The sequence below is a fragment of the Rhineura floridana genome, chromosome 1 (assembly GCF_030035675.1).
Source record: "Rhineura floridana isolate rRhiFlo1 chromosome 1, rRhiFlo1.hap2, whole genome shotgun sequence".
Taxonomy (NCBI): domain Eukaryota; kingdom Metazoa; phylum Chordata; class Lepidosauria; order Squamata; family Rhineuridae; genus Rhineura; species Rhineura floridana.
In genome coordinates, this window is record NC_084480.1 from 35,727,665 (window position 1) to 35,986,733 (window position 259,069).

The window sequence follows — 259,069 nt, forward strand, 5'->3', positions numbered from 1 at the left end:
AGCACCACAGCATGTCAGCGACAAAACAATTAACTGTCATCATTGCCCATGCCATTGTTTACAAACCTCCTCCTTTTCAGCCTTCATTAAATCACTCCAATACGTATCTTCAATATATTAAGACTATACATTTGTAGCTACGGTATAAAAGGAATTTTAGTGCAACTCTCTAAAAAAGCAATGTAGCAACTATCTAGAAAGGCAAGCTTTATTTATTTATTTATATTTATTTATTTATTACATTTATATATCACCCCATAGTCGAAGCTCTCTGGGCGGTTTAGTGTTCATAATTGTAAACCCTAATTGTGAAGAAATATTGAAACTGAGTGCTGTGGTTACAAATGCTTACCAATCAAATATATAAACTATGTTTCTTGTAAAATCTCATGACCGATATTATTTCAAGGACTATCTCAATTTTATAAATTCAGTGTTTATCACAAATAGCGCAATCAGATGAAACAATTGGAAGGTTGGTGAAAGAGAAACATGTCACATTTTACAGCATGTCTAAAACAGTGTTCCAAAGGTCTTTTTCTTACAGTATGTACATTTGCAACAAAAAAAATTAAATTTCATAAATGAAACTGGTATCTCAATTTGCCAAATATATCCAAAATAATTATAGTTGCTCTCTAGCATTAACAGTGAAAACAGTACAAGGAGCTCATGCAGCTGTTAATTATATATGAACATAAATTGCAATGTACAGAGTGTTTTATCTGGATCAGAGAGATCTTGGCTCACATTCTGGCATATCCATAATATTAAAATGACTTGACCTTAGGGCAAGGAATTCGTATAAACTAATCTACATCACAGGATTGTTGTGAGGATATAGCTACATAATCATATCTTGATACATTTTAACAGGAATTTTCCTGTGTTTCAATATTGGTCAGAGAACTAGTATGTATTCACATTTTGTTTTCCAATTATACTGTCTGAACCAGAATGATTAAAAAAATTCAGCTGAATTTGAGCAAATCTTTTATTTGGCTGGATTATGGTTTTCGCCATTAGTATCTAAAGATCCAATAGTTCTTGCAGCTTCCGTAGTACCTTTAAAAAAGGAGGTGAGTCACATTGTGTTTACTAGAAGATGACAAATATATGCTTTGAAAGAGGAAGATATATGAGAAATTCCTCTTAGATTTAGGCGTATAAAAAGGTAAAGGTTTTCCCATTTTTCCTTATTGCATCTTTTCATCTAAAGAACATAATTTTTTCTTGATGGGCACTACTAAATATTTATTTTTAAAAGACCTTTAACATTTTTCTTTCAAAGTTTGGTACATACCCAATTCAGGCACAAAATGTCAATGCAAAAGAGGATGGGGTTCCAAAGGATTAATGGAACTCCAGAGCAATTAGCTCCTAAAAATGCTGATCTGTAGTATGCTTTCAAACTCAGTGTATGGGCAATAACTGACGAACAGCAATTTCTTAAAATGTGTTGCATAAAATTACTATGATGTATCCAGTGAATAACTATGTAACACACATGCTTAGCAAAATGAAAAAGTCTCCTGCTCCCCAATTGTGTTTTCCTAAACTAAAACATTCCATAAATTCAAATACTGCTCTTGAAAATATAATCAAATTATGCATCAAGCAGAAAGTATGAACTCATCATTTTTATACTGAAACCATTTGACTTGCTGCCATAATTTAAGAACATTCCAACAAGGGGCACACAAATTATTATTTTTATAATGCATTCCTATTCTTCACAGAATGACTTAGAAAATATATGCAAAGTTCAAGCAGTTCCATGATAGTATTGTCTGACACTCTTTTACAAGTAGCATGTTCTTTATTTTAGGCATAATTTTCTACTTCCGATTATTGTGATTCTGTAATTGTAGCCAAATTCTTGTGTCAGGTAGAGTTTTCTGTTTTTATCAGTTCTTTGATGATGTTCAAAATCTTATCATCTGTGGAATAAAATTACAATTATAAGTGCCAAAGAATGGAAAATTCAGTGTTATTTTTCAATCCCTCAAGAATTTAACATCATATCTATTTTAGATTGTCACATTGCACGCCACCTGCTAAAAAGTAGCACAACACATCACAAGGCTTGAACTGATCAGAAGGTTAAGTTCACTCTCCCCAGGGTTGGGATATCCAAGCCACATATTTTTTCACAGTACTCCAATTAAAGACATGGACCATAAGTAGAGTTCTCATGTTACGGTCTAAAAACCTATGTATGCTCCTGAGAGTTTCTCGCGTTTTAAAAAAAATAGGATGAAATATACTGCTTTTTCTCTCTGAAAGGGAACTCCATACATTTAACTGTTCTAGCATCAATCATGAAATACTGCATCTTAAATCCTGCCACACATTCACAACTTGATTCCTATGTTGAGGTATGATTAAGACATGGGTTGCCACCGTTTTTGGACTGGGGGGCACATTTTGAATTTTGAGAGAGTGCTGAGCATGCCAGGCACAACTTGGCTGCGATGGGGATGTGGCATAACACAACATGGCCAGAGATCAGCTCCTGCAAAGCAGGAGACATTTTTGCAAACTGTTCACATTTTGCCATTGCCATTTGGGGAAAAAAATCTTTAACATCCATTACTGTGTAGTAATATTTGCAGAAAACAATTTCTAGGGAGTACCTAATCTCAGATTAGGTCCACCACAGGAAAGACACATCCTGGTTGCTAGGTAAAAACTAAGGGCAAACTATGGACATTCCAAGGACAGCTAGAAAACAAGACAGAAGCAAAGAATGTGCACTTAATGGGAGGGAATAACAGAATCTCTTTAGGACTCCAAGGATTCCTATAGCCTGGTGTCCAAATACCAATTATCAATCACAGCTCTGACTTCACCAATTGGCTAAAAACACTGGTAGCAGCAGCCAGGCTGGTTTATTTCACAGAAATTGCTTAGAAAGATACCTGCACATTTTGCTCCATAACTTTATTTCTGGAAGAGCTAGAATTTGGACACATTGGCCCCACTTAATACAAATGACAATTATCTGATAAGAAATCTTGTTTTCTAAAGCTATGCAATGTATACAGAGTAGAGGCTTGGCAGGAATCATCCTTGTCTTCTTTTAGATGTCTTCTGACAACTGTATTGTTTAGACAGGCCTTTGTAATATTATTTTTTCTTTTTAACCAATAAGTATTTACTGATGTCGTTACTGGTTTTATTATACTCTGTATGTTGTATACTGACTTGATATACATTTATAACAATGCATATTATAAATACTTCAATAATTTCCATTCTACCTAATGAAGAATTCTGTTTCTTGAAAGGTTTCATACTTACCTTGCTTCAATAAGAGGTCACCTTATCTATTTTGCATTTTATTTTGGTAGCTTACCCATGGAAGACTACTCATATTTAATGAAATACACAATATCCAATTCAAAAATATGTTCTCATTCATGTATACATGCATCTCTGTGGCATACTGGTTTCAATAGAAGAACCCAGACTGAGCATACATTCCTTTGTGTGTGTAAGTTAGGTCCCTTTATTGAAATAAATGTACTATTATTATTACTATTTCATTTATGAATCGCTTTCTATGAAACATCTCAAAATGATTTCACTATATATGTAAACCGCCCAGAGAGCTTCGGCTATGGGGCAGTATATAAATGTAATAAATAAAAAAATACTTCAACTGAATATATAAACACAATTTCAAATCTAATATAGATACTGACTGCGATAAAAATCTCCACTTAGAAGGCTTGTTGCAATGCGGAAACCCTAATGGGTGGAAGAAATCTGTGCATGTATCAGATTCCCATGTCTAAATATATTGAAAGATTTCGGAAAACATGTAATGCACTAGACTCCATTAAGAAAGAGATATCAAGATGTTAACTTTGTTTAGATGCCAACAAAGTGAATCATCAGTTACATGAGCTGCAATTTTAAATGTGTTCCCACAGTTTATTTGCTTTCAAAGTGCTCTGCATTGAAGAAAGTTGACCAAAATAATGACCTTTTATTTTTTCAGGACAACAGTATTATTCTCATCCAGGATATGCTGAAGGTTTCACAAGGACACAAGTGTTTTGCTATTGCACATATTTTGCTTTCGCTGTTTTCAAAATATTCATCGCTATGCTAGAAAAAAATAAAATTACCTTCAAGCAACATTTTAGGATTTTCAAGCTTTTGCTTTAAAACAGATTCGATGAGTGCTCTCAGTTGTTTGAAAATCACTGCAATTTTGACAGGTGCCTGTAAAAACAGAAAAATTTAGTCTTATACTTTCCCCCCTCAAAGCAGTTTTAATATGTTAAGAACATACAGCCAACTCAGGATGGTTTGATCTGATTTGCAAACCAGGATTATAGAAGGTGATTAAACCGGTTTCCTGGTTCGAATATCATGGGGAACTGTGATTTAAATGGAATGTTTTCTCCCAAGCTGGGTGGAAGAAAGAGGAGTGAGCACTTGAACTTGTTTATTCCCACTTCTACAAATCAGTTTGTTGGAGTGGCAGCATTACTTCTGATCTGGGTCACTGGGCCTTTTTTTTTTAAAAAAAAGTTCAGTACCTGAACAGAAGTGTAATTAAACTACTACCCCATTTATTTTAATTAGTATTACACATAACCACAGCAAACAGATGTTTTTCATATTCTGCTTTCTATTCGGGCATGACTGACTAGGAACTTTGACACGGAGTAAAATGCATGCCACAGTAACAATGATTTATTACACAATGCTTCACAACTCATGCATTTTGGAGCCCATAAGGAGCCACCAGAACTTAAACATACCTGAAAATGGATCCAGCCATCAACAGACAAAAGCCGTTCACGATGCAATACTTCTATGTCTCCACCAAAAAGTAAAATTGGAAAGGGGGAAATCAAAGTAGTTTCTTTCAAATATACCTTGGCATATCTTATCTGTATTGAAAACACACACAAGTGATTATATTAATTAACTCAATTGCTATTTCTTATATAGCGATGTGTTATTTTCCTGCCCTGGGAACTATCACATACACCCTTTGAAAACATGGTGGAGAATTATACAAAATGCCATGTGTTATGATAAAAATTTGATAGCCCTTGGGCAACATCCTGAAGGCTGCAAGTAGAAGAAACCACTGTTTATTGTTTTGAAACGAAAGCAGTTCTGCATGTGGATATTAAATAGCTTCCAGATACAAAGCAGCTTCATGTACAAGTACAACAGCACACAGAGGAGGATTGCTGGATTGTGGCAATAGCTTTAGAGCAATAGCTGTGACCCTCCAAATGTTGTTGGACTGCAACTTCCGTCTTCCCTGACCACTGGCCATCCTGGCCGGGGCCCAAGAACACCTGCAGAGCCACAGGTTCCTCATCCCTGGACTAGAGAACTTTTCATACACAGGAAACAGGTAAGTTAATCGAAGACCAATCATCCTATGGGAAAGAAAGGAGTAGGCAAAGCTTTTCTGAGGGAAAAAGTCTTAGCAAGTCATATGCTGCCTACTCCAAACTAGATTATACTGGGTTTTATTCTAGCCATAGCCTTAAATTACTTAACAATTTCTGCTAATCCTACACAAGTATTAAAATAGTATTTTGTTTAAAACAGAAATAATAAAATATGCCATATAAGCTCTCAAAAAACTTTTATATCCAGTATACACAGAAGGTAGTATTTAAGCTTTTTAGTAACAGAAACACTTTAATGAAAGTGAAGACAAGAATTATATTACAAGTATGCCATAGATCCAAGATGTCATACAGCATACCCACTTCAACCAAAGTCATAAATCCTTGTATTAAGTATTTTATTTCATAGAACTACAAGAAATCCAATTTTAGATTTGACTCATTAACTTCCGCACAGTAGGAGGTTGCAGATCTTACCTTTTCCTGATATAGCAACCACCCATAGGTTTGCAGATCCCTGTTCACAGAAGAAGGGTGTACTTGTGCTTTACCCTGAGCGGTCTCTGCCATGCATGCCAACTTCTCTGTGATATCCACAGACTTGGTGTACATTATCTTTCCCACATTGTCATACAGCCCAGCAGTCAGGACAGATTTCAGGAGGACCATTTCTTGCAGCGAAAGGGAGTGTGTTCCTTCATGGTGACAGGAGGGTGCTGCAAACCCTGCTGCCCGCACCACCCTGATAAGCTCTTTTTTTACATCCTGAAATAGATTTAGACGGTTATATTTCAACAATTCATTCCCTAATTCAAGGGTTGAGTTTCCGAACCAGAACCAGCTGCAACATTTTTAGTTTATCCAGTAAACTATGCTCGGTAACAAGAAAATAAACCCTTTTACACATTTATATTAAGGTGAGAAATTGAACACATTTCATTTTAGTTTCCAAATTAATAACAACAACAACAACAACAATGTACAATTTCTGTATGCTGTTTATAATATTGTTTTATTAGCTTATAAAGTACAAGGCACAAATATCATACATTACAAAAAATCAGACAGTAATCCAGAGCCTCATATGTGCAAGCAGCAAGCAGTAGGAGACAATGGAATTTAGCCCTGTCTGTTGTGCATCAATTTGTGCATCAACTGCATGAAAAGAAGCCCTATTTTTTCAATGACATTTATTTCCAAATGGTTTAAATTCAAAGTATGAACTATTGAGCATGATACAAATTCAATAAACATACACACACACTAAGGCCCCATTTTAGGCATTCACAAGTGGCTTAATGAACATGTATAGCGAAGAGAGTAAGCGGGAATGAGTGCACTAGCTCTGCCTCCCCCCCAAGTATTTTAGAGCCCTGGAAAATCAGAATCATAAAATGTGGGGAACTTGAGTACATGAGACTTCCCAACTGCAAATTATCACCCTCAAGCTTGTGGAAGTGAAGGGGCTCGGGTGGGGGACAGCGGTGGAACTAGCATGCACCCACTTTCCCTGTCTTGTGTGTTAAACCACTTATGAACAGTGTTTCAAATGGTAAAATGGTTGCTGATACCTCTAGAGTTAATAGTGATGTTCTATTGAGGAAATTTCTCCTGCAGTAAGTCATTTCAGCACGGTATCCTCCTTCATGACGGGCTTTCTTCCATCTAAGACAAAAAACCCACCAGGTCTCCTATTTATTACAATATAAAAACTCATGATGTAAGAAGACGTAATAATAATAACAGTGAAGAAATATGAGAAATGGCATTCAGGATGGAAGGTATTTTAGCTTTCCTCCAATAACCTCTTGCCATAGCACAAATTAATTGAAATCAGCACTGTTCTGCTGATTAAATTAAGCTACACTTTCAAAAATAAAAATATAAATGTTATTGCACTGTTTAAAGGTTGACCTGTCATCAAAAGTCCCAATGCTAAGCACACAAACTTGGAAGTAAGTTCCATTAAATAATTTGCTTCGAAAAAGGTTGTGGATTTGGTTGTTCAAATTAAATATGAAGAGCAGCAAAAACACCTGTCATGACTGGTGAGTTTTATATAGAGGTAGGACTTATACCACCACAACCTCTGAGAGATCAGATATGAATTGTATTGTGACACAGTACTCTCTGCATCTAACCTGTAACACTGGGATAAAAGTAATGGACAACATTGCAGGTTTGTTATAAATTATCTCAGCTTCAGCCCACTCCTTGATCTGCAATAAGCATCAAATATCTTTGAACAACACTGCAGTGTTGTCGTAAACCATGCAGAGCCTGACCTGCAAGATTCAGTGTGAAGTGCACTGCAGGGCTATCATAACATGCCCATCCAACATGCAATATGAGGACACGAACTGCCTTTGCTATGGAATTTGCATTAGCAGGGTTATTCCTTTTTATGTTTCACACTAAATAAGAATCAAGTTAAAAAGAGAAAACTCTTCTGTTTGATGCTACTTTGGATGGGGTGGGGGGGAAGTTACCCTAGATATGCCTTGTAAATTGTCAAGTGATCTGAGTTTGCCAATGCCAGAGAAGATTTTGCAAGATCTGCTTCATCTTTTCTTCCAATTGGTGTAGTAAATGGAGATTTTTCTGTCATCACAGCAGCAAGAGTAGCCTGCAGACCATGGCAAAATATGATACATTAACTCCAATAGCAGTTACATCTTCATCCCCCACCAATATATATTTTTTATTAAAATGCTTGCCTCAGAACAGCGACCAAAGTGATAATACCACCCCCAAATTCTAGTACACAATTCATGGCTGGAAAAGTTAAAGCAAGCAGATAATATATGATAAGAGATATCTGAAAGATTTGGAAACAGAGATGGGGAATGGTACACAAGAACCATCATCCTGGAACAGACCCAGCTTCATCTTGTTCAGCATTCTGTTTCCAAAACTGTTGAGCAGGATTATTCTGAAATCTCACAAGTAAGGCCTGATGAAGATAGTTACTTTCTTTATCCCACCAGACGCTTAACTGAGCAATGTTTTCAAATTCACTGAAGAGTTTATACATCCTGTTTGGTTATACTGTAGTGACAAAATTTTCAGAAGCGTTGATGCTACCACAGTGCACACCAGTTTGCAGAAAAAAAGCTGAAGTGGCACAATTATTTAAAAAGTATAACCTGCTCTTTGGACCACATCAGAACAATTATTTTGCACGATACTACCTAAAGTTTAGACAACAATAATCAATGTAATGGTGGTCAACTTACCACTGGTTCCAAGCAGCCAAAAATAGCACCGAATATAAGCATTTTGCCAATCTTTACGTTGACTGGCAATGCTGCAAGATGTTGGCCTAAAGGAGTCAGCTTGGGCTCAATTAATTCACAAGCCCCAATCTTCCGTAGAAGGTTCATGGCATTACCAACTACTTGAGGCTGGGGAGGGTCTAAGGCCTTGGAGAGGAAGTCTTCAGGAGATCCAAGATTACATTTCTGTAGATGAGCCAAGCAAGGAAGAGATAAATGCATGTAACAGGAATAATGCAGAAGAGCAGAAGTTCCCAAACTGTGGTCCACGGACCAGAGCTTGGAAAAGTTACTTTTTTGAACTACAACTCCCATCAGCCCCAGCCAGCATGGCCACTGGATTGGGCTGATGGGCACTGTAGTTCAAAAAAGTAACTTTTCCAAGCTCTGCGCATGGACCACCAGTGGCCCATGAGCTTCATACAGGTGGTCCACAGCCTGCCTGTGGATTTGTGGCAGAAGATGGGAGATGGTACACCCATCGCATTAAATATTCATATTGATTTTTAATTGTATTTTAATTGCTTCTTTTATTTAATGTATTTTATTGTACTCCAGTTTGATTTTATGGAACACAATGAAGTACAATATATAAGAAATAAAAGAAACAACTGAAATACAATTAAAAATCATGCAGCATCTAGCATAACACATTACAATTGCTACAATGGGCAAATAAATAAATAAATCATTAACTGGTCCACCAGACTCTCAGCAATTTTCAAGTGGTCCATGGGGGGGAAAAGTTTGGGAACTGCTGCAGTAGAATTTTGTGGAGATGTTTCCTCCACCAAAATAACTCTCAACCACAGATTCTAAGTAACAGTCTGACAGCCAACCTGGCGCTTCTACAGAAAGTATGCTAGATGGGAGTCTAATGAAAGATCCATACTTTCCTTTGTATTCCAATAAAACAGAGATGGGAAACCAGGTGGTCTTCAGATACTGTTGGACTACACCTTCAGTCATCCCTCACCATTGGGTCTACTGGCTGGGGTTGATGAGGAACTGGAGTCCAACAGCACCTGCAGGGTCGCAGGTTCCTCACCCCTGCTACAAGATAAAATGGTTCAAGTAGTGACCATGTTGCCTTAGCTACGACAACCCCCTTCTTTCCAAACACTTCTTGTCCCAGCCTATGTAATGAGCTCAGCTCCTAGAACCAAATGCACCAATTTTTCCTTTGAGAATATGTCTTTACTCACATATTTTTCTTTCTGAAGGCAGCATGAATACCTTGGACATTACGCTAGTACCAAGCTCCAGGATTTCATGCCAGAACAACTTCTATATGCTCCATTTGCTGTCTTGACCAAAGTGAACAATACATTTTGACTAATGAAAAGACACATTTACTCAAAAATATTTTTCTTTAGTTGGGTCCATGTGCATGGCAAATATAGTTTCGTTATTTGCTCCTGCCCTGTCCGTCCACAGATCAAATGGATGCTTAAGACATAAATAAATCCTTTTTTGCATTTCTTGAAGAGGCTACAACTTCCTGCAGGCCCTCAGAAATCAAAACCAGCCTCTCATGCTTTTCTGGTAAATCAGAAGTATGAATAATTAAAACAATATGCTCATACCATGATGTGAAGGCACAGTTCTTCCAAGGGCACCCGCAATATTTCTGGGACAGAGTATTCTAGAAAACTTTCAAATCTGCAAAAAGCACAAGACAGAGAGAATACGAGCTGGTTCATGCTGCTAAAATCTGCCATGTGATTATGTACATCGGAAAAAACAGTGTTAACTATGGTACTGGCCATTTCCTTTATTGTGGATACTGGAATAAACAGGAGGGGCAAGATATTTATAACTAAAGTTTAACTAGTTTGGCTCTGCTAGTTCTCTCAAATGCCTTTCAGTGTTTATTGTGAAATTCAGAGTGGGTGAAAGGGTCTTGCTCTTAAGTATTGTACAAATAAATATTTTCGTAGCTGAATAAGTGGAATATGTGCAGTCATTTAGCAGCTAAGTGACATATCAGAATAGATTTGCTATCATATTATGTTTTTAATTTGCTTATGGAAAAATGGGCTGCCTTCAAGTCAATCCCTACTTATGGGTGACCCAGTGAGCTTCATCGCCGTGTGGGGATTTGAACCCTGGTCTCCCAGGTCGTATTCCAACACTATAGAGATATATATATATTTTCCTTCTTATTATTGTATTTTATTCTTGTAAATGGTTTCAGGACTTCTGTTGTGGGAAGAGATGCATAAATTGCATAAATCTAAACCAAAACTGATCTTAGTGCTGTAGTGTTAAGAGACAGTTTTGAAGTTAACACAGTAAAATTTGCTGAACTTCTAATTCTTGATGGTCAAGATAGCCTTACCGATCTCTAGTGTACATTCGAAAACAGAATCCATCCCTGACACGTCCAGCTCTCCCTTGCCGTTGTAGTGCACTAGCTTTACTAACAAAAGTCTCCTCCAATGAGCTCATCTGACTGCTTTCATGGTATCTGGAAAAATGTATTTAAACAGAAATTTGGGTTAATAAAGCTCAGCACATTCTGTGTTAAATTCATGCTAAACTTAAGAATTCTCTCTACAAGCAGTTGCAGTGGCCCACTTCTCAAGGTTCTGCAAACTGCTTTAATTAGAATCACATCCAAGAGGAAGAGGAAATGCATTAGTATTTTTTTGGAAAAAAATGGGTTCAATGTAGCAAGATGGAATTAAAAAGTGGGTCCTTGATCTGAAATATTAAAGTTTATTGTCTTAGTCCACCCCACCACAACAAATCTGTATAGCTTCAACTAGGTCCTAAAACATCACTTTAATAGAGTAGACTTTAATAGAGTAACATGGCAACTTGCTCAGAATCCTGTAACCCTTGTTTCTATGTACTGCACACAAGTTTCCAGCCCTCATTATTATAGAAAAAAACCTGAAAACAATGAGGGCAGCTGCTGCTATAAATTATTAGAGGATCTAGGTAACGTTCTACAGCGATTCCCAAACTTTCCCCCCTGCATTTCTTATATACAAATTACCCATGCTACAGAATTACACCCCCCATCAGTGATTTCTAGAGAGACTGCATACTATATAGTGTTGCATGACACTGGTATAACATGAAAATTATCATGCTTTTTTAAACTAGAGCCAATCCCTTTTATCAACACCAAGGCTTTCTTGGGTGAACTGGCAACTTACATTACATGCATCTTCAGACTCATCTGAATATGTCCATATTACAAAAGCACTTTAGTACCAATCCCCAAGAATATATCTGAACACACTGCAAAACTGAGTATTACCTATTTTCTTTTGTCCTCCCAGTGTCGATTACAAAAACAACATCAGGTATAGTAATACCCGTCTCAGCAATATTTGTAGCCAAAACAATCTGTACAAGAAACAAAAACACTCTTAAATGCAATTAATCTTGTATTTAAATTATAGACAGGAAGCTATAGCTTGGAATGAACACTATATTTGCCCCAAATACAAGGGCTTTGATCCTAAGCTGCTCTTCTGTTGACATGAGGTAGCAATTTTCACTTAATTCCCCCTCCAAATACTCTAAACGGATTATCTAGATCCATACCAATCGGGTTTCAGGACTGGACATGGAACTGACAGCCTTGGTCGCTCTGGTAGATGATATGAGGAGGGCACTGGATAGGGGAGAATTCACCTTCCTTGTCCTCCTGGATCTCTCAGCGGCTTTTGATACCATCGACCACAGTATCCTTTTAGATCGCCTGGAGAGTTTGGGATTGGGAGGCATGGTTTTACGGTGGTTCCAGTCCTTTCTCTCTGATAGGCGCCAACAGGTAGCATTGGGTGACGAGGTTTCAGACACTTGGCCTCTCAATTGTGGTGTGCCACAGGGTTCTATCCTCTCTCCCATGCTATTTAACATCTATGTAAAGCCGCTGGGAGAGATCATCAGGAGATTTGGGCTGCAGTGTCACCAATATGCAGATGACACTCAGCTCTATCTCTCATTTAAATCTTCACCAGAGAGCGCTGTGGAGACCATGTCCAAGTGCCTGGAATCCGTGAGTGGATGGATGGGCAGGAACAGGTTGAAGTTGAACCCTGATAAGACCGAGGTACTACTTGTGGGAGACAAGGGAGGGTTAGGAGATGTTGACCTGGTGTTTGGTGGGGTGAAGTTACCCCTACAGGACCAGTCCGCAGCCTCGGGGTTGTTCTTGATTCCAAGCTGTCCATGGAGGCTCAGATTTCGGCTGTGAGCCGGGCAGCTTGGTATCAATTACACCTTATACGTAGGCTGCAACCCTACCTCCCTGTTCAACAGCTCCCGCTCGTAGTGCATGCCCTGGTCACCTCTCGATTGGACTACTGTAATGCGCTCTACGTGGGGTTACCCTTGAAAACGACCCGGAAATTACAGCTTATACAGAATGCGGCGGCGTGCTTACTTACTAACAGCCACCGACGGGATCACATCACGCCAGTGTTGTTTGACCTACACTGGCTGCCGGTTGTTTTCCGGGCCCGATTCAAGGTGTTGGTTTTAACCTTTAAAACCCTGTACGGTTTCGGCCCAGCTTACCTGAAAGAGCGCCTCCACCGCCACCAATTATGCCGCCCAACTAGATCAGCCACACAAGGCCTTCTCTCAATCCCTCCAGCCAAAACAGTTAGGTTGGTGGGTACTAGGGAGAAGGCCTTTTCTGTGGTGGCCCCCACTCTCTGGAACTCCCTCCCATATGATCTTCGACATGCCCCTTCCCTAGATGTATTCCGCAAGGCCCTGAAGACGTGGCTATTCCAGCAAGCCTTTGAGGTCATTGGGTAAATCACCATGATTCTGTCATTTATCATATGTTGTTATTATAATTGCTTTTATATGTATTGATGACTGTCCAGTATTTTATCTATTGTTATTAATGTGATTACATCTGTTATTATTGTATTTTATCTCTTTTAATGTACGTCGCCTAGAGTGGCTAATTGCCAGATAGGCGACAAACAAATTAAATATTATTATTATTATTATTGTTATTATTATTACTGCCAAGAGTCCTCCAAGCCCCAGCAGCAGATTTTCAAGGGGTGGAAGGGCAACAGAAGAAAGGGAAAGAATGTTCTGTTCACAGAAGGAAAGTTAGGATCTAGTCCAATTAGCTCTAATTATCCCAATAGTATATTTATCAATCTGTTCTTTAATTTTTTTAAAAATAATAATTTATAGCTGGATTTCTGGATAGAAAAAGCAGTTTTTGCAAAAATAAAAATAACCTCCTTTAAACTGTTAAAAATAAGTTTCTAAAGATATTCTGGTTAAAATACAATCTCCCCCCCAAAATTGAGCGTATAACTTTAAATTTATGACAGGCTGCTTTTCCTTGAAAGAAAAAATTGGGAGGAAATGGAAATTCTGTACTTAAGAATTTCTGTTCTTTGAGGGAAGGAGAGGACAACTAGAATGGGCCGAGAAGAGAGTATCCTGATGTCCACTGCCTCTCTTGCTCATTGGCTGAGAGAGTATATTGCTCTGGCCTACATCTCAAGTTATCTGTCGGTTGCTGAGGTTACTGTGGCACACTCAGCTGGGATTGGGGAAGGGGATGTCACTACAGCAACTTTCCAGGAAAGAACTCATTTCTGTAAAAGAGCTCCTTTGGAGGTGATAAGCAGGGGGAGCAATTGGTGCTCAATGGATATCTTCACCAAACATTGTAAACACTTCTGTCCCATCACAGGGTGTCTTTGGGAGACATGTTCTCCAGAAGGTTCTGCATCTCCGCAGTCAAACAGTTTGGGGACTTGTTTGCCTTGGGGTTCCTTGTCTGGTGTGCACTGGTTTTGATATCTTTAAGCTAGCTGTTCTCCTCCAGGAGAAAAATGGAAATTCTGAACACAGCAGCAAATTGTTCTTCCCCAGGTAAGGAGGGCAGCTAGATGCAGCCTGTATTCAGCTGATGCTTTCTTGAAGCATTATTTATCATCTCTCTCATCAGGAGGTATTGTCCACCTTAAGAATGAGGAGTAATAGACTCTCTTCATTCTATTCTCTCATTTGTACCACCAACAATCATCTAATGGGCTTCTCTGAACTCAGAAAACAGAGTTGAGGCTACCATGGTTGCATTATACCATACATTTAAAGCATATCCGTGTGTTCCCCACCAAGAATCCTGGGAACTGTAGCTTACCCCTCACAGAGCTAGAATTCCCAGCACCTTTAAACTACAATTCCCAGGATACTTGGAGTGTAATGTGCTTTAAATGTTTGGTGTGTACACAGCCCTCATTTTCCACAAGGTGTTTTTTTATATTGGTTAATTCCTGCTGGAGGCCCATACTTCGATGAGTCCATACTTCCATGAGTTTTGTTCAGTTGCTTATTAAAAAATTTTTTATACTACATTGGATTGAAGTGTCTGTGACTTGAATTGAGAGATCCTTCCACCAGTGGAGTTATCTCCACCAATGGAGTTATCAGGAGGTTGCCTTGCTGGCCCTGGAGAGAGGCCTAATCCCCATACTAACTATCCTGCTCTACTTGAGAAAGAGAATGAGTACATCCCTGTCATTATACAGCACAATAGCTGATGTACTCATTATAGTTTTAAAACAGGATCCAGGAACTAGCAAATTGTGACAGACACTAGAATCCCGGTGATGCCATCCTGTACCTTACCAGGGTCATCCACTGGGTCCATATATATGATCTTGTACTCCTTATCTTATGGCCAACATTCTGAGCAATACAGAGTATTCATTTCTGAAGACTCTGGTGCCAAACGTCATGAACATCAATTCCCATCTCCTGGAGAAATGCTATTTTGCCCAGTAACTATCACCCCTTGCTTCTACAAAGTTATGTACACAAATTACAATCCAACAGTATGCATATTTATTCAGAACTAAGTTCCAGTTTGCTCAGAGGGACTAAGGGTACAAAGGATCGCCACCTTTGCCTTTTAAGTGATCTTGCTTATTATCCTTGCATGTGCACATGCATTGCCCATAAGCAGACATAATTCTACAGCACAAAAGAGATGTGGGCAGCATGGCTAAACTCTTTGAATCATCTATTTTGGTTACATAAAGGCTCTATTCACTTACAGCAATCACTTGGAATTGTGCTTGCTGAACAATCACTTGAGCATGCTTGCTCAGGAAATATAAGAATTTCAAAATGGGAAAACTGATGTATATCACTCTATCCTGTACCCTCAGAGACTGGAGCAGCCTAAGGTGGAGGGGGGGAGGCAAATGTGAGTCAATCTAGTTTCTAAGTGGCAGGCAGAATGCAGTTCACAATGTTTGTGGTGACAGCACAAATGCAGTTCACAAATGTATAAATGATGACTGACAGTGCGTCTAGCTTTTACTATTTATATTTTTATTGATTTATTTTCTTATCTATTTTAGTTTTACTGTATTTTCTTTTGTAGTAATCTGATCACTGATTTGAGGCTTTTAGACCAAAACGTGGTATATAACTAAACCAATGAATACCTTTCTATTATGTTAAATATTCAAGGTGGTTAATGATTTATAATAAAATAATCTTAAAAAGGCAAAATCAGTTAAAAAAAATAGTAACCCAACCCAAAGTAAATGCAGCAACTAAAAACAGTCTCAACAACTATCTATAATCAGACAACCACATCCCTAGAAGTATACCCCAAAGAGCATAGGTTCTGTCATTGGTTTCATAAAGACATAAAATCCAGTTCTTCCACTTTACTATTAATTTGGTGTTCAGAAGGATTAGGGGCCCCCAAGCCCTTTGGACTAGGAGAACATTTAGAAATCAAAGAAATTATTGTGGACACCCCATAATACCAACTTCACATGGGGGGGAAAACTGAAAATGCTCAGAACCCTCCCAAAATAAGCAAACACTTATACCCCCAACAAATAAAACAAGACAAAAAAGTACACCCCCCAGCGATACCCTAAAACAACATAAACCCCAAAGTCTCATTTTTAAAAAAAATATCTTGGAGCGTCAGGGAGCCTTGTCAGGCACCAAATGGTGCATCTGAGGGTAGCATGGTGCCTATGGGTGCCATGTTGGGGACCCCCACACTATATAGTATCAGATGCACTTGCTGACATTTCAGAAGGATTCAAATGGATTTAGGGGCAATTGGTGAGAATGAGATGCTTTCCAAGGTAGCAACATGGAATCAATATTATTATTTCTTTTTTAGAAAAGGATCAGTTGGGGACACTTCAAAAGCATGTACAATTCAGCAGAGTCAATCATGTTCTAGCAGATATGAAAAACATTTTTTCTCATTTTTGAAGCAGCATGTATGGCAATAAAGACTGGATGAAACATCCAAATTGGGATGCAGAGTGAGATAGACATCACTTACGTGTAAAGACATATAAAATATACCTTTCTAATACCAAGAGGGGACAATGTAAATGCAGCTGCTTGGTCTTGACTGGACAAAACAGAATGCAGTGCTATTAACTGGTGTCTGAAAGAAAGTACAGTATTTTTTAAAAAATCAATGAAGCGGAATATAAATGTTTTAAATAAATAAAATATTGTTGTATTTATTTCGAGATGACATGCATATACATAAAAAGTAAACAATCCTATTATGTTAATTTATTTGGACTTCCAGCCCCTCTTAACACTAAGTCTTGAGGCAAGTTACATTAATAATAATGTGTATTGCATTCTAATATACATTATGTATTAGAAGATACAGCTTGAATTCTGCAAAACGCTGATAGATTTGTTGCCTCACCACTCCCCTTTTAAAGATTGGGAAGGGAAAATCCCATGCATGTATGGCTTGCCGTATTTCCAGGCTTCGATCTCTTTCTGTACCGGCTACCTGTCCCTTCCCCCAGCGAATGAAGCTGACATACCAAGTCACACCATTGGCTCATCTCATCCAGTACTGTCTACTCACAAAGCATCCCTCCGTTATCTTTCCAAGTCCTGGTACCAGAGGTCTGTTGTTTAACTGGAAGTGCCAAAGGACCTTCTGCATGCAAAGCATGTGCTCTGTTACTAAATTACAGCCTTTGCTTTTGCTTTTTCTATGCTAGAGGACAGGCTCTTGTCATGAGGTACACTTCATGTTCCAAGTGAGCATGCCCCAGACTTTTCTAGTAATTAGGAAATCTTGAATGCATCAAATCCCAGAGGGGTAGTTTGCTGCAGCAAAAACAAGAGTTGCCTTATGGCACCTTAAAAGGCTAACAGATGTATTGTGGCATAAGGTTTAATGCAGAAGAGCCCACTTTGAACGTTTATGACATAATAAATCTGTTAGTCTACAAAGTGCCACATGATTCTCTGCTGTTAGATTGCAGTTGTACCACAATCAGCTCAGGGTGTGTGTGGAAAAAGAAACACATTTTATACATTATTTCTTTATTTACATATCTTGCACCTTCAATGTAGATTTAGGTTCCCAGGATTGCTAACGGAGTAGTAAGAAACAAAAAGTACAATAATAAATAATAGGATAAAGCATACAAACTAAAGCAGCAACAGATGGTAAAATCAAAACGTTTCAAGTTAAAGAATGGTTACATTAGCAGTTCTTAAAAGCCAGAGAAAAATAGCAATTTTTTGCCCAGCACGTAAACGATAGTAATGGGATCTTTAGATTGCCTTCTTTGGAGAGGGCATTCTGGGTCCTGAGCTGTATAGAGCTCAAAAATTTCTCCACTAAACAAAGGTCAGATTTTCAGCGAGCAAGGATTTTTCAGCCTTTCATGATTTTATTAAAATTACAAACATAGTACATATTTCCCATACAAACTGATAATTAGTTTTTCAAGAATTATTAGTTTACCTCTCCCTTAGATTAAACCTTCTGTCTGTTGAAATGAGATCATGCAACTGCTGGATATGAGCAAGGCCTGGTAGAAAAATCAAGACAGCTCCTTCTACATTTTTGAACTGGGGAGTTCTGTCTGTCAAGGGACAAAAAAGGAAGCAGATCACAGAACAGAGTAAAAAGTGTCTTTAAAAAAAATGAAAAACCCCATGGTTAGAGACCCACACATAAAAAGACAATATTCCCACTGTTCAGCCATGAAAGAAAGCAAACAAGCAACTCAACAACATATGCAGCACAATCATCGGTATATTTTCTCAGAAATAAATCATGCTGAGTTTAATGAGACTTATGGCCAGATAAGTGCGTAGCAGGGGTAAAGGACCTTTTCCAGTCTGGGGGCCACATGTTAGCGGTGAGTGGGACCAGAGGCAAACATTTTTATTTATTTTTATTTAATAGAGTTTGTATTACTTAATTGTAAGAACCCCTAAGCTGGGGGTGAGGAACCTCTTGCCTCTGTGCCTATCATGGCTCTTCAGGGAGGGCCCATTTAGCCCCTGAGGCCATTTTCCCCAAACCATGCCCACCAGCTAAGGATCTGGCCCATGGAGCCAAAAAGTTTCCTCACCCCTGCACTAAGTGCTTAACAAGAGCCTCTAAGTTGGTGGAGTAATGGTTGCGGTTCTTACTTTTGCACAGTAAGCTATATTCCTGCATTGCAAACCCACCCACCCATCTCTCCATCCAGGCAAGAAAAGGCATTACGACAGTTCAAGAATACATTTCAGCCAGGCAAGCATCCTCAAGGAGGGCATGTTGCTTGGCCAGTGAGGGGGTGTGACCTGCAGAGAGTCCTGAGGGCCAGACAGAAGTCTAGTAGACCGCATTTGGTCCAAAGGTTCCCCCAACCCTGGTGAATTGGATTGTAGCATTAGTATATTGTATTTAGAAATACTTTGGTCTGTGAGTTTCCAACTGTTTTATAAAAAATGAAAAACAAAAAGACATACCCAGAAATGCAAGCAATTCCAAGATCAGATCAAAGTTTATCTTGTAGGGATTCATATAGAAAATGGCTTGGCGAGTTCGACTGCTAAATTTTTGGTAGTAAGGGCCTAAATCAATACTTGCTGAAGCCTGAACGGGGACATGTTCCTAAAAATGGGAAGAACACTGGAGATATAAGCTGTGAAGTGTTGTAACAAAATAGGTATCAGTTCACATCATCTCCATTAAAATAAGTATTTATATTTAAGTATTTACTTTTGAAATATTGTAACAGATGACAAAAAACCCCTAGAAAAACATAGACACTATAATTAATGTTAAAATGAAATATTTAATAATCTACTATGCATTTTGGAAAGATGTTTATTCTCTATGTCCCTGGACACCTCTTACGATATCGTAACCAAATGATGGTTCTGGAGATCAAGGAGTTGTTTTTTTATGCGTTTTTCATAAAGATGGCAGACAGCACTATTCAAAACTGCACTGATTTTCTGGTTTCTCAGAATTCCCGAGCAATGCCAGGTACAAGGGTGTTAGTTAAAAATATTTGTGGTATGTCAAATTGCATCTTCTCCCATTTTGTGTGTGTGTGTATGTTTAACTCTTATTATTATTATTATTTATTAAATTTATACCCCGCCTTATGGCCAAAAGGGCCTCAAGGCGGCTTACAAAAACACGAATATAGCAATACATACATCAATAAAATAATGCAATTCTCAAAATTAAATATTATAAAAAGAAAAAAACATTTAAATGTGTCACGATGAGATAACCACATTCAACCATGTTTTTTATACTAAATATGCTCTGCTTGGGAGGTAGGACAGTCTCAATTTGAAAAAACACAAATTGGCTCTTCTTCAGCTTTTTCAGAACCTGATCTTCGTGACTCCCAAAAAACACTGTCCTCCATTTTATAACTCAAGAGACAAGAGACCTTTCGTGTGATCTGCCTTGGCTTCCACAATGCACAAAGGACCAACATGTCAGTCCACAGGCACGATGGGACTGTGTAAGTCCCAACAGATCCTTCTTTAGAAGGGCCTATTGGGAGAGCCAGTATTGAATAGTGCATAGAATTTTGGAGTTGGACTTCAAAAAACCAGATTCAAATCCCTGCTGAACCATGAAGCTCACTCTGTGACCTTGGGCCAATCACTTATGCTAACCTTTCTCACACGCTCTTCATAAGGATAAGAACCTCATGTGTGATGCCCTTTAAAAGGAGTATTGGATACAAATGAAGTGATATGATCTTCATATACACTCAGCTTCTACATAACAAGGATCCAATAAACCTGTAAAAACACAGGCTTCAAATCTACTTTCAAACTGTTCCTCATAAGGTTTTCAGTGCGATACCACAAAACTGAACTACTGTTCCTGAAAGGAAACCAGATGATCTCTCTAAAGGATAGGTGCTGTAGTTTCATTAGCTGGACCACCTGGAGATAAAACATCTCACCTGGTATTTTGTAATCCCACCTCCCTTGTTAGTAACATTTATTGTTATTTCCTCCTCTTCTTCCAAAAATTTCTGACAATATTCAGAATCCTTCTCCAGAACAAAACCAGTTTCCTCTATCACGTCTTCAACATGGAAAACCTAGAGTTGTGTAAAATGAACCAAATTTTGAATATTATTTTAAACAAATCTGAGCATGTTTCCGAGTATCATGAAAGAAAGTGACTAACTTTTTTGCTTTGATAAGTACCTATAAAGCTCATCTGGAAAAAAAGTTATTTTTACTTTCGCACAAGGCTCCTTTGTCATGTTGTGCTGGCAGCCACAGAACACCTGAGGAAGATTTGAAGGGCCAGGTTGTTCAGCTACCATTCTCACGTTATCAGGTCAAACAGAAGCAAGCTTGCCTAGTATAAGGATATCAGGGCTGTTCTGTCGTCATTTTGTTTCTGGGTCCAGTTTACTGAACTGGCAAGGACTTTTACAACCTTACATGACTCAAGGCCAGATTATTTTAAGTCAAGTCAAATGTATTTATATATTGCTTCTATGCACTCAACATTGATTCACAGCAGATACAACTCAACATTTAAGAAAAGGTTTTTAAGGAGAGCCTTCTTCTGTACGTTCTCCCTTTCTGTTTTAAGATCTGTCAGAGACTGTTGTGTGTTCCCTTGTCTTGAGAGGCCTGAATGGCTAGGCATTTCCTCACTGTGGCATTCTGATTTTGGAATTCCCCCCAGTTCCTGGGCAAAAGGAAGCCCATCTGGCTGACTCCCTGCATGAGCTTTTTAAAATCTTATGCAAACCTTCTTATACAGGAGGGCTTTAAAGTTCTCTGCTGCAGTATTAAACACCACTGGTTTTTACATAAGGCCATCAGCTTTTTACAGCAAGTTTGTAGCCAGTTCTATTTTATAGTGTAGCACTGATGTTCTGTTACGTAGTGTGTACCTAGTTTTAGGCTAATCAAGCAGGGCAGAAAATGTTAAAATAAAATATCTATTAGAACAATCATGCAGAAATTGCCAGAAGCAGTCCTTGCATGACTACTACAACGCTGAGGGTGACTTAATCGGAATGCTCCCATCTCATCGGAAGCCATATTCAGGAACATTTGGTAATGGCACAGAAACTCTATCCAATGGAATGAGATACACACAATGAGCTGCTCAATATCTTCCAGGGCTGCACAGAGCACTTGTCATGTGGAAAAAAAACCCAAACAACCTTCACATGATGGCCCTGTGTGAAACCATGCAATATATAAAAAAACATTGTGGTAGCTCATGTTGAGTACTTTCTCCTCTCGAAACATGGGCTCAAACAGCAAAAAAACAAATTAATTTCTTAGTTTAGCTATAACTTGAAAGCATTCTATGAAATGTCTTTGCAGGAATAAATAGAGATATGTGATTCTGTAAGAATCAATGGCCACAGGATCCTTATACGTTTTTTTAAAGAGTCCTTTCAAATAAGGGCTCAAGATGATAGTCTCTTCCTGCAAGAGTAGACAGAACTGGATTTTAACATCAACCCAAATATATGAATGCAAGTACAAAATTACCTCTACATGATAACTTCTTCCTGAAATTCTTAGTATGGGACAGTGAGTGAAATAGCTGGAGAATTTCTCACTATCTACGGTGGCACTCATCAAAATAAGATGCAGGTCTGCACGCTTGTGCAAGATCTCTCTTAGGATAATTAGCAAGAAATCTGATTGAACACTCCTTTCATGAACCTTGAGAAAATAGTAGGGAAAATGAGTTAATGAATGAGGCAGAAACAAGGATTTTCTATAAAGTACGTTGCTTTGCACAGGCCCAGCCTCCCACAAGTAACCATGAATGTGCTATTAACCTCATCTACTATAACGTGAGACACGTTAGAAAGAAGAACATCTTCTTGCAGCTTCCGAAGAAGGACTCCTGTCGTACAGTAAAGCAATCTGGTGGCCTCGCCTGTTCGGGATTCCATACGGATTTGATAGCCACATAAGGAATTCTTAAAAGGTGGAAAAAGAGAGATTAGCATACAAAGGGTTTTAGAATGGAAGGTCACAGCCCTAGATCTAGTTTAAAAATGATTAATATATTCTACCTATTTGACAAAAAAGCAGCACTTGCTGATTTGCGCAGTCTGTTTAAACACTAAATAGCCAATGCAAGATGGTTTTACGGTAGGATGCAATTCTTGGTCCACTCTGCCAACCAGAGATTCCTAACTAGTTACTTCTGGTGCTGCTTTCTTAAGGAATATGCAAAAATTTATCTATGCAGGACTAATAACTAATAAAGAACATTAGAGTATGAACAGCACAGAGATAGACCAGTCATTATGAGACTTGATTCAACTTGAGTTAGTTGTCTTACTTGAAATCTCTATGAGCACCAAGCGTGAACAGGTTCCATTATAAGCTAATTATTTGGAAAGGCCTTAATCAGTACCCATGACCCCCAAAACATCTTACTCTTCCTCCAGGTCCACTTTGACAGCCTAGCTCTTCGCAGACTCTCGTCGCCAAACTCACTGCTGAGATCCTTCGGGGTTGGGTGCAAACAATATTGCATTTATTCAAATTTCGTTCACTTTGCAGCAAGTCCTCTAACAAAAAATGTGGAACTTGCGTACTTTTGCCACTGCCTGTTTCACCAGCAACAACCACAACTCGGTGCTTTTTAAGAGTTTCTACAATGGAATGTCGATATTTGAACACTGGTAACTGCTCTCTCTCCTTTAAAAGCCTCTGGTACCTAGGTGTACTCTGTAGCTTTTTAAAAAGGGTTCTTGCAGGTTCCAAATCATCTGCAACTGGGCTCTCAAGAGAGAGCCCACTAAAGTCCTCTTCAGAAACTAAGTTTTCCCAAGAGTCTTCTGCATCTTCTAATATTTTGGGTTTGCTTTCCAACTGTTCTTGGGGCTGTTGCTGTTTCAGTTTGTTTAACAGTTTAGCAATGAATTGGTCGCGGGGCTTGTTGCTTTCCATCTTGTTTTCTTCTTCCTTTTTCTTTTCAGTGTCACTCCATTCTAACCAAACTTCCCTGTATGTAGGAGGAAGTAACTGATGGACTGACTGCGGAAGAGACAAAAGCAAAACTTTAACCAGGGAGAGCATATTTAGAGGGCAATCCTGTGTATGTTTTCTCAGCAGTTAAGTCCCACTATGTTCAATGGAACCTACTTGCAGGTTTCCGTCTGAAACTCTGAAGAGCCACTGCCAGTCAGTGTAGACAATACTGAGCTAGATGGACCAATGGTCTGTTTCAGTATAAGGCAGCTTCCTATACTGTAGGTATGTATAGGAATGCAGCTCCAATATCGTATTGATTTAAATGCTGTAGAGGCTATTTTTCAATAGCGATGCCACTTTCAAGCCCAGAAGGATTGTGCATCCCTTTCAAGTAATGAGTGCTCCCCTCCCTGCCCGACAGCAGCCTCAAAATCATAAGCTTGAACATGTGCTTGAACATAAGCTTGAACTCTTCCCTTTTTGTCAGTAAGAACGACAGCCTCAACTGCTGTCTTTCCAAATAATAATTAGAAATAGAAGTCCAAAGCCCATTTGAACAGAGAGAACTGCACATTTATTTGGTTCTGGCAAAGCTCTAATCCTCACTCTGTTGCTGTAGCACTGACTAGAGCGGAGCTTCTCCAGAGACACAGCATTAGTAACTAGCACCAGTTATCAAAGTATTTTAAACTCTCCTATATGAAATGGGAAGGGATATCACTACTTAAGTTGATCATGTATGGCAGACTTGAGACTGGTCTAAATTTTTAAGCATCTGCAGGATCTGACATGGGTTTGTTTGTTTTTAAGTCTCAGTATGACTTCATTTGCTTTAAGGAGGCATTAAATATAGTCTGGAGTCAGTCAGTTTCTTCTGACAAACTAAAACTAGCTAGCTAGGTAAGACAATGAACTATACTGTTCATGGGCTTTATCCACTTCATCGGCTGCAGCAACTGGAATAATCTGAACCACCACAGCTTAGAAACCTTTCAGATCTATCTGCTTCTAAGGGCTGACGGTTATAGGTTCATATATATAAAACCTCACCTGTCCTTTGGTTAATTGGTAAAGTGCTAACGTAGCAGCCAGATGTTGAGCCTGCATGCTATCCTCTGTAAGGATTGTTGGACACGCTGCCATTGTATCATCAGCTGACTTGGTAACTCTCACCCTTAAAAAGTTGAATCAAAATTTATAGTCACTTTAGTCATTAAGCAGTCATACCTATTTTAAATAAAAAGATGGCTTTCAGCTTCAAGATCTGATTTTAAGCCTTCTACAAATTTGGGGTCATTACTGATATCACAGAGCTATTACAAATCTAAAAAGACACCAACCCCTCCAAAAAACACTTTATACTCCAAATATCCCTGTACTTGCTCAAACAGCTTTCTTAGCTAACAGTTGCACAGAACTGTACTTGCTTTGTTGTGTTTTAACACACACCTCAATTAAAAAATACCTGAGCACTGGCAAACTCAAAATAACCCCGAAGTATGTAAAATACAAAAAAAATCTGAAGGAAAAAAAACTAAGGGGAGGGGAAACCTCCAAACAATCCCATAATAACTCAGTGGCATGAAAATTTGAGAGTGAGAGAGGGGGGAAACCCTGACAATTAGGTGGGAGGGGGAATAGAATGGAGCAGCTGGAACTGAAACTTTATATTGGCCAAAAGTACAATCTCATCTGGATACGTAAGCTCCACAGCGTGAATCAAGAAGTATTTTTCAGTGTCCCCAGGAACAGAAGAGATAGCTGCCCATAGATATCAAAGGAGAACATTAAATAATTTAATGTACCCAGGATAGGGCACATGTGTGTCGACCCCACTGAACCCTAAAGGAGAAAAAAAAACCCCAAACTACTCATGTGAGTGTAGAGCATGAGACAGAGTATCATACAGAATGCTGACTGATTGCGGGTGGGTAGGAATAAAAATGAAAACTGAGAGGAGGGTGAAGAGAATAGAGCACCTGGAGCCCTAACAGGAGCACTCTCCACTGTAACATTATTTTGTAACTATCATAGGACATACAGAGAGAGCCAGGGTGGTGTAGTGGTTAAGGTGTTGGACTACGACCTGGGAGACCAGGGTTCGAATCTCCACATAGCCATGAAGCTCACTGGGTGACCTTGGGCCAGTCACTGCCTCTCGGCCTCATGAAAACCCTTTCCATAGGGTTGCCATAAGTTGGAATCGACTTGAAGGCAGTACATTTACTGGGGAATGTGAGAAACCGTTCAGGTTCACCTTTAACAAAGAGGCATATGCAAAGATGTAGTACCACTATGGGTTCACTATGGAAAAAATGGACTGCCTTCAAGTCAATTCCAACTTATGGCAACCCTATGAATATGGTTTTCATGGTAAGTGTTATTCAGAGGTGGTTTACCATTGCCTTCCTCTATGGGTTCACTATAGCCTCAAGCAAATCTGTCTCTGCCTCAATTCCTCCAACTGGAAAAACCACAGCAGTCTTATTCAGACTGATTGCGTGGATGAATGAGACCAGAATTGCAAAGTATCCAGTCCATCCCTTATGGTGGATATTTTATGTGCATTTCAAATATATATTGCAAGTCAGTTAGTTTAAAATCAGAGCATCCAAGCATAATTATATTAAAATAAATGTGAAAGGATAGCAGCAAGGGAGAGGGCCTTCTCAGTGGTGGCCCCCAAATTATGGAATGATCTTGTTGACGAGGTGCGCCTGGCACCAACACTGTTATCTTTTCGGCGCCAGGTCAAGACTTTCCTCTTCTCCCCGGCATTTTCGCATGTGTTTTATACTATTTAAATTTTTAAATTGTGTTTTAAATTGTTTTTATAAGATCTGTTTTAAATTGTATTTGTTTTAATGTTTTTAGTTACTGTAAATCGCCCAGAGAGCTTCGGCTATGGGGTGGTATACAAGTATAATAAAATAAATAAAGGAATGAAAACTATTAAGCAAAATCAACAGAAAAGTTATCATCAGTAGCAGTACATACCTACATTTCCAATATCTTCCTGCTGGAACTTTTTCAAAAGAAGGATTTGGACATTTGGGATAATGTTTTCTGCACCAGTCAATCAAAAACTGTTTGGGAGATTTCCCAGTCCAGCTTCGAGCAGTATAATCAAAATTCCTTATGTCTTGAGGTTCTCTCTTTTTCACTAACAGCAGCAGCATAAAGAACAAATATAACATTATTTTGCACAACTACACATAAGCCATTACTAGAATTAAAACAGAACTGATTTAATAACAGAACTATGTGAGGCAGCAGCATTGATTCATGTATACGCACAGCGAATTCCAAGACTCTATTTGATTATTGTGCTGTCTGTTGAATAGTGATTACTTCAGACACAACACAGGTCTTACTGCAGTACAATTTATATGCTGTCCTCTGGTAAGCCTCTAAACATATGCCTACAACAGGGTTTCACCAAGTCCAAGGGGAAGGGTATGGGGAAGTCAGGTACCTGGCTTGTACTTGTGGGACAGAGCACAGTTAATTCACTGTGCCTGAACATAAAAACACAGTTATAGTTTCCAGCGCCACTTCTTAATAATCCCATTAATGAAGGGATGCCACGTTCTGCAAGACGTGCATAATCCAGATGAATACGAATTGTAGAATTCTGTCATATTCATCACATTTATGAAAACCCAGGTCTATTACTTATATTAAAAGCTGCTGACGGAGTATTCAGGGTCTAAAATTCTAAGCAAAGCAAGACGCCAATCTTGCTGGAATGAAGTCAGGTCCTATCTGATCATGTGCTGCTATTACCCAGCCGTGGGAATTAAGAGCTAATGATGTGCTGGCTTTTTCATAACTTGAATGTGGGATTCACATGGACTATTACAACATGAAAGCATACACAAAATGCCCTCCCAAGAAAGAGTCAACTGTCTGAATCCCGTGTTTTTTGTCTTTCAGGAGCATGTGACATGGAAAGCAACATTGTGTTCTGAGGCTGAGTCATAAGGGAAAGTGCTTCAGAACCCTCCTCAATATTCAAGATAGTAAACCTATAGCAGGCTAAATAACATCAGGCACCACAGATGTTAATGGAAGCAAGTTAGAAAGCTTGTTAACTATGAAATCCATATAATACCATTTTAGGTAGTCTTCTCCTTGTACTCCTGTGCAAGGAATCTAATCTAAAGAATTCTCCATAAAGGTTTTATGCCATTTTAAACAAACTGCTCCATACTTTTTTGTTGCTCGGGAGGAGCCTGAGATTTTTCAAGCACATTCAAATTCAAAGCACCATCTGTTTCAGGAGGGACAGGAACCTTTTTCTTTTCACTTGGTTGGTTTGCAACTTTTATTGCAGGATTGAATACGGGATGTTCTTCCAGCACTGCCATTTCTGCCAAGAAGGGAACATAAAGTTAGGTAAGATTTTAGCTGCTATAGTGGAGGGGAAAAGAGAAGAGAGAGGATTCCATAACTTAAAAAGATTTTTCAGAAACGGGTTGAAGGCATACTTTTTAAAGTTAGTCAAGTTAAACATTGTACCTCAAGTCTTTTGCCACCTACTAAGCTTGATGTCACCTTGAGTGCTAGGCTTAAAACAGCAGCTGAAAATATGGGATTATGCTGCAGCATGCTGCTAATGTGGCATCAAAACCAAGGAGTGGGAGGGATATTTTTTCAGAAGAATTGTACAGGGAATGCATGTACAAAATCCAGTACCTGTTCAGGCCACAAACTGACAAGAGCACTGGAAATAGTGGTTTGCCTGATCAAACCTAGAATGTTAACTATCTGAATGCGCCTATCAGGCAACATAAAAAGCCAGCAACCAATATGAGTAAGAACTGATGCCCAGACACTCAAATGGTTCATATACTTTAAACAGGCAACACAGAGAGAGAGCAGGCACTTATGGGAAATGACCTTTGAGAAGTTGGTTTCTTGGGAGCAGCCTTCCACAGTAAGAGAGATGGGAGTTTAGGAGGAAGATATCTTCTGCTATGGGGCTGTAACTCAGTATCATCTAGTTGCCCCTAGCCTCTCTCTATCTGAGGTAGTAGGAAGTTAGTTGGCTTCTGCAGGCTACTCTTTGAAGGCCACTTCTGGCCAACTTCTCAACTGCATGATTAAAGTATCAGTAGGTCAGAAAATTATCACTTCTGTGTGTGTTACTAATATTTGAGAAATGCCATGAGACATTAGTCTTGTCAGTCACATTTTGGTCATTTCCTTACATGCATTTGTGCAACACAGGCAGCAGTTCCAACTCAGGATTCTGAACTTGCAAGTTTTCCTCTCTACCAAGTGGAATGTGAGCAATTGTAGTTTTGCACATGACTCAATCAGTCCCATACCGAAAATTAAGATGTCAACCATGCTTATATAGCAAAATGAACCATTGGTCTCACCTGAAGGGTGATTTTCATAGGAGGAATGCCATCATGCGGGTTATAGCTCGACCTATCGTCCGAAGGCAAGAATGTTTCTGAAGTCAAGACTAGGGGCGTCAGGCCCCTCCCACTCTCCAGTTCATTCGCAGCGAGTCCAGAGAGACATCTAAAAGTGCAGGAAAAAGGGCCAACTGGCTTACCAGCAAAGACATAATACAATAACAGTATTCAGAATAACATGACTCTAACATAGTGATATAACATTAATAGCAGTCTCGACTTCACTAGTGAATGTAATAAAATAGCGTAACAGGAATATATAAAAACTCTAGAAAAGAAATCTAGGTATCCTCCAACTAGGCATCCAAATTTCCTCCAACTGGGAGGGTCGTGATGGCATTGCTCCTATGAAAATCACCCTTCAGGTGAGACCAATGGTCCATTTTCCATAGGAGAAATGCCATCATGCGGGATGTACCAAAGCAACCCATAACAGGGAGGGACCACCCACATCCTAATCATCATTAAGAACCTGTTGCAACACTCGCCTGCCAAAAGAGGCATCAGCAGAGGCATAACGGTCTATTTTATAATGCCTTATAAACGAGTGTGGGTAGACCAAACAGCAGCTCTGCAAATATCAGCAACAGGAGCGTTGGTAGCAAAAGCAGCCGTAGTGGCCGCTGACCTACTGGAATGAGCTATTATACTAGCTGGAACCGGAAGCTTAAGAGACTCATAAGCTAAAGTAATACATGCACGCAACCAGCGGGATAAGGAGGAATTAGCTACTTTATGCCCCGTAGACCTTGGATGAAAGGATACAAACAAAGACTCGGTTCGTCAAATCTCCTGGGTCCTGGACAGGTAGGTCTTGAGAGCCCTCCGGACATCCAACGAATGCCAAGCCTTCTCGAGAGGATGGGTAGGATTCGGACAAAATGAAGGAATAACAATGTCCTGGTTGCAGTGGAAAACTGAATTGACCTTGGGACGGAAGGATCAGTTTTCGGCACAACAGAGTCCTTGTGAAAGACACAAAGATGGCGAGCAGAAGACAATGCGCCCAGTTCCGAAACTCGTCTCGCAGAAGTGATCGCGATCAGGAACAGGACCTTGAATAACAACAAATGTAAAGGCACAGTCCTGAGGGGCTCAAACGGAGGGCGTTGTAAAGCCTGCAGCACCTTTGACAAACTCCATGAGGGAAAACGGTGGACTACAGCCGGTGAATGTAGGGTAGTGCCTCTGAGGAAGCGTTTGATGAACGGATGTGAGGCAATAGGGGCACCAGTGAAGGGCACTGAGAGAATGGACGAAAGAGTGGACGCATGTTGACGCCATGTGTTGGATCTGAGTCCCATCATGAAGCCCCTATGAAGATATTGCAGCACCTGTGTATTGTAGCCTGTGAAGGATCGAGGTGCTGAGTCTGACACCACCTGGAAAATGCCACCCAAGTATGTTGATAAATACGAGCAGTGGATGGTCTTCTCGAGGCCAAAATAATGTCAATTACAACATCAGACAGGCCAGCCGATCTCAAATGTCCCCGTTCAAAAGCCACGCTGCTAGCTTGAGCCAATTGGGATCCTGATGCAATATTGGACCCTGGGATAGGAGGTCTGGCCTGACTGGGAGTGTCCATGGATCCATTACTGACATGGCAAGGAGATCCGAGAACCACGGTCGACGGGGCCAATATGGAGCTATCAGAACCAGTTTGGCCCTCTCGCGCCGCACCTTCCTCAAGGTTCTGGCTAACAATGGTATTGGAGGGAAGGCGTACAATAGGCCATCCGGCCACGGTAGCGATAGGGCATCCACTGCTTCCGCTGTCGTGTCCAGATATCGCGCGAAGTACCTGGGTAGCTGGCAATTGCGACTGGAGGCAAAGAGGTCGACTGAGAAGGCGCCAAAACGACGCTGGAGAAGATGGAAAACGGTCGGATGAAGCTTCCATTCTCCCGGAAAGATCTGTTGTCTGCTAAGCCAGTCTGCTGTCACATTCCAAATTCCTCTTAGATGTTCTGCTTGCAAGGATTGTAGATGTTGTTCTGCCCCGTCGAATATGAGGGAAGACAGGTTCTGCAGGTCGGGACCTGGTACCTCCCTGTCTGTTTAAATGAGATTTGGCACACGTGTTGTCCGTTCGAATGAGGACATGGTCCAAGTGGGAGAGAGACTGAAAATGAAGTAGAGCTAAGTGGACAGCCTTTAGTTCCAGCCAATTGATGCTTCGAGTTTGCTCTGCTGTGTTTCAAACTCCCTGAACTAACTGGGAGTTGCAGTGGGCTCCCCAGCCAAGGAGACTGGCATCTGTGGTAATGACAGTCCTGTGGGGTTCTCTGAATGGAGTGCCCTGGGTGAGATGTTGTACCCTTGTCCACCAGCAGAATGACAAGCGCCGTGTGGGACTCAAGGGGATTGCTCGATGATTTGAGCTGGCAATGTCGTGTTGGAATGGTAGTAAGGCCCACTGTAGCTGGCGAGTATGAGCTCGTGAGCATGGCACAATATGGATGGTGGACACCAACATTCCGAGAGCCCTGGCGAGAAGCATGACGTCTGCAGATGTTTTGTGCATCAGAGATCTTGTGATGTCTGTAATAGCCGTTATGCGATCTGGTGACAGGAGCACAGTCGCTTGCAGGGTGTCCAACATTGCACCTAGATGCTGTAGACATTGGGTTGGTTGTAGATGGCTTTTGTCGAAGTTAACTAGCCAACCGTGGGCCTCTACCCTGGAAATGTCTATTCCAGCCTCCTCTGGAGGAGCAGAAATCATATGTTGGGAACTCGCGGCCTCGTCCCCTGGGCCGCGTTCCTCGAAGGGGCTGAGACGTGCGGTACAAAGCGAAACATCTAAAAGGTCTGCGCTCCATGTTTCTGACGGTGGCCAAGACAGGCTTTCGAGTGTCCTTAGGGTCAACAAGCACTGCCTTTAGTGCCTCCTCGCTGAAAAGTAATGACCCGGCATAAGGTGCCCGTGATAGATTAACTCTGGCGGTAGAGTCGGCCTGCCAGTGACGAAGCCAGGGGGTCCATCGGGCAACAACTTGAGCCGCCATGGCGCGTGCTCCTAGCTGATTCGCGTCCAAGGTGGCGTCGGCCACGAAAGCAGCTGTTTTGCACAATTTTATAAGCGATCTGCACAGAAAAACAGGATCTGGATTGGGATCCTCGATGAGGTCATCCAACCACATCATCGCTGCCCTGGCGAAAATAGAGGCTGATGTAGATGCACGCATAGGAAAGGCGTTGGCCTATGAGTCTTGCGTAAGGCAAAGTCCAGTCTCCGCTCAGTGGCATCCTTTAAATGAGATTCTCCTTCCCTTGGAAAGAGGGATCTGGAAACTAAGCTGGAAATTGGCTCAATATGCCACGGACGGCCCGTTTGGTAGTAAAGTCCGGGGCCAAAGGATAAAGTTGTTGGATCGATATGCTGGTCCTGCTGGTCTTCCAGTGCTCAGACAAAACATGCACAGGATAAAGCCACTGATAGTTGCAAGCTAGGTCCCGTTTTCAAGTAATCAGCCAGACACTCAAATAAGTATTAAGAGTCACTTTACTGACAAGAAGTTTTAGGATACACGTTACAAGCTCTTTCTCTCCACTACAAAGTTCTCGACCCCCACTGCTTTTCCCCACACTAGACTGGCTGCTCTGCCCAGTCTTATAGATAAGGCCAGCTGCGAGAGCCACGGTTGCCTGGTAACATGTCCTTGGGATTGGCACGTCTTCTGAGCTTCTTGGCCTTGCTACCTTGCTGTGGAAAAATACATTCAGGCACTCTTTCTTTGCCAACAAAAGTCTGTCCGCAATGTTATTAAATCGGCGTGCTTGTAGAGGGTGAGACCATTCGTCCTTGGCCAGTTTAGCGATGGGATCTGGCATGGGAATGTAGTTTTCTGCTGGAGTGGGGGATTTCAAGACCCTGGACCCCTTTAAAGTGGGAATGGCAGCTGCAGTTGGAGTGGATCAAAGGCCGAGGGTGTTCAGCACTCTGCGTGCAAGAGGTTGGTAATCTGAGGCATCGAAGAGGCGATAGGATCTATCCTGCTCATGTTCCGAATGGTCACTCCAGTCGTCTCCTTCGTCTTGCAGCGCAAATGCAGACTCCTCCGCACAAGAGACGTCATCAACAAACCTGCCCCTGGCAATGTCAAACAGATTTGGAAAACATGAAGGATTTGTCTCACTGTGTACAAATTGGTCCCCACTGTGTTGAGGGATAGCGGGAACTTGTGATGGTGACTGTCTCTGAGCGAGAAACGATAGCATGCCCTAGAAGGTGTGAAATGAACTCATGGGACAGCTGCAGTCCCGGAGATGTGGACAGTTGCTCTTGGATAGGCGGAAGTGCGGATGGCCCTACAGGTAGTGAAGAAGAGTAAGCCCCGGGTTGGGTGACTGTTGGCTGTTCAGGAAAACCCGGAAAGTCCTCCTCATCAAAGGAAGCGGCAGGAGAATGAAAGAGGGTAGTTAGCTGTGCACGGGTTGACCCCTCTGGAACTGGAACAGAGACATAGCGAGGCTGCTTGGTTGTGCTGTGGCTGGAAAGATGTTTAGTTTTGGCAACCGCTTTAGCATGCTTATGTTTGACCGCCTTAGGTGGTTTAGGCTTGGTCGTCTGGTTTGTCTCTGGCTGTTGTTTCAGCATGGTTGCCTGGGTTGTCTCTGGCTGTTCTGCCATCATATATATATTAAGGGTAGCAGTACACTGCCACGATGGGGCAGAATGCACTGTTCCGCCATCTTATATTTTCTATGGGTATCAGTACACTGCCACGATGGGGCAGAATGTACAGACCCGAACAGGCTCAGTACACGGCACACGACTGGGGCAGAATGCACTGGCTGATGGCTAAGTACACTGCCACGATGGGGCAGAATGTACACTATGAACAGTCTTAGTACACGACCAGAATGCACGTCCAGATATCTTGGCACAGTATCCGCAGGTGTGGTACAGTATGGAGCAGAATGTAATATTTGCACAGCTTTGCACAGTATCAACAGCTCTGGTACACGGCCACGGAAGGGGCAGAACGTACAGTTCAAACAGCTTTGCGTGGTATCAATAGCCTTGGTACACGGCCACGGGTGGGGCAGAATGTACAGTTCAAACAACCTGGTATAGTATCAAGAGCCTTGGTACATGGCCACGGATGGGGCAGAATGTACAGTTCAAACAGCTTTGCATAATATCAACAGCCTTGGTACACGGCCACGGATGGGGCAGAATGTACAGTTCAAACAGCCTGGTATAGTATCAACCGCCTTGGTACACGGCCACGGATGGGGCAGAATGTACAGTTCAAACAGCCTTGTAAAGTATCAACAGCCTTGGTACACGGCCACGGATGGGGCAGAATGTACAGATCAAACAGCTTTGTATGGTATCAACAGCCTTTGTACACGGTCACGAATGGGGCAGAATGTACAGTTCAAACAACCTGGTGCACAGCAAGTGCAGTAGCAATAGTCTTGATGAAACGGTCACAGTGAGATTGTACTGGTTCAGATAGTTGCAGTAATCAAACAGTTGCCAGAGCCAGCAGCAGATTTAATAAAGGAATCTTGTATAGTAGCAACAGCCTCTGCACACTAAGATCGATCAGCCTGGTGCACAGTCAGTGTAGTATTAATAGTCTTAATGAAACAGTCACAGGTGCAGTCAGTGGAGAGAAGAGATTATACTGGTTCAGATAGTAGCAGTAATCGAATAGTTGCCAGGGCCAGCAGCAGTAGCAGATTTAATGGAGGAACCTGTGAAGACTATAGGATCCTATCTGGAACACACACACAAAGGGCAGGTCACACAGTGGGAGCTGACAGAAGGCCTGGGCTCTGCTATCCATAGCCCGTGGAATAGAGAACCCCCTTTGCAATACTAATGGGCTAGCAGAAGGAGCGGGAAAAATTGACTAATCAGAGAAGGCTTGTGGAGATGAAGAAGCAATGGCGGTCCCCTGGGAGCACCAGCGAACGAAAAAACGGCCTCCAATTTAAAAAGGAGATGCTCTGGAGCCGTGGGGCTGAAAGGCTCGATCGCAGCTGTAAAAGCCAGGGAAAAGAGTCTGCCAGAGAGGCAAGATGGCCAGCAGAATCCCCTAGTGATTGTAGGCTTAGGGAGACTGAGTAAGCCGCAGCCTGCGGGCGACTGGCGCGGCGAGATTTAAAGCTGCTGCAGAGCGAGCCGGGGGAGGCGGGGCAGTGATAGTATGAGGAGCCGCAGCTGCATGCTCTAGGCATAAACCGCCGCGACGAAAAAAGCCGTGGTCGTACCGGGAAGGCGGCGACCCAGACGGCCAGGAACAAAAGATAAAAGGAAGCCTCAAGGGCAGGCTTCTGTGGGGGACATGACTTCTAACGGGCACGAAAACAAGCGGTGTGGAGAGGCCGGGAGCTGCATCTGCAAGCTCCCACCTGAGAGAAGAGAAAACCACGTCCGCGGTCTCTCTGAGAGCCATTAGGCTAGAACCTGGGAAAAAGGCAGAAAAACGGCCCGGGGAAGGGAGAACCCTGTGATGTTCCTATATTAATGTATATATGGTAAGTGTTGGTTGTTTAGAAGATACATGGTAAGTGAAGTGAAAGAGGAGGGGGAGTGAATGGGCAGTAGAATGCTAGATGATTGGCTGAGTGTTTAAAATGGCTGAACGTATAAAAGGAAGAGTGAGAGTGGAATCTGGGGGGAGAAGAGAAAGAGTGGGTTGTTTGGTGGGTTTGAGAGAGTGGTTTGCCAGGAGAGAGTGGAGAAGGAGGGGGGTGGAGTTCGGATTAGTATTGAGTACAACCATATGCTTATGTGCCTTAAGAAGAAATCTTGTTAATCTTGTTAGCTTTGTTATCTTTAATAAATACTTAATTTGGTTTACCAAAGGTCTGATCCTTGGCTGGGGTTTCACAGACCAGAAGGGAGGGTAAGGTAATGACCAAGGCTGAAGGGAAACTGTAACAAATGGTGGCAGCAGTGAAGAGAATAACAATACCAGTATTCAGAGTCTCTGGGAATACTAGTATTGGGATGTTACTGGTGGTTGCCTAGCAGGGGGATCTGTTGAGATCTGTGCTAGAGCGGGGAGAGAAACAATAAAAAAGGACAGTTCGGACTGGTGGAGTCCCTGGTGGTGCCTAGTGACAGGCAGTAGCCACGCACAGGTAGGAACCTGACAGGGAGAGCCAGGGAAGGGCGTCACAAACCCCCCCCAAGGATTCCCCAGGAAAATGAAACAAACAATGTGAAAAACAAGATAGAGGGAAGGGAAGTGTGAAACACACAGACAACAAAACTTCCACACCCTGTCAGACAAATACACAAATGACTTAGCTAGAAGCTACGCTATCAATATCAAACTTGTTCGGTATGAAGGCAAGAATGAACTGGAGAGTGGGAGGGGCCTGACGCCCCTAGTCTTGACTTCAGAAACATTCTTGCCTTCGGACGATAGGTCGAGCTATAACCCGCATGATGGCATTCCTCCTATGGAAAATACAAACAACAAAGACCCACACTTATATAGTGCCAGCTGTGTACATGCTACTTGGCATTAAATACCAGAAGTGTCCCCCCCCCGAGTGTTACAGGTAACTGCATTTTGAGTGCTCCTACCTTGCTGAATGCGTCTTATTTTTTCTTGCGCCACCTTCTGTCCTTGCTTGTTTTTGTCTTGCTTGGAAGAACTTGCTTGTTCTTTTGCTTCCCCTAGTTTCCCAGCCAAGTGTAAATATCTTTCATTCTGTTCCAGATGAAGTAATTAGTTATTTTGCAAGTGTAGGTTATATTAGATACAGTCTAGAAAAATAAGAAGCTAATTTTTTTAAGAACTGCACGTGTGCAGATTCTTGTGCCACTTGGACTTGAAGGGATTTCGTGTTGCTAAAAGAAATGATAAAAAGGTACCAATTTTATTGTAAAGTTTCTTACAAATAATGCAGAAAGCTAGTGTATTCTTCTCCATAAGCAGAGTAAAAGGAACTGCAGGTAAATCTTAATAGAGGGGGTTTATGGCTTTCAAAACACCATTGTGCATTTCAAATGCTCAATTATGACAGCTTTATGCAACTCATTCTTTTAGGAGACACAGAAAAGAGGCAGATTTCCTCAATAAAATGCGAAGAGGAGATAATCTCATTGACCTTTTTCAGTCTGAGGGGTAATATTCCTGACCAGCAGCTTCCAAGGAATGTTGATGTTTTTGTTCCTACACTAAGGCTGCAATCCAATACACACTTACCTGGGAGTAAGTCCCATTGAACCCAATGGAGATTGCTTTTGAGTAGACATGTATTGAATTGCAGTCAAAAACCATGTTCTCACACTACCCTCATAATGTAGAACCAAATCCTTTGAATGCTCCTCACTGGCACCATCCATATGCACATGATGGCAAAGAAGTGGCTACTTCTATTTACCTACCACCATTGTAACCAAATACATTCACCAAATATATTTGCTGAATAAAGCAAAGGAATGGCTTTCCTGATGGAGGTCTTTTAACTTACAAAGAGTGAAAGACGATGGCAAACATATTGTTGCATATATTCCAAAAAAAGTTGCTCTTTAGCACCCATAGGACTATGAAAACAATTTTCAATTTTCTTAAGCCTGGGATTATGTAACAATACCACCTTGCAATGTTTTATATGAAATTGTGATCTATAAATATTAAAACAAACAAGCTGCTTGAAATAAAGGACAACGGACTTGCTTTTTAATGGACACTCAGACAGAGGTCAAGTGTACTAAAGTCTGACTGAAAATCAACAGGCCAAGCATTTAACTTAAAATGACGCCTGTTAAATGATAAGCTACCAACGTTTTTTAGTGAACAAAGATCTATGTAAAATAGCTCATGAACTTACTGGATCAAATTTTTCTTCATCTGAACTTTTCACCGATTCACTGTTGTCCTCATCACTCTGTTGCTCTGCATACTGCAAGATCCATTGCTTCATGCTTGTATCCTTCTGTTTTCCTGTGTTTACCTTTGGATATTGTAAGAATAATTTAGTGATTGAAAATGTTCTGAATGTGTATTTTTAAAATGGGAACAGTGAATCAGGCTGCAGTTTTTTTAAAAACAAGTACAATTTCCTATGAACTTGAGTAGGGGTAATTATATGTACATGTGTGAATACACACACAAACATACTATGTACAAATATATATTTTATGTTCGTAGTGAGGATATTGATGAATGCTACTTTCTAGAATTAGCCCTTCTCAATGGGAGACAGAAGCTCTCTATAGAGAGGTAGCCCCCAATATGTTTATTATAGGAACAAATTATTTATGAACACAGCTTTTTTTTTTTTAAGCAGAGCCAATACTCCTGTACCTGCTTCTTCACTCAGGGCAAGCAGATGATAAGTTAGAGCTAAACAGGGCAATTCTACATGTGTTTAATGAAGTAAGAAATGGGAATTACTTCTTAGTAGGTGAATTTAGGAATGCTAGCCTAAGGGCTTATTAAATTGAACTTCTCACAGGAGCAGGGCCTAAGAAAAAGTTGCCATGTCAATAAGTAGTTTTTTTTAAAAAAATAACTACAATATTTAATTAGTTGTAGGGAAACCTCTTAATTTAATTCCTGCAAGAAAATTATTCCCATATTCCTATTTTTATTTAAATATTTTCAAACTTCATGGCAAAAAAAGGTCCTCTCAAAGCACTTCACAAATAAAAATAAAAAGAATTAGAATTTTAAACAAATTAAAAAATAGTAATGCAAAAGCATTTCACTCCAAACTAGCAATCCACCAAAGACAATTCAAGCAATACAAGATAATATAATAAAAACATTAAAAATAATAGTGACAGTTAAAGCTATAGCTAAAAAATAGACTGGCATAGCTATTCAGTTAAGTAGGTATGCTGGTAGAACATCCCAAACATGCCGGCAGAGCTATTCCACCAGTGAAGATTTCTCAGCAGAATGGCTGAAACGGGATGGAGTTGTGGGTAGCACAGGAAAAGAACATACTTTAAAAATATCCGTTACCCCCAACTTAGTCAAACCCTTATCAACAAAAGCATTGGTATTATCACCTCATGGCCTCTTTTGCTAAATTCTTCGCTTTGACGGGTCCAGTGATTCTGTAGCCGACGTGAAGCAGGAGGCTTGTGGGATCTACTTTGTTGTTTTCATGAAATCTCTGACTGCAGCAAAGTGTCTGCACAGTAGCTCAGTGCAGCAGGCACACATTTAGAATTATGTTGTGGTGTTTTTAATTCATGTTGATTCTCTATGTATGTACCCCAGGATATCATATGGTGAAGGGTGGGTTAAAAGTATTTGTAATAAATAATTTTACAATGGCCAAGTGGGATCATCTTGTGATATGTACACTGCTTTGATGGCTTCAGAAGAAGCCGTTTGTAAGTTTGTAAAAAATCAATCAATAAAAGGTAAAAATAAATAGTTGTGTCAAATCTATACTCTGCTTCAGGGCAAAGAAACACATGCCCTTCAGATTAACAAGTAGTTTCCTTACTCAGAAAATAAGTTATTTTTAATAAAAGCTCCAAAAATCCCTTCACACAGTTTCTCCATATCCAATGAAGTACCTTTTTTTCACAGTCATCTTCCTTCTTTTTATTGTTTGGCACCTGAGGAGTTTCACATCGAGGTAAAGGAGGATAAAATTTTGCTCTTATTTTCTGTTGTTCTTCACCGAATTGCTGACTGAAACCGTCAGGTAATGCATCTTGAAAAACAAAGTTGAAATTCACCTAACGTTTACAGAAAACATGGCCTTTACATGCACATACTGTCCAGATCACTGTCACTTTTTCATGATTTGGCCATGCTCCAGCACTGAAAAAGGAGCTTAAATCCTCCCATTCAATCATCAGTTCTACTCCTGTCATAATTTTGGCACTAATCATTTGTTTGCATAGTAAGTGCACATAGTTCCAATATGCCTTTACTATTCCCTTCCTGTTAATCTCATTCTGAGAACACTTCTGTACCTACTCTCAACTGGAGAGTATGCTATGTTATGGTACAGTTTATTTCTATGCCACCTTTTGGCCAAAAAGACCCTCAAGGCAGCTAACAAAAAATAAACACAAATAAAAAATACACATCAGAAAAGAACAATAGTTTACAAAAATTTAAATAAAAATATTATTATTGTTAAAAAAGCAATAGCAACATCTTTCAATAACAATACAATAACAAATGTCATATTGTCTCAGACGCAATGCTTTTTAATGGAGTTAGTTGATATGCTCAGCTCCAAGTCATCCAGAGATGTACATGTATGTGTGAAACAGCCCCATGTGCCTTTGCTGGATCTCTTTGCAGGCATGTAGCTCCTCTCCTTGAGTGGCAGTGCTTGCCCAAAGCAGCAATAACAGAGAAAGCAAGAGAAGCGGCAGGCATCTCCGCCCGAGCTCAGCAGCACAGAGACACCACCAGCACCCAGCTGTATCCGGAGGAGGAGGTAAAGAAAAAAACTATATGCACTACTGTAATTAAATGGAGTCAGACATATTTTGTCTGAATCCTGGAACTATCTGCTTTAATATGCAGAACATCTACTTGATATTTTATCAAGTTTATCAATTAGTTTAACACTGTGTAACAGAGCTAAAGTACCTCCCTGTGGTAACTGGTGTACATCCAGCGGTAGTTCCAAACAGTAAGCCGCAGGTAAGTTACTAGCATGAATGCAGACTTCTATACCTTTCTTAACTAATTGTATGCTAATCAACTGATGGCTGGTGAGAGTGCGCCTTGCTCCAGTAAAGGAGCAACTGGAATAGCCCACTTGAAGCTCCAGATTGTTCCTTAGAAGCACCCCCACATACACACACACCCTACATGCCCCACACTTGACCATACATAAAGACAGGAAAAAGTCAATTTCAGTTGTAAATAATACTGCTAAACTTCAAAGGCATAGTTTTCCTTTATATTTACCATCGGAAAGGTTTAAGCACAGCCAGTCAAGTGCAGAATGTAGATCACCACCATACAAAATAGTATTTTTCATAGCTTCCTCAATATCTTCAGTCTTAAAAGAAAATCCTTGCAAAGCCATGTATACATCCTATAAAGAACAGTATGTTAAGGAATAAAGTACAGAGCAAATGTGCCAGTTTTTTACTCTTGAAAAAACAACCCCTATTATTGCTATTACATAATAGTCCTCTGTTTTATGCAACTGAAGTGCAGAACAGTTCTCACTGTATAGTGTGCATCAGGAAATCCATACTCACTGGAAGCTACATGTGTGATCAGAGTGCCTTTGGATCAGTCGCAAAGTTTGTAGAGTATGTTTCTACAGCCACATTTCAAAGAGGTAGACAACCATTATTAAGATCTTAAAGAGGGACCCATCCTTTAATCATGGTAAAGGGACTGGGGTGAACTATGGAATCACACACTCCTCCCTCAGCTCTTCTATTTTCAAGCACAAAATACCAACACTAAACTTAATAATGGCTAACCAGCATTGATAAACTCTTGTTAACGCTGTGTTCCCTCTTAAGCAAGGTCTTGATAAAGCAGGGTACACATGTCCCACCCCTGATTCCTTAACTACGGGTAAGAGTGCACTACCATGTTTGCTTCAAGATTATGAAACTGAATTTAATCATAAATATATAATTGCATATTTTTTCAAAATGAAGTCATATTTTAATTTATTGATGAACAGCGAGACAGTCAACTTAGCTGCGATCAATGAAAAAACCCTCCCTACCAATTTCAATGAAGATAACTTAATTCTTTTAGGCACATGGATGTGTAAAAATCAAACCAACTTGGCTTACGATTTCACTTTTTCAGTGACTTCTCCGTTCACCAGCATATTTTATACTACTGGAGTACGTTTCACACGTTTCGTACATGGGGTTCTTATACTTTACCTGTAATTTTTTAGCTGTAAGTCTTCTAGAAATCATTCCCTTTTCACCATTTTGTTTCTTATGCTCATTGATTACACTAATGATTCTTTTTTCCAAGTTACTGTTAATCACTACCTGTGAAGGCAAAATAGGTTATATCTTGAGCAAGTGATTGCAAAATGTTAGCTAAAGTACATTAAAAGTTGAACATAAATGCAAATCCATGGAAATAGAATACACATGGGGGCATGAATCATTCAGATTTCTACATGAAAGAACTGATGCACTAAATATTCATCTGTGTAAGGAAGTCTCTGAATGTTTTTTGATGCCCAGGGGAAGGGCAGACCAATCCAATTCAGGGGAATCCAGCGTAAGTTGTGCTGGAGCAAGAGAAGCTGGTGTAAAGTTCTGCATTTCCAATTGCCATTCAGGAGCTTCTGGGCTGGCTGAACACCAGCTCATTTGGGAGCTGCACACAGGGACCAGAAAGTAAAAGCCTGCTCTCCCAAATGCCCCTAGTAGGGAGTAAGCCCTGTCCATTGACTTCTATTGCAATTATTTTCTTCAACCGACCTTTTTCCAGCATAACTTTTGCCTGGATTGGGACCTGCAGAAGCACTCCAAACACAAGTTGGATGTGACCTATGTCCCTGTGATGTTCATGTATTAGTGTATATATGGTAAGTGCTGTTTGTATAGGAGATACATGGTAAGTGGAATGAAAGAGGAGGAGGGAGTGAATGGGCAGTAGAATGCTGGATGATTGGCTGAGTGTTTAGAATGGCTGAGGGTATAAATGGAAGGATGACAGTTAAATCTGGGTGGACGGTGAACGTGAGTGGGTTGTTTTGGTGGGTTTTTGAGAGGAGATTGGGTGGAGAGTTGGTGGATGTGAGGAGAGTGTGGAGTTCGGATTAATACTAAGACCAGTATCTCAGGAATAGATGAAACCATATGCTTAAGTGCCTTTATAAAGTAATCTTGTTATCTCTGTTATTTAATAAATATATTTGGTTTACCAAAGGCCTGATCCTTGGCTGGGGTTCCACATACCAGAAGGGAGGGTAAGGTAAATACCAAGGCTGAAGGGTAACAAATGGTGGCAGCGGTGAAGAGAATAACACCACAAGTATTCAGAGCAAACCAGGATTATCTGCATTGATACAAAGGGATTGGGACAGCTTAAGCACGCAGTCACAGAGGTAACCTGATAGAGAGACTCAGGCAGAGTCTCTGGGAATACGGGTTATAGGACGTGACTGGTGGTGCTGCCTAGCAGGGGGATCTGGTGAGGTCTATGCTAGAGCGGGGAGAGAAACCATAAAAAAGGACAGTCCGGACTGGTGGAGTCCCTGGTGGTGCCTAGTGACAGGCAGTAACCACGAGCAGGTAGGAACCTGACAGGGAGAGCCAGGGAAGGGCGTCACAGTCCCCTCCCCTGCAACACCCCTTTTTGGGGCCTTACACCAGTGGCTTCACTTGTGTCGGCCTTGGTTGAGCTGGCTGGGTCCCAACTGAGTCAGGCTGAGGGACCTACACCGGTGTCGCCTGGCTAAGTTGGGACTCAGCTGGTGATCCACCACATCCAACTTCCCTCAGCCCGGTGTAAATGCAAGTATATAGAATACTTTCATTTCAGATTAGTCTAACATAGCAGGCTTCTTTTCCTCCTAACAGATGCCCTTACCTTAAGAATAGATTTATCTGCATTTGCGGAAGTGCTCGTGTCAGATGCAGAGCCAAAGCTGTAGGTTTTTGGACCTGTGTGATTAAACAACAATTATTTGCATAATACTGCACAAGGGCAAAACTGACAGTCAAAACACTGGAGCTGCTTCTCTCATATAAGTAAAAGCCTTGCTATACAATTATAAATGCATGTTTACTAAATTTAATATAGTAGGATTTAATTCTTACTATGTACAGTGGGGCTTACTCCCAAGTACGTGTGTTTAGGTTGCAGCTTGACTAAAGCTTGCACATACTCCTGTAAAAATGTAAAGTACTTGCCCTTATACCTCAACAGAATAGTTATAGTAGAGATGGGGAACCTGTGGCCCTCCAGATGTTGTTGGACTCTTAACACCTATCAGCCCAATTCGGCACAGCCAGTGGTCAGGAATGATGGGAACTATAGTCCAACATCATCTGGAGGGCCACAGGTTTCCTATCCCTGAGTTAGAGCATTTGGGTTGTAGCCAACTAAATCATATTCTGAACAGAAATAGAAACTTAAGTCCACTGATTTCAATGGATTTACTCTGAGTATGATTTAGTCAGACATAACACTAATTTTCAATCAAACACTATTATGACTTCTAGTCCAGAAACCAGTAACTTATTTAAACAAGCAAGAACTACATTTTTTGTTTTCCTTAATGAAAAGATAACATGAATTGCTTTACTGTTGCTCAGCTGACATTAAGGTTTCTGCCAGGGGAAGGGAGGGACAACTTCCAGTGATCCCCCCCCCATCACCTAAATCAGCTCTGGAAGGTTCCCAGATTATATTCTAAGTAGCTGTTCCTAAATTCCCATTAATTCATGTACTATTTTTTCATCTATCAACCCAAGGTCTGAAAGAAGACAAAAAAAGAAAGGAGTCAACTGCTTTTATAAAATATTAAGCAACCATTAACATCTTTACCCCAAAATAAAGTCAGGGTCACGTGATGCAGATTAGATGTCTGTGTTTGCTACACAGGATGTGGATTTATTTTTTAAATTCCTTGTGCCTATAAGAGCTGAATTATAGGAAGGGAATAAGGCCTAATATACAAGATGCAGAAATAACCCTTATCCATGTTAAGCTTCTACACATGCCTAGTCATGCTAAAGTTAGCTCATGAACAATCAATGACACAGGGCAGTGTATCTCTGGCATCATGCTAGCCTCAACACATGAATGGGCTGGCAGACATGACACTTGCACCTTAAACATGACTAGGATCACATATGGAAAGCTTGTATGTGTAAGGGCTTTCTCCCATGGCCAGCATCCTGCATAAGTCAGGCCTTGAGAATAAAGACATAAGAAAAGCTTTGCTGAAGGCCAAAGGCCCATCTAGCCTAGCATCCTGTTCTCACAGTTGCCAGCCAGATGCTTATGGGAAATTCGGAAGCAGGACTGGAGGGCATCAGCACTCTTCCCACTTGTGATTCCCAGTAACTGGGATTCAGAGGCACACTGCTTCCGACAGTGGAGAGAGAACACAGCCATCGTGGCTAGTCCTACCTTGCAGCCTGGAGAGCCAGTGTTTCACTAACTGGATTTCTGCCTTATGGTTGCTCTTAAATGAACAGGCCGAAACCTACCAGGAAAGGACATTTCCAGTTCTGGCTTAATGTATGCCCTAAAAACCCTATACAGCGAATCTTACGCAGCACACTACACACGCACACCGGAGTAAGTCCTGTGGAACTCAACGGGGCTTATTTGTGGGAATACATATAAAGAACTGCACTGTAGTAGAACCACCCTCAAGCCACTTTTTGCCTCCCTTGGTAGTACCTTGTTTAAGGCGCGGGTCTTTAACGGCGGGACTCGGGCGGGGAGCTGAGGGTCTCTTGCCTGCAGCTTCCCCGGCGGCGCTGGACTCGGCCGCAGCAGCACCCACCGCTTTGGCCCGGGCTGCGGCTACAGCAGCGGGGTGCACCGCTCCAGCTCCTGCGGCGCCACTGCTGGCCTTATGCTTTTTGTTCTTGCCGCCCATGATTATCACCCACACGCTTCTCTCCCCTGCACAACCCTCACAAAGAGCTCACGCCGGCTCCGCGGACATCCGGGTAAGACAAGCTGCCCGCAGTGACAGTCTCTCTGATTGGGCCACATACCACTACGGGCAAGTCCTAATCCTTACACTCGATGACAGACACTTCCGCCCAAAGTGACAAGAAAGCACCCTCCACTTCCTGTCTTGTCCTAGGCGAACTTCCGGTCGCTTTCTTGTTCCCCTCTTCCAGATTCATTAAAAAAACAAAAACAAAACACCAGTTTTCTAGTTCTGTGCTTAGAGAGATATAAAAAGTACATTATATTAAATCAATATAATTTTCTGCTTCTCACTGGGTTTTAATTTCTCTCTGCAACGTATTATAGTGCTATTGTGAAACATTTTAATGTGATTTTATTATTGTGAGGTGCGCTAAGCTCCCTTTGTGGAGGAAGGGCAGGTTACAAATTTGACATAAAAATAATAAATTATATTTTTAAATGTTCCTTGAGACGGAAGATGACAGCTGCCCATAGGAACAAATGGAGACGTTTAAATGTATATGTGATTGCCCCCTGTCCTGGCAAACAAAGGGTAATAGCAAAGAAGAGGAGGTTTCCCCATCTTCACAGGTCTTATTTTGTATGAAGCTTTAAAAAAAATTACAAAAGTTCTACTGTAACAAAAAATTGAAGCTGTATGGTATAGGGGTTTAAGCAGATGTAGGGAACTTTTGGCCCTGCAGATATTGCTGAACTACAACTCCCATCAGCCCCAGCAAGTGTGGCCAATGGCCATGGATAATGGGTGTTGTAATTCAGCAAAACCTGGAGAGTCAAAGGTTCCCCATGGTTAGAGTTTTGGACCAAGAGCTGGAAAACTATGGTTCAAATCCCCACTCAGCCATGAAGTTTGCTGGGTGACCTTGGGCCAGTCACAGTCTCTCATAAGAAGAAAAGAACACCTGCTGGGACAGGCCGGGGGCCCACCTAGTCCAGCATCTTGTTCACACAGTGGCCAATTAGATGCTGTGGGAAGCTCACAAGCAGTGAGAGCAGGAGCACTCTCCCCTCCTGCGGTTTCCAGTAACTGGTATTCAGAAGCATACTGCCTCCAACTATGGAAGCAGACCATAGCAACCATTGATAGCTATATCCTCCATGAATTTGTGTAATTCCCTTTTAAATCCATCCAAGTTAGTGGCTATCTTTGCCTCTTCTGGCAGCAAATTCCATAGTTTAACTATGAACTGTATGAAGTACTTTCTTGTGTCTGTCCTGACTCTTCCAACATTCAGCTTCATTGGATGTCCACGAGTTCTAGTGTTATGATAAAGACAGGGAAAGTTTTCTCTATCTCCATGCCATGCATTATTTTATACACTTCTATCATGTTACCTCTTATTAGCCCTTTCTCTAAACTAAAAAGCAGAGCTTGGAAAAGTTACTTTTTTAAACTACAACTCCCATCAGCCCCAGCCAGCATGGCCACTGGATTGGGTTGATGGGAGCTGTAGTTCAAAAAAGTAACTTTTCCAAGCTCTGCTAAAAAGCATTAGTATTAGCATTTAAAAAGCCCCAAGTGTTACAACCTTTTCTCCTAGGGCGGTTGCTCCACCAGCTCTACAATATCCTTTGGAGATAAGGCAACCAGAATTGTACACAGTATTCCAAATGTGGCTGCACCATAAATTAATATAATGGCATTATGATATCAGTAGTTTTATTTGCAATGCCTTTCCTAATTATCTCTAGCATGGAATTTGCCTTTTTCACAGCACTGGGTTAACATCATCATTGACCTATTCCCAATCTAACTTGCCTCACAGGGTTGTTGTGAGGATAAAATGGAGAGAGAAGAACCATTTATGTCACTTTGAATTCCTTGGAGGAAAGGTGGGCTATAACTGCAATAATAAAAAAATAAAATAAAAGCGTGGTTAAGCACAGTGAAGGAATTCAAGCAAGAAGCATAGACAGTGACAACTCAGAGCTAGATATATGCAAAAGAAGCGCAGTAACCCTTTAAAATAGTGTTATTAAAAAATGGAAATGGACTGCCTTCAAGTCGATTCCAACTTACGGCGACCCTATAAATAGGATTTTCATGGTAAGCGGTATTCAGAGGTGGTTTACCATTGCCTCCCTTTGAAGCTGAGAGGCAGTGACTGGCCCAAGGTCACCCAGTGAGCTTCATTCATGGCTGTGTGGGGATTCGAACCCAGGTCGTAGTCTAACACTAAACACTACGCAACACTGGCTATAAAATGAAGTACCAAAACAGTTTCTGTTGTTTTTGCTGCAGCCGAGTAATACAACTCCTCTCAAGAAATTCGAAGCATTTGAATATTTTCGTATCTCTATGGGCCAGTGATGGGTTTCCATGTTCTCTAGTTCAGCCTGTGTGCCGCTCTAGCCCTTCCCCTCCCTCACACGTTGGCGAGGGGAAATGATATTCTGCGCGCAGTGCATGGTGGGAGTTTCTGGTGTGAGCTTGTGGAAAGATGGCGGACGCCTTTGGGGACGAGCTGTTCAGCGTGTTCGAAGAAGATCCCGCCGCCGCTTCCGGCTCGAAGAAAACGAAGGGAACGGCTGAGGCGGCAGGGTGAGGAGCCGGTGGAGAATTTGATAGGGGGAGGCGGGACGGACTAGTTAAAGTCTCTCCCTCGAGCTGGATTGGTGGTGGTTCTTGTGGATATGGCTGTAACTTAGAGGTTTATTAGATATAGGCAAAGAGATGTTTGCGATATATCCTAGAGTTTTGGAGACAAATAAAGAAGGACATACGCGTGGTTTTGATTTCCAGTTTCCATTAATAATGTTTCTCTGTAATCGGAAATCGCCAAACTGGAGCAAACCGGAGAAATTGTGGTACCACGCGCACACGTGGAGCAATCTGTTCTACTGGCTGCAGTTGAATCTTCTCTGAAGCTTAATTTCAGTAGATTGGACAACTTTATGGAGGATAAAGCTATCAGTGGCTACTAGCCGTGATAGCGGTGCTTTGCTTCCGTAGTTGGAGGCAGTATGCTTCTAAATACCAGCTGGTGGAAACCACAGGAGGCGAGAGTGCTGTTGCATTCAGATCCTGTTTGGGGGCATCCTATAGGCTGGCTGTTGTGAACGGGATGCTGGACCAGACGGGTCATTGGCTTGATCCAGCAGGCTGCTCTTATGTTCTAATGCGGCAGGGAAATGTACCATGAGGATGCCAGGGAAGGCGTTTGTGGGCACATGTGTAACCACAGGGACCATGTTTGTGGTCTTTATAATTAAGCATGTGTGGAACTTAAGAAGCTGCCTTATACTGGTTCATCTAGCTCAGGATTGTCTTAGTGCTGACTTGCAGTGGTTTTCCAGGATTTCAGACAGGGTTTTCTCCTAGTTCTACCTAGGAATGTGAGGGATTGAATCTGGGTTTGATACTCTTCCACTGAGCTCTTCCTCAGGTAGATGTGCATACTTTGTAAATCAGTAGACATGATCAGATGCTCCCATTATGTTCTGAACTAATTGTGTCCTCTAAGGCACAGGCAAGATGCTGTCAATTGCCCCCCCCACTTGACCAAGGGCACTCTTTCAGTGGCTCACAGCCTCCTTTCTAATGTCAGCACTTCTCATTTACTTTGCCCTCTTCCACTGAGGAGGAGAGTTCAAGGTGAGAAGATGGTGCTGTTCCATCTTCTTGAACTTGTTGCTGCTTCTGTGGTTGGTGATGATAGTTGAACAAGCAGAATGGAGCAGCAGGGCTAAGAAGTTTTGGTGGTCAACAGTGTTGGTCTGCAAGGGTGTGGGCCTTGGCAGTTCCTCAGTGATACTGACCTCTGACACTGACTGATTGGTGTTGTAGAGCTTGATTGAACCTTTGGTGTATTCTTCTTAGTGTTTTTTAATTTTATTTTTAAAAACTTTTCTTCTCAATCCATGAATGATAACTCACCCACCCCAAGTACTGGAACAATACAAACTTAGTGCCAAAACAGCACAAGACTCTGACATCACCTGAGTATGTGTTTTTTTAACCTACAAAATTTTAGTCACACAGTCATTGTATTTATAATACAGTTTTGAGCCTGCTTTTCTCTAGTGATATTTTAACCCATTTTCTACAAAATGAGTATCTTTTACTTGCAAAGGAAGAAGCATGCATGTGATATTTTACCCAACTATTCTTGAAAAAATAATATAATTCAACAATGTAAAACATATTAGGCTCCCTGTATTTGTGTTCTGACTTTTGTCCAATGATTCCCCACTCCCTTAGGCATCCTTAGCACAAAATGTATAGGCCTGATTTAATCTGTGAACTCTAAGGAAGTATATGGAAGATGGTATTTATGATTATTGTTTGACTATGTATGAAATGGAAACGAACTGCCTTCAAGTCGATTCCGACTTACAGCGACCCTATGAATAGGGTTTTTATGGTAAGCAGTATTCAGACAGGGTTTACCATTGCCTTTCTCTGAGGCTGAATGTCACTTAATATAAAAAAGAGATCCCTGCCCCCTTATGGTCTAAATTTCTACAATGTGGAAAATGACAGCAAGGAAAATAAGAGATGGCTATAAGCATGCAGTAGTAACCACAGAGTGTTCATAAGTCCATGATCAGAGTTGCCAATTGCCTTCTAAAGGAAATTGGGAAATTTTAGAATGGTTTCAGAAAACCAGGTGTTTTCTCTATAGGTCTTCTCTTGGCGATCACTCGTGACCGAGTAAGATTGTCTTCCAAAATATAGTCTTTAACAATGGATCCGTCTGAATCTGTATCCACCGCCCATGTACCAGACCATAACTAGGGGCTTCTGGATTTCACAGTCCTGCCCCCGTTGCCATTTGCCAATCACCATGGGACTTTTGTTATGGAAGACGCCTGTGCGTGAATTTGTTTTATGTGGGGAGATCGGTGCACCACGATCAACACACAATCTTGACAGAAAAGGGCTTTGATCCAATGGCATGGATACCATGACGATTGGAAGTCCTTTATCTGCTGCAGCCTTCATCCGCCTTCACAGCCGTTGTAACATACACATTGTTATCCTCCGCCTGTTATGCCGTTGAGGACATTCTTGGATCGTTCTTTGTCTGGTTCCTCTCCCTCGACCTTACCGCCATGGGTGACCCTGCTGGGAGTACATGACTCCCGACGGCGTCGCTCACAGGGTTCATTGGAACATGCAAGCCCACTTACCACTACAAGGTGACAATCCAGCAAGGGGTCTCTGTAAGTATTAGTGAGTGTCAGCAGGTGGTGGGAATTTGATAGAATGTTAGACTAAAGACCACTTTAATGCATGATAGCACTTGAAAAAAGTTGCACTGTGTTCCAGACTGTGTTTGCATTAACTAACAGCAAATCTGGAATGAATTCTGCACATAGTGGAAAGATGCACGCAATCATCACTGTAGGGTGATGTCTCTGACACTGTACACAGACTGGGCATTTGTAGAGATGATAAAAACTGGCCCTGTTTTATCTGGTAGTGTTGAATGTATATTGGATACCACTGCCATCCATCTTTGGACAAGGTAGATTTTTTTTCTGCTTGTTCAAAGAGTAGTGTATGCAGACTCCGTCATGTCATGGCCTCTACAGGCAACTTCCTTCAACTTCTCTAATTGTAAAAGTCTGTGATTATTCGAGAGAGAATTTCTTATCTGAATCTCAGCATGAAGTATCATTTATAGAAATAGGAATGCAATATTTTATATCCTGTTTCAACATCTGTTGTGCTTTGTTTAGATAATTTCTGTGTTTGCTAATAATGACCCTTCTTGATGTTTGTATTTCAGGAAACGATCAGATGGCAAATCTACAGCATCTGCTAAGTTTCCAACAAAAACTAAGCGAGATACAGAGGTTGGTAGCACAGATGTTCCAGTTTTTGGAAAGAAGCCAAAGTTGGAAGATTTTGCCACAGAAGATCTTAAGTAAGATTTGTAACTTTGTTTTGTGGATGAGAACAGTTATGAAGATGATAGTATATTTTTGGGGTTCTGCAGGCTTGAATGGTTGTATGGTAACTGGCAAAAAAATTACAATAAACTCCATAATTAAGTTTTTAGAAGAGATTTGCGAACATTTGCATTTATAATGTTGTTTTGCCATAAATAATTTTATTAGGGGAAGCCCGTTTGAAAATTTTGTACCATTAATACTTGTCCAGTAGCACATCTCTGAGTATGTGTTTAATCTAAAACAAAGAGAGAGCTTGGACTTCTAGATTTAGGGCTTGAAAATACTCTTATCCTGCTGATGTTGAATGTGGTGATGTACTTTTTCTGTTATGCTTTGATCACTGGCAAAATGAGCTCTTATTTATATACTGAATGTATAGTTTATTTATTTATTTATTTATTTATTTATTTATTTATTGGATTTATATCCCACCCTTCATCTCAGCAGTAGTCCATGGCGGCAAATGAAAGCACTAATACATCCCCATTCAGCCAAGGCAGTTTACAATTTTAAATATTAGCACCAACAAATGATACAACATAATTCTAAGGCCAACTTCTGAACAGATGGAGCTAATTTTCTAACCTGAGCTGCTTCTCTTCTGCCTTTGCCTATTTGTATGGCCTCACCCCATGACATACTTTAGTATTTTGGCTATATATTCATTGAATGGATATTTGCTGCTGACCCTGAAAGGATTGTATTCAGTGTAGTGCTAAGGTGAATGATCCACCACTATAAGGATTTTTCCTTACGGAATGTGCTCTCCCCTCCCCCAACGTATCCCCTAAATCTGTTATTGGGGTTCCCCAACCATCCAGACCAGATTTGGGGATGGTGTGGGCCACATGTTGGAGGGGGGGGAGTCTTCATGCACTAGTGATAATCCTTGTATTTGCACAATTATTTAGTTGAATACCACCCAGATATTTTTTTTCTTAAATGCTAAAGCACTCCATAATGAATCTGAAGTAAATTAAGAAGATTTGGTATATGTAGCCTCCTAAATATGAAGCAATTGCATTAATATGTATTTGAAAAGATATTTGCTATCCCATCTGATCCATAGCAGATAAGCTGCTTATATTGCAATTTTTGCCAGGATTTCATTTTCAGTCTCCTGATATTACCCTTATGAATATTGATTACATATATAGTTGCCCTGCTCTGCTTCCTCCTTCCCCAAACGTTTTCCCAATGTACCCACTGGGCAGCTACCCTGGATCCCTGTCCTCACCCTCTAAAGATGAGGGAGAAGGTGAAGAAGTCTCTGTACCTCTGTAATGTCGTTTCCTTGAAGCTCTCTGGGATGATTGACCTGTTTTGTTCTGATTACTTTGATGATATTTTTATGCTGTTTTTATAGATTTGCTGTTTGAGCTTAAATGGATTGTATTCGTATATTTTAGTATTAGCCACCCTGAGAAGGTTTTACTTTTATGATGATAATGAGAGAAGAGCAGAGAACAAAGAGGGTAGCACAATTTTTCATAAATAGTTGTGCAAGCTATGAGTTTGAGGCATTTGTTACTTGTCCTGGATGTCAAGGTGAGCAGTAAATTGCCTTGCAGTCTTATAGGCTGGCTCCTGAATTTAGTATTGGCATATTGTTTGGAAATACTTAATAATGATTGTACTAGTTGAAGAATTGGTAAACATCATTTTTCTGTAATCCTTAGTAAGGATACCATACTAAATAACTGTACACCAACAGCATCCATAACCTGGATTAATTTTATTACTGATTGTCAGTATTAATTTATGCTTTTGTTTTCAGTTTGGCGGACCTGATGCCAAAAGTAAAGGTACAAGCTGTTGAAACTGTTGAAGGCTGTACACATGAGGTGAGTAAAATGTGGGTGGTGGTTATATTTTGTTATATATGCTCCTGCTTGTATGCACTGCCTAGCTATAAGAGATCTTTGAAACTGTGCTCATAATCAGTGTTGTTGTGATGATGTTAAATTTTAAATTGATGTACTGCCCTATAGACATGAATAGCATCATTCATTTACACTGTGGGAAATTAAAGAGGGTATGTCTGGATGCCTCTGCAGTAGGGGCTCATAGACGTGTGTCTCATAGACGTCAGTGTCTGAAAATGGAAACAATTCCTCTTTGTAGCCTCGCCCCTTCATCTACATATTTTTGCCCTGTTTCCATTTGCTCGCTAAACTAGAATATCATGGAATACAGAAAGTGACTTTTGTAGGAAAATAATTGGTATACATATAATTGATGGTGGCAATATGAAATTCACCATTTAAGATACTGGCTTAACCTGAAAAGTTGGGCAAAGTGTTTTGGTTTATCTCACTTGTCTTTAAATAAGCACACAATGAAATAATACTCTACTAATTTTCTGCAGCGTATCTGTCCTACTCCAGATGATTTCAGTAGGGCTTAAGATGCAGCGTTATTATGGACCATTTTACTTTTGCACCTTGTACAGCAGTCTTTCACAAGGGTCTGAGATAGCTACCAGTCATCGTGAAAGGGACAAAGTTGTCACACTTTAGCTTGGAGCAGTAGTCTTAATGGTTACCATTTTATTTTGAAATGTACTCAGAGTAACTAGCAGGTTAAATAATTAACAAGTTAAGATAAAGTGGAGATATTGTGTTGGTATTGGATTGAACCAATTGCGAGTGGTGACATTTATTGATGAAGAAATTATTTTAAATAGGTTTGTTTCTGACATAAAGAGTTATATCCAACAATTTTTTTTAAGGTTGCTCTTCCTGCAGATGAAGATTTTTTAGCCCTAAAGCCAAGAACTGGAAAAGCGGCAAAGGTTTGTGTTTTGAAAGTCTTACCCTTTTAATGTTATTGCTCATGGAGGAGGGATATCTGGCTGGGACTGCTTAGGTATATGTCAGTATTTCAAGCAGGTTAACATTTGATAGCATGGCTGCATGGCTTTTTTGTCTGACATTGTTTGAAAGTTGCAATAAGAGGATGCTGATAGGAATTATTCCGATTCCTCAAGGTGATTTGGACACAAGCAGTGTCCAGGACTCTGCAGAAGGCCCCTGTTTCAGTCCCTGGGATTTCCAGATTGGGCTGAGAAAGACACCTGTCTGAAACCCTGGAGAGCTGCTACCAGCCTAAGTAGACAGCATGGAGCTACATAGACCATTGGTCTGACTTGATATAAGGCAGCTTCCTATGACTTTTTAACCTGTCAGTTATTAAAAGTGGTTGGAAGGGCTCAGTCTGTAACTGCACTCAGCTGGGCTAATAGGTGAGCAACTTTTAACATTTTTCTGAATTAGAAACTTTCCTTTACTTTTGTGTTGAGAAAGGTTTTATTTTTCCTTTTGTAATATGTGTTTCTTTGTTAACATCAAGTATTGAAAAATCCATTAATACAGCTTCTTAGAAAAGGTTGAGGAACAACAGAATTCTTAGGATACTGGTTTTTAGGCTGTGATAATGTGTGTCTTTAAATCTTACAGTTCTTTCTAATTTGAAGGTGCTCTATTTTGCAATTGGAACTTGTCAAAAATTCCAGGCAGGCAAGTAGGGTAGTGTGATGTTCCTATATATTAGTGTATATATGGTAAGTGCTGGTTGTTTAGAGTATACATGGTAAGTAGTGAAAGAGGAAGGGGAGTGAATGGGCAATAGAATGCTTCACGATTGGCTGAATGTTTAAAATGGCTGACAGTATAAATGAAAGGATGACAGGTAAATCTGGGGGAATGTGAGGTGGTGAATTGTGGAATCTGGGGGGAGAAGAGAAAGAGTGGATTGCTTGGTGGGGTTTGAGAGAGTTGTTTGCCAGGAGAGAGTGAAGAAGGAGGGAGGTGGAGTTCGGATTAGTATTGAGTAAAACCATATGCTTATGTGCCTTAAGAAGAAATCTTGTTAATCTTGTTAGCTTTGTTATCTGTAATAAATACTTAATTTGGTTTACCAAAGGCCTGATCCTTGGCTGGGATTTCACAGACCAGAAGGGAGGGTAAGGTAATGACCAAGGCTGAAGGGGAACTGTAACAAATGGTGGCAGCGGTGAAGAGAATAACAATACCAGTATTCAGAGTCTCTGGGAATACTAGTATTGGGACGTTACTGGTGGTTGCCTAGCAGGGGGATCTGTTGAGATCTGTGCTAGAGCGGGGAGAGAAATCATAAGAGAGAGCGGTCCGGACTGGTGGAGTCCCTGGTGGTGCCTAGAGACAGGCAGTACCCACGAGCAGGTAGGAACCTGACAGGGAGAGCCAGGGAAGGACGCATCACAGGTAGCAAAGCTGATTTCATACCAATTTTTAAAATGTAATTTCCATCATATTAAGTAAATGGGGAAATCTGTTTCCATAGTTTAGCAAATGGATTCAGTGCAGCATACAAGAAGTGTACAATGTTTGTAGTGTCAAAGCATCAGCACCTTGCAGAAATGTGCCAGCTTGTGGGCGTTAGCATCAGAAGTGCAATTTCACATGTTTGGGAGTTTAAAGTACATATGTGAAGAGCCTTTTCAAATTAAAAACCCATTCCACTCCATAACGAATATAGGAGAAAAGTTGTGCAGTTTTATGATAATTGCTCTAAAACTTTAATACAAACTCAAATAAAAATTTTTATTCATATTCTAGAAAGAAAGTTGACAAAATGTACGATATGTATTATTAAACGTTTTTATTCCAGGAATATCCATTCATTCTTGATGCTTTTCAAAGAGAAGCTATTCTGTGTGTGGATAACAATCAATCAGTGTTAGTGTCTGCTCATACATCAGCAGGGAAAACAGTGTGTGCAGAGTAAGTAATTTTGTGAGTTTTAATAAAATGCTCAGTTGAGGCTAGTAAAAATCACCTGTAGCTAACCATATGATGTCTGGCTGCTTTTGGAATGTACATATCACCTGTCCAATTTTGTTGCCCACAACAGTTCCTCTCCCCCAAACAGAGAGAATATGAATCCATGAGGCCTTTCTATATTTGCTCATTGTAAATACTGTAAGGCTCTGTCTCTTTTGTTCTGGCAGGGAGGAATAGACAGATAGGAGGAATGATATCTGTATATCCTCAGACTCTATAGTGCTATAGTGAAGATTGCTCATACACTTCCATTCTTTCACCATCCAGACTAGGTATCAAAGTACAGGCAATGCTCAGTTGCTACAAGTTTCCTCTGAAAATTTCTGCACAAGGCTGGTGGGAAGAGGGAAACTATACACAGGCTGAATATCTTGTATATTTGGCTCTTAGATGAGTAGGTGTAGGAGAACCAGAGTAGGAGGGAGTCTATGGAGGGAGTGGGACATGGGCAAATAGATTGGGTGGTGTTAGTGTCTTGACTCTTTTATTTGTGTAGCTAGTTTTGCTGTCCCACTTAATTCAGTTTTCCAAAGAGTTTTTATGTTGGAAGGCTGTCAGTGGAAGGGAGGGGAAAGTAACATGCCGTTTTCCCCCATTCTCCCTGGTGCCACCTGCCACATTTTTCAATAGGATTTGGGGGCCCTCCAAATAGTGTGGGAGGTGGCATTGGTGGTTGTAGAAGGAGGGGGGAATTGGAGAACATTGCCACTTCATCAAGACCCATCAGTCCCATCCCATCAGTGGGATCCCTCTACTGGATCAAAAGCTTTCTGTGGACAGAAGGAAGCTTTCTGTCATAGAAGATGAAGTCAGGATCCAAATGGTTGTGTCCCTTATTTATTTTTATAATGCTGCAGAATTGATTCTCAGGCTATGACTGTTTGGGGAAGGTTGCTAGTAGGTCATAGAAATTGAATTGCAACACCAAACTGAAATATAGTGTGGAATTGGAGTGCTTCTCATCAGTTTTCCTGTTTTGTTTTATTGCTGGGCTAGTACTTGCCTTGATTGGATTTCAACTTGAAATTCAGAATGAAAAGCTTCTAGTTTGTTTCTAAATGTGCCTTCTGTACAGAACTGTTGAAAGACATTATAGAAATGTAAGTTGTTGCAAAACAAATTTGATTGTAATGAGTACCCAATTGTATACACCCTGCAGGTATGCTATTGCGTTGGCTTTAAGGGAAAAACAGCGTGTGATATTTACCAGTCCTATCAAAGCTCTGAGTAACCAAAAGTATCGTGAGATGTATGAAGAATTTCAAGATGTTGGCTTGATGACAGGGGATGTCACCATCAACCCAACAGCATCTTGTCTTGTAATGACAACAGAGGTAAGCTTGGCAGGCAGTTATCCTGTCCTGGCTCTGTTGTCTCTGCTGTAGTGTCAGTGACTCTCATGTATTTTTACGAAGAAGTAAGTCCTGCTGTGTTCAATGGGGCTTACTCCCTAGTAAGTGTGCAATACTCAATTTGTTTTCTGGAAGGAAAAACAAATCGTTGTATATAGACAATATAGTATACTAAATCATTTTAATTTCCCTTCTGTTGTACTTTTTTTGTCTGTAGTCTTAAGTGCCTGCGTAGTGATTTTTTTCCAATACTAGTTAAAGGATCCATTAAACTTCACTTTAGATTTTGTGCATATAACAAAAGCGTTCCTGTAGACATCTACCTCACCTTCATTCATTCATTCATTCATTCATTGCATTTATATACCGTCTCATAACTGAAGCTCTCTGGGCGGTTTACAACAATTAAAAACATTAAAAACATATACAAATTAAAACCATACCAAATTAAAACCCATAAAAACCGATAGGCAAGTTAAAAATGTACAGTAGGGCTCCACTCATACGGCAGGTTAGGTTCCAAACCTCTGCCGGAAAGCGAAAACCGCTGGAAAGCGGATCAGCTGTAGCGTGGGGGTCTGGAACCTAACCCACTGATCGCACCAGAGGAGGAGAAGATCAGTCTTCCCCTCCTCGGGTGCGATCAGCTGGAGTGTGGGGAGCTCCAGCCCCCCCTCCAGCTGATCGCCCCTGCTATTTATTTATTTTTTATTTGTTTATTACATTTCTACCCCGCTTTTCTTTTCATGATTGAAACCCAAGGCGGCTTACATATGGTTCCCAGGCGGTCTCCCATCCAGGCACTGACCACAACTGACCCTGCTTAGCTTCAGCAGGGTGCTAGCCTTATGTGCCTTCAGACCAGAGCTGTATTAGTGGAACGCTGAAATGCGGGGCGCTGAGAAGCGGGGCCCTACTGTACTATTCAAATGGCTGTTAAAAAAATGCCTGGGAGAAGAGGAAAGTCTTGAACCTAGCACCGAAAGGATAACAGTGTTGGCGCCAGGCGCACCCTGTCAGTAAGATCATTCCATAATTTGGGGGCCACCACTGAGAAGGCCCTCTCCCTTGTTGACAGCCTCCCAGCTTCCCTCCAAGTAGCCACCTGGAGGAGGACCTTTGATGTTGAGCATAGTGTACGGGTGGGTTTGTGTTGGGAGAAGCGTTCCATCAGGTATTGTGGTCCCAAGCCGTGTAAGGCTTTATAGGTTAAAACCAGCACCTTGAATTGGGCTCGGAAACATACAGGCAGCCAATGCAAGCGGGCTTGAATCAGTTTTATATGTTTGAACCATCTGGTCCCTGTTACCAATCTGGCCGCTGCATGCTGCACAAGCTGCAGTTTCCGAACCATCTTCAAAGGCAGACCCACATAGAGCACATTGCAGTAATCTAACTTGGAGGTTACCAGAGCATGGACAACTGAAGCCAGGTTATCCCTGTCCAGATAGGGGCATAGCTGGGCCACCAACCGAAGTTGGTAGAAGGCACTCCGTGCCACCGAGGCTACCTGAGCCTCAAGTGACAGAGATGGTTCTAGGAGAACCCCCAAGCTATGAACCTTCTCTTTCAGGGTGAGTGCAACCCGATCCAGGACAGGTTGGACATCCACCATCCTGTCAGAAGAACCACCCACTAACAGCATCTCAGTCTTGTCTGGATTGAGCCTCAGTTTATTAGCCCTCATCCAGTCCATTGTTGCAGCCAGGCACCGGTTCAGCACATTGACAGCCTCGCCAGAAGAGGGTGAGAAGGAGAAATAGAGCTGCGTGTCATCAGTGTATTAATAGCAACACACTCCAAAACTCCGGATGACCGCACCCAACAGTTTCATGTAGATGTTGAACAGCATGGGGGACAGAACTGACCCCTGTGGAACCCCATACTGGAGAACCCACAGGGCCGAGCAATGTTCCCCAAGCTTCACATTCTGGAGCCGACCCGCCAAGTAGGAGCGGAACCACTGCCATGCAGTCCCTCCCACTCTCAACTCAGCCAGTTGTCCCAGAAGGATACCATGGTCAGTGGTATCGAAAGCCGCTGAGAGATCAAGGAGAATCAACAGAGTCACACTCCCCCTGTCTCTCTCCCAACAAAGGTCATCATACAGGGCGACCAAGGCTGTTTCGTGCCAAAATCAGGCCTGAAACCTGACTGAAATGGATCCAGATAATCAGTCTCATCCAAGAATGTCTGGAGCTGGCCTGCAACCACTTGTTCAAGGTCCTTGCCCAGGAATGGAACATTTGCCGCCGGCCTATAGTTATTAAGATTTTCTGGGTCCAGGGATCATCTCTTCAGTGATCTCACTACCGCCTCTTTCAGGCAGCCAGGGACCCTGTCTCAGAGAGGCATTAATCACTTCCTTGGCCCAACTGGCTGTTCCATCCCTGCTAGCTTTTATTAGCCAAGAAGGGCAAGGATCCAGTACAGAAGTGGTTGCACGAACCTGTCCAAGCACCTTGTCAACGTCCTCAAGCTGTACCAACTGAAACTCATCCAAGAAATCAGGACAAGGCTGTGCTCTGGATACCTCACTTGATTCACTTGCTATAACATTGGAGTCTAAGACCTGGCAGATGCTAAAGATTTTATCCTGGAAGTGCCTAGCAAATTCATTACATAAATTCATTATACCTCGTTTCTAATAAGTGTTCAGGTTTTGACCAGTGTATTTATTTCAGTTTATAACCAGCACAGTTCTTCTGTGGGCTCAAGGTGAATTAGATGGATCATTTGCTTCTTTTCTTTTTCTTTTTAGATTTTGAGAAGTATGCTCTACAGAGGTTCAGAGGTCATGCGTGAAGTTGCTTGGGTTATATTTGATGAAATTCATTACATGAGGGATTCAGGTATTGCATATTTGCTGCTTGTGTATGGATTTATGGATGCAGGAAGTTGATAGAAATAATATGACGTTGTGGATTTTATAACGTGGATTTTCTGTTTCTAGAACGAGGTGTGGTATGGGAAGAAACCATTATTTTACTTCCAGACAATGTTCACTATGTGTTTCTCTCTGCCACTATTCCAAATGCACGCCAGTTTGCTGAATGGATATGCCATCTTCACAAACAGGTAAAGTTCTCCATGTGAAATACCTTTTAGAACACATTGTATTAGAAAGCTATGATTTCTAGAGAATAATGGCTCAGAAGTTGCTAGTTAATTCAGTGGCCTTGTTTGGACATAATGTTAAACTGTGGTTTAGTGCTATGTGAACAAGCCCTAACCTCTTCCTGGCTTGCATGCACCCTTACCCACCCACTCCTACCTGGGCTACAGGAGAACTTCAGAAGCTTTTTATTTCTTTTAATAACTGAACCCAGAATCATAATCACTAACTCTTGATTAATTTCAAAACAAGCCAACTTCAAATCGTGGGCAGAGTAGGAATAAATGGGTAGTTCTCACAATGGAGCGATGTAAGAACTTAGGTCCACCAAAGATCAGTACTGAGAGCTTTGCTTTTTAACTTGTTTACAAACAGTCTAAACAAACGAGAGTTAGGGGTAAGCAGTGAGATGGTCAAGTTTGCTGATGACACCAAATTGTTTAGGATGGAAGAAACAAAGAAGGTTTGCAAGAGCTCCAAAAGGATCTCTCCAAACTTGATTAATGGGCATTAAAATGGGAAATGCAATTCACTATCAGCAAGTGTAAAACAATACACATTGATGCAAAAAAATCCTAATCACATATATCTTTATGGGGCCAGAACTGGTGGTGATTGACCAGAAAAGAAATTTTGGGGTTGTAATGGAGAGGTAGGTGAAAATGTCAACCCATTATGTGGCAGCTGTGGAAAAAAAGACTAATTCCATGTTAGGGATCATTAGGAAAGTATATCTTTATGGGGCCAGAACTGGTGGTGATTGACCAGAAAAGAGATTTTGGGGTTGTAATGGAGAGGTAGGTGAAGATGTCAACCCATTATGTGGCAGCTGTGGAAAAAAAGACTAATTCCATGTTAGGGATCATTAGGAAAGGAAATAAAACTGTCAGGATCATAATGCTCTTGTTCAAATCTGTGGTGCAACCACACTTGGAATACTGTATACAGTCCTGGTTGCCTCACCTAAAAAGGATATTGTAGAGCTGGAAAAAGGTTCAGAAAAGGGCAACAAGAATGATCAAGGGAGTGGAACAGCTCCCCTATGAGGAAAAGTTACAAAATTTAAGAACATAAGAGCCTGCTGGATCAGGCCAGTGGCCCATCTAGTCCAGCATCCTGTTCTCACAGTGGCCAACCAGGTGCCTGGGGGAAGCCTGCAAGCAGGACCCGAGTGCAAGAACACTCTCCCCTCCTGAGGCTTCCGGCAACTGGTTTTCAGAAGCATGCTGCCTCTGACTAGGGTGGCAGAGCACAGCCATCATGGCTAGTAGCCATTGATAGCCCTGTCCTCCATGAATTTGTCTAATCTTCTTTTAAAGCCATCCAAGCTGGTGGCCATTACTGCATCTTGTGGGAGCAAATTCCATAGTTTGACTATGCGCTGAGTAAAGAAGTACTTCCTTTTGTCTGTCCTGAATCTTCCAACATTCAGCTTCTTTGAATGTCCACGAGTTCTAGTATTATGAGAGAGGGAGAAGAACTTTTCTCTATCCACTTTCTCAATGCCATGTATAATTTTATACACTTCTATCATGTCTCCTCTGACCCGCCTTTTCTCTAAACTAAAAAGCCCCAAATGCTGCAACCTTTCCTCGTAAGGGAGTCGCTCCATCCCCTTGATCATTCTGGTTGCCCTCTTCTGAACCTTTTCCAACTCTATAATACCCTTTTTGAGATGAGGTGACCAGAACTGTACACAGCATTCCAAATGCAGCCGCACCACAGATTTATACAACAACATTATGATACCGGCTGTTTTGGGACCTTTAGGCGGGTGGGAAGGGGAACATGATAGGTATGTATAAAATTATGGAGAAAGTGCGTAGAGAAGTTTTTCTACCTCTCTCATAATATTAGAACCTGGGGTCATCCAGTGAAGCTGAAAGTTGGAACATTCAATACTTCTTCACTCCCCACATAGTTAAACTGTGGAATTTGCTCCCACAAGTTGAAGTGATGGCCACCAACTTGGATGGCTTTAAAAAAGGGTTAGACAAAACCGTGGAGGATACAACTATCAATGGCTACTAGCCATGATGGCTGTATTCTACCTCTACTGTGGGAGGCAGTATGCCTCTGAATGCCACCTGCTGATAAGCACAAGTGAGAGGAGTGGGGTTGCACCCATGTCTTAATTGCAGGTTTCATCTGGTAGGCTGCTGTGAGAAGAGGATGCTGGACTAAATGAGCCTTTGATGTAATTTAGCAGGGGTCGTCTTTTGTCCAAATGGGTTACGAGGTTGGCCTGTTGCACTAAAAATCATGGTATAACGGTGCAGGAAACCGTAGTTAACTAAAAGTGAATCTTTCTGAACTCCTCTGCCGTGTGGTAGGAGTTAGGTTTGTTCACTTAATGTTAAATCATGGATTAGTGTTATGTCCAAATGCCTCAGTTGGCTGCAAAGTTGTATAGTTCCCTTATGAATAAGCAGGGCCTAAGGCGGCGTCGTGACTTCTGTAGAAACTGCAGTTGTTCCTAAGCTGACCAACTCAGCTTGCTGGTACAGCATGTGGATCCTTTCTCCAGGCAGCACTCTTCCGAAGGGACCATGGCTGGGTGGTAGAGGACAAGATTTGCATGTCAAATATCTGTGATTTGTTTCTCAGCAGCTCTGATTAAAGGATCGTAGGCAGCAAGGATGGGGCAGAGAACCTGGGGAGCTGTTGCTGGTTAGAATAAAAACATCAGGGGAAACTATTCAAAGCAAACTCACTTCCTTTTGTTAAATTAAGTGGTACGGAAGTTTCAGAGAGAAATGAGAACTCACCTGTTCGAGGCTGTGTGGAGTCAGATCCTATTTGTGTTTAAACAAAAATAAATCTGATTGTGTTCAGCAGGGCTTATGCTCAAGTAAGTGAGTATTGCAGTCTTGTTTTAACTGCCTCCAACTTAGTAAGGGTTCAATTTCCTGACTTCTAATATTTAACTAATTGCAGGCAGCAGTATCCTCTTGACAAATTCTCTTGTCATTCACATCTTGTCTCTTACTGAGAACACTGTCTTGGTAACCTATCGCAGGTTGTTGGTATATAGAAGTTGAGAATTGCAAATACACTCTGTATTATGTATAAAAGCACTATAAATCTAAAAATCTATGTATTTCTCTCTGCCAGCCTTGTCATGTGATCTACACAGATTATCGACCCACTCCTCTGCAACATTATATCTTCCCAGCAGGGGGAGATGGACTTCACCTTGTGGTTGATGAAAATGTAAGGAATTGTGCATTTGATTGGAATGGGTGATGCCTGTACTTGTAATTTTAAATGCAAGAATGAAAGGTCTGGGATGAAGAATAAGGGCCAGGATCCAGAGAACAAGTAGGCACATCGAAGGGCTTTTGTGTGCCCCATGGGATATGTGACTCTTTGGAATTGAATAACAAATTCTCAAACAATAAACAACAAAGTCTTGTACCATACCAAAGGCGCCTTTTGAACACCCGCAGCTTCCAAAGTGATTTGCCATGCAGCATAGAAGAACAAAAAGCCTAACCGCCATTGTATATGTGGACCTAGTTGTGTACTTCTTTCAGTTTTTGTCAAAAATATTTTTCCCCCTTGGCTAATACGCTTGACAAGTGGGCTTTGCAACAAAATGTCAGTGTTCCAAACAACTAGCCACGCCCTCTTCTAGAATACTGCATTCCTCACCCTCACCTCTAGTTTTCCATTTCTCCCCACACAGAGCAGACACTTGCGGTTCTGTGGCCACTGCACATGTTCACTCCTCATTGGGCTGTTTGGAGGCTCTCTCCCCCCATCCACACCGGTGTAGGTTTTTCCCCTGAAAGATGTTTGTGCTTTGAAAATCTTGAGATTCCCCCCAAGCTTGCTAATAACTCCCTCTTGTGCATGGATGGTTGGGCTCAGAGCTAGGAAAAGGACTTCCCTATTAAGATAGAGAGAGAGAGCCCTTAGTTTGGTTCTGGATTTATTTATATGAAAGAATTCTACAATGCAGGTCTCTTAAATATCAGATCATATTTTCCTGATATGTTTGTTGTAATTTTATGTAACATTTTAAAAAAGCTGTCAGTGCTTCAGCCTCAGAGCATGTGATACATCCGTAGTGTATCTACCCTAGGACTCTAGGGATCCTCATTGTTATTTGTGTTGTGGCTCTCAAAATAAGGAGTTGTATAGGTTCTATGTAGTCGCAAGTTTTCCCATCATTCCTTCCCAACAGACACTATGATCTGTGGCAACTGAGCATGCTCAGTCCTCATTGGGCTGTTTTGGGTCATTTCATCTTACAGGCTTTTTTCTGCTTTTTTTTTTTGTACTTTGGTAAACCCTGGGATTCCTCTAAACCTGCGGATACCTCTGTCTTGCATGTGAATGGTGTTTGGCCTACATAAGGATCAGCACTTGCAAAATTCCCTTCTGTCCCCACGACCCAAGTTCTTAACCCCCATGGTTACTAAAACAAGTTTAAAAACAAAAGGAAATTTCTACTTAAATAGCAGAATGAAAGCAAATTATCATGGACTTAGCTAAAGGTGACCCAGAAAAGACTTCCATTAGTTAGAAAAGTGTTGAGGACCTGATGGTCAAATAGCAGGATATAAATTCAGTGAACTAAATATGGGTTTTCACAGTACAAATTACGGCAAAGTCTCACATTTTGTTATTTCCCAAAACAAACTGATATATTTTACCTATATATACGTTATTTGTATGTTAACAAATTCCACTTCACTCCCCAGGGTGATTTTAGAGAAGACAATTTCAATGCAGCCATGCAAGTACTTCGAGATGCAGGTGACTTAGCTAAAGGGGACCAGAAAGGCAGAAAAGGAGGAACGAAAGGTGGGTTTTAACTTTTCATGTAAAATGTGTTGTGAAATAAACAGATACTGCACTTATTGTGGAAATTAAGATACTGCCCCCACACTTCCACAAAATTTATATTTCTTGCTGACTTCGCTATCTTCATAGGTCCATCAAATGTATTTAAGATTGTAAAGATGATCATGGAAAGAAACTTCCAACCAGTAATTATATTCAGTTTCAGTAAGAAAGACTGTGAAGCGTATGCTCTTCAGATGACGAAACTGGACTTCAACACAGGTATGTACTACCTTCTTGCAGCCTCCACTTCGTATACTTAACAGTAATCAAGGTCTAATCTACTGATGGTTGTATCAGCTAAGTTCTGCTCAGAGTAAACCCATTGAAACTAACAAATATAATTAATGTAATTCCATTAATTTCAGTGGGTCTACTCGGAGTAGAATGTTGTTGAATACAGCCCTTAGTTTCAAGTTGGTGGGGTGTATTAGGCCAGTGATGTGAATTAGCCTTTTCTTATTTGAACAACGTAGCTTTTGAAACTTCCCTCTGTTTGCTATGCAGCATGGGGAACTGCTGTTTGAGTCAAAAATAAGTGTAAAGCCTTGACGCACAGAATTAGATTCATGTTTCTTTAGATTCTGGCAGGCATCTTGACAGTGTTTTTTGTAGGAGTGTTGTCTCTTATTTTCACAGTAGTACCATTTGCAAAATAAAAGGACTTTTTAATTTATGCACTTTTTTACTCACAAAAATTTACTTAAATGTTAATTTCAGTTTGAATCTGTTTGCTTAAAGCGTGTCAAGAGCATGCTGTTTCTGAGCTCATTTTCCATAGTAAAGGAATTCTACTTGTCATGCTCCCAGAAAAGCTCTCGTGCAAAAATACACAGCACAGAGAAAAGTGATGTGACAATTTTATAATGATTCCTCTAACGTTTCGTCGTTTGACAGAAGAAAGCATTGTCAAACCCAGAATTGTTGGATGTTCTTGTTACATATAGTTAACATTTACTGAATTCTTACGTAAACTTGTTTAAAGTGCCAAAATTTGGCTTATTTATCATGCCTATATTTACAATTTTCCAATGGGTGTGGTGTAGATAGTTCTCTAAAGATCCCAGAACAACCACTAAGCGTGGTGGGAGAAACACCAATTATCCTACATTCCCGTCACTACTTATGAGTGAAGTTACTTTGTACATATACCTTTTTAGTGGACTTCTTGGTGGTACTTTTAGATCGTTTGGGTTACGAGCACGGCAATTTGTTATAGAACAAAAAAGTTATGCATAGAGTTCTTTTTTCAGATGAAGAAAAAAGGATGGTTGAAGAAGTATTTAATAATGCAATTGACTGTTTGTCTGATGAAGACAAAAAACTTCCTCAGGTGAGTGTCTAAGGATAATTAAGAGTGCGATCTGAAGAGCTTATTTATGTCTCACAACATGGACCAATGCCTCATATTTGCGCTCAGCCATGAAGTAGCCATGTGACATCAGTCCTTGCATCACTTCATGAAACGCTAGGTATTGGTACACCAGTAGATATTCCATACCTGTTCCTACTACAGTCACTATGTACAGGTGACTGTAATTTCTGTATTAGATGAAATTGGGGCATGGAATTTGGCAAAGATGCTGTGCCAGCTCTGGTGAAAGCCACCAAAGTGACCGCCAGTTTTATGCTGCAGCTATATTGGGTTGTATCCATCTATGTCCTTCTGTTCACAGAAGCCTGTAATACACTAGAGCAGGGATGGGGAATCTGTGGCTCTCCAGAGGTTGGACTGCAGTTTCCATCAGCCCCAGCCAGCATGATGATGGGAATTAGAATTCAACAGTATCTGAAGGGCCTCAAGTTCCTCATCTCTGCAGTAGAGACTTCAGTCGGTGGAAAGGGGAATTGGTGAAAATTGCCCTCTTTTTTTTGTTCATGAAAGCCTCCATTGGATCAAAGAGCCTTTCATGAATAGGACATAGTTGAGTACTTCATATATTCTTCTATTATGTCAGACTTGTGTAATACAGTGACATGTCACTTGGATACATTATTGTGGGCTGATTTCACACATCACACCATCCAAATCATTGTCTTGGATGCATGAGAGTGTGAGCTCCTCAAGAACAGATTCCAGCCATTTCACTTCTCCCCAGTTGTTTTGCTGCTGTGCTACACAGTGCATGGTTTAGATTACCACGTTGCTTGAATCTGGGCTCATGGTTTTGCTCTCTCTAGACTAACCATGAGCTGTAACCATAGTTTCTTTGTTTATTCATTCCATTTATAGACCACTTAATATCCAAAGATCTTGAAGTGCCTTCCAATAAAAATACATAAATATGTATTTGTTCTTAGTTTATTGCTTGTGGATTGTCCAGAAGAGCTGCAAGCCTGGTTTTGAAAGACACACTAATGCAAGGCGGTTTAGCTCATCACGGTGCAGCAGCAAAATAACAGGGAAGGAGTGAAGCATCTGTGATCTCTCTAGGAGCCCTCATCCTTACATGTTTATGCTAAGCCAGGGATTCATTTAGCATGATGTGCAAACCAGGCCAATGTTAGGTTTAGCTTGTAAACATCCATAGCTTTTAAAAATTGGCTTTCACATGTTGGGAGGTGGGTGGGAATTGAAAATTCTCAGACCATTGTTGTGCATTTTGAGAGTAACATTAAATTGAGTTTTTGTTCTGTGGCCACCAAAATATAATTTCCAACATTGTTTTCATCTTAGCATTCATGAATGAGTTTAAAACTCTGTATAGAATGCCTGGAGTTGAATCCTAGGCAAGTAGACAAAACTATAGTGCCTCGGAAGGCAAAGTTGTGATGATGTGTTCCAACAAATGTAAGTTGACTCTTGTATTGTTTCTTCTGTATTGTATCAGCCTTACAGGGAAATCCAAAAATTAAGTAGCCCACTGAAATTGTTACAAGTTCATCTGGCCGCACTAAATTAGTCATTTGTGGTTCAAAGAAAACCAATCTTTATAAATCTCCCTGTCAGGTAACCTGGAGAAAATTCCTGTTTACCACAGGCGAGTGGCTACTTACAAGCCTGATTTATATGTAATTAGGCTTCATCTTTTCTTTTGGAAAAGAAATATATGTCCCATCTGTGCCCACAGGTAGAGCATGTGCTTCCACTTTTGAAGCGAGGCATTGGAATCCATCATGGGGGCTTGCTTCCTATTCTAAAAGAAACCATAGAAATACTTTTCTCTGAAGGATTGATAAAGGTATGTACTGTTAGGCATATATTGGTAATTGCTTTCAGTTTGTGAGTGTCCTTGCACATTGGTTTGTTACTACAGCACACACTGTGAAACACTAAATTATGCATTATTATTCACAGCCATAGGTTGGGACTTGTTTACCAAAACTCCCTGTAGGAGCTTTACAACTGTTAATTGCTAGGTTTTATGAAACAGTCATATGGACAGGACATTCATCCCTAAATTAAACTAATATTTGCTTCACAAAGATAATATAAAGCCCTGGTCAGCAACAAATTTTGCATGGGGCCTAAAGTCTGAGTTGAGCAAGAACTGAAGAAACATTCCTGCTGACTCACTCCATAAAAATCAAGACATGGGTCAAGTGCTCTTCCTCAGCCAGAAGAGCAATAGAATTTTTGAAGATCCCTTCGCTTAATATTGGTGACTTTCTCTCTCATATAAACCAGCCATACGCATACGGCTTTTTAAACACAACACATACACATACCTCTGTCCCTCTTTCTTACATACAGAAGGTTGCTTAAAGAGCTATTTGCTTGTTACTTCTCTGACATAGAAGACCATGACTAATAAAGAGGTGTCCTTGGGATTGCTGCTTATATTGTGAGCCAGATGGCAAGCCTTTGGGAGCCAGATAGGCAACTTGAGGCCCAGGGGCTATTTTTACTCTACCCTAAAGAAGGGGTTTAGATCATTCAAATGTAGAAAATTTTTATTTAGTTCTGTCTTGTTTATCTTAATATTCCATAACTGGGTGATTTAGTTCTTACTCATTGCTCTGTTCACTTAGGCCTTGTTTGCAACGGAGACTTTTGCTATGGGAATAAACATGCCAGCAAGAACAGTGCTGTTCACAAGTGCCCGGAAGTTTGATGGGAAGGATTTCCGATGGGTAAGCAAATATAACATGCTGGAGAGGCAGGAGGACCAAACAGTTGAGGGCACGGACAGTCGCTTATGAGTATGACCAACAGTTTGAATACAGAAAGCTACCATTAGCATGCTAAGCTTAGTTTTGTTTTTCTTTGTTGCCAATTCAAAAGATATTGTCTTCAAACATTTACATGTTGTTCTGATTTAGCCTTTTATTTACTCTTTCGTACACAGCTTCATTTGCTTTGTTTCACCATTTTTTTGTTACTTTGCAAATCTAAGACTGCTGCTTCTGTTTGTTTTGTCTTTGCCTCCCTTCTCTCTATTGATACGTTGTCTTTGGAGTTCTCTTTTCTTATTCTGAAATTGAGACAGCTCTGTCACTTCCTGTGTTCAAAAAGTGCTTAAAAATATACCTGCCCTACCACTCTCAATTTCCCGTACAAGATAAGAAAATAATGGACAAAATTATGGAAGGGGCAGGCTTCTTTCAAGTGAAGTATTTCTGTATTCAAGGTACCCCCTTTGTCTGGACAAAAACTTTTTGAAAAACTGAAAGACACTAGACTTAATTGGTTTGGGACTTTGTCAAATTTCTCAATTTTTTGTCTGATCCTCAGGTTCAGACTTTTGCAAACTGATCCGTCAGCTTTTGAGAATTTATTGCTACAGGGTAATGATAGTAATAGTGATAATAGTTCTAACACGAGTATTATTTCCCTCTCTTGTGTGGCTAAAGACAGTGGGGGAAACAGATATGGGGAAAGAACTGGGGTCAGATCATTGGAGTTAACACCTGTTTGAAAGGCCCACATTCAGGGCAGCAGTAATGTTCTAAGTTGGCAGAAATGTGACAAAAGACATTTACTGGGACCTCTGGTGAACCTGTCCAGAAGTGAAAAGCCTTTGGGAGCAAGTGGCTATAGAGATTAATATTATCACAGGAGACAGTGTAGTATTGGGTCCCAAGTTATGTTATGTTTGTTATCTATATTTGATGAAGAAAATGCTGATACTATTTGTAAACAATTATTTGCTGGTAGCAGCATTGCTAGTTACTGAACAGGGACAGAAATCAATTAGAGAACTGGTACAAAAAAGCTTTTAGCATGATTTCTGAGAAATTATGCGCGTACCTTAAGAGGACAAGCAGAACCTTAAGCACACTTATACAGCAGTGTAGTAGAATTGTATGTTTCGTATGAATAATCTTTATTCCTTCTACATACGAATTTCTTTGGAGAAATACATAAAAATGCACCAATTATTACCTATTTGTGTATTTAATTTTATTTTGTCTATTATTCATTCTAATCTTATATTTTCCTCATTTGAATTCAGATAATGTTTCTGTGAAATACAAAATTTTAAAAATATAGCTTTTTGCCCAACCTTTGCATCCTTGCTGATTCTCTCCTTCAGCTCCCTCCTTCCTTGTAGTTTTCCTCTGGTTCCTTTTGTCTGTCTTATGGATGGACAGAGAGCCTTGACTTCTTTTTTCTTATTTATCTAATTTTGTCATACTTTCAGATCACCTCAGGTGAATATATTCAAATGTCTGGTCGTGCAGGACGTCGAGGCATGGATGATAGGGGAATAGTTATTCTAATGGTGGATGAGAAGATGAGCCCAACAGTTGGAAAACAGCTTCTTAAGGTATCTGGATGTCTGACTAGAATATTTCTAAAATCTATAAGGAGCATACAATAGAATATTGCTCATTAGTATTAATTTTAATTTAGCAGTAGTTACTGTAGTGATAGTGTTATTACTGTCTCTTATTTGGGACCATAGTTGTGCAAGATTACATTGTACATTCGTTTTTTGTGTTGGTCCCGCATCCCCCCAATCAGCTAAAGTACACATCCTGTAATCTTTATATGAATCAGGAGTTGGCATTACACTTCATTTTTCTTAAAGGGGGAGTTCTAGATTTGATAGAATAACAGGCATTTTAGACAGCCTTTGACTAACCTCCTGCTATACAGAACAGTGAATTCAAGACTAGAATGATTTGGCACATTTTGGGGGTAATGTAGTGGTTTGGGTTTTTTTATGTTTCAGTTGAGGTGGGGAATGCAATGTACACACGGAGACCTGGTGGAATGGAGAAAACCAGTGGGATACGGTTATCCCTGGATATAAACTATATCGGAAGGACAGGGAAGGACGTATTGGTGGCGGAATCGCTGTATACGTGAAAGAAGGCATTGAATCCAGCAAGCTCGAAACCCCAAAAGAGGCAGACTCCTCCACAGAATCGTTGTGGGTGGTGATACCATGCCCCAGGAGGGACTTAATACTGGGAACGATCTATCGTCCCCCTGATCAAAATGCTCAGGGAGACCTTGAGATGAGATATGAAATTGAGGAAGCATCCAAACTAGGAAATGTGGTAGTAATGGGTGACTTCAACTACCCGGACATAGACTGGCCGCATATGTGTTCCAGTCATGACAAAGAAGCAAAGTTTCTAGATATTCTAAATGACTATTCCCTAGACCAGTTGGTCATGGAAACGACCAGAGGGACGGCAACCCTGGACTTAATCCTCAGTGGGGACCGGGACCTGGTGCGAGATGTAAGTGTTGTTGAACCGATTGGGAGCAGTGACCACAGTGCTATTAAATTAAACATACATGTAACTGGCCAATTGCCAAGAAAATCCAACACGGTCACATTTGACTTCAAAAGAGGAAACTTCACAAAAATGAGGGGATTGGTAAAAAGAAAGCTGAAAAACAAAGTCCAGAGGGTCACATCACTCGAAAATGCTTGGAAGTTGTTTAAAAACACTATATTAGAAGCTCAACTGGAGTGCATACCGCAGATCAGAAAAGGTACCGCCAGGGCCAAGAAGATGCCAGCATGGTTAACGAGCAAAGTCAAAGAAGCTCTTAGAGGCAAAAAGTCTTCCTTCAGAAAATGGAAGTCTTGTCCGAATGAAGAAAATAAAAAAGAACACAAACTCTGGCAAAAGAAATGCATGAAGACAATAAGGGATGCTAAAAAAGAATTTGAGGAGCACATTGCTAAGAACATAAAAACCAACAACAAAAAATTCTATAAATACATTCAAAGCAGGAGACCATCTAGGGAGGCGATTGGACTCTTGGATGATAAGGGAGTCAAAGGTGTACTAAAGAACGATAAGGAGATTGCAGAGAAGCTAAATGAATTCTTTGCATTTGTCTTCACAGTGGAAGACATAGGGCAGATCCCTGAACCTGAACTAACATTTGCAGAAAGGGATTCTGAGGAACTGAGACAAATAGTGGTAACGAGAGAGGAAGTTCTAGGCTTAATGGACAATATAAAAACTGACAAATCACCGGGCCCGGATGGCATCCACCCGAGAGTTCTCAAAGAACTCAAATGTGAAATTGCTGATCTGCTAACTAAAATATGTAACTTGTCCCTTGGGTCCTCCTCCGTGCCTGAGGACTGGAAAGTGGCAAATGTAACGCCAATCTTCAAAAAGGGATCCAGAGGGGATCCCGGAAATTACAGGCCAGTTAGCTTAACTTCTGTCCCTGGAAAACTGGTAGAAAGTATTATTAAAGCTAGATTAACTAAGCACATAGAAGAACAAGCCTTGCTGAAGCAGAGCCAGCATGGCTTCTGCAAGGGAAAGTCCTGTCTCAGTAACCTATTAGAATTCTTTGAGAGTGTCAACAAGCATATAGATAGAGGTGATCCAGTGGACATAGTGTACTTAGACTTTCAAAAAGCGTTTGACAATGTACCTCACCAAAGGCTTCTGAGGAAGCTTAGCAGTCATGGAATAAGAGGAGAGGTCCTCTTGTGGATAAGGAATTGGTTAAGAAGCAGAAAGCAGAGAGTAGGAATAAACGGACAGTTCTCCCAATGGAGGGCTGTAGAAAGTGGAGTCCCTCAAGGATCGGTATTGGGACCTGTACTTTTCAACTTGTTCATTAATGACCTAGAATTAGGAGTGAGCAGTGAAGTGGCCAAGTTTGCTGACGACACTAAATTGTTCAGGGTTGTTAAAACAAAAAGGGATTGCGAAGAGCTCCAAAAAGATCTCTCCAAACTGAGTGAATGGGTGGAAAAATGGCAAATGCAATTCAATATAAACAAGTGTAAAATTATGCATATTGGAGCAAAAAATCTTAATTTCACATATACGCTCATGGGGTCTGAACTGGCGGTGACCGACCAGGAGAGAGACCTCGGGGTTGTAGTGGACAGCACGATGAAAATGTCGACCCAGTGTGCGGCAGCTGTGAAAAAGGCAAATTCCATGCTAGCGATAATTAGGAAAGGTATTGAAAATAAAACAGCCGATATCATAATGCCGTTGTATAAATCTATGGTGCGGCCGCATTTGGAATACTGTGTACAGTTCTGGTTGCCTCATCTCAAAAAGGATATTCTAGAGTTGGAAAAGGTTCAGAAGAGGGCAACCAGAATGATCAAGGGGATGGAGCGACTCCCTTACGAGGAAAGGTTGCAGCATTTGGGGCTTTTTAGTTTAGAGAAAAGGCGGGTCAGAGGAGACATGATAGAAGTGTATAAAATTATGCATGGCATTGAGAAAGTGGATAGAGAAAAGTTCTTCTCCCTCTCTCATAATACTAGAACTCGTGGACATTCAAAGAAGCTGAATGTTGGAAGATTCAGGACAGACAAAAGGAAGTACTTCTTTACTCAGCGCATAGTTAAACTATGGAATTTGCTCCCACAAAATGCAGTAATGGCCACCAGCTTGGACGGCTTTAAAAGAAGATTAGACAAATTCATGGAGGACAGGGCTATCAATGGCTACTAGCCGTGATGGCTGTGCTCTGCCACCCTAGTCAGAGGCAGCATGCTTCTGAAAACCAGTTGCTGGAAGCCTCAGGAGGGGAGAGTGTTCTTGCAGTCGGGTCCTGCTTGCGGGCTTCCCCCAGGCACCTGGTTGGCCACTGTGAGAACAGGATGCTGGACTAGATGGGGCACTGGCCTGATCCAGCAGGCTCTTCTTATGTTCTTATGAGAATGTTAGTTCCTAGCTTACCTCGGTACATACTGCAGTTTGATAACTGCCACCTTAATATCATTGTCCCTTCAAATTATGCATTTGATTAGAATTGAATGGCAGCTCTGTATTTAGTGTCATTGTGGAAACCTGGCAGAAGTGGCATTTTTTCTGTCCTTTGAGTGCATGAGGTGCAGTGCTTCTAAAGGTTCAGTGACGGTGTGCACTGAAGGGGGTGGTAGTTGTTGTAATTCCAAATTTAATGAAACTATAGCAAGTGAAATTGAGCGAGCCTGTTCTTGTGTACCTCTGTTTAGATAGCAAACAGTATTAAGGGCTGGTACTTTATCCTATAGTACAGCAAATATATATCATTGACCTGTAAAATATAGACATTGTAATGAATGTTTTCCAGATTGAAAAAAGAGCAGTATTATCTCTCTTACATTTAATTAATAGACTGTTTCAAGGAAGGTCAGCTGGAAAGCTTAATTCATGATGCTGACCTTTGGTTATAGACACACAAGCTTGAGTCCTAAGGAGTCCGGCAAAACTAAAGAGAACGTGGATCTCCCCATTGCTCATTTTGTAGACTGGGATCCAAAGAGGCCTGTGCATGTATGCAAAGCACTTCCATGAGGGGGGGAGAGCTGTCTTTTCATTAGAATGCACTCCCTTGCGCCACACTGAATTGTTCTCCGAAAGGTCCCCCAACCTTGAAGAGTGACTTTTCAGGACATGCAAGTAAGAAGAGCTCCACCTGACATGCTACACTTTCCACAATGTTTTGCAAACTTTTGTTTGTAGCAACTTAACAATAAAAGCTGCCAATTCAGTTGGAAATGTAATTTATCTAGACTGGAATCCTTTATAATCTGTTGAAACATGTGGCTGTTGAACATGACTGTGTGGTCTCTTTGGAGCACAACATGGTGCACTTCCCTGGCAGATGCTTCCACTTGAACAGTTGGCTGCCGTCATGAAGAATCTTACAGAGTGTTTTGTGAGAGACACACCTATCTGATGCAGGAGTGGCTAAGTTTTTGCCCTCTAGATGTTGCTAGACTACAAATCCCACCAGTGTAACTATTAGGCCTACTGGCAAGGGCCGATGAGAGTTGGGGGTCCAACATAGCCTGGAGGCCACAGGGTTAGCCACCCCTGCTCTAATGAATTCATTTCCATCCAATTTTCCTTCATATGACTACTTTCTAGAGGAGCCTATATTCTACATTATACATTATTTACCCCTAAATCTAATCTCTTGTTGAAAGTTACCTTCTGATCTCACTGTGTATGACAAGACAGAGAGACAAACCGTCAAAATGCTGGAGTGGAATCTGTCCAACTGTGTAGAGTCCATGTGTAAACATCAGCTGAACACACAGACTTAATTGCAGACTTGTCTGGTTTTACATCAAGCTCATTCACATATGTTTCCAAGCATCTACATGTGTGGACAGGCTTGGAAACTTAATTGACCTCAGTTTGCCAAAGGATGTGACCTACCAGCCCAGAGCCTGGCATGGATGGCCAAGGGCAGTTCAGTAGTGGTCAGTATGTTCAGTCCTTTGCTGCTCAGAGGAGGCAACTGGAATAATTTTAATTGAAAAACATTTTTAAAGATGTGTTCCAGGCAGGCTAATTTTACATTGTATTTAAATCTATCAGGCAGCATGTTCTGAACTCAAGTTTCAGAAAAGTACAAAAGCATGTTTTAAAATCTGCATGTAGTTACTATATCTGTACTTGCAGTCTGGCGAGGGTGTCTTATAAGTTGTCATTACTGAATCTTTAAAATTTCATGCATTGTTGTGCACCTCAGGCAGAAGAGGTGGTAGCAGTTACTGAGTACTTTTAGAACCGCTGGCAAAAGGAGGGAGGGGAGCTTGTTGTCCAACTGCTTCTTTGAATCATTTGGTCCCAAGAGTGGAGAAAACAGGCAATAATGCAGTGCTGGACTTCGGATCAGTCACAATGCTGGGCTCGGAGGACTTATTTCTGAGTAGACCTGCCTAAGTGCACATATAGCCTTAGATCCTCTTTCATGGTGAGGAGTGGGGCTGGGAGAAAGATGGGCGTGACTGCTCCAGGCCTTGTGGACAAGGCAGAGAGCAATGAAAAAATGCCTTAAACAGAGCCAAATATAAGCAATGATACCAGGGAACTTGAGGGGTGACTCTGGCAGCATCTTGTTTTTGGGGGGTCTCTGCTGACACTTCCCAATATCCAAGCACTTCACTCTCTTGGTCCTTTTCCGATTCATCAGATGATTGATCTGATGAGTGGGGAGGGGGTGATTTTCATCCCCACTAGAGTGCTGGATTGGTGGAGAGGTTTCAACCTCTCTCCCCAGCACCATGATAAGGATGCAAATGGCCCCTCATCAGATCAGTCGTGACGTTTGGGAAGGGGGCAATAACCTCCCCTCTGTTTCTCCACAATTGTGGGTGTGGGGTACATAGGAACCTGCCTTATACTGAGTCAACCATTGGTCTGTCTAGCTCAATATTGCCTACACAGACTGGCAGCAGCTCTCCAGGGTTTCAGGAGTCTCTCCTAGCACTACCTGGAAATGCCAGGGATTGAACCTGGGATTTTCTATGTGCAGAGCAGATCCTCTGCCACTGAGCTATGGCCACCACTGGCATGCAGCCCCTGGGGAGTTGGCCAAGAGTAGATACAGCCCTGGGCTGTATCACAAGCATTCTGTGTACCTGTTACATTTATATCCCATCCTTCCCTCTTGGCAGTGAGCCATCCAAATTACTGGCCAGTTCAAGACTCAGTTTACTTCAGAACATGTCAAACATGTCAAATTTATCCTCCTGTTAAGTAACCTAGAATAAATCAAGAGGAAGTCATACATGTGACATGGTTAATGAGTGAAGAGACGAAGGGATAGTTTGGTATTGTGCATTGGTTTGTAGTAGATCATCCTGTAGCAGAGGTGGGGAGAAAATAGACTGTGTTTCACTGGTGAAATACCTACTTGTCTGCTTGTTCCTGGATTCTTGCTAAGAATGCAAGCCAAAGTGGATCTTAAATCTGATCCATCAAAGTACTTTCTTTTCTTTTGGTGAGCTTGCATACTCAGGATCGCTTAACACAAGTTGTTTATGCCTAGAGATCTTGATTATTCACTCTTCTTCTAAACATTTAAAGCACAGCAGCAGAACAAAGGGTTGCTAGGAAAGAAACAGATCATGCAAGATGGACATTAGTCTTCCCTGTCATATAGTTTGTAGGCCACATAACTATGCTGGGTCCCAGAGTATGCTTTTCCATCTCTGGAAAATGTTGAACTATTAGTATTTTCCTTTTTTTTTTTTTTTTGCGCACTCCACAGATGGCAAGAGTGTTATATTGCCAAAATCCAGTTTCTTGGAAACTGCTTCTGGTTTGCCAAATGGATCATAGTGAAATATTTTATGGTTCACTTTGCCTTTAATGACAATAAAGGAATTTCAATAATTTTCAGTAATTTAAAAAAAAACCCTGAAGGGAAAGGATGGAAGTGAAGCTGTTAGTTAAATTTATTTATTATTTATTTATTACATTTATATACTGCCCCATAGCTGAAGCTCTCTGGGCAGTTTACAGCAATTAAAAACAAATATACAAATTTTAAAACACAAAAAACAATTTAAAAACACATTTTTTTTAAAAAAAATTAAAAACAATTTAAAAACACATGCTAAAATGCCTGGGACAAGAGGAAAGTCCTGACCTGGTGCCGAGAAGATAACAGTGTTGGTGCCAGGCACACCTCATTAAGTGTTTATTGTTTTAGGTATTAAGGCCATAACAACAAGTAATGTGTGAGGAAAATGGAAAAAGTCCTAGGAAGCTGTCACCACTCTTAGACAGGATGCACACATTGAATGAAGCACATGCCAACGCCCTGGATTTGAGTCTTGTCGCTAGCAGCTTCCTTCAAGTCAATAACTACAGTTGGCAATCTGACTCTGTCAGTCTTCTACATGTTGCAATAAACTTCTGTTATTAATTTTGGGGCCATTCAGACATCATGATAAACCATGGTTTAAACCTTGGACTGATGTGGTCCTCCTATCTCCAGTGCAGCTGAGAGGAGATCAGAGGCTTTCACTTCTGTTTTTATTAATCACAATTTATCATTATGTCTTGGAGAGCAAGTGTGGTGTAGTGGTTAAGGTGTTGGACTATGACCTGGGAGACCAGGGTTCGAATCCCCACAGAGCCATGAAGCTCACTGGGTGACCTTGGGCCAGTTACTGCCTCTCAGCCTCATGAAAACCCTATTCATAGGGTCGCAATAAGCAAGAATCGACTTGAAGGCAGTCTATTTCCATTTCATTTTTCATTGTTATGTCTGAAGCGTAAACTTTGATTAATCTTAGCTGTGGTTTGTTTGAAACAAATAGCTTCATAACCTATGGTTTGATGTTGGCTGGTTTCAAACAAACATAATTAAGTTTAACCACGGTTTATCAGGGTAGGATGAAACAAGCAGATGCAATTAATTAAAAACAGCAAAAGCTTCCAATATCCATCTCATGTCCACCCCAGAGAAGTATGCAAGCTTGAAGCTTCCTACACTTCATTCCCAAAACCTTGATTTATCATGATGTCCTGACCCAGCTTTGTCTTTTGTTGAATGTCAACAAAACTTTTATGCTTTGTGGAATGGTTAGAGTGAGGACTGGGGCAACCCAGGTTCAAATCCCTAGTTAGCCAAGATGCTAGCAGATCTTGGGCTGAGAGTGTAGGGCTGGCTGCTTAACATACCCACAGGGCGGCTGTGAGGACAGACTGAAGAGAGAACAATGCAAGCCATCTTGAGTGCCTTGAGAACATGTGGGATGTAAGTATCATAATTAAATTAACTCAAACCCATCCCCTTTTAGAGCATTTGAAAATAACTAGCCAACAATTGCTGGTATAGCACAGTGGGGAGGAGAGCCTGGCTGGGAGTCCAGAGTTTGTGAGTTCAAATCCCCACGCGTGCCTCCTGGGTGTCAAGAGCCAGCTAAAGATCAACCCCACAGTGAGTGGCTCAGGGGTTAGGTGCCCTGCCACCTGTGCAGCCATGGGCAAGCTGCATAGTCCCAAGGAGCCCAGTTGCCCCCCAGCTGGCAGTTGCAGACAAGAAAGGGGCTGGCTTGTGCAGCTGTGGCAAGCTGAGTAGGCCCTAGCCAGCTGGGGAGGACTAGCCTCAGAGGCAATACCGCTTACCATGAAAACCCTATTCATAGGTTCACCATAAGTCGGGATCGACTTGAAAGCAGTCCATTTCCATTTTTTTTCTACATCATTAGGAATAGTTGATGGTTGGGAAAAGTGTGTGTGTGTGTGTGTGTGTGTGTGTGTGTGTGTGTGTGTGTGTGAGAGAGAGAGAGAGAGAGAGAGAGAGAGAGAGAGAGAGAGAGAGAGAGGAGAGAGAGAATATTGTGGGTTTTTATTACAGTGCAAAAGTTGGTTGAATTTCAAAAGATCAAAGCTTGGTGGAAATTGAGCAGTCTTGAAATTATTCAGACTTGAGAGAAAGGGAGTAATGTGAAACTTTTGTCTTCATAAGAATAATTCTCAAGGAAGATATGAGTTTATGCACTGCAGAGCTTAAACAATTTGTCTTATGCTGTAATGGTTCAGATATAACATATTTAAACAATGGCTTATTATCATAGATTATTATTGAGCCAAGAACTGGCCTTGGGCCCTCACCTCTCTTGTTCCCTCTCCCCTTACATGCTCAGCTAAGTGTTTCTGTCGTGGTTAGTCCAAGGCAAAGTTTCCTGTTAGATCCAAATGGGGAAACTTGGGTTTAATCTTGGCTTGTTATCCAGGGTGTGAAACCAGGATTCCTTCAGTGCCAGAGCCACAGCTGAGAAGTTAGAGAACACAAAAAGATCAAGATCAAATTAAGTTATTGTATGATAGATATTGAAAGTGGTGATAAAAGACCATTTCAGTGGCTCAGCACCCTTTGTGAGCCATGATACCAGCAAATGGAGCAATTGAAGCTTGTATGGGGATAGTTCCGCTCAAGCTTTGGTTGCTGATCACACTGTGAAGGAGAGGGTTGAAGAGCCCTGTATTTGTTTATTTAAATTTAATTAGTTGCTTGTATTATAAAAATGAACCCAAAGCCACTTACAATCAATAAAAAGATTAAAACCAATATAAAAAACTTTAACAACACAATACATAGATTTAAAAGGCTGTGGGATAGCCCACCCCCTAAAAGAGGCTACAACGTCAAAAGCTATCCAGAAGCCCTCCAAAATTAAGAGCCTAATGCCTGGAAGAAGAGAAATATTTTTGCCTTGCAGTGGAAGATAGATAATGATGGCGCCAAGCATACCTCCCTGGGGAGAGCTTTCTGTAAATGAGGCCACCACTGAGAAGGGTTGCTCTTGTGTTGCCACCTTCCACACCTCTGCCTGTCTCTCAGTTCAGTGGGAGAATAAGCCAGTGGATGGAGAGCCAATGTTGCTGGCACTTCGACTCTTGATCCATTTACGGCCCTTGCTAATAATAATGCTGTCCGTTTCTCCTTGTTGCAGCAGCTTTCCATCATTAAGATTGGTTGGCTTCTCTGTACAGTTGCCATTATTGGAAACAGAAATAAGTTTAATTCCCGGTCCATTGAATCAAGACGTGTTCTGAATTGGTTGTTAGTTGCAGACACATTCATAAGCTATAGTAGCTGCTCAGTCAGCCTTATCTACTTGAATTTTTTCTTAATACCAATAGAGCGGCTGTTGGTTTGTTTTTTAATTTATTTTTTAAAACCTCCTGAGGTTTTTATTCTTACCTTCTTCTGTTTTCCTCCATGTCAAAAATTAAATACTGTCACTTGAGGATGAAGCTGCACAATTCAACCTTTGCATAGTTTTTTTTGTATTGTCTTAAGAGATTGTCCAGAAAACTCATATTTGTCTCTTGCCAGAATGCAGTTTACTTCTTAATGGGTCCTTTCTTTCCCTGTAATTAGATACATATAAAAATACTAAGCTGATATTATAAAAGGGTAGAATCTTTACTGAATAATACAAATGAAGTGGTTGCCTTTTCAAATATTGATTTAGAGTTCAAATGCAGTACTCTGTGTAAGAGGTCAGAAACATTCCTATTTTTAGTGAGACTTTAAAAAAACATACAAAATATATTTTGTGTGCTCTTGTATGATAAATCAGCAACAGTAGTAATGTTGCTTGTTACAGAGCATGTGTGGGGAACTTGTGTTCCTCCAGATGTTACTGAACTACAAATCCCATCATCCCTGGCTATTAGCCATGCTTGCTGGGGCTGTGGGAGTTGTAATTCAGGCTGAAACTGAACCCCGACAAGACCGAGGTACTACTCGTGGGGGACAGGAGAAGGTTGGGAACTGTTGACCTGAAGTTCAATGGGGTGAGTTTACCCCTGAAGGACCAGGTCCGCAGCTTCGGGGTTGTACTTGATTCCAAGCTGTCCATGGAAGCTCAGATTTCGGCAGTGAGCCGGGCAGCTTGGTGTCAACTACACCTCATACGTAGGCTGCAACCCTACCTTCCTGTTCATCAGCTCCCACTGGTAGTGCACGCTCTGGTCACCTCTCGATTAGATTACTGTAATGCGCTCTACGTGGGGTTACCCTTGAAAACGGTCCGGAAACTTCAACTTATACAAAATGCGGCAGCTCGACTACTTACAAACAGTCGTCACCGGGATCACATCACGCCAGTGTTGTTCGATCTACACTGGCTTCCAGTTGTTTTCCGGGCCCAATTCAAGGTGTTGGTATTAACCTTTAAATCCCTATACGGTCTCGGCCCAGTCTATCTAAAGGAGCGCCTACAATGCCACCAATTATGCCGCCTGACAAGATCGGCCACACAGGGCCTTCTCTCGGTCCCGCCAACCAAATTAGCTAGATTGGCGTGAACTAGAGAGAGGGCCTTTTCAGTGGCGGCCCCTACCCTCTGGAACTCCCTCCCACAAGATCTTCGGCACGCCTCTTCCCTGAATATGTTCTGCAAGGCCTTAAAGACCTGGCTTTTTCAACAGGCTTTTGGGACTTCTGGGGAAGCTTAATGTTCTTATGTTTGAAATGCCTCCTACCCTGTATTGTTATTATCTTAATTTATATTGTTATATTGTATTTTACTGTATTGTATTCTGTTGCATTTTATTATATGTACGTCGCCTAGAGTGGCCATTGGCCAGATAGGCGACACATAAATTAAATTTTATTATTATTATTATAACATTTGGAGAGCCAAAGGTTCCTTACACCTGCTATAGAGGATATTTTTACTTAGCATGGGGAGAATAAATGATCTTTTTGTTCATTGTGTGCATTTAATTTTAATTTATTCATTTAAGATTGGGGATTAGTTCATGCATAACACAAAACCATATGTGGTGCAACTAGAATGAGCCTTCTGCTTGTACACTTCCTCCTTCATTCACAAATCCTGGTTTGCAATGCTGGTTTGTCTGGCAAGCATAGTTTGCCAGTTTGGATATAAGAGCAAACATTGGCTTGTTGCTAACTAGCAAATAACTAAGGCTGCAATCCTTTACTAACTCACTTGGGAGTAAGCCCCACTGAACACAGGGGAAGAAATGAAGCATACGAACATAGAGCGAAACCATGTCCTATAGTGCCAAACCATGGTTTGGGGCCATATGTGAACCCATCTACCCATAAATAAACTAATACTGAACATCGCTTTTTAGAAACATCGCTTTTTAGAGTGAGACTTGCTGAAAGTGAAATGATCAGTTTGTGTTTTGGAATGGACTATAACAGAAAGAAACAGTTCCTAGCAGTAGAATGTACTTCCACATAAGTATGCTTAGGATTGCAGCCGTGGTGTCTAGATGAGACACCTGTAACTTATAATTCTGTAAAGTGATTTAGAAGACAAATCACACCTCATTGATTTGGAGGACACCTAACAAAGCTAATATGCATTAGGTTTAGAACAAAATAAAATGTTTTTCTGTGGCACAGTCGTTTGTGAAAGTCTCTGCCCACCTAAACTCTTGAATAGAACATGAATATTAGTTGAAGCTAAAAATATTAAAGAGCTATATATCAAATAGAAAGCTAAAGGCATTTATACTCATGCTTAGGATGTGCCCCAAGAGTTTAAATGGCTGGAACCTGGCAATAGACAGCCATTTCTGAAGCACTGGATTCCATCCACATTCTCATTGCCTCTTTGGTTTGCAAAGCTGGGTAAGAAGTTTAAATAGTGTCACTAATGCTGTCGCACACATGCATTCCTAGCACAGGGTGGAAGGGATTCTTCCATCCGCTCACTCTTTATCTAGCATCTCAGTAGTTTTTGCTTCTTGTTTTGTCCCTCTTCCTTTCCCCATTAATTGATTATCCGCAGTGGTGAAGTCAAATTATCCACATCTTTGGACCGGTAAAGTGGTGAGAAGGAAAGGACACACAGCCTCTTCCCTCTCCCCAGTCTGCTTGAGGGCAGCAGGCATTTGGGAGTTTCCCTTTAATAGAGCTGCGAGGAATCCACTGATCAAGAATGGGCAACAGTTGTGTGAAAATTTTGTTCACAAAAGTCCTATGCATGTTTCCACCCGGGAAAGTTATAGTTTATAAATAAAATCTCCATAGCAGGTACTCCACTGGATTGCTACAATATTCTGTCGTTTGTGTAATTGTCTCTTGTCTGCATCCATTTAACATAATTATATTTTAATAACATGGCAGTGGAGATAACTTAGCTGTGAACACTTGATTACACCCAATAAAGAACAAGCAGGTGACACCTCTTTAAAGCCTTATTAGAGAATTGTTGGAGGCCATTTATTCTAATCTCCACATTTCATATGTAGATATCCTAATTCAGACTGATTGCAACCACACCTCAATCTGAAGTGTTAGGCTATTTATGGTAGACAACATTATAGGATTATCGTAAACTACCATCTCTCAGCCTCTCCCTTACTTGTAATATGTTCATGGTAGAATACATCATAGAATTATAGTATGAGTTTTCTTTAGAAATGTCACATATGTGCAAACTAATAGTATTGAATTGAATGACAGCCTTATTTTTCATTTATTTAAGTAGTTACAACAATGCGGGGATGTCACTTTTCTATTTAAATGATATTCAGCACAGAATGCAAAAAAAGAATTGTGGCCAGTGGTGTTTTTGAAAAGCAGTTTTGCATGCCACAGCACAAATTGTTTTTGAAACTTTTTGGTTTTAAACGTTAAAACAGCATGGGAGGCTACCACTGAAGTTTCTTTGTGCTTGTGGAAACTAGTGGTGCGGTTCTTTGAATCTTGACCATGGCTTTAGAACTGTTTGGATCAGTGATTTTCAAACTGGGATCCAAGGCAACCCAGGATAATGCTAATAATGGCATACTGCAGGGGAACTTCAGTGGGAAACCTTTCAAGTAAATTTGTCTGCCATCACTGATGTGCAGGGAAATGTTTGGTGTTTGGCTGGTGGCCCATATTAACAGAATATACTCTACAACTCTGTCAGGGATTCTCTTGACACTTGAGAGGTTGTTCAGCAGATAAATTGATGTGGAGAAGGTTTCCTGAAGACATAAAGTCTGAAATCTTCTGGTGCGTGGCATAAGATGTTAAGATGAAAGCTGCTTTAGTCTAGGAGAACATATGTAAATCTTAACAGTTTGTATTAAATTGACATGATCTTGTAAATGTAGGAGGTGCACAACGGTTGTAGGTCCTAATCCAGTAACTTCGCCCTCGCATATGCATCTCTCCCATTATCGGCAGTGACAGGGAGACTGATGCCTACAGAGCTGGCAGTAGGGATTCACTAGGTTTGTGGGTCTCTCTCTTATGCTTATCTTGCAATATCATCCTGGAACATTTTGCCTCGTTCTTATTAGACGTTTTGTATGTGAACGAGTAGTATATTATAAATAATAAATGGGGGGTATGAAATGTCTGGCTTCCATTAGTAACCCCAGGATAAAACCTTTTAGAATCTAATATTCAATGCTGCCTATTCTTGCTAATCTTATTTCTCTGTTTTAGGGATCTGCTGACCCTCTAAACAGTGCTTTCCATTTGACATACAATATGGTGTTAAACTTGCTGCGTGTTGAAGAAATTAACCCAGAATACATGTTAGAAAAATCTTTTTACCAATTCCAACATTACAGAGCTATTCCAGGAGTCGTTGAAAGTAAGTTTTATGAAATACCTAATCTTTTTAGCAATTTGTCTACCATGATTTATATTTGGGTGCATTTTAATTGTCTGTTTGTTTTGTCTGTTGTGTGTATGAATGAGATTGTGTGGACGTGTTTGTGTATATTTATGTGTATTTTTATGCGTTGTTGTGTGAATGTGTTTGTTTGTATTTAAATATTTTTAAAATGTGCCTGGGAGAGCATGCTTTGTATTTAACGGGGGGGCTTCCGGGGGCCCCAATTAGCGTAGTGACGGGTAATGGGAGGTATGGCGTTAGGAGGAGAACATGCCAGGTAAGGGGAACTCGCCCCAGACAAGTTGTGTCTGTGCCTTGTTCCGGTTCTCCTCAAGACCACAGAACTGCTGGTGGTTCTATCAGCCAGCCCTTAGATCTCCAGGTGCTGCTTTTGAATGCCAGGTCGGTATATAATAAAACCTCCCTTGTCCATGATTTAATTGTGGATGAGGGTGCCGACCTGGCGTGTATAACCGAGAGCTGGGTGGGTGAGCAGGGAGGAGTTGCCCTCTCTCAGCTTTGCCCACCTGGGTATACGGTGCAGCACTATGGCAGATCTGAGGGCCGGGGAGGCGGGGTCGCTGTGGTCTATAGGAGTATTTTCTCTCTCACCAGGCATCCTGTCCAGATGACGACTGGTCTAGAGTGCCTCCACCTTGTACTGGGCCAAGGAGACAGACTGGGAATCTTGTTGGTGTACCGCCCACCTTGCTGCCCAACAGCTTCCCTAGCTGAGCTGACAGAGATAGTCTCGGAGGTGTTGTTGAGGTCCCCCAAACTTGTGGTGTTGGGGGATATCAATGTTCATGCCGAGACTGTCTTATCTGGGGCAGCTCAGGACTTCATGGCCTCCATGACAACCATGGGGCTCTCTCAATTTGTTACTGGCCCAACGCATGTGTCGGGTCACACTCTTGATTTGATCTTCGCCACTGGTCATGGAGATGGTGATCTGGAGGTGGGGTATTTTTCATCTACTCCATTGTCATGGACAGATCACCGCCTGCTGAGTTTTAGACTTACGACGACTCTTTCCCTCTGCAAGGGTGGGGGACCTATTAAGTTGGTTCGCTCCCGGAGGCTTATGGATCCTATGGGTTTTCAGAGGGTTCTGGGAGTTTTTCCAGCTGATAGTACTGGCGCTCCTGTCGAGGCCTTGGTCGAACTGTGGAATACAGAGATGGCCCGGGCTATCGACACGATCGCTCCCGCGCGCCCTCTTCGATGCAGAGCTCATACAGTTCCGTGGTATACCCCGGAGCTGAGACTGATGAAGCAAGAGAGAAGGAGGCTGGAGTGCAGATGGAGACGAACTCCAGACGGATGCAATTATGCTTTGGTAAGTGCCTCTACTAAGTCGTACATAAAAGCGGTAAGGGCGGCGAAGAAGTCCTACTTCGCTGCCTCTATCAAGACATCTCTCTGCCGCCCAGCAGAGCTTTTTAGGGTTGTACGAGGACTCTTACATTCTGGTCCTCAAGATACCATTGAAACATCTGAAGCTCGCTGTAACGACATTGCAGGGCACTTCCAAAATAAAATCGCATGCATCCGTAGGGACCTAGACTCTGATGTTACGACAGATGAATCCATTGAAGTGTCCAGAACACGGTCTTGTCTTTCATTATTGGATGAGTTTCAGTTGGTGCAGCTTGAGGAAGTGGACAAGGTGCTTGGAATGGTGCGGGCGACCACGTCTGCTCTAGATCCTTGTCCATCTTGGCTGGTCAAGGCTAGCAGGACTGGTACCACCGGCTGGGCCAAGGAAGTGATAAATGCCTCCTTGAGTGAGGGAGTAGTCCCTAGTAGCCTCAAGGAGGCAGTAGTGAGACCTCTTTTGAAGAAACCTTCCTTAGACCCAGATAACTTGAACAATTATAGACCGGTGGCAAATATCCCCTTTTTGGGCAAGGTTCTGGAGCAGGTGGTTGCCAATCAGCTCCAGGTGCTCTTGGATGAGACCGATTATCTGGATCCGTTTCAATCCGGTTTTAGGCCTGGTTTTGGCACTGAAACAGCCTTGGTTGCCCTGTACGATGACCTCTGTCGGGAGAGGGACAGAGGGAGTGTGACTCCGTTGATTCTCCTTGATCTCTCAGCGGCGTTTGATACCATCGACCATGGTATCCTTCTGGGGAGACTCGCGGAGTTGGGAGTTGGAGGCACTGCTTGGCAGTGGTTCCGCTCCTACTTGGCGGATCGTCACCAGAAGGTAGTACTTGGGGAACATTACTCGACACCTTGGACTCTCCATTGTGGAGTCCCTCAGGGGTCGATTTTGTCCCCCATGCTTTTTAACATCTACATGCAGCCTCTGGGTGCGGTCATCAGGAGTTTTGGAGTGCGTTGCCACCAGTACGCTGATGACACGCAGCTCTATTTCTCCTTTTCATCTTCTACAGGTGAGTCTGTGGATGTGCTGAATCATTGCCTGACCGCGATAATGGACTGGATGAGAGCTAATAAACTGAGACTCAATCCAGACAAGACTGAGACACTGTTGGTGAGTGCCTCCTCTGCCCAGATGGTGGATGTTCACCCTGTTCTAGATGGGGTCACACTCCCCTTGAAGGAACAGGTTCGTAGTCTGGGAGTTCTTTTCGATCCTTCCTTGTCTCTTGAGGCGCAAGTGGCCTCGGTGGCAAGGAATGCGTTCTACCACCTTCGGTTGGTAGCCCAGCTACGCCCCTATCTGGACAGGGATGACCTTGCCTCAGTTGTTCATGCTCTGGTAACTTCTAGGCTGGATTACTGTAATGCGCTCTACGTAGGGCTGCCCTTGAAGACAGTTCGGAAGCTTCAGCTAGTGCAAAACGCAGCAGCCAGACTGCTGACGAGGACCAGCCGGTCAGCACATATAACACCTGTTCTGGCCCGTTTACACTGGCTACCTATTTGTTTCCGAGCCAGATTCAAGGTGCTGGTTTTGACCTATAAAGCCTTACACGGCGTGGGACCGCAATATCTTGTGGAACGCCTCTCCCGCTATGAACCTACCCGGTCACTTCGCTCAGCATCTAAGGCCCTCCTCCGGGTACCAACCCATCGAGAAGCCCGGAGGACAGTTACTCGATCTAGGGCCTTTTCTGTAGTGGCCCCCGAACTGTGGAACAGCCTCCCCGAAGAAGTACGCCTGGCGCCTACGCTTCTGTCTTTTCGGCGCCAGGTTAAGACCTGGCTATGCTCCCAGGCATTTTAAGCGTTTATGTTATAATTTAATTTTTTTATTTTTTATTTTTTTCTTTAGTTGCTGCTTGTGTTTATTGTTTGTTGTCTGATTTTATTGTTGATATTTTATATTTTAACCTTTTTGTACACCGCCCAGAGAGCCACTCGCTATGGGCGGTCTATAAATGAAACAAATAAAAATAAATAAATAAATTCCTAGGGTTTACTTGCACAGTATTCTCCAGAGCCAGTTACCTAGTGCTAATGAATATGAATTTAGTTGACAAGAATCATTAACCACGATGGATGGGATCCCAAAACCTGTGGAGTGTACAGTGGATTTTTTCAAACTTCCTTTCTTTCAGCAGCTTCAGCGTTTTTCAAACTCTGAGCAGCTGAACTTCTTCCTTTGAGATCCCTCCTGCCAAATCATAAACTGCTTTTGAAAGTGACTTCACTTTCAAAAGGGATTTACCGTATTGCATTTTAGGGGTGGGCAGGAGAAAGTTGTTCAAAGAACATGAACCAAAAACCTCCTTGGGTATACAGAGCTCATTGCCTAGTTTGTAAGATCCCTGGCTGCTCAGCATAACTGAATGAATGCTTCAGATGTGGCTCTTTAACTAGCTTGCTGCTGACTCACAGCCCAATATGAATGGGGGCTGTATTAATGAAACATCATCCCAAGCAGCAATAAGTGGGGCACAACCATCCAGCTTTATCCTGCTTACAGTTTCAGAGACGAGTACAGATCACTCTAATGTAGAGCTTGGAAAAGTTACTTTTTTTGAACTACAACTCCCATCTGTCCAATCCAGTGGCCACGTTGGCTGGGGTTGATGGGAGTTGTAGTTCAAAAAAACTTTGCCAAGCTCTGCTGTAATGTAACGTTGCTTGGGAGCTGAAGCTCTTCAAGTGGTCCTTTTGATCTTGTGCAGGGCCTGGAAGCCTCATTGCCTCTTATGATTGGTGGTTATGAAGCTCTTAGGAAGAAGCAGAGCTGCTGCAAAAGTGCAGCTGTGCTATCTTTGCTGCAAGCAGGGCTGGGTGCTGCTTCTAGCAAAGAGAAATACATTGTCCTCTTGTCATGCTGCCAAAACCCTTAAGGTAGATCCTGTGAGCAGTGGCCTCATTACAGAAGCTCATAGCATTTGGATATGTTGAGCTTTCTGATCCCACCCTTTTCATGGAGAATAGATTTATGTATTTTTAAAGTTAGGGATAGCTGGAAAGAGAATTTCAGTTGAAATATTGCAGTTATTTGACAATCGCATAACAATCTTGGATTTATCACCAAGTGTATATTCTGCAAATTTCAGTTTTCTGACAACTGTACCTACACAGTGCATCAGTTTTCAAGCATTGCTCTGTTACAGATACACTTGGAAATCTAAATGATAAATTACTAGTATCGCTTAAGTGTACACTTCAACTGTAATATGTAAAGAGGTCTTTCACAAAATAATGCTTAACAGTAAGCCATAACCCTTTTGTGGATGGAGGCAACACTCAGAGGCAGCTTCATAGAGCTTAAAGGAGTCCTGTTGTGCCTTCCCCTGGCAGGCATGCTGGCACTGCACCAAGTTATTCCCTGTAACGCCCTGAGTGTCACTGCCAAGGGAAGGGACAGAGAGGGAAAACAAGGCCCTCTTATGTTCTGTGGCAATTCTTCTGCATGTGGGTAGTGTGTTTCTTTGGAGAGGAATTGTGCCCATGATTTGCTATGATATTCTGTGCTTTGTGTAACAGGTTGATTTTACAATGTTCATTTGCAGAGGTAAATAAGTTGGAACATCAGTACAATGAGATTGAAATTCCGAATGAGGAAAATGTGGTCATCTACTATAAAATCAGACAACAGCTGGCTAAACTGGGTAAAGAAATAGAAGAGTACATTCACAAGCCAAAGTACTGCTTGCCATTTTTACAGCCAGGCAGGCTGGTGAAAGTAAGTTGCTTTTGTCCCATCTTCTGTATATTTGAAAAGTGTATTCTGCTAAAATAGAGCACCAGTGTTTTAGTGTTCTGACATCTAGTTCAGGGGTTCCCACACGGTGGCCCGTGAGCTTCACTCAGGTGGCCCACAACATGTCTTTGGATTTGTAGTTTAAGACAAGAGATGGTATGTTACATATTCATACTGATATTTAATCATATCTTATTGCTTTTTTTATATCCTATATTGAATTTATTGTATTACAGTTTGAATTCTATGGAATTCAAATTGTAATACAATCTAATGCAAAAAATAAGCTATAAAAATATAATTAAAAACCATACAGCATCTAGCACATTACAGTTGCTTCAGTGGGTAAGAAAATCGTTAAGTGGTCTCCCCCTGAGCAATTTTCAGGCACTTCGCGTCTGCATGTGTGGGAAGTTTGGGAACTACTGATCTAGTTATTCTGTGTGGCATCTGTATTTATTTATGTTTTGTTTTGCTCTGGTTTCTAGCGTTTTCCCCTCTTGTTAATATAAATTGTATGTTTTGTTAGTATTTTTCTGAGAGTTTTGCTTCATGTGCGGTATTTGCTTTAGCTGTTTTGGGTTGTTTAACACGAAGTTATTTAGAAATAGTGTTTCTAAATCTTTGTCATTTTTTCTGTCTTGTTTTGTTTGTTTTTAAACAGAAACACACACACACACACAATTGCCCACCCACAACTCCACTGTATACACACTTTGGGTCAGATTGCTCCCCCTGTAACGTTAGGCATTGCACTACATAGCAGATTAATGTAATGCATCTAGAGCACTGAATGACCAGCATACTGCTTCTTGAGAGCTATTTACACACACAACTTTTAAATTTGTTTGTTGTTGTGTTGCTAGGTTGGCTCCACACTTGCCACTCCACAAACAGAGAGACTTCTTAGAGATTGGGATCCAGCAGAGGCTTATCAGCTGGAAGAGGGGAACAGTTTTCTCTGATTTCTGTTTTTAGCCTTCAGTACAATCTCCCTTGTTGCCTCAGAGGGTCCCCAACCCCCAGAAACACTTTTAAAGGGGGCATGGCTTCAGGGGGAAGGTGGAATCAGGGAAAATTGCTTCCTTGCTCCTTTCTTCTTTGCTCGTTATGTGGTTCATTTCTTGTAATGGAACTCTGCTCATTATAAGTCTGGATCCAACCCCTGCTATAAACATCTTAATAGATTTTGATAACGTTTATAGGCAAGAAGAAACTTCAGCAGTCCTTGAAGTGAACAATAGAATTACCAAATTGCTTTCCAAGTTCATTTCCAGGCTTGGTGATATTTTGCTACAGTCCAACTTGCAATTATTGTCAAGGTCAGAATGTTATATAAATATTGGTTCAGATGCAGCTTTATATTTATTCTATTTACTTTTTTTAGGTGAAAAATGAAGATGATGATTTTGGCTGGGGTGTAGTGGTAAACTTCTCCAAGAAATCCAATGTGAAGGTAAAACAATATCCAGCGGTCTTCTCTACCGGTTCATAAATATACTTGACCAAAACAAGTGATAATTTAAAACACTTTATTTCTGATTGAACTGCACACTTTTGTGGACAAGTGCACAAAAGTCCTGGTTTCTTAAGAGTCTTGTGTTCTAAGGAATGGTGCTCAATTAAACATGTTTATTGGGAAGTAAGTGCCAGTGAGTACTGTGCCTTGGTTTGAGATCTTGTTTTCCAGTTCCTCCTGGGCCTTGCATTTGTGATTGTTCCTCAGATGTATGATATCCAGTCAACTACCTCAGAGTGGTCATATTATGCATAGTTTTTAGAACTTCAGACATTCAGACAGTTCACGGATTGAAGTTGTATATATCTCTTACTTCCCTGAATTCATAGCGCTGACACATGGTTCTCACAGTCTGTGAACTCTGGAGCACATTGATTTGATTACAGGTGAAATCTGTATGACTGCTTCTTCTGTCAGTAATCATTATTTGTATGACGATTCATTGTTTTATTTATATAGCTTCTTTCATCATAATTTCCCAGGCAGAATGGATCTGCAGGAGTCATTTTCTGCTTCCAGAATTGGCTCCATAAGACTTCAGTTCATTTATCCTTTTATGAAGACACTAAAATGATCTTGGAAAATTGCATTTTGCTGTGGAATTTACAAACAGACTAGAGGAGTTGCATATTATATCTTGCATCATACCAAGACGTATTTTTGTGCCATATTTGAGATGTTGACGGGCTCAGATCTTTACTGTTCTACTTTACTGTCACCGTTTCAGAGTTGCTTATATAGCCAGCACTGATTTTTCACATTCTATCATATTAAATTGAAAGCATCCCCCATACCATACTACTGTTTCCCATAAGCTCATTTCAAAACAAAACCTTACAGGACTTATAGCCCTGAACTCAGAAACACTTCCTTAACAACCCTCTAAGTTTTCTTGGTGATACACAAAACAGTCAGGGAGAATCGAAAGTAGTAACTAGTGTAAAAAGAGGGGGAAAACCAGACCCCTTTTGGACTTTTTTCTGTCAGAGTTCTCATAATTTGTTGAAATCAATTAAAAATCAGCCATGTTCACAGAGTATCTATAATCCTATTACTGACCTTGCCCCATACTCTGACCTTCATCTTCTGCAGTTTAAAAGTTAAAAAAAGGCATGGCTGATTTTTAATTAATATAAGAAATTTAACATTGTAATCTATGATAGTGCAGGTGTGCTCAGTAAGAAGCAACTCTCAGTGTTCTAAAAGCTACACTTGCAGCTGTTTGGCTTGTCTAATCGCGGCCACACCCACGTCAGACATTTCTTCTACTTAAGCAGTCATGGCTTTCCCCAAAGAATCCTGGGAAGTGTAGTTTGTGAAGGGTGCTGAGAGTTGTTAAGAGACTCCTATTCCTCTGACAGAACTCCAGTGGCTAGAGTGGTTTAATAGCACCTCTTCTGGTGATTGTAGCTCTGTGAGAGGAAAAGGGAGTCTCCTAGCAACTCTCAGCACCCTTCACAACCTACATTTCCCAGGATTCTTTGAGGGAAGTCATGACAGTTTAAAGTGGAAGAAATGTTTGGTGTGGATGTGGCCGGGGACAGCTTTGGTTTAAATTTGGGTGGGAGACTACACGGGTGTGCTGTAGAATAAAAGATAGAGAAAGCCCCCAAAATAATGACACTGTTAACAGTGTTTTCCTTTTGGAAAGGAAAGGGGCTTTCTGTCTGTCCAGTGTCCACCTACCCAATCTCCTTCCTTCACTCCCCCTTCCCTTCTTCCCCTCCCCAGGTCAGTTTCACCTATAGTAAGCATAATTGCACAGGAGTAAATCCCACTGAATTCAATAAGCATGCAAAATTATCAAGCCTACCCTACCTTCTGCCTCTTTCCTGCCCCTCCCCTTCCTTCCCCCTTGCGTCCTTGCCCTTCCAATCCCCTCCCTCTTCTCTTCCTCCCTCATGGTCAGTTTCACCTATCCTACGCATGATTGCACAGGAGTAAATCCCACTGCACTCAAAAAGCATGCAAATGATCAAATGTGCCCTCCTCTCCCCCATGTTTGGCACGTTACCAAATTCTTCCAAGCAACACAGGAAGTGGATTGGACTGTGAAAGACCAACCCAAATTGTGTTTGCATTTTTACAAATTTGTAGGGCAATACAATATCTCAGAGAGGAGATCAGGTCTCCTGCTCCCCTGGTACATTCACTGTAGCTGTCCAATTTCCCTGCTTTTTGATAGAAATATCTGTTGGCTGTAGGTACATTCTTAAACTGCAAGGGTTTTTTCCTATTAAATGAATTGTTCAAAGATCATTTACACTTTTGGACAATATTAGAAGAACATAGGATAATTGAATAGAGGTTTTCCTGATTTATTGTGCTTTAAATATAAACAGCTTAATGTACTGATGTAACTACAGACTGTTGAGCGTGGCGTGAGGAGTGGAATCCTTGTATTGCCTTCTGCGTACAACTGCCAGCCCTTGGTACTGTCAAAGGCTCCTGATAATCTAGCTTTTTTCTGACTTTCAGACCTTGTTTAATTTGACTCTTGTGTTGTCTAGTTCTTAAAATTTAAATTTCTTCATCTGAAACTGTGTGTAGGAGGAAAGGAGAATATTGGGATGAGTATTGAGAAAATCAATTCACAGTAGAAGAATCTCTCTTTGGCTGGAACATTTCCAGTACTTTCTCTTCCACTTCTCTTCTCCAGGGCACACTCCCTAGTAAGTGAGTTCAGGATTGCAACCTTAATTTCCTTGTGTGCTTCTATCTGCCGTGAGGAGCACCAGGTACACCTTTCCCCTTAAATGGGGCTGGTCAAAAAATGGTAAATTGGATCTGTCTTGGAATTGCCCCTCTTCCTCCCTTCCCCCCCCCATTTGAAAGGTTAACCTTTTTACTGGGTAAAAGTTTCTTTTTGTAGATGAGACTTCATTTATGTTTCACTCGGATGGCCACGTTCAAGAATTTTGCCACTTGCTCAGTAATTGCCTTAAATGCTTCACCCTTTCCTAACTGACTTTTTAAAAGTCCTTCTTACTGTCCCTTCAAAGACTTGCCAGGTATTTATTGGCCCTAACACCTGGGACATGCACATACGAAATGGGAGCTTTCCCTTTTTTTAAAAAAAGTTGGTATTCAGTTCTCCATCTAGGGAGTTGTCATATTCTTAATTAGGACATTTATCGTGTGGTTGTCTAGAGCTGCCAGCGCTCAAGTAACATCCGGCGACGCTAGTTTGAAAACCTTTGCAGTAGCTTGAGACAAAGTAATTCTTGGAAGCATGGCTTGAATCCAAAGAATGATGAATAAAAAGAAAACTTTTATTAATGCTGGTCCATAAAGTCTTTTGAACAGTGGTGGTGTTAGCACTGGACTTCGCGGCCTACGTTGAGGTCTCTGAAGCCTGTGGGCTCCTAACTGTCAGCCAGAGACATCAGCAGATGATGGAAACAAGTCCAACATCAGTACCCAGCAGGGCACACCAGGGTGGACATGAATTGCCACATCACTTTTTCTTGTAACATTTAGAGGGGTTAGCTGCTCAGATGCGCAGCAAGTGCCAAATGTCCAGGCTGGTCCCTACAGGCCCTCTTGGATCTTTTAAGATCAGCAGAGGGGCCTTCGCTGTGCAGTTTTCGGCAAATGCTAAAGACGCACTTCTTCACCCTGGCCTTCGACACTTGAGATGTATGTTTTCAGAACCCACCCTATTCCTGTGAATATAATGTGTTTTAATTGTTTTTAGTATTGTATTTTAACCCATCCTGGGATCCACTGATAAAGGGAGAGCAGCAATAATAATAATAATAATAAATACTTTGTTGTGCAGCACACGAAACTGCCCAACCCATCCAAATATTTAAAAGAAAAACTAATCCCTTCCTGACTCCTACTGCCCCCTGGCAAGCTAGGGAGGAACAGAGAGACCAAAACAGTGGCATGGTTGGGAGAAGGCAGGGGAGCAACCAAGTCAGTGCTGGGGGCTCCTGGAGGCCTCTTGCTCATGTTCTCTCAAACATGGCAGCACTTGTGCTTGCACACATTCCAGTGCAGAACTTCTTACCAGGGTATGGTGTACCAAGAAGCATGCTAAATAAGAAAGATAGATACTGTGGTGGCCCCCGAACTGTGGAACAGTCTCCCTGATGAGGTGCGCCTGGCGCCGACGCTACTATCTTTTCGGCGCCAGGTGAAAACCTTTTTATACTCCCAGGCATTTTAAAGTGTATTTTAAACAGCATTTCCGTATTTTGCATGTTGTTTGGTTCGTTATTGTTTGTTTGTTTGTTTTTTATTATTTATTGTATTTATATATTGTGCTTGTTTTTATCTTTTTGTACACTGCCCAGAGAGCCTTCGGGCTTAGGGCGGTATATAAATTAAACTAACTAAATAAATAAAATAAATATTAGACCATCAAAAGGCCTTAAGAGAGAGCTTGTGCAAAGCATTGTGCAAGATTTTCTCTGGATTTGGGGCTCACTTTTTTCTTGCAACGCTCCTCCTCTAAGTCAGAAACAGCCATACCATGAGCAGAAGATTTTTTTTTTCTGCCAGCACACCTAAGGTCATGTAAATTTTGGAGTTCCTACCTAATATGCTGCCATCTGCCTAAGGAATCTTGTATTTCCCTGCTTTTTGTTGTTGCCAGGATTAAGCCAACTTTCTTTTCAGGTTTAGATGCTGTGTAAACTCTTACCTCATACATTGCTTTTTAACTGGAATACTTTGATTCCCCCATCCTGTCTACTCTCACTGACTGAGAGTTTTGGCCATTACTTAAGATACTGATGATACCCAGATAATTTGAATTCTTTATTTTTTAGAAGGCGATTCTTTTTTTGTAAGTTTTGAACATGGAGTGCAGAGGAGGTGGCTGAGGCACAAGGGCTTCCTAGGTTACTGTGACATAAAAGTGAACTTGCATGCTCTTCTTTTTGTCCACATGAAATGAAACGAAATGGACTGCACATTTTATACTATTAGCAGAAATTTAAAAGGCTCCCTTTTGGAGTTTTGTGCATCGCACACTTGGCTACCTGTTGTAGAATGCAGCTGGCGTTGATGACGTAATCCAGCATTGCTTGTTTTGTGTGCCCTTAGAATATTTTATGTGCATGTCAGCCTGTTCCAAGTTTGAGTAAACAGCACATGTTTTTAAATGCTGGTTTAAAGCCGCTTTTCAACATACGGATTGCATTTTCAAATGCAGTTCAGATGACACAAGTAAACAGAGGTCTTTAAACCTAAATTAAAACAGCTGCTGTATATATCTTTTGTACAGAGTAGGATGGTGGTATTCACAACTGTCTTTATGAATAAATGCTTTGATTATTGGGTAATCGAATAGTGGAACAAATCATGTGTTTCTGTTTACATCTGGGCACTGTAAAGCTATCTCTGATACAGTGTGAAATTTTTACAGTGTCTTTTAATAGTCCTCTTCAAGAGCTGTGCCCTGTTGAGCAAAGCCTCTCTTCTCAAAAGGAAGTAGACCACAAACATCTGAAAACATGCTGCATGCTGAGGTGTTTCTATCTTGGTGCTCTGATTTGGATCCTTTGCCAACAAGCTTTTGCTGTGTGTCTATTAAAAATAAAACATTTGTAAGATAGCCATTGGCAACTAAACTATGGTTTAGGTGGGCAGCAGTAACTGCAGATATCTTGATGGTGAATACCTGACCCTGTCGACAAAGTGAGATATCCTCCCTCTGAAATGGTTCACGTTGTGCTGGTTGGGACTCAGGAAAGGCAGAGTTTGTCCATCTCCCAAGTTCTCAGGCATATAACCAGGACTTGGGGAAGAGGGAGGTTGCAGAGTGAGAGGCCAAGTCTTCTCCTGAGTCCTCTGCACATGCCAGTGAAGTTGGGGGAGGCAAGAGTACGCAGCTACCACAAATAATGGCTGGGATCACTTAGGAGATGTGGCAAAGCTTCCATAAATCCTAATGACCCTTTCAGTGTGGCCTGCTGGCATGACCCTCTCGGTTCCTTCTCTGCCCTCCTCCACCTAAAAAAGCCACCCATTTGCATCAGGTGGTAGGGAAAGCACACAAAGCAGTTATCAATGTTTTAGTGGTTCCCCCTCTTCTTTTTTTTTTTAAGTCTTTTGCTACATTAAATCAAACAATTAGGGCTGCTAAGATAATCTGTTTCACCAGCTTTGGTCCTCCTGCACCCAAGATGGCAAGAACCAAATGTTTATGTGATAGTGGCTGGTGGTGAGAGGATAACAAGATAAAATGGTGTGGCTGAGGAGTCATAATGACATAACAGGTGCCAATGTTAAGCCCACGGGCTGGATAGGAGTGTAATAGCCGTCTTCTGCTGCTGTTCCCCAGTAACTGGTCTGCAGAGGTATGCCACCTTCTATTACCATCAGCAGCCTTATCCTCTGTGAAATTGTCTGATCCCCTTTTATAGCCATCTAATTTGGTGGCCATTACCAAATCTAGTAGTAGCAAATTCCATAGTTTAACTATCTGCTATGTGAAGAAATGCTTCCTTTTTGTCTCACACCATTCACCTTTGTTGGATGACCTTGGGTTGTAGTATTATGAGAGAGTAATCCACTTTCTCCACACCATGCATAATTTTATACACCTCTGTCGTGTCTCCTCTAACTTGTTTTATATAAAGCTAAAAAGCCCCAAATGTTGTAACCTTTCCTCGTAGGAGGGTTGCTGTATCCCCTTGATCATTTTGATTGCCCTTTTCTGAAGAAGCGCTATGGCCATTGTTTGCAGTCAGTTCAGTACCTCTTACGTTTTGCACCAGGGCCTGGGTGCCACTGAAGATTATATTCAGGGATACCACCTTTCTGGTCAGGTCCATGGCCAACTCTTCTAGGGCACAGTCTGCTAGGATAGCTAGAAATTTTACCTTTCTGTTGTGACTGGAACACACATGCACCCAGTCTATGTGGGGGTAATTGAAGTCACCTATTATGCGGAGCCTCAAAGCCCTGTGCTAAAGCCTCTGCTGCTGCGCTGCCACACCTCTCAGCTGATCGCGATCGTGCCTCCCAGCTGAATTGCGGTGGCACGATCGCGTCTATTTCCACCCCCATGCACTAAAGCCTCTGCTGCTGCGCCTCCCAGCTAATCGTGATCGCACCTCCCAGCTGATTTGTGGTGGCGCAATCACGTCTATTTCCACCCCCACGCGCTAAAGCCTCTGCTGCTGCACTGCTGCGCCTCCCAGCTGATTTGTGGTGGCGCGATCGTGTCTATTTCCACCCCCACACGCTAAAGCCTCTGCTGCTGCGCCTCCCAGCTAATCGTGATCGCACCTCCCAGCTGATTTGCGGTGGCACGATCGCGTCTATTTCCACCCCCACGCACTAAAGCCTCTGCTGCTGCGCCTCCCAGCTAATCGTGATCGCACCTCCCAGCTGATTTGCGGTGGCGCAATCGCGTCTATTTCCACCCCCACGCACTAAAGCCTCTGCTGCTGCGCCTCCCAGCTAATAGTGATCGCACCTCCCAGCTGATTTGCGGTGGCGCAATCGCGTCTATTTCCACCCCCACGCACTAAAGCCTCTGCTGCTGCGCCTCCCAGCTAATCGCGATCGCACCTCCCAGCTGATTTGTGGTGGCGCGATTGCGTCTATTTCCACCCCGACGTGCTAAAGCCTCTGCTGCTGCGCTGCCGCGCCTCTACCTAACCCTAACCCTGTAAGTGGTTTGCTAGCTGTGTTTCTGGAGAAATAAGGCATATGGAGCATGTACATTATAGCGGGGCGACGTTAAGTGAAGCAACGTTAAGCGGGGTATGCCTGTATTCCATTTCCTGTTTTGGACACCACCTTGATTTCATTCTCTGTCTCAAGATCACTGAGCATTTTTGTCAGAGGGACAATAGCCTGTTCCCAGAACTAAATTACTCTTGGCGCCCAGTATCATTATCCACAACAATTCTGTGGTGGAGTCTGCCCCGTGCCCTGTATTCTGCTCATGATTCAGTCCAGGGTTGCCTTCCCTCTGGTCAGCCTTCTTAGCATTGAATAGGGTTGTGTCCTTTACCAAAAGAATGGGGGAAGAGGGAGAGAGCACAAGCTTGTGATCTGGGTAGCTATGGTTCAAAAGAGATTAAGGATCACAAGGAGAAGTTAAGAATTCTTACCAACCTGTTATGTTTTGGACTGCAAAGCCATGGAACAGATAGGTGCTGCTGCTGCTGCTATTACAATTTATTAGTTGCTTGCTACCTGAAGCGATTTGCAACATAATTAAAAGCCAGAAATATTATATCATACATAAAACAAAAATAAAATAAAACAATAACCACCCCCCTACAGCCACAGAAACCTTTGGCAGGATGCTCATCCTGGCTGCCAAAGCAAAAAAAAAGTCCTCACCCACCCTCTATCAGATAAAAAAACATACACACAAACGCAGACACCCAGCCCAAGGTCAGATGTGCTATTCTGGAATTTTCCAGCCCTCCCCACCCAGGAGTCTCGAGCTCAAAGCCAGCTGCTACAGATCAGTGGGAGAGTGGGCCTTCCTCCAGGGATGGGCTGACGGCTGTCCTGTCCTCTCCTTTCAGAGAGGGCAGTAGCAAAATTCAGAGCAGTAGTGGGTGGCAAGAAGTTTGCTCTGCAGGTGTTCTGACATCTATTTGATCAAGATCCTATAGCCCACCTCATCATATGAGCTGATGTTGATTTATATAAATATTTTCAAGTTTACGTACGGAAAAGAAGTGGTAATAACTATATAGAGTTATATACTTTGGTATTAGTTAAGTTCTTACAATTCTTTGGCAAATGAAACATTCTGTGCAGGATGTCTCTTGCTTCTCACTTTTCTTTTATAAGTGTTTGGGAATGACTCCTTATTCATACTAACTGTATTTCTTCCTCCCACCACAGCCTAACTCTGGTGAACTGGACCCACTCTATGTTGCTGAAGTTCTCCTGCATTGTAGCAAAGAGAGCCTAAAAAATTCTGCAACTGAAGCTGCAAAACCAGCAAAACCTGATGAAAAAGGGGAAATGCAGGTGAGATTTTTCCCCACAAAAAAAGAGAAGAGAACAAATGTATGGCAATACAAACTATAACAATATGTTTTAATACTTGTGGCATAAGGGTAGATTTCCTAATTTTCATAAGGATATGGAGATATGGATAAGTATAATTGTGCATTCTTGTGAAGCTGGCCACTATTTTTCTAAGTGTGTGTTTTCCCCTGATAAATAGTTCATTGAGCTGATCTGTGAAAGAGTTAAGAGATTTGGTAAGTGCGTGAAAATGATTTGAAAGGCACATTCTGCAGACCTGTGGAAGATATTCCCCCTTCGTCTCTCCATGCACAAATAGTTGCCAGAAGCCAACAGCACATTTTCTTGGTGGAAAAATAGTCCCCTCTTGCATAGCCAGACCAGTTTCTCCTGTAATAAGGTGCATCCAACAGGATCAATTATAATTGAGGATGGAAGAAGCAGAGTGCTGAGAAACCTTTCGCTTCTTTTTTTCCTACAGTAAAAGTCATGAGGGATATAAAGAGCAGCATTCCTTGACCTTGCAGTGTATTGTCGAGTTGTGCTGTAGGAACAGGAAAGACCTGATGTAGACATGCAGTTCAACCAGCTGGAAGCATTAGGTCTGAGGACTGTGAGGATATTACTACCACAGTAAACTTTGCTGCATTGTTGCAGCTATGTAGGTACGGTAAGGATGAGGCAGGCAGCAGAGTAATAGGAACTCAGTCCCACTAATATTTATGTTGAGGTGGTCCCCTTCCTGATAGGGTCTCAGTCTCGACAAATCTTGAACTAGTTGTTAGTGACTCCAGAATTGGGTCATACCAGCAGCATTTAACTTTTTCATTTTAAATAGAGAAAAGGGTTCACTTTAAGAGTTAGCATGGAAGAAAAATGAACATACACTTATAACAAGTAGGTTCTGCGTCGCAGGTTGAGATTAAAAGTGGTCTGAAATGTTTGAGGACTTCCCACTCAAGAGTGGTTTTCTTCTTAGTGGAAGTGACTTTAATCTAAAAGGTAATGCAGTAGCCTATAAATTTTGAAAGTAAATTTAATGAACTTGCCCTGTACATTTTCATCATTTAGTGAAATCAACAATAAATGACTGTTTGCATTTGTGAAAGAGCTATTACAGAGAACACCACAAAGTTTCATATCACTTTGACCAAATTTCTTCACAGTGGAGGCACTTCACACAACTGCAAGTCTTGGATGGGTACTCAAGTGATGCATGTGCATATACAACCTACCTTCTAAAGAACTGCCCAATAACAGACAATAAAACAGCATAAACGTGTTGGCAGAGTTTTCTGATTGCAACTGCACTTTTTTCTTGCAGCAGTTAGTAACTAGGTTTGAGTTGATCATACAGTTGTGCAAACTAATGAATTGTTGTTTTGCTATTTCGTGTATGATTCTTTGCCTAGATAATGCTTTCAGCCAACAAGGAATGAAGGGCTTTTGTGTTTTCATTCTCTTAACATTTCTCATCATTCGGGGTTAACTTTCAAAGCTGTATTCATGATTGAATCTTAAAAATGGGAAATGACCTGTAACTTATAGTCTATTCCAATTTTGATTCAAGACTTAGAAATATTTAGTTAAGTGTTGGATAGCTAGATGGATTCTTTTATATCCATAGCTGGTCTTTCTTTTGTTTCTATGCTTCAACCATTCTTTCACTTTTTCTCTATTCTTAGGTAAGAACAGGATGCATAACAATGATTTAGAACTATTTGGCTAGAACAACTATAGCTAAAGTTAATTCCCCCCCCCCAAAAAAGATTATTCAAGCTTATAGCAAGCTTCATTGTTAAATCCCAGATCTGCCTCTCAGCATTCTGTTTACTTCGTCTTTGGATGGTCTCTGAGAGTCTGTTAAACCATTTGTTGGCTTGATAGGGAAAAAACTCTTTTTTTCATGCAGCCATTAAACATTAAAAGACATTTCCCCTTCATTTCAACATAGAGTTGATGATTTATTTTGTGTACTTCCAAAAACAAAAAAAATTATTTGCCATAATGAACCTATTCCAGTTGGCCCTAAGCTAGGCACACTCTGTCACTGAGCATTTTAATCACTCTAATCTTTTTAGCTTTTTAATCTTGTATACCAAACCTTTTATCTTCTTATATTTTGTTTAATTTGTATTTTGTTTTTTTCTTTATTTCATATATGTTTCTGATTTTATTATTACGATGTATGTATTTTATCCTATGCTGTTTACCGCCCTGAGAGCTACTTGCTATGGGCGGTATATAAATGCAACAAAATAAATAAAAATAAATAAATAAATTGGAACATGGGATAATGTTGGTAGTGGTTCCATTTGGGGAGACTGTTTCCTGTCAGGCAGAGTTGTAAATATGAAAACATTTTTTATCATTCATCATTTCTAAAATATCTTAAACTGATTTCATCATTATTAATTTTTGTAGATTTTCATCCCCACCTTCCAAAATATTCAGGTTGATGCTCATGCCATTATTGGATTTTATTTTCACAGTAACCCTTCAAGGTAGGTTAGGCCGAGAGGGAGTGACTCAGGTGCCACATTCGTAATAAGCCAGGCTATGTAGTTTGTTCTAACCATTATGTGTAAACTCATTCTGATTCTTCTGTGTATTGCAGTTTAATACTGCTGCTGTCCTTTTTAAAATTCCTAACAGAAATAGAACTCAAGGGTATAGTGTATAAAGGGTATAGTGTATAAAAGACACTTGTGAGATTTGGCCGTTGAAAGGTTTTAACTCACGACAAACCCTCTAGCCAGAAGTTAACATTAACTAAAACAGTAATTTGAATTAGTCCTCTGTCTGTGTGATGCAACCTGAATAACATTAATTTTGTATTTCTTTCTGAAACTTGGCAAGCCTGTTTTTTTTAGTAGAAAAGGAGATATTGTGAATTTGTCAGACTTAATTAGCTAGGGTTAAAATATTTTCAAAGACTTTCTTGGTTCAAGATTGAACTTTTTAGGAAAACTCCTTTTGAAGCCAATTGAATAGATGATGTAAGAAATTAATTTTTAAATAACTGGTGTAATTCTTAAGACCCTGAAATGGGGATTATTTCAATATGCATGTATTTCATGAGTGTTAATACATGTTTGAGTTTTCCAAGAAATGTAGCGCTATGCTCTGTGTACACCTAGTAATTTGAGATTAACAAGTGCGTTTCTATTTTACCCATCACCATATGTTCTATTAGGTGGTTCCTGTGTTGGTGCATCTTTTGTCAGCAATCAGCAGCGTTCGGCTTTATATACCAAAAGACCTGAGGCCTCTTGATAACAGGCAGAGCGTACTGAAGTCAATACAGGTACCATAACTTTGTTTTTGAGAACCGAAGAAATAATAATGCTTATTTGCTATGCACTTTCAGTTATCCAAAGCACTTCACATGTATTATCTAGTTGTTAATTTATTGTAAGGTATATCAGTATTGTTATTCCCATATTGCTGATGCCTAAGGTGAGATTCAAACTGGGTAGTTCATGACTCATAATCCACTCTCTTCGTCATCACATTATACCAACTCTCAAAGATCTGAAAACATCTTCTGTATGCAGTGATGCAACAGAGATCATGCTTTTAAAAAATATTTTTTTACAGATATTTACATTTGCTTTTATTTTTCTTACTTTTAAGGAAGTGCAGAAACGGTTCCTTGATGGCGTTCCTTTACTGGATCCTATTGATGACATGGGTATTAAAGATCCAGGTTTGAAAAAAGTAATCCAAAAAATAGAAGCCTTTGAGCATAGGATGTATTCTCATCCACTTCACAATGATTCTAATTTGGAAACTGTGTACAAGCTTTGTGAAAGAAAAGCACAGGTAAGGAAAAGCTTTATAAGTGTATTTTACTGTGAGGGACCATAACTAGGTACATGCTTTGCAATAAGAATATCCCAAGTTCAATCCTCAGCCGTTAAAAGGATCAGGTGATGAGAAACTGGTTTGCCAAGCTGCTGCCGGTTAGGAGATAATACTTGGCTAGATGAACAAAGAATCTGACCTGGTATAAGGCAGCTTATTATGTTCTGCAACTTAAAGCAATAGCAATGTCTAATTCTCCCCTGAGAAACACTTTTCATAGTTAAATTTTCACTACTTTGTTTCTCTGTTTTAAAATCTGATAGGGAAAAAGGTTGAGTTGAAGTGGGTAATTTTTTTGTATAGTAGCCAGCTAGAAAATTGTTTCAAATTATTTTTCACATGGAAAATAGAGGTTTGGTTAAGTGCCATTTTTCTAATTTCTTTACTTTGTAACTCTTCTTCATTTTGTGTTTTGTATATTGTAGGCTCTTGATTGCTAACTCTTCTTAAAGTGGAGAAAATAGCCAGGATGCCAAGGACTGTACAGCTAGTTTCATGTACAAGTTTAGGCTTGTTATTTCATACAGGGCCCCCAATGCTGCATGGTAAAATGCTTTTGAAATAGAAGGACCTCTCAAAAACATGTTTATTATTGCAGGGAGGAGTGCTGTTCAAAACTCCTTTTGAAAAAACCCTGGTGGGTGTGCACAACTCTTTCGCCCAACCCAGAGGATTCCTAGTCATAGAATGCAAAAACAGTAAAAATGGAACCGGCCTCCTACAGGCTAGTGGCAAATATAAATATACTTGATACTTTGTATCAGAATATAGTAAAACATGACAGGTTCCGGTCCCAGTTAACATTTCATTATTGCTACATTTAGGAGGTATTCCTACTTAAGAGACATGCGTTACGCACATGGTAACATCTGTGTGTGTGTGTGTGTGTGTGTGTATTAATACACACACACACACACACAATATTTTTGTAAGGCATCACACAGCATGACTGCAGCATCCCATGGAGGTGGGGGAGATGCATGTGTGAGGCAAGTAAGGATGGCAGACCAGCGAGCAAGCAGGGTGGGCATGAGGTGACTAAGCAAGCATGGTGAGGGGGACTGGGTGACCTATGTAGAGACAACCCAGTGTAGCTCCTTATCAAGCGTCTTGCAAGGCTGTTGCTGCCCCCTCCCCACCTCACCAGCAGCCTCAGCAAGTGGAAGGCAAGGAGGAGCGAAGTGGCAGGAAAGAAGGACGGTTGCTGAGGTGCTGCTCAAGCCACTCCTCACTGTTCTTGCGTCACTCACCTCAGCCGGCCACGTCCCCCCTCCTTGCAGGAGAAGTTCTAAAGGGAAGAAGAGGAGGAAGCTTAGCAACCCGTGGGGTGTGTGTGTGGCCTGTTTGGGAGTCCCTGTGTGTGAGTATGAGAGTGAGTGAGTCCTGGGGGTGTTTGGAAATCCCTGGTGTGTGTGTGTTTAGGAGTCTCATGTTTGTGTTTATGTTTGTGATTGGGAGTCCTGGGGGTGGTAGGTGGGAGTCCATGGGTGTTTGTGTGTGTATTGAGAGTCCATATATGTGTGTGTGTATATATATATATATTCACCTGTTGAATTGAATGGTTTAAGTCTGCTTTCCTAACCTTTGGGTCCTCAGATGTTTCTGGACTGCTGCTCCCATCAGCCCCAGCCCATGTGGCCAGTGGTCAGTAATTATGTGAACTGTAGTCCAGCAACATCTGGGGACCCAAAGGTTGGGAGAGGCTGGTTTAAGTAATGGTGGTTAAACAAATCCAAATATATGTTCCTAAATTCCACCAAAAGTTTCACCTTAAAACAGTGTGCCACATAAATAAGTGTGCAGGTAAATTTGTGATAGTTCCAGATAATCTGATTCAGGAGAATGGAATGTCTTTCTCCTTCAAAATACTTAAGAACATAAGAACATAAGAAGAGCCTGCTGGATCAGGCCAGTGGCCCATCTAGTCCAGCATCCTGTTCTCACAGTGGCCAACCAGGTGCCTGGGGGAAGCCCGCAAGCAGGACCCGAGTGCAAGGACACTCTCCCCTCCTGAGGCTTCTGGCAACTGGTTTTCAGAAGCATGCTGCCTCTGACTAGGGTGGCAGAGCACAGCCATCATGGCTAGTAGCCATTGATAGCCCTGTCCTCCATGAATTTGTCTAATCTTCTTTTAAAGCCATCCAAGCTGGTGGCCATTACTGCATCTTGTGGGAGCAAATTCCATAGTTTAACTATGCGCTGAGTAAAGAAGTACTTCCTTTTGTCTGTCCTGAATCTTCCAACATTCAGCTTCTTTGAATGTCCACGAGTTCTAGTATTATGAGAGAGGGAGAAGAACTTTTCTCTATCCACTTTCTCAATGCCATGCATAATTTTATACACTTCTATCATGTCTCCTCTGACCCGCCTTTTCTCTAAACTAAAAAGCCCCAAATGCTGCAACCTTTCCTCGTAAGGGAGTCGCTCCATCCCCTTGATCATTCTGGTTGCCCTCTTCTGAACCTTTTCCAACTCTATAATATCCTTTTTGAGATGAGGCGACCAGAACTGTACACAGTATTCCAAATGCAGCCGCACCATAGATTTATACAACGGCATTATGATATCGGCTGTTTTATTTTCAATACCTTTCCTAATTATTGCTAGCATGGAATTTGCCTTTTTCACAGCTGCCGCACACTGGGTCGACATTTTCATCGTGCTGTCCACTACAACCCCGAGGTCTCTCTCCTGGTCGGTCGCCGCCAGTTCCGACCCCATGAGCGTATATGTGAAATTAAGATTTTTTGCTCCAATATGCATAATTTTACACTTGTTTATATTGAATTGCATTTGCCATTTTTCCGCCCATTCACTCAGTTTGGAGAGGTCTTTTTGGAGCTCTTCGCAATCCCTTTTTGTTTTAACAACCCTGAACAATTTAGTGTCATCAGCAAACTTGGCCACTTCACTGCTCACTCCTAATTCTAGGTCATTAATGAACAAGTTGAAAAGTACAGGTCCCGATACCGATCCTTGAGGGACTCCACTTTCTACAGCCCTCCATTGGGAGAACTGTCCGTTTATTCCTACTCTCTGCTTTCTGCTTCTTAACCAATTTCTTATCCACAAGAGGACCTCTCCTCTGATTCCATGACTGCTAAGCTTCCTCAGAAGCCTTTGGTGAGGTACCTTGTCAAACGCTTTTTGAAAGTCTAAGTACACTATGTCCACTGGATCACCTCTATCTATATGCTTGTTGACACTCTCAAAGAATTCTAATAGGTTACTGAGACAGGACTTTCCCTTGCAGAAGCCATGCTGGCTCTGCTTCAGCAAGGCTTGTTCTTCTATGTGCTTAGTTAATCTAGCTTTAATAATACTTTCTACCAGTTTTCCAGGGACAGAAGTTAAGCTAACTGGCCTGTAATTTCCGGGATCCCCTCTGGATCCCTTTTTGAAGATTGGCGTTACATTTGCCACTTTCCAGTCCTCAGGCACGGAGGAGGACCCAAGGGACAAGTTACATATTTTAGTTAGCAGATCAGCAATTTCACATTTGAGTTCTTTGAGAACTCTCGGGTGGATGCCATCCGGGCCCGGTGATTTGTCAGTTTTTATATTGTCCATTAAGCTTAGAACTTCCTCTCTCGTTACCACTATTGGTCTCAGTTCCTCAGAATCCCTTTCTGCAAATGTTAGTTCAGGTTCAGGGATCTGCCCTATATCTTCCACTGTGAAGACAGATGCAAAGAATTCATTTAGCTTCTCTGCAATCTCCTTATCGTTCTTTAGTACACCTTTGACTCCCTTATCATCCAAGGGTCCAATTGTCTCCCTAGATGGTCTCGTGCTTTGAATGTATTTATAGAATTTTTTGTTGTTGGTTTTTATGTTCTTAGCAATGTGCTCCTCAAATTCTTTTTTAGCATCCCTTATTGTCTTCTTGCATTTCTTTTGCCAGAGTTTGTGTTCTTTTTTATTTTCTTCATTTGGACAAGACTTCCATTTTTTGAAGGAAGACTTTTTGCCTCTAAGAGCTTCCTTGACTTTGCTCGTTAACCATGCTGGCATCTCCCTGGCGGTACCTTTTCTGATCTGCGGTATGCACTCCAGTTGAGCTTCTAATATAGTGTTTTTAAACAACTTCCAAGCATTTTCGAGTGATGTGACCCTCTGGACTTTGTTTTTCAGCTTTCTTTTTACCAATCCCCTCATTTTTGTGAAGTTTCCTCTTTTGAAGTCAAATGTGACCGTGTTGGATTTTCTTGGCAATTGGCCAGTTACATGTATGTTTAATTTAATAGCACTGTGGTCACTGCTCCCAATCGGTTCAACAACACTTACATCTCACACCAGGTCCCGGTCCCCACTGAGGATTAAGTCCAGGGTTGCCATCCCTCTGGTCGGTTCCATGACCAACTGGTCTAGGGAATAGTCATTTAGAATATCTAGAAACTTTGCTTCTTTGTCATGACTGGAACACATATGCAGCCAGTCTATGTCCGGGTAGTTGAAGTCACCCATTACCACCACATTTCCTAGTTTGGATGCTTCCTCAATTTCATATCTCATCTCAAGGTCTCCCTGAGCATTTTGATCAGGGGGACGATAGATCGTTCCCAGTATTAAGTCCCTCCTGGGGCATGGTATCACCACCCACAACGATTCTGTGGAGGAGTCTGCCTCTTTTGGGGTTTCGAGCTTGCTGGATTCAATGCCTTCTTTCACGTATAGAGCGACTCCGCCACCAATACGTCCTTCCCTGTCCTTCCGATATAGTTTATATCCAGGGATAACCGTATCCCACTGGTTTTCTCCATTCCACCAGGTCTCCGTTATGCTCACTATATCAATGCTCTCCTCTAAGACCAAGCACTCCAGTTCTCCCATCTTGGTTCGCAGGCTCCTAGCATTAGCGTACAGGCACTTGTAAGCAGTGTCTCTCTTCAAGTGTCTTTGGCACTTGTGGTTAGGCCTGTGGTAATTTTGCTCTTCTGAATTTATATCCTGTGCCCCTGCTCTCACAATGCCTACTTCTAGGCCTACCCCTTTTAAAATTTCATCATTTCTTTGGTTTTTATCCCAGGGGGGAGGTTTATTCCGAACCGAACCTTTCTCAGCTCCTGTCAGGTTTCCCCCCTCAGTCAGTTTAAAAGCTGCTCTGCCACCTTTTTAATTTTAAGTGCCAGCAGTCTGGTTCCATTCTGGTTCAAGTGGAGCCCGTCCCTTTTGTACAGGCCCGGCTTGTCCCAAAATGTTCCCCAGTGCCTAACAAATCCAAACCCTTCCACCCGACACCATCGTCTCATCCATGCATTGAGACTGCGAAGCTGGGCCTGTCTGGCTGGTCCTGCACGTGGAACTGGTAGCATTTCAGAGAAAGCCACCTTGGAGGTCCTGGCTTTCAGCATCCTACCTAGCAACCTAAATTTTGCTTCCAGGACCTCACGGCTGCATTTCCCCATGTCGTTGGTGCCAACGTGCACCACGACCACTGACTCCTTCCCAACACTGTCTACCAAACTATCTAAACGACGGGCGATATCTGCAACCTTCGCACCAGGCAGGCAAAACACCTTGCGGTCTACACGCCCATCACACACCCCACTGTCTATGTTCCTAATGATCGAATCACCCACTACAAGGATCCCTCCACCCCCTGGAGATATATCCTCGGCACGAGAGGACAGCTGCTCATCCCCCAAGGAATGGGTCCCTTCTAAGGGATCGTTTCCCTCTTCCACAGCTGGATGCTCTCCTTCCTCGAGACCATCGTTCTCCATGATAGCAGGAGAGCTATCATCGTTGGAGTGGGACACAGCTATAACGTCCCTGAAGGCCTCCTCCACACACCTCTCTGCCTCTCTCAGCTTTTCCAGGTCCGCCACCTTGGCCTCAAGGAAATGAAGTCGTTCCCGGAGAGCCAGGAGCTCATTGCACCGAGAGCATACCCACGACTTCTGTCCAACAGGCAGATAGTCGTACATGCTGCAGGCAGTGCAAAACACTGGAAAGCCCCCACACCCCTGCTGGCTTCTTACCTGCATAGTTTTGTTTAAGGTTTATTATGTCAATGGGTTGGAGACTGCGGTTTAGTTGAGGTCAGGGAACAGACGGGCAGAGTGGGGGGCCCTGGCCTCCTCGCCCTGCTGCCGAACTCGCTCTGCTGCTTAACTCGCCTTGACGCTTTGTCAGCTGGGGCCTTTAAAAAGGCTAAAGCTGCCCTTTTTAGCAAGGACTGAGCTGACTCTCTCCCTGTATGTATCGGTGGAGTTTCTTTTTCCCCCTTCTCTCCGACTGGAATTTAGCCTTGTTTACAGTGTCTCCTGAAGCTTTCCTGCTAGGGTGGTGTTGAAAACTAGCTTTCTATACGCTTCCTTCTCCTAGGATCTGTCTCCTAAGATATAGGTTCTTTCAGGATTTGGCTCCTAGCTCAGGGTGACCTTGGGCTGCCCTTATTAGTTATTGCTCTGAGCTGTTTTACTTCAATTAAATAATGGAATAAATGGGAGCTACTTACCCTCTTTTCGCTCTGCTGCTTAACTCGCCTTGACGCTTTGTCAGCTGGGGCCTTGACGCTTCGTCAGCTGGGGCTCCCTCTAGCTCATGGAGCAGGCAGGGTGTTGTCATCTCCATGTAATGTTAAAAGCAAAGGACACCATTTATGTATATGTGTACTTCTGGTAATTACAACCATGCATGTGAATATTGTACTTGAATATGAGATCCAGAGTATAAACAGTATCATAAAAGCTGCTCTGAGCAATTGCTGTATTTGATGTTCTTCCAGATCAGATTGGCATAGAGAATCTGGATGGTTTAGGAGTTTTGGGATGGTGGTGACTGTCTTTTCACTTTCCCTCAAGGCACATAACTCAGCTTGCTCCCTTGATTGAGGTGTCTCTTCTTTGGGCATATTGATATAGCGCCTCATGTTTGTCTGTGATACGCTGTGATCTGGATTGTGTTAGTTAATCTTTATGGAACTGACATGGAGAATTCCAGCTGGGTTTGATTTTGTTCAAATCTATTCTAGTTTTATAATTCAGCATAAATCTCTCCATACAGCTGTCTCTCCAATCTGAATCAGGTGAGGTGCTTCAGGTGCTAGACTGGTGCTTGGAGGCAGTGATGGGCTGGATGTGGACCAGTAAATTGAAGCTGAATCCTGATAAGACATAGGTGTTACATGTTTACAGTTCTCAGGTCTGTGACTTGGGGAGGCCTGTTGTGGACAGTGTTGCACTCTCCTGAAAGGAGCAGATTTGTAGCTTGGGGATACTTCCATTATCAGTGGAAGCTGAAGAGGCGTTGGTGGCTAGGAGTATCTGTTGCCAGCTATGGCCCCAAGGCAGAAATGACTTGGCCACTGTGCTCTGTACTCTGATTCCTTCCAGATTGGATTATTGCAACACACTCTACTTGGAGTTGCTCATGAAGACTGCTTAGAAATTTCAACGGCCCGAAGGGCAGCAACCTCGTTACTGGCTGGAGTTCCATTTAGAACTTGCATAACCCCTATTTTAAAACAGCTGCACTGGTTTCCAGTTCATTTCCAGCCTCAATTCAAGGTGCCCACATTAGTGTTTAGAGCCCAAAGTGACTTACGTCCCAAATATCTAGAAGACCTTCTCTGTTAACTCTCAGGTGTTATGATCAGCAGAGGTGGGTCTCTTGGTATTACTGTCACCCTTGGAAGTTGGGGTGGCAGCCTCTAAGCCAGGGAAAGGCTGTCTCCGGCTCACAGATCAAGTGTGGCCTGCCAGGCCTTCCATTCAGCCCACAAGGCTGTTTTGGGGATTCATACATGGTGTCAGGTGTGGGGCAAGTAAGGGTGGGGTTTCAAAGGAATTGGGAGCTTAAAGTGGGCCCCTGGTTGTTCCTTTGGTGGAGCAAGGCACCTTTTCAACTGCCAATCAGCTGATGCTGATAAGAGTGTGCCTTGCTCAAGCAGGGGAAAGAGCAAGTGGCTTCTATTTCCCAGTACTGCTCTTTGAAGCCTCCCCACATGGCTTCTTTCCACCTCCAACACAGGAGGTGGAAAGAAGCTGCATGGGAATGTTGAAAGTCCTTTGTGATCCTCCCCGCTTCTCCTGTGCCCCTTTGACATTGGGGGTGTAAAGGAGATGGGGGAGAGGATCGTAAAAGGCTTTGCGATCCTGCCCATGTTCCTCTTTTGCACCTCTGACATGAAAATGCACATTTCTTTCTGGCTTCCCTCAGAAGCAGCAGGCGCTTGGGAATCCCACAAGGGATTTTGATAGGTGGGCGGGACAGTGTGATGTCATAATGATGCGTTTGATTGACATGGCCCCACCAACTGTGAGGCTGGTCCTGAGAAGAATCTGATGTCATGGAGCCAAAAAGGTTCCCCAGCCCTGCCCTAAGCTGTGGAATTCCCTCCACGAGGAGGGGTGTCTGGCATCTTTATTGTAGAGCTTTCATCATATGCTGAAGACTCACCTCTTTCCTCTGGCCTTTGACGCCTGAGATTTATTTTGCACCCACTTGTATATTTTAGGATCCACTTATATTCATGTATTTCACATTTTGGTGTCTTGCCCTGAGACCTTATGGTGAAGGGTGGGTAAGAAATCCAGTTGATGATGCTGATACATTCTTGCCACAAAAAACCTTAAACTTTTTTTGTTTTCTTGTTTATGAAGATATTTCTCCCTTTGCTTCACAGATGTATGGGTGGATATGTGGCCTGTGGAGATAACGGAGATGAAAGCTTTACTTTCATAACACAACTTTTTTCCCCCAGAAGACAGGGTCAAAAGTGTCTCAATGCACGATTTCTTATAACACCTCTGTGCTTGTGTTTTAGATTGCTATAGACATTAAAGCAGCAAAACGAGAACTGAAGAAGGCCAGGACTGTTTTACAAATGGATGAGCTCAAGTGTCGGAAACGTGTTTTGAGAAGGTTGGGTTTTGCAACCTCTTCAGACGTCATAGAGATGAAAGGACGAGTTGCTTGTGAAATCAGCAGGTAACAGATGTTACTGCTGTAAAAAACAGGATAACGAATGTATAGATGTTTATAAGCAATTTTCCTCTTCGTCACGATGTCCCATGATATTAGACACTGCAGAAAGATCTCATATTAAAACACGTGGAAGTGGTGAGGGCAAGATTGAAGGGATCCTCCCTAGGACTTTGAAAGTGACATGCAGAACAAATTTTAATTGTAGGGGAGAAAAAAACCAAGAAGGCTGGGATCCAAAGAACTCCACAGGTAGTTCAATGAACGCAACAGGCCTTTGGTTTGTGCGTTTCAAGCAGCAGCGCCTGCCCCCAGTAGCCATTTAGAAAACTGCTTTTGAAATACTTATGAAACTGTTTTGTGCAAGTATTTGTGTTCAGTCTTTAAAATTCTGTAGTGTGTTACGTTATATTAATCTGCTCAGAGCACTAATTGCTAATGTCTGAAATCAAAAGTTTTTTTTTAAAGGCATCTTAATTTAGAACAGCAGAATTAACCAATATATGTCGTGTATTACCAATACCATTCATTAGAGAATAGAAAATAATTTGAAAACTTTGTATATGTTATTTTTTTAATATAACATAAAGTGTGCTTCCTTGTCTCCCAATAAACATGCTTAGCTGTTCGTTTATTCCCTTCGGTCTCATAAAATATATAGATTCTGTTCTTCTAACTAAATCTCCTCCAGCAAAGTTCAGTCTCAGTTACCCAACTGATACACTAATCCATCTTGACCCTTGTTTTCTTAATTTTTGGTTCTCAGGATCTCTTCTGGTATCTGTCGGGAGGATGAGCTGGGCTCCTGGGGGGTTGTCAGAAGAGGATTCAAATGGCTGGCAGAGGGAGGAGGGAGGAACTTACCCTCTGTGGAGCGAAGCCGAAACAGAGGACATGCCAGAGATAGGGTCGCCTAGCAACGGGGAGCCTGAGAGCCTTGAAGTTTTAGAATCCCCCCCAGACATTCCCAGGCCCTCCCTTCTCCGCAGCTCAGAGCAAGAGGGAGGGCTGATCACAGCAGAAAGGCGGAGAGATGGTTTACCCTCAGCTCTTCCTTTATCACCCATAGGGGAATCGGACACTTCAGAAGAGGAGGAGGTGATGCCTCCCCCCTCACCACGCACACGCAGACGGTTGAAAAGACAGGAGAGAAGGGGGGGAAGGCGGGCAGTACCTGAGGGGGAGTTAAGGAGGAGCGAAAGGTTGCGCGCCCGTTTAGCCCCTTCTTAAAGAACAGGCGGGAAGCAGCCCCTTGCTCTGTCAACTTTCTCCCAATGTCGCAGGACCTGTATCCCTGTATTGCTTCATGAGAAAGCGCAGTCTTTGTTGGACATTACTCTAATAAAACACGAATTAACTACAACCTCTGGTCTGGTTCCTGAGTCGCATCCTGGCCCTGACAGTATCCCATCTGTAAAAGTTATGACAACATCTGGATGCTTTCATTTCTCTCTATTTTTCTAGATGGTAGTGGAAAAAAAATACCTTTTATTTTTAATAATTTTATCTTTTGAACAAAAACTGCTATATTGTTAGTTTTCCATAAAATTGATTTTAAATGTATAAGATGATGAAGAACTTTCTAATACAGCCAATTTATTTTCCCCTTCCAGTGCAGATGAGCTGTTGCTGACTGAAATGATGTTCAATGGACTTTTCAATGACTTATCTGCAGAACAAGCAACTGCTTTACTAAGCTGCTTTGTATTTCAAGAAAATGTAGGTTAATTTTGCTAGAAACTAGAAAATCCTTTCAAATTAATCAGAAAAGCACCTAGATTATACATGGCTCATTAAGATAAAAATAGGCATGGTGGTGCATCCAGGATCAGATACTACCTTACAGGTAGGGCAAGAGCATCAAAGACTCTTACCACATTTCCTCCTGGTAGGTAACACTAAAGAAAGCTCTAGCAAGCTCTAAGTGTCAGACAGGTCAGAAGCAGAAAAAGGAGCCAAACTCTGCAGGCAGTTAAATGACATCCACAGCAATCAAAATGTTTGCAGAGATGTTGCTGAGTTCCCTGTCTCAAAATGATCTCTTTTTTTTTTAACTCCATTATATTTTAATGTTAACTTTCCTAGATCTTAAAGTGCATTCTAAAAAGTTTTAAATATCAGTGGCCAGGATCCAAACAGTTCTGTATACACACAAAGTAATTGCTGGTTTCTCTCCTCCTCCCCCCCAGCTGTATTGTCTTGCACTGCTATTCCTAAAGGTCCTCTGCCCCTCTGAAGTAGCTTTTGGGGGAACATTAAGGGCTGCAGCTAGTAGAGAGGTGCACATGAAACAGACAAACTTGACTGCTTATATTCTAGCCAGCATTCTGAAAGAGGGAAAATGGAGGGGAGGAGAACTTGGGCAGAACCCAATGTTGTGCGACTGGAAGTCATTGATATTTTTTTCATCTTTTTTTCAGTCCAGTGAAATGCCCAAACTAACAGAACAATTGGCAGGCCCCCTCCGTCAAATGCAGGTAAACTTAAGTGGATAATTTTTCTCCCAGAGGAAATGCATCTTTTATTACAATTGATTTTATACGCAATTATAAGTTGGTTACCTTTCCTTTCTTGCTCCACAATCTAAACGTGCCATAGCAGATCTATTTGTGACATTGCACTGGCACAGTTCTTGATAGGCCCATCCTAAGTACTTTGCTTTAGCTTGGTACACTTAAGAACTGGATGTTTGGGAGGATTGAAATGATTTTTGCATACTAGTGAGCTGTGTGATATGGTTTTTGCACACCAGTTAGCTGTAGGCATTTTCTGTTCTGGTCACATGATTGGGGGCATGAAAGAAATCAACAAGGTGGTCCCTGCTTTCTCAGTGACTGCCTTTGGATTCTCATACCTTGGATTAATAAACCAGGATATTCCTTTGTAAATCACTTAGAGGTTCTTAACGAGTAAGCAGTATATAAATATTGTTAAAGAAAATAAAGATGCCTCATGTACCCACACATAGCTGTTTTGTATCACACAAGTCAGGAAACAAACTAGGAAGTTTTCAGTTAACTATAGTTTTCTGTTGCATGCAAACTGGCAACCTATGGTTAATGAACAAATCAGGATAAACAATTATGGTTTAAAGCTGGCTTGATATCCTGGCTCGTTTGAAAGCCGTTAGCCCTAGTTTCCTGGTTCAGATGTTAAGGGAAACTATAGTTAATGTTCCTGGCTTGTTAGCTCACTTGTTTGAAGGGAAGAGTGAAACAGGTATGTGTGGGAGAGTGAGGCTTGTTAAGATCCTCCTCAGAGACGCTGCTCTGGATGCCCCTGTGAAACAAGGTGAAATGAATTAGGGAAAGGGGCTTTTCATCCATGGCACCCTATCACTGGGGAGTTGTTTCCACACACAAGTTCACCTGGCATCGTCTTTCTAGCACCATTTTTATTTATCCAGGCTTCGTAAATGAGCATTTAAACAGAACTCGAGTTCTGTTTGTGTAAGCTGTTTGGTTTTGTAAATTGAGCTGCTTACCAGTTGTATTTTCTTCCATCAAAACAGATTTTTTAAAATACTACATTCTAGTGGGTTTTGTTTATTTTAGTAATGTTGGCTTTTTCTTTTTCTTTTTTTGTAAGCTGCCCAGGAAACATGTCAATAGGCAGTCATATAAGTTGGCTGCGGCTGCAGATACTCCTACTATATGTTGTCTATTATTGCTACTAATAGTAATAATCTTGGCTTATTAAGTAGAGATATGATAGGCCAAATGTGGCGAGCAAATGATCAGCTCTTGACTGTCTGGCATGCATATTCCAGGAAGATAATTTTCATTTGGTTTGTGTTTATTTTTTAAAAAATAAATAAAAGGATTTCCTTTTTATAGGAATGTGCAAAAAGAATTGCTAAAGTATCAGCAGAAGCTAAGCTGGAAATTGATGAGGAAAACTACCTGAATTCATTTAGGCCAAACTTGATGGATGTTGTATACACATGGGCCAACGGAGCAACGTTTGCTCACATATGCAAAATGACAGATGTCTTTGAAGGTATGAACATCTATATTATTATTATTAGTTTATTTATTAGATTTGTTAGTCTTTTGCTACCCGAAGGTCTCCAAGCGACTTACAGCACTGTTAAAAAAACACAAATGCATCATTCCATTAAAAAAACCCCCATAAAACAGCACCACCACCCCCCAAATACAGCTGTAGAAAGCTTTGGCAGCTCACTAATAACAAACAGTATCATCCTAGTCTATCAAATCCTGGCAACAAAAAGATGTCAATGAAGGCCAGGCAGACTTCACTGGGGAGCACATTCCACATCTGAAAAGGCCGTTCATGGCAGTGCTTCCGATTTATAAGATGGTAGGGTAGTATAGGTGTGTGTTTTGCATGACTGCAAATGTGAAAGTATGTGACTCTTCAATACACACAACACTCACCTCAACTAAGGTTTCCTAATCAGTGCCCTGCCCCTCCTCCCCTATGTGTGGTTTCTGCTCCCCACATTCACTCCCTTGTGTGCTGAATTTCTTATATATGGGTTGCACAAGCTTTCAGCCTGATCCTGTGTTTATTCAGAAGCAGGTTCCACTGAGTTCAGTTGAACTGAAGCTTGCTCCAATGTAACTGTGTAGGATTTAAATTTTACTTCCTTTTTTTGAGACCTTGTGTGGTTTGTACATGAGGAGAACGTGAGAACATGTTTACCACACCTTGTCCCAGTGCTGCTGTGCACAATTAAATGGGAGTAGTAGAAGTTATCCCTCAAGTTGCAAGCATAAAAACTGTCATTCTCTACAAGTCTTTTTCAGAAAGGCTCTTGAATAATTTATACTTGCTTACATAAAAAGAACCCTGCCAGATCAGACCAAAGGCTTATCTAGTCCACCATCCTGTTCATGCAGTGACCAATCAAACATGTATGGGGAGCCTACCAACAGGACATTTCACAGAATAGCACTCTCCTGCTCAGGTTTTTGGATAACTTTTTTCTGGTTCTTTTGTGTCCTGGATTTTCTCTTGTTCAGCTTTCAATGACTCTCTAGTCTTAGAGAGAAACTTATTCCAAACAATGTTCCCCACACCTTGCAGAATATTATGCACCTCTCTCTCTCTCACACACACGCACACACACTCTCTCTCACACACGCGCACACACACATTTTTCTAAGCTAAAAAGCCCCAGATGCTGTAACCTTTCCTCATAGAGTTTTTCCAGCTTCTTGATCAGTTTGGTTGCCCTTTTCTGCACCTTGTCCGTTTTTACAGTGTCCTTTTTGAGGTGTGATGACCAGAACTGTAGACAGTATTAGAGGTGTGGTTGCATTATAGAGTTTTATAACATCATTATGATATTGGCAGTTTTATTATCAGTTTATTTTCAAACAGTCCCTAGCTTTGAGTTGTGTCTAATGAAGCTGTCCCATTAGCACAAGGACTTCCACCTGTGCAATGGGAATTTCTCTCCTTAGCCTCTCCCTGTGTGCTCTCCATGCACCCCAAATCTGCTCCAGGGGGTTGGGGGAAATCTGGAACAGATGTGGAGGCATGGTGGTGTGAGAGGAGAGGAGGTCCCATTGTCCAGGCAGATGTTCTTGCACTATTGGGCTAACTTCATTAGATAAGAACCCATGAAATTTGTCTTTCACAGCTGTTGCGTAATGGTTTGACATTTGCATTGAGGTGTTTACCGCAATCCCAAAGTTTCTTATCTTGTCAGTCTCTGCAACCAGAGACCCCATCAGTATATATGTGAAGCTTGGGGGGAGGGGAGTTTGCCCCCATGTGAATCACTTTATACTTGCTTATATTAAACTGCATTTGCTATTTTAATACCCATTCTACCATTTTGCAGGTAAGGTTTTAGAGCTCTGTTTTTTAAAAAAAATTATCCTAAATCATTCGGAATAATCAGCATACATGGCCATCTCACTGCTCATCCCTAACTCTAGATTATTTATGACAGGGTTTGCCAATACACCTGCTAGTATCCCCTATGGCAACCATAACAGATGAAGTATCCCCTCAAAAGTCCAGTTCTCAGATATGGAGGCAAATTTTAGGGAAAGTTTCATATTTCTGTTTGAGTAGCAATTTCATATTTCAGTTCTTTAAGAACTCTTGGGTGCCAATTGAACCTGATGATTTGTTCATCAGTATTATCTAGAAATTAATTCTTAGTCATCACTATGTGCTTCACTTCCTCAGAATCCCTTACAGAAGTGTCAGTTCAGACACAGGTGTCGGCCCTGCATCTTCCCCAGTGTAGACAGATGCAAAGAATAATTCATTTCCCTGCAGTCTCCTTAAGCGCACCTTTCACTTCCTTATTGTCCAAACTGTATGCTCCCCAGCTCTTGTTAGCTTACCTCCAGGGGTAAGTTTAAAAGCTACTCTTTTTAATAAACACCAGCTGTCTGTCTCCATCCCTTTTGTACAGGGCGAGCTTGTCCCAAAATATTCCCTGGTGTCTAACATATCTAAACATTGGATGGCCCATACAGTCGTGCCGGCTTCTACATCAGGGCTGTTTACTATTGAAAGGCGAAAGAGATTGACTGCCCTGGCCTCTTTGCCTTGTTGCTAAATTTACACAGATGCTTAACACACAGTTTGCTTAACTTATTACCTTGACACTTTGTCAGTGAGGCTTTCACTTTGAGCCAGTGTTACTTTTGTATCCCTAGCTAGCTTTCCCCAACTGCTGCTGTAGCCAGTTAAATCAAGGGCCTGTTTACATGCCAAGAAAATGTGCATCTGGCGCAAAATGCAGATCCTTTTAATTTGGACCGTTTACTTGATGTTTTACCCAACCCACGTGCAAACTACTGCTTTTAAAATCCGCTTCTGCTCCTACCATGTATTACCTTTAAAGCACCTTTTGGCTGCGCAGTTTCTTTGGCATTAGTTCCTCCCTTTTTGCTGCCCCTTTAACTGTCCCTGGGCGTCATTTTGTTTCCGGACCTTGACGAAGCAACTTTTGGTTGCTCTCGCCTTAAGTCAAACTCCGAGAGAGAAGGCAGGGCTTCCATTAGTGCAGAACAGTCAGATCGGCGTCCTCATTATGGGGAAGATCAACCTGCGAAGCCCAGACTGAAAGCAGACGCTGGACTTTTGTGAGCCAAGAAGCGCTGCAACATGCACACATGCGCCCGCATGTCTCAATGTGCCAGGCGCCTCTGGCGATTTCTCCGGGTCCTGCCTGCCTGCGCTTCTTCCTCCCCCGCCCCCCATGATCTGCTGTCTCCCCCAGAGCTCTGAAGACCAAGAGAAAAAAACTGTGGGCTGCAGGCTTGCTCAGGCTGGCTCCTTTACCACCCGCCTCCGTTTCCTGGAGTGGGGGCAAGAGCCGGGGCGAAAATGTGCGTGTGTGTCTTTGCACTTGCATTTTCAGAGATGCTGGCTCTCCGGGCTGCGTGCCTTCCTTTCTCTCGCTTTCCCAATACATTTCCTTGTGTGTGTGTGTAGGACCTCTTCAGCCTCTTTTGAATAAACTAGTAGAGCCTCTAGCCTCTGGTGCATAGGATTGCATTGTATGACTGCAATCGCCGTGCACACTTTGGCAAAGAGCCCCATTCAGCATTTCTGAATTAATATGCTTCGTATGCTATCGTTTCTGGACTTTTCCAAGTTCTCACTGCTCACATAAACTGCTCCTGTCTGAAGTTGTTGGGCAACAAAACGGAACAAAATAAGAAACCCTACTAGGGCCAGTGTCTGTGATTTTCTCTCTCTAAAGATAATTTCGCGCAGGGTGGGAGGGATTCCCTTTCTTTCAAACGCCTAGTCCTTCGTTTACGGAAACACCGCCCCTTCCCCTCCTCCGCAGTTAACACGCTAATGTGTGGGCTCGGCAACAAGGAAACGCTGATAGCAATGAACGCACGTGCATGTGAATGCTACAAAGAAAAACAGCCAGTTTATTTGTAACGTGGGCGGAAGTACGTAAACTGTCAAAATGAATCCCAATGGAAAAAGCAGCATGTTTAAAGTGGATCTGGGGTCTCATGTAAACAAGCCCCAAGAAGGTCTTTGTTTGTTAAGGGGCATGTGGGCCATTTGCTTATTTTATGTAATTAGGCTGTAATTAAGTAAATCACAGCTTACAAAAAGGCTTAAATAATTGGATACAAGTAATAAGTTAAATGGAGACAGGTATATTTCCACCACTAGAACTTTTCATTTAGATAAAAGTATTAGCAATGTTACCAGGAGCTAGAGAAAAAGAGAGGCTTGAAGTCAAGTTTTGTCATATATACAGTTTATTTGGTTGCACTGAAGCAGGCAGTCAATTCTGTGGATGGTTGTGCTTGCAAATGTCATATCAAAATGTCCTCCACCCTTCTTTCCCATGCACGTAGGTAGGTAGTAGTAGTAGGTCTTGCCCAGTAAGTGAACTCTTTGCTGCTAGTTAGAGACCAGACATGCTTGATGAACCAAGTTTGATGTTGAGCATCAGGCAGGGTGGGATAACGAAGCTTTGTAAGCTGCCCACACTAGCAATTTCCCTTGGTAGGGTAGAAATTACATAAAACACAGACAAGGCACTGACCACGGTAGCATAATCCCAAACCACATCTTGCCCGTTTTTGCAATGCAGAGTAAATGGCACATTATTGTTTCCAAATATGGCAGATAATCAATCCTTTTAACAAAAGAAGTGAGGAGTAAATACTGGGAGAAAGGCACTTTTCTGTTTGTCATGACAAAGTCCTTTTAAGTGAAGTTTCAGTGCCTATGTTATATAGGTATGGGCTGGTTCAGAGAGACGGGAAGGTGCAAAGTCCAGATACTTCAGTCTATCCAGCAGAAAGGCAGATTCGGTATATAGGCAAATGGAATAAATTTGAAGTATCCTGTTCTCCATACACACATTCTCTATGTTAACCATACAAGAATGCTTCTGTTGGTTGTGTTTGCATAATGAGCCCTGTAAGCAGAAGTCAGTCTGTATCCAAACTGATGGTTTGCTCAGAATACGGCATGCAGAGTACCCTTAGAGGATATATCCCAGCTTTTGGCTCAGACTTCTGTCTTTTTGGTAATTGACTCCAGGTGGCTTTTTACTGGAGTTATTGGATCCGGAATCAAAACGATCAAATTTAATCTCTTGCTGAGACTCGCCGATAAAACTTCAGTTTTATTTCTTTTATATTATAAACTGTGAAGGAAAACACACATTCTTAACCTGTTGGTCTCCAGGTCCTGTGCCTGCTCTACCATATATTTTTATGCATCCCAGAATCTTTGAAATAAAAAGATACAATTCTTTCATCATGTGTACAGTGCAAAAAATATGCAGGAGGTTGGGAAGGAAAGAATCTTGCTTCTCTGTATCTTGTGGTGAGGTGTCCTAGAAACCAGAATGAGAAGGCTGAGCAAGAATAAAAGTTAAATCGACTGCCATAGGTTGACTTTCAGGTGACAATTTAGCTAAAGCCCACCCTTCTATATCCTGTACATGAGTAGAAACTACATGGCAGCAACTTAATAACCTTGCAAGTTAGAGCCCTTTCTTCAGCCTTCTATTATGTCAACTTTTGACAATCCTCTCTTGAGGTGGTTTATTCCACCTGTGCCTTAAGCTTGAGCAACGTTCATTTAAGGCTAGTAAAAAACTAATGATGCACCCAAGAGGAGAGTGCCTGATAGAAAGCTGAAAGGAAAACTGCGCGCACACACACAAACGCACACAAAATCCTTCAGAATTCACCTTAATGGAGAACAGCAATTCTGATAATGTGATCAGGGAACAGTTTGGGATCCCATGTTGTAAGTCAGGAATGTTTATACTGTGATTTTCTTCTTGGGCAAAACTATAGGACTGAGGTGTTACAATTCTGCTTGAGTAGAAAGCTATATAACTACTTCATAGGGAAAATCTGCTATTCTTCATTAGAGAACAAGTGCTTTAATGCAAGCCCTTTTTGCCCATGCAGGGAGCATAATTCGCTGTATGAGGCGGCTGGAAGAATTGCTGCGACAGATGTGCCAAGCAGCAAAGGCCATTGGAAACACAGAACTGGAAAACAAATTTGCAGAAGGTCTGTATGTACAGTTTCTTATAAATACATGCATCTTGAAATTTAGAGTGTTTATGAGTAATTTTAAATAGCTTAAACAAGTAAAAATGTCCCTTTTGAATTAACCATAGGTTCCATGTACACTTTATTGCTGCTATCCAGTTCTTTCATGGAACAGATAACTGGAAAGCCATTTAATGGCTCCACAGCCTCCTCGAAACTGGGAAAATCATAATCAGTTTTAAATTGATACTGAGCTTCAACACAGGTGCATCCTTTAATGTACCCCATGTTGCTAGTATCAGCAACAGGTACATTATCCTTATGACTTCATATTATTTTCTTCCCTTAACAGGCATTACTAAAATCAAGAGAGATATTGTGTTTGCTGCAAGCCTTTACCTGTAAGTGTTCTCCTGAAATGGAGCGTGAACAGCCTTAACAGCTATTCTACAGAGACTCCGAGACAGAAGTGTAAAGTTAACAGCAAAAGCTGCCAATCCTGCCTAAGCAAGACAGATGCTTAATGTTCTCAACTTGTATGTATTTCACCATAAGCCTCATGCTAGCAAGCATTATTACACACACCATTGCTGTATATAAATGTTACCACATTATTTTAATTAAAAAAATAGCCAGAATACTGGATGTTTAAAGCAAAAGCTTGAACCAATAGAGATTTTGTTTAGATACACAAGTGTTACTATATACATGTAAAGTGAGCATCCAAGAAGTATAGCAGCAGCAGCCCCTTCAAAAGGCATTTAATTTATTTTTTTACATAGGTCAGAAAGACTTGACATTCTCCTTCTATAGAATGGGAGACTCCACAGGGTAATAGCTCTCTATTCTATCATGGTTGGTGATTACTGCCATAGTGATTTCCACTGCTAGGTGTCTCATGTAAAGTTGTGTGCGAATCTTCTTCCTCCTTCTGTTTAAATGGACGACCTCTCTGTTTGAAGAAATCAGATACATATACAGCCTGGAGAGACAAATTGGACACATTAGGCAATGTAAGGCAGCCATACTAGAGACAGACAGTGTGACAGAATGATTATTCAAATACTCTGAAATTCTGCAGCGTGTTTCAGGCACTCTAGCCATCTTCCACTTTGGCTATCAGAAAGGCAAGTGGAGCAAGCATCAATAGTCATATTTATTTTATTTAAAATTTTATCTAAGACATTTATATGCTGCTTAATCATTTGCATTTTGAAGCAGTGGATATAAAAACAAAACAAACATATGGAGCCTACTCCCAAGTGCAATGGTGTTCACCTCTCAGAGGTTATATGTACTTAACCTACTTTTAAAGGAGGAGTGGGAAAAGTTAACATTTGAGGCAATGACACATTACTGGGGAATCCTGCTTTTAGTTATCCCACAAGTACCACATTTACCATCACACTTTTCCTCTTCTTGCCATGGAAGTTACAAGCATGTGACACTGAATTGATGTGTGTGAGTGAGAGATGTTCCCTGTTTCATTATTAATTCACAATGGAAGTAAAGATTGTGCCACAAACTTGTTTGCCAGAAAGCAGAACTGACTAAATGGTTAGAGTAACTTTGTATGAACTTACAATAAGTACAGCTACCAATGCTCCCTGGATAAGTCCGGTCAACACATCACTCCAATGATGCTTGTAATCAGAAACACGGGAGAGACCCACATAGATAGATGCTGCAATGAGAATGAACTGAGCTGTAGGACGCAGAAGTCTTGCCCAATCACCTTTCATTCTGGCCTGAAGATAAAGCTAAAACAAAAAAAACATATTTAGTAGAACTTGTTATATTTTGTAGAGCTTTTCTGATTAAAAAGCTAGAGTTAACAGGTGGGTAGAAATCTACAGATATGCGTAATTAATTGGTATTACAGGATCAGTAATCCATTGCAGGTCTAAATATTCTTTTGAGTCACTACAGACATCCCAATTAGCAACCATAGCATTAAAATAACTAATTACTTCAATAGTAGCTATGACTACAGAGCTCATTAGTTAAGATATTGGTATGCTAGGTGCCTACATGGAACTGAAATGGTTTTTTAAAACTATACTGTCCCTTCAATGTTTTTTTTCAGGGTGGCTTACAAATGAAACATTAAATTACAGAATAAAATGTGTGACAGAAAGCTGACAAACACAGCATAAAACTACAATGAGAGTTAAAAGGCTTCAGAAAATAAAAAGGTCTTGCCTGGTGCCAAAAGGGTAGAGTTGGTTCCTGTTGAGCCTCCTGCCAGAAAACACTTTACAAACACGATACTGCCCCCAAGGTTACCCCTTTCCCCATCACCACCTGCCTCATCTTTGATGGCCAAGACTCTTGAAGGAGGGCCTCTAAAGCAGGGTTCCATTATAGAAGACAGTCCTTCAGATACCTTGTTGAGGGCAAGCACCAGCACTTTGCATTGAGCCAGCACCAGTATTTAAGCACTTGCAAAATAGGTTTCCATTGCTTGGTCTCAGTAACTGAGCAGCTGAATTTGAACTAACTAGAGTTTCCAAACAGTCTTCAAAAGCAACTCCACATACAATTCAGTAGCCAAAAATGCAGATTACAGAGATCATGGATAACAAAGACCAGACTGTCTGTCCAAGAGAGGTCATAGTAGGCACACTGGCCTCAGCTAGGAAATGACAAAGCTGGATCCAAGTTCATCCCAAAACTGAACACGCACTTTTAAGGAGTATAATCTTGTCTAGAAGAGGTAAAATTAACTTCCTGGGCAGACAAACAATCCCATCAGCACTGGATGTGACAGTATCTCCCTCTTATCTGAAATGAGTTTTGTTTACTATCTTTTACAGTCCATTACTAATGCCAAACACCAACAAATTTCCAGAGCCATCTAACCAAGGGCCATAGCCTAGCAGGGAGCCCACTGATTGGAGCCCTCTGGACCTGCTGCTCCTCTTCAGCACTGCAGCTTTTGTGTTTGTTCACCTGTCCCTTTGCTCTGGCCCAGATAACGGGAGGAGGAGGAGGAGCAGGTATCACTGCCTGCTTGCTTCTTGGCTCTCTACCTGGCAAGCAAGCAGGTTGTAGCAGTGAAAAGGAGGAGAAGCAGCAGTAGCCAGGGATGATGGTGGTGAGGAGATAGACTCACTGACCAAGAAGACCCCATGAAGAACAGGTTACCCAAGGGCACTCCAAAACCTGGAGCCAACAAAAATCACAAGAAAGAGAGCTGAGTGTCATCAGTATCTTGCTGCCATCTCACTCTTTGTCCCTAGATGACTTCATTCAGCAGCTTCATATAGATGTTGAACAGCATGGGAGATGGGATGAAACCCTGCAGGACTCCGTAACAGAAGGGTCAAGTAGGAGTCTCACAGCACTGCCTTCTAGAATCAGCCTCCAGGTAGGGATAAAACCACTATGACATGGTTCCTCACCCTTTCTAGAGCCTGCCATGCTCAGTAGTATCAAAAGTGACAGATAGGGTCTAGAAGAATGAGGAGTGCATTCCTGTGTCTCCCTCCCAGCGTAGGGCATCCATCAGCGTGACAAGGGCAGTTTGTGCAGAAAAATAAATCCATTCTGAAACTGGTTTTTGAATGAGACCGATTATCTACATCAATGGATCTATATAGTAACAAAACATACATCCAGGAAAAGAATATTAGCAAGCAGATTAACAACTATCTTCTGGGTCCAAAAAAGGTACTTCAGGGAGCCATGTTACAACTGCTTCCTTTCAAGGCAGTCAGAACTGCTCATAAGGATGCATTCACAGTATCAGCCTTCCCTAATCTTGAGTCCCCAGATGTTAGACTACAATTCCCAACACTCCTGACCATGTTGGCTGCAGCTGATGGGAGTTAAGTGTCCAACAACACCTGAAGGGCACTGTCTTGGCTATTCCTGGACTCAGTTGCACTTACCAAGGATCTTATTCATATCTTCAGGCTACAGCAACTAAAAAAAAATTTCAATGAAACCACACTAGATGGAACTCTGGAGACATCCATAGACTTAAACTGTAACAAAGGCATAGCCTTTTCTAAAATTACTCGTCAACTGGACTTGATGGGATGCAAGTTGTGGCTAGTACCCCCACAGGACAACTTCAAAAATTCTGTGTACCTGTTAGAACCATTAGGATTGTAGGAAAGGATACATACATAGAGCATGCCCTTGTGGACAGTAGGTGCTACTTCCCAAAGTTAAATATTTAGGGAATACCAAATAGGTATGTCAAAGAAGCTATTGCGTCATAATTTTGGCATCCAGTTATTTCGTTCTGCTATTAAAAAAGAGTACGGAGCACCATTTAGAAAACCAGGAAAAAAATGTTCAGAGACCAAAGCTGTACTTCAGATATCCTTGTTAAAAATATACATGACTGAAGTTTCTACGGTACTCTGCGGGCATGTTATTCAAAGACACATACATGTGTTCAATATCAACAGCAAAGGTAGGTAATTGCTGCTGCAGCAGCAGTTCAACATAGTAAAATTACAGTGTACAGTTTCAAGGCAAATACTGTGTTTTCTCAAGGCCTGTTTTTGTGACTAACACCTACACCAATGTAAATCATTTAGTCCCAGTGAGAACTAGAGTCAGCAGTCCGTCGTGCTGGTGGTCTAAAAAAGAGCAGGCTGGCAATACAGCGCTGGCATACTTCCTTCTTTCCAGCTTAGGAATTCCACTGAAGACACTGAAAAATGCATTCCTTCGCTAATAACAGTTTTTCCACACATAAGCAATTGCTGTAGTTGGCAGAGGGACATGATGCACGTAGGAGGGAAGGTGGTATATGTGGTTATGAGTGGGAGAGAAGGTGGGACCCAAGAAGATTGTGGTCCACATGCAAAGGGATTTGAGTGCCTGGGACACAGATCCAGGGGGTAGGATTTCACACTACTTGCCAACCTGTCAAAACTGAACCAATGATTAAAATGCTGTCCCTTTAAGCAGAAATGTATTCACAAAGCAGGACTGAGATTGCAAAACAGGAAGCTCAGATTTAACGTTTACTGATGGATTTTATTTCCACATTAAGGAAGTAGCTACTTAGGCCACAGATATTTAAAATGTAGAGCTAGGTTCTAATGGCATATAGGAGGCACAGGCTGAGCTGTTTATTTAAAAAGAAAAGCAGCTGAAGGGTAGGTCCAAAAGAAAAATGAAAAGGATCCAAATGCTTGCCTCTTTTGAACCAATGCTGGTGGCAGCCTAGACCAGTAGGTTTTCTAGTTGTACAGACACACACACCTTGGTCAATCTCAAGTGCTGTCTGAAGCAGCTGAATAAGAATAAGTATATATAGACGCATCTACAAACTGTCACTTCAAACTAGTAACAGTTTTCTTTTAAGAGCAGCAGCAGCTGCTGTTTTTGTACACACATACATTCATTTTACATGCCTGTTAGCTAATAGTACAGCTCATCTGCTGCCTTCTCAACTGCACTTAGATTTAACAGCTTGAGTCTTGCTGGCACCTCTCTTGTCACCACAAAAGAGCTGCAGCCTGTGTTCTAGGAAACATACATACGCATAGAAGTTGACATGTATGCAACCAATTCACCAACTGGCAGATCTTTTATTGTTTACACAAGTGATCTGGCAACTTCTGTCCTTCATCTGACCCCAACATGATCAGGGAAATATATTCCTAAGCAGTGGAAATGGACTGCCTTGAAGTTGATTCAGATTTATGGCGACCCTATGAATAGCGTTTTCATGGTAAGTGGTATTCAGAGGTGGTTTACCATTGCCTTCCTCTGAGGCTGAGAGGCAGTGACTGGCCCAAGGTCACCCAGTGAGATTCATGGCTGTGTGGGATTTGAACCCTGGTCTCCCAGGTTGTAGTCCAATACTCTAACCACTACACTGCAATAGAGCTAAGAAAAGACATCCCAGTCCCCAAACAAATTGGTAGGCTTCTGCCTTGTGTGTTGGGAATGAGGGCGAGGAGTTATTTTCACTTGCTTTTCGGAATGGTGACTACAGTAGCTTGTACTAAAAAAAAGTCTGGGAGTAACCCAGTGGGCCTCATCAAACTCAGTGGAGCTTATTGCTGAGCAGGCCTGCAAAGGACTGGGAATCCAAATCTGAGGTAGCCATGGTGAAAACTGAAGCAGAGTGGTCTCTATTCCTGATTGGTTAATCCAGATTATGGCTCTGTCCATCATCTGCTCTGGCTGTGCCCACCACTGATTTGCTGCCATTGACGGACAATCCCCATGGAATGCAGCCCTCAACAGAAAAAGGGTTGCCCATCCATGCTCTCAGAGGCACTCTCCCTATGAACTGAGGTAATAATGTAACAAGTTTCTAGTGGTGATGGGTAAAATTGTTACATGTGGAATGTGCTTACAGCACAGTCTGCCATGGAGATGCTAATACCAAAGCACCTCTAATACACAGCCTGGCTCTGAGTAAAGGGAGGGCAGAAGATAATAGCTTTTAGAAATTAACAGCATGGTAGCTGAATTTCTGCACTGTGCTTTTTGTTTTGCTCTGAATATTGCCTTAGATACCAGTTGTTTTTACCTTTGGTGGTCCCTCTTAAAAATGCATTTAATTTATTACATTAAAATGCCCCCACAGTTCCCTTCTAGATGAATTTATGGAATGTGGTTAAGCTTTCACTCATAATGAAAATACAGTCTCTTCACCACATACATCCTGAGCACAGCACCCCTCCCACTCTCTGGTCTAATGCTCCACTTCTCCCACTGGAAGTTCGACTTGCACCCCCCGTTAGAAGAAGCCACAGACACAAGTGGAAACATCTCACCAAGCATAGAATGATTTGCTGTTAAAAAGGCTTTTATAAGTGTTGTAGCAAGCAGAAGGTACAGTTAATTTTTTTTTAGATCTTACCAAAAAAGGTATAGAAGTAAGCAAGTAATTATTTCTAGCCATAAGGGGGAATGTTCTTTTGTCACATGCAAACCAGTCTGTAAAGCAGGGGAGGGGAATCTATGGACTAAGGGCCACATGCAGCCCTTAGCCTAATTTCATGTGGATGACAAGGAGGGAAGAAAGGGGGAAAGGAAAGAGGTGGGCTCCAGCTCAGCCCACTGTCAGCATGTGCCCCCCTGACTACCCCCAAGAGACTGCAGCCCTCAACAGACCTAACCTTAACCTCTGCCTTACAGCAAACTCAGGTAATTTGGCTCTCAGAGCTTCCTCTGCTCTGCATGTCTCTAATTAACAAAGGAAATACCTTCTCCCAAGTGCTAGGACCTTATTTTTCTAACATCTTATCCAGTCTGATCTTATAGGAAAAATTTAAGTTATTCCATGGAATCTGATAAAAGAGTGGTAAGACAATTGTTTTAAACAAACACTCTAATGAGACATGCTCCTTACAAGTCCCTTGCACCAATGGAGGAAAGGGGGCATTTTATAATGCACCTATAAAACCGACGCCTTGAAACCTCAATACACATTTAGGCCACATTCGCATCATACATTCAAAGCACTATTCTACCATTTTAAATATTACTTCCCCAAAGGATCCTGGGAACTGTAGTTTGTTAGGGATGCTGAGAGTTGTTAGGAGACCCCAATTCCCCTCACAGCTCCAACTCCCAGAGTTCTCTGGGAAGGATTGATTTTTAAACCACTCTTGCAATTGTAGGGGAATAGGGGTCCCCTAACAACTCACAGCAACCTTAACAAACTACAGTTCCCAGGATCCTTTGGGAGACGCCATGACAAAGTGGTACAATAGTGCTTTAAATGTATGGTATGGGCGTGGCCTTAATGTTTATGCACTGTGTTTTATTTAGACTAGAGTGCTTTTCCTTAGAATAGTTTTCCCCATTTCTGACAGGATAGAGTAAAAGATCTTTGGGGAGAAGATGAATGTGTGTAGTGGACAGAACTTGGCCCCAGTTTCAGGGGTGCACAAGATCATGTTTTGCTTTTCTAGCTTTTCAGAAGTAGTGATCCTATGATATTCTGATTAGCAAACTAGTTAAATGTGGGCTGGATGGAACAACTATTAGATGGATCCACAGTTGGTTCCAGAATCATACTCAAAGAGTGCTCATCAATGGTTCCTTCTCAAACTGGGCGGAAGTAATGAGTGGGGCACCACAGGGCTTGGTCCTGGGCCCAGTGCTCTTTAACATTTTTATTAATGACTTGGATGAAGAGGTACAAAGCATGCTCATCAAATTTGCAGATGATACAAAATTGGGGAGCATAGCTAATACCATGGAAGACAGAAACAAAATTCAAAGGGACCTTGATAGGCTGGAGCATTGGGCTGAAAACAACAGAATGAAATTCAACAGGGATAAATGCAAAGTTCTACACTTAGGAAGAAGAAACCAAATGCACAGTTATAAGATGGGGGATACTTGGCTCAGTATCAAGTACATGAAAGGTTGTCACATAGAGGAGGGCCAGGATCTCTTCTCAATCATCCAAGAGTGCAGGACACGGAATAATGGGCTCAAGCTGCAGGAAGCCAGATTTTGACTGGACATCAGGAAAAACTTCCTAACTGTTGGAGCCATACGACAATGGAACCAACTACCTAGAGAGGTAGTGGGCTCTCCGACACTGGAGGCATTCAAGAGGCAGCTGGACAGCCATCTGTCCGGAATGCTTTGATTTGGATTCCTGTATTGAGCAGGGGGTTGGACTCGATGGCCTTGTAGGCCCCCTTCCAACTTTACTATTCTATGATTCTATGAACCACGGCAGGTAATTCTGCTGAAGCATAATCAGCATGGAAATGAATACGGTTTGTGTGTTAAGTAGTTGCTAGCAGTCTGTATATCCCCACTGCCACTGTTGTAGCATTGTACATAGGTTATATACTGTGGTAAAGAATTCTACCCAACAGGCAGAAATACAGGACACACTAAGCATCTTTTACAATCTTTAAAATGCTGCTCGATCATATAGGCAAGTTCAAAACTAAGTGGCTGTTATATTATCTGGAATCTGCCATTAAAAGAAAGAGTTGGAAAGTCTCACTGGGTCCATGCAAGCTTTGGTGTGCAGCTCTAAGAATCCTAGCTGTAGTTTTTCCGTACTGAGACATAGTTCCGGCATTAATACTGGATGCCCAATGGAATGGAGGCAAGAGCGGGAGAAAGGACTGTATGGTGTACAGAGCATTGCTTAAGATGTGGCCTGAAGTAAGATAATTTCAATATAAAACATTTTAGGAAAGATTTAGATCTCCACTGCCTTCTTTACAGTTGCTACAACTTTCCTGTGCCTTCTACAATGAGTTAATATACAGCCCTACCAAGTTCTATAGACCAGGAATGGGGGACCTGTGGCCCCTCCAGATGTTGTTGGATTCCAACAACCATCAATCCCAGCCAGCATGGCCAATGGTCACAGATGATGGGACTACCATATACTCACACCTATACATTATTACATATTTGCTAGTTTTAGCAAACACATTTGAAGTAACATTCCCATAGTCTTTCAGAACAAAAAAAGCTAACCCCCAACTGTCTTCTATTCTGAAGACTTTGTCTCTCTCTCCCTCTTACACACACACAACATACACACACACACACACTGCTATGGCTTACATGTGTGCATCCTAAATGACTGAATAGCTGTACGTACATGTGATTTCCTACACAGATGGGATATACTGTAATTATCACCATCGCTGCCGCCGCCACCACCCATCCTTCACCCAAAGGTCCCAGGGCAGTCTACAACTATTTTAGAATACAACAGAGAATGTCCTCTCCTGGGCCACCAGCCCACGAGCTTCTGAGGGTGGTGGAACTACCAAAAGGGCCCCCTCTCCTGATCTGAACACCCAAGAGGGTCTGTAGGGAAGGAGGTGGTATTTCAGATATTTGGGGCCTAAGTCATTTAGCACTTTTAAACACTAGTGTGTGCACCTTGACCTGAGCCTGGAAATTAACTGGCAACCAATGCAGTTGTTTTAAACCTGATTATATGAGATCTAAAGGGAACCCCAGCCAGTAATCTGGCTGATGCATTTTGGACCGGTTGAAGCTTCTGAGTTGTCTTCATGGCAGCCCACATAGAATGCCTTGCAATAATCCAATCTGGAAGTTACCAGAGCATGGGGTACTGTGGCCAATTACCTCTGTTCAATCTGGCGAACCAGCCAGAGCTAGAAAAAGGCATTGATAGCCACAGAGGACACCGGAACCTTCAGTGACTGTTGGATCCTTCAAGGGGAGTGAAACCTCATTCAGAACAGGCCATCTCCTCACCTCCTGGAAATCTATTGTTTGTGAAGTGTCCTAAAGCCATCAGAGTCCTGTATTAGCTGACCCTGATACATGAGCTGACCTGGCCAAAGAGGAAACCAATCAATCAAAGTTTAGGTATTTTACAAGGTTTAATTACCCATACCTTTCTATTCCCTCAGCTTTGAGCAGAAAGAACTGCCTGTGGCACACGTCATGTTCGCTTAAACCATAAAAATATCTACAAGCTGCATTAAAAGTGGCCATAAGCTTGTTATTTGTAATAATTAACAACAAGAAAACTGTAGCCTAATGACATTTTCCACACAGATGAAGAGGATAAGCTTTTCCATTGTGTGTCTCAGGTCACACAGCCCTTTGGGACAGGGAGGAAAATATTGCAAGGAGATTTGCTTTCAGTTACAATAGGTCAGCTCTCCACCTCTACCACCAAGACTCTTCATTCCAAAAGAAAACAGGTGATGTTCACAGAATAGAAGGTCACAGATTCAAAGAACTGGGTGGGCCCTTTTCAGCCATCCCACTGCTCAATGCAGGAAATCCCAAAATAGAACATCCCCAACAAAACGGTTATCCAGCCTCTGCCTTGCAACCTCCAAGAGAGGGAGGTCAGGTGTGGGGAACCTTTGGCCTTGCACATGTTGTTGAGCTACAACTCCCATCAGCCCCAGCAAGCATGCCCAATGGCTAAGGATGATGGGAGTTGTCATTCAACAACATGTGCAGGGCCAAAGAATCCCCACACCTGCTCTAGGTGATTGGCTCCATTGGTAAACTGCTCTTACAGTAAGGAATGGTCACCTGAGACTGACCCTCCTGTAACTTAAGCCCATTAGAACTACTACTGATCTGCAGCACGAGACAACAAGTCTTTCACCTTGTCTATGCAATAGCCAGTCAAGTATTTGAAGAGTTCTATCTGTCCTTCTCTCCCCCCCCCAAAGCCTTCTCCAGGCAAAACATAACCACTTCCTTCAAGGAATTGCTTTCTATACCCGTCTATACTCTTTGCCATTCCTTGAAATCATCCCAATTTGCATATACTTTTCTTAAAGTGCAGTGCCCAGAACTGGACTCGGGACTGTGGATGATGTCTGAGAAGCAAATAATAAAGTGGAACTATTACTTCCTGTGACTTGAAAATGATAGTCCAAAACTTAAAGCACCATGGGACAACTTCATAAGCTGTTCTCCACAAAGGAAAGCACAGACACTGAGGAAAATGTACAAGCTTTCTGTAAATTGTCCATCAGTTTCTCATACACACAACTTTTTCACTGTATGCACACTGCATAAAAGGCTAGCAAAAAAGGCACATGCGCAGTCATATATGCACAGCTTTCACATGGTTTTCCTACACAAGTACTTTTCCATTTGAGAAAGTCATAACTTAAGCTGACGTTTAACACAATGCAGAAAAGGTCTTCATACATCGGTGCAAATCTAGGTCTTGTGTTGCTCTGTGATTGGCTTTGAACCAGCAATTAGACAGAACACAACCACTGTGACTACGAGTTTGATATATTTTACGCACATATAGTAAAGGATCCACGTTACACAGAGGTAACTCCTCCAGCACTTCAAATAAGACTAAAACATTGTTTATAGGCTCTAATAAGTAATCATCATTACCAAACACAAAGATTACAGTATGGAAACAGATACAGATCTGTGTTTCACTTAGGGGCAAAACAGACATGACATAGCAGAGCCATGATTGTATCTCTCTCTCTTATTAAGAATCACTTAAAAGCAGCTGCATGGGGCTTGGTTTCACTCAGAGAAGCAATGCTCAGGGAGGCGGTTTATGTTTCAAGTGCCCCACAAGCTGTTGTTAGCCTTGCTTTCAGCAGGGCAACCGGGGGGGGGCAGGCACTGTACAGGTACCAATATGTTTTCAGTCTAGGAAAAAGGATCATTGTCTCATTTCATCGTTCCCAAAAGTGTAAGAATCCCAAGAGTAACAGATCTGCCAGAGCTGGTTAAGAGATGGCCATCTATCTCTTTGACAACTCCTAGGTCTTTGGATTAACAGCAAACCTGTCAAGTCTTTCAGCACCTAAATTGAAACTACAGCAAAAGATTGATAGAGAGTCTAGAGTTACGCCAGAGCTGGCTCTGGACGTGGGAGGAATCCTCATTAGCAGATAAGGTGGCTTCTTTCTGCACCCAGTAGGGACACAATGGAGGTTTGTGTGGCCACTGTCAGGTTCATGGCTTGATATGCATTACAAGCACAAGACCATGGTGAAAGTTGTAAAATTCCAACAAATGGGTGGATTAAATTCAAGGTTGCCATATCCCATATCACAGACAGCATCATTTGCCTCTTATGCAAATCACACCCACTAATAGCTCATTTTAGCAAATGCTTCACCATTCTCTTCAATACGCTGGAGTCAGTGAGAAGAGGACTGTAACACAGCTTTGAATTAAACCTTAAAGTCTTAACTTTTATATATTTATATCTCTTTACTTTCTTCTCCTGTACACTTAGCTATTGCTACCATAACAATTTCATATATCACACGCACGCACACAGAGAGCACAGTTGCAATTCTCTCAGTGCTGGTCCTTGCGTAGCCAACACAGCACCACCTACATGCACCAAGGATATATCAGCAGGCTTGGAGAACCCCAGATCCTCTGTGGTGCAGAGTGGTAAGCGGCGGTAATGCAGCCGAAAGCTCTGCTCACGGCTGGAGTTTGATTCCGACGGAAGGAGGAAGTAGAATCTCTGGTAAAAGGGGTCGAGGTCCACTCAGCCATATACTGGGGGGTAAAGAAAGATAAGAAAAGAAACAAAGGGACAACCCTCCAAACATACATCCACAACACATTGAAGTCTGAGCATGCTCAGTGGGCACAGAATAATGAATGTCTGTTGGAGGCAGGAAGGAAGAAAATGGGAAGAGGAAGAAAGGAGTCTTGGAGTGCTGAACAGAAGCACAATGGAAAAGTTTGCCCTCTTCATCTATGCAGAAAATGCTATGAGACTGTAGCTTTGTTGCTATTCATAATTACAAATACAAGCATAAGCACTTTTGATGCAGCATGCAACATTCTGCTGCAGTTCCCACTTATTTAAACATTTTCTGCTTGTGGGTGGCTTGGGGGAGAAAGCCGCAGAAGCCAACTTTATGTACCTCCTTTTTAGTTCTCAGAAGAGAAGAAAGAGTTCTCTCCTTAATCTTCTTTCCAAAATCACATATTTACATGCTAAAGTAGGTAGGCAACCTAGCCCTCTCCACATCAGCTCACCTCATGGTTCAACAGTGCTAGCTTTCTAAATCCTCTAAAATTCAAAGCTGGAAACATCACACTGCAACAGACAGCACGATTTCCAGGAGATGAGGCTTCAAAATACCCTGCACAGCTTCTTGCCTCCACCACCATGGCCAGCAAAAACAAAATTATGAAAATCAAGCATCAGTGTATATTTGCATAATTTATTCAACTCAAAGAATTCAACTATTCCTAATGCATAAACATGGTAGTTCATGGTACACACAGTCCCAATTACAACCTTCTCCTAAGGAACTAATAAAGGCACAAATGGAAATCCCAGTGAACTACTGCTACTACTAATCCTATGAAATTGCACCTGCATGAGTCTAGAGACTGTTTGGTAGTGCCGTTAAATAAAGAAAGAGCACAGAAACTCAGCGTCCCTTCCAACAGAGACTGGTAAAATTAAACCTCTTGATTAGTGTAGGCCTATGTTGCCTTGTAGCAGCTATACAGAGAAAAATTGATAGCCATTGGGACACGTGAGTCTACAGACTTCGAGTTCTTCATGCTAAACCTGAAGGTCTCAGCTCATGTCTTGTTTGCTTGCTGTCAGGAGAGGGTCTCAGTATTGAGGTAACATGCATTGTTGAAGGATCAGTACTACTTGCTAGGGCCAAATGGCTTGATCCTAAGATCACTACAAAAAAAATTGCTTTGCTAGATTAAACTGAGAACCTATCTAGTTCATCATTCCATTTCCAGTATCAGTCAGCCAAACGCTTCTGGGTACTCAGCAAGTAAATCCTATGCAAATGAAGTAATGCTCAAGATTCTACAACAAAGGCTCTTGCCATATAGGCAGCAAGAAATGCCAGACATCCAAGCTGGATTTAGAAAGGGAGGAGGCACCAGAGATCATATCGCAAACATACATTGGAGAATGGAACGGACCAAGGGATTTCAGAAGAAAATCACCCTGTGCTTTATAGATTACAGCAAAGCCTTTGACTGTGTAGATCATGAAAAACTATGGAATGCTTTAAAAGAAATGGGGGTGCCACAGCATCTGATTGTCCTGATGTGCACCCTATACTCTGGACAAGAGGCTACTGTAAGGACAGAATATGGAGAAACCGATTGGTTCCCCATCGGAAAGGGTGTGAGACACGGTTGTATTTTATCACCCTATTTATTTAATCTATACGGAGAACATATCATACGGAAAGCGAGATTGGACCAAGATGAAGGAGGTGTGAAAATTGGAGGAATATCAATAATTTAAGATATGCAGACGATACCATACTACTAGCAGAAACCAGTAATGATTTAAAATGAATGCTGATGAAAGTTAAAGGGGAAAGCACAAAAGCAGGACTACAGCTGAACGTCAACAAGACTAAAGTAATGACAACAGAAGATTTATGTAACTTTAAAGTTGACAATAAGGACATTGAACTTGTCAAGGATTATCAATAGCTCGGCACAGTCATTAACCAAAATGGGGACAATATTCAAGAAATCAGAAAAAGGCTAGGGCTGGGGAGGGCAGCTGTGAGAGAACTAGAAAAGGTCCTCAAATACAAAGATATATCACTGAACACTAAAGTCAGGATCATTCAGACCATGGTATTCCCAATCTCTATGTATGGATGTCAAAGTTGAACAGTGAAAAAAATGGGTAAGAGAAAAATCAACTCATTTGAAATGTGGTGTTGGAGGAGAGCTCTGCGGATACCATGGACTGTGAAAAAGACAAATAATTGGGTGTTAGAACAAATTAAACCAGAACTGTCATCAGAAGCGAAAATGATGAAACCGAGGTTATCATACCTTGGACACATCACGAGAAGACATTATTCACTAGAAAAGACAATAATGCTGGCAAAAACAGAAGGGAGTAGAAAAAGAGGAAGGCCAAACAAGAGATGGACTGATTGTATAAAGGAAGCCACAGACCTGAACTTACAAGATCTGAACAGGGTGGTTCACAACAGATGTTGTTGGAGGTCACTGATTCATAGGGTCGCCATAAGTCATAGTCGACTTGAAGGCACATAACAACAACATACAGTAGGGCCCCGCTTTACGGCGTTTTGCTTTAAGGTGTTCCGCTGATGTGGCAGCTTTCATTTTCAATTTTAAATGTATTTTTTGCTCTTTTGTGACGTTTTGCACCATTTTCGCACGACGCGGCCCATTATAGTGAATGGGATTCTGCTTTACGGCGATTTCCGCTTTACAGCAGGGGTCCGGAACTGAACCCGCCGTATAAGTGGGGCCTGCCTGTACTCAGGAAGCAGGACATGAAGGTGATGTCCTTTTCCCTAGTTACATGCTAACTCCCAAATTAACTTTAAGGACCTGTTTACAGAGCACAGATAGCAATACTGCAGAGAACAGTTAGCAACACAGGCTGCATACACACCATACAGTTGTTTATTTAACAACAATTATATACCACTTGATTGGGGAAAAAACCCTTTTACAGAACACATTGAAATTATCAACAAAACAGTTTAAAAGCACATTTAAAGCATATTTCCCCCCCCCCCCCAAAAATCCTAAGAATGGTAGTTTGTTAAGGGTGCTGGGAATTGTAGCTCTGTGAAGGCTAAACTATGGTTCCCAGCATTCAGGGTGTGTGCTTCCAATGTATGATGTGTACGCACCCACAGACATAGACATGCTACGAAGCGCTCAAGCCAGGCTTGCAAACAGCCATTTGCCTGCTTACTTACGGACAGCAAAAATTGCTACCAGTCAAGCAAAGTTTGGATGGATAGTATAAAGAATGTGTTCTTTTCTTCTCCCCACCCAGGCTGCTGACGTGCCACAAATTACTTCATCAGTGTGCCTGTTAAGACTAGCTAAAAGGTATGAGATAGTAACTCTTGGACTACAAGCTGCAAGGACGGGCCGAATTATACACCTATCTTCAAGTCGCTACCAAGCCTTGGGAAGGCAACACTTTTGCTCTGTCAAATAGTCTCACCAGCTTCCACGGGCAGCAAGGAGAACTACATCTCCCCCCCCTTCTCTTTTTACTTTATTAGGAAGGTAAGTGCTCATAGCAGCCCAGAGCAGATGTATTAACAACCTCAATGAAAAAACAAAGTTATCTAGTAGCTTTCTTGATGGCACACTGCCATGTAGTACCCACTGGGTAAGTAAATTGCTAGGCAAATTTAAAGAGACTTAAAGGGAGTTTGATTCTGTAAGCAATCTTGTTTCTGTAGTGTCTGAAACAAAGGAGCCATATCAGCACCATGTGAATGCCAGAGGCTATGGTTACATCCCATGTCAATAGCAGGCACAATACAGATCTATTTGCATTTCTGTGCCAAAGCCCAGCAATAGGCTAAGAACGTATGCAGTCAACTGCCCTCTGAAGTATGTGGTCCAATATGGATCTCTATTATGGGTAGTTTGTTTGCTGACTGCCAGTTTCTCAGTGTACTATCCAAGCCCGTGTAGCCTTGTCTCCTGGGATACCCCTACAAGAACAGTGAGTCCTGAATAACCTCTATAGGAGTTTTATTTTTCTGTGCCTTGGGGGGGGGGAGGGAGGGAATATACCATTCTCAATAAACGCAAATACTAAAGACAAGATGACAGCTGCATTTTCATAGGCATGGATATGTCCAATTTCCATGTCAAGTAAATCTTTCCATTCCTGAGTCAGTAAGATTCAGGACAGCTGCCCAGCTAACCAGAAGTGAGATTCCAAACAAGAACGGAGAAGGGACCAAAAATCCACATCTTTGTTCCCTTAAAAAAACTTTTCTTCAGAAATTAGATGTTTCATCTTTTTTTTAAAAAAAAAAGTCAATTTTGCATTTTATTCGTAAATAACTGCCCCAATTAATACCAGCCAAAGAAAAGACTACATTTCCTCAACTGTCAGCTGGGGAATAAACATGAATCATTCCCTTCTCTTTAAATATAGACAACCGCTTGCAGCCAGCCTGTTGTACCCTGTAAGGAAGCAAAGAGGAGGGAGTGCCATTAGCTTACTCAGTTAAAGCATTCCCCACTCATTAGTTATCAACTTTCAGTATTCTGAAGGCGTAGCCATGTTCACTTCAATGGGAATAGCACCAAAAATATCTGGGGGTGGGTGGGATTGTAATCAGGAGTTGAATTTTGTGCAGAAGGCCTGCAAGCTCCCATCAAGTTTATGTACTAAAAACAAATTCCTAGGCTCAGAATTAATTAAATCTATGTGAATGTCTTTTGCATGAGGCTCCAGTTGGTGGATCTCAGGACTTTAGTGTTTTGTTTTTTTTAAAGTAGAGCCCACAAGTCTGAGATCTGCTTTCCCCAATTTTACACACATCAGTAAATTAGTAATACCCCAAGACATCTGGATTGTACCTGATGCGTTGGTGGACTGATAATTAAACAATGTAGAATTTAGGGCTCCAATTAGCAGCACTATTGTGCTACCCTGTTCACCAGTGTCAAGGAACAGATCATTCTTCAGTGTAGCAAGTCTCCAGCTCCTAATGAGATAATGGATCATCCCATTTCATTTCAAGAGAAAAACTGGCAGAGATTATTTAGTGTGCTCAAACCTAACATTTGCTCCTCACCAGTCAACCAAACAGAGCAACTTGGCATCTCAGCTGACCACTAAACTTTGGGAGCTAGTAGCTTCTCAAAATGAACCATGCCCCAAACTAATAGGAGGAACTGAAAAGGAGAACGCTGATCCACAATTTCCCTCTGGGGATTTCCTTTTGTCTTCCTCCTTCCCAAGGATTGTTTCCCACAGGGTTACATTCTGACAAAAATGTTGCTTCCATGTGAAAAGCAAGTGACTTCCATTGATCGATTGTGACATACAATGATTCTTCCCATTGTGTATACCACGGCAATTTACATGTATGTATAATCATCTGAAAACTGACAGAAGAGTGCACACCTACTGTGGAATATAGCAACTCACTGCTCAAACCAGACTATCTGAGCATATGGGTTTATGTACTTATGCATGCATGACATATTATGAAAGATACAAGTTCTTACATATGCAACTACATATATTCCTGTTTAAGAGTTTTCTTTCATTGCTGGATACATATTACTATAGTAAAATTACTATTAACACTATTACATTATTGAATACTTATTTCTGTTTGAGGTCCTGGGACAATAACGCATGACAACCTACACACAGGAGTAACACAGATTTCAACACTGAAGTTATTTCCATATAAGGAGCTTGGAAGTATCACTTATCTCTGAAAAACTAAGGTAATCTTCAGAGGCTCTGCTCAGAGTGCCTCTACCTCCTCCTCCAGTAACTGGGTGGCAGCAAGGAACAAGGCTTTCTTGGGTGTGACTCCTTGCCTCTAGAACACCCATCATCCTCTCATGCGCCAGGGTCTCCTTCTGGCTGTCTTACACAAAGAGACGGAAACCAGTACTGTTTTAATATGAGTGGATGCTGTTCTGTTTTTTTTTTTAACAATTTATAAAAACACACATGGTACATAATTTTCACAATATTTTACTTTTTTATATATGAGATTGTTTAATTTAGTTGCTTTTTTTAGCTGCCACATGAATCAGTTTTAAATTAAGAGGCAGGATATACATAATATTTTAGTTATTTATTTAAAATAAGTAGCCCCAAGTTTCATATTGAGAAGGAAGCAGAAAGTCAGGTATGCCTTGGGTGCAAGAGGTGCTGAAAGAAAAAGAATCAAATTGAACCCTACATATCTGCAACAATGGCAGCACAGTGGCAAAGGCATTACTAATTTTCATTTTTATATTGTTCAAAGAGCTTCACTTACATTACTTTGTCATCCTTACAACTAGTAAGGGAGGATAGTTTTTCCTCCATACTGCAGATAGAGGACCGAGTGTAGCTTGCCTAAAGCTATGTAGTAAAGCAGGGGCAAGAATGGCCTTAAGGACTTCTGGGTTTGTACCTTAGCCTTTGCCACTATGCACTATGTTACACCTCCACTATTGAAGGCATATTGGGTTGTATTCAACTTTTACTCGGAGCAGACCAATTGAAATTAATGGCCATGACTAACTTAGATCTATTGATTTCAATGGGTCCACTCTGAGTAAAGGTTAGTTAAATACAACCCAATATATCTCTGAATTCCAGTTGCTGGGAATCACAGGTAGGGAGAGTGCTCAGGTTCTGCTGTGGGCTTCCCATAGGCATCTAGTTGGCCACTATGAGAACAGAATGCTGGACTAGATGGGCCTTTAACTAGATGGGCCTGATCCAGCAGGCTCTTCTTATGTCCTTATGCAATACCAGGTTGCTCGCCTTCCTGGAATTTGGGCTGGAAACATCTGCCCTCTGATTAGCCTAGAGGGGCATATCAGACTGAAGAAGTTAGACTCATCAACAGAGGGCCATGGACATAGTTAACTTCCCTGACATAATCAACAGTGGCACTCTCAACTGCAGCACTATTGACTGATTCAATTATTTTGGATGGGGGGAAGTGAAGTCTGGTCCACCTTTTCCTGTAGTCAGCATCCAAAGCACTTTACAAAACTTACAAAATTAACAGAAACACACAAGTACATCAGCTAAGCAAGCAGTGATGTTGCCCCACAGAGCTCAAGAAATATCAGACAATAGTGGAAGGGCCTCTAAAGCAGGTGATTAAACAGCTTAACATCTACTCTCTATAAAGAGGAGAGGGATTTAGAGAGAGGGCACACAGAGTCAGAGCACCTCCATCCTAGTGTGCCACCTTCCTTGAAAAAGGGCACAGCAAAAAGTAAAGCCTCTTAAGCTCAACTGACACATCTCCAGATATGTGTAACTGTTAGGAATAAGTCAGCAAACATGCAAGGGAGATACGTGTGCATTCCCATCCCCATCCTTGCTCTTGAAAAATGAGTGACTCATTATCCCAATGACCATCTCCATACTCTGGACCACAACAGTTATGTGCAAACAAAGTCTTACAAAGCAGTTTTGTACACATGCTTGTATACAAGCAGGTCTAAATTGCCTCTTACAGCAAGATCAGTGCAACTGGAGCAGGAAAACCCCAGAAGGAATTAACACGCTGACACAGACAGTGGCTGTTATAATTCTGGGTTTATGGTTCAGGAAGCTGATTTAACTAACTGACAAACTGCGGGTTCTTCCTGAAGGCCAGTGCAAACACTCCCACTGAAAAGAAGCTGCATGTTCTTGCAATCTGGAGGAAGTGACTGCCAATGGACTGAGAAGAATCTGGGATTCTATGGGTTTCTCAAGCAGTCCTGCAGAGCTGCCAGTGTGGTACTATCATAGCCTTTTTGGTTGGGTTTTTGTTTTTGTGTGTGTGTACATGAGTGCCTGCACAGTCAGTCACACTAACATAAGTCAGATTCCTTCAGCCCTCCGGAGGCTGAAATTTCAAGCGTCTGGTTATGATTAGCCCAGGCTGTGAGTAATGCCACATGTTAGGAACTGGAGAGTCACGAGCAGCACACAACTGCAGCTGGAATCAAGCATGCAAGCGGTAAGAGAAGCTGGTCAGAAAGTACATTTGAAAAAAAGGTTATCAGATGCATAAGACTTGACATGGGGCCAGTGGCAGAACTCTGTGTTGCCACATGGAAAAATTAGGAGCCGTGAAATGTCTACACAGAGAGAAAGATGATCACATCTGTATCTTGTAAGCAGCAAATTGCAATAACAGGCAGAACCAGCCCTGGGGTAAATCCTTCCTTATTTCACAAGACATAGCCACTAACTCATTAAGGACTAAGAGCATTCCAAATAGAGACAAATTCCAAAGAAATTCTCAAGGGTCACTCTTGCTTATCCTGGTTAATCCCCATGGAGGTGAGGAGACCCGTTTATTATGCCACCACCAGAATACATGATAAAGTCGTAGGTCTTTCTGCTTATTAATCCAACATTTACATAAGTAAATGAAACTGGGCAAAACAGTGCAGTTGCCTGTTCTGCAATCTGGCTGCATTGTGGGTGGCCTTGATAGGCCAGGAGCAGCAGACAACTAAGACTGCAGAAAAATTCACATTGTGACTTGTCTCCATCTATCCATACTGTTTTGGGAGGCAAGCTCATCTCCATGTCAGCAAGGCTTTGTTGGAGATTTGTTTTGCCCCCAAGACCTCCAAACCCAAGTCAAACAAAGGAGCAAGAGCTGCCAACTGCTACTCAAGCAACGAGACCACGAGCAAAGGAGGATCAGCCTGGCCTGAAATGGATAAACACGCCTGGTTCCAGCTCACCACTTCATTCTGGCCCTGAAGAACCAATCTGCCTCCCCTGCTTTTTCCCTCCACAGCCTTTAAATCCTTGCCTTTTAATTTGTAAGCCTAATGGCAGAGCCTCTGTCTCAACTTTTTTTTTTTAAACTGGCATGAGCCACTTTGGGAGATAATTGTCTGAAAAAGTGGAATAAAAATACAAAAATATATAAACAATAATTCTCTTTACCATATAACATCATGCCCAACTCCACAGCAGTGAAGCAAATAGTTAAGATGGCTTGGGACCAAATTCTGAAGTACTGCCATCTCCAACATGAACCTACCTGCAGTTTAAGATCTTTCTCAGAGGCTCCACTTTGGATTCCCATTTGAGATACCGGGAGGAGTGCAGCTACCTAGAACAGGGCCTTGACACCAACAGTACCAACACTTTGAGACTCCCTCTTGGCCAAATTCTGCTGGCCCCTTTACTGCTGGCCTTCCAAATGAGGCTAAGGCAGTTCTATTTCAGAGAGTTTGAGGGGCTCCCCAAATCTGAGTTCTAGACTGTGTTATCATTAATATGCCAATGACGTGCAGCTCCACTTCCCCTTTTCATCACAAGCAGGTGTGGTGGTGAAGGACCACAGGAATGGCTGGAAAACTGAAGCTCAATCCAGAAAAGACAGGCGCTTTTAGTGTATGGTTCCTCTGTCCAGATAATTGGTGTTTAGCCAATTCTGGGTGGAGTCATATCACCTCCCCCTGAGAAAGAGCAGGTTTATAGCTTGAGGGTGCTTCTGGATCAGTTTTCTGTTAATGAACAAGTGGCCTTTGTGGTGTGGAATGCCTTCTACCAACTTGTCCTTACTCTGGTATTCTTGAGATTACAGTACTGGAATGTGTTATGTGTGGGACTGCCTTTGAAGACTGTCCAGAAACTGCAGCTGGAACAGAATTCAGTATCCAGACTAATAACAGGGGCCAGTTGATCCAAGCATGCACCACAGATTCTGGCCCAATTGCACTAGCTTTCAATATATTTTGGCCTATAAAGCCTTATGCGGCTTGGAAACCCAGGATCTTATGGAGTATCTTTTCCTGCATGACTCTGCCTTGACCCTTAGTACATCAGAGGCCATTCTCTGAGTACCCCCTCTGGCAGAAGTATGGAGGTGGCTACAAGATAGAGGATCTTTTCAGTAGTGGTTCCCCAACTATGGAAAGCTCTCCCCACAGAGGTCTGCCTGGCACTACTATCTTTTCAGCACCAAGCCAACCTTTCCTCTATTCTCAGGCATTTTGATTGTTAACTTTCTGTCCTGTTGCTTGATGGTATTGGCTAGTTTGCTGTTTTAATGATGACAGTACTGTGTATGAGAGGAATGAGGGTTTAATTGTTGGGAATTAGTGTGTGATAACTTTTAATTATGTGCATTATACAGTATGTCTTTTTAAATATTTTACTCATTTGTATTTGTTTTAGGATGCCTTGATAACTTTATGGTATAAGAAGGCAAAGAAAAAAATTACAATTACTAGTTGTTTTTTAAAAGTATACATTCAAGAATTCACTCCAAAAGAAAATAAAGAGCAAATTCACATGGACATTATGTACCAAAGTCAACCTGAGAAGCACTTTGACTAACTAAACTAGTCTTCAAAATTCTCTAGCACACACAAACATTTTGTACATCCTAATGCAACCTATTTTTCTGTAAAATATTTTAGAATGTGGCCAGTTGTGATTTGGACATGCACTGAGGCATTCCCAAGACTAACTCAGCACATCAAAATCTACTAGAAGTGTGTACTTCTGTCTTTTTGCCATGTAAAAATGGTCATGGGAGTCACTAACCCCACTGATTTTGGGCTCAGTCCTCAGTTTCCTAAGGGTAAGTAAGGATTAAGAACCTCTACCCTTGGATCGAGGTGAGCAAGGAGGCACATGTTCCTTGCATCAAAACAATGTTTTGATGACATATGTTGCCCATGTAATATTCCAGTTTCAACCTCAAACATCTCCAGTTGAAGGATTTTAGAGCAGGCAGTGCCAGGAAATTTCTCTGTCTTAAGAGAGCAGCTGCCAAGCACAGGAGACTAGATGAGCTATGGACAAAGAGCACCTTCAAAGGGCAGGTCTGTTACACAGATAAAATTGGTCAGGGTCAGCAGAGACTTTTAAGACATCACTGTCAATAGTATTGCCACTGTCCATGACCAGATACTTTCATTCTATATACTGCAAAGAAGGCGACTTGGAAGCCTACAGTTCACATGTTTCAAGAACAATAACAAAGCTAAGAGGTCTAATTTCAAGAAAGAATCAGTCAGTGCCTAACTCCTAACCGGAAAAAGAGGTAGGTAATTTTATTAATGTCACTACAGGCTAGAAGTTAGATTTGTCATTCTGTTGGGAATTGAAGCACTCTTAACATTTATCAGAGTGATAATAAAACAAATCCTGCAAATAGAGATTGTGCCCTGGAAACTGGGTGCAAGTATTAAGTGTTCTTAAACAACAAACATTCTTCCCAAGAACAATCCTACAGCAAGAAGTGTTTCTACAATTAAAAAACAATGTTTTAAAACATTTAAGCTTTCCAGTTTCTAATAAATCTACAAGACGTCTACAGAGCCATGCTGGGAATAATTTGTGAAATGTATTCCTACATGCCTTGCTGAAACAGTGCAGACATTTTAAAAAATTATTTGTTTGCTTAAATACACAGACATGAAGCTGGAGTCTCCGTTTTGATTAGATTGCCCCATCTGTTTTGGCAGTTACTTCTCTCTTGGCCAAAAATAAACAAGAACAAATAGCGAGAATGTAGCTTATCAAGACTGGGTGGCAATTGCAAACTGATATCTAAATTGCAGACGCTTGTTAAACATTTGATGGACATATTCCTGCCTCTTCCTTCCTTGCTTAAAGTAGAGCCAGGCTTAGCCTAGGAGGTAGAACCATCACCCAAATCTCCCAGACAAAGCGTGAAATTCGGAAGAGAAGGCCTAAAGTGGCTCTGCTAGGGAAGAAAGAGCCCCAGTGCTTCTTACAAGGGTGGTTTGGTTTGCCAGGGATGGAGACAGGAAGAGAAGGAGACTCCCCACCCATAAAGGGAGTCTATGCTGCTTACATGAACTGCCTAAGCTGCAGAGAAGTGGCAGCTGCTGCATTCTATGAGTCAATCTCTGTCCAGGGTTGGCTCAGCCGTACTGGCGGAGTGAACTAGGGTGTCACAATTCAAGAATGCCTGTCATATCAGAAGTTGCGTGCAAGGCCAGGCTCTTGAATCACTGCTGGCATGGCTGATACCCTACACAAACTGAGTGCACCCCAGTATCTTCTGTCATGATAGTCCTGGGATACATTTTCTGCTCATGCAGAGACTTGAGGTCTACAAGTTTGATATCAAAGTCATTCATTTCACTCGTATAAACCCAAGTCGTTCTAGACTCTTCCCTGTCACTTGAGGCTCATGTAGCCTCTGTGGCACGGAATGCGTTCTACCAACTTCGATTGGTAGCCCAGCTACGTCCCTACCTGAGTAAGGAGGATCTTACATCAGTAGTACATGCTCTGGTAACCTCACGTTTGGATTACTGTAATGCGCTCTACGTAGGGCTACCTCTGAAGACGGTTCGGAAACTACAGCTGGTGCAAAATGCGGCGGCCAGACTGCTAACAAGAACGAAGCGGTCTGACCATATAACACCTGTTTTGGCCCGCTTGCACTGGCTTCCAATACGCTTCCGGGCCAAATTCAAAGTGTTGGTATTAACCTATAAAGCCTTATATGGCGCGGGACCTCAATATCTGTCGGAACGCCTCTCCCGCTATGAACCGGCTCGTACACTATGGTCTGCTACGAAGGCCCTCCTCCGGGTCCCGACTCATAGGGAGGCCCGGAGGGCAGTGACAAGATCAAGGGCCTTCTCAGTGGTGGCTCCCGAACTATGGAATAGTCTCCCCAAGGAGGTTCGCCTGGCGCCGACACTATCATCCTTTCGGCGCCAGGTTAAAACCTTTCTCTACTCCGAGGCATTTTAATTTTTTGTTAATGATTGTAATGTTTGTAATTTGATTTTCGCCTTTGCTGTTTTTAGACTGTGAAATTTGATTTTAGACTGATGTTTTGTATTATATTGCATTTTATTGTATCTATGTTCACCGCCCAGAGAGCTATTGCTAGTCAGGCGGTATATAAGTTTTAAAAATAAAAAATAAATAAATAAATAAATAAGTGTGTTCCATTTGCTATTACCATCTTGAAAACGTGTTTTCCAAACATGTTGTTGCCAGGCTGAATTGGGAGAATACAAAAAGGCCAAAAGAAGAAAAAAGAAACCTAATCATCTTTATCCCCTTCTTCATCTTCCCTGCACGTTCTTTTCACCTACCACCACCCTGGACAATTTAAGAAAAAGCCGACCTAACATGCAGTTGCCAAACATTACAACCTTCAAAATATCTCAGAGCAAACACCTCTGACCCCACCCCAACCTTTTTTTTTTCTTTTAATGCTTCCTTTGCACAAGCAGCCCAAAGGAAATGCTGATGTAGCACATGTTTCAGCTTCATGCTATGCAACACAAACAGATTTTTTTTCAATAACTGGCTGCTAAAGAATATACTTACTGCTAGGAACAGCATGCAATACATGGAGAATGAAGAATGTCCAGAGTAAAACGACAGTCTGAAAAACAAGAGAATGATCACATATTGATGACCTTTTATTATATAAAAAAGTAATTCAGCATTCAACACTCAGCAATCTCCCTTTGTAAAAAAAAAAAAGGAAGAAAGATAGACATAGCATAGAGATCTACATGTATGAGATCTACACGTTTTGCAAAATCCAAATGTAACAGAACTCACTGGGAAGTCTTGGGCAAGTTACCACCTCCCACCCTAACGTAAGAACGTAGGAATCTGCCTTATACCAGGTGAGACCATTGGTCCATCTAGCTCAGTACTGTGCACACTGAAAATACTGACTGGCAGAGCTCTGGAAGGGATTTCTCAGCCTCCCTGGAAAAATGCTGGGGATTGAACCTGGAAACTTCTGCATGCAAAGCAGATGGCCTGCCACTGAGCAAAGTGCTTTCACCTTAATCTCCCCTACAGGGAAGTTGTTAGGAGAAACTACTGTTGAGCTCTGTGGAGAAGAATGGTAGGACACAAACATATAAAAGCAAACATTTTGTTTAGCAAGGTAGAAAGAATCTTTCATACATTTATAACTGGCTTTCTTCCAGAATGGAACCCAAGGCAGCATAAATGTAGTTTCCAGGTCCCCCCATCCAGGCATTGTCCAGACCCAAACCTGCTTAACTTCAGTAATACAATGGACTCTTGTGCTTTCTGACCATATCCTGGAACCCTTTTACGTACAAGGGTATACACAGATGTAAGGGGAAAGCCCTTATTGCATGTGTGTATTTTGTCCCACAAGCACATGAAGTAAGAAACCAAATTTCTAATGTGTTTATCAATGTGGAGTAAAAGTACATAGAATTATTTAGAACAGCGTTTATATGGTTGCTTAGAGACTTCCAAGAATTCCATGTGCATTATCTTGTTACACTCCAACCCCATAAGGTAGGAGTAAGGAAACCCCCCCGCCCCCCGGGCAGGCCAGATCTGTATCTGCCTTACCGCTTGTGCAGGACAAACTGGACAGGTGGGTAGCCAGCCTATTACAGTGTCAGGTGACGAGCGTCCTGAGCTTGCTCCAGGATGACAAAGGGGTTTGCACTGAAACCCCCTTTCCCCATCCTGGAGCAAGGCACAGTGCACTTTGCTCCACCAACGGAACAATGGGGAGCTCCCTTTAAGCTCCCAATATTTCCTTTGAAGCCACATTGGTACCTGCCCAATGTCTAATGTCACATACGACATCAGGTGTGGAGCAGGTGGGTGTGGTTTGTCAGGAATGGCCTGATGGGCCAAACAGAGATCCCTGGCAAGCTAATGTTGATACAATAGCTGGAGATTCCCCAACCTGCTGTATGACTTGGTCTTATTACCTGTGCACTAGGATGGGATGGGTGGGCTGAAACTGACAGAAAGAGAGCAGCTTACCTAGGCAAGTTTGCAGCTGAGGTCAACATTCAAACTAGGGACTTAAAAACTATCTTGATTCGTTTTCTGTTCTTGGATACAAGTTTGCCATGGTAACATACAGCCTTACCACACAGTTTGGGAAACAGCATTCTGCCTTGGTAATATTCATGCATTGACTACAGTATATGGATTCCATTTTTGTGCTTTTATTTGTTCATATCACATACACACACTCCTCATTCCAGTGCTCAGACTATGGCCAAAATCATGTCTTTCAGTGCAACTTCAGCAAAATTTACTGATGGCATCCAAACTCCAGCTGGAAATAGAATCTGTCCCTTATTAACCTGTCAGTTCCACAAGCATTTTTCTCTCTTCTTCTCCCCCCACCTCATAGTTTTAATATTTTAAACAGAGAGAGAGACACACACACGCACAGAGAGAGCGACAACAGAAAGACCTGCTAAACATTCCTTTGCAGGCAAGCAAGTCCCTTCTTCCAAAAGCAGCTGTGAGTCGGAACATTCAGTCTCCCCTGCAAGCCAAGGCCCTGAATATCCCAGTCTCCACTCAGTTTTAGTGAGCATAAATTCCCTTGGTCTTCGCCCTGCCACCTTTCCCACCAACCTCACCACTGGATAAATAAGCATTCCCCAAAGTGAAAGGACCCCGCTGGTGGAAACATCAAACCCTTATTTTATTGTATTCCCCTGCTCTCCCTCATCACATACTTAACAGATTTAAATCATCCCAGTAGCAGTCATACATCAGGGCTTCAGAGCTGTCAGGATGTATATTATTGTTTCATGACAACTGGCTTCACATATTTTTCTCTTGGAAGGGTTTATTTCAACAAGTCAGATAATACAAACTCTGAGTGCATATTTTATTTTGACTTCTCACTCTGGCTCATTAAGTCTAATGTTGACACTTCTTTTTAGAATAAGCTATTTAAGGCTGTGAAGGATCCTCTAACATAAGGGTAACTTGCACCACAGCCTGTTAGAGGGTTCACCTAGCAGGAAATAATCTAGCATGGATTCTTTCAGTGAGTACACATGTTGAAATACATCTAATAGGATCCAAATGAAAAGCAACACCAAGACAGTGGGAAATTCATACTTTAATGCTTTGACATAGATATAACATCCAGCATGCAGACTATGTCAATTTTTACTAAAGAGGTCTGTAAACTTCTGAAGATGTTCTGCAGAGTTTTTGCAAAGCCATCATCATAATCATGCTGCCATAAAATGCCACATGTTTTCTATTTTAAAAATAATAATCATGAGTTTGACAGCTTTATGTTCCAAGTAATAATATGACCCAATTACGTTAAGCATTTCAGCCTGTTACTACAAACTCACATTTCACACAACTGGAAAAGAGAGCAGAGGCTGAGTTAACTAAAGGAAGGATTGTGGGCAGGGAGAAGGGGTATGAGAAGATGGGAACAGACGGAACATTAGGAACACTGTTGGTGGATCTTACAAGCTGTGTCCAGAATAGGTAAATGAGACAGATGAACAAATGACCACCTGGCATATTACACTGCAAGAAATCTAGGTTTGCGACAAATGTAAGCTCAGTGTTGTCACAGGGGCCAATCAGGTGTGTAATGGGAAGCCCATAACTAGGGTGTGTGCACAAAAGCCTTCTCTCACGTCCCCCAGCAACTGGTATTCAGAGGTATAATATGATGATTCAATGTATATATTTTATGATATTTACAGTAGAGGTTGGTATTAAGCTGTATACGGCGAGTAGCTAGTGAAGGGATGGGGAGTGACTGAGATGAATGTTGGTGAATGCTGTGTGTGATTGGTTAAAAGAATGGGGAATGTTGCTTTACATTTGAGTAAATGACAGTTGACAGATAGGGAACTGTTCTGGAAGAGATAAGGAGGAAAGCCTGGCTGGGAGTCCAGAGTCTGCGAGTTCAAATCCCTGCTCGTGTCTCCTGGGTGTCAAGGGCCAGCTAAAGATCACCCCCACAGTGAGTGGCTGAGGGTGTTACATGCCTTGCCACCTGTGCAGCCGTGGGCAAGCTGCATAGTCCCAAGGAGCCCATTGCCCCCCAGCTGGCAGTTGCGGACAAGGAAGGGGCTGGCTTGTGCAGCTGTGGCAAGCTGAGCAGGCCCTAGCCAGCTGGGGAGGACTAGCCTCAGAGGGAGGCAATGTAAACCCCTCTGAATACCGCTTACCATGAAAACCCTATTCATAGGGTTGCCATAAATTGGGATCGACTTGAAGGCACTCCATTTCCATTTTCCATTTTATGAAGGGTAGGGTAGACTTGAGATATATAGAGCTTGGCAGGATTTTACATATGGCATTTGAGGAACTTAACAAGTGTACCTTATAAGAACTGTAGAAAAACAATTTGTAACCACACACTTGAGAAACTGAGTTTAAAGTATTCTTGTTTGTTCTTATTTTCTGTTAAATAAATCTATTTGGATAAATAAATCTGTTTGGTTACAAATTGTTAAAACACGCCTGGTTCTTGGCTAGCTAGTATAAGTGTTGGCAAATTATAAGCAAGGGTTTGAGACAAATGACAGCAGCGGAGTTTACCTCAGAGAGATACAGTCATAGGTTAAGGGAGCAACCCAGAGCTGTGGTCTTGTAAGGACATAAAGATACACTGGGGGGGGGGAGATGTTGAGGTTTTCCTAGTGCCTGAACAGCAAGGAGAGGCATTGCTTGGCTGTATGGTGCGAGGTGAATTGTATCCCTTCCTGTTAGAGGCTGAGTGATAGTAGGGGGATACAACATATTATACAGCCAAAAGAGCAGCTGTATACTATAGCCAGTGTGGATTTTTCATGTTCCGCAATGTTAAATTGAAAATACCCCCCTGCCGTCCCATTCGGATGCTTCCCATAAGCTCATTTCAAAACAAAACCTTACAAAACTTCACGTTTTCCTTTTGGAAAGGAAAGGGGCTTCCCCTCTGCCCAGTCCCCACCCACCCAATCTCCTCCCCTCCCCCTCCCCTCCTTGCCTCTCCCCCAGGTCAGTGTTGGACTACGACCTGTGAGACCAGGGTTCGAATCCCTACACAGCCATGAAGCTCAGTGGGTGACCTTGGGCTAGTCACTGCCTCTGAGCCTCAGAGGAAGGCACTGGTAAAACCACCTATGAATACCGTTTACCATGAAAACCCTATTCATAAGGTCACCATAAGTCAGGTTCGACTTGAAGGCAGTCCATTTCTGTTTTCAAATATGATTGCACAGAAATAAATCCCATTGAACTCAAAAAGTATGCAACTGATCAAACCCACCCTCCCTTCTCCTTCCTATCTCCTCCCTCTTGCCCTCCAATCCCCTCCCCCCCTCCTCCCCATGGTCAGTTTTACCTATCTGAACAGGATGGTTCATGACAGATGCTCTTGGAGATCACTGATTCATACAGTCGCCATAAGTCGTAATCGACTTGAAGACACATAGCAACAAAAGCATGATTGCACAGGAGTAAATACCATTGAACTCAATAAGCATGCAAATGATCAAACCTGCCCTCCCCTCCCCTGCCCCTTCCTTTGCCCCTCCCCCTCCAATCCCCTCCTTCTCCATTCCCCTCTTTCTGCTCACCTCCCTCTGCTCCTCCCCCATGGTCAGTTTTACCTATCCTAACCATGATTACATAGGAGTAAATCCCACTGAACTCAATAAGCATGCAAATGATCAGGCCTGGCTTTCCCCTCCTCCCTCCTCCCCTCCCCCTCCCCTCTTCCTTCTTCCTCATGATAGCACGGGAGTAAATCCCACTGAACTCAGTAAACATGCAAATGATCAAACCTGTCCTTCTCCTCCCCTCCCCCTCCTTCCTGCTCCTATTCCCCTCCTCCCCTCTGCCCTTCCTCCCCTCCCTCCTCCTCCCTCCCATCCCCTGTGGTCAGTTTCACCTATCCTAAGCATGATTGCAGGGGAGTAAATCCCACTGAACTAAAAAAACATGCAAATTATCAAACCTCTCCTCCTCCACTGCCCCTCCCCCTCCTGCCTGCTCCCCTCCCCCTCCTCCCCCCTGCCCTTCCTCCTCCCCCTCTCCCCATCCTGTGGTCAGTTTCACCTATCCTAAGCATGATTGCAGGGGAGTAAATCCCACTAAACTCAATAAGCATGTAAATGATCAATCTATTCTCAGCAAACTTGCACAGGATCCCATTTCTTACCTCCTGGATTTAAAAGCAGAGAAATTCACTAATAGGCAAAAAACCTTGCGGTTTAAGAACGTACCTATAGTCAACAGATACTTCTATCAAACTTTAAAAATGTGTTTTTAAATTGTTTTCAAATTGTTTTAAATTGTGTTTTTAAATTTTTTTTGCATTTTAAAATTTGTGTATTTGTTTTTAATGTTTTTAATTGCTGTAAACTGCCCAGAGAGCTTCAGCTATGGGGCAGTATATGAATGTAATAAATAACATGTGCCTCTGAGCATAAGGGAATGGTGGCAACACCTGTAATCAGCCCAAATAATAGAAAGAAGACATGTGCTGTACTGATCTTGTTTTAGCAGGGAAGAAGCAACATTATTAAGACAGTTGACATAGTTCAGATGGTCACTTTAAATATGTCTGATTTACTTTGCAATTTCAGTGAAGTTTCCTATAGGAAATCATTTTCTTTTGCTTCTATTTCTGTGAATATGTGAAGTACAGCAACACTTTGCAAAATTTACACTAAAAAAACTCCAAAAATAATTATGGAATAATGGCACTGGCTATGCTGCAGAATAGTCTCCAGTGGACATCAGGAGTGTCTCAGTTTGCACAAGATAAAACGGTGGAAGGTGAAGTATATTCTAGGTGTGCTCTGTGTTTTTAATTGACCATGCCCACCTTGTCTTAAATCAAGTGGTTTAAGCATAGATGCCTGAAAACATGTATCTTGGGCAGGCTAAGTTTGTTTTTTTCCAACAGCCAGAGTAATTCCTGAAGGAGCAACACATTGCAATCAGTCTGATCTTACATTAAACTGCAGTTTCAGATTCAACTGTTAATGCACCAAAAATAGAAATAGAACATAACCTCCAATTTGAAACACAAAAAGCTGTCTTCACCATCATATGACACTGACCAATAAAAAGTCTTTGAAATTAATAAAAATAAATTTGGCACAGGTTTCTAGGATGAATAACAAGAGAAATACAATTTTCTAGTTTAGATTCTCTGTAGAAACAATAATAATACAGGAATGAAACAATGTAAGAACTCCAACAAACATACAAAAATGTAATTATCTTTGGAGATGGCAGGTATTGCCACCACTCACCATATGCTCAGAGGCACTTGTTACCAAATTCTTCCAAGCTACACAGCAAGTGGATTGGACTGTGAAAGACCAACCTAAATTGTCTTTGCATTTTGACAAATTTCTAGGGCAGTCCAATATCTCAGAGAGGAGGTCAGGTCTCCTGCTCCCTGGTGCATTCACTAGAGCTGCCCAATTTCCCTGCTTTTTAAAGTTTGATAGAAATATCTGTGGGCTATAGGTATGTTCTTAAACTGCAAGTTTTTTCGCCTATTAGTGAATACCAACTCTGATACTGGGAGGTAGTACACGGCCTAGCAGCCATTGATAGCCTTATCTTCAATGATCTTGTCTAATCCCCTTTTAAAGCCATCTAAATTGACAACCATTACTACATCTTAAAATAGTAAATTCCATGTGCTGTGTGTGAATAAGTACTTCCTTTTGTCCTGAATCTTCCAACATCCAACTTCAAAAGATGACCCCCAACTTCTAGTATTACAAGAGGGGGAGAAACGATCTATCCTCTTTCACCACACCTCTGTCACGTCTCCCTTCTATCATATTATACAACTTTATAATGCCTCACCCTTTCTTGCCTTTTTTCTTACTTGCTCCAAACAATGTGGCCTTTCTTCATAGAGGAGCAGCTCCAGCCCCTTGATCATTTTGATTGCCCTTTTCTAACTCTACAATATCCTTTTTATGAGACAGCAACCACAACCCCACACACAATTCCAAGTGTGTTTACACCACAGATTTACATGGCATCATGATATTGGCAGTTTTATTTTCAATCCCTTTCCTAATGATCTGTAACATGGAATTCACCTTTTTCACAGCTGCCTCACACTGGGTCAACGTTTTCATCAACATATCTCCCATGACCCCAAGGTCTCTTTCCTGGTCTGTCACCATCGGTTAGACTCCATTAACATACATGTTAAGAGTTTTTTTGAGGGGGGAGCTGCCCCAATGTGCATCACTTTACACCTGCTTACAATGAATCACATCTGTCATGTTAATGCCACTTCAGCCAGTTTAGAGAAATCCTTTTGCAGCTCCTCACAGTCACTTTGTTTTTGTAATGTATATGAGCAGAGTACTGAGTAGTCTGAGCTGAGTGGGTGTGTTTACCTAAGAAGTAGGCTTTTGCCCTGCATTTGAATCACTGAGACTTAAGACTTAGTAAAATAACAAAAGGCTACTTTATTTATAGAAATACATAGTAGATAGGAAAGGCATACCTAGTTCTAACTAACTAAGTTGGAGGTGCAAGGCCCAGACTTGGGTATTGCCCTCATGGTCCAGGAGAGAACAAAGACAGAGATGTCTCCTCTCTCCTCGGACAGTCAAAAGAAGAAGACAAAGGAAGGAGGAACAGATAAGCTTTCCTGAGCATATCAATTTACAATGGACAGAAGTTATGTAGAGAAGATCACAGGTAAAGGAAGGCAAGCCTAGCCAGCTGAAGGACCCTAACTCTAACTTCCTTCTGGAATACACACAAAAGAACCTAAACAGGAGGTGCTCTTGCCCTACTTCCAGCAGTTTTTATCACTCTGAAACATTTGGTGCCATCAGCAAACCTGGCTACCTCGCTGTTATTATATTAGTTCATTTTTAATATTTTGTTTATACTGCAGTTTATTTGGAAGGTGGGGGAGTAAGTTTATGCTTTGGTTACACATGTCCTGAGTCATAATGGTCAAACTGTAGTTTTTCTTGGAACTTTGCAAACAACCATTTTAGTCGTTGCTTACTGCCCAAGAGGTCCTTATGCTGGGACAGGTTGGGTACCACAGCCTTCAAAACAGTTTGTAATTTGGTCAACAAGAATGAGTGTTGATTCTTTTTTTTTAACCCAAACATGAAAGAGAGTCACTGCATGATTTAACCAGCTGCAAACTAACAAACTGCACAGCACATTCTCCTCTTATATGATTAGGACAAACCTTCTTATGCTTATGCTCCAAGTACAAGTGCAGATTCCTGAGAACAGTTATAGCAACCATTATCAGATAAGGTTCTATGTAGGTACTTACATTTCTAGATTTCCAGAGCATGGCAAAGAGTTCAAGATTTGTATATGCTCCTTGTGTACAAAAATGAAAGCATTTCTCTATAGCTGTATATAAATATTCTAACCAACATTAAGAGAAAACAAGCTAAATTGTTCACTATCCCCTAATATACTGCCATTTCTCAGAGCAACATATGATACAAGACTAAGAGAAAACACTAACAATTCTTTTCTGTGGTGGACAATTGACTTCCCATCCTCCTCCATGGCCTAATACAAAAACTAGAAATTAGGAAGAGAAAAGGACAAAAACTAGCCTGTTATTGTAAATATTCCTATACCTCTCCTAAACTTTGTTTCTTGACTCCATCTCCCAACATTCCAACCAATTTGAGTTTTATAAAAGCAGATATGGTATAAGTAAACTGAAGTTCTCAGAGTACTAATCTTTTCCTTTCTCTTCAACTCACTTCAATTGTCAGTTGCAAAAACAGATTAGGAATTTTAAAAAATGAAATGTAGAAAGAAAATGCAGTGTTAATGAATTTTGGTATGCATGCACCCTTAAAGTCACCTTTTATACCCATGCTAACTCTTTACAGCTACTATCTCTGTTAAAAGAGGGCTACCAGAATGATCAAGGGGATGGAGCGACTCCCTTATGAGAAAAGGTTGCAGCATTTGGGGCTTTTTAGTTTAGAGAAAAGGCGGGTCAGAGGAGACATGATAGAAGTGTATAAAACTATGCATGGCATTGAGAAAGTGTACAGAGAAAATTTTTTCTCCCTCTCATAATACTAGAACTCATGGACATTCAAAGAAGCTGAATGTTGGAAGATTCAGGACAGACAAAAGGAAGTACTTCTTTACTCAGCACATAGTTAAACTATGGAATTTGCTCCCACAAGACGCAGTAATGGCCACCAGCTTGGATGGCTTTAAAAGAAGATTAGACAAATTCATGGAGGACAGGGCTATCAATGGCTACTAGCCGTGATGGCTGTGCTCTGCCACCCTAGTCAGAGACAGCATGCTTCTGAAAACCAGTTGCCGAAAGCCTCAGGAGGGGAGAGTGTTCTTGCACTCAGGTCCTGCTTGCAGGCTTCCCCCAGGCACCTGGTTGGCCACTGTGAGAACAGGATGCTGGACTAGATGGGCCACTGGCCTGATCCAGCAGGCTCTTCTTGTGTTCTTATGTTCTTAAAAGTAAAACATGTTCAGTAAATTTCCCAAGGCCAAAACAGCAAAAGTTAGAACACAATGGCTGCATCTGGCTAACAATGATCGCTCTTGCTTCACTTCTACCCTGGAATGAAAAAAACTAGCAAGTCTTGGCTTCGCATTACATCTGAATCAGGAATCATGGTTTGTTTCTCTCTAACAAGCCCAATTACCAGACAAACTGGAGCAAAGGCTTGTTGGGTTGCTGAATGGGGTTTACTAGGGAGCAACGAACCATGATCTCTGGTCAGGACACAACATTAAACCAATGGATTGGATCCAACATGGCGCAAACTAAGCATCCTGTGAGTGCAAGGATTTCTGCTTGCACAATGGGACTTCCCCCCTTTCTCCTCCTCCCATATGCCCCCTAATTCTGTTCTAGGGATTCCCTCAACCATCTGGAGCAGATTTAGGGAAAATGTGGGGCATGCGTGGGGAAGGAGAGGAGGGAAAGTCCTATTGTGCAAGCGGAAATCCTTGCGCTGATTAGATGAGTTGGCTAAATATAATCCAATGTGTCCTGGTTTCTTTATTCTGCTTGCACTGGGGAGGAGTGAAGTGGGCGGGGCCCTTGGGCATCAGCTTGCCCTGGGCCCCGGCATGTGCGTGCGTGCGCCCCCCCGTCTCCTGTCTTTTAGCATTGCCATTAATCAAGATGGCGGCTATGGTTTCCCTAAGGGGATGAAGCCTGCACCACAATCTTGGTTGATGGCACGCGCATCTCTGCCATCAACCAAGATGGCGGCAGGGGCTTCAGCACCTTAGGGAAACCTCGACCGTCATCTTCATTAAGGGCAATGCTAAAAGGCAGGAGACAGGTAGGTAGGGCGAGGGAATGACGGGCAGGCAGAAGCTCCTGCCCTGCGATCCACGGCAGCAATCCTACCACAGATCACGGAAGGGGAGCAGAGGGACCCCTATGGGGCCCCTGTAGCCCCAGGAGGCCTCAGCCAGGGCCCCACCTGGCTGCCCTTTAGAACCGGCCCTGGAAGCGGGAACAGTAAGTCAGCATGCTGCTTTTTCTCAGAAAGTCTAGCTTGATGTTATGTGCAAACATGACTAATGGGAGCTTTTTGCTTCTATAAATGGCTTTCCAGCAGAGTTCCCAGAGTTTCCTCACCTTCACTGAGAAAAGGATTCTAACATTTCATAATAATCAGTCCCACAAAATTGCATTAACTGGATGGTTTATATACAACATGGACTATTTAAGCACTGTCAGTATTCAGCTACAATAATTCAGAACGGTTTGTTTCAGCAGTCAGAGGGAAGCAAGCACCTGCTTTTTAAGGACATTTTTAGCAAATACTCCCCTTGAGGTTCCTCCATCAACCACATCCAGAAGCTGTTTTCAGATGGTTGCCAGGGGTCTGCTGGATTACAAATGCTAATTTTCTCAATAACGTGCTAACCTGTTAAGCATAGCATAAAGCTATTTTCACATTTTTTCCAGTAAAAGTAAGATTAATTGGTATTTATAAGAATCCAAGGGGTTTATAATTCAGTGTACACCATGCACACTTTTTAGCAGATTTGCCATTAGCAGCTACATTAAAACGGAAGTACTGTGGCTTATCAACAATGGGACTACTAAATATGAGAAGCCTGAATTCTTTCCAGGGTTTACATTTGAGCCAGAACTCATGTGGAACCTATTTTAAATGACAGTCCTGCAATAAAGAGCACCTCTGAGCAAATGCATGATATGAGGGCTTTGGCTCTTATGAAATGTACTACATAAATTTTAGAGCAAGCCTGTAGAGCCAACTGATTTAAGCACTGTCAGTATTCAGCTACAATAATTCAGAACGGTTTGTTTCAGCAGTCAGAGGGAAGCAAGCACCCGATTATCTGGATCCGTTTCAATCCGGTTTTGGGCCTGGTTTTGGCACTGAAACAGCCTTGGTCGCCCTGTATGATGACCTTTGTCGGGAGAGGGACAGGGGGAGTGTGACCCTGTTGATTCTCCTTGATCTCTCAGCGGCGTTTGATACCATCGACCATGGTATCCTTCTGGGGAGGCTCGTGGAGTTGGGGGCACTGCTTGGCAGTGGCTCTGCTCCTACTTAGCGGATCGTCGCCAGAAGGTAGTGCTTGGGGAACATTGCTCGACACCCTGGACTCTCCATTGTGGAGTCCCTCAGGGGTCGGTCTTGTCCCCCATGCTCTTTAACATCTACATGCAGCCTCTGGGTGCGGTCATCAGGAGTTTTGGAGTGCGTTGCCATCAGTACGCTGATGACACGCAACTCTACTTCTCCTTTTCACCTTCTTCAGGTGAGGCTGTTGATGTGCTGAACCATTGCCTAACCGCGATAATGGACTGGATGAGAGCTAATAAACTGAAACTTAATCCAGACAAGACTGAGACACTGTTGGTGAGCTCTTTACCTGCCCAGATGGTGGACGTTCATCCTGTTCTAGATGGGGTTACACTCCCCTTGAAGGAACAGGTTCGTAGCTTGGGGGTCCTTTTTGACCCTTCCTTGTCGCTTGAGGCTCAAGTGGCCTCGGTGGCACGGAATGCGTTTTACCATCTTTGCTTAGTAGCCCAACTACGCCCCTATCTGGACAGTGACGATCTCGCCTCAGTTGTTCACGCTCTGGTAACCTCTAGACTGGACTACTGTAATGCGCTCTACGTAGTGCTGCCCTTGAAGACCGTTCGGAAACTTCAGCTAGTGCAAAATGCGGCAGCCAGGTTGTTAACGAGGACCCGCTGGTCTGCGCATATAACACCTGTCCTGGCCCGCCTGCACTGGCTGCCTATTTGTTTCCGAGCCAGATTCAAGGTGCTGGTTTTGACCTATAAAGCCTTACACGGTGTGGGACCACAATACCTTGTGGAACGCCTCTCCCGCTATGAACCTACCCGTTCACTTCGTTCAATATCCAAGGCCCTCCTCCGGGTACCAACTCATCAGGATGCCCGGAGGATTGTTATTAGATCTAGGGCCTTTTCTGTAGTGGCCCCCGAACTGTGGAACAGCCTACCTGTGGAGATACGCCTGGCACCTTCGGTACTTTCTTTTAGGCGCCAGGTTAAGACCTGGCTATACTCCCAGGCATTTTAATGTTCAATGTGTTTCATTTAATTTTTTTTTTTGTTTAACTTGTTGCTGATTTTATTGTAATTTTATTGTAATATTGTATTTTAATCTTGTTTTGTTCACCGCCCAGAGAGCTATTCGCTATGGGCGGTTTAAAAATGAAATAAATAAATAAATAAATAAATAAACCTTAGAACCATAACCACAACTCAAGCCAAGAAAAGACAGAAGACCTCATTTTTTTTAAAAAAAGCATCATTTCAGAAAGCTGACTTAAGTCAGCATTTTTGTTGTTTTTGTTTTATTGAGCCAACAATGTAAGTCGACTTGCTCCAAGTAATGACCCTAACTGCTGTATTGCCCCACAGATCTATCTAGTCCAGCACTGTTGTTTTCAGCAGAGACAAGCAGATAGCCTAGTCCTCCTTTAAAGCCATCTATGATACAGATGACATCACAACATTCCACAGCAATCAAGCAACCATGGCAATATCCTTTCGGTTTCATGATATACAATCCATAGCAACTGAAAGGGGACAAGAGAAAAAGAAGCATTTGCACGAGTACTCCCTCTAGGATGCACACCTTAATGTGGTGAGGGGGTTTGAGCGTGTTGAAGAACCTGAGAGCAATGAAGACAGGAGTCTAGACCAAGAGGCTAGACTCCTAGCAGGGGCACCCAAGGCAGAATGGTCAAAGCTGAGACACCAGACTAAGATGCATCCAAACTCAGAGGAAGGCAATGGTAAACCACCTCCGAATATCTTTTACCACGAAAACCCTATGAACAGAGTATCCAAAATGTAACACAAGATAGGTCAGAAGGCACTCACCGAGCTACTGGGGAAGAACAAAGGACAAGTACTAATGACACAGCTCGGTCAAAGCCAAAAGGAAGCCCAGAGGCTGATGCGCACAGATGCGAAAGGAGAGTCCGGAGTTGTACGACGCACACAATAGGAACATGGAATGTGAGAAGCAGGAACCAGAAATGGTCAAGAAATGGAACGTATCAACATTACAATACTTGGAGTGAGTGAATTAAAATGGATGGGAATGGGACATTTTCAATTGGGCAACTACAAAATATTTTATGTAGGAAATGAGAAATTAAGAAGAAACGGGTTTGCTTTAATAGTGAGAAGTGGTGCAGCAAAAGCAATTAGGAGCTACAAAGCAAGGTCGGAGAGAGTGATATCAATGAGATTAAGTGGGAAACCTATTAATATAACCATCATCCAAGTCTATGCTCCAACAGCAAACTCAGAAGAAGAGGGAGAGATTTTACGCAGAAGTACAGGAAGAAACTGATCACACACCAAAACAAGATGTGTTGATTTTTATTTATTTATTGCATTTGTATACTGCCCCATAGCCAAAGCTCTCTGGGCAGTTTACAACAATTAAAAAAATTAAAAACAAATATACAAATTTAAAAACACATTTTTAAAAAAGCAATTTAAAAACATTGATAATCATGGGAGACTGGAATGCAAAAGCAGGAAACAGAAGAACTAGGAGTTGTGGGAAAATGGGGCTTAGGAGATAGAAATGAAGCAGGAGAATTCTGCGAAGCCAATAATTTGTTTCTTGCAAACACATTTTTTGAGCAACCAAAAAGACGACTGTACACATGGACATCACCAAATGGTCAATATAGGAATCAAATTGATTATATAATTGGTAGCAGAAGATGGAGAAGTTCCATACTTTCTGTGAATATAAGACCAGGAGCAGACTGCGGTACAGATCATGAACAGGTTGCATTGAAAATCAGAGTAAAGAAGAACAACAAAGCAATCATAATGCCAAAATACAATTTAAATAACATCCCAGAAGATCAAATAAGGAACAGATTTGAGGCTTTAAATTTAGTTGACAGAGAAGCAGAAGAACTATGGAGTGAAGTCAGAGACATGATCAGAGAAGAATGCAAAAAGACAATACCTCTAGTTAAAAAGAGAGAAAGACCTCAATGGATGACTGAAGAAACTCTCAAAATGGTTAAAGAGAGAAGGAAAGCAAAAGCAAAAGGAGACAGAAACATGGTAAGAACCCTGAATGCAACAATACAGTCACTAGTACGTAGGGACAAAGAGAACTATTACAATAGTTATAGTATAGAAATAAAAGAGGACAACAAAAAGGGTAGAACAAGAGCCCTATTCCAAAAGATTTGAGAAATGAAAGGGAAATTTAAACCAAGAGTAGGGATGCTGAATAATCAACAGGGGAACACACTGACTGACTGAGATGAAATAAAAGGAAAATGGAAGCAATTCACTGAAGAACTCTATAAAAAAGAGGCCAGGATGACAGATTCATTCATGGAGGAATTGTATGATGAAAAACCAGACATTTTAGAATGTGAGGTGAAAGCTGCTCTTAAAATACTTGGAAGAAACAAATCACCAGGAATAGATGGCATATGAACAGAGTTGCTACAAGCTACTGAGACAGAATCAGTCCAAATTTTGACTAAAATCTGTCAAGAAATATGGAAAACTAAACAATGGCCCACAGACAGGAAGCGTTCCATATACATCCCAATTCCAAAGAAAGGGGATCCCAGGGAATGCAGTAATTACCGATCTATTGCCTTAATATCCCATGCAAGTAAAGTAATGCTCACGATTCTACAACAAAGGCTCTTACCATATATGGAGCGAGAAATGCCAGACCAAGCTGGATTTAGAAAGGGGAGAGGCACCAGAGATCATATCACAAACATACGTTGGAAAATGGAACGGACCAAGGGATTTCAGAAGAAAATCACCCTGTGCTTTATAGATTACAGCAAAGCCTTTGACTGTGTAGATCATGAAAAACTATGGAATGCTTTAAAAGAAATGGGGGTGGCCACAGCATCTGACTGTCCTGATGCTCACCCTATACTCTGGATAAGAGGCTACTGTAAGGACAGAATCAGAGCTTGGAAAAGTTACTTTTTTGAACTACAGCTCCCATCAGCCCAATCCAGTGGCCATGCTGGCTGGGGCTGATAGGAGTTGTAGTTCAAAAAAGTAACTTTTCCAAGCTCTGGACAGAATATGGAGAAACTGATTGGTTCCCCATCGGAAAGGGTGAGAGACAGGTGTGTATTTTATCACCCTATTTGTTAAATCTGTATGCAGAACATATCATACAGAAAGTGGTATTGGTCCAAGATGAAGGAGGTGTGAAAATTGGAGGGAGAAATATCAGTGTAATATAAGATATGCAGACAATACCATACTATTAGCAGAAACCAGTAATGATTTGAAAAGAATGCTGATGAAAGAGGAAAGCATAAAAGCAGGACTACAGCCGAACGTCAACAAGACTAAAGTAATGGGAACAGAAGATTTATGTAACTTTAAAGTTGACAATCAGGACATGGAACTTGTCAAGGATTATCAATAGCTCGGCACAGTCATTAACCAAAATGGAGACAATAGTCAAGAAATCAGAAGAAGGCTAGGACTGGGAAGGGCAGCTGTGAGAGAACTAGAAAAGATCCTCAAATGCAAAGATATATCACTAAACACTAAAGTCAGGATCATTCAGACCATGGTATTCCCGATCTCTACGTATGGATGTGAAAGTTGGACAGTGAAAAAAGTGGGTAAGAGAAAAATGAACTCATTTGAAATGTGGTGGTGGAGGAGAGCTTTGCGCATACCATGGACTGCAAAAAAGACAAATAATTGAGTGTTAGAACAAATTAAAGCAGAACTGTCATTAGAAGCTAAAATGATGAAACTGAGGTTATCATACTTTGGACACATAATGAGAAGACATGATTCACTAGAAAAGACAATAATGCTGGCAAAAACAGAAGGGAGTAGAAAAAGTGGAAGGCCAAAGAAGAGATGGATTGATTCCATAAAGGAAGCCACAGACCTGAACTTACAAGATCGGAACAGGGTGGTTCACAACAGATGCTGTTGGAGATCGCCGATTCATAGGGTTGCCATAAGTCGTAGTTGACTTGAAGGCACATAACAACAGCAAGGGAACTACTCGTATTTGCCTTAGACAGTGTCACCATCCTCAGTGGGAACACTGCTTGAGACATTTCCAAATTCTGTACTTGGTCCTCAAGGCAACAGGTATGAAGCACTGGCTTCTCCCTTGTAACCAATATTTTTGAGTTAAAATATTTTTAAAATATTAAAAGCAGCTGCTTCAAAGACTTGTGTTCTATTTCTGTCATTCATGATTTCATAAGGATTGGAAGAAAACCATCCCTTATGCTTCTGAAGGCACTATTTCCTAAGCAGGCAAACCCTTTATCAAATTGAAATATTTGCAAAATGTTATGAGCTATCTCCCAATTAATCTTCCTTGTCAAAACTGACACACACACACACGTTAAACAATTCTGCAGAGTCATCTCTGGAGAAATGTTTCTGACGCATGCTGCAATTAAGAGTCTGTCAGGCTGGATCTGTACTGTAAACTTCATTTTTATGCTTGATTGCCAAGTTCTGCTTCAATTGCATCAAATGGGGAAAAAACCCTACCAACGCTCAAGTTAATTAATCAAGCCTTCTGCTACCTAGATTTGTTTGGCTTTTGAGCATATATAACTTAAAATCTGAAGCCCTGTTTTCTGTTCATCATCTTAAAGACAGCGAATTTAAAAACATATGAAGATCTGATTTCAGTGCTTTTTATAAAGAGAAACTCTATCCCTACCCTGGCTTGTGCCAGAAAATAGTTTCCAAAGTGCAGAGAAGTATTACATCAATAGTAAAACCTTTGCAGGGTTCATTTGATGAGAAAGACAGAGCTCTCCCTTCTATTGTAAGCAGCATGAAATTGTATCCTGCACAAACTATACTAACTTCCATCACTGTGTATCTCTTACTGCAAAGTCTCCCACATACAAAAATCAGTGATAAATCAGAACGGCAAGATGCTGGTTGAAACAATTTCACAAGTTCAAATGGAACCTTGGCATATTATAGGAGTGTGGGCTTCCAGAAATTCCACTGTCAAAACTGGTTAGCGTTCTGCACTGACATACACCATTTCTGAGAAAGTGTCAGCGTGGACATCACTCTCATTCAAGGCCAGTACTAAAGTCACAGGCAATGTGGGGAACTCGATACAGTGGTTTGCTTTAAGTGTAAAAACAGCCAGTGTGGTGTAGTGGTTAGAGTGCTGGACCAGGGGACCAGGGTTCAAATCCCCACTCAGTCACAAAGCTCACTAGGTGACCTTTGGCCAGTCACTGTCTCTCAGCCTAACCTACCTTATCATTGTTGCAAGGATAAAATGGCGAGAGGGGAGAATCACATATACCTCCTTGAGCTCCTTGGAAGAATATAAATGCAATACATACATACAAATCAGGGGTGAGGAACCTCCAAACCCATGGGCCAAATTTGGACCAGCACGGAATTCCAATTTGGCCCATAAGGCCGTTTCCCCCAAACAACACCCACCTGTCCTGCACCTGACATGATATGCGGCATCGGGTGTGGGGCAGGAAGGCACACAGCTGGATCAGCTGCATGATTGATTTTCCGTGGGGAACTCTATTGCACAGCAGAAAAAGACCTGCAGAAGGCAAGGTTGAAGTCACTGCCTGTCAGTTGATGGGCAGTGACTTCAAGCTTAATGATTAGCAGTACTTTAAAGCACCCACACAGGGCTCTTTGCAAGCCCTGTGAGATGCTTTGAAGTCCCAATGATCATCTGATGTCATGTTATTGACAGGTGGGCTGCCCACCTGTTAAAGTTGGCTCGCAAGGGGTAGGGGAGATACAGGTTCCCAAACCCTGACATATAATACATACATACCTTCTATCTTACATTCTCAGCATCCTCTTAACATACAGTCCATATAGCCTATAGGGGAATATATCATCCATATTACTTCATATGCCCTGTGACACTAACCATACATCTGTACAGTCAGTATGTCTAGGGCTTATGGAGAGGTGTTCTCTGAGGCTGTCATCCTCCAGCTGTGAACACATTTCCACTGAAAGCTCAAGCCTGATCATTTCCCCAAAAGACTATCAGCTTAGGCCGGCTTAATTTTAGTTAAATATATCAAGTTTACTTTTTTAAAATTTTACTAGGATTTTATTAAATCATGGTTTTTAAGGAAGTAAAGACATTCTTATTTTGTCAGGCCTTTACTGGTGAATTTGGTGCTGTTAGTTAAAATGAGAATCATTTAAAGTTGCACTGTGACTTTTATTGTGCTTTATTTGGAAACTGCCTTGAGTTAAAAACATGTTTACAAAGGTAGGTTACTTTTTTTAATTCTACGGATTATTAAGTAAATAAGTAAATAAACCTCCAAGCAAGGCAGGCCCAACATTGAACCTAGTTGCAAAAATAAATATTTGGATGTTAGCCATTAAATTAAGGACGTGTATAAGGAAATGTATTATTAGAGCTCCATATGTCTTACAGCACAAAACAAAAAATGAGGGTGGGGGTGGGGAAATTTACTGCTGTAATGCTTAAAAGCTTATAACTCATCTGAAATGACAAAAAGTCCCCATGGAGCACTTTTTTCCATGCAGGCATGCATATATGTAGATGTGCAATTGGCTCATGTATTGAACAAGAACCGTCAATTTCATGTTAAGTTGCCCTTAATAAATAGAAGCATCCAGATGAATCTAAAATTTAGGTTAAAAAGGTGGAACAACAACATAATACACACAGGTACCAGACTCTTTTTAAAAAAAGTTTATAAGGTAGCTAGCAAATGATTAGATCTCAGCTTTACTTGAAAAAGCCTTGAACTGTTCTCTGTTAACCTGAGTTTTAGCTTGATAAGTAATGAATGCAAGTAATAAATATTCAGAATTAAAAGCAAATAAGAAAGCTTGGAATGATTTGAGGGGGGAGTAGGGGAGGTGTAAGAATAGTCAAAGTAGCCAAGAGGCACAAAAATGGGACAAGAGGATTAAAGGGAAAAGACATTTTTCTAACTCATTGAAGAGATGGCTAATCAAACAAGTTTCCTATTAGAAGAGACTTGGATGTAAATCAGAAGGAGAGTTAATCTCTTGTGCAGTGCAGGCAGGTTGGACCAGACTATCTCTATTACACAATGAAGTAGCAGAGGCATTCTGCGTGAGCAGAGCAAGTGATCCCAAACTGGAACCAAACTGCAGCATTAGAACACACTGGAGTATAACAGCGCATGCATGAACAAAGGTCATTACAGAAATTGGCAATCAGACAGGGAAGAAGAGCCAGAGAGAACATGGCTAAGCAATGAAACTCCTGGCTGACTCTGGCTGCCTGCTGAACGCTGGCCCGCACCCAGCCTTCCCCACACAGCTCAGTTCCCTGGCTCCCAAGGATGCCCTGGCTCCCTAGTTTGATAGGGCCCTATTCACCCCTATCTCCTTTCCCCCTTGTATCTCTTTACCTTTGCTCATTTTTAAAATTATTGTTTGAGTTATTCAAACGACAAAGGAAAAGATGCTCATTAAAAAAAAGCACTTTTATCTTGCTGTGACTTTTCACATCATATTCCTTTTTCTTGTCAAATCCCACAATTTCTTCATTTCCCAGTTTCACTTTGCCACCTCCCCACCACTTTGAATGTTTCCCCTCATGATCATCCTACTCGTCATGCTTTCCCTTCTTCCCAAGAAACCCCTAAAAAAAGCCTATTGCCTTTAAACTTCCCCAATATTAGCCCAGCTCATATCCTTCCTTTAAATATTAATTATGTATGCTTTTATTGCCTCTTATTATGCAAAGTGAGAGCCAGTGTGGTGTAGTGGTTAAGGTGCTGGACTACAACCTAGGAGACCAGGGTTCGAATCCCCACATAGCCATGAAGCTCACTGGGCGACCTTGGGCCAGTCACTACCTCTCAGCCTCAGAGCAAGGCAACGGTAAACCCTCTCTGAATACCACTTACCATGAAAACCCTATTCATAGGGTCGCCATAAGTCAGGATCGACTTGAAGGCAGTCCATTTCATTTTGTTATGAAAAATAAACATACTTAAATCATTGTGCCTTGTTCCTTATCCTCTTTCCTTCCCCTCAGATCATAAAGCTATTTCAGCAGATTGATCTTTAACTTTTGCACAGTATTAAGCATGCTTTTACAACACTTAGCAAGCAAATAAGGAGGAAATGTCTGAAGGGCAGAAAAAAGCTAGAAAGCTGCCCTGGAGTGGAATGGTCATAGGTGAATCCTAGTGCTCAGGATACTCTATGGCCCCCACTGATCTATGTATCCTCCTATGGAAAAAGTGACAAAATAAATAAATCCCACAGCGTTTTCTCATGATGTGGCACGTTTGGCAGCATGATCCCTTGAGCTGTGAGCCAGACAAGATGATTTCTAAACAAAGCCATCTTGCTGCTGAAGCCAAACAGAATAAATCCAAATATTTAAGTACAAGCATTCTTCCAAGATTACCATTTTGAGGGCAAACAGTTAATTTAAGAAAACAACAACAATGAATCCTTCCAAAATGTTGGAATCCCTGTGAAAATGTCAGCCAATGCTTGTTACTGAAGAGTTAACTGTGAACTAGGGGAGAACCCCATACCTGTGACAGAGCACATGCTTTGCATGAAGAAGGTCCTCAGTTCAATCTCTGACATACCCAGGTAGGGCTGGGAAAGACTCCTGTCTGAAACCCTGCCAGTCAGTGTAAACCAAGGGTAGCCAACATGGTGCCTTCCAGATGCTGCTGAACTACAACTACCATCATACTTGACCATTAGCCATGCAGGACTAGAGCCGATAGGAGTTGAGGTCCACAGCGTCTGGAGGGCACCATGCTGGCTACCCGTGGTGAAGACAATACTAAGATAGATGGACCAGCTGTCTGACTCAGTATAAGGCCAGTCCCTGCATTCTGTGCAGGTATTTACATATTTTAGTACATGTTCTGAACCTAATCAACCACAGATCTGGTGCTACGAAAGTCTGGAGTGCGGCTGTGTTGACATTATCATGCCAGTCTCCAAACTGTCAGGGATGGGCATAAGAGAAAGCAGGGCTGGAGAACAAGCCAGGAATGAGAACGAAAAAAACAGATTAGAAAGTCATGATGTGCTAGAGAACACTAAACCTCATTGAGCAAAGTTCTTCTGAGACAGGACAGCACTCTTATTCTCTTTCCTGTCCACAAAGAACTAACGACCAGCCAAGGTGGACTGAGCTAAGAAGCTGCAGTGACACAAACTACCACATGGGGCAGTAATCAACAACTCCTGACAAACAGAGCAAAGCAGGCTAGACAAAGCCATTTCATAAAGGCTCGCTGAGCGATGATGAAGCAGAGGCAGTGAGGGCCCATTCCTGAGCTATTCTAAGGCTGTTTCAGCCAATACAACATGGCTCTTCACTCCTGTCAGAGAGAGGATGGTGTATTAGATGCAAAAGCAGAAACTGCAGTGAGCACTATTGCCTTGTTGCATCAGAACAAGACCCACCTAATTCATCATTCTGTTTTCGACATCAAGCCAGGTGCTTCTGGAAGTTCACCAGGAAAATATGGCCATCCTCCAATGTTTATCCGAAGCATTTGATGCCATGATTCCACTGAACTGTGCTGTGAGACAGCTGTTTTGAGCACAGGTTGAAAAGTGACCAGCAAATGGCGAAAGATGTACTATGAGGCTGATCAGGCACGAGTAAAACATCATAACCATGCCTACTGTGTGGTGGTCAGGGCGGCAAAGAAGGCCCACTTCTCTGCCTCCATCGCATGCTCAAGTAACTGTCCAGTGGAGCTTTTCCGTACTGTCTCTTGACATCAACTCCAGGAAATGGAGTTTTAGACCCTTCGGAGGCCCACTGTGAATTGTTTGCAAGGCACTTTGAGGGTAAAGTTGGTCACCTCCGTAGCAGCCCCATCCACATTTACCAATGATGTGTCCAGTGCAACGTCTGCTTCAACTTCTTGGGAACGGTTTCAGTTCATGCGGCCTGATGGCGTAGGCAAGGTGTTTGCAATGATGCGGCCAGCAATATGTCCTCTCAACCCTTGCCCTTCTTGGCTTATTAAAGCTTGCCAAGGGGGTTTGACCGAGTGGATCCAGAGTGTGGTCAACGCATCATTGTGGGAGGGAGTGGTTCCAGGCTCCTTGACGGAGGCGGTGATCCAACCACTCCTGAAAAAGCCCACCCTGGACCCATTGGTCTGCGACAATTACCAATCAGTCGCAAATACCCCCTTCTTAGGGAAAGTGATTGAGCACGTTGTGACGCAGCAATTACAAGTACTCTTGGATGAAACAGATTATCTTGACCCATTTCAGTCTCGGTTCAGGCCTGGTTATGGGACTGAATCGGCCTTGGTCACCCTGATGGATGACTTTTATCGGGAGAAGGACAGGGGGAGTGCGACCCTGTTACTCTTACTTGATCTCTCAGTGGCTTGTGATACCATTTATCATGGTATTCTTCTGGGCCAACTGGGTGAGATGGGTATTGGAGGCACTGTGTTACAGTGGTTCCGATCCTATCTCCAGGATCGTTTTCAGAGAATAGCATTGGGTGATTGTCTTTTGGCCCCCTGGCAGTTGTGCTGTGGGGTGCCGCAGGGTACCATCTTGTCCCTCATGCTGTTTAACATCTATATGAAGCCCTTGGGAGCGGTCATCAGGAGATTTGAGGTGAGATGTCAGCAGTACGCTGATGATACCCAGCTCTATTTCTCTGTAACATCTGAATCAGGAGAGGCCGTGCAAGCCCTGGACCGCTGCCTGGACTTGGTGGTGGGCTGGATGAGGGCCAATAAACCAGAGCTTGGAAGTAACTCGTTAAAAATAATGAGTTACTTGTAATTCACTCATTTTTTGCATAACAAGAGGGTAACTTTATTACATTTTGCTAGTAACAGAATGACTGGCAATTTCCCTACTTTTCAGCAGGAAAGGTAACATTTCCCGCGTTACGTTTGACGTTACTGAGGGGGAGCAGGGGAAGTCTTCTGCTCCTCTGATTGGTAGACAAAAGACATGTGCCTCAAACTAGGCTTCTGCACAGCATCTCTCTTCCTTCCCTCGTGCTCTGTGTTAGGAGGCACGAGGAAGTCAAGAGCCAGACCAGCAAGGATAAAGGAGTAGAAGGCAGCAGTAGCAGAACGGAAGTGAGTGACGACGTGTGTGTGCTTCCAGCCCATTCGCCCTGCCATCCCCCACTCGCCCTGCAGCCCCTCCACTCATCCAGCCACCCCTCCACTCGTCCTATTGCCCCTCCGCTTGTCCTGCAGCCCCCTCCTCTCATTGCGCTGCCCGTCCTCTCGTCGCACTGCTCCCTCCGCTCATCCTGTTGCCTTCCCCGCTCGTCCCGCTGCTCCTCTGCTCGTTCTGCTGCCCCCTGCTCATCCCGTTGCCTCCCTGCTCATCCAGTTGTCTCCTCCACTCTTTCCTTTCCCTCCCTGCTCGTCCTGTCACCCCCTCCGCTCATCCCATCCCCCCCACTTATCCTCCCCCCTCATCCTCCCCCCCACTCATGCCTGCTGACCCCCCGCTTGCACAATAATCAAAATAATATTTCTGAGTACATTATAAAGTGCAGTTGTGTTTCCCAATAAAACTCTCAGTGTCCAGCAGTCCAAACATCTCCCCCTCAGGGCTCCACCACTGTCTCCTTCCCTTAACCAAACTTTACTGATGTTGGTGGCAGTTCTGTAGTAATATCATGAACTCAAGAACTTTGGGAAACATAATTGCTAGGGCTCTTAATGTCCTTAATTCATCTGGGTGGAATAGGGAAGGGTGTGCTGATGGCAATAGTCAGAAGGATTAACCATTTCCAGTCTGGCCCCAAATTTTGAAGAAGTTACATTTTGGAATGGGCTTTGAATTCCAAATTGAAGGGGAGAGACCTTGCCGCCATCACAGGTTTTAAGATAAATGCATTAGCATTTAGCATGTTTGTATTCCTGTTCTGCTTTAAGGCAGGTTGTTTTAAGAGACTCTATTGAAATTTTTTAATATTAAACATCCAATTTAAATTTTAAACTTTTTAAATGTGTGTGTGGGGATTTGTTTTGATTAATGTATTCGTTTACCCAGAATTTAAGATTATTGAACATCTTGCATATTACTGACTCTTACAAGAGTTTCTGTATATATTGCCTTATTAATATGAATCTGTTCTGCTGGTGCAGCAGGCTACAAAATTTCCCCTACTCTCCTCTCCCCTGCACACTCAAAATCTGCTCCAGAGGGTTGGAGGACCTCTGGAGCAGATTTTGAAGGCATGTTGGGGGGAGGGGAAGGGAAGGGAAGAAGTTCTGTTGGATAAGTGGAACGCTACATGCACAGCACACAATTTTAGCTTTATAACTCTATATAATGTGGAGATGATTGTTTTGCAAACAGTTCCTGAGACTCTTTCATGTGTAGCAACTATATTTACTGCATATATGGTGTGCAGGAGGTTTGTTCTTTTTGTTTATACACTTGTGGTAATTAATATTTTTCTTGTATCAGTGGTAACTGTCCTCAAATTGATCATCTGACTCATTTGCTACAAGCAAAATTTAACCTGTAGCCCATGCTGGATCATCAGACAAAAGGTCCACTTAGTCCAGCATTCTTTTTCAGTGACTCACACATGCTTCTTGAAAGGCTACAAGTTGGGTATGAAGTCAACAGCCCCCTAGAAGTGTAATTCATAGGCATATTGACTCTGAAACGGGAGCTCCATTTACTGCCATGGTTAAGAGCCATTGATAAACATATTTGTTTAATCCCAGCCAGTTATCTTGTAACCACAGTATGAACATAAGAACATAAGAAGAGCCTGCTGGATCAGGCCAGTGGCCCATCTAGTCCAGCATCCTGTTCTCACAGTGGCCAACCAGGTGCCTGGGGGAAGCCCGCAAGCAGAACCTGAGTGCAAGAACACTTTCCCCTCCTGAGGCTTCTGGCAACTGGTTTTCAGAGCATGCTGCCTCTGACTAGGGTGGCAGAGCACAGCCATCACGGCTAGAAGCCATTGATAGCCCTGTCCTCCATGAATTTGTCTAATCTTCTTTTAAAGCCATCCAAGCTGGTGGCCATTACTGCATCTTGTGGGAGCAAATTCCATAGTTTAACTATGTGCTGAGTAAAGAAGTACTTCCTTTTGTCTGTCCTGAATCTTCCAACATTCAGCTTCTTCGAATGTCCACAAGTTCTAGTACTATGAGAGAGGGAGAAGAACTTTTCTCTATCCACTTTCTCAATGCCATGCATAATTTTATACACTTCTATCATGTCTCCTCTGACCCGCCTTTTCTCTAAACTAAAAAGCCCCAAATGCTGCAACCTTTCCTCGTAAGGGAGTCGCTCCATCCCCTTGATCATTCTGGTTGCCCTCTTCTGAACCTTTTCCAACTCTATAATATCCTTTGGCTTTGGGCCATTCCAAAATCGCACATGCAGGAGACTCCCCTCTATGAAATGGCATTAAATCATGTCTGGCTCAGTGGTTTTCTTAGGTGCAGGACATTGTGAAGTTTGTATATCCATGGTACTAGCAGCCAAAATATGGAGAAAATGAGGAATACGCTTTGGGCCATCCCAAATTATAAACATCCACACCTTCCAATGCCAAATATACATCCAAATGCCTTCCCCTCCCCCCAAGGTGTTTAGTAATGTCTATTCCTAAAACTCTAATTTCCTTTGGAGAATGACCTTTCTGAGATGGAATCGAATCTTTCCTAGCCCAATGCTTATTTTGGTGCAGGATACTGTCAAACGTGGTACCCCATGAATAAGTTACTCTGGCAGATATTTTTGTATATTGGATTAGTATTAGATGGCTATATTCAGCAGTAGTAAGTCTGAATACATCTGTTCCTGTAATTGTGCCATCAAGGATGAAGCAGTTTCTTATGTTTATATTATCAGATTAATTATATTTGCATCTGTAATTTCAGAAACTAAAATAAAAATTACAGCAACATTAGTCTCAGTCAATTTTGAAACAACTTCAGTTCCCCCTCTACCTCTTAAGTCCAATTTAAAGTGCTGGTGCTGACCTTTTTAAAGGTCTGTGACATGGCTTGGTACCTGAAAGGCCACTGCCTTCCATATACCTGTCCATGCAGTAAGATTGCTATCAGAGGCCCTTCTCTTGGTGCTCATTGTTTGAGGTTAGATGGAGAACTGCATTCTATCTCGGGAACCCTGTCCCCATGGAAGCTTATGTGACTTCTACCTTCATGTCTCTTCGCTGTCAGGCAAACATTTTTATTTTGTCAAGCCTCTTAAATTTTAGTTGATTTTTTTTTACCTCTATTGCCCCCATGCTATTTAGTGTGGACTTCCAAGAGCATCTGTCATGAGCCACCCTGTTCAGATCTTGTAAGTTCAGGTCTGTGGCTTCCTTTATGGAATCAATCCATCTCTGGTGTGGCCTTCCTCTTTTTCTACTCCCTTCTGTTTTTCCTAGCATTATTGTCTGTAAAGCTGAACTTTACCTTAGCTGAGGTAAAACTTCACAAAGAGCCAGTGGAATGGAAAGCTGAATTTAATGTGTTAACTAAAAATAACTGGCCAAATCCTAGTCTGAAAGGATTTGGGTCACAGATATTTAAATAAAATTTAAAATAGTCATAGGAGGTGGATTTCATAAGCACCTTGTGATGATTTTGGGGGGGCTCAGTCTTCAAGCTTAAAGGTTCTCTCAAGCTTATTTATATCTTGAGATGTTGACTTAAAACACAAGCCTATAAGTTGTGTTGTGAACTGAGAAGGAAGTAGAAGGGACAAAATGCTGAAATTTGACTAGCACACTGGAAGCTTGTTGTTGTTATGTGCCTTCAAGTCGATTACGACTTATGGCAACCCTACGAAACTGTGATCTCCAAAAGCATGTGTCATGAACCACCCTGTTCAGATCTTGTAAGTTCAGGTATGTGGCTTACTTTATGGAATCAATACATCTCTTGTTTGGCCTTCTTCTTTTTCTACTCCCTGCTGTTTTTCCCAGCATTATTGTTTTTTCTAGTGAATCAGGTCTTCTCATTATGTGTCCAAAGTATGATAATCTCAGTTTCATCATTTTAGCTTCTACTGATAGTTCTGGTTTAATTTGTTCTAACACTCAGAATGATGGTCTAACTGGTCTAACAACCAGAATGATCAAGGGGATGGAGCGACTCCCTTACGAGGAAAGGTTGCAGCATTTGGGGCTTTTTAGTTTAGAGAAAAGGCGGGTCAGAGGAGACATGATAGAAGTGTATAAAATTATGCATGGCATTGAGAAAGTGGATAGAGAAAAGTTCTTCTCCCTCTCTCATAATACTAGAACTCGTGGACATTCAAAGAAGCTGAATGTTGGAAGATTCAGGACAGACAAAAGGAAGTACTTCTTTACTCAGCGCATAGTTAAACTATGGAATTTGCTCCCACAAGATGCAGTAATGGCCACCAGCTTGGATGGCTTTAAAAGAAGATTAGACAAATTCATGGAGGACAGGGCTATCAATGGCTTCTAGCCGTGATGGCTGTGCTCTGCCACCCTAGTCAGAGGCAGCATGCTCTGAAAACCAGTTGCCAGAAGCCTCAGGAGGGGAAAGTGTTCTTGCACTCAGGTCCTGCTTGCGGGCTTCCCCCAGGCACCTGGTTGGCCACTGTGAGAACAGGATGCTGGACTAGATGGGCCACCGGCCTGATCCAGCAGCCTCTTCTTATGTTCTTATGTTCTTAACACTCAAATACTTGTCTTTTTTGCGGTCCATGGTATCTGCAAAGCTCTCCTCCAACACCACATTTCAAATGAGTTGATTTTTCTCTTACCCACTTTTTTCACTGTCCATCTTTCACATCCATATACTGATATTAGGACTACCATGGTCTGAATGATCCTGACTTTAGTGTTCAGTGATACATCTTTGCATTTGAGGACCTTTTCTAGTTCTCTCACAGCTGCCCTCCGCACTCCTTTTCTTCTGCCTTCTTGATTATTGTCTCTATGATTGTGCCGAGGTAATGATAATCCTTGACAAGTTCAATGTCCTCATTGTCAACTTTAAAGTTACATAAATCTTCTGTTGTCATTATTTTAGTCTTCTTGACATTCAGCTATAGTCCTGTTTTTGTGCTTTCCTCTTTAACGTTCATTATCATCATGGTCTGGGGGTGGGTAGGAGGCGACAAGGGAGGAGGTGGGGAGTGAGACAGGGTGGAGTGGAGAAAACAATTGTTTTAAAAAATGGAGCGGATGGGAAAAGGAGCCAGAGGGCAAAAACATGGATAAAGGAGGAGAAGGGGGCAGCAGCAGAATGGAGATAAAGAACTGTGGGGGTGAAAGATAACATGTGTGTGCTTGCGCTTGGCACACAAAGTGGCCTCCACCACCCTCTCTGGCTACTGTGCTGCATTTGCAGTATTTTAACTTTTTTGCATCTCAGGGGAAAATGTTTGCTTGGATGAGTGTCCCTTAGTTGGTGGCAGGGCAGGGTCTGGGATGTGGTTAAGTGAGAGAGATTATGCTTGCTGGCTCAGTGGGGGGGGTGGCACTTGGTTTGATGTGCAAAGATCTGAGTAGTGGCCTCTGCCTCCCTCCCCACCTCCCTTACCAGCGGAGAGACCACCATTGCTATCATGGATAAAAAGAATTATTCTACTACCTCTGTATGTGTATGTTTATTTTTAATGTTGGTTTAGGCTACTTAGATGTGCAGCAGCCAAGGCCAGCACCTTGTAGGCGTTTTTTTTAAAAAAAGTAACTGAAATGTAACTGTAGTGATTACTTTTGAGAAAAAGTAAAGTAATCAGTTACTTTCAGAGCAGTTGTAATTGTAACTGTAATCTTTTATACTTAACTGTATTAACTGTATTAACTGTAATACTTTTTTGGGGCCATGTAACTGTAACTGTAATTTATTACTTTTTAAAAGTAATCTTCCAAGCTCTGCAATAAACTGAGTCTGAATCCTAGCAAGATGGAGACACTGTGGATTGGGGATTCCCAGTTCAAGTAATTGGTCAGTTGCCTGCTTTGGGTGGGGTCGTACTCCTCTGAAAGAGCAGGTCCGTAGTCTGGGGGTGCTCCTGGATCCATCTTTGTCACTAGAGACCCAGGTGACTTCGATGGCTAGGAGTGCCTTTTACCAGCTTTGGCTGGTAAGACAGCTGCGGCCATTTCTGGACCAGGATAGCCTGACCACTGTTGTCCACACATTGGTAACCTCTAGGCTCGATTACTGTAATGCGCTCTATATTGCGCTGCCCTTGAGGTTGGTTCAGAAGCTGCAGCTGGTGCAAAATGCAACGGCGAGACCGCTCACTGGGGCACGGTATTGCCAACATGTCACCCCACTGCTGAAAGAATTGCACTGGCTGCCCATTTGCTACCGGGCCAAGTTCAAGGTTCTAGTTTTGGTGTACAAAGCCCAATATAGCTTGGGACCAGGATACCTGAAAGACCATCTTATTCCTTATATATCCAGTCGATCACTGTGCTCTGCAGGTGAGGGCCTCCTACAGATACCATTTTATCAGGAGGTCCGTTCCGCACAACATAGGAATGGACCTTTTCTGTGGTGGCACCTACCCTGTAGAATTCCCTCCCATTAAATATTATACAGGTGCATCTGTGTTATCTTTTTGGCGCCTATTGAAGACCTTCCTCTTTCAACAAGCCTTTTAGGTTCAGACCTTATTCCAGTCTGCGTCTGTATTGGAATTACTTTTTTAAAATATGTTTTTAAACCTTTTTTTTTAACAATATGTTTTAAAAATGTTTTTAAAGATGTTTTGTTTTAATGTGTTTTAAAGTCTATTTTTATGACTTTGTAAAGTGTTTTTAGTGCTTTTGTTTGCTGCCCTGGGCTCTTGCTGGGAGGAAGGGTAGGATATAAATCAAATAAATAAATAAATAATATTTTCTTCAAGTCATTACAAACAGGTGGACAAATAGTTTGCTACACTTCCAAAAATGAATGCATGTAATGGGGCAAATTCATTCTATGATAGTAACCTAGGGCTACCTGAGATTTGAGTTGTTCCATCAAGTTGTGGTTCTTCTTGCAGTCCCTGTGGTCTGGGCATATACAACTGAATCTTGAGATGGCAGGTGGGAGAGAAATGCCCCTTGATGTATCCAATTCTTGTCTGTTGCTTCATTGAGTAATTAAGGAAATGGTCTGTGGTTTTTGCAGTGGATGTTGAAATCCAATGGGCTCCCTCTCTTTGCCCGACATGACTATTTTTGACTAATCATGAAAAAGGTGAATGGAACTCAAGTCTCTTGCTACCCAACCCCCATGTCCTATGCAGTCAACAACTTAAAACCGGTACTATCAGTATGCTACTAAGACTCCCTTTGTTGCAAGTTCTGGCACCTCCTTTTCAAGGCATTTGGAATTTCCCTTTCCTACCTGGGCTGAACACGTATAGTATATGGCAGCTGTTTCACTGGCATTTCCTCCCCTCCCCCGTGTAAATAAAGTATGGAACTGTTTAGCCTGTGTAGCAGGTTCAGATATCTCAAATAAAAAGTAGTTTGCATTATCATCAGACCCAGCCAATTCCAGATGCTTCTGCCACCTTGCATTTTGTGGTTTCCCCAGTTAACGTTAAACATTTCCTCCTCATTTCTAAGAATCTTACATCAATAGCAGATGACCTTGGTTGCCAATACCCTGTATAATTAAAGAGCTAATAGCATTCACTAAAATTAATAGAAGCAGGCAAGAATCAACACTGCATCAGTGAATGTGATGAGACTTTCCCTTTGTCTCCTCTCTCCTGTGGCTCACTGCATGCCCCCCAATCTCCTGGAACAGATTTTGGGTGCACGGGGGTGGGGAACAGCAAGGGAAAGAAGAGGAAAGGGAATGTCATTTGCACAGGTAGAAGTCTCCATTGTGCAAGTGGGCTGACACCTTTGGGTGTTACCCAGTGGGTTGTGGGTTTTTATTATAGTTTTAGGAGGCACTTGGAACAAGATGGATAAGAAAAAAATAGGGGAATCTCAACTAGTAAACGCACACATACAGTTCTTGTATTTGCCAACTGACTATTTATGGTAAAAAAAGTAAACAAGGTCAAGTCAAGTCCTGCTGCTCTGCTTTCCTTCAATGTTATACTTACTATGTTGAGAAGTTGGATCAGCAAGTCTGGGAATACTCATCTTAATATACCTGACCTTTCTACAAAAGAACTGGGATGTATCATTTTCCACTATGAAAATGGATACAATTGGCAATACAAATCCTATATTAAATCCTAAAAATATTTTAATGTGTATGTAGCACGTACTCCAGAGTAATTTTAGCTTCCTTCCAGCTTCCATGTTAGCACTCTAACCTCACCTACAAATAGAGAAGTTTTCTCCTAGTTAAACTTTTGTTGCTCTACCTTCTGTAATAGCCTAAAGGGCCATTATGAACAGATGGGCACCTTATGCTAAAAATATATGCTTACATCTGCATTTTCTTCAGTTAGAGCCATTTCACACATGACCCTTCCCTACCATGGGTATATGGAAGCAGAAAAAGCTAGCCATCATGTATGACCACAGTCTAAAGGGGACTATTATGCTACAGAAACTAAAGTTAAAATGAGCTGCTGTTTTAGTGGTTCATTTTGATTAGTGATTTCTGTCATTTAAAAGATTTTTGATAATTAATTACAGGGTATTAATCTGAGTATATTTTATATGCTGCAGCCCCCCCTTGGCTTTTTGAGGAAACAAGCAAGTTCACCAAAATGTAAGGCAGCATTGCTGTTGTTGTTATGTGCCTTCAAGTCGATTATGACTTATGGCGACCCTATGAATCCGTGACCTCCAAAAGCATCTGTCATGAACCACTCTGTTCAGATCTTGTAAATTCAGGTCTGTGGCTTCCTTTATGGAATCAATACATCTCTTCTTTGGCCTTCCTCTTTTTCTATCCCCTTCTGTTTTTGCCAGCATTATTGTCTTTTCTAGTGAATCATGTCTTCTCATTATGTGTCCAAAGTATGATAGTCTCAGTTTCATCATTTTAGCTTCTGATGGTAGTTCTGCTTTAATTTGCTCTAACACTCAATTATTTGTCTTTTTCGCAGTCCATGGTATGCGCAAAGCTCTCCTCCAACACCACATTTCAAATGAGTGGATTTTTTCTCTTATCCACTTTTTTCACTGTCCAACCTTCACATCCATACATAGAGATTGGGAATACCATGGTCTGAATGATCCTGACTTTAGTGTTTAGTGATATATCTTTGCATTTGAGGACCTTTTCTAGTTCTCTCACAGCTGCCCTTCCCAGTCCTAGCCTTCTTCTGATTTCTTGACTATTGTCTCCATTTTGGTTAATGACTGTGCTGAGGTATTGATAATCCTTGACAAGTTCCATGACCTCATTGTCAACTTTAAAGCTACATAAATCTTCTGTTGTCATTACTTTAGTCTTCTTGACGTTCAGCTGTAGTCCTGCTTTTGTGCTTTCCTCTTGAACTTTCATCAGCATTCGTTTCAAATCATTATTGGTTTCTGCTAGTAGGATGGTATCGTCTGCATATCTTAAATTATTGATATTTCTCCCTCCAATTTTCACACCTCCTTCATCTTGGTCCAATACCGCTTTCTGTATGATATGTTCTGCATACAGATTTAACAAATAGGGTAATAAAATACACCCGTCTCACACCCTTTCCGATGGGGAACCAATCAGTTTCTCCATATTCTGTCCTTACAGTAGCCTCTTGTCCAGAGTATAGGGTGCACATCAGGACAATCAGATGCGTGGCCACCCCCATTTCTTTTAAAGCATTCCATAGTTTTTCATGATCTACACAGTCAAAGGCTTTGCTGTAATCTGTAAAGCACAGGGTGATTTTCTTCTGAAATCCCTTGGTCCGTTCCATTCTCCAACGTATGTTTGCGATATGATCTCTGGTGCCTCTTCCCTTTCTAAATCCAGCTAGGATGTCTGGCATTTCTTGCTCCCTATATGGCAAGAGCCTTTGTTGTAGAATCTTGAGCATTACTTTATTTGCATGGGATTTACTTGCTGAGTACCCAGAAGTGTTTGGCTGACTGATGCTGGAAATGGAATGATGAACTAGATAGGTTCTCAGTTTAATCCAGCAAAGCAATTTTTTTTGCAGTGATCTTAGGATCAAGCCATTTGGCCCTAGCAAGTAGTACTGATCCTTCAACAATGCATGTTATCTCAATACTGAGACCCTCTCCTAACAAGCAAACAAGACATGAGCTGAGACCTTGAGCATTACTTTACTTACATGGGATATCAAGGCAATAGATCGGTAATTACTGCATTCCCTGGGATCCCCTTTCTTTGGAACTGGATATATATGGAACGCTTCCAGTCTGTGGGCCATTGTTTAGTTTTCCATATTTCTTGACAGATTTTAGTCAAAATTTGGACAGATTCCGTCTCAGTAGCTTGTAGCAACTCTATTGGTATGCCATCTGTTCTGGTGATTTGTTTCTTCCAAGTATTTTAAGAGCAGCTTTCACCTCACATTCTAAGATTTCTGGTTCTTCATACGGTTCCTCCGTGAATGAATCTGTCATCCTGGCATCTCTTTTATAGAGTTCTTCAGTGTATTGCTTACATCTTCCTTTTATTTCACCTCGGTCAGTCAGTGTGTTCCCCTGTTGATTCAACATCCCTACTCTTGGTTTAAATTTCCCTTTCATTTCTCAAATCTTTTGGAATAGGGCTCTTGTTCTTCTCTTTTTGTTGTCCTCTTCTATTTCTATACAATAACTATTGTAATAGTTCTCCTTGTCCCTACATACCAGTCGCTGTATTGTTGCGTTTATTGTTTCTATCTCCTTTTGCTTTTGGTTTCCTTCTCTCTTTAACCATTTTAAGAGTTTCTTCAGTCATCCATTGAGGTCTTTCTCTCTTTTTAACTAGAGGTATTGTCTTTTTGCATTCTTGCCTGATCATGTCTCTGACTTCACTCCATAGTTCTTCTGGTTCTCTGTCAACTAAGTTTAAAGCCTCAAATCCGTTCCTTATTTGATCTTTATATTCTTCTGGGATATTATTTAAATTGTATTTTGGCATTATGAATGTAAAAAACAAATACTACCATACATAACCGTAACATATTTTTCCCCGGTTTGAGAGTATGGCACATATCCTATTCAAAATTAACAAATCTTTTTTTAATGTAAGTTCAAGGCCATCAATACTATGGAACACATTTCAAAAGACACTTAAATTTCAACCAATTACTGTTCAATTCAGCCACCTGTCCTTACTGTTAGAACAAAATCAACTTTGAAAGACAAATTGTTTGCTATCCTTGATACAAACTGAAAGAGAAACCACCTTAACTGAACTTTGTACAGGGAAAAGAAAGTTAAATGCAGCTTGTACGGTACACACAAAAACTAGGTAATTTTTTCTGAACCTGAATTTAGCAGCACAGACATTTTGCTTTAGATCACTCTAACTGCAACCCTAGAAAAATGTTATAAGATGTATTTATATTTTAGTGATACATTTGTTGAAGTAGATTTCAAAACAACCTCACTGCACTCCCTAGTTTGTTTGTTTTTAAGTTTAAAAATACCATGCCCTTCCTTAGGCCAAACAAAGGCAATTTAAATTTAGATGTGCATATTTATTTATGTACAGCTGTGGGAATCAAACTTTCAGTAATGCTTAAAGTTGTACGTTAATTGCAGTTAAGTCTGCTTACATTAGTAGTTAGTTTAAAAAAATACAGACCAATTATTTGAATAAAATGAAAACTGACAACTAACATTTAGTCTTTATGGACATATAAAAACAGCTTCCTACTTTCCGTAATAGTTTTAAGATATTCTGGCCACTCAATGGGCTCATAAGGCTGCGGCTGAAGCAGTACTAAACAACAGCCACCCAAAATCCTCTCACTTTTACAGAGCAATGTACCTTTTCCCATACAAACCATAATGCTGGACAAAATCCAGGCAAAGTTGAGCCCTTTTCCCACTGATTTCAATGGAAGAGAATTAACAATAAGGTTGTAATTCTATGCACAAATATTGCTATGAACAACAGAAAAATTAACACATCAGGCAGGACATACCCTTGATACAATCTTTGACCCAAGTGATATAACAGACGGACCAAAGGTAGGATGTGTATAATGCACTCCCTTATCATGGCTGGACCATTACCTGGTGTAGTTTGGCCTGGTAGTGTCAATTTCCCTCTGTAGAGTTGGTGGGCCTGTTTGGATGACCTGCCCTTGGAGACTGACTGAATGCAATGTGTTACTGAATGCTCTGGAGGATTTTCCAACAGAGAAAGGTGACAATCCTGTCAAAGCCCTGGTCTCATTATGGAATTGCAAGATGAAATGGGTGGTTGACACAATAGCTCCCAAGCACCCTTTCTGGCGTTTTGGAGTCCAAGTGGCTCCTTGGTATTCTGGAGAGCTTTGAGCTATGAAGCAAGCTGGATGAAGAGTAGAGACCACGTGACATAAATCTCACTCTGAAGTCAACCAAACACTAGTTAATGCACAGAGTCATGCCTACCACGTGGCTGTGCAGGCTGCAAAGAAGGCTCATTTCACAGCTTGCACTGCACCCTCCAGCAGCCAGCCAGCTGAGTTACTTTGAATGGTTCAGAGGTTACTGACTTGCACTGTGAGGGAGAAGCCTCTGCAGCATTCTAGGACCCGCCATATCCATCTGGCTACACTCTGAGGGGAACGTTGCTTAACTTTGAAGTGACCTTGACTCTTCTTTTGTTGCAGGTTCAGATGAAGTACCTGATGCTGGAGACAGTAATGTATTGTGGGATCAGTTTCAGCTTATGCAGTCAGCTGATGTGGACAAGGTGCTGGTGGCTACATATCCAAACACATACCCTCTTGACACCTCCTGGCTTATTAAATCTAGCAGAGGGGTTTGAGAGGTCCACAGCGTGGTTAACATTTGTCCTTGTTGCCTTGAAAGAGGCAGTGGTGAGGCCGCTCCTAAAGAAACTGGATCTGGACTCCTTTGACTGAAATAACTATTGACTAGTGGCAAATGCCCCCTTCTTGGGGAAGGTGGTGGAGAGAGTAGTGGTGGAGCAGCTGCAAGCATTTTTGGATGACTCAGATTATTTAGATCCATTCCAATCTAGGTTCAGACCTGGCCATGGAACGAAGTCAGCCTTGATTGCCCTGATGGACCATCTTTACAGAGAGCAGGACAGGGGGAGTGTGACCTTGCTCCTGCTCCTCGATCTCTGCAGCTTTCACTACCCATTGACCATGGTATCCTCCTGGACTGGCTCCATGGAATGGGAATTGGGGGCACCATGTTATGGTGGTTCCAGTCCTACCTACAGAACCAAGCCTTTTTGCCCCCTGATAGTTGTGCTGTGGGGTGCCACTAGGTATCAACTTATTCCCAATGCTATTTAATACTTATATGAAGCCACTGGGAGTAGTCATTAGGAGTATGGGGACAAGGTGTCACCAATATGCTTCTGACACTCAGTTATATTTCTCCATAACATCTGAACCAGGAGAGGCTGTGCAGGCCCTGGATCGGCCTGGATAGATGAAGGAAAATACACTGAGCTTGATTCCTGGCAAGATGGAGGCACTGAGGGCGAGTGGCTGTCTTGTCCAATAAATTGGTCAACTGCCTGTCCTGGACAGGGTTGCACCCCCTCTGGAGCGGCAGGTACACAGCCTGAGAGTGCTTCTGAACCCAGTTTTGTAACTGGAGGCCCAGGTAGTTTCAGTGGCTGGAAGTGCCTTTTATTGCTGCACTCGGTAAGACAACTACAACCATTTCTGGACTGCGATTGCTTGGCCACAACAGTTCAGGCATTGCTGACTTCAAGAATGGATCATTGCAGAATGATGCAGCCAGATTGCTGACAAGAGTAAGACCCTGTCAGCATATAACACCTCTGCTCAGAGATCTGCAGTATAGCCTTGCCCTCATCTTCTATGGTAATTCACCACATCCCCATGGCTATATTTCCCTCTGCCCGTAATCACTGAAATTGGGGCGGCATCACCCATGTTCCTCCGTACTAAGACTCCTCCTAAACACTTGATATGGACCCAACACAAGCCCACCAACAAAACCTGCCACAGCCAATTATCCCAGTAGGCCTCTGAGAGGATTGGGAATAGTCAGACCCATTCAAACTTTTTTCACACAGAGCCCATCTACTCCCCTTCCTGTCTCACACCCAGGGAAAGCCAGCCTTCTGCCAGTTACAGACTCTCACTCTGAAGGCATCTGGTGACTTTCTCCTCTCATTCAGTTCACTGCATAGGCTCCCACCCTGTGCAGGAACTACATATGCACCACACACCCTCCCCACCACCAATCTCCTCTGGATTCGTTTAAAAAGGTAATAGAAGGGGGGTAGCACCCTCGCCCTCGGGACTCCCTATGAGACTCCCCAAGGGGCAACTTCCTTTGGTGTCTCCCCTTTGGTGTGACCCTGCCGGTGGCAGACCCGCCACCCAAGGGCAGCTGGGCTTTTATGCCTCCTGCCCCAGTCAGCAGCTGATGCAAGAGGCTGCAAGATTAACTGCAGCCTTTTTCTGGAGCCAGGGTCAGGCAGGGGGTCCCAGTCCTTGCAGCACTTACCAGGGACTTCAGCTGTCTCAGGTGACAGCAACCCAAAGGAGTGAGCAGCAAGCACCCAGATGCTCAGATACTCCCAGGGCAGGTCTTCTTCAGTCCCCTAGTGCTGCAACTGTTCCCCCTTCAGTGTAGTCAGTACATCACACTACCTTTGTTTTGTGCCTTAATAAAAAGATTATTCTGATTAACATTAGTTTTCTACTTAAACGCATCATTTCTCATCTATCCTTGAAAACCTCCACATAAAACACATTTGAGAGCCATTTTATTGCTAAATTGGCTATCTACTGGAATAGGATATGCCATGGGTTCCTCTTAGTCTATAACCCATAAGGTTTACTTAAATAACTACTACTTTAAAGCTTCCTGCCACTGACTTTGCTATGAACACACAACTGAAAACAGAACAATCTTCTTTGCGTAATTAAAATTATAAATTCTGACATTCTAAAAGCAAGGCAAAGTACTTCAGGTTTTCGCTCTCAAGTTGTTTATTAGACTTGAATTTGTTCCTGGAAGATTAGCTATGGTGCCATAGCTGACTGCTCAGAGACAAAAAGACTCGGGTCCAAATTTAGGCACAAGGATGTGGGCATGCCCGGAGTTGTCATTGGATCTTTTAAAATCCCTTTTAACTGGCAACCTTTTCCCCTGTCATAATACAAATTGATTTTAGAACACCCCTTTCATTTTGCAAGAGCTGCTCTTTGAGAAACACAAATCCAAGACCCTCTTTGACACTGAGAGCTAGCCATGCAGTTAGAATCACTGGGTGACATCCAGCTAAGTAATACTCAGAGGATCCACTGAAATCAAAGGATTTTAGTTATTGAAGTCTATTGATTTCAATAGGTCTACTCTAATGTTGGATATGACCCAGAGTTAGAATGCACCTCAAAGATCATATATCACCTACTGATACAGAAAAACTGCTCTACCACATCACTCATAGGTGGCCATCCAGCCTCTCATTTAAAATATCTAATGAAGGAGAATCCACCACTTTCTGAGGCTCTTCCACTGTCAAACAGCTTTTACTTTAGGAAGTTCTTCCTAAAGTTTAGCTGAAATTCCCTTTCTTGTAATTTTAATCCTATGAAGCATCAAAAACAAATCTGTTCCATCATCTATGGGACACCTCTTCAAATATTTGAGGATGGCTATCATATCATCTCTTAATTGTCCAGGTGAAATATACCCAACTCCATTCTGGTTTTAAGAACTGAGATCCAAATAACTACTTTTGGTGTAACCATCTTTTCCACCTTTGATCACCAATGTCCATGCAGTATCAAAAAACTTCTGTCCAAAGTTCTATCCTCTCATTTTCAAGATGTGTTTTGCAATGTGGTAGTAGGGATGCAGAGAACAGCATTGGTCTACAAAAGACTCGAAAGGCTCCCTTAGATACATGAAAGAGCTACATGATTCCTTGGAGTGCTTGATCAGGGTCCTTGATGGCTTAAATCCTACCCTTACTTGTACCATCCTACTCTTGATGATGCCAATACATTAAAAGGAACGGACAGCTGATGATCAAAATGATAGCCCAAGCCTAAAGCCCTTTACCAGATTTGTTTCCCACTTTTGTCTGCATAGTTGAGAGCTTCATAACTGGAAACTAATACCTGGATTGAAAGCAACTACAGCAGCTTGTAATTATTTAAAATCAATTAACAGGACAAATTTGGAAAAATATGGTTTTTGTTCATGGACGCACTTACCTCAGCAATATACATAATACATTCTGTGTGTGGACAGAAGACAAACTTGAGTTCATACACTACAGAATACTTCAAGTACATCGCCACAAAACCCATTCTGCTGGGATCAGTACCCCACTAACAAAGTAGTTAGAATTCCCACTTTCACCAGGAAATTTCATCACAGAAGAAAAGTCTTTGTTAACTTAAGATATTTGGGCATAAACTCACCTCCCCTCATTAACCTTTGCTTTGTCTCCAAGGCATTTGAAGATTTCAATGTAGCCTGCACTGCAGTTGATCTGTGGCCAATCTGGTTTACATATGTCCAGAAAGTGAGGCCTCAGCCTACCTATAGAGTATTTGGCAATGTCCGTTAGAGATTGGCTAATAGCTGCGCCAAAAATGAATGTCCCAATGGCTTTGTAAATAGAGGCAATATAGTTGTTTCGCACAAATGAACTGGAGTGCAAACGGTTGTAATACACAGACAGGGCCTCTCCTAGGATTATCTGGAACAGAAAAACAGAAAACCATTAGTCAAAGAAATGCTTCTGTATCATTAGAGCAAAAGGAGGATATCGGATATAAAACTTGCTATGTACATTGGTAAATGTGGTTTTTGATTAACTATGTGAAATTTAAGTTATAATAAAGAGCAAACTATTTCTGGAAACCATTTGGATGTCTGGTTCAAATAGCTCACCCAAAATCACTGAAGTAAACAGGAACCTCTGCTCTTTCCCCCATTTGATTACAAGGTGAAGGTTTAATGAATGGCTATCAGAACTGGAACCCTTCACCTTTTTTTTCCAGATAACAACCTTTCCCACACTATTTCACTAAAGAACCAGTGGTAGCACCCTTAGCACACAGCACATTTTATTCTTCAAGTTTCCAGTCATTCTTAACCTTCTACTCAAAATAAATAGTTTCTCTGCCAAAAATGTGATCATTCTGGAAACTCAGGAACCAAGTTAAAGGGGTAGAAAAGAGCAGTCTTGCCAGAGATGTTAAAGGCCAGTTATTTAACATGGGAACCTCCCATACTTCAGCAAAATGGAATCTTTCAAAAGAACAGGCTTCCTCCAGGATGTAACGTTTTGCTGAAACAATAATAAAGGTGCTAGAGGTGAAAAGTACAAGAAGATACAGCTTTGTAACTAGTGTTACAGGGAAGGTGAATATTGAATTTAGGCAACTTGATTGCATGAGATGCATTCATGCTCTGTTTCATAACTAGGACTCATTTTAGTTGCCCCTCCTAAAGTCTGTGCACAAGAGAATATGAAGCTATTCTAAACAGTAGCTGGTCCATAAGCAAGGATACAGAATTACAAGACCAATAAAGGCAAGAGTGGGGAATCTGTGGAAATTGCACGACAATTCCTATCGGTCCCAGCCAGCTTAGCCATGGTCAAGGATGATGCGAGTTGAGGCTAGCAACATAGATTTACGGGTACCCAACCTGAGCTAAGATGGTCAGGAGTCAGAAGATTGTTCACCTAGTGCAAATCTCTAGCCAAAACCTATTGACAAAATTTCTGCAGAGGTACTTTAAAATTTGTAGTGGCTTATTTGCATTAATAGAATTCCCACTGTATCTTACATCATGAAAACAGAAGCTGAATATGCACACTGGTTAGATCTCTATCACTAGCCCCTCAATATGTTGCAAGTGAATTACAAGGGAATAATTTAAAATGGGATCAAACGAGTTTACTATCAAAAACCTGTATTTCACTGATGGAATACGATTAAATAAATAGAATAAATGGTGGAATATGGAACAATCACATCCTGAACACTGCCCACAGAGAACTTCTGTCCCACAAAATCTGCTTCTGAATATTAGATGACAACCCCCCCCCCAAATAGCATTTGCTGCATCACAATGGACTGCAATGAAAAAGAAGAAATTGAGATAAGTTCTTCCCATTTGTGCTGAGATCCCTTTGGATCTTAGCATTAATAATAAGAAGCCTTCCCACAAAACTTCCCTCAAAACTCGCATTCAATCATCAATATGCCATTACATAACATTGACACTACATAGGGTATCATGGAGCATCCAATGGACCTCATATGTGTCACCAGGACCTGGATGGATATCAGAGGCTTTGTTGAGGGAAGCGCTGTAGCTGTGGTACAGCACCTAGCTGTGGTACAGCATCTGCTTTACATGCACAAGGTCCCAGGTTCAATCCCCAGCATCTCCAGATAGCACTGTGAGAGACTCCCTGCCTGAAACCCGGAGAGTCACTGCCAGTCAGTGTAGACAATACTAAGCTAAATAGACCTATGGTCTGACTTAGTATAAGGCATCTTCCTATGTTTTGGCAGGGCTTTTCACCAGTTTTGTTTTGGGGTTTTTTTAGGGGGGGGGACAATTATTCTGGAAGATAACCCACACTCACCAACAGTACACTCCACAACTTAATATGGATATGCAGGATCTGAATTTGAATTGACTTCAAATGTACCAACTTTCCCAAATTTTGGCTGATGCAGGAGATAAGATCCTTGCTACAAGACCCCTGATGGGTTTTGAGTCTGTGTTACTGAATTACGGTCACTCTGGCAAGGGTACTGTGGCATGCTTCTATAGGATCTTTTTGGAATATGATATGGGTCCCCTGTCAGGGTTGAAATGACTGTAGAAGACTGATCTTGGAGCTGAAATTAATAATAATAATAATAATAATAATAATAATAATAATAATTTAATTTATATGTCGCCTATCTGTACAATTTAGTTGCAATAAATGCATCATAATAAAATACATATAAAATACATATAACAGTAAAACTATGAATAAAGAACAATAACAGTTCAGAGTAAAGGCGATTAGTCCTAAAAAATTAACCCTCCCCGGAAGTCCCAAAGGCCTGTCAGGGAAGGGGCATGCCGAAGATCATACGGGAGGGAGTTCCAGAGAGTGGGGGCCGCCACTGAAAATGCCCTCTCCCTAGTCCCCACCAACCTAGCTGTTTTACCCTCTATGTTTACCAGGTAGTGATCTCACCATGACACAAATTGAGGTGTCCTGGCAGATTGTGGATGGAAAAAGCCAAATAAATCAGCCTTAGCCCATATAAGGAAAACCAAATTTTAAAATCCTGCGTAGGTGGTATTGGACACCTATACAGTTGTCCCCAGGGCTGTGGAGTCGGAGTCGTGAGCAATTTTGGGTGGAGTCGGAAGCAATTTTGGGAGGAGTTGGAGTCGGTAGAAACGTACCGACTCCGACTTCCAAATAAATTTTGATCGACAAGAAGCAATTTTGGGTGGAGTCGGAATCGGACAGTAGAAAAATAGAGGAGTCGGAGTTGAAGGTTTGGTGTACCGACTCCACAGCCCTGGTTGTCCCATATGATCCCATTGCATTGCCTGTTATGTTGGAGGGGCTATGGGCAGAGAGGAACATATTTCCACCTCTGATGGGACTACCCAGTGCTGCAAAGGTTTTGGTTGATGGTTACAGCAGAAATGGTCAATATAGTTCATGAACCTATACATGCTACCGCTCAGTTGCGTTTGTTATTTGTAGATGAAAATGTAGAACTTATATCTAAATCACCAATTCTCTTCCTGTTGATAGCAACACAACTTTCCATCACACAGAAATGGAAAACCCAAAGTGATCTCACATTAGCTGTATGGTATAAAGTGTTTGTAACCTTGCTATTTTGGAAAACATCATATATCGTAAGAACCTGATTCAAGGAAAGACAAAGTCGCAATCATTTTATGATGTATGGTGTTAATTTATTGTTTGTGATAATGACCTGCAGCAATATTTTCTCTTGTGATGTAGAATGCTTATGTATTTTATTGTGTTTTCTCTCCACTTTTAAGATATTGAAAGACCTTTTTGCACGTTTTTCTATACTCCCCCTGAAGACCTCTGCATTTGTTTTTATATGATTTTGTTGTTTTTCTTTCAATAAAACAATTTTTTTTAAAAAGCACACTTTAATTGAAAGAAAAAGTGACTGATGCAAGGTGCAGCAAGAAGGATCCCCCCCAACTTAATAGCTAGCCCCTGGGCCTCCCAGAGGTTTTTTAAAACTAACAAGTCAGGGTTCTTAGTGATAAACATATGCAAAATATGATGGAATGGGCTATTTGTCTCTGTTTTTTCTTCAAACTACCTATTACACACAAGATAATCCATTTTAGAACAGTGAGGTTGTTAAACATGGCTGCTTCCTATGTGTCTATCAGGCCCACAGTCTTTATATGGACTTTCCATATAAAGTATATGGACTTTCCAGTAACAGACATACCAGTAATTAGAAGCAGAAGTCTTGGGAGTTGGTTTAAGAGGTGCCCAAGGAATTTCCATGTGCTTATGGGTGATACCTCCCCACAGAAACCAGTGTCATCCTACATTCAATGACATCACTGGACTTAATACAGCTAGCAAGGTGCTTGATCTTGTCTTTGAGGTAGATTTCAAATACTTGGTCACATCTCTTGGGTGTTGCTTTGTTACCACCTTGCAAGCTTGAGGGCAGGCACCTATCTAATTGTTAGCACCAGTGTATTATTTTGTGACCACAGAAACTTCTCCATCCAGTGGAATTCAGCAGGCTCATGAGAAATTCTAAAATCATTTTCTACCCTTCCAAGCAAGGTGGACAGTCACTGGTAGCTACTATTAAATCTTTAGGAGCCTTCAGAGCTTTGCCTCCTTAGATAGAATCCCTAGTATCTTTGGAATACACAACTGTGGCTTAGGCAAGTTGGCAAACTTAAGAAACCTAGAAAAGAACAAGCCATGGTACTGGCATATTTCTTAAGACAAAGTGCATTAACAGCATCATTGTTAAAGAGGGGTGGTAGAGATCTGACTCTTCTCAAAGAAATCATAGTAAAATTAATTGTTCTAGTCTCTAGCTTCTAGTGAAAATACTCTATTGGTACTACAGCAGCTGAATTTAGACACCAAGAAGCTAGATTAATGCTTTCCTATAAGAATCCCACTATATGAGTCAAAGAGGCTACCTAATTTAGCATCATGTTTCACATAGAGACCAATTAGATGCCTATGGGAAGCTCACAAGCAGGACATGAGGGCAACAGCACTCTTCCACGTATTCTGCAGCTACTGGTATTCAGAGATTTGCTGCCTCTCATCCTACAGCCATCATGATTAGCTACGGAATAGACACAGCAATGTAAAAAAAAAGTTAATGTTTTTAATTGAGAAAAGATGGCAAGCAGGCTTTATGCTGCCTCAGGTGAAGGATTGGATGACACCCCACACAAATTCCATATACAGAAAATGGCCAGTGACCACTGAATTTTACTTCAACACTGGCAATGAGACTTGAGAGCAGCAAGCTAGTTTAAGAAGCAGACAGCAGGCCATGTGCCTTATGCAATTGCCCTTCAATATCTCATTGCCACTCCCTACCCCCCCACCCAGTTTTCTGCCACCTCAGACAGCCACCTCACTCTGCCCAATGGTAGGGCCAGCTCTGAAGGAAAGCCTAGTTATGCTAGACGTAACAAGCGATACTAATGATAAGGGTAACCAGAGACGCAAATCTGGATTCAGCCACACCTGTGCCTCATAGTGGGATAGGTAGATACTAATTATTCCGAAAAGAGTTAAGGTGGTGTAGCTTAAATGTTCTCATATTGCTCAACAGTTTTTAGGGCAGAGGTTGCCAACTTTCTGGGCCAGTGAGCACATCTGGAATTTTGAGGAAATGCCATGGGCACCATTCACAAAATGGCTCCTGAAAGGGCATGGCATAGCACAAAATGGCTGCTGGCATCCAATGAAATGTGGACACATTTATTTATTTATTTGATTTCTTAGTCACGCATCTGGCTGGCTAACCAGTCACTCTGGGCAACGTACAAACTAAGCAAAATAGCACAAAATAACACATCAATACAATAACATTAAAATCTAAAAGCAATGATGTTAAAATCTAGCCCACCCCAAATGCCTGCCTGAAGAGCCAGGTCTTCACGGCCTGGCGGAAACTCATTGTAGAGGGGGCCTGGCGGAGATCATTTGGAAGGGAGTTCCATAGGGTGGGGGCCACAATTGAAAAAGCCCTTTCTCTAGTCCTCACCAGTCTAGCTGTTTTGACTGATGGGGTAGAGGGAAGGTCTTCTGAGGCCGATCTTGTTAGGCGGCATAGCTGATGATGCTGGAGGCGCTCCTTCAGATAGGCTGGGCCAAAACCATGTAGGGATTTAAAGGTCAAAACCAAGGAATGTGTTCAATATAGGAGAGACTGAGCAAGTACAAACAGGAACTGAGCAAACAGCCTCTTTTGCATTGTGTATTTTTGAGGGGATATTGACTAAGATCTTTCACAGGCACCACAGGAGGTACTGGCAGGCACACTGGTAACTATGGACATTGTGTTGGCAATGCCTATAATGGGAATTCATAGGAAGCATGAATAAGCAGCCTCCTTACATGCAGGATACGCAACTACATATGTTGCCTCACAAGCTCTAGCAGAGTTCCATCTCTCATTCTAGAATGCCTGAAAGATGCAACCAACTGAATGAGAGCTAAGTTGAAAGTAGAACAGAACTGGTATTATATAATCCAAAAGCCTGCCTCTCATGTTCTGTACCAATTGCAACAGTATTCAAGAGTGCATTATAGCAATCTGGCCTAGCCATAACAAAGGCATGCATCACTGAGGCTAGGCCTGATGGTTTAACAGTTGTAATCCCTAAAAAACTCATGAGAAGCATTTCTGGTCACTGATGTCACTTGCACCTTCTTAGTGCTTTCAACCTAAGTCCTGGAGAAATCCCAGACTACGTACTTGACCCTTCAGGGGAAGTGCAGCTCTATCCAAAACCAGTTTCAGACCTCCATTTAAAAAAATCTTTTGGTTGCAATTTACTTGCCTCTATTATATTTTTTTATGTTGATGTACTATGTCATTTTTACTAGACAGAACTGCTTCTAATAAAATAAAATATAAAACACTGATGCCAGCATTCAGAGTTTCTCCCCTTTCTTCTATATAAGAATGTCTGAACTTTTGCATTAACAGACAGTTGAAGATTACAAGGTTTGATTTGCCGAATACACTCCAAAGTAATAAATCCTTTTGTCATATTCATGGTACTGTATTAACTTTCTGTTTACATAGTGTTAGTGTACAACAAGATCATGGCTACAAACACACTAGTCACCAGCTCAAAGCGTTTCCATTAGCCACACCTGGAGGAGGAACGGGTTGATCTGCCGATCAGTTACAAAATTTCTTTGAAGCTGAATTTTAAAAAAAATGTGCTCAAGCTGCTCCCATCAGGTTTTACAGTAAAAAGGGGCAGAGTTTGACTACCATTATGTGCCACCATTTTCAGAAGAGAGAGGTGGAGATGCACTGGAGTGAGTGAGTGTGTTTCTTCCCTACTGTTCCAAAATAATAAGTAGTAGTAGTGAAAGAAAAGTCCACCAAGGCACATCTACCAGCTAGATTCCTGCAGAAAGTCCTAATGGACTAAATACTTTGTAGCCCTGAGCAAGGCAGCTTGAATCCAGCTGACAAAGGGCACCATCTAAAAAGACTTAAATCTGCCTTTTAGTAGCCATTAGTGGGCTTAAGCTGTTAGCTTCTAACATTTGCTTATCGCCATAGGAAGTTGGGGTGAATGTGTTAGTTAATAGAAAAGAGATGAAATTGGGGTGGATGGTTGCACATAGAGAACCTCAGGGTTCCCAATCGAATGCAAAACAAACAGCAAATATATTTGAGGTTCTTTTTTTTTTTTATTTGGATCCAGTCCAATTTAGGATAACCCAGAGATGTCAGATGGCTATGGCCTTCTAACTCTTCTGGCTAGAGGGGCTCTTTGTTTATGCTGAAGTCTGGTGTTCCAGCTGTAAAGAGGAACCAAGAACCTTATCAGGTGACATTTTAAACACTGCCAAAGGGGAGGTAACCCTGGCCTACTCATGATCACTGCACTGAATCAACTCTGGGCTTGTTTAGCCTCTTCTCGGCTATGGCCAGCCACATTTAAGCACAGACATTGCAGGACTTACTGTGTTTGTGAAGAAGAGTATAATCTGCACACTGGTGGCACTGGATTTTGTGACCATATGTTCTCACCCAGAAGCCTTATGTATATCTTGAAAAATAGGGGCTGCAGGATAGGATCCCCTGGGAATAAATTTTCAGTAGTATGATTACTTGGTAACCATCTCATTTCTTCATAATCTGAGGACTTGATTACCTTTTCTTTAAATATTAGACAGGCATCATCTGTTATCTTTTTGGCGCCTACCGAAGGCCTTCCTCTTTCCACAAGCCTTTTAAGTAGAGACCTTATCCCAGACTGCATCTGTGTTGGAATTACTTTTTTGGATGTTTTAAAAGTTGTTTTAAAAGACATTTTTAAAGATGTTTTGTTTTGATGTTTTAAAGTCTTTTGTTTTTAATATGTTTTAGTGTTTTTGTGCGTCGCCCTGGGCGTCTTCTAGGAGGAAGGGCAGGATATAAATTTAATAAAGAAATAAAAATAGCACGTTCTTATCATGGGGCTGCTTTTGTATCCCTGATGTCCTACAACTTTCTTCTCTTACCCATCCTTTGAAAGCATGACAAGGTTCTCCTATTTCAGGGTTACAGTGCTTGGGTAAAAGCAAACAGTGGACCCAGCTGTTCCATTTGGGTTCTAAATAAAACTAGATAGCATGTGTCTATGTATATATGTGTGAGACAGCGTGTGTTTAAATAAAGCATTGGCAAATGATTAAGATGAACAGTGTTAAGACACATTGTACTTCAACGTTTCAAGATGAATGCAAATCCTTAACATAAGGTTATTCTTCCTTGTCCTAAATAAATGAAAAGCATACTCCTGAAGCAATACCATTATTATTGCTCAGTGCTGCCTGCTCCAAGGATTGTTGCTTCTTTCTTCCAGTTCACCAAGAATTGCTCTCCTCTGACATCATGTTTATGCAATAACAAACAAGGCATGACAACTTCAAAAATGCAATGAAATGGAGGAAAATGAGCTGTAAACTTACAACGATTACATCGAAGGGAACAATTATCCCCGCTAATAATTCATATGAAATGGTGTCATCTTTGTAAGGGTACTGGATGGATTCGTCATTACAGAACACTCCTCGTTTGAAGGGAGTATTCCTCGCAGTCAGAATTGCAAAAGGCAAGCCAGCTAGCAAAAAGAATAAGATAATTATGTTACACAGGCCGTTTCAAAAAGCTTTAACCCCAAGCACTTTCCATCCAGAGCAATAACAGCGCGAAGGAGACATGCAGAAAGTAGGACCGTTTCAGCTTCTTTTCCAACATGCTGGTTCAAGACATGCTTTGGGACTTTTAGCAGAATACATTTTACAAAGGAAACAGGAAGAACTTTTCAGCATCTCTCCACCCACACAAGTGTGATGAGTGCTCATTCAATTTGCTAAAGCTGCACTCCACAAAAAGATTCTTGTGGCAACTCCAGTGTCCTCTATATCAGCATCTTGTCCCTCAGCAAACCAGATTTGCAACTTCCCCCCAAGCCAACTTTACTATCCAGAGACACTTGTGAAATGGAATGTTAAGTGCACCAAAGCAGAAAATGAGAGGAGACAATGTAGAGGAACCTGGAATAACTTGGTCACTGCTTGTTCTGTAAAATGTCCAGCATTACTGTTAACTTCTCCCTCAAACTCTTCCTTCTGCACACTCATCTTATATAAATATATCTTCATCGTAACTGACTTTAAATGCAAAATATCCATCACTGAGAATTAAGCAGAATTCAAAAGACTGAACTAGGATACATTTTAACTGTATTTAGTTGAGACAGGTCCAAGACTGTCTAATGATGGTTGGGAACTCCATGCAAATAAGCAAACTTATGTTGAAATCCAACCAGATCAGAAGACAATGACTATATGAATGAAAACCAAAACAGAGGCATCCATCACAGACAGGGTTCAGCTCCTTCTAGTCACTTAGTCTTACAGCTTTGGAATGCTCCACACTTCATTGCTGCACCTGGAATTTGTGGTAGTGGTAGTGACCAGAAGCATTTTTCCACTTGCTGTCACCTACAGAGATGACCTTGGAGAAGGCATTACTGTATTTGCCATTAAGTTGGCAGGTAAAACCACATAGCTGTGTGCATTTAAGCGTACAACCTGTTTCTAGAAGTGATTGTAATGTCATAAGAATGGATGGAATTAATCATGCATTTCAAAAGTGGGAATAGTAAAAGAAGGAATAGATCATTACGTGAAGTTAGCAAACCTAAAGAACATGAGATACTGCAGAAAAAGAGGCAGAAGTCCAGCTTTGCACCAAACTACAAGGTTTAGCCCCAAGTGGTCTGCATGAAGATCAGAATGAAATGTGCATAGATCTACATTTAATTTTTTTTTTAAAAAAATACTATGAATGCTCAAGAAGGTGGAAAGCTTACCTACAGAGGAGAGTTAATAACATAAACATTACTTTAAAGGCACATCTTCCAGAATTGTTCTGCTTTATCTGAATCCAGTGCTACAGAATTCCACATGTGTTCCTTATAAGTTTAACACAAGCACCAAGGAAACAACTAGGTTTACCAAAATTGGTTCATAAACCATGTAAATAACCCAAACATATCGCAGAGCTTGGAAAAGTTACTTTTTTGAACTACAACTCCCATCAGCCCCAGCCAGTGGCCATGCTGGCTGGGGCTGATGGGAGTTGTAGTTCAAAAAAGTAACTTTTCCAAGTTCTCATGCCAAAACTTTGTGCTGGTCTAATTTTTGTTGGGAAGCAGGTGTTGTTGCATAATTAAGAGTCAGATTAGCTCTCAGGCAACTCACAGTTACAAAATTCCACAGTGAACAACCTTGGATCAGAAATATATACACATTAGCATATGTTCTTCAAAGAAAAATTGAGGGTGTGGCTCCTATTCAACAAAACATTTAAACACCACAATAAACTTTGCCCAAAAAATGTCATTAGTAGCTGAAGCCTATTTTTGTGCACCAAAAACAAAAAAGCAGGCATCCAAGAGTAGCCAACTAAAAACAATTAGTCCCTAGCTAAGTGTGGTGTACTGGTTAGAGCAGCCTTTCCCAACCAGTGTGCCTCCAGATGTTGTTGGACTACAACTCCCATCAGCCTCAACCAGCATTGCCAATGGTCAGGAAAGATGGGAATTGTGGTCCAACAACATCTGGAGGCACACTGGTTGGGAAAGGCTGGGTTAGAGTGTTGGACTACAACCTGGGAGACCAGGGTTTGAATCCCCACACAGCCATGAAGCTTACTGGGTGACCTTGGACCAGTCACTGCCTCTCAGCCTCAGAGGGAGGCAATGGTAAACCACCTCTGAATACTGCTTACCATGAAAACCCTATTCACAGGGTCACCATAAGTCGAGATTGACTTGAAGGCAGTCCATTTCTATTTTTCAACTGTACCTACTGTAGCTGACAAAGTAAAGAACTTAAATATAGACAGAGAAAACCGTGAGAAGACACTCTACAACTAAAATATCTGCCAAGGAAACCTAACACTTTTGTTCTGTTTTGACCATTATATCAGGGAACACTCTCTCCTTTTTTCAGAATGCTTCTGGAGCATGGAGAACCAAGCAGGACAGAAGATGAAACTTGTTCCCTTCCTTGCTCACATCACTACGTCAATCACAACAGTTTAGGAATCTTCAGTAAGCACTGTCCAGAGATTTCAAAACTGTTCAATATTTCACAAGATTATAATTTTTTCCCTACATTTTTAATAAAAACAACCTAAGATACTCAGAAAAGCAGCTGTTGTATATTGTATGCCAGACTCAATACAGTGTAGTATACACAAAGTACCCAAATAATGGGTAAACATCATTAATACAAATAGGAGCTCTGCATATTGACACTAAAGAGTCAGTCTAAGAACTACCCAGTCTAAGAACCACCTGCTCTTTTGCTGTTTAACTTGCATATTTCACCTCAACACACAAGAACTTAGGAGAAAGCTCATTTGTTTTTAATTTCTCTAGGCATATTCACATAAACTTTTTAATCAGTTTGTCTTTATTTATTTATTTATTACATTTATATACTGCCCCATAGCCAAAGCTCTCTGGATGGTTTACAACAATTAAAAACATTAAAAACAAATATACAAATTTTAAAACACAAAAAACAATTTAAAAACACAATTTAAATTTTTTTAAAAACAATTTAAAGAGCACTTTGCACATTTCATGGACTGCCTTCGATTCAGACTTATGGCGATCCAATGAATAGGGTTTCCACGGTAGGGGGTATTCAGAGGTTGTTTACCATTGCCTTCCTCAAGCACATTTCAAGTTCTAAATTAATACTGAAAGTATTTGAGCTTGGTACTAAATCTTCTAAGAACTGTTATTTTACTCTTCTCTTAGTCCAAAGTGTTAAAAGCTGGCTTGCCAATGAGGACAGGAAGAATTAATTCACCCATCCAGGATAGAAGTTAATTTGTAACATAGCCACTACCTAGGAAGCCCTTATGGAAACAGGAGTTAGATGAGGCTTTGAGCTGTGGCCAATCTCTTTCTCTCTCATTCATAACTTAACCCAATGAATGATGCAACACAACACTCAACACTGTCCCACCAGCCATTAAGATGAGGCAGAGCATGAGACACAATGTCTTGACACATTGTATCTCATCACATGTTGGTTAAATTTAGACATTATCAAGACAAGAAGATATGAAGTAATGTTACTTCCATGTTTAGTTTTGTCCTAAGAGATGTCCGAGAATGCACAGCACCTACCTACATACAAACTCCACAATGAAAACTACTCATGAAATTATCTAAAGTAGCTTTGTGATGCAGCCATACCTGGGAGTGGATGGGGAGGGTCGCACTGCAGAAAAACTATAAAGGAGGAACAAGCATTATGCAAAACCCACCCACCCCGATCACTGCAGAACTTACAGTGACCACCTACCAGCTCTTCAGAAAATGCATAGCTCATACACTTTCAGACTTATCCTTGTCCCCTTTCTTTTTAATGAGAGCTTAGATTCACATGCCAAATTTTGTACTCAGTGACAAACTGTGCTATTTCCTGTCCTCTACATATAGCTTTTCAGACTTCAGATATGGAAAGCTTCCTAGTATTGAGCACAGAGGAGAAGAGAGAATGAACTTAAATTCCATGTGCAGACAGTACAAAACAAAATAGATTTGTTCAGAAGTATTACCGGAATACTTAGACCAGCACAAACGATGTACCTCCAGTCTCTTTGACACCCATTTTTTATTCAGTGTTTTGTAAATACTCCATTTTCAATTCAGGCTGCAACGAGCTCTGTTTGGACAAGCCCTCTTGAGGATCAGGCTGATAACTGAATTAGTTTGGCAAAGATTTTAAAGGGAGTTCAGGCTTAAGGCTTAAGTCTGTTTGCATTAGTCTTTGCTCCTTAACTAAGAAATGTTTTGACAGGAAACGTTAGTAGATGTATTTATTGCATTTGCATTCCACTCTGCTCATTTAAGCCTCACAAATAAGCCTATGGTGTAGGTTAGACTAAATGATTGTGACCTGCCCAAACGTAGTCAGGTATGGTGGGCAAGGGTTTGAACCTTGGTGTGCCACGTACAAACCTAACAATAATAACTGCACAATGCTGCCATCTGGCTAACCACACTGATTATCTAAGAACCTCTTAAACTTGTTTCTCAACATCACTGCCTTGACAAGTGTTTCAGAAGCTGCTTTCAGAACATTCAAACAGCACTTTAATGTGCAAATATATAACATGCAAAACAATCTTGTCTTGATTATCCTTACAATAAGAGCAGTTGAACACACTAAAGGTAAACCTAGATTTTTAGACGCAACATATACTTCACAGGGAGCTAGAGTCAATCCTTACTTCCTGGTGTATGCGCCTACATAATACATATCTGAAAATACATCAGGTGATACCCAACATTGGTCATACTCAACTAAGTCCATTGAGTTAAGTGAATCTACTCTGAATATGACTGAGTTGGATATTTCCCATATTTACTGAATTCACACTGTGCATTTTTGGGAGTATAATCACATGTTCAATGTACACCTATAATTGTAATGGGTAAAGCAGCCTTAAATCCTGTGGGGTACTTTCAAGATGTTAATTCTTTTTGGGGTGGGGGGAGGGGGACAGAGGCAAACAAAGTTATATATTACTAAGACAAGTCAGGATACAGCTGACCTGGAATCTGAACACAGGTCTTTCAGATCCAAGACCATTATTCTATGCACTTGACCACTCTGCCTGCCACAAACTTAGTATGGCAAGAAAAAAGAATCGCAGGAATAGAAAATGCTGAAACAACAATTGTTTAGACAATGGCCATGTTACCTAGATGCAGTATTCTGTCTGAATCCTGCTTTTACCACTCCCACGAAACCTGCGCCTACTCCTGTGAAACCCAGCCCAGCTTCCACTTGCAGTAATGTTTACATCCTGGCACAGCACCGAAACAGGTTCTAAATACACTGCCTAAATTCCTCAGGAAAAGGCTATACAAGGGAGGTTTGTAACGTGGACTTTCATTTTGTGAGCACAGAATTTATATACAGGAATGAAAGTTCATAAATTAAATCAAGCCTCAGAATAATAGACATCTTTATTGCCATAGGCAGAATAAAGGAAATTACTCTTCAAGAGGGGAGAAGGGAAATCGATCACTACCAGGCTATGGGAGGGTTGGTCCCTTTTTTAGTAATTTTTTTCTAAAGATTTTGTACCTCTGCAAACCTTGGGATTCACCCATGCATGCTGATATTTCCCCCATGTTCACAGGTGGCGCAGTTTTGCAACATAAGGTTTAGGCATTCTGAGAATCAGTTTGCTTTTAGTATATATGAGTGGGGTTCTATAACAAAACATTGCGGTGTATCTGTAATTGTGTTTCCTGAGCCTTGGCTGAGGGGGTTAAGAAAACAAATGTTAACACAAAAGATAGGCACCCTACTCTAACTTGAAAACTTTACTCTAACTTTTTTCATGTGAAAAAAAATTACTTTTAAGTTTAGTTTTGGGCATTAAAACTGCCATCCGTCTGCTTGCAAGATTCTCTGTAGAAACAGTACACAGGAAAGAAGCAAAGTAAGAACACAAACCAACACACAAAAATGTAATTCTCCATCTTTGGAGATGGCAGGTGTTGCCACCACTCACCATATGCTCAGAGGCACATGTTACCACATTCTTCCAAGCTACACAGCAAGTGGATTGGACTGTGAAAGACCAACCCAAATTGTGTTTGCATTTTGACAAATTTGTAGGGTAGTACAATAGCTCAGAGAGGAGGTCAGGTCTCCTGCTCCCCTGGTGCATTCACCGTAGCTGCCCAGTTTCCCTGCTTTTTAAAGTTTGATAGAAATATCTGTTGGCTATAGGTACATTCTTGAACCGCAAGGTTTTTTGCCTTTTAGTGAATATTAACTACATTAACTACAACTCTGTCTCAGAAAAGCCCAATCAGCAATAGATATATACCTATAATCCAAACTATCTGGCACCCTCCAGTTGTTCCAGACTACAACTTCCATCAGCCCCAGCTAGTACAGCCATGCTGGCTGGCATTAATGGGAGTTGTAGTCCAAAGCACCTGCAGGGCACCAGGTTGTTGAAGGCTGCTGTATAATACTCTCTCTTAGTCCAATCTCCAACGCTGGGATAAAAGCAATGGATAACATTGCAAGGTTGTTGTAAGCTACTCTCTCAGCTTCAACCTGATCTCCAACCTGCTAACTAGACATGTTACTTGCCAAGCTAGAGATGTTACTTGGCTGTAAGGATACACAGGTTTTTAAAAAGCAAACCAGAATACATCCATATAATCCATCCAGTTTGGAAAAGTTTTAAAAGAAAGGAAAACAAAAGGCAAAATGATAGGATATTGTTTGCTCAATTTTTCTCCTGCCAGGTTGCTACAGAAAAAAAATGTTACTTTTATTTGTTTACACCCTATTGTGTACCTCACATAAGATTAGCTCAGCACAAAGACATAGTTAGCTAAGGAGATTGAGGGTGTGTACTCTACGTATTTAAATAGGCCCATCAAGACATTATCAACTTATACTGGCTCACAACATGCAATTTAATGCTCCATGTTCATGCATTTTAAACAGATGCTTTCAGCTGCTCAAACTTCTAATGAATAATGGCAAAGTGACTCACTTTGTATTGTATAAGAGTCAAAAGAGGACCAGCCCCAGGGAAATCACTGATCCTTTCCCTTGCCTTTGTTCACGCTTTTTGTCTTTTTTGCAGAATGTGCTTTCATGTGCATGCTAACCACAGGCTTCAAGGTATAAATCAAACAATAATTAAGAGCTTTCCAAGTTGTTCAGCATCAGGGATTCTAGCTCAGCAGCACCTGAGAATGGACATATTATCAAAGCTGGCAGAAAAAGGAAAAAGACTGGCCAATGGCTCAATAGGTAGACGCCAAGTTTCTTCATTTAACAAAGAGAGGCTAATTTTAGAATGTGATCTTTATTCATTTCTATCTTAATCAGGATACCTGACTAATATTTCTTGTAATAACAAATATTATTTGTTTTTAATTGCTGTAAACTGCCCAGAGAGCTTCAGCTATGGGGCGGGGTGTGTGTGTGTGTGTATATATATATATGATATAAACAAACAAACAAAAACATTTCTTCCCAAAAGAGCCTATTCTTGCAGTCCTATGCACACTTACTAAGAGTAAACCTTATTGGACAAAGAGAAACTTCTCAGTAAATGTGAAAAAATTGCCTGCATCTCACAGGGCTCAAGTGGCAAAACAAATATGGTAAAAACAACAAAGAATCCTGTGGCACCTTACAGAGTAATAAATTTCTTATGACATAAGCTTTCAAGGAGTAAAGCCCAATTTGTTAAATGTATTTAGTCCACAAAAACTTGCGGCATAAGAAATGTATTAAGTCTTTAGGGTGCCACACGACTCTGTCTTGTTTTAACTGCCCCAGTCTAACCTGGCTACTCTTTGGAAAAAGCTGATGGTGTCACTGCTCAAGGCAAATCTATTAGCTCTGGAGCATAGGGTATTTTTTAAAAATGTTATATTATCCAGGTCACTCCTTGTTGTTTTCTAAGCGGAATTGCTAAGAAGCTACAACCACAGATTCAGAGAATTATTCGGAATTGTCTTACATTAGGTAGGGAGCTGAACAGTATCTTCATGTTCAGCAGTCACAGCAGCTACACATAAACCACTGCTGAAAATCTTAAGTACCAGAACCCAATTTATCCAGAAGCTACAGACACTGCCTGCTAAATGTACTACTTTTTTGAAGGACAGTTGCTGAGGTTTTAGCTAAGTTTTATCTGTCTCAGTATCCTTGTTTGGTATGACAGAACCATTTTCTGTTAAATTACACAATGTAGCATATTTATCCTTGGACACGAGGACATATTTTTGTTTTAAGTGACTCAGGCTGCAATCATATACACACTTGTGCAGAAGAAAATCCTACTAAACATAGTGAGACTTGCTACTGAATAAACACGTACTGTATACTGTGTGTAACACAAGACTTGTTTCTAAATATATAATGCATATGTGCATATATTTATATATACACACGTGCATATTGTATAAGATTGTGCTGTCAATTAAATAAGATATATTTCAAAATGCACACTATTTCTCCTCACACCCATTTTTAATCCTGTTTCAGGTCATAGTCCTGTTTTTCAAGTGTGCCATTCTGAAACTTGAGATCTGTATTCCCTGAAAAATAAATCTATACCCAGAAAGAATTTTTCCCAACTTGTTAAATCCGTTTCATAGGACATTTAAATTATGATTAACTAAATTACATTTTCTGTATTCTTGACAAAGATAAATTCATTTTCTTATTTTCTGATTTGCATATGGCAAAGAAGTGTGCATTTATACGTAACAGTGTTGGCAAGACACACTTTGGCTCTAAATTTAAGAATAGCTTAAGCCAAAGTGCCTTCTTTATATACAGAGTTGTCAAAAAAGCAAATCACATTCCTGTATCCCAATAGCATTTTTCAGCTGAAGTAAACTATTTGTGAATTAAGTGTCAGCAGCATGTACAAGCTTAAGAGTCAAGATTTTTATTTGCTTTTAGAGAGATCTGGAGTATTAACACTGTAATGTTATATATTTGAAGTAAAGAGCAAACATATGAGCACTATTGACTTTAGGTAGCGTAGACTGAAAATGAAACATTACTTCCAAAGGAAAGTTTGCTATAACTTAGTGTGATCTTTGCAGTTAGGTATATTTCAACTGCTTAAGGCATTTCAATTGTGGTCTTCATTTTCTTTTAACAGCAAGATTCTGAAAGTACTCTGCTAATATACACTTTGCTATATTTGCAAGAGCCTTTAGTGGGCAATTCTTGTAGAGTGACCGAGCTCAGTAGTATTTCAACAATAAAATGGTTGTGCATAAGTAAAAAATGAGTTTGGGTCTCTGACAAACATCGCCCTGCCCCCAAGAATACAGTCCCACACATAGGGCTGTGTCCAATGCTAGTCCTACTAAGAGCAGACCCACTAAAATAAATAAATTAATTAATTAACAGGTCCATTAATTTAAAAGGACTTCCATTGGCTACAGCTCAGTTACTTGGGAGTAAACCCAACTTAATTCAGTGAATCCTACATCCAAGGTATCATGCTAAACATCTTATATTTAGGTTAAGGAAGTGTTGAAGCTCTCAAATACTCATTTTAATCACACATGCCTAATATAGGCAATCGTAACTCAGCATACCTTTTACTACAGAGACAAGCCTACCTATTTAACTGAACACTAAACATATTTTTCTAAACTCAGTTCACTCACTCATTCGCCCAGCAGCCGCTTCAATATCAAAACAGAAGCTCTTAATTGGTTCCTGGGTGCACTGCTTTTAATTCAAGGCACTTAAGATCATTGACATGACTGAAATTTAAATGACCAATTTCAATATTTCAACGATGTTCAAACAAGCAACTAAATAATTTCACATTTTGAAATTTTTGTATTTCCTGAGCAAGCAGCATACCAACAGTATATACTAACTGCACCAACAATTATATTGTTTTATAACAAAACAGAGCAGATGTCCCCAACCTGGTGCCCTCCAGGAGCTTTGGAATGCAGCTCCCATCATTCCTGATTAGTGGTCACGCTGGCTGGGGCTAATAAAGGTTGGAAGGCGGGCGGGTTCCCCATTCCTCCTTTAGACAAGATGTTAATGTATTTCACAGGGTCTCATGGTCAGCCAAGTACATTTAAGCCAAGATTTTTTGCTCAAAGACTTTGTCAAATAATGAGTTCTCAGCACACACTTAACACTTTCCCCACACAGCTGCTGGCTACTTACAGAGCAAACGGGCACAGTGAACCCCACTGTGTAGAGGACAGTGGATGTGATGGTACTGTCATGGAACGGATACTTGATGCTGTCATCATTACAGAAAAAGCCCCTCTGATACGGCTTTATTTTTGCCAAGTTTAGAACAGCAAGGGGTAAGCCAGCTGTTGGGGGAAGGGAAAAAATACAAACAGTTACAAAAATTATATATATATATATTATCACGCATGGAGGAAACTACTGAGCAACATGCAAAACTCAAGAGTTCCTCCAAGTCAGTGTAGGGTATTTAGCATCATGCAGTGCACTCAAGCTGCCTAGACCTCCAAGCCCCATTTAACTGTCTGTCCCTTCATTACCAGCAACCAGGCCAGCCAACTGCAAAAGCTAGAATAGTGCAGAGTTCAGATATCCACACGATGCTTTCCACATAAGGCAAGTTATAAACTTAATCATGTTTATTTGGATTCATAGTATGGTAATGGGAATCATCCAAAGGCTGGATGAGACATAAATGAAGACAACTGAAATGACTACAAGGAATGTAGTGTCTATTTTTGTGGGACGAGGTTTTTAAAGCCTAGCTTCTGTAGCTTAGAGAAAGGAGGCACAGAGGGAATTTCTTGAAAGTAGTATGAAGGAACACTGGTCATTAACTAAGTTGGAGATGAGAAGGACAATTTTTAACTACCAAGAAGAGTAAAATAATTTACCACAGTGCCCAAAACAAAAGGAGGGCGAGAAAAGAAAATCTTCCACTTTTCTTTGTTGTTTAGAATGAAAACTGATCCCCACCCCACATGAAAAAAAATTATGTAAACAGTAGTGAAACCATCTCTTCCACAGAAAAGTTAGTCATCATTTATTTATTTATTTATACCAGCCGTTCCAGAATTTATTTATTTAATTAATATACATATTTATAACCTGTACTTTCATAAGGATATATCAAGGTGGAAAATGGAAATGGACAGCCTTCAAGTCGATCCCAACTTATGGCTACCCTATGAATATGGTTTTCATGGTAAGCAGTATTCAGAGGAGGTTTACCATTGCCTCCCTCTGAGGCTAGTCCTCCCCAGCTGGCTAGGGCCTGATCAGCTTGCCACAGCTGCACAAGCCAGCCCCTTCCTTGTCGGCAACTGCCAGCTGGGGGGCAACTGGGCTCCTTGGGACTATGCAGCTTGCCCACAGCTGCACAGGTGGCAGGGCACGTAACCCCTGAGCCACTCCCTGTGGGGGTGATCTTTAGCTGGCCCTTGACACCCAGGAGACATGGGTGGGGATTTGAACTCAGACTCTGGACTCCCAGCCAAGGCTCTCCTCCCCACTGTGCTATACCAGCTTTTATCAAGGTACAACATATAAAAATAAAATCAGTTAAAACAACCATAAAAATGTCATTGAAGACAAACATCAATAAATAAAATTGGTTATTTATGTATTTATTTATTTATTTATCCCGCCTTTCCTCCCGGCAGGAGCCCAGGGTGGTTAAAAAGAGAAAACTCAGATTGCAAAGGCCTGACTAAACAATACAGCTTTCAAAAGGTGTCTGAAAGAAGAAAGAGGTGATTCCTGCTGAACCTCTACTGGTAGGGAGTTCCACAGGGCAGGGCCTGCCACTCATTATCCAGGGGAAGAATCCCAGGATTAGCACTAATCACAGTACAAATATTACACTAACAAGTTTTTCTGACATTTGGAAAGCCCCTTAGAAAAAACACAGGAACTCTTGCTTCCCCCGCTCCCCTTCTAGATTACAGTAGGGCCCCGCTTACCGGCGTTCCATTTTCCGGTGTTCCGCTGATGCGGCAGCTTTCAATGAGGGGAAATTCCCCGTTTTAAGGCTGCTTTTGCGCTTTTGTGACATTTTGGCATCATTTTTGCACGACATGCCAAATTATTTTCGATGGGTTTCACTTTACAGCGATTTCTGCTTTACGGCGGCAGTCAGGACCGGAACCTGCCGTATAAGCGGGGCCCCACCTGTACATCAAAAGCCTACAGGACCCAAGAGAGCCAGTGTGGAATAGTGGTTAGAATGTTGAACTAGGGCTGAGGAGACCCAGGTTCAAATCCCCACTCAGCCATGAATCTCTGGGTGACTTTCGGCTAATCACTATGTACTTCATAGGACTATTTTTAGGATAAAATTTGGGTGGGGAAACCACATACACCACCTTGAGCTCCTTGGGAGGAAAGGTAGATAAATACTCACAGGCCTTCAAATATAATATCTGACTCACTGGTACCTCTAGGGAGCCTCATATATGCTTTTTGCAGCATTCTTGTATTATATCTTCCATTTAAAGCCTACACTGCTGAGTTAAGTTATAATGGCTATGTCATCAAAACAATGAATCAATGTGTGAGAACTGTGGCTCATTGTTAGATAACCACAACCTACTTGCATTACAATTATTTAATCTTCCATACTGTGGATATGGCACCGCAAACTAATGTTATACTGAAGTTGTCTGCAATTTTAGGGCAAAGTATGGCGTCTATGACCCAGGCAGTCCGTAGCGCAAGATCCTAACTTTCAGAATTCCGGTTCCACTTATATAATGTTTTCCCACATGTCTCCCTGCCAAGTGCTGCTACTGAGAGGTAGTTATAGCTGTCATTAGATTAGCCATGAACTAAGATTTGGGGAGGGGGACTCCAGAATAGTGGGGAATGTGGTGCAGGGCCCCCTTTGCACTAGCAGAAGTGCCTTCTGCTCATGCAACTGCATATTTGGATTCAAACTATGAACTAAAAAAACCCTTGACAATTATGTCTGAGAACAGAAGTGAATGCTAAAGGGTATAGAAGTTGAAGATGGCAGGCTAGGGTGCCAAAGGCCAAGCAGTGACGATGAAGAGGGCATTTAAGAATGGAAAGTCATGGAGGTGGGAAATCAAAGGACTCTCAGACATTAACATGGAAAGAAACCTATGAAGTCTTTCACATATTAGGGCCTAATTTTATCCAGCAACTTGTTTAAGTATTAAGGCCAGAAAAAGAGAACCATCTCTGGAGAAATAGGCTTACACAAATGTCTGTTATTTTACCTTGCTTCAGAATACAAATATTCAACTATAACTTACTGTTGAAACAATTCCAGAATAGATAATTCAAAACAGAGAAAGTCCTCCATACCCTTAACAATGGTTCAAAGCGATGCTAATTATAATTCTAACTACCTAGGAGGCCAGGATCTGGCAGCACGATCCACAAACTGGTTCAGGCAAGAAGCTTAGATTTAACACTATTTCCATTCAGCAGACTTACAACCTGAACCCACATATGTTTACTCAGAAGCAATTCCCACAGAGTTAAATGGGGCTTACTCCACAAATGCATAGGACTGCAGCCCCCTGAATATACGCAATGCCACTGGTTTGTCTTTCATGCAAATATTCAATTTTAATTGGCTTATGAATGAGTAGAGCAAATCTTTATTCAAGAAAAAGTTGAACCTCCTGAATTTGCAATTTGACGTACATGTGCGTGCACCCATATTGTTACAGGTACCTCCAGAAGAGGAAACAGTTTTTTAAAAGGCATACTCAGACTCTCACTATACACCACCTTCACTATGCCAGCTGCTTCAAAGATGCCCCACTTGTAACCATCACAATACCCTTAAGATACCAGCTCACTCAAAATTCCTTGCCAAACTGCCTGCTACTACCAGGGTTGCTGGCGTTTCACAACCATTTTTCCCCACAGTCTTCCAAGTGCATAAACTCAGTTTTTGCTACAACAGCAAAAGCTCGGTAATGAGGATGTCTGGTTTCTATTAAGTATACATGGCAAGTTTAGCAATGTTAACAGTAGTCTACAAAATTAGATAGGGAGGATAACTTGATCCTCCAAGGCAATTCAGAGGAGAAACGATGCCAAGGTGACAAAGAAAGGACAAGCTTTTGGCTACCATTCAAGTCTATGCAGGATAACCATTGTAACTCAAGTAGTATTGAGTCCCATCTGCACTAGGTATTTAGAGCAGTATCATACCACTTTAAATAGTCATGTGTTCCCCCAAAGAATCCTGGGAACTGTCATTTTTAAGAGAACCCATTCTTCTTACATAGCTATAATTCCAGAGCTCCCTGGGAAGAAGGATTGATTGTTAAACCACTTTAGGAAATGTAGTTCTGTGAGATGAATTCTAACAACTTCTAACAACTCTCAGCACCCTTAAATTACACTTCCCAGGATTCTTTGATGGAGTCCAGAGCTACACAGAGGAGAGAAGAATTATGATAATTTTTTCAGGTGGGATCCTATATATAAAAACACAATGAGAGAGGACATTGGAAAATGGGAATGGACTGCCTTCAAGTCGATTCCGACTTATGGCAACCCTATGAATAGGGTTTTAATGGTAAGCGGTATTCAGAGGGGATTTACCATTGCCTTCCTCTGAGGCTGAGAGGCAGTGATTGGCCCAAGGTCACCCTGTGAGCTTCACAGCTATGTGGGGATTCGAACCCTGGTCTCCCAGGTTGTAGTCCAACACTAACCACTACGCCACACTGAGAGAGAGAGAGAGAGAGAGGTTTGTATAACTAATTTGTGGAATTCACTGCCATAAGACATGATGATGGCCACTAGCTTTAACGGCTACAGACCCATCAAAAGCAAGTAACCATGCTAGCTAAACGGAACCTCCATGTATAACAGCAGTATGCTTCTCAATACTAGATACCTGAGACAAAGAGGATGTTGGTTATCATTTTATTTATTTATTTATTTATTGCATTTGTATATCGCCCCACAGCCGAAGCTCTCTGGCCGGTTTACAACAATTACAAACATTAAAAACAAATATACAGAATTTAAAAACACATTTTTAAAAAGCAATTTTAAAACGCATGCTAAAATGCCTGGGAGAAGAGGAAAATTATTGTTTTGCTTGTGGGCTCTATATGCATCCAGCTGGCCTGCTATTAGAAACAAATGATGGATAATGGATTTTCGCCTGATCCAGCTAGGTTGTTCTTCTCAGGCGCAACAAAAGCTCTGCAGGCGGGCCCCGCTTACACGGCAGGTTCCATTCCGGACTGCCGCCATAAAGCGGAAATCACCATAAAGCGGAATCCACTGAATATAATGGGGCGCGTCGCGCAAAAATGCCGCAAAAGCACAAAACTGGCTTTAAAACGGGGAATGTCCCGCCGCCGCATTAGCAGAACGCCGGAAAGCGAAGCGCCAGTAAGCAGGGCCCTACTGTATTGAAATTGGTGGGTTTAAATGCTTAACAGTGTGTCTGTGTCCCATTAATTTCCATGGGACTCAGGCATACCTAAAGCTTTTACAGATTACTGCAAACAGTCATGGCCCATGGGAATTATCTGTTTATCATTTAAAAGTTTCTATACTACCCTTCAGCTGAGCTGTCACATTGCAACTTATAAAAACAAAAAAGAATACAAATAAAACATTGTCATTGCTTCACCTCAAAGAGGCTTCATCATGATGATGGGAGTGAATCTGAGTGCTCAGCATATGGGAAACGAAATAAAAGAAATAGCTCTAAAGGACAGTTTTCCTCTGTATGTCTGCTCCAACCACAGTGCAAATTAAGAACATAAGAACATAAGAAGAGCCTGCTGGATCAGGCCAGTGGCCCATCTAGTCCAGCATCCTGTTCTCACAGTGGCCAATCAGGTGCCTGGGGGAAGCCCGCAAGCAGGACCCGACTGCAAGAACACTCTCCCCTCCTCAGGCTTCCGGCAACTGGTTTTCAGAAGCATGCTGCCTCTGACTAGGGTGGCAGAGCACAGCCATCATGGCTAGTAGCCATTGATAGCCCTGTCCTCCATGAATTTGTCTAATCTTCTTTTAAAGCCGTCCAAGCTGGTGGCCATTACTGCATCTTGTGGGAGCAAATTCCATAGTTTAACTATGCGCTGAGTAAAGAAGTACTTCCTTTTGTCTGTCCTGAATCTTCCAACATTCATAATTGTGGGTAGCAAAATCATAGGTGGTGTGATGTCTGAATTGCAACACTGTGAAATCCAGCCTCTCTGCCTTACCTGCCTAGCAGTCAAAACAACTGCCTACCATATTAGGCAACCATTCATGCCATTTTAATCTCTGTTTCTCATCAGTTTAAAAACTGAAAATATTAATACACACTCCAACACTGGTGTGCACAAGCGGCCTTTTAAAACAAAGCAGCACAACACTCCTGATTAGAGATGTGAAGGGGTAAGGACACAGGAAACAGCTAATGAGTCCTCTTCCATGGACATCATTACAGGCACAGAAAAAATGAGGTACCCATTTGCTATTGCTCCACAAATGGAGTTTCTTTAAGAGGGGTTTGGGGGATTATCCTCACAAAGGTAAAGCTAGGGGAGCATGATGGGATTGGCTGTTTGCCCTTTGCGTGAACTTGGAAGGGTTTGCCTCTTTTCACCTTTTCTTGCTTTCCCTGCCACACTCATTTGTCATTTTTAAAGTAATTTTTTCCCCCTTTAACCTTTACTGTCAGCCACTTTGATGATTGTTTAATAGAAGAGCAGGACATAAATACACACGTGCATTCACACATACTTTAAAGCGGCATGTGTGAAACTGGCCTTACACAAAGTAACTCAATGGCTCTTGACCAACTCCAAATCCTGATTTTTTCCTTAACTACTCTCATAAAAATGCATTGTTTAAAAAAATCACTGTATTACATGCACACAAGCTTAAGGATATGGGCAAAATTTATACATTTTAGATATCATTGTTGGGGTACCTTAAGAACTAAAGCAGTCCAGCAGATGGAATAGATTGACCTGGACAAGACATCCTGCTGGGGCTCCTGCTGGGAGGAAGGGCTGGATATAAATCAAATAATAAATCAAATAAATAAATCCAACACTATCGTTCTGCTCATATAACCTCCTTCCACTTGCGCAAAAGAGCTTCTCCCTCCTCCCTGAAGCCTGCCACACACACACCCAAATCTATTCTAGAGGGTTGGGGGTGAATAGACTAGAACAGACAACAGCCACAACCTCTCCCCTCCAGGCTACACTCCTCATAGGCCTTGCTTTAAACCCTCTTTGCATGTTTTTGTCTGGCTGTCCGTGAACTCCGATATTAATTCTTCCTTGCCTGGAAAGAGAATAGAGATGGATGCGAGAGTGTGTATAGAAACTAGCCTACTGCACTAAGGTAAGATTTACACCTATTCCTTTACCCACTGGCCGCCACCCAACAGGGGCGTATGACCCCTGGAAAGTTACCCAGAAGGGAATGCGGCCCTCTGGCTGAAAAAGATTCCCGACTCAAGTTATGTCATACTGAGGAAAGTAATGGTCATGGGAATTATGTTCTGGAAAAAAACACCACAGAACACCTGTATTTAATTTTTAAAAAACACCACATATTAAACACCAAATGATGTGTGGGCATTCAGTACAGGCAATTGTAATTCTTGTCTATGATTCAGGTACTAGCCTACAATGGTCATACAACCTCAGTGCCCATAAACAATCTCAATAGCAATGGAGGCACTTGCAGGACAGGACAACTGTGTTTCCCCCCTCCCCCCAGCAATGGAGGTAAAACCTATAGGGAAGAAGTCATAACATTCATAACACACAAACAATTCTCAGCACAGGAGTCACCTATACAAGCCCTGGGCTCCTATTTGGAGAAAGGCTAGAATATAGATTTAATAAGTACATAAAAACAATAAATAAGTCCTCGGGTCCAGACTTGACTCCTGTGGTCTGCAGTAGAGACCGAAGTTTTCCTCTGCTACCTGAGGACTGAGGAGATAAGGAAGCTGCTACCTGTTCACATTTGGCTCATGATCCATCTAGTCTAAGGCAGATTCCAATGAGATGGTATACCTTCTGGATTCAGGACGGCCTTATCCCTGCCATCCCCTGTTAAAAGCCCACCAAGTCATAGAATGAGGAAATACCCTAAAGAACTGTTGTCAGTCAGAGCAGACTGGGCTGAAGAGACTGTTCTCTGACTACTAAGTGTACTGGCATTTTTTGTGTCCCAAAGAAATATCTTAACCACTCCAGGAGCAGAGGATGCTAGGCAGTAAGAGGCAGAAGGGTCAGTTGAAGAGGAATCGGACATCTATGCTACATCTCCATTCTGGTCTACCTTCCAACATTGCTAACATTTGTGGCTGTGCTGAAGGCACCCAAAGTCTCAAGATGATATTTGTGAATGCTAGATCAATTAATGGGAAGGTGTTAACCATCTATGACCAGGCTTGTATTATTGAAATATGGCTGGATGGGAGAGGTGTACATCTCTATCAGATGTGTCCACCACATTATAATGTGCTGCACAAAGGCCTGAGGGCTTTTTGGGGGGGGGGCGGGAGTGGCCTTGGTCCATAAGGATTCCATGTCCTTGACCAGATACCTTATCCAACAGTTGGCCCATTGTCAATTTCTGTACCTAGTATTAAGAACCAGAGATAAGACTGGGGTTCTGTTTGTATTATCCACCCCCCTGGCTCTCCCTGTTTCCTCTCTCCCTGTTCAAGCAGACAGAGGGGGTCTCAGAGGTGGTGCTGGATATTTTTCAGCTTGTGTTGCCTGTCATGATGCAGACAAATGTCTTGCAGAGTTGAGCTCTACCACTCGTCCTCTGGATCCCTGCTCTTCCAAGTAAGTAAAATCGGCCAGGTTAGAGCTTATCACATGGATCTCAGAAGCAGTTAATGCTTCTCTGAAGGAGGATGCGGTGCCCACTGAAGTGGTTAGATAAACTGCTTACAGGTTTGTGAAATATTAAGCAGAATATGCTTTTAAATAAGAAAAAAAGAAATCTTCTGGCTATTGACAACTATTGGCCAGTATCTCATGTTCCAGTATGTTAAATCTCATATTCCAGATCGGGAAGATACTGAAAAAGGGGACGGTTTCACAACTCCAGGTGATTTGGATGACACTGACTGACTGAATCCATTCCAATCTGTTTTCCTACCTGGTTTTGGGACAGACACAGCCTTGAGCACCCCGATAGACGACTTACACAAGGGAATGTACTTTTATCAGCTTCAGCTGATTCACCAGCTGCATCCTTATCTGGACAAAACAGACTTCTCCCCAGTTGTTCTTATCGGAACTACATCCAGACTAGACTACTGTACCTGGGACTGCCTTTGAAGATGATCCAGAATCTTTAGCAGTTCCTTGTTGGGGCATGCAACTCCAACTCTGTAGCAGCTGCACTAGTTTGCAGTGCACTTCCATGCCCAACTCTAAGTGCTGGTTCTTACCTTTTAAGTCCTAAACAGCTTGGGACCAGTTTATCTAAAGGAACGCCTGCAGGCATGTGAGCCTGCTCAGCCCTTAAGATCAAAGGTAGAGGATGTGTTTGTACAGTCACCAGTAAGGTCAATCAGCCTGTCAGGAACAAAACATAGGGCCTTCTCAGTGGTGGCCTGATTATGGAACTCCCTCCCACAGGAAGTGTGCTTTGGCCCTTCCTTTTTGGACTCTAAAAACCTGGCTGTTTACATTCTCTTTTAACCTATTTGAGGCTTTAAAAAGTAACTTAATTGCAGCTGGTGTTTGCAGGTGATCCAACTTCCTGTTTTTTAGACTTTTTTTATTTATGTTTCCATATTTATATTTTATTCCTTTGCTTTATTCAGTGAGCCACCTTGAGAGAGCTGCATAGCCCTGAAAGGCCATATACAAATACCTAAACAAATGAACATAAATAGTCATAATTTGTAAAAAGCCCCAAGATTTAAAAAAATGACAAGATTAAAAAATTAATTACAGGATGAAACCTTTTTAAATTTCATCTAAATATGAACTCTTTGACTTCCGGGAAGGGTTGCTTTGCCTGTGCTGCCTCTGAGCGAGCTCTCGTCTCAGAAGAAGCTTTTTCAGCTTTAAAATTAGTCAGAACGTTCTTTTTGACTGATAAAGATTTTCTTCCGGGCAGGGAGAAACGTAGAGATCAACCCTAAAGCCTGCTTTTGTGGGGAGGACTGGATTTCATTTATTTATGAGAGAAAATTCAAACTGCAATGCCGGACGGACTTTCATCAAGCTCTAGCTGATTACAGCGACACGTTTATGTTTTCTTTAAAGAAAAAACGGACTCTAACAGGCAGATAAGCATCCTTCTTTCTATCTTCTTTTTCCACTTGGCTTAAATTGGTGCAACAAAAAAGAGATTTGTCAATGAATCAGCTGTGAAGAAATTCTTAGGTGAGTTTTGGCTTTTCTCTTTCACTAACGAAATTAAGAAGGAAAGAAATCGAAAAAGCTTATCTTTGTTTTTATCACAAAAAGCTGTCCTGGAGGTGCATTCTAAAGATATCAACGGAAGAGGGATTTCTATTTCGAGGGGGGGGGGGGTTTGGTCTATTTCATTTTGACGAATCTGCTTGTTCACGATGCCACTAATTGTTTTGATGTTGGGAACTAAGTTTGTTTTGTATTCCTGAACACATAGAGATAAGGCAGGCTGTATTGTCTACACTGATACAAGCAAGCCTGAAATATTAACCCAATTGTGGCTGAAATAATTTTTGTCTCTGTGGTTTTAAGAATGACAACCAGGAAAGTGAATGAGACCATGGAAGAAATTATGTTTCAGAAAATAATGGGTGAGATTGTGATAACGAAACAAACCCTGAGACAGGGTAGCCAGGAGATGAAAATTGAACTTAACAAAATGACGCAGGAGCTTAAAGAAATAGTGGATTCTGTGAGAGAGGAGTTTGATGGGATAGGGAAGCTACAAGACCTGGAGATTGGAACAAATGTGAAATTTGAAAAAGATTTGGATTTTATGGATGTTAGAAATAAAGTTGACTGTTTGGAATTCAACGTTGTCTCTGAAGAAATTAATGAAGATTTTGGTGGTAAAGTTATCAATGTCTTGGATAATTTTCTGGACTGGAATGACATAGAAAAAATCTATGGAGTTGGCTACAGATATGTGACAGTGGAGAAACTCTTAAGAGATGAGCCAGTGCATTTTGTAAAAAAGAAGAACAGAGATATGACTTTGCAGCAATACTTCAGCAACATATTCAGAATTTTTGACTGGAATGATGTGATGGGGCTTGACATGGAAAAAAGTTATGGAATTAACTACAAATATGTGACAGAGCAGAGATGCACCCAGAGCAGAGATGTGACTTTACAACAATATTTCAACAACATATTCAGTATTGATGGCAAAGACATATTTGTGATGGGGGAAATTCCCATCAGACTCTTGTTATATGACTATGGCTACGACAGCAAGATCATCATGGGATACTGATAATGGACGAATGGATACTGAAACCACTGGATTTAACAGGACTATTGAAGATGGAAGATGGAATTAATATTGATAATGGAAGAATGGTTATGGAAATTATTGGACTTAACAGATTTGACGAGATGGATTAATTGATATGTTTACTTGGACTATGGCTATGACAACAAGATTATTATGGGATATTAATAACGGAAGAATGGCTATTGAAATTACTGGACTTAACAGGATTATTGAAGATGGAAGATGGAGTTAATACAGATAATGGAAGAATGGCTATTGAAATTATTGGGCCTAACAGATTTGAATTAGATGGATTAAGCGATATGTTTATTTGGAGAAAAACTGAAAGATATACCTTTCAAGGAATTGAAACCTCTCTTTGACTTTTTGTGGAAAGAATAAAATAATGTTTATGAGATTTGATGATTAATTAAGATAATTACTGGAGGAAAGTGATTGTATAATATAATTTTAGAGATAGGACTGTTTTATATTCTAGACTTATAACTGATCTGCGACAAATTGGAAGTCGACATTTTATTTTATTGTTTAATTGTTTTTGTTTTGTTTTTTGTCTTTGAAAATTTGAATAAAAATTAATGATAAAAAAAATAAATATGAACTCTTTGTCCTTGATTTAATTTGTAGCCATTTATCTGATCACAGCATCTATTAGCCAAAAAGTCAAGCGCTTCAGTTCTTAGGAGGGATTAGATGCAATTGTTCTGGCTGAAAAGCCTTCAGGGAAGGAAATACAAGCAAGGAGGGGAGGAACCAAGAGGAAATACTCAGTTCAGAGAGTTGAAGTCCACAGGAAAAGGAGTGCCAACATCCACAGGGGTGAAAAATGTGCTTCCCTTGGCAAAAATATGCCAGGGTTTGTTTGTTTTTTGTTAATCTGTTTACATTAGGACAATATTCCAGCTAAGAGTGAAGTTTTTAAGCCCTGGAAAAGCACCACACATTGAAAAATAGCCCAACTGTGCCTGATTAACATAACAAGATATCCTATTAACGTAACAAGATGTCCCTCAATAATCTCTTGCATATGCAGCAAATACAAAAATCAACTTCATAGTTGAAGCCACTGCATTGATCCATGCTATATATATGTTTTTAATCATGACTCTGATTAACAGTTGGCATTTCAAGGGTGAAATCAGTTGACATTTCCTCTGTTAACCACAGAGCAAAACACAAAGGGTGCCTGGAAACTCTATCCCAATTGATGTATTAGTGAAGTTCAAGAGAATTTGCATTTCAGATATGTGGCTTTCTAGCAGAAAATTGGTATTCTTTGCCATAGAAAAGAGCTAGTGCAGAACACAGAGACAGGACACAAATGCTATCTGGGAGGAACAGCATCAGGCTGTGGCAATACAGCCCCCTCCAACTTTGCTCAGAGACTCAAGCATTTTCTTTTGTTTTGGAAAAATACAAAGAGCGCTTTGGTTTCAGAAATATTTTGCTGGTAAACAGTATTCTGTAGCTCAGACTGAAAAAGGAAGCAGGAAAAAGGTAGATTACAGCAGCACCACAGTGGGGGCAACAAAAAAAAGAGCAAAGGGCAGATTTTTTTTTAAAAAAGGTGGTCAACTATCATAGTTGATTAACTATTGCATTTAAATTAATTTGCACACTGAAGGTTTCCATAATATAGTTTTTTTAAGACACTGAAGCATGCACACAGTGTAGTGTAGTGGTTAAGGTGTTGGACTACAACCTGGGAGACCAGGGTTCAAATCCCCACATAGCCACGAAGTTCACTGGGTGAACTTGGGCCAGTCACTGCCTCTCACCCTCATGAAAACCCTATTCATAGGGTCACCATAAGTCGGAATCAACTTGAAGGCAGTACATACGTACATATACACATTTTCTTTCATACCTAAATACAACAGACCAGAAACAAAATCGCTTCAAAAAGAATAATCACGTATGTTCTAAAGTATCAGCACCATCTGTTAAAGCTTTCCCTCGCAAATGTTAACAGCCCTTCTCTCATTATGATTAAATGGTTGATTTACTGATCTACAGATGAAAAGCAGCAGTTTAGTATACAAGATTAGGGTTGTATCCTGCTTATGCAACAGGACTTCCCCTTCCTACCTGCACTCTCAGACTCTGGTCTAGAAGGCTGAGGGACCCTCCAGAGCAGATTTGGGGGGTACACAGGGGGTGGAGAAGAGAAAGTCCTCTTGCGTGAATAGAAGAGCAGCTGGATCCAATCCACACTGAACAGGCAGCTAAAGGTCAGATGATGCCATCAAGCCAATTAAGCAGATGAAACCTAACTAGAATGACTGCACTGCCTGACTTGTGATGGTTATAAACTTGCCATCGCTAGGGTGAAGACTGGTGCTGTAGCATGGTTTCAAATACAGCAGATGAAGAAGTGCTTAATGAACCTCAAACTACAAGACTGATGCCTTTGTCAGATTAAAAGCAAATTTTGTGAAAAAAATGCTGTATGAGATATTAAGAAATATACATTAATAAGTTTTTAGCCTGTATATTAGTTGCATTAAAAACTATTCATTATATATAAAACCATTGCAAATACCAAAAGTAGTATCATTTTCTTCTTAGTGTTGAATAAGTCTATTACTCTAAGTCCTCTGCAAATCTTACATATGATGTTCTTGCTCCACACCCTCCCTTCTGTTCTAGGAAACAGGGTATCTTCAAATAAGACAAGCCTCCCATACAGGAAACTCATTTGTGTAATAAAAAGCATACAAATTACACTTAGATCCTATGCAAAGATAGCATTGTCATCTATTGCAGTACAGGCAGTAGAAAACTGCAACTGAACATGGCCTTCCACAACAGGCAATAAAACAAACACATGTCATCATTCCACATAATAATCTATGCCTGGTTTGGACGCTATTTCCTACACAAAGTTGCTTTCTTTAGGAAAAAATAGGCTGATTCAAAATGAAACTACTTGTTCTAAACTCAAGAAGCACTTTCGCATTCATTAGACTGCGCTCTTAGTTTTTCTCCAGTTTGCAGAACATATCAACATACAAATAATTAAGACTGTCTCAGGTGCCAAATCCACTTTGTTGATTTCCTTCAACGTGCCTACATGGGTGGCTTGGATACCTCACAAGTCAAATGCTACTCAGGCATCTGTACCTCACAATATCCAACTGTATCCAAACTACCCACTGAAGTCATTCTGTTTAAGTTTGTTTCATGTAATTAAGCAAGAAGCTGCTACATCTTTAGCTAATTTGTCACCTCCTTAAGGCAGCCTTTCCCAACCAGTGTGCCTCCAGATGTTGTTGGACCACAACTCCCATCAGCCTCAGCCAGCATTGCCAATGGTCAGGAAAGATGGGAATTGTGGTCCAACAACCTCTGGTGGCCCACTAGTTGGGAAAGGCTGTCTAAGGGATAAAGCCGAGCACTCCAGCATGGGTTAACTATCTACCAAAGGCATCATGAAGAAAATTGGTATTTTCCCACCTACTCAAAGTATTATAGAGATTGAATCCTGTGTATACTCTTAAGAGAAGCAAGAAGTTCATATTTGAGAACATGAAGGCCCTACCCAAACTATACAAAACTCAGCTTTAGGAATAAACAGCGCTTGTACTATAAGAGCCAAAGCAAAGTGCTTTGCAAGAGGCCCAGAAAAACCATGCTCTGCCCTATAGGCCTTACAAAGTTATCACAAAGCAATTGTGTGGCTGCATTGAAGCTCTGCTCTAATACCACTAAATATTACTAAGCCACAGAAGAGGCAGATAGCCAGCTTTGATATCGAGGAAGAAAGCAGTGCAGCAAGCACTAATGGCTACTTCTGCAAAAGACCTACCAACATTTGTTCATATCCAACATAGTGTTAAGTTTACAGAGTTAGAGCTGAACTTGTTCACTAGCAGGTCATCTTTTGCAAGTAGATCTGAGTGGTTCCACAAGCTTGCATTTGTATGTACAATTTGTAGAGGACAGTAAAATAAAATAGTACTTGAAAAATTCCCCCTTGTGCAATTTTACATTTCTGTTTTGATATTTTAATTAGCTTGTTTGAATTTCATGGTATTTTGATTGTATGTTTATTGCATATTTTTGTATGTGTCTTTTGTGAAACAGATTGCTTATATTGCTATGAAAAATGGACTGCCTTCAAGTCAATCCTGACTTATGGTGACCCTATGAATAGGGTTTTCATGGTAAACGGTATTCATAGGTGGCTTTACCATTGCCTTCCTCTGAGGCTGAGAGACAGTGACTGGCCCAAGGCCCTTCATGGCTGAGTGGGGATTCAAACCCTGGTCTCCCAGGTTGTAGTCCAACACTCAAACCACTATGCCACGCTGGCTCTCAATAACTGGTTCCACTAGCAGACATGTTCCATGGGATTCCTCTGTTGCATAACATTGAGAAATAAACCTCTGCTGGCACAAGTGCCTTTGAGGTAGGACACTGTCAGCATTGGATGCAACCCTAGAATAGGACCCCAGTGCAATGGACCAAGTTGCTACCTAACTACTGTGAGAATAGAAAGTTCTGCCTTTATAGAGCATCATGCCATTGGTCTATCTAGGGTAAGTATTATCTATACAACTTGGCAGTAGCTCTCAAAGTTCACAAAAAGCAGCCTTTTCTTATCCTGCAACCCAAGTTCCTTTTCTTGGAGATAGCATATGTTGAACCTGGTACTCACAGATGCCAACCATGTACTCAACTGTTGAACCATGGCCCATAGAATCTCTGTGGTCAATTCTCCAAGCTGCCCTCTCATTGCAGTATCTCAGACATGCAGCCCACCTCATCTCCCACCCATCACAGATATGTTTACTTGAAACTACATTGATCTGTGTTCCTGGGTAATTTCACCACTGCTATTTAAAGTCTTGTCAACTGTGCAACTATACAGTTAAATCAATGAAAGGGCAGGAGGAGGAAAGGGCTGATAAGAACGCCCCAGAGGAGGTTGCCTCTAGATTATGCGTCTACAGAAATCAAATAGGAGAAACAGAATCCTTCTTGCCTCAAAAGAAGAATCCATGGCAGAAAAACCAGTACGAAATCAGCTACAAAATTCCATAAAATATACCGGGCTGAACTTATTTCTCACCACTCTCTTTCCAAAGCACTTCAGAAAGTGACACACATCATGATATCATCTAGAGTATAATTATAAGTGCAGCAACTAAAAAAAAAATTTTATGCTGGACAATATATTTTCCAAGTTCAGAAGCTTATCACTAGGCTTATTAAGTTACAGTTAATGTTGAAAAGCAAGCATTAGGTATACTTTCCCAGAGAAGGAAACCTTTCTTAACAAAGTAGCAGTTTTCCATTCCACATAAAGCCTGTAGGATCAACTAATTACTTAAAACATATCTCCATCCTAAGCTGGTATATATACACACTGAATGAAAAAGAAAATAAAGGTGCGCCAGTCCATTAGAAAAAATCCAAAAGAAACTGTAGTATCATACCTTTTATTAGGGCCAACTAAAGCATCACAAAATACTAGTACTTTGAGCAACTACTCACAAGTTGAACTTGAAAGCTTGCTCACTACTTTGTAACAGTTTTAATTGGCCCTAATAGAAGATATTATGCTACTGTCGCTTTTGCGTAAGCAAAAGTAAAAAGGAGTATATGGCCTTGAACTCTGTACGCAACAGCTGAGTAATAGGGAAAAATACAAAGGCTTATTATTTCAATGTAGGGCTCTGGGAGTGGGTAACTGGGGGCGGAAAAACTAATAGGCGTTTCATAATGGCATTATTGCATAGCTTAAGCCAGAGCAGGCACAATACTGAACTAGAGTATCAACTTGTACTATGCAAAGCGCACTGTGAAACAAAGTACTAAACAGAAAGCTCTTCTGGACATAATGGGAACCATCCCGTCCCTTGACACACTGGAGTTTCGATAGCATGCAAGATTGGAAACATTTCCAGAACGTCCTTGCTCTGTCCCTGTCATCACTACATTGTGAGATATAAACCAAATTGCAATGCATGTTTTAAGTAGTAAAATATTTGAATATGATATATCTAGGTACTCATCTTTCCAGGCAGCAAAGTACTCCAGGAATGGGCATCTTAAAAGTATATTTTCCTTAAAAATGTGAAGCACAGTTTGGGATTTCTGTTAAGAGGAAAGCTAACCCTTTACCCTTTCCCGAGAATAACTATAAAAGTTTTTTAAAAAAGACATGCCCAAAGCAAATATAAGAAACTCCTGATGGGAGATCCATCTTCTGTAGAATCAAGATGTCTCTAAATCATATTGGAGTAGAACGACAGTCCTCCTAAATAAGCCCTCACAAAGGTTAACGTCAGAGCTTTGATAGGGATGTTGTTAAACCAGGGTTGCCAATGTTTTGAAATTAAACCTCGTAATCTTCATCTCCTACACTGAAACTAAGCCTGAATACATGTAATCAAAGTCAAACACACATACGTTGCCCATTACCTTCATCTCCATCTTCTCCCCCTGCCTCTGTTGCAATCCTTGTGTCAAGTGTTAGGTTGCAATCTCCTCAGGACAGTGTCTCCTCGGGACACTGATGGCACTAAACCAGCTAGTCTACACTTATACCACTCAACTGAAGACAGTGGCATTCTGCAAATCTTGACTCTTATTAAATACAAACTAAAGAACACAAGTTCTCACCCTTTTAGTTCTTAAGGATATGAAGGTAGGCTCTAAAGTTGAGAGGGAAATACCTGAGTATGTCTCAGAGTGACTTAGGCTGCAATCCTAACCACATTTCCCTGAGAGTAGGGATGTGCTATAATTCCACCCAATTTGGATTTGGCACCGAATTTTCCATTAATTTGCTTATTCTCTATCACTGCATATCTTTATGCATTTTTACATCATGGTTTTCCATGGCTATTTTCAAAAACAATTAAAAAAAACAATTTTATCAATATTTTCTTCCATTTATCCATATTTTATCAACATTTTCTTTCAAAATAACATTTCCATTAAAATTGATATTAATATGTATATTTTTGTGAGGGAAAAATGGATTGGTAAATGCAACGACTAGCAGATGAAGAATGAAACTCAAACTGATACCTGCCTGTTAGGTCAAGAGAACGCTTTTGAACCGGCACCAGCCAATGGATTCCATCCCTAGCTGAAAATGAGCCTCAATGAATTCAGTGGGACTTATTTCTGAGTAGACGTGGGTAGGAATGCAGCCTTAAGCAAGATTTCCAATGCGTGGGGGAAGAGAAGGCTTCAGTGGTCTACTTCATTCTCTACCCTTTCCTATGACTAGTGGAAGCAAAATAAATTGCTTGTTTCACATAAATATTACAGTTCCACTGATCTGCACGTTTTTTTGGTGCTGAGTTCAGTGATGTGGGGCTGAACATTCTCTGGAAAAATCCCAGTACTTTATTTTTCTGCAGAAAGAAATCCATTTCACAAGTTCATTAGTAACAATGAATGGATGTTAATTGAAAATGCAAAAGGTAACTAGGCAGCTTCACTTTTTAGCTTTGCTTACTAAATACAAGTAAAATAAACATGCTAAATTAGACTACTCTCTAAGAGCATCAGAAATCTTTTGATGCAAATTACCTTTCTAATAAAACTCACATCCCTGACAGGATTTAGCTTTCCTTGACATAGGATTTGGGTTACCTCTGCACATAATTTTTATTTTTAAAATGCAAAATACAACTCTGCTGTCAGTATATCTAATTCATATAATTTAGCAACGAATTACTGATATTACAAAGGACTCTGCTGATGGTAATGCACCTTTATTTTATGGGTGTTAACTATATATATTTTATTAATATTTGGCAATATATAGAGAGCAATAATACTACAGACCTGCTGATGCAGAAAAATGTATCAGTTATAGGTCAATTAAGAGAAGCAAAGGGCATTCCACAATATTATTTTTCACAGTGATATCACCTTAAGAGTCATTCTATCATTCATAAAAAAGAAACACCCACTGAGGACAAAGGTGACAAAATGATGTTCCTTCAAAAACAAGGTCAGATGATTCCCAGATAGACCAAGGATGGGCTATCGGTATTACAAGCAGTCATAAACTTAACAAGAGCAACCAGTTTGTGAGGTCTCATTAGATGCACGTGAATGACATCAAGAAACATGACATTAGACCAGTCAGAGAAGTATTTAATCACAGTTCTCTCTAAACCATTGACATTTGGAACAGCCCAAAGTATTCCTAATTTAATTTGTGTCTTAACAGCACATACTAGGAAGCAGACTGCAAAAAGCAGACAAAATTGTTCCATACAGGGTTTCTTATTTACCCTCTTCTAATTCACTCATCCACATATACCAAGCATAACTATTAAATGCCAGTTTTATTGTACTGAACTGTCCCGAATCAACTATCATAAGGTGCTCTCATCATGCAATTCATCGTTTTGTCACATTACTTGGTAGTCTTGCTTAAACTGGTCCAACCCCTCCCCCCTATTTGGATGTACTTATAAATATGCAAAATCAGTTACTGGGTTACAACCGTCCACGACATATTTAAAGTTTAGTCCATCAATATGCTTCGACACCATGAGTCATCCAGATTTGGTCCATAGGGGCCGAATTGGGGAAAGGAGCTTTGTGGTTGGGGATAATTTATCGTGTTACACTTTTTTAACACAAAGAAAGTTTCCTAAATATGGCTGGAAGAATTGCTATGAAGAGAAAAATGCCAGATGGCAAGATAACAGGTATGGATGCATACAACTATACAAGAGGCAAAGCAATTCTATACTTCCCCATATGGTCCAACCAATTGAAAAAGTGTTCCTTATTCAGCCAATTGAAAAAGTGCTTCCCACTGGCAGCTGTTTCAGCTGCACCTTCCTCCAGCTCTTTTCTCTGAGCCATCAGGATGGGCTATTTCTGCCTAAGTGGGGGCAGGTGTGTGTATATAACAACTGGACTGGCTAACACAGCAACTTGGCTATCTATACAGTATGCCAGAACAGAGGTCCCAGTTACATGCATTAAATTTTAAGGACATCAGTAACCGCTGGGAATAAAACCCTCAAGTATAACTCAGTCAAAACGAACAACTCTTCCTATCAGAAAACTGTTTTAAATAGGTGCGCATTACGAAAGATCAAGAAAACAACTAGACTGATGTCTAAAACCAAGGCTGGCTTAGTAAAATCAGGTGGCTCCAGCTCTGAAAATCTATCAATATAAGGTTATCTCACAGATCCTATACGGGGCGGTTGTCTGGGGATGGGATGCTCTTTCCTTCCCCACTCTGGATGCCGTCCAGAATAACTTTCTCAAACAGCTTCTTTGTTTACCTCCCGGTACACCTACTGCCCTGCTACGATCTGAATGCAGCCTGTTATCAATCACGGCTCTTATACACAAGACCTTATTAACTTACTGGTCTTCACTAACTAATGCTCCTTCTAAGATCTTGGCGAAGGCCTGTTTTGATCAGGCCACGAAGGACAAATCCTGGAAGCAGAGATCCCTGAACATTCTACAGCAATACCATTTTACATCTAAGTCCCCTCTTTTATTGAATAAGAGTAAAATAAGTGCACAGATCGCTCAACAGTCTATATGGATCGATAGGCTAGCCATCCTTAATTCCAAATTTTCAAGGTGGTATAGTCTCTATAAACTTGACCACTCAAGGGCTGATTATTTGTCATATCTCCATTCTGTACATTTAAGACATGCTTTTACAGCCCTCAGATTCCAGACTATGCCCACTGCCCTCATCTCTGGCCGTTACGTTCAACTTCCGCGAGAACAAAGACAGTGCATCTGTATGCTAGGAAAGGTGGAAGATCTCCCACATTATCTCTTAGATTGCCCACTCTATATCCAACCAAGATCCATCTATTTGGATCCCCTGATCAGTACCTTAGGTTCCAAAGATATAGATCAAATTATCTCCTTTCTTCTTGCAGATAAAGACCCTCAAGTCACAAATAAGGTGGCACATTTCGCTTTTGTTGCCCAAAAGTTGAGGGCTAAACATTACAATGTTCTTGGATCTTAGAGATCTTTTGGTTATAAATGTATACACATACTTCTATTCTATGTTTTAACGGTTTTAAAGTGATTCTATCTTAATGCTGTTTTAATTGTAAAATTTTAATATGTTTGTTTTACGTTCTTAATTGTGTTGGCCTATGGCCTGGCAAATAAACTTGACTGACTAGTAACATCTTAGTTTTGTTTTTGTTTTCTCACTTCCTCTGCAGCAAAAGGAGAATTATGATGGAGGGTAACTGCCTCTGGGTTTGGGTGATGTAGACAGCCATTATGCTACACAATGAGAGCACTCCCCAGTGCTGTTCTTGGCAGCCAGAGTTTCACAGGCATGACCGACCACTGAGAAACTATGCCAGACCAAGGAAGAAAGAAAAAAACAGCTTGCAATTTAGGCTTTTCAGCTTTATTCTACAAGACACTTGGTGAGCATTTAATACCTTATACTTAGGAAACAAGTCCTTCCACCTCCCCAGTTTGACAAGGGGAAACATGCACACTTAATACACTATGGCAAGCTACTGTGGGTGGGGTGGGGTGATACACAATTTGGGGCAGAGTAACAACCAGTTGGAAAAGGGTTAAGTGCCCTACCCTACCGCTTCTCTGTACGTTGTCCCCACTGTCAGAGGCTTTTCCTCATCTGAAAGTGTCATCAGGCAGTCATTACATGCATTTGATTGCAATGTGTGGGTTGGGCCCTAACAGTACTGTTTTACAGCACAATACTAGACAAATGTCACTGAACTTAATGGGGCTTACTCCCAGGTGAATGTGTATAGGATTGCAGCCTTAGTCATTCTGCAGCAACATTTTTACAGGAAGTAGCCAAGCAAACCTGAAGAGCAATGGAACTTAAATTACTCACAGCTTTGGAAGCAAACATAATTAAAGCCAAATGTAAATTTAACATTGGGATTGTTTCATCAGCTTCATTAGGAAGGCAGTAGTTTAGACAGGAAATAGGAAAAAGTATTTCCTCATTGCATCTAGAGCCAAGTGTTTCTACAGGGCAGCACTATAGCTCCAACTAGGGTTAATCTGTGTTTTTTCTAGAAAATGCACATAGGATCATTCTACTTGTATACTTTGAAACCCTGGATTCATAACTTCCTTAGTGAACAAATAAATATGGTTTTAATAAATTGCAGTCTCATAATAATTCTTAGCATTTTGAGTGTTCAAGACACTTATCACATACATTTTCAGTAATCCTAAGGAACACATTGAAGTTGATTACCTTGGGACCATGATCCCAATTAACACGTGACACTAATGGCTGACATCCACACAAATATTTTTAGCTGCTTCCCTATTCCAAATTAAGACCGTGCTATTTAGGAACACAGCATAAGCTGCATAGATCTTTGATTATGTAGACCAAGGGTATCAGCAGGCAAATCAGCATTTACTGGTAGATCTCTAGGTGATTTGCAGTAGATTGAGTTTCAGATCCCCATTTAAAAAAACCAAACAGCAACTAAAAGGTCCTCCCCCATAAATATGTGTCCACACTTGTAGCACACCACAAGCCATTATTTGACACATGGTTAATATCTTGAGGTTCTAATAAAAAATATCCTGCAAGCCTGAAGTTAACTGGTCCCTGAACCAGACAACTTGTTCAGGATGGATTAATGTTAATGGGAGGTACCTGAATATATTTGAACAAAATCTTCAGAAAGGAAAACATGTGGCACTGGGTGTTGGATGCCAGCATATGAACAGGGAACACAACCCACCAGGACATTTTTTGATAGACATTTTTCAACTGAGGGCTACCAAAAGCAAAATAGTCCTTTCACATACAGATCTAATCAGTCTTGAATTGAAGTAATGCCTAGTGGATACTGCCCTAGACTTCTGCTGCTTATAAAAGGTATGAGCATACTTCAAATCTGACATTGTAATGTAGAATATCCACAATGTATAAAAAGGGAGACTAGCACAAATGTGAACTCAAAACCTACAGAATACCTAAATCCCTAAGCAACTTAACTATGTATGTACCACCGAATGTACCACTGAAGTTTTAATCCTGTTTTCAAGACCTTTCCTTTTGGGATGCTGTACAAAGGGCACCAACTGACATCAACCACAGATCTCCCGCTGATCTCACCTGTGGGCTGCAACCAAAATCCAGAAAGCCTGGTGGACAAGCAACAAGAATGTCATGCACAGATCAGGTCTTCTCTATGGGCAACAGCTTGAGCTGCAAGCTAGCACATGTAATCCACGCCAGAAATTCAGGCATTCAGTAATATGTATTCTGGGGCTGGGTAATGTATATTCCGTAAGTTTTTCAACTTTCCGAACAGCCTACCCAAAAGAAAAAAAATAGCGGCTAACATGCTAATCCTAACAATTAATCTAATAGCAGCAAACATAATAACAATAGAGTACCAATAACATTAAAGCTAGCATCCTAATGCAAAATTATGTGATAGACAACAACTGAATGTAGGGAAACTGTTTTTTAAGAATGTATTGGTTAAAGTGTTCAACACTCCCCTATCATAAGAGTCCTGCTAGATTAGACCAGAAAGCCTAACTAATCCAGCTAGTGGCCAACCAGACGCCTATGGGAAGCCCACAAACAGGACATGAGGGTAGCAGCCCTCTCCCACTGCTGTACCACAACAACTGATATTCAGAGGTATGCTGCTTCTGCTCCTGAAGCAGTACACAGCCTTCAAGAGTAGTGGCCCTTGATAGCCATATCCTCCATGAATTTGTCCAATGCCCTTCTAAACTCATTTGAGTTGGTGGCCATCACTAATCTTGTGGAAGCACATTAAACATAGTTAAAGTCCACACTGTGTAACCTAGTACTTCCTTCCCTTCCCTTTCTGAAAGTTCAGTTCTACTCTAGCAACACAACTGGTGCTAGTTAATCTGAACAGTCTAATACCTCTCCCATATCTATCTCCAGGTTCAGCAGCAGCAGGCCTCTGAACACCAGTCTCTGGGGATCATGAGTGGGAGTGACTATTGTGCTCATGTCCTGCATGCAGGCTTCTCTCAGGGTCCGGATGGCAACTGTGGGAACAGGATGCAGGATGTGATAGGCCTTTAGCCTCATTCGGCAAGTTATTTATGTTCTTATGCTCTCTCTCTTATACCTCTCTTAAATTAACATAAGCACTCCTGTACAAATCAATTTGCTAATTTTATAAGACACCAAGAAACAGACAACCTGCCATGCCATGTCTCCAAAATTAAGTAATGTGAGGAGCAGTTCAGATATTAAAGCAATAACTCAAAATTTATTTAGGCTATTTATATCCCACCCTTAATCTGAAGATTTTAGGCCAGGTAACATCAACTTCAGCAAAACAGCATCACATCAACAAAATCATAAAAGCAGATAAAAACTATTTTTTCCAAAAAATCACAAATTCAGCTACCAAAAGCCTGCAGAGCCATGTTTTTGGATCACACTGAAACTGCAGTGAAGGTGCCAGCCAGATTACACAGGGCAAGGAATTTCAAGGCCAGGGTATCACCTCCAGTCACCTTTAGATGTCGTACTCCCACGAACAAAAGGATGAGGGTATCCTGGCCAATCAGGAGCGTAAAGAGAGAAGTGTTCCTTCAAGTACAATTTAGGTCACATATCATTCAAGGGTTTATAGGTGATCTGAAACTCCTTAAATTTGGACTGAAAATGTATTGGAAGCCAGTGCAGAGCTTTACAGTAAAAGCAAGTGCAGCCCCTCCACTCAGATGTCAAGTTGCCTCAATCTGCACTACTTGCAGTTTCCAGGTCATCTTCAACGGCAGGCCTACGTAGAGTCCATTACAGTAATCTAAATGGGAAGTTATTAGAGCATGGATTACTGTGGCCAGACTAATCCTGTCAAGAACATGTCATTCACCTAATTCCTGGATCGGTGAACCACCAAACCACAGAATCTTTATTATAAGATTTAGTTCTAATTTATATGCCCTCATCCAAACCATTAAGTGACCACACACTGGTCTGGAACCTACATAGCCTCACATGATTCTGATGACAAGACGACCAAAACTGGGTGTCTTCTGTACATTAGTGACACCCAATATGCAACCCAATATGGTAGCATATATGCTTGCATGATTGTTATGATTACGAACCTACCACTGCACTTACAGGAATTATCTGAGAGATAGCCTACAGCACTTTAACCATCTGTGATGCCTGCTAGAAGATACAGCAAGTGACGCCACCACTTGAGATACTGTACTCAAATCACCCATGGCAACCTCAGGTATGCATGGGTAAATTATTAAATTGGTTGTAATCTAATCATCTGGAATCTCAGCTTTTCAGCTTGCAAAGCACCATCACCTTCTCCCCACTATTGTCTGTTGGTGCTTCTGTGGACCTGTATCTTCTTTATATTTCTCCTTTTCTGTAACTTTGCATTTCACTGAATATATCCACTCTTCATCTGTAGACATGTACCACTTTTGTCACACAATGGAATTTGACTACAATACCAATTCAAAGCTGAATGGCCACCTTACAAAATATTTCTAGTGACAGCAGCAAAAATTACACTGTTGGCTCTGGATAGGTTGTTCCTTGATGTCCCTTTTGTTAGGGATTTGGAATACACGTTCATCCTAATGTTCATTTTGAACTTGGCCTACATATAATTATCTTTTAAACAATGACTCAGTTTATACATTACACCAAACCATACTCCTCACAAGCTACGGTTTACACACTCGCTTCAAATCATATCTTTCCATTCTCGTTTGCCACCCAATCAGAAACCATTGCTTGTCAATTCAGGCATCATGCCAAACAATTGTTAAGCTTTCTGAAACACAGTTTACGTGATGTCTGAATTGAGCTGCTGGAATGGTATTATCCAGTATTTTATCCGAATCACTATCCAAGAAGCTGAACACCACTCTATCAGCAGAAACTCACACTTGAATTCTCCCTTCTCCAGTTAAACTCTAATCTCTTAAAAATTCCACTATATTCAAAATTTTCACACATACTTCTATTTTAAAAAAAGACACTACATGGGAATTTTCGTTATTGAAACATATTAGCTAGCAGATATGAAATCAGTTCTAGCACCTTGTCTCCTTTGGGAGAAATGTATAATATTATTAAGCATCTGCATAGCATTTAATTGAAAGAGCTTCATATATGCAGCATCTTGAAAGGACAATAACCCTGTAAAGTAGATCAATAGAAATAGCCCCACATTAAAGATGGAGGTCCTAGGCTGACTATTTATTTAGGAGATTTGTGCACCACTTGGAGAGCAGTTTATAAACTTGCCTAAGGCCAGCTACTGAGTTCATATCAAGAGACACAATTTAAAACGAGGCCTTTCCAATTCATAGCCAGTCTTCTGGCCAGCAGCAATCAAATTCTTTGGCAGAGGGGAAAAAACCCACATGGGTTTTGTAAGAGCGTTCAACAAACAGGATACTAGTTTCCTGCCCACTCCTCCTCAGATTTTTCATTTATTCAGAGGTAATAATTTCCCTCATATATTCTTTCATTCATGAAAATGGTCACATTGAAATTGGTCTATTGCCTCTCCATTCTCCGCTTGTCAGAATCAGAAAGGGTACCAAACAAATAAGGTAAGGGTTAGCGTCAAGATCTTATGTTATCTTTGACTAATAGATATCATAGAAGTTCTCTCATTTTTCCCATCTAAATGCCAAAATTTACACAGCAAGAATTTCTCTCGCTCTCTTTTGCATTGTGGCAGTTTCAACTACTGTAGTCGATATGTTTAGCACTGGGTCAAACTACCAGTACCCTTTGACTATAGGTATCAACTGTAATTCCCAGTGATTAAATGATGAGCGTGTGGCAAAGCTACAGCGCAAACCTGGGTTACCATCAACAGGCTGCCACTCTGCAAGGCCACAGTTTAGCTACATTTAGCTACAAAGGCAATGAACCCACACATATCAATAGTACATCTGCCTAGCCAGAATCTTTAGCAAAGCAAGGATCTCCAAGGCCTCACAACCCACAACCGTCTAATACAAAAAAAAAAAACAGGCAAACCAGATCCTTCTTGAAAAACTACACACTATAATCACAACTCAAGCTTGTACACTTTTCCCCCAGTTTCTAGTTGATGCTCAGTATGGGACAGTTCCTCACGCAATCAGAGGAAAGTAAAATAATAATCAGAAAATAAATCCTAGAACATACTTCCCATGTCTTGTGACCAAATGGAAGCCCTATTTTCTTGACTGCTTGAAAAGATGACAGATCACCAGCTATAGACAAGTATGCTGGAGTCAGTCACCAAGGAAATCTACCACAGGGCTGCATTTTTTTGGACATCAACAACCTGGTCAACTGTTCACTCCTGTTCTTAAAAACTCACAAGCCTGTACAGATAAAAGAAAAATGAATCATCAGCTTTCCAGCGGGCTTCACTTTCATGACAATAACCCTTCCAGAGCTGTACCAAGGTATGCTTCTCAATTCTCTCTCTGTGTACACCAGCCATTCAACCCAATTCTTACATTAGTCAACTCCAGACATCCCTGATTTAGACAGAAAAAATTGCAGTGACCAAGTTTCTCCTGGTGAGACAACTGGGGGTTGGGGGTGATCTCCGAGTTTAGGTGAATTTACAGAAGGAAAAGTGCAGAGGAAGAAGCTGCAACAGTAAAACGGGATGGAAAGCAGGGAAGGTAGCAGAACACACGATGAAGGCAAATGGTGGAGGTGAGTGTTTACAGACCCCTTTTCAATCCCTTCCCAAAGCCTTGGTGACGGGAGATAGAAAAAGGCAAAGATTTTAGCCTGTCAGCATGCAAGGGAAGCCAAGCTGCCCCAAATACACACATCACATGTGCATGTACACACACACATGTATTTCAAATACATATTACAATTAAATGCATAAAAGTCTGCGTGTGGAGTATTTTTATCACACACACTATGTATACGATATCCGCACACTATTTCTTCAATACGTATATGCATTTCTTACGTGCACATGCGATTGCCGCACTCCCTGTGGCAGCAGCAGGTTTTTGGCAAAAGTTTCTGCAGCACCTCGCAAAAGCAAGGCGGGGAAGGGGGGGGAATGGAAGGAAAAGAAAAGCGCGTAGCGAAGGAGCATCCCAGGCGTCAAGCCACCCTTTCCCCGCAGCCGCTTTCTTCCTCCTCCTCCCTCCCTATCCTTGGGGGTGGCCGGGCAGCTGGCCGGCCGAGACGTACCAAGTATTACGCATATCACATCCAGCGCCACATAAGGCAGCCGCGTCTTGTCAAACATCGTGGCTCTGGCCGGCTCCTGGGACTCCGTCTGGACCACGCTGGGCTAACGGCAGAGGTACGAAGGAGAAGCAGAAAGCTGGGAGCCCGAGCTCAGCCGCATCCACCTACAGGGCCAGCTGCGGAAAGGAGGAAGGGGGGAAAAAAGGGGACCGACAAAACACGCTTGCTATCGAACGGCGCCGCCCGTCTTTGGAGGCGCCGCCGCGGCTCTAGTGGAGGAGGGGCAGGTGCTTTAAAGAGGGGGAGGGGACTGACAAAGGAGAAGGACGAGGAAGGATTCCCTTCAGGCTCCGCCCACTCCGGCGCGTGTGCGCGCGTTAGGTCTCTCCGCTGACTCCGGCTCCGGCGGCCGCTAAATCATTATTTCTCTCTCCACCCTCACAGATCAATTGACCCCGCCCATTCCTTCCTGCCTTCCTTTTTAATTGACCTGGACACAGCCAATTAGATCTCTACGCCGTGTCCTGATGTTTCAAACACGTCCGTCTGGACACACCTCTCGCAAGGAGGCTGACGGTCACGCGCGTGCGCGGGACCTCTTTCTTTGCCCTGTTAGGTGGAAGCGGTCACGTGCAGTTAAACGGGAGCTGGGATTTCATTCTCTCTCCCCCTTGCCCCATAGCCCGTTTCCCTCAGTTTGCTTTCTTCGATATGTATAAGGCTGATAGTCTTCTGAGGAAAAAATTTCCTCAAACTAAGGGGTGTGATTGCATACATACGCACCTGCCAAACGAATGTAATGCAGCAACGGTCTGATGAAGTGGATTCCATGAAAGCTTACGCCACACATCTGTTAAATATTTAAAGTTCTCTAAAACTTAAACAAAACATGTTTTTTAAATCTACATATCTTAATAAGAAACCGTTTTCAAGAGTGTGAAGAATGCAAGTGTTATTTATTTATTTATTTATTTATTTATTTATGGAATTTATTAGTCGCCCATCTGGCTGGCTGTCCAGCCACTCTGGGTGTACAACATAGGCATATAATACCTAGACATAGAAAATCTAAAAACAATGAAGATAAAATCTAGCCCACCCCAAAAGCCTGCCTGAAGAGCCAGGTCTTCAAGGCGCGGCGGAAACTCATCATAGAAGGGGCATGGCGGAGATCATTTGAGAGGGAGTTCCACAGGGTGGGGGCCACAATTGAAAAAGCCCTCTCTCTAGTCCTCATCAGTTTGGCTGTTTTGATTGACGGGATGGAGAGAAGATCTTTTGAGGCTGATCTTGTTGGGTGGCATAGCTCATGATGCTGGAACTTGGTCTGAGAAATACTGACTTTGAATCACTGCATAGCCCCGAAACTTATTACATGAACATGTTTATATCTCTCAGTCCAACATACCTTACCTTATAAAAAGGTTTGTTTGGATATAAAATAGATAAATTGCATTCACCCTTGTGACGTCTAGCAGAAGCAGATATGAATAAATAAAGCCCTAATTTCAACTCCGAATTTTTGTATACAATAGCAAGAATTATCTTTCAAATGTGATTTAAAACTCCAGGAAGTGTTAAACTTAATAAAATCTTACTGGACAACTGGGGTTGGATTAACCTGGGGTTGTTGATTAACCTAATTAAAATGTTTTGCATCCATGCCTTGCTATCTTAATTACTTGTTTTGAATCCAGGAGATTGCAGTATGCAAATCAGTTATAAAGCGATTACCAGTGATTCACTCCGCTACAATGACATTGTATAATGGAAATATTGCATGGTAGCTCATACACACCAATTCAGTGGCTGCACCAAGAAAATTAGGCATCTTTCTTCAAGGAAGGATATTGCTTTTTTCCAGCATTCAAAAATGATATTTTGTAATTGGGAAAATATTACCCTTCCACTCACTCTTCTTTCATCCCAGCTTCCACACCTATATCATTCATCAGTATTTGTGACTCTTGCACTTTGGATTCTATATGAAAGAAAGAACTGTGGGGGTGATGACTACCAATTATTTCGTATAAGCAGGAAACTGAGAAAATGAGAAAGGATGAAATCTTCAAGTTTAAAGAACTGTTTAAAAATATCTAAATCTTCCTTCTAGTTCAAAGTTTTCAATTTTTTCCATTCTTTTATATTTCTGTGCATGTATTTATTACTGGCATTTCAAAATTACCACTTTGTTCTTTGATGCTACAACAAAACTACTCAATGCTACATTCCCAACATTCAAGCATCATGCCCAAACTATTTCCCCTTACAATCTCACCTACAAGAAATAGTTGAGCAACAGATTGTCAACCTACAAGCCAAAAGTGCAATGCTAAACAGGTTCTAGCAGACTGACAGGTTCTAGAGTTATAAATTTTGAGGATTTCTTGTCTTGTTTTTTGATCCTTTCAGTTCAGTTTCAGGACATTTTCAAAAGGTGTAGTTAAGAAAGCCTTTTAGTCTTGGATATGCAACACTTTCTTACCTGAACACAATTGCAAAACAGTTTTAAACATATAAATAATTCTGATTTCGTTACAGTCCTCTTCCAGGATATTCCATTACTCTCCAGTTTTCCATTTGAACAGTCCGTCAGTATTCCATGTTGACTGAGCATGTACAGTACTATTTGAGCTATTTTGGGTTTCATCTCTCCTGGAGTTTTTTCCCCCTAAATAAAATGTTTTACTTCTGCAAACCTTGGGGTTCCTTCAAACCTGCTGATACTTTCACTGTTGAGCATGGATGGTGCTGTTCTGGCTATATAATGATAGGCATTCAGATAATGAGTTTATTATATATGAATATTAATATATAGTTACATTAATACTAATACTAATTAGTATTACAGCATAGAATTCTGTGTGGACATACAAGAATTACTTGAATTGCAATAAAAAGTAGATAAGTTAATACAACATACATAATATTAAGGCAATAGTTTATTTATTTATTTTATTAGATTTATTAGTCGCCCATCTGGGCAACGTACAGATTAAAAACATATAATTATATTAGAACATTAAAAATCTCAACAACAATAATTAAACCTAACCCACCCCAAAAGCCTGTCCAAAGAGCCAGGTCTTCAAGGCCCGGCGGAAGCTCATCACAGAGGGGGCATGGCAGAGATCATTTGGGAGAGAATTCCATAGAGTGGGGGCCACAATGGAAAAAGCCCTCTCCCTAGTCCTCACCAGTCTAGCTGTTTTAACTGGTGGGATGGAGAGAAGGTATTTTGAGGCTGATCTTGTTGAGCGGCATCGCTGATGATGCTGGAGGAACTCTTTCAGATAGACTGGGCCGAAACCATATAGGGTTTTAATGGTCAAAACCAACATCTTGAATTGGGACCAGAAAATAACTGGTAACCAGTGTAACTCCTTTAAAACTGGAGTAATGTGATTTCACCGGCGGCTGCCTTTAATCAGGTGCGCCACCGCATTCTGTACCAGTTGCAGCTGTGAGAATTGAATGGAAACTTTGCAATCTTTTATTTATTAATTTGGATTAATGAGTTCAATATCAATCACACGTTAGTTATTTCTAATGTTAATATCGCACTCTTCAGGGGCCACTTGCCATTTCCAAGGCTACAGCCGATACCTGGCTCTTAAGCTGTGCCTGGAAAACAGGAAATGTTGCAAAATAAGAATAATCACAACAATTTAAACTCAGTTTGTGAATTTTGAAGTGTCAATTCTGACTGCACAGAAATTATTGCACCAATTATTGTGGAAAAGTTAGTTCTTCAAAAGGTACTAAACGTAGCTCCCCCACAATGTCTGGACAGAGGGGACAAAGAGAGGAAAAGAGGACCAACCCAAAATATCGACCTTTCCAGACTATTGATCTGACTTAAAAAGGGAGATCCATGTGCATGTACAATGTGGATCCAGATGTGCATCTGATGCTTATCTAGATCATATTGAATTCTGAATGAGTCATTTAATGCTCATTTGGTTATGCATTCCTATCCAGAACCACTAATTGTTCCATGTGACTACAGCTGAGGTTTGAAGCCAAATACTTTGTTTCCCATGGGGTAGCAGATGTTGTGAGCTACAATTTCCATCAGCCCAAACTAGCATGGCCAAGGAAGGTGGTAGTTGTAGTGCACAATGTCTGGAGGGCACCATGTTAGCTAGCCCAATACATTTTTGTCATTTCCAGCAACCTCCTCATCCCGATAATAGGATAGATACTGTAAACAGGGTGGGGAATCTCTGGGCTTAATTAAGCCTGCCAGGCCTCCCCATTTGGCCTATGAGGCCATTTCGGCCAAGCCACACCCATTTGCCTTGTACCTAATGTCATATGAGGTAGGTAAAAGCGGGGCTCGGCCAAAGTGGCGTTGGCAGGCACTGTTGATCAGTTGATCAGCAGTGCCTGCAAAGCATCTTGCAAGATGATGCAGGGCAAGAGTGCACTTTGACAGGGGCTTCTGAAGACTTGTAAAAGATAGCCCTAGGCATCTTTTAATGATAAGGGTGGTGTGGGGGGAAAGAAACAAAAATGTTTTCAGAAATGATGATGCATTTAAAAAATGGCCTGTAAATAGAAGTGTGCTTATGACGTTTCTCAAACAGTGGTATCAGAGCCACTGCCTAACAGGTGGCTATGACCCAAGCACTATTGCACAGCATCTGTACTCACCATTTTTGTGCTTATTCATAGCAAGACTCATTGTTTTTCCACAGACTTGAGTGCTGGGAAACTGCAGCTCTCCTGGAGTGGAAGTGTTTACTGAGAGGATGCCATCTGGATTCCACTCAATAAATTAGCATACTGATATGTACAAAAATAACAGCATCTGCAAGAGCCTACGGAGATGCAACAAGGAGTACTGATGCAGACATACATTACACTTCTATAAATGTAGCCTAAGGGTTCATGAGAAGCGTCTCTGTGGGGCAGGATTTTCAAACCTCTAATAATACTCTTCCTCTGTGCTCACAAAGGTTAGCAATGCTTTGTGTTGAGCCATAGAAGTATTAAGTTTTTTTTCCAACCCCAGTTGTACCAAGGGAACTCATAAGTTCACAACATTTTTCATTTTTTAAAAAATAATAAAAGCCCATTGGACCAAACTCAGACTTCTCATACATAGACATACAACTCCCAGTACTCACTGAATTTGGTTACAAAATCAAAATACTAACTGATGTATGTCGCAGGATGGGGGGAGGAAACCCACAACATTAAGTTAAAAACAAACTTCACAATATGATTCTCACAGTCCTCTGCTGGATCAACCACTGCGGTTTGTTCAGAAACTGTACTTTGTGGATCACATGTCAATGTATGTACATAATAAAAAGCGCAAATCCACTTTTAGCCAAATGCAGTTACTGTGGGAACCAGCCTACACAATCACATTGAGCGTGTGAATCACTGAGCATGTGAAGCTTCTCTTAAGATCAGGAACTCTCACATCTGGATTGGCATAGAATTACAGAGTTGGAGGATCTTGTGGGTCATTGAGTCTAAGCCACTCTTCATATCCAACGCTAGAGCATCCCCAACTAGCAGCAGACTATGTGATGGATTGGATATGCCCTCCTGACACGAGTGTCACCGCAGCTTACCTAGATGGGGTGCGGCAGGAGCTTGGGACTGAGCATTTGCAATCTGATGCTCCCACCAGTGCACTGACTCAGCCCCAGACTTGTCACTGCCCTGTCCCACCCCATCCCCATCCAGATAAGCTGCAGTCACACCAGTGTCAGGTGTGTGGCTCCACCTCGCTAAAAAGGCACTACTGTTCCCAACAGATGCCATTCAGCTTCTGTTTGAAAATCTCAAGTCAGGGACCACCACTTCTCTAGGTAACTGATTCCATTGTTAAACTATTTTTACCATTAAGAGGTTTCTCCTGATACTCAACTGAACTCTACCTCTTAGAGCCCCTTAAGAGTTCTGCCCTCTGGGGCAGCAAAGAGCAAGTCTTTGCCTTGTTCCTTGTGGCAGCCTACAGACATTCGAAGAATGATATCATGTCCCTTTCATTAGTCTTCTCTTCTCTAGCCTAAGTAGACCTCCTTCAGCTTTTTCTGATAGGACTTGTTCTCTATACCACTTTGTTCCTGTCCTCCAGAGATGTTCCAAAGTGCCTATATCCTTCTTAAAGTGCAGCACCCAGATTTTGACACACTGCTCCAGATGAGGTCAGACTAGCACAGAATGAAGTGGAATTATTACTGCCTGTGACTTGGACATTATGATTCTATTCATGTAGCCTAAAATTGCATTAGCCATGTTTGCAGCTGCATCACATGCTGACTTGTATTTGCATTGTGATCAGCTACAACCTTTAAATCCCTTTTCACATGTTCTGTTGCTAAACCATGTGCATTTGTCATTTGTTTCTTTGTTTGTTTTGCATAGATTAATAATTTTGTATTTGTCTCAACTGAATTTCATTTTGTTTGTTTTCATTCTGCCAAGATCATTTTGAATTTTATTCTTGACTTTTGAGGTGTTAGCTCCTTCCCAGTTTTGTATCATCAGCAAATTTGAAAAGGATTCCCTCCACCCTTTCATAAGTATTTGACAAAAACCATTGAAGAGTACTGTGCCCAGGACAAAGCCCTCTACACCCCCTAAAACCCCCCACTGATGAGCCCTCTTAACCTTACAAAGAAAGAGATTAGATTAATCTGTCAAAATTTCTTCATAACAAATCAATACTGGCTCCTATTAATAATTCTACTATTAAAATGCTTACAGATTAACTCCTTTATTATCTTTTCTAGAATTTTCCTTGATATCAAACTCAGAGCGTCTGGTCCCTAAGTTTCCTGGATCCTAATTTCCCCCCTTTTTAAAGATTAGGACATCTGCCTGTCTCCAATCCTGTGGCACCTTATCTGCTTTCCAGGATCTGAGAGTACATCACCAAGATAAACCCCATAAGACTCTTAAACCCCATAAGACTTGAATTCTGTCAGGGTAGCTAGTTATGTCCTGAGTAATTCCTTCCATCCTTATTGATTGATTGATTGATATCCCATCCTTCCTCCCAGTAGGAGCCCAGGACGGCAAACAAAAGCACTAAAAACACTTTAAAACATCATAAAAACAGACTTTAAAATATATTATAATAAAACATCTTTAAAAACATTTTTAAAAGCTTTAAAAACATATTTAAAAAAGAAAAGGTTTAAAAACATATCAATAAGCAATTCCAAAACAGACGTGGACTGGGATAAGATCTTATCCCAGGTCTTATCTTTTATCAATCTTGAACGGCAATCCTGATCCCCTCACCAGTTGCTTATGCAATGTTGCCTAAGGTGTCATAGAAATCTTGTATTTGTCTTGGAGTGACTTAATTGATATATTTTGTGCATCCTTTGGTGATAGGAGTTATTGCTTACCCATTTTTGCAAATCAGTTGATTTGTAAAATGCCTTTTGAATTGGTTTTGAAACCTGCCTATAATCTGTTTGTACTTCAGTGCTTGTCTGTATATTCCCTTCACATGTGGGAGACTCAACTGGGATGGGGACAATGAAGTAAAGAGATACAGCAGGCATTGTTAACTGACAACCAGTCCAGTAAAGTCTAGAGACCAGACAGTTGTGCAGTGGACAAACTCTTCATGGTTGGCTGCTCATGGAAATGAAACAAACCTGCTGTGTTGAAAAGTGGGGAAAATCCTGACTGTGTTGCTCAAGGACAGGTTGGAATTGTTTGCAATGTTTTGTTGGTCTGGATTCTCTTGTTAATTGGGAACAGAATTATATTCTGTGCTTTGTCCAAAAGCTAGGTGTTATCATGAACGTATGTGAAGTTTGAAACCTAAGCAAAACAAGCAAGAGTACTTAAGTTCTTACAGAACATAAAAACATAAGAATACCCCTGCTAGATCACCACTGTCCAGCCTCCTGTTCTCATGTGGCCAACCAGATGCCTGCAAGAAGCCTGAAAGCAGGACCCGATTGCCACAGCACTCTCCCCACTTGGAGATCCTGGACACTGGCATTCAGAGGTATACTGCCTCAGACAGTGCAGACAGAACATGAACATTGTGGCTAGTAGCCATTAATAGTCTTATCCTCCATGGATTTGTCTAATCCTCTTTTAAAGCCATCCAGGTTGGTGGGCATCACTACATATTTTGAGAGCAAATTCCACACTTTGGGTATAAACACACTCACTGTTCTGCCACTTCCAGTGCACCTCTCTCTTCTGAAAACAGGGGCACACGACACTATTCAAACCCTGATCCTTTTTTCTGGTGGGAGCAGCTCAAGTGCATTTTTTTTTTAAATTCAGCTTCAAAGAGATTTCACAACTGATTGGCAGATCAATCCATTCCCCCTCCAGGTGTGGCTAATGGAAACACTTTGCTCCAGCGACTAGTGTCTTCATAGTCTTTAACTATGCGCTGGGTGAAGAAGTACTTTCTTTTGTCCTGAATCTTCCAACATTCAGCTTCATTGGCTGGCTCCAAGTTCTAGCACTATGAGAGAGCCTATAAGGACCTTTTACTTGGACAGAGATATAACATTTAAGGTCAAACTACAAGTTATATAGAAGATCTATTACAATGTAAAAGCAGCTGTGGGATGGGGGCGGATTGGATTAACAGTGCTAGAGAGGGTGAGCTAACCCTTTTCCTCTGCACATACTTTCCATAATTTCCAGTGGGACTAACAGTAGGTTTGGAGGCGGTATGCAATTTCAGTTAAGGGTGTATGGTGCAGAGAGGAAGAGTTACCTCTCTTCCTCCAGTGCAACTGCCCAGATCCAACTCTCTGTCTGTCTCTCTCTCTCACACACACACACACACAGAGAATAATAGAACAGTAGAGTTGGAAAGGGACCTGTAAGGCCATCGAGTCCAACCCCCTGCTAAATGCAGGAATCTAAAGGACATGTGCATGCGCACACACACACACACACAGAGCTGCTTTTAAATAGCAGTGGTAGTATGTGTTGTTATGGATCAGAAAATTACTTTCCTGCAGGTCAAACTGACCAGTGATCCTATGGGCTTATTTTATCTTATTTTATGCAGCATCTGTCACTTGGAAGTCATCTCAAGCTTCTAGCTCTTTTAAGCAGCTGTGTGCAATGCACCTCCTCTCTGTGGGATAAACTGCATGGGCAGGCAATGGTGGGAAAGTTGCACTACGTCCATGTTGAGGCTTTTTAAGGAGAGCTAGTGTGGTATTAGAGTGGCAGACTAGATGTGGGACAACCCAGGTTCAGTCATGAAGCTCGCAAAGATCTTGGGTCAGTCATTCCCCCCTCCACTGCTGTACACTACTCTAAACTCCTTGGAGGAAAGGTAGAGATGTAATGTAATTTCTGAAATGTGCTGCACATGGTTGTCCCTGCCCAGACTCTCTGACGTCCTCAAAGTATTGCTTCATCAAGAATCATGAGAATCTGTCCCATGTCATATGGAAAGTGACTAACACAACACAATCATTTGATTGCAAAGTGAAGGAAGCTAATTAACATGGACCATCCTGTAAAACATGCATGATGCTATGAAGGAAAATAGTTTTCATATTTATGTGCTTCCTACTTCTCTCAATGGTGAGAAGTTCCAGGGGAAATACTGTTGGGTGGGTTTAGTTTCATTTGGATGAGAGAGAGTACTGGAGACATTTAATGTCTTTCTAATATTTGCTTTATTTACATATGCATAAGCAGAACTTACTGGAAGCACTCCAGCTTCCAGGGATAGTCCAGCAGGCAGCAGATCCCCAGAAAGCAACTTCTGTGCCTCCTGTCAGGCTGCACCCTCACTAGGGATGGAAGGATTTGTCAATATCAGTTCTCTTGGTTTCTCATTTTTCCAACCTTAAATGTAGTTCTCCACATTTCTGAAGCAATTTACAAATAAAAAAAAGAAATCCTCATGAAAATTCTTCAGCATTGTAGTGTGAATTTCTTCTAATAAACACATTTTCACAATTTTGACTAATGTATACATTTTTGCAAGCATCCTAATGCAATTTTCTATGTCATTTTCACGAATATGTTCATTTTTATGTAAGCCTTTCCCTAATATATGCATTTTTGTAAACACTGCTGGGCTGGAGAACTGCATCGCAAAATTCGGATACATGTGAACTTTGAAAGATGGCTGCATTTCCATTCTCATGTTGTTTGAGAAAGTGTGAATTTGATATTTAAATGCAAACTGAATTGCATTTCTCCCCCAGCCCGAACCCTCAGCTTCAACTTAATCCTATTAGAATATGTCTTTTTTTTTTCTGGGCCAGGCCTAGCTTCTTTCTCCCTCTCCCATCCCCCAAGGTGGAGGAGTGTCACCTGAGAGAGTCCCACCAGTCATGAAGACAATCTCCTGTCTTCAACTTCCAGTCATGAAACACCAGCCAGCAGACCAGGACTCTTAGCTAGCAATCCACCCTAAGAAGAAGCAGCAACCACACCACCACAATAGCATTGTTGTATAGAATACCAGCCCTTCTAAGAGTCGACCTATTGAAGATAACGGACCAGAATAATTTAAGTCCATTAATTTCAAGGAGTCTGCTCTGAGTACGACTAGCACCACTGGGTACAACCATGTTAACTGTAAGGATGTTTAGTTGTCTTGAAATGTTTTCAGGTGTTTTTAATTGGTTTTAACTGTATTATTTTGATGTTTTATTGTTTGCTGCCCTGGGCTCTTTTGGGAAGAAGAGCAGGAAATAACAGTGTCTTCCAAACAACCCTGGGAGTTGTAGTTTCATGAAGGTGCTGAGAGTTATTTGAGGGAAAAGTTGATAGATAAACTTACAAACAGATATGTAGACATTCTTAACAGAATAGTGTTGGGCTGTCACTGATAGGCATTACTACCTTGTGTTGTTTTCCATGAAGCCTGCAAGTTTTGGAGAAGTGTGAGAAGCAGCCTTATCTAGTATGGTCTGGGAAGCAAGGCCAGACAGTGGTTGTCATGGTAACGAGATAACAGCTTGGGAAAAAGTGCTTTTACTATTGCTGCTGTCTGCTGAGCTGTCTGTAGTAGTTCTGTACTTTGAACGTAGTAGAACTTCTCTCCTGCGGGGGGGATCTTAAAGCCGCTGGCCTTAATGTCTGAATAAAGACTCTTACATGATTTAATGCCTCTAGAACGGTTTCTTTTTTTTTTTAATAATTTTTATTCAAATTTTTCCAAAAACAAACAAAACAAAGTCAAAAAGACATAACAATACAACAACAAAAAATAAAAATAAAATAGTTGACTTCCGATTTGTCGCAGATCAGCTATAAGTATATAATATACATCAAACCTGTCCCTTAATGTATACATACAGAATCCCTTTTCTCCATAAGCTGTCTTAATTAATCGTCAAATCCCAGTATCATCATTTTATTTTGATCTTTCAACAAAAAGTCTAAGAGAGGCTTCCATTCCTTAAGAAATGTATCTGTCGATTTTTCTCTTAAGTAAACATGTCAATTTATCCATTTCTACTAAGTCCATTAATTTCAATAGCCATTCTTCCATTGTTGGTGTTGATTCCATTTTCCACTTTTGTGCATATAATAATCTTGCTGCCGTAATCATATACAATATTATTCTTCCATATTTCTTTTCTATTTGTTTATCCATAAAACCCAATAAAAAAAATTCTGGTTTTGACTGAATATTTATCTTTAGAATTTTTTGCATCTTCCTACCTATCTGTGCCCAAAATGATTTTGCCTTTTTACACAACCACCACATATGATAAAATGATCCTTCTTGTTGTTTACATTTCCAACAAACATTAGAAACATTACTATACATTTTTGACAACTTTTCTGGAGTCATGTACCAACGGTACATCATTTTATAAAAATTTTCTTTAAGATTATAACATAGTGTAAATTTCAAACCTTTTTTCCACATATTTTCCCATTGATCCATTTGTATGTTATAACCAAAATTTTTTGCCCACTTTACCATACACTCTTTTACTTGTTCTTCCTCCATATCCATTTTCAATAAGAGTTTATACATTTTCGCAATTATATTTTCATCATTTGTACACAATCCTATTTCAAAATCAGATTTACTTATTTCAAACCCATACATTTTCTTGTCCATTTTATATCTTTCTAACAATTGTAAATAGGCGAACCATTGAAAACTATATCCTTCCTTTGTCAGTTGTTCTCTCTCTTTCATTATATATTCTCCATGTACATTTTCTAATAGTTCTTGATAAGTTAACCATTTCTCTTTTCCAGCCATTTCTCTTCTATAAAACGCTTCTTGGCTTGAGACACATAATGGTATTTTTGAATAAAACCTTGGTTTATATCTATTCCATATTTTCAACAGAGGACGTCTTATAAAATGATTGTTAAAGTCTACATTTACTTTTACTTTGTCATACCATAGATATCCATGCCATCCCCACTTCAAATTATGACCCTCCAAATCCAATAGTCTTTTATTCCTCAATAAGATCCATTCCTTTATCCAGACTAGACAGCAGGCAGCAAAATAAAGTCTCAGATTTGGTAATCCCAGTCCTCCTCTTTCTTTGGCATCTTGTAGTAGTTTAAATTTAACTCTTGGTTTTTTTCCTTGCCATACAAATTTAGAGATATCTTTTTGCCATTGTTTAAAAGGTAAATCAGAGGATATTACAGGTATTGTTTGAAACAAAAACATCATTCTCGGTAATACATTCATTTTTATCACAGATATTCTACCCATTAATGACAGTTGTAGTTTATCCCATTTTAGCAAGTCTTTCTTAATCTCTGTCCATAATTTTTCATAATTATTATGAAACAACTTTGAATTTTTATTTGTCATAATGATACCTAAATATTTCAACTTTTTCTCTATTGTAAAATCTGTCTTGTCCATTAACACTTTCTGTTCCCTTAAAGTTAAATTTTTCACCAACATCTTTGTTTTTTGATTGTTAATCTTAAATCCTGCTAACGGTCCAAATTCTTTTAATTTGTCCATCAATACATTAATTCCTTCCAAAGGATTTTCTAGTACAATTATCAAATCATCAGCAAATGCTCTCAATTTATATTCTTCTTTTTTTATCTTTAATCCCGAAATTCTTTTATCTTGCCTTATATCTCTAAGCAGCACTTCTAAGACCAGAATAAATAAAAGGGGAGATAAAGGACATCCCTGTCTTGTACCCTTTTGTATTTCACATGAATCCGTTAAATCTCCGTTAACAATTATCTGAGCCTTCTGAGATGTATAAATCGATCTAATCCATTTTATAAAATTGTCTCCAAAATCCATTTGCTCCAAAACCTGAAACATAAATTTCCAATTCAAATTATCAAATGCTTTTTCAGCATCTAAAAAAATCAAAGCTGCTTGTTTATCATTTCGTTGTTCTAAATATTCCAAAACATTCAAGACATTCCTGACGTTGTCACGTAATTGTCTTTTAGGTAAAAACCCTGATTGATCTTCCTGAATAAATTGTTGCAATATTATTTTCAATCTTTCTGCCAAGATCATTGTAAAAATTTTATAGTCATTATTCAATAGCGATATTGGTCGATAATTTTTTGTTTTAGTTAAATCTTGCTCCTCTTTAGGTATTAATGTTATATTAGCATTTTTCCAACTATCCGGTATCTTTCCCTCTTGCAGAATAAGATTCATTGTAGACTGTAAAGGTAGTAAGAGTTCTTCCTCCAAACATTTATAATACATTGCAGATAACCCATCTGGTCCTGGTGCCTTTCCTAATTTAATTTTGTTTATAGCTTCAGATATCTCTCTTGACGTAATAGGGCCATTAATAGCTTGTCTCTGAAAGTCTGTAATTTTAGGCAAATTCTATTTAGATATATACTCTTCTATTTTTTCAGATGGAATTTCCTGACATTTGTACAATGTTGAATAATATTGATGAAAAATCTTTTTAATTTTTACATTATCTGTCAATGTCTCATCTCCTTCTTGTATCTTTAAAATAATATTTTTTTGATGTTCTTTTCTTAATTTATATGCTAACCATTTCCCAGGTTTATTTGCAAATTCAAAAGTCCTTTGTTTAGCAAAATTTAGTTTTCTTTCAATTTCTCTAACTGTCAGCATTGATACTTGCTTCTGTAACATTTTAATTTGATTTACAATAGAAACTTTAGTTGGATTCTTTTTCAATTCTTCCTCTTTTTGTTTTATTTCTTCCAAAATTAATTGCATTTTCTGTTGTTTCTTTTTTTTTAAATTCAGAGTTACATTTAATAAAATATCCCCTCATAAATGCCTTACTTGTATCCCAAACGATATTTTCACTTGTTCCTTTATGTAAATTATGTTCAAAAAACTCTTTTAATTTCTTCTTACATTCTTGTACTACTTTGTCATTCTGTAATAAAGATTCATTTAGTCTCCATCTAAATCCAAGATTTTTCTTTTTTAAAGTTAATATCACAGGGTTATGATCCGAAAAAGTTTTTGGTAATATATCCATTTTAAAAGTATCCTTCGCTAAAATTTTAGACATCCAAATCATATCAATCCTCGAGAATGTTTTGTGTCTTTCTGAGAAATAAGTAAATTCCTTTGCATTATCATTTATATATCTCCAGGTATCCACCAATTCTAAATTTTCCATCAGTTCAAAGCAAATCTTCGGTAATTTACCCTGTGTCTCTTTGATATTTTTTTCAGAAAGCCTATCAATTTTTGGTGAGATTACCCCATTCCAATCACCCATAACACACCAATGGTCATATGAAAACTCTGACAATTTTTCCATAAGTCCTGTGTAAAACCTTGTTTTATCTTCATTGGGGGCATAGATACCCACTATCAAAATGTTTGTACCCTGTAGAGTAATTTCAACCCCCACAAATCTACCACTATCATCCAGTAATACCAATTTAGGAAGCAATTGTGGGTTAATGTAGAGAACAACTCCATTTTTTTTTTTTGGTCCAGCCGAAATAAATTCTTCACCCAAATTTTTACAAATCAAATATTTGGAATCTTTCTTCTTAATATGAGTTTCTTGTAAACAAATTATATCCAATTTTAATTTTTTCAAATAATGAAACACTTTCTTTCTCTTCTGCGCCGTATTGGCTCCATTTATATTCCAAGTTAGATATTTGTAATCCATCTTTAAGCGTGTATTTTAAAATGTGCCTGATGCTCCTTTTAATCCATCATCTTCCTTCCCTTCCTCTGCATATCTTTGTTGACTTTGTTTCCCAGGAATTATATCCATATCTTTGAGTTTATCTTCATCCATGTCTTTTGAAGCTTTTCTCAAGAAGTCCCTTGCTTTTTGAACAGTATTCAATCTATATTTCTGTTGTCTGAATGTAAAGATCACTCCTTCTGGAACATCCCATCTAAATTGAATTTTGCGTTGCTTAAGTTTCTCTGTAAGGAAAGCATATTCTTTTCTCTTACGTAAAAGTCTAATAGGAATTTCTTTCATCACCAGTATTTCCTTACCATCAATTTTAAAGGTATTTTTAAAGTGTTGCTGTAATACCATATCTCTGGTCGTCTTCTTTATAAAATGAACAAGCACATCTCTTGGAATTTTATTCATTGTTGCATATCTGGAATTAATTCTATACACCTTGTCTATTTCAAATTCCATCCGATCTTCATTCAAATCCAGAAATTTTACTAGAGCATTAACAATTTTATCTCTGATGTCTTCACCTGTTTCCTCAGGAATTGCACGGAATCTCAAACAATGTTCTTTATTTCTCATTTCAGTCACAGCCATATAATCCAGGTTTTTTTCTAATTCCAGATTTAATATATCTGTTCTATTCTCCAAGATTTGTACCTTTTCTTTAGTGTTTTTTGCATCCTCCTTTATTTGCCCAATTGTCCCTTTGATCTCATCCACTTGTGTTTTAATATAGTCTTTTATATCTGTCAGTTCAGTTTTCATTTCCTGTTTTATATCATTAATCCCTTCCATTATTTTTTGAAACATATCTGGGGGTATAGCCCCTTCCTGTGGATCAGTAGAACCTCTTCGCTCCTGGGCCTTAGTTGCTTTTCTAGTTGTCATTTTCAAGACAATTTCTGATATTAATCACTGTTTCAAAACCTAGAGGCAGTCTATTTCTTTTTTTTTTTCCTCCACCAACAAAAGAGTTAATATTCCAGGCCTGTTATTGAAGTCCAGCCAGCACAGCACAGTTCTTATCTACATCCAAGAATGCAAAACAATTCTGGTTCCCAACACCAAACAATTAGTAACATATACGAGCAGCAGATTCGTCCAAAGAGAAATAGTCCAAAGAGAAAAATAGTCCAAAATATAATAATTACCTCTCATCCGTTTTTAAACTTTAAAACTCCAAATTCAGGCCAGCTTTTTGTCGTAAAAAAAAGTATATAAGTTGTTTACATTTTCTTTCTTCCTTAATTATATTTAAAAGAGAAAAAGTATGACTCACCCAGGTTTCTCAGTTGCTGATTCGTAAACAAATCCCTTTTATTGCAGTAATTTAAGCCAAATGATAAGATTTAGACAGAAGTAGGCTCGCTGGTTAAGAACGTTTTTTTTTAAGAAGAAAAAAGAACGCTTCGCTTTTTTCCAGTACAGCTTGCGTGGAAATCCTGACTCCGTCTTCAGCCGATCGGCATGCCTTCTTATCTCAGGAATTTCCTGATCAATTCCAGCCGCCGGCAGCTCAACGAAGTCTTGTGGAAAATCTGATCGGTTCTCCTATACCTTGGAGAACATTTAAGCCAGTCCAAGATTCCTCTTGGCTGGCTTTTAACCTGAAAAAAGCTTCCTCTGAGGCAGAGCTCCCTCAGAGACAACCACCAGCCAGCACTACTTCCGGGAAGTCCCTCTAGAACGGTTTCTTGAGCAACTTAACTACAACGTAATGTATGCTGTTTCACACAACAACGCAGACACAATCCAACAGTGGTAGCAGAGGATGGTTCCGAACCACAGCGCATTACACGGGAGTAAGTTGCTGGTCTGAACGGCAGACGGAGTTCCAGAGAGGGCAGTTTGATTGATTGCACCAGACGGTGCAATGTTACATGGCTGTAAACCTGTCTGGGGGAGGCTTGCCGATGGAACGACTTAATGAGAAGAATTTTGCCAGCTGGAAGCCGAGGATGAGGGCTTTGCTGATAACAGAGGATTTATGGGACGTGATTGAAGAAAAACCCCCGGCGGTATTGACCGCGGCCTGGAAGCGTCGAGACCAGAGGGCGCAGGCGTTTATAATCTTGGCTCTATCGGATTCTCTACTGATGTGTGTGAGAGATGAGCCGTCGGCTAAAAAGATGTGGGACGCGTTGCAGGAATTGTCCCAGGAATGGCAGCGGAGGCAGGAGGCGCAGAGAGCCCAGCCGGTGGAGGCTGTCAGAAGCAAGAAGGAGGAGAAATATGCCGAACCGGAGCAGGCTGCCGAAAGCAGACAGGAAAACAAGCGGGAGCGGCAGCGGCTGAAGTCTTGTTTTGCCTGTGGGGCCCGTAGGCATCTCCGTAAAGATTGTCCAGTCAAGCGAAACTCCAGGGACGGAGGCTTGAAGCAAGGCAGTGTGAACTTTGTTTGTAAACAGAAGTCTAAAGACTTGGAACAAATTAACTTTATTGTCGACAGCGGAGCAAGCCTTATACTAATTAAAGACAGGAGTCTGTTTTACACGTCTACTGATGAGCAGGATTTTGTTTTACTTGCTGATGGATCACGGAATTCCGTAAAAGCACGTGGTCTGATTAAATGTGACAAGCTTGGCATTATGACAGACTGTTTGTTCGTCCCGGACTTGGCTCATAATATTTTATCAGTTAGCAAACTGGTAAGTTGTAATTATTCAGTTTTGTTCCACAAAGACCAATGTTTTATAATGAGGGGGGCTGAAGTGTGCATGCAGGGAAGCCTTAATGATGATTCACAGTTTGTAATAAAAAGCAGTCAAGCAGGGTGTGCTGTGTTAAACGCTGAGGCACAGGTACATCAGGGCTGCGTCCATGAATGGCATCAAAGGCTGGGGCATGCAAACCTTGACAAGATTAAGAAAACCCCTTTGCACAGTGAAGGCATGCGTTTGAAAGACTGTGGTCAGTTAATGGATTGTGATTCTTGTAATCAAGCTAAAATGACTATTGCACCAATAAACCGGGAGGCTGAGAGAACCACAACAGCTCCCTACCAGCTAGTTCATGTTGATTTAGCAGGGCCAATAAATGCTTCACGAGGAGGTGCGAAATTCTACATGGTATTGGTAGATGATTTTTCAAGATTTTGTCATGTTTTTCTGTTAAAGCATAAAGGTGAAGCTGAGCAGAAGCTGAAACTGTTCATTAAGAGAATCGAAACTCAACACGGTGTTACGGTGGGGGCTATACGCTCAGACCAAGGTGGGGAATTTACAAGTAAAGCATTGAGTGACTTTCTGGAGAGTAAGGGAATAAACCAGAATTTCACTGCTCCTCACAGCCCGTTTTCCAATGGAACTGCTGAGAGAAAAAATAGGGTGCTTGGGGAAGCAATGAGAGCCATGCTGCTGGATTGCAGTTTAGGGAATTCTTTCTGGGGAGAGGCAATTCTTTATGCGAATTACATTCACAACAGGCTGTTACATAGTGCACTTGGAATGTCTCCTTATGAGAAACTGACTGGCAGAAAGCCTAAAATACAACACATTCAAAAATTCGGGGCAAGGTGCTGGATCCACATTCCACAGGGGAAAAGGAGGGGCAAGCTTGCGCCCAGAGCACAGCAAGATTTTGTTTTGGGATTTCAGAATGCATATTTCAGAGTCTGGTGTCCAGAAACACAGCAGTTAATTCTGAGCAGAAGCATTAAAGGCTCAGAAAAGCCTTGGGATCAAAGAGAGACAGTTATTCTTACAGCGTCAAATGACACACAAACACGAACACAATCACAACAGACATTTAAGCCAGATTTTGACATTAAAGTGGAAGGTACACAAATTCCTCTCAGAGATGCTTTGAATGAGCTCATTTCTGGAAAACGCAGATCAAAGAAACGAAAAGCTGAGGAAATGGATGATCCTGGGCAAGCGGCGCCAAGTACAAGCACAGGCTTAAGCACAAATGGGGGGGCAGAGAGAGCAGAAGCTCTGGTTCCTTTACGACGCTCCACGAGAGAGAATATAGGCAGACCGCCTGACAGATTTACAGCGGGATTGATTACAAGCCCAGGAATGCATAAACAGGTTGAAATGGATCCTGAGACACTTTATGTTACATGTGTTGAACCAAAGTTTGATTGAATAAAGTTCTAGCTGAATGTACTGAGATGTAATTCTGAACTGTACTGAACTGAAAAGGTATGATACAATGTATTGTAGAAATGTATTACTGTTTGACTATGTATTATGAAAATGTGTTTTATGTGTGTATTGCAGTCTTAATGGAAAAAGGGGGACTGTTGGGCTGTCACTGATAGGCATTACTACCTTGTGTTGTTTTCCATGAAGCCTGCAAGTTTTGGAGAAGTGTGAGAAGCAGCCTTATCTAGTATGGTCTGGGAAACAAGGCCAGACAGTGGTTGTCATGGTAACGAGATAACAGCTTGGGAAAAAGTGCTTTTACTATTGCTGCTGTCTGCTGAGCTGTCTGTAGTAGTTTTGTACTTTGAACGTAGTAGAACTTCTCTCCTGCGGGGGGGATCTTAAAGCCGCTGGCCTTAATGTCTGAATAAAGACTCTTACATGATTTAATGCCTCTGGAACGGTTTCTTGAGCAACTTAACTACAACGTAATGTATGCTGTTTCACACAACAACGCAGACACAATCCAACAAATAGTACCTTGGAGTCAAGAGGCAATTCTTAAAATGCACCAGAAAACTACCCGATATTTCTCATTTCACAATATTCTATCTCCACCATAGCACAGTAGAATACTCTGCTGTAATAGACTAGCGATGGTACAGCTTGTGTTAGGAAGCAGCCTTATACCAAGCCAGACCAATTAGTCCATTTAGCTCAGTATGGTTTACACTGACTGGCAGCAGTTCTCAGGGGTTTCAGACAGGAGCTTTCAGCAGCCCTAGCTGGAGATGCTGAGACTGAACTCTGAAACATTCCAAGCATGTGTTCTATCACCAAGCTACAGCTCGTCCCCAAAGGCGAGGAAGGGGAACTGTGTGTGTGTCTTGCTGAATTCCTGCCTGTCCGGCAGCTGTTAAAGACACAGAACCTTTGCCAGAAAAAGAGAAAATAGGTGGCAACCGTTACGCTAGCTCATTGAAATTTTTTTGC

General features: G+C 41.3%; 3 protein-coding genes across 5 annotated transcripts; 1 reads left to right on the forward strand and 2 right to left on the reverse strand.

Moving 5' to 3' along the window:
• Positions 1-211: 211 nt before the first annotated feature.
• DHX29 (DExH-box helicase 29) lies at positions 212-46,042 on the reverse strand. Its single transcript, XM_061617943.1, has 27 exons — positions 45,666-46,042; positions 43,842-43,915; positions 42,173-42,286; positions 41,223-41,352; positions 39,863-40,002; positions 38,158-38,280; positions 36,905-37,031; positions 28,131-28,289; positions 26,915-27,080; positions 24,968-25,091; positions 23,378-23,980; positions 22,768-22,911; positions 22,472-22,648; positions 20,905-21,045; positions 19,436-19,580; positions 18,438-18,558; positions 17,015-17,099; positions 11,937-12,025; positions 11,007-11,135; positions 10,252-10,327; positions 8,627-8,851; positions 7,880-8,016; positions 6,962-7,055; positions 5,868-6,155; positions 4,779-4,910; positions 4,137-4,233; positions 212-1,940 (listed from the first exon to the last, which is right to left on the reverse strand). Exons 1-27 carry the CDS (start codon positions 45,865-45,867, stop codon positions 1,885-1,887), a joined length of 4,098 nt encoding a protein of 1,365 aa, XP_061473927.1. The 5' UTR covers positions 45,868-46,042; the 3' UTR covers positions 212-1,884.
• A 2,265-nt stretch (positions 46,043-48,307) lies between these two features.
• MTREX (Mtr4 exosome RNA helicase) lies at positions 48,308-125,262 on the forward strand. Of its 2 annotated transcripts, XM_061617967.1 has the most exons (27): positions 48,310-48,471; positions 51,665-51,802; positions 53,608-53,674; positions 54,562-54,624; positions 56,481-56,593; positions 57,813-57,987; positions 60,767-60,857; positions 60,959-61,083; positions 64,235-64,333; positions 65,830-65,932; positions 66,062-66,193; positions 67,225-67,304; positions 69,043-69,153; positions 69,944-70,045; positions 71,557-71,682; positions 86,034-86,184; positions 91,152-91,324; positions 92,730-92,798; positions 101,691-101,819; positions 105,016-105,126; positions 105,456-105,644; positions 114,460-114,623; positions 116,231-116,336; positions 117,038-117,094; positions 118,454-118,616; positions 124,517-124,621; positions 124,956-125,262. In XM_061617967.1, exons 1-27 carry the CDS (start codon positions 48,371-48,373, stop codon positions 125,006-125,008), a joined length of 3,096 nt encoding a protein of 1,031 aa, XP_061473951.1. In that variant the 5' UTR covers positions 48,310-48,370; the 3' UTR covers positions 125,009-125,262. The 2 variants fall into 2 exon arrangements, with proteins under 2 accessions (XP_061473940.1, XP_061473951.1); XM_061617956.1 differs by having other exon boundaries at positions 48,308-48,471; positions 124,517-125,262.
• Positions 122,822-239,358, reverse strand: PLPP1 (phospholipid phosphatase 1). 2 transcript variants are annotated; one of them, XM_061617990.1, is made up of 6 exons: positions 238,882-239,358; positions 200,091-200,242; positions 191,290-191,570; positions 150,861-150,918; positions 126,187-126,363; positions 122,822-125,585 (listed from the first exon to the last, which is right to left on the reverse strand). In XM_061617990.1, the coding sequence occupies exons 1-6, from the start codon at positions 238,937-238,939 to the stop codon at positions 125,454-125,456; spliced, it is 858 nt and encodes a 285-aa protein (XP_061473974.1). In that variant the 5' UTR covers positions 238,940-239,358; the 3' UTR covers positions 122,822-125,453. The 2 variants fall into 2 exon arrangements, with proteins under 2 accessions (XP_061473974.1, XP_061473965.1); XM_061617981.1 differs by lacking the exon at positions 200,091-200,242 and adding an exon at positions 210,423-210,577 and having other exon boundaries at positions 238,882-239,356.
• Positions 239,359-259,069: the final 19,711 nt, after the last annotated feature.

What these genes read in the sequence shown, in the direction of transcription:
- DHX29 (XM_061617943.1), bottom strand. Translation starts at nt 45,867, where the DNA reads ATGGGCGGCAAGAACAAAAAGCATAAGGCCAGCAGTGGCGCCGCAGGA. An exon ending in CAGATAAATCTATTCTTAAG is followed by an intron (nt 42,287 to 43,841) that starts GTAAGGGCATCT and finishes TTGCCTTCACAG; the next exon opens with GTAGTGATTAACAGTAACTT. An exon ending in AATAAGACGCATTCAGCAAG is followed by an intron (nt 28,290 to 36,904) that starts GTAGGAGCACTC and finishes CCTTCTTGGCAG; the next exon opens with AAATGGCAGTGCTGGAAGAA.
- MTREX (XM_061617956.1), top strand. Translation starts at nt 48,371, where the DNA reads ATGGCGGACGCCTTTGGGGACGAGCTGTTCAGCGTGTTCGAAGAAGAT. An exon ending in GAACTGGAAAAGCGGCAAAG is followed by an intron (nt 54,625 to 56,480) that starts GTTTGTGTTTTG and finishes TTTTTATTCCAG; the next exon opens with GAATATCCATTCATTCTTGA. An exon ending in ACCTTGTGGTTGATGAAAAT is followed by an intron (nt 64,334 to 65,829) that starts GTAAGGAATTGT and finishes TTCACTCCCCAG; the next exon opens with GGTGATTTTAGAGAAGACAA.
- PLPP1 (XM_061617981.1), bottom strand. Translation starts at nt 238,939, where the DNA reads ATGTTTGACAAGACGCGGCTGCCTTATGTGGCGCTGGATGTGATATGC. An exon ending in TCACTGTGCCCGTTTGCTCT is followed by an intron (nt 191,571 to 210,422) that starts GTAAGTAGCCAG and finishes TTTCTGTTCCAG; the next exon opens with ATAATCCTAGGAGAGGCCCT. An exon ending in CATTGGTAGCTGTACTTATT is followed by an intron (nt 125,586 to 126,186) that starts GTAAGTTCATAC and finishes TTGTCTCTCCAG; the next exon opens with GCTGTATATGTATCTGATTT.